The following is a 260206-nucleotide window of genomic DNA, read 5'->3' on the forward strand; positions in this document are numbered from 1 at the left end:
ACTTGACCATTAGACTGGGGGTGGTAGGCAGAGGAAAAATCCAAAGTGATCTTCAGCAACCCGCAGAGGGCTCGCCAAATACGGGAGGTAAACTGGACTCCTCGATCCGAGACAATATGTTGTGGAAAACCATGGAGGCGAAAGACATGGAGCAGGAAGATCCTTGCCAACTCAGAAGCGGTAGGAAGACCAGGTAGAGCGATAAAGTGAGCCATTTTGGAAAATGGGTCCACGACTACCAAAATGACCGTACATTTAGAAGAAGAGGGCAAATCGGTGATGAAATCCATCGCAATATAAGTCCATGGATTGGTAGGTACAGGTAACGGATGTAGGAGTCCCAAAGGACGATGTCGTGGTACCTTGTTCCGGGCACACGAAGGGCAGGAGGTGATGAAATCCTGGACATCCCTGCAAAGCGAAGGCCACCAATAATGGCGGGAGGCAAGCGAGAGAGTCTTTTTAACTCCAGAATGTCCTGAAAATTTTGACGAGTGGCTCCAACGAAGAACCTTGAGTCTATCTCCACTCCGAACAAAGGTTTTACCAGATGGTGGGGAGACTAGGCTTAGAGGGGCCACGGTAAGGATTTTGGCGGGGTCGATGAGATGGGCTGGACCCTCTTCCTTATCCACTGGCTGGAACGACCGTGACAGGGCATCTGCCTTGATATTCTTATCCCCGGGTCGGAAGTGGAGTTCGAAGTCAAAGCGTTCGAAGAACAAGGGCCATCTGGCCTGCCGTGGATTGAGCCTTTGGGCGGACTGAAGATAGGTCAAATTTTTGTGATCCGTAAAAATGATGAACGGATGGAGAGCACCCTCGAGAAGATGGCGCCACTCTTCAAGAGTCATCTTTATGGCCAAAAGTTCTCTGTCTCCAACAGCATAGTTACGTTCGGGAGCGGAGAAAGCCTTTGAAAAGAATCCGCAGGTGAGAGTACGCCCGGAGGAGGTCTTCTGCAGAAGAACTGCTCCTGCTCCCACCGAAGAGGTGTCAACCTCTAAAATGAATGGTCGGCTGGTATCTGGACGATGGAGTACCGGAGTCTTCGCAAACTCCTGCTTCAAGGTTTCAAAGGCAGCTTCAGCATCAGAGGGCCAATGATTGGGATCGGCCCCTTTGCGAACAAGAGCCGAGATGGGTTTAGTCAACGAAGAAAAGTGGGGGATAAATTGCCGGTAATAATTGGCAAACCCCAAAAACCGCTGGATATCTTTTAGTCCGAGGGGACGCGGCCACTTGAGAACTGCTGAGACTTTTTCAGGGTCCATCTCTAACCCTGAGTTCGAGACGATGTACCCAAGAAATGGCAACAAAGTCTGCTCAAAGAGGCACTTCTCCAACTTGGCAAAAAGATGGTTCTCCCTAAGACATTGGAGGACTTGGCGAATGTCTCGGCGATGTGTGGCCAGATCCGGAGAGAAGACTAAGATGTCGTCAAGGTAGACTACGACACAGGAGTAGAGGAGATCTCAAAAGACATCATTAACGAGTTCCTGGAATACTGCAGGTGCGTTGCAGAGCCCAAAGAGCATAACCAAATACTCGTAGTGCCCGTCTCGTGTGTTGAATGCCATCTTCCACTCATCTCCAGCACGTATGCGAACCAGATTATGGGCCCCTCATAGGTCAAGCTTTGTAAACACACGTGCTCCTTTCAGCCGATCAAAGAGCTCAGAGATGAGTGGCAGTGGATATTTTTTCTTCACGGTGATGCGATTCAGGCCACGGTAATCGATGCAGGGACACAACGACCCATCCTTCTTCTTTACAAAAAAGAAGCCCACTCCTGCAGGGGACGATGACTTGCGAATGAAGCCCCTGGCCAGGTTGTCTTGGATGTATTCAGACATGGCTTGGGTCTCCGCCGAGAAGAGAGAGGATAAATCCTGCCCCGAGGCGGAGTGGTGCCGGGAGCGAGCTCAATGGGGCAGTCGTAGGGTCGGTGCGGCGGTAGAGTCTCGGCCTCTTTCTTATCGAAAACATCCACAATGGCACTGTAGGCAGACGGTAATCCGGAGAGAACAGGAGAGGGAAGGGGGGTACCCACAGGACGCACCGGCAGCAGACACCGAGCCCGACAAGACTCCCCCAGCGCAAAATGTTGCCGCTATGCCAGTCTAAGGTGGGCTCGTGGAGTCGTAACCAAGGAAGACCGAGTAGGATAGGATGGGAAATACCAGCCAAGACAAAAAACGTAATTTTCTCCCTGTGTAGGGCTCCTACCTGCAACTCTATCTCATGAGTGACATGAGTAACTGTCTCGAGCAGGGGTCGACCATCTACGGAAGCAAGGCTTAGGGGGTTCACTAAGGGCTTCACAGGAACAGAAAATTTGTTGACCTCCTCAAGCCTAATAAAATTTCTGGCGGCACCCGAGTCCACATAGGCCACCAGAGAAGCCCGCTTCCCTTCAACATGCAAGAGGACAGACAAAGTGAGGGGTAGAGAGGTATCAAAAATGCCCAGGAAGGCCTCTCTTACCTGGCCTAGGCGGTGGAGTTTTCCGGACGGTCAGGACAGGTTCGGAGCAAATGGGAGCTGCAGCCACAGTAGAAACAAAGACTGTTATGATTGAGTCACCGTAGGAGGCAAAAACAGAAATGCTAGCTAAGTCCAGAAAACCAGAGAGGTTGGCAGCTATCGGATTGCAGACCCCTGATCCTATCCACAACAACTAACAGTAGCCGTGGGGGGTTCCTACGATGCCCTAGACCCCTCGATCACAGCCGGAGAATTAAATAGGCCTAAAGAAAGAAAGGGGAAACCTAAACTGCCCCAGAACAGACCCCAAAGCAATAGGCAGCCCCCAACATATAATGACGGTGAAGCAAGATGAAAACACAAACACAGACAGAAAGGTAGACTGAGCAAGGACGGGGCCCAAGCTAACTAGATAGGAAAGGACAGGAAGGCTGCTGTCTGCAATCCGTGAAAAACCCTATGAAAATAAGAGCCAACAGACTGACAGTGAAAAAGGCCCTGAAGGCGCTAGGCTTCAAAAAAGCTATGTCAGTACTCAGGAATATTATGAAGACAGAGAAACCGGCAAAAGGAGATTCAGCTCACCCCAGAAGGGAATGGCAGAATCCAGAAAAGCAAGGAAAACAAAAACAAAACACCAATGCTAACAGGCAAAGCAGAAAACTTAGCTTTAGAGGAGCAGGAATCAGACTGGTGTCCTAGAAGTCCACAGAGAACTCACCCGCAGGGCAGAAGGGCGTCGGCAGCCTTATATCCAGTCCGTGACTCCACTCAGCCAGTCATCCTCATTAGGCTCAGGTGCCTGATAATCAGGCTCATTACCTTCCTTTACCAGAATAGGGAGTTCACCAGACCTCAGTGACGAAGGGGAAAATGAACTCACAACAAAAGGCCCTGGAGGGTTCTCTCCCTGCAATGCTGGTCAGAGAGCTTCAGGCGGTCCACCTGCATAGGTTCAGGGGCGGAGGCTGAGGAGAGAATCCTGGGTCGGGGACTGGATGGTCTGCGAAGAGAAGACAAAGGACGAGAGGCTCTTCTCTCCCTGGCCCGTTCCTGAAACCGGAGATCTATCCGTGTGGCCAGGGAAATCAAATCCTCCAGAGCTGTAGGGGTATCTCGACCAGCGAGCTCATCTTTAATACGACTCGAGAGACCTCGCCAGAAGGTGCCCACCAACTCCTCGTTATTCCAACCTAAGTCGGCAGACAAGGTCCTGAACTGTATGGCATACTGGCCCACGGTTAGTGAACCTTCGCAGAGGCTAAATAGAGCCTCGGTGGTGGAAGCTAACCGACCCGGTTCATCAAAAACCCAACAAAAAGTGTCCATAAAAATGGATAACTGGGTAACCACCGGGTCATCACGCTCCCAGAGGGGATTGACCCAAGCCAGAGCGTCTCCCTCTAGGTGAGAGATGATGAAGGCCACTTTGGCTCGGTCAGTGGGGTACTGCTGGGGCATTAATTCAAAATGAAGGTGGCACTGATTTAAAAAACCCCGACACAATTTGGCATCACCGCTATACCGGGGTGGTTTGGCCAACCGTGGAGGAGGATAGGAACCCGCAGCAGGAGGGGCAGAGGCGGCCGAGTGCAAAGCGAGCAACCGACCGTCCACCGAAGCCACATAGCTGAGGATATGGGACTGGGTATCACGCTGCTGCACCAATTCTTGTTGTAAGCCAGCCAACTGAGCGGCGTTACCAGGGTCAGAGGATTGGAGAGCGGAAATACGCGAGTCCATAGTTTTCATGAAGGACATCATGCGCGTCTGGTTCTTCCGAAGGAAAACCAACTCCTTTTGGGCAGCCGTGGCTCCAGCGGGGTCCATGGCCTGTTCTTACTGTTACGGTTGCTGTAGCGGGAAGGTACGTAGAGGCAACCCGGAAGTGGACCCTCTGGGTCACGGCTCCAGAGCCCCCGAGGGCGAGCGCCCAGGTGAGGACCACCCCCTATACAGGGAGTGTTAGGGGCAGACCCCCAGGGGATGGAACCACGACAGCCGGAACCAAAGGGGTGACTAGGGCTAGGCAGGAGTGGGGGCACAGGCGTATCCGTACAGTGAGCACAGGGGAGCACAGAGAGTGTTGAGCGCAGGACCGGAGCATAGCAGGTGCAAATGGCTGGAGGCTGCAAAAGAAGAAACAAAAAGCGGAAGGATGTCAGGAGCAGGACCGGGGAGGAGTAGGAGCAACTGAGGACACAGTAGGAGCAACTGACGGAGGCAGCGAAGGCAGAGGCAAGAATAGGGGTGCAAGGACTAGGAGCACAGCGCAAACAGAGGCAGGGTAAAAGGGCCTGGAACACAGAGGGTTCTGCAAAGAGACAGCGTCACCGCATTAGAAGAACATGCGTCTTACCTGTCAAGACGCCGGCCATAAGTAGCGCTGGGTGCCACCATGTTGGAGGCGGAGCCAGCGCGTCATGTTACCCAGGGGGCTGCGCGCCCGAAGGGAGGCAGTGCGCAGGCTCCTGCCACCGTGGGAGCCGGAGGCCGGGCGCGGGGACGCGCCGGAGAGCAGGAGCGCGCCGGTAAGTGCGCGCCGCAGGGTAAGTGGAGCCCAGGGGCGTAACACTGACCCACAGCCAGAAATTATCAGATTGAGTACCCGAGTCAAGCCATGACAGTAAAATGTCCCCCATGCTGATAGATATCTCCCCATCCTGGTATATATGTTCCCCATGCTGATAAGTGAAATAAGTATTGAACATATCACTAATTTTCTAAGGGTGCAACTGACATGATCTCACCAGATATCGGTAACAAGCCATCCAATCCACACCGGCAAGGAAATCAGACCAGAGATGTTCTTAAATTAAGTTATGTGTAATAATGGAAATTACACAGGGAAAAAATGTTGAATGCTTGGAAAATTCTGACACCAACTGAAATATATAAATAATTAGAAAGTAGAGATGAGCGAATCTGTGTTTAGGTGGACTTTTTTTTAAAGTCCGGTTCGAGTTGCGAACTTGACCCCGGAACCCAAATCCCATATGTCAATGGAAACCAGAACTTCAGAGCTATAAAATGGTCGTAGTAAGGGCTAGGGGCTGCAAAAACACACAAAGTAAGAGCAGTATAACTGCCCTGCAAACAAATGTCTTAACGGGTTACTTATTTCACCATAGCAATCATGAAAGATTGGAAGTAAATTAATAACAAACATATTAACAATGCCTCCACAGAGACTGAGGTTTTCTACTGCCAATCCACTTAAAATTTCCCCCACAGACCATGGGGGCACAGTACCCCCACAGAACCTGATTCAAATTTTACACTCAGAGCATGGGGAACAATACAACCGCAGAAGATTTTAACAACTTTCAGCCTCAGAGCATGGGGAACAATACCGCCCACAGTCGTTGATTAAAATTTCACCCCAAGAGGCAATGGGTGCCTGAAATTTTGTGCTGTGAAATGGTGGTAGTAATGGATAGCTGTGGCAAAAGGAAGCAAAATGGAGGTAAGAGTAGGACAATTGCCCTGTAAACAAATGTGGATAGGGAAATTAATTAAAGGGGTTCTGTTGTGAGGTGTTGGACGAATATTCTTGCAACCCTCTACAAATAGGGATAGGGCACAGACTTAAAATAAAATAAAAAAAAATGTAGAACCAGGGAGCCAAGGTCCAAGTGGAGGTGGATGTGGTGATTTTTGTGTAAGAGGCAAAGTAGGAGGTAGCCAACAAACTTTTTTTTTTTTAATCTTTTTTTGGTATTTTTATTTTTTAAGGGGAACTATTGGAAATAACAGAGAATAAAATACAAAACCAAACAATTATCTTCAACTTAGAGGCCAAGGTCCAAGTCAAGGATGAGGTACACGTTGGGAGGTAGGTAAAACAATACAAGTAGGAGGTAGCCAACACTTATTTTAAGGTATTTAAGAGGACCTAATGAAAATAACAGAAATTTAATACAAAATCAAAGTATTATCTTAAACCAGGAGGCCGAGGTCCAAGTGGAAGTTGAGGCAGACGTTGATGTGTAGGTTTAACAGTCGAAGGAGTAGTTATCCAACACTGTTTTTTTGGTTATTTTTAATTTTTATTAAATATTTTTAGGGGAACTAATGAAAATAAATATTACCTTGAACCAGTAGGCCGAGGTCCAAGTGGAGGATAAGGAGTTAAAGGGAATCTGTCACCCCATTTTTGGCCTATAAGATGCGGCCACAGCCATCAGGGGATTATCTACAGCATTCTGTAATGCTGTAGATAAGCCCCCGTTGTAACCTGAAAGATAAGAAAAACGCATTAGATTATACTCACCCAGGGGCAGTCCGGTCCAATGGGTGTCGCGGTCTGGTCCGACGCCTCCCATCTTCTAGCGATGACGTCCTCCTTCTTACTTCTGCCACGGCTCCTGCGCAGGCTTACTTTCTCTGCCCTGTTGAGGGCAGAGTAAAGTAGTAGTTTAGTCCGCAGGCGGCGGACCGCTCTGACCTTTCCCAGCGCCTGCGCACTGCAGTACTCTGCTCTGCCCTCAACAGGGCAGATAAAGTACGCCTGCGCAGGAGCCACAGCAGAAGTAAGAAGGTGGACGTTATCTCTAGAGGATGGGAGGCGCCAGACCGTGATACCCACCGCACCCGACCGTGCCCCCCCTGGTGAGTATAATCTAACTCATTTTTCTTATCTTTCAGGTTACATGGGGGGGGCTTATCTGCAGCATTACAGAATGCTGTAGATAAGCCCCTGATGGCTGTGGCCACTTCTCATAGGCCGAACATGGGGTGACAGATTCCCTTTAATGGAGGTGGCTGTGGCAGAGGACGAGGTATTCAACACCTTTTTTACATTTTTTTTTGGTCTGGGAGGTCCCAAAATTAAACAAATGGCAAATAGAGTCTAAACATGACATGGCAGGTATAGTTTAATCAGTCAAAGGTAGGGACAAGTCCTTTGTGATCCATGTCTGGTTCACTTTAATGAATGTGAGCTTGCTCACTTTGCTGTGGACAGGCGGATGTGCCTGTCTGTGATGATATCCCCTTATGTGCTAATCACACCTTCCGACAGTACACTTGCCGCAGGGCAGGCCAGCACCTTCAAGGCATAAAGGGCAAGCTCAGGCCATGTGTCCAATTTGGAAACCCAACAGTTAAATGGGGAAGATCCATCAGTTATAACATGGCATAGCTCACAACCGTCTCGATTCTCCCGAGACAGTCCCGTTTTTTGAGCCCCCCACCCACGTCCCGCCCTTGACTCTATTTTTCCCGCACTACACTGAGCCACCACGCCCCCATGCACCGACGATATCCTCGCCCTCCCAGACAGACCCACGACAGCCCCCCACAGCCAGCAATGATCATGTGGCTGGGCTGTTCTTTGCACACAGGACCTGTGATGAGGTCACAGGAGGGGAGGAGTCAGGGGTCACATGATCAGGGGCCTCCGTGTATGCAGGTGTCTGCTGTGCTGGTTGTTATGGTGCTGGATGAGGTGAAGTTTCTGTGTGGGGTCAAGAGGGGTTTACAGGGTGGATGTAGCAGAGTCCTGTGTGTATGAGGTGTACGGAGCAAAGCTGTGCGTGTACGAGGTGTATGGAGCAGAGCCGAGTGTACGAGGTGTACGGAGCGGAGCCATGTGTGTACGAGGTGTACGGAGCGGAGCCGTGTGTGTACGAGGTGTACAGAGCGGAGCCGTGTGTGTACGAGGTGTACAGAGCAGAGCTGTGTGTGTACGAGGTGTACGGAGCAGAGCCGTGTGTGTGCAAGGTGTACGAAGCGGAGCTGCGTGTGTATGAGGTGTACGGAGCGGAGCCATGTGTGTACGAGGTGTACGAAGCAGAGCCGCGTGTGTACGAGGTGTGTGGAGCCGTGTGTGTACAAGGTGTATGGAGCAGTGCCGCGTGTGCACGAGGTGTACGGAGTGGAGCCGTGTGTGTACGAGGTTACGGAGCGGAGCTGCGTGTGTACGAGGTGTACGGAGCGGAGCTGCGTGTGTACGAGGTGTACGGAGCGGAGCCGCGTGTGTATGAGGTGTACGGAGCGGAGCCGTGTGTGTAGGAGGTGTGCGGAGCCGCATGTGTATAAGGTGTATGGAGCAGAGCTGTGTGTATGAGGTGTGCGGAGTGGAGCCGCAAGTGTATAAGGTGTACGGAGCGGAGAAGTGTGTGTACGAGGTGTACGGAGCAGAGCCGTGTGTATATAAGGTGTACGAAGCGGAGCCATGTGTACAAGGTGTGCGGAGCGGAGCCGCATGTGTATAATGTGTATGGAGCGGAGCCGTGTGGTACGAGGTGTACGGAGCGGAGCTGCGTGTATACGAGGCATACAAAGCGGAACCGTGTGTGTATGAGGTGTGTGGAGCCGTGCGTGTACAAGGTGTATGGTGGGGAGCATTCATACCTCCCAACCATCCCGGATCCAGTGGGACAGTCCCGATTTTGAGAGTCGGCCCCGCTTTCCCTGCGGGGACCTTACTTTTCCCGCGGACACTGGAGTACACAGCTGAGCCCCGAGGAGCACTTTAAAACTCGCACATGACGGTCCACCGGAAGTGATGTGCTGGAAGCTGACTGGAAATGAGGTACTTTCATGAGGAAATTGTGACAGAATAATGGAGGCACTTCAGGGAATGCTTCAGATCTATCACCATGTCCTCCGACAGCGCGGACAGGAGGATCGCCATGGAATCGGGGATGCCAGCCATGTGAGCAGATCATGATATGTCCTGCACCGGGAGGGCTGCTATAGTATCTTTATAGAATTTTTCTTTCTTTCTTTCTTTCTTTCTTTCTTTCTTTCTTTCTTTCATTCTTTCTCTGTTTCTTTCTCTCTCTCTGTTTTTTCTTTCCCTCTCTTTCTTTCTCTCTCTCTGTTCTTTCTCTAATCTTTCTTTTTTTCTTTCTCTCTCTGTTCTTTCTTTCTCTCTCTCTGTTCTTTCTTTGTCTTCTTTCTTTCTTTCTCTTTCTTTCCCCTCTTTCTTTCTATCTGTTCTTTCTCTTTCTTTCTGTACTTCTTTCTTTCTCTCTCTCTGTTCTTTCTTTCTTTCTTTCTTTACTTCTTTTCCCTCTTTCTTTCTTTCTCTCTGTTCTGTCTTTCCCGTTTGTTTCTCTCTCTCTGTTCTTTCTTTCACTCTCTGTTCTTTCTTTCCTCTCTTTATTTCTCTCTCTCTGTTCTTTCCTTCTCTCTCTGTTCTTTATTTCTATTCTCTCTCTGTTCTTTCTTTCCCCTCTTTCTTTCTCTCTCTGTTCTTTCTTCTTTCTCTCTATGTTCTTTCTTTCCTCTCTTTCTTTCTTTCTCTGTTCTTCCTTGCTCTTTCTCTCTCTGTTCTTTCTTTCTCTCTGTTCTCTCGCTCTCTGTTCTTTCTTTCCCCTCATTCTTTCTCTCTCTGTTCTTTTTTTCTCTCTCTGTTCTTTCTTTCTCTCTGTTCTCTCTCTCTGTTCTTTCTTTCCCCTCTTTCTTTCTCTCTCTCTGTTCTTTCTTTTCTCTCTCTTCTTTCTTTCTCTCTCTGTTCTTTCTCGCTCTGTTCTTTCTTTCTCTCTCGCTCTCCTTTCTTTCTTTCTCGCTCTGTGTTTTGTTTTTTTCTCTCTCTCTGTTTTTTTCTTTCTTTTCCTCAGTACCAGTCAGTGTGCCCACAGTACCAGCCACTGTGCCCATAATGCCAGCCACTGTGCCCTCAATACCAGTCAGTGTGATCAGCAATGCTAAATGGGTGTGGTTGGGCATGGACATGGGTGTGACTAGTTGTGAAATGGACGTGGTCGGGGGCATGGCCTAAAATTTGCCACGGCGCCCTGTGCACACAGCATCCTTTGTCCCTCTTTCCCTTCTTCAAAAGCTGGGAGGTATGACATGGAGATGTGTGGACAGCTACTCTTTCACCGTGTTGTGGAAATGCTGCCTACTGCTGATATGGACCGTATCAGTTGGTGGTGCTATTGTAGTGTGCGGAGGAAGTGTTTCCACATTTCGGCCATGCTAACCCTTCCGAGGTGGTGGCAGTGCCCCAGCTGCATTGGTGACTTCCTCCTCCTCTGCTTTGTTCTTCCACCAAGCTCCCACTGTCATGTGGGAATGCCGGCCCATCAACAGTGAATCCATGCACTTGTATTCACGCATTTGTTGTCCTTGTAGCGGGGATCCAGCAAGTTGTGAGCCTAGTAATTAGAACTGATAATATTGGCAACTCAGCAGTCGTTGAGCAGGCATAGCAGCATGTATTGGTCGTGTGCCAGGCTGCCCTCGGTGTGAGGTGTATGGTCTGGGTCCTCTGTATCCCCTACACTTCAGTGATGTCCATAAGCAGCTTGGAGTGCAACCCTGCTGGAAACACTGTTCCTCATTGTTCTCCTCATCCTCCAAAACTGTCCCTTGACTGGACCCTTGCGTATCAGGGTCGCAGTGGGTACAGACACCCACCCTTCGAACAATGTGTGCATGACAGGCTTGATAAAGGTGTGAATGTTGCCTGGTCCTCTTGCTCCTCTTCTTCCTGTGCCACCACCTCATCCATTATTGCCTGAAGGGTTTTTTCAAGTAGACATAGAAGTGAGATAGTAACGCTGATGATGGCATCATTAGCAATTGCCATGTTGCTGGAATGTTCAAAGCAGCGCAGCATGGCACACACGTCCTGCATGGAGGCTCACTCATTCATGATGACGTGATGTCCCACTGAGCAATTCATGCGTGCATGAGCTGAAACTACATTATTGCCTGCTGCTGCTCTCACAGCCTTTCCAGCATATGCAAGATGAGGTTCCACCTTGTTGGTATGTCACATAAGAGGCGGTGAGCTGGAAGTCAGATGTGATGCTGCTGGACAGACAGGCAAGCAGCAGCAGTGTGACAATGCCAAAAAAAAGCGCACACACTGCATTTCAGCTGCAAATCAGACATATTTGATTAGTTCTTCAAGAAGCTCTGCACCATCAAGTTCAACAGCTGCGCCAGGCAATGATTGTGAGACAAACTGGCAAGGCCCAGAATTTGCCGTTATCACAAACTACCAAGTTCATGAGCACCAACCACTCATCTGTCTTCTGTTTGATCCCCGTCCACAGTTCCTGCGTGTGTCACGAGTGTGTCACATCCTCCTGGGAGATCTGGGGTTAGGCGATCATTACATTTAGTTACCTTCTTTTTTTCTATACTGGTTGGAGACATGCAGCTCCATTTCACAGCTGCTCCTAACCTACTCATTTACTCTCTTTAAAAAACCTGGCCAGACCTTTTCATGGCCCCCCCCCCGCCTGTGAAAGTTTACTTCCTGGCTCGCTGGTGTTGGTGTGCTGAAGTTGAAGTTCGCAGTTGCTGCTGGAGATTGTTTTTTGCAGTTTTTGAGTGTATCAACTCTCCATTATCCTATTCTCATTTGGTTTGGACATTCCTATCCTTCGCCATTATTACTTTCTACCCTTGGTGAGTGGTTTTATATGTAAGTTGGTAATTCTTATTCCTGTTTGTCTCACGTGTTTATACACTAACATACCTGTCGCAGGCCTCCTGGGGGAGGAGAAAGCTTAGGACATGAACAGAAGCATAGTAAGGTCAGAGATTTGGGCCTCTTTACGTTCTCAAGATTTACCCCAGGAAAGGGACAGTTAGGATGCCAGTTCCAGGGACAGTTTGAGGCCCCCCTTTCTAACTGAAGACCCTCACAGTGTGGCAGCGCGTTGTGGGAACTATTCCCCAAACAAATGAGTTGCAGAACAGCCTTCTGGCATTTCCCCCTGGCTGTGCTGAAATTAGTGGTGCAGGGCTCACTGTGACCAGATGAGGAGGTGGTGGAAGAAGTGGAGGAGGCAACATGTACCTAGAATTGTCCAGCAATCCTCGGTGGTGGTAGGAAATTTGCTGGAATTCCTTCCACGTTTATACCAGCTGCTAGTATATTGACCCAGTGAACAGTTAGGGAGATATAACATCCCTACCCGTGCTTACTAGTCCACATATCTATTTTAATATGCACCTTGCCAATGATGGCGTTGTGCAGTGCACATCTTATCTGGTGTCTGCAAGGCAGGGATGGCCCACCTTGCAAATTAGTGATGACTGGGAACAACGTACTGCAGGACAGCCACCGACATCAGTTTTTTTAAACCGGCGGACTCCACGAGCCGGAATGGCAGCATTTCAAATGCCAGTAATTTAGAAATACTGACATTCAGGCACATGGCTCGCGGGTGGGAGGCATTTCTTCTTTGTCCCGAGGGTTTGGGGGGTGGAGAGCTCAAAACTTCCATGGGACGATGTGGACATGGTCAGTGACACTGCTAGTGGTGTTGCTGTCATATCCTCTTTTTGCGGGAAGGCAGGGGGCCCTGTTGAACGTGACTGAGAGGAAGAGGCTGTAAGTGCAGCAATAGAGGGAGCAGGAGGAGACTCAAATTTGTCATGCTTTTTAATGTGTGCTCCACTGCACCTCGTGCTTGGATTTGAGATGCCTCGCTTGAGGCTCTGATGTCACAGCGTGTAAACGACCTGCCGCTTGTGTTCACTACATTGAGTAAAGAAGTCCCAAGCCAGGGAGCTCTTTTCACCTGGCTTTTGAGGGCTCATTCTTTTGGCGTGGGGGGGCAGTAGCAGATAACATACTGGCTGTGGGCCAGCCGCTGTACTTTTCCACCCTGATGCCTCTTTTGCTGTGCTGATCTGGAAGCGTGACCACTTCCTCTTAATCAGAACTGCACGTCACTAGGAGGCTCTTCGATCCATGTAGGGTAAAGGACCTCATCATCCCCCACATCATCTTTCACCCAGTCCAGACCACTGTCCTGCTTGACTATTGGTACACTGCAGAAAACTACGGAAGTTGGTATCTGTGTTTCCTCATCACCAGAGATGTGCTGTGGTGACCTTGTGTACTGGCCCTCCCTCATACTCTCCTCTGACAAAATGAAAGGTTGACCATTAGTGCACTCAGTCTCTTCCATATCATGAGCAGGGCCAGGTGGATGGGCCATGGATCACTAGCCAGAGGACTCATCAAACAGAAGAAGAGACTGCTCAGACTGCTTGGATGATTTGCAATGGGGTGAGGTGAAAGAATGATGACTATTATCCTCAGGAGGCAGTGTGGCACTGCCAACTGAATGCTTTCTGCAGGAGACTGGGTGGAAGGAAATGTGAAGGAACTGGAGGCACTCTCAGCCATCTAATCTAACAGGGCCTTCATATGTTCTGGCCTCATCATTCGTTCTGGGATACTGAGACCTAGTAAATAACGCCGAACGTCCTGTTGCCTGCGTGCACCTGAGGAAGGTGTTGCAGTTGGAAACATAACAGGCGCAGATCGACTATATCCTCTTCCTGCAGCAGCTACAGCATCACCACCAGCAGCCCCATGCCAACGTGCATGCCCCTCTTTGCTGCTCTCCTCATGTTTTCCCCCTTAAAAAATAAGTAGGTTGTATTCTGGAATCTGCATTCGGGTACTCTTCTCAAGGCTATTATGCCACAGAGCAACAAGTTGTTATGGCACAGAGTACAAGTTTATTTTCCAAAGAATGCAAGCTTTTTATGTAACAGAGTAATAGGATTTTTGCTTCAGACTACAAAATTTATATTGCACAGAGCAATAGGCTTTTTTGCCTCAGAGTACAGTGTTTATATGGCACAAAGCAATAGGATTTTTTGCCAGAGAGAACAAGGTTTTTATGCAACTGTCATGGTTGTGTCAGATGCAACACACTGTCGCTCTGCATCTGGCAGCAGAAGGTCTTTTCATTTGGCATTACAGACTCCTCCTTAATCTTTCTGACTCTTGGACCCAGCGGAAACCTCCTTCTGGCTCTAGTTGACACCCCTGGACCTGGGTGTTTATAAACCCCAAGTCTACTGCAGAGAGTCGCAGGTGATATTCACATTTTTCCCTTGTGAAGGCTTGGAGCTATAGCAGTCGGCTAACTTCCTTTCTAGGGCTGTTTGAGGATGTTTGGTGTTACCTCTCTGAGTCTGCTCATGCTAAGTTCATTCCCCTTGTCTGTCTACCTTTTTTGTCTTTAGTTTACAGTGCGGATTGACCAGTGCTCATCTCCTCACCCTCCCTATCCAGGGCCTAGCTCTAAGGAGATACAGGGCTTAGGTTTCCTGCTTGGCGATTGATGAGGAACTAATTTAAGGATGGTTTTGCAGGTAAGGTGTTATCAGATCTGCCTAGGGGTCTCCACTCACCCATTCCCTAGTGTCTGAGCTTCCTTCCCCTCATCCCTTTGTATTGCACTTAGTCTTCCCACACTGTGCGTGACAAAAAAAGAGCAATTATAAGTTATAAACCTAGCACTCAACTTTAGGATATTCAGAAGAATATTTATTGTAGTACATAAAAAAACATTTCAGTCAAATTTTGACCTTCTTCAGTTACGTACTATACCAAATACGTGGTAATAGGTATTAAACCTATTGTGAAGATTCATGTGCTCTTAATTGGGGTGATCCGTCCCACTGCCTGTTGTAGCATGCTTATAGAGGCCAATAGATGAGGCAACATATGCACGTATGCTGTTTACTGGGGAGATCCGTCCCACAGCCTTGTGTCAGCCATTAGATGGGGCAGGACGTGCCTCCAGACACAGTATCCACTGCATGTCTTAGCACCATAACTTAAGTTGTGCTCACTGTGTTTTTCCCTTCTAGAAAAAGAGCAATAGGATTTTATTTTGCCAGAGAACAAGGTTTTTATGCAACAGAACAATAGTTTTCTTTGCAACAGAGAACAAGGTTTTTATGCAACAAAGCAAAAGGATTTTTTTCCACAGAGAGCAAGGTTTTTATGCAACAGAGCAAAATGATTTTTTGCAACATAGAACAACATTTTTATGATACAGAACAATAGGATTTTTTTTTGCCAGAGAACAAGGTTTTTATTCAACAAAGTAAAAGGATTTTTTGCAACAGAGAATAACATTTTTATGCAACAGAGCAATAGGATTTGTTTTTGCCATAGAGCAAGGTTTTTATGACAAATGCATAAAAAAATACAAAACAATAAATAGGACGATAAATAAAATGACACCTATCTTGATACATACAGTATAACCAATCATACATCCCATGCTGGAGATCAATTTCAATAGTCCATTAAGAGAAGTTCTTTACACTGTGAGGCAGTGAGGGGAGTCATATACGAGGACCGTTATGTGTCCCCTAGGATTCCCATAGAGGTATATTGAACCTGTTGGAGTGCATTGTAATCACAGCTACACCTGTAGCTACAAGGCAGAATAAGAGAGAGTATGGATATATTCAAACTTTTTGACCAAGTCAAATTTTTAGAAAACCCGACATGGGCTTTTATTTTTTGTGAAATTTGCAGGTTTGGTAGTGGGGTGAATCTCTCCCTCCACTCCGGGTTTTGGGATTACCCCATGTCCAAGATTCACATTTAAACTTTGTGTTGAGCTTTGAGTGTGTCAGTGGTTTGTTTGCAAGTTGCAGAGCAGGAGCTTTCTGCAGGAAAGGCCTGTGTGAGGTTAAACACAGAGCCAAGGACAACACGACTTCTGAGGCACCCAAGGGTGATGCAGCGGTGCTGTCACCCATGGCAACAGGGTGCCATATGGACTGTATTGGATGACTTGGCTGTGATCTGGAGGATAAAACTGCCATTAAAGGGAATCTGTCACCTGAATTTGGCGGGCTATTTAAATAACGTCAGTCCGGTCCGATGGGCGGTGTTTCCTATCCATTCCTTCTCCCCATCCGTGGCCGCTGTCCACAATATTTTCTGGAATTGGAGTAGGTGTCCACTATAGTCCATGCGTGCGCAAAGCAATCTTGCCTCGCGCACGCGCAGTATGCTTTGCCCACCTGCGGGCAAAGCCTAAAAGCATTACTGCGCATGGGCCGGTTAAATATGTCCCGGAACACAGCAAAATACTTCCAGGTTATTTACAAGTTTATGGCCACTTATAAAATGTGTTCAAAGTGCTGCCTATTGTGTTGGATTGTCAATGCAACCCTTTTCTCCCACTCTTGACACACTGATAGCAACACCACAGAAGAAATGCTAGGGGGGTCAGATTCCTTGTAGGAATGCTCGGACCTGACACCCATAATTTGGTGGTGCACCATCTCGCTGGAAAAACTCAGGGATCGTACCATCTTCAGTGCATAAAGAGGGCAACACATCATTATGTAGCAATTTCAGAAATCCAGTGGCATTGAGGTTTCCATTGATGAAGAGTGGCCCCACTTTCTTTGTACCCCATATACCACACCATACCATCAATTATGAGTGTCAGGTCCAAGCATTCCTACATGAACAGTTTCCTGGAAAGTGGATTTGTCGTCGTGGGACACCAAGGTCTCCCGATCTGACCTCCTTAGACTTTTATCTTTGGGGTCATCTGAAGGCAATTGTCTATGCTGTGAAGATGTGAGATGTCCAGCATCTGAAACTGTAGCAGAGTGTATCTTTTGAAATCCACCAGTACACAGGAGAACTTCACTGAGCAAGTTATCTTGAGTAAACAGCATTTATTTACTTCTTATGGGTAAACATGAGATAAATCAGAAGCACACAGCCTGTCAAAAGCGAAAGTAAAAGTAACAATAACAAGAGAGCTTCCCTCCCCACAATACAGCAAACATTTAACTTCACACTATCGCTATCTGCTGTCAGGCTAGTGTAAAGTCCTCCTTTACATAAACCAGAAGTCCATTTCTGTTGCATATTCCAACAGATACAACGGATACTGGAAGCCTGTGCTAGCATTTCTTCTGCGGTGTTGCTATCAGTGTGTCAAGAGTGGGAGAAGAGGGTTGCATTTGTGGTGCCCCTGAGGGTTCAGTTGCCACAGAGGTACTGCACCTCCTCCTGAGGTGTGGTACCCCACCATTCAGGTAAGGTGGAGACACTTGACCACACTCCAACACCTGCATCCCACACAACATAGTAGTGTAGCAAAGCACCTTTGGTGGCTCCCTGCTTGGAACACGAAGAGTGCTGGGAGGTGGGTGGAGCTTAGTCTGCACAAAAGAGCAGGAGATAATTAATACGAGAGCAGTCAGTCTGACTAGGAGTCAGAAAGAGGATCCCCTGTGTGGGATGGATGAAGGAAGTGCTGCAGCAGACCTCAGTGACCTGGATCTGCTGGCACAGGAAAGAGATATTCAGGAAGCCTAATTCTCCATAAGAAAGATTGATTTGTACGGAACGTAAGGAGAAGAAGAGAACTAAGGATTAGGGTTAGAGCAGAGCCCTTCCTCAAGTTCTAAGCGCATGGCCGGGGTCCGGTCCCCGAGGTTGCATGGATACTAATGGTCCTGCGACAGACACCGGAGGAATAGAAGTTGACCGGGTCACCGCTGCTGTGACATTCCCTTCTGAGAGACTGGTCCGGTACCGAGTACCCCACAGCCCTGGGAAGGCGACCCATTTTTGGCGTCACGAACAGGATGACGAAGCCCGGTTCGGATACTGGCCTGGTATGGAGGAGTAGGAAGAAGACTCCGCCCCCAGAAGGAGGAGCGAGAGTCGGTGGCGGGAAAAGAGCCCAGGAAGGAGGGAGAACGCCAGAACGCCATGATGGAAGAAGGACGGAGGCCAGGAGAATGCAATGGAGAGAAACCACTTGCTCCTAAGCAGCCCCTGCGGAGCATACGGCCGCTGCGATAAAATCTACAGCGCCCACCTCCACCTCCAAGCCGATGCTGCCATTGGATGCCGGCTGCCAGGAGGAGGTACATGAGAGTTCCGGAGCAAGTGGTAGAGCAGGAGTGGAGACCCTATATGGACCTGGCGCAGCCACGCAGGTCCATTCCGGAGGCTTTGGCAGGCGCCGATCCGACAACAGCTTTGACCCAGCTGTCGGCCGCTCATCAGGCAGCCCCAGAGGTTGTGGCTGCCATCATCCACCCTCCCGTAACCGCACAGGAGCCCGAACGTCACCGTGAATCACCAGGTAGGATCACTGCCCCTGCCATGATCCTGGTGTTGGGGACTGTTCCCATGGACATAAATGGACCCATGATTTCTAGGATATCGAGTGGCAGCACCCAAACTGCGCTGTGCCAGCAGCAACCGGCAGCAGCACTGTTAACTGTGGTGCCACCTGAGACTGGGGAACAGCATCCATTGGTACCAGCTACAACCCCTGCGGAATTATTGGCAGCAGATCTACCACCAGCAACAGCCGAAATGCTACCCCCACAGGCAGCCGTTACCCCGTTGCCATTCCATCTACACAGGCAGATACCAACCTCACTCCCTGGGAGAGGGAATACCTGCAATTTGTGGACAATCAGCAAGAAGAGGATGCCCTTCAGTTCTCCCCTGGAAGCAGCTCAAGCGACCCGCTTCCACCACCCCAGGAGGGGACCATTATTAAGAATAACTAACTGTTACCCAGAAGGGGATTGGCACCGTTGTGCCCTATTGTTTATTATGTTTTTCTTTGATTCAAGTTTTTGCCTAGTTGCGTTGGCAGCATTTTTACTGAACTGCAGAGATCATGGACAATGAGTGATCCACAAACTGTGTTGTAAATACTTGCGCCTCTTAAGGTGCCCTCTTTTGGTTTTACATAGGCCTTCTATAAATAAGAACCAGCTCATAATGGAGCATTGCTACAACCCAAGGACACTGCAAGAGATCCCGACAGGGAGCGGTGTCCAGCACGTGCAAGAATTATTGATGTCTTAATGTGAAGTATTGTATGATGTGTCTTATAAAAAAAATGTTGATAATCATAGAACTGATTTTATATAGAGCTTACTTGATAGTAGTATTTAGGTATTTGATTAGGAATGGATAGTTTCAGACCACATGGTAGTACTTTAATAAAGATGTAAAATTTTGAATAAAGATTTGAATGCAGGTGACGAACTAGGCACCAGCGGTTGTCACCCATGGTCTAGAAGAGACAGTAAAAATGTGAAAGATAAAGAGAAGAAAATGTGTTGATGATAATACTTGAACTGGTAGTGAGTTTACTTCCATAGCACTTTAAATTAGGTAATATATTAAGTATAGATAGTTAATTAAGTTGTTTGCAACGTTCAAGAGTCAGTGCAGTTTAGATAAGTACTGTTCATTAAGGATTCAAAACATTTTGTATGTTCCTTATATTTGTCAATCTTTATTTCACTTGCAGCCCGTGGACGTGCTGTGTTTAACGGGGGGTATGTGGCGCCCCTGAGGGTTCAGTCGCCACAGAGGTACTGCACCTCCTCCTGAGGTGTGGTACCCCACCATTCAGGTAAGGTGGAGACACCTGACCACACTCCAACACCTGCATCCCACACAACATAGTGTAGCAAAGCACCTTTGGTGGTTCCCTGCTTGGAACACGAAGAGTGCTGGGAGGTGGGTGGAGCTTAGTCTGCACAAAAGAGCGGGAGATAATTAGGACGAGAGAAGTCAGTCTGACTAGTGTGGCGCCCCTGAGGCTCAGTCCCCATAGAGGTACTGCACCTTCTCCTAAGGTGTAGTGCTCCACCACCTAGGTAAGTTGGGAGCTCCTTTCCTCGCTCCAACACTCGCATCCCACACGACAGGGTAGTTCAGCACAACCACATTGAGGTCTCTCTCTCCTCCTAGACATTAGGAGTGCCTTGGTGGTTCCCTGCTTGGAACACTGGATGTGCTGGGAGGTGGGTGGAGTTGAGATCCATATAAAAGGTTGGGAAGGTTTAGAATTAGGGGTTCAGTCTGTAGGACAGTCAGTCAGGAGAGTCTGAGGACGGGTCTGAGGAGAAGGAGTGCTGCAGCTGCCTCAGTGATCTGAGCGAGCTGGCACGGGAAAGGAACAGAAGGAGAAAGACGTAAAACTGCAACCTAAGCTTCCATAACAGAGAGAAAGAACAGTGTGGAACAAAGGAGTAGGAGAACAGAGAGGAGAAGTGGGTTGGAAGAGGAACTCTGCCTATAGGTTCTCAGCGCAAGGCCGGGGCCCGGTCCCCGAGGTTGTATGTACACTTATGGTTCTGCAGCAGACACCGGTGGAGTAGTTGGCTGTAAATGCACTACTCCCATCTAAGACTTGGGGCACAACAGCAACTGAATAGAGAGCCAGGACTCCAGAGAAGGGAGTCCCCAAGAGAGGCTACAGCTGTCTGCCATACGAGTAGAATTGTTAGGAATATCTGACAGGAGGAACTCCAGAGTACCACGGTACTGGAGCTCTTCACACCTTAAGGCGCAATAGATGAGTCGTTCAGGAAAGGTACATGTTGGCGGAGTGTTGGAAAGGATAATCCTGACTTGCCCGGGAGGTTGATTGAGTCTCTGCCCCAGAGGACACGGCATGGAGGCAGGAACCAGTGTGTACCACGGACTGTGAATAAAGCTTTGGAACTGTAAGCCCTGGTGACTTCCATTCATTTGTGCGCTAACACCGTCAGCACCGCTACATCTGGGTTCCAGCATTCCTCACACCGCCTGCGCCTATCCTCATCTATTGCAATTACACTGCCCTGGGGTTACAGCTTCACCTGTGGGGAGCTACACCATCTATGCTGCAACACACCATCAGCCCCAGAGCATCTGCACGCAGCGTTGGCTTAACATCTTGCTTGCCAAACACCACAGGTGGCGTCACGAACTATTCCATTAACTACATATACATTCCACCATTGACTTGGGCGCCCAGGGCCACGGACCGGGTCACCGCTGCTGTGACACATTCCCCTGACACCGGCCTGGTACCGAGTACCCCACAGCCCTGGGAGGGCGACCCACTAGGAGTCAGAAAGAGGATCCCCTGAGGGGGATGGATGAAGGAAGTGCTGCAGCAGACCTACCTCAGTGACCTGGGTCTGCTGGCACAGGAAAGAGATATTCAGGAAGCCTAATTCTCCACAAGAAAGATTGATTTGTACGGAACGTAAGGAGAAGAAGAGAACTAAGGATTAGGGTTAGAGCAGAGCCCTTCCTCAAGTTCTAAGTGCATGGCCGGGGTCCGGTCCCCGAGGTTGTATGGATGCTAATGGTCCTGCGACAGACACCGGAGAAATAGAAGTTGTCACCACTTTATTCCCACACAAGACTTGGGGGCACAACAGCAACGAGAGTGAGCCGGGACTTAGTAGTAAGGAGTCCCCGAAGCAGGCTACAGCTGTCTCCCGTACAAGTAGAGTTCTAAGAACATCTGAAAGGAGGAACTCCAGTGTAACTCAGTACTGTGAGTACTTCACTATGAGCGCTAAGGAGGGAGACATTCAGAAAAGGCACATATGTTGGCGGAGTGGTGGAACGGGGTACTTCATCTTGCCGGGAGGTTGGCTGAGCCCCTGACCTGGAGGACACAGCATGGATGCAGGCACCTGTATGCACAACAGACAGTGAGTAATGCTTTGGAAGTACATGCCCTGGTGTCCTCCGCTTATTCCTGCGCCAACCCATTCAGCACTGCTACCTCTCTGTGTTTAACACTGCACCATTACGCTCTCCTCACTAGCTCTCCATCTAGACTGCCCTGGGACTACAGCCCTGCCTGTGGAGGGATACACCATCATTGCTGCACCACACCATCTGTCCCAGAGGATCTGTCTGCAGCGTCGGCTTAGCATCTTCATTGCCGAACATCACAGGTGGCGTCACGAATCATTCACTCATAAACTTTTTTCCATCACTTCATCCCTTTTACATGGGCGCCCAGGGCCACGGACCGGGTCACCGCTGCTGTGACATTCCCCTCTGAGAGACCGGCCCGGTACCGAGTACCCCACAGCCCTGGGAGGGTGACCCACATTGACAATCCAACAAAATGGGCAGCACTTTGAGCACATTTTATAGGTGGTCATAAACTGGTAAATAACTCATGAAAGAATAAAGTTACGTTAAAACCAAGCACCCCATTGTTTTTCTTGTGAAATTCTCAATAAGTTTGATGTGTCACATGACCCTCTTCCCATTGAAAAAAATAAAGTTGGATCCAAAATGGCCAACTTCAAAATGGTCACCACCCATCTTGAAAAGTTTCCCCCCTCCCATATAGTAATGTGCCACAAACAGGAAGTTGATATCACCAATCATTCCCATTTTATTTAGGTGTTTCCATATAAATGGCCCACCCTGTAGATTACCCAATGCTGCTGTAGTATCTTTTATATATGAAGGCAAAGTGGCCACTAACGGTTTGAGATAAAAGTCTATAATCTGACAGGCAATTTCACAGAGCCTTTCATTGCTCGACACAATGGGTCTGCCGGGGAGGGGAGTTGGTGGGGTTTTTGTGTATTTTCATGATTGTCATTCCACTGACGACATTGTCTTCTGCAAAAGAGTTAAAATATCAAACAACAATATTCCTCACCTTTCCACAGAGAAGATGATAATCTGTCTAACTTTGCTAGATCTAGATGGCAGGCTCCATGGTTGCATGATTCGACCATACAGCCTGACATCCAGCAGAGACACTGAGCAGCGTCTGCTACCACTGCCCAGTGTCATGCGGTGAACTCGTAGGACCTGTCTGACGTCACCATGAGTGTGAGAAAGTTCTCTGCTTCCAGTGCCGTCACAAAGGTCCTGGGAATTCACTGCCAATGAACTCACTTCACCTATCTGAAGTCAGCGCAAGCGCCAATAGAAATTTTCCCCCGACGCTAGCGCTAATGACAAAACGGTACCAGAGATGCCAGTGTCCACGTGTGTAATACTGTACGTGTGGCAACCGTGTGCTACATCAGTACCACACGGCGGGCATCAGAGAAGCAGTGGTACAGTAAGCGCTGTTCCCTAGCGCCTGGTGCTGAAGACGGCTCTCATCATTCTCCCCTTCTCTGCCGGTGATCAGCATGAGCAGGGGAGAATGATGAGAGTTGTATTCAAGTGAGAACAATGAGAGCAGGCGGCGGCAGAAGGGAATATTACTCTCATCAGCCTACACCTGCTGCCGCTAATAACAGTGAGATTAACCTAAAAAGGGCATATACATAAAAAAAAGGCTCATCCATAAATCACTATAGAAAAAACAAAAAAGAATGGATACCAGAGCTATGTAAACCACACGGTAATTTTTATTAGTATATCTTTACAAGATAAAATCACATGGCTGACTAAATATAAAAACTGTTAAAAAATACAAAGGGGAGCGACACCTAAGTGCCATGTCAATGCAGGAAAGTAAAACAAGGTCTATATAAATGCCTAGAGGAATATATATTGATTCAGGTATACTGATGGTTAACCCCTTTCTGACATGAGACGTACTATCCCATCCATGGGACCCTATGCCTATGGACGGGATAGTACGTCTAGCTCATGGGGTGAGCGCCGCTGATCGCGGCCAGGTGTCAGCTAATTATCACAGCTGACACCCGGCACTATGTGCCAGGGGCAGTCACGGACCGCCCCCGACACGTTAACCCCTGGCACACTGCGATCAAACGCGATCGCAGTGTACCGAGGGTTTAGGGAAGTATCGGCAGGGAGGGGGCTCCCTCCATGCTTCCGGGAGACCCCCGGAGCAGCGCGATGTGCAGCGCTGCTCCGGGGGCCTCCTTCCATGCAGGTCCCCGGATCCAATATGGCGGCGGGTGCCTTCGGGGGCCTGCAGGGAGCTGGCTTCCTCATGCCTGCAAAGCGTCGGCATGAGGAAGCCTCCAGCAGTGCCTGTGTCAGATCGCTGATCTGTCACAGCGATCTGTGATGTGACAAATCAGCGATCTGTCACATGACAGTGATGTCCCCCCTGGGACAGTATAATAAAGCTAAAAAAAAAGTGTAAAAATAATTTATAAAAAAATCGCTAAATAAATAAAAAAAGAAAATATTCCCTAATAAATTCATTTTTTGGAAATAAAAAAACCCCAAAGCAATAAAAGTACACATATTTAGTATCGATGCATCCGTAATGACCCACCCTATAAAACTGTCCCGTTAGTTAACCCCTTTAGCGAACCCCTTAAAAATAAAAAACAAAGCAAAATATAATGCTTTATTATCATACCGCCGAACAAAAAGTGCAATAACGCGGGATCAAAAGACGGATATAAATAACCATGGTACCGCTGAAAACATCATCTTGTCCCAGAAAAAATGAGCCACCACACAGCATCATCAGTGAAAAATAAAAAAGTTATAGCTCACAGATAGAGTTGAGCGACTTTGGTCGGATCGGGTTTCGTGAAACCCGAATGAAACAAAATTTGATTCAGATGAAACTGGTCCGACTAGGGCAAAAAAAAAGTCGGAGTTTCGTCCGAAACCTGACCCCATTGCAAGTCAATGGGAAATAAAAGTCGGCATTGAGCGGATAACATTCATCCACTCAATGCCGACTTATATTCTGGGATCGGGAGTGTGGAGAGAGGCGGGAAAGCTGCGCGGGACGCCGGAAGGTAAGAATAACAATATTTTTTATTTTAATTCTATTTTTTACAGGGATATGGTGCCCAAAGCCCAGAGGACAGTCTCCCCTCCTCCTGACCGTGGGTACCATCGGCAAATGTTCTGCTTACTTTTCGCATGGTGTGCACAGCCACATGGGGAAAGTAAGCAGAACAATGCATTCCTATGGGTGCGGGATCGCCGCGATTCCGCTAAATTAATGAGCATGCTGCGTTATTTACCGTGAAGCGATTCCGCCACGGTAAAAACCACAGCATTAGCACAGCATTGTGTAATCCCATAGGAATGCATGGGATGATTATTTTTCTTGTCTTCGCGGCAAAATCGCGCGGTTTAAACCGCCACGTGTGAACATAGCCTAAAACTGCTTTATCAATTTTACCGCACGTGGACAGGTGTAAACGCACCCCCCAAAAGAAATTCTTGAAATGCTGGTTTTTCATTCTGCGTCCCAAAAATCGGAATAAAAAGCGATCAAATAATATCCCGAAAATGGTTCCAATAAAAATGTCAACTCGTCCCGCAAAAAATAAGACCTCATATGACTCGGTGGGTCAAAATATGGAAAAATTATAGCTCTCAAAATGTGGTCATGCAAAAACTATTTTTACAATGAAAAGCGTCTTTTAGCGTGCAAAAGCTGCCAAATATAAAAACTCACCATAAATGGTAAATCAAACCCCCTTTTATCACCCCCTTAGTTAGGGAAAAATAATAAAATTAAAAAAATGTATTTATTTCCATTTTCCCATTAGGGTTAGGGTTAGGGGTAGGGTTAGGGTTAGGGCTGAGATTAGGGTTAGGGGTGTGTTGGGGTTAGGGTTGGAGTTAAAATTGGGGGGTTTCCACTGTTTGGGCACTTCAGGTGCTCTCCAAACGCAACATGGCGTCTGATCTCAATTCCAGCCAATTCTGCGTTGAAAAAGTCAAATGGTGCTCCTTCCCTTCCAAGCTATGCCATGCGCCCAAACAGTGTTTTACCCCCACATATGGGGTATCAGCCTACTCAGAACAAATTGCAAATCAACTTTTGGGGTCCAATTTCTCCTGTTACCCTTAGGAAAATAAAAAATTGGGGGCAAAAATATCATTTTTGTGGAAAAGAAATATGATTTTTTTTATTTTCACGCCCGGGCGTTATAAACTTCTGTGAAGCACTTGGGGGTTCAAAGTGCTCACCACTCATCTAGATAAGTTCCGTGGGGGGTCTAGTTTCCAAAATGGGGTCACTTGTGGGGAGTTTCAACAGTTTAGGCAAATCAGAGGCTCTCCAAATGCAACATGACACCCGCAGACCATTCCATCAAAGTCTGTATTCCAAAACGTCACTACTTCCCTTCCGAGCCCCGACGTGTCCTCATACAGTAGTTTTCTCCCACATATGGGGTATCAGCGTACTCAGGACAAACTGGACAACAACTTTTGGTGTCCAATTTTTCCTGTTACCCTTGGGAAAATAAAAATATTGGGAACAAAAAGATCATGTTTGTGGAAAAAATATGATTTTTTTATTTTCACACCCAAGCGTTATAAATTTCTGTGGAGCACTGGGGGGTTCAAAGTGCTCACCACACATCTAGATAAGTTCTGTACGGGGTCTAGTTTCCAAAATGGGGTCAATTGTTGGGGGTTTCCACTGTTTAGGTACATCAGAGGCTCTCTAAAGACAACATGACACCCTCAGACCATTCCATCAAAGTCTGCATTCCAAAATGTCACTACTTCCCTTCTGAGCCCCGAAGTATGCCCATACAGTAGTTTTCTCCCACATATGGGGTATCAGCGTACTCAGGACAAATTGGACAACAACTTTTGGGGTCCATTTTCTCCTGTTACCCTTGGGAAAATAAAAAAATTGGGGACTAAAGATCATGTTTGTGGAAACAATATGATTTTTTTATTTTCACACCCGGGCGTTATAAACTTCTGTGAAGCCCATGGGGGTTCAGAGTGCTCACCACCCATCTAGATAAGTTCCTTGGGGGGGTCTAGTTTCCAAAATGGTGTCATTTGTGGGGGGTTTTCACTGTTTAGGCACATCAGGGGCTTTCCAAACGCGGCATGGCGTCCAATCCCAATTCCAGCCAAAAAAGTCAAATGGCGCTGCTTCCCTTCAAAGCTCTGCCATGCGCCCAAATAGTGGTTTACCCCCACATGTGGGGTATCAGCGTACTCAGGACAAATTGCACAATAACTTTTAGGGTCCTGTTACCCTTGGGAAAATAAAAATTGGGAGTGAAAAGATCATTTTTTTGGAAAAAATATGATTTTTTAATTGTACGGCTGTACGTTATAAACTTCTGTGAAGCCCTTGTGGGTTTAAAATTCTCACCACATATCTAGATAAGTTCCGTGGGGGGTCTAGTTTCCAAAATGGGGTCACTTGTGGGGGGTTTCCACTGTTTAGGCTCATCAGGGGCTCTCCAAACGTGACATGGCGTCCGATCTGAATTCCAGGCAATTTTGCATTGAAAAAGTCAAACGGCGCTCCTTCCCTTCTGAGCTCTGCCATTAGCCAAAACAGTAGTTACCCCCCACATATCAGGTATCACCATACTCAGAAGAAATTGCACGATAACATTTACAGTCCAATTTCTCCTGTTACCCTTGGTAAAATAAAAAAATTGGACCTGAAGTAATTTTTTTGTAAAAAAAAGTTAAATGTTCATTTTTTTAAACATTCAAAAAATTCCTGTGAAGCACCTGAAGGGTTAATAAACTTCTTGAATGTGGTTTTGAGCACCTTGAGGGTTGCAGTTTTTAGAATGGTGTCACTTTTGGGTATTTTCTCTGATATAGACATCTCAAAGTGACTTCAAATGTGATGTGGTCCATAAAAATAAAATGGTGCTGCAAAAATGAGAAATCACTGGTCACCTTTTAACCCTTATAAATTCCCAAAAAAAATTTGGTTCCAAAATTGTGCTGATGTAAAGTAAACATATGTGAAATGTTACTTAATAATTTTTTTGTGTGCCATATCTCTGTGGTTTAAGGCCTTAAAAATTCAAAGTTGTAAAATTGCAAAATTTTCAAAATTTTTGCCAAATTTCCATTTTTTTCACAAATAAACGCAAGTTATTTGAATGAAATTTTACCACTAACATGAAGTATATGTCACGAGAAACATTGTCAGAATGAGTGGGATCCATGGAAGCTTTTCAGAGTTATTACCTCATAAAGGGACAGTGGTCAGAATTGTAAAAATTGGCCCGGTCATGAAAGTGCAAACCACCCTTGGGGGTAAAGGGGTTAAACAACTCCATATAGTAAGTGCAAGAAGTCAGACAAGATCTATGTTGTAATGGAAAAAAAAATCTACTATATAATCATCTAATTCTGTCTGTCTCTCCTCTCTGTTTGTAACAGAAATCCTGCATCGCTGATTGGTCACGGCCGGCCGGGCACGACCAATCAGCAACAGGCGCAGTCCAGCCACGAATTGGCGCGGAATTCGAATGACGCACGCCACCCCTACCATCGGGAGATCTGCGGCGCTAGCTGGTGATCTCCCGACGGTTGCTGCGGGTCATCTCATGCCGCATGGAGGTCAGCGGCGACGCAGCTGGGAGATGACTAGCCCTAGCCTGATTGGTCGCGGCCGGGCGCGATCAATCAACGACAGGTGCAGTCCGCCCCCGAATTGCCGCGGGATTTGACCACGCTTTTCTGATTGGTCACGCCCGGAGACCAATCAGCGATATTGGCGCGGAATTTAACCCTCACAGCGCGACGTAGTTCACTCATCTTTTCTGAACAAGTTCTGTCAGTCACAGTGTGATGTAGTTCAGTCACATTTACTGAACAAGTTCTGTCAGTCACAGTGCCACATAGTTCAGTCACGTTTATTTTTTACTTGGAAAATACTGTGTATTCATTGCATTATTCTTAAATCTTCATAAATAAACTACATACATATTCTAGAATACCCGATGCGTTAGAATCGGGCCACCATCTAGTATATATATATATATATATATATACTGTATATATATATATATACAGTATATATATATGTATAGTCCGGTAATATTGATATACAATGCAAGTGCCTCAATCACATAACCTATAGGCAATATATATAACCCCAGTCAAGTGGCAAATCTATATATATAAAATTGAATGTATGTGTGTGTGTGTATCACCAACCAATCACAAAGCATCTTTCATTTCACTAGAGCTGTTTAAAAGAAGCTGAGCTGTGATTGGAGCCTATGAGCAAGTTTTCCCACTCCAGAAAACACCTCAGCAGACACTGACCGGGTGGGAGAAATCTAGCATCCCCGGGAACATAAGCTCCCAGCCATTGTCTGCCCCCCAGAAAGGAGCAGAGAGCACATGACAGAAATGAATCCCCCCTCCCGTGTCCATATACCCATCACACATCCTCCATCCCATAGGCACATCTTCCCTCTTAAAGGGATCTTCGGTATGGAAGTTAGGGCAAATCCCTCAGCGCTCTGATTCTGACCCCAGGCTTCCATTAAAGTGATCACTGGTATGGAAGTCAGGGCAAATCCATCCAGCGCTTTGGTTTTGACCCCAGGCCTCTCTTAAAGGGATCCCCGGTATGGAAGTTAGGGCAATTCCACTCAGCATTCTGGTTCTGTCCCCAGGCCTCTCTTAAAGGGATCTCCGGTATGCAAGTTAGGGCAAATCCCTCAGCATTCTGATTCTCACCCCAGGCTTCTATTAAAGTGATCATTGGTATGGAAGGCAGGGTAAATACATCCAGCGCTTTGGTTCTAACCCCAGGCCTCTCTTAAAGGTATCCCCGGTATGGAACTTAGGGCAATTCCACTCAGTGTTCTGGTTCTGACCCAGGCTCTCTTAAAGGGATCCCTGGTATGGAAGTTAGGGCCATTCCACTCAGCGCTCTGGTTCTGACCCCAGGCTGAAGGGATGATGTGGGATATTAGGGGGAGTAGTCCGGTGGCTCTGGCTGATGGGATGATGTGGGATATTAGGGGTAGTAGTCCAGTGGCTCTGGCTGGTGGGATGATGTGGGATATTAGTGGTAGTAGTCCGGTGGCTCTGGCTGTCGGGACAATGTGGGATATTAGGGGTAGTAGTCCGGTAGCTCTGGTTGATGGGATGATGTGGGATATTATAGTGAATGTGGCTATGTGGAGTGGGTGGGGCTATACACTCAGCTTTATATATATATACAGTTGTGGCCAAAAGTATTGACACCCCTGCAATTCTGTCAGATAATACTCAGTTTCTTCCTGAAAATGATTGCAAACACAAATTCTTTGGTATTATTATCTTCATTTAATTTGTCTTAAATGAAAAAACACAAAAAGAATTGTCCTAAAGCCAAATTGGATATAATTCCACACCAAACATAAAAAAGAGGGTGGACAAAAGTATTGGCACTGTTCGAAAAATCATGTGATGCTTCTATAATTTGTGTAATTAACAGCACCTGTAACTTACCTGTGGCACCTAACAGGTGTTGGCAATAACTAAATCACACTTGCAGCCAGTTGACATGGATTAAAGTTGACTCAACCTCTGTCCTGTGTCCTTGTGTGTACCACATTGAGCATGGAGAAAAGAAAGAAGACCAAAGAACTGTCTGAGGACTTGAGAAACCAAATTGTGAGGAAGCATGAGCAATCTCAAGGCTACAAGTTCATCTCCAAAGACCTGAATGTTCCTATGTCTACCGTGCGCAGTGTCATCAAGAAGTTTAAAGCCCATGGCACTGTGGCTAACCTCCCTAGATGTGGACGGAAAAGAAAAATTGACAAGAGATTTCAACGCAAGATTGTGCGGATGTTGGATAAAGAACCTCGACTAACATCCAAACAAGTTCAAGCTGCCCTGCAGTCCGAGGGTACAGCAGTGTCAACCCGTACTATCCGTCGGCGTCTGAATGAAAAGGGACTGTATGGTAGGAGACCCAGGAAGACCCCACTTCTTACCCCGAGACATAAAAAAGCCAGGCTGGAGTTTGCCAAAACTTACCTGAAAAAGCCTAAAACATTTTGGAAGAATGTTCTCTGGTCAGATGAGACAAAAGTAGAGCTTTTTGGGCAAAGGCATCAACATAGAGTTTACAGGAGAAAAAAAGAGGCATTCAAAGAAAAGAATACGGTCACTACAGTCAAACATGGCGGAGGTTCCCTGATGTTTTGGGGTTGCTTTGCTGCCTCTGGCACTGGACTGCTTGACCGTGTGCATGGCATTAAGAAGTCTGAAGACTACCAACAAATTTTGCAGCATAATGTAGGGCCCAGTGTGAGAAAGTTGGGTCTCCCTCAGAGGTCATGGGTCTTCCAGCAGGACAATGACCCAAAACACACTTCAAAAAGCACTAGAAAATGGTTTGAGAGAAAGCACTGGAGACTTCTAAGGTGGCCAGCAATGAGTCCAGACCTGAATCCCATAGAACACCTGTGAAGAGATCTAAAAATGGCAGTTTGGAGAAGGCACCCTTCAAATATCTGGGACCTGGAGCAGTTTGCCAAAGAAGAATGGTCTAAAATTCCAGCAGAGCATTTTAAGAAACTCATTGATGGTTACCGGAAGCGGTTGGTCGCAGTTATTTTGGCTAAAGGTTGTGCAACCAAGTATTAGGCTGAGGGTGCCAATACTTTTGTCTCGCCCATTTTTGGAGTTTTGTGTGAAATGATCAATGTTTTGCTTTTTGCTTCATTCTCTTTTGTGTTTTTTCATTTAAGACAAATTAAATGAAGATAATAATACCAAAGAATTTGTGTTTGCAATCATTTTCAGGAAGAAACTGAGTATTATCTGACAGAATTGCAGGGGTGTCAATACTTTTGGCCACAACTGTAGATTTAATCATTATAATTTGTTATAACTAACCGTAGTTAGTTACTATGCCCGGGCAGTGCCTGGCCCTTCAGCTAGTAGTAATATAAACAGAAGAGAGCCACTAAAAATAATAGTGGTACATACAAAAGTAGAAAATGGACTTAAACATAAGGTACATAGTGCTTTAACAAATTGACATAATAGCCACAGTCAAATGACAAGCAATAATATGGGCCAAAAACAAGATGTAGTCAAACATAAGTTCATAGTGCCTGAACATCTGGACAAATTATATACCCATAGACATGTGACAAACATTCATATGGGCATGTAACTATGAACTCTACCCTCAACAGACCGGATAAATGAAAATGAAAGTAAAAGTAAAGGCATAAGAAGACAAGGAACAGACCTGCAAAGGACGTGGAAGATGAGAAACCCAACGCGCATTTCGCTAATGCTTCTTCGGGGGCGTGTTCGCTAATGCTGCTTCATGAGGAGATCATGCTCTGCTTCAGTATGTCACAGTACATATTGGCATTCATGGTTCCCTCAATGAACTGTAGCTCCCCACAGTCAGCAGCAGTCATGCAGCCCCAAATCATGACACTCCCACCACCATGCTTGAAAGTAGGCAAGACACACTTGTCTTTGTATTTCTCACCTGGTTGCTGCCATAGACGCTTAACACCATCTCAATTAAATAAGATTATCTTGGTCGCATCAGACCACAGAACATGGTTCCAGTAATCCGTGTCCTTAGCCTTCTTGTCTTCAGCAGCTTTATTGTACATCAACTTTAGAGAAGGCTTCTTTCTGGGATGACAGCAATGCAGACCAATTTGATGCAGTGTACAGCGTATGGTCTGAGCACTGAAAGGCTGACCCTCCACCCCTTTAACCTCAGCAAAAATGTTGGCAGCACTCATACGTCTATTTTGAAAAGATGACCTCTGGATATGACACTGAGCATGTGCATTCAACTTCTTTGGCCAACTATGCCGAGACCTGTTCTAAGTGGAACCTGTCTTGTTAAACTGCTGTATGGTCTTTGCTGCAGCTCAGTTTCAGGGTGTTGGTGATCTTGTTATAGCCTGGGCCGTCATTATGCAGAGCAGCAATTCTTTTTTTCAGATCCTCAGAGAGTTCTTTGTCATGAGGTGCCAAGTTGAACTTCCAGTGATCAGTATGAGAGAGTATGAGATTGTGATAACACCAAATTTAACAAATTTAACATTAATGAGTCAAATAACACCGGGGAGGGAAAATTACTAATTGAGCACAATTTGGCCATTTTCACTTTGGGGTGTACACACTTTTGTGATATACTGTATGTTCCCCATCCTGGTATATATGGGTCGCCCTCCCAGGGCTGTGGGGTACTCGGTACCGGGCCGGTCCTTCAGAGGGGAATGTCACAGCAGCGGTGACCCGGTCCGTGGCCCTGGGTGCCCATGTAAAAGGGGGATTGAGTGGTGGAATAAAGTTTATGAGTGATTCGTGACGCCACCTGTGGTGTTCGGCAATGAAGATGTTAAGCCGACTCTGAAGACAAGTCCTCTGGGACAGATGGTGTGGTGCAGCAGTGATGTTATAGCCCTCCACAGGCAGGGCTGTAGTCCCAGGGCAGTGTAGATCAGTGAGGATAGATGTTGAGGAAGAAGGTGCAGTGTCTGGCACAGAGATGTAGCAGTGCTGAAGAAGTTGCAGGAAGAAGGCAAGGACACAACAAAGTGTAGTTTCTTTACCTTTACTTTGTAAGTGCAGTCCAGGGTCCAAATTACAGATGGCACAGGAGCTGATTAGCCTGGAAGCAACTCAGGAATCTCTCTATGCAGATAGGTTGTGTAGTCTCCTTCCTAGCGGTTACTTGAAGTGCATGCAGTACTGTGTTACACTGACGTTCCTCCTTCTTGTTTCCTCTCGCATCAACCTCGTATGGCAGACAGCTGTAGCCTTCTATCTCTTCTCTTGGCTCACCCGTTGCTGTTGTGCCTCCGAGTCTTAGAAGGGAATAGAGCATTTACAGCTTGCTATTCCTCTGATTTCTGTTGCAGGACCGTCAGTATCCATACAACCTTGGAGACCAGGCTCCAGATCATGCGCTCCAGCTGGGAATGAGCTCTCAACTCTGCTCAGTCCCCCAGCTTCTCTCTCCACGTCTACACACTTCGGCCTCCTCACACTAACTGACTAATTTCCCTTCCTGGCTCTCAGAGAGCACTCCTCCCCCAATTCTGGTTCAGAGCTCCCTCTGCTGGCCTGGAGTGGGAACTGTGTTGCATGTTATGGTTAACTGCTAGAGAGACCCTTCATTGCTTCCAAGCCTGACATCACCCTCCCTGGAGGAAGGCAATGCCACTGTGGCGACCATACTCCTGGGGGCGCCACATTTATGTCTTCCATCCTGGTATATACAATGATAAGCAAAAGGGTAACAATGGGCAGCACGGTGGCTCAGTGGTTAGCGCTGCAGCCTTGCAGCGCTGGGGTCCTGGGTTCGAATCCCACCAAGGACAACATCTGCAAGGAGTTTGTATGTTCTCCCCGTGTTTGCGTGGGTTTCCTCCGGGCACTCCGGTTTCCTCCCACACTCCAAAGACATACTGATAGGGAATTTAGATTGTGCGCCCCATCGGGGACAGTGATGAAAAATGTGTGCAAATTGTAAAGCGCTGCGGAATATGTTAGCGCTATATAAAAATAAAGATTATTATTATTATTATTATTAACAATGTTTTGAACTTTTCACTTTGAGGCTCCATATCTCACCATCCACTACTGCTTTGAATGTAAAACTACGATCACTTTATAAACAATCATATTGACTATCTCATACATAAATTTGGCTTGCAACTATTTAGCATATGATTACTTATGCAAATTCTTTTCATATCACTTTATTGTTACTAAAAATTTTAATTTTTATTATTTTGTAAATCCACCTTTGACTTTCAACACTGCCTAAATCCTCCTAGGCATGCTCTTGATCAGATTTAAATGTGTCTCGACCAAAATCTGATCCTAGGTCTCTTCTGCACATTCCCAAAGTAGGTACATACTGGTCCACTCACTTGGGTATATATACAGTTTTTCTTCAACGCTACCCCCAAGTGTTCGATTGATGGTAGTCTCACATTTGAAGTAGTAATGGATGGTGAGATATGGAGCCTGAAAGTCCAAATTTCAAAACACTGTTAACCTTTTGCTTGTATATCCCCCATGTTGGCATATATTTCCCTTATCCTGGGCTCCATCCTGGTTTGAAGCAGTAGTGGATGGTGAGATATGGAGCCTGAAAGTTAAAATTTCAAAATATTGTTACTCTTTTGCTTGTATATCCCCCATCTTGGCATATATGTCCCTCATCCTGGTATATATGTCCCTTATCCTGGGCCCCATCCTGGTATATATATGTATATATATATATTTCCTATCCTGGTATACGTATCCCCCATTCTGGTATATATGTTCCCCAACCTGGTATATATGTCCCTTATCCAGGGCCTCATCGTGGTATATATATCCCCCATCTTGGTATATACAGTATGCCCATTAAGACGGTATATATGTCCCCCATCCTCGTATATATGTCCCTCTCCTGGGCCCCAATTTCGTATGTATCCTCCACTGTCATGCCCGCCATGTTCGTTATGCCTGTCATGCCCGCCATGTCCGTTATGCCTGTCATGCCCGCCATGTCTGTTATGCCGCATGACTCCTGGAGCAGTGTGCACGTGCACTAAATTCTCATGTCCGTTATGGCTCATGCTGCAAGATCCCTGGATGCAGTGTGCACACGCACCTCGTGACTGTTGTGCTGCAAGATGCCTGGAGATCTGTCATGCCTCCTTGCCTGTACCCTGGTTTGCCTGCTGGATTCCCAGAACCGGCCATCACTGCCAGAGATCGTAAGCATGAAGACTACAGCCTGATGCCCTGATCTTTGCCAGCTGTCCAGAGTCCGATGCCATCGTGTCCTTGCCGGTAACTGGGCTTGCCTTCTAGCACGTACCATGCCATGGACCTTGGCGTGCCACGCACGCACCTTGCTGTGTTTGCCTGTTATCACGTTTTGTGCTTAATGTTATCCTGAATTTGCCTTAATGAAGATACCTTGAATTCACGTATTGTCTTGTCTTGTTTCCTGCACGTCCTGTGTCGTCAGACTCTCGTACCTAGTGTCTACTCGAGCCGGCCGTCTGGTTCCAGCAGACCACTTGGTCTTGCCCCTGACACTCCCTCTATAGGTGGTTCCTCACAAGGTCAGCTCGCCCTAGGTGGGTGGGTGCCGCGACCCAGAGGGTCCACTCTAAAGAAAAAGTCGACTCAGCGTAAGCTGACCTCGTCACACCCATCTTGGTGTAAATATCCCCTATCCTGTTATATATGTTCCCCATCCTGGTACAGTATATGTTCCCTGTTCTGCTGCTGTCTTTTAATGCATAGAAAAATCAACGATTCTACTCATCTTCCCTCAGCTCGCCCTCTTCTGAAGCCGGCAGCTGAGTTCAGTGTGCAGACGACGGGAGCGCATGATGTCACTGCAATGTGCCTCCAGTATCATGCATGCCAACGTCAGCTGCTGGCCTCTCATTGGCCAGCAGTGTGTATTACAGCGCATAGACCCTAAGGGTCCCATGCACTGCAATACACTGCAGCTGAATGTGCATTTGAGGACGCACATCCAGTTGAAGTTTGCTCTGGCATCGGTAGGCCCCTCACTCGAACAGGCCTATGTGACCGTGATCATTATGCCCCTGCTCGTGTGCTTACTTATTGTAGGTGATCTCTGTGGTGGACAGAGGTTAGCATGGGCAGTCTCAAAGCTCTGCTTTTATGTAGCAAGGCGTGATGCACTCTGTGTCCTGATGCCATTTTGTCAAAGTCAGAAGTACCCTTTATAACAGTTTGTGCTGCAGTAGCTTTTCTGTGGAATCTGACCACAAGGGTTCATACTCACTTGCGAGAGACTCGCATAATTCTCGTGTGAGTCTCTCGCATGAAAACCTGACACAGCCGCCGGCATTGGGACCTGAGCGTGCGGCTGCATAGAAATACATGTAGCCGCACGCTCCGGTCCGAGTGCCGGCGGCAGTGCCAGGTTTTCATGCGAGAGACTCACACGAGAATCAAGTGAGTATGAACCTTAAGCGAGCCTTCACGCCACATGCTTATCAGTGAGTCTTGGACGCCCATGACAATTTTTCTTATTTACCAATTTATGCGGATAGCTATCAGTCCCATAGACTTTGAGTGCAAATACTCTCTTGCTACTTTCATATGAGGAACACAGGAGTCTCTGTTCTCGTGATCGCTGGGAGTCCCAACTATGGGATTCTCAGCAATCAGACACTTATCCCATATGCAGTGGAAAGGTGATATGATTGTGTTCTGGGAGCACTCCTTTCTACTGTACTGAAGTTTTCCATGTTCTTGATATTCTTCGCCATGTCATGATATCATCGACTGAGCATTCTCAGTGCAGACATGAATAACATTTGAATTGCCATGTTCTAGTTAATGGATTATTTGCTACAAAAATTTTTAATGAATGATGCATAAATTATAATACAAAATGTAGAAATGACTATATACAAAATATTATATCAATATAACTTAAAAATCTGTACACATAAGACAATTATTATGCTGTATGATAGACATACTTATAGATGTATTGGCATTTTACAGTATGTATTTAAGGTTTGTGTACAGAATTCAACTATACAATTACAGTAGATTGGAGCAAAGTTGGGGGATTGGGATTTCTCTCCTCTTGTTCTCCACATGGCCTATCTTCTGTTTAACTTATATGTGATGGGATTATTGCCTATTCCTATCTTGGGAAGTAATTGTTATTTTATTCATTTTCTGAAACGGATATAAACCTGAAAAGAAAGAAATTGCACATTAAAAGTACCGTAATTACATTTCCCATATACAATTTTAACAATTTTAAAGTAGAATCACTAAAATAGATTCTGAAAATTCCTCAATTTGCATTATGTTCTTTAGGGCTTGCTCACATGAGTGTATAACATGGCTGAGTGCTATCGGATGTTTAAGCGGATAGCTCTCGGCCCAATGTTAGACTATGGGGCAGTGCAGATCTGCAATTTTTTTTCTCATACCGATTTGGCATGAGAAAGAAAAATTGCATCATGTTGCAAGTGGCTTCAGAATTTGGACTATGCGCACCCATACAAGTCTATGGGAGCCTGTAAAACATCAGACTGCACTCGGATACATCCGCGGACTCAAACAATGGAGAAGATGGGAAAAATAAGTTCTCCATCTTCTCAGCACATGTGATATGATTGTCTTATGTGAGAGAATCAGATTACACTAATATGACACTCAGTGTCATTTTACATAAACAAGCTGATTCTCTCGCACAAGAAAATCATTGTTCATGTGACTCCAGCCAAAGAAAAATGCTGTTTCTACCTGTTCATCTGTGAATTTGCCAGGATCAACTCTCTGTAGACATGATTAATGGTTTCATAGGCCTTCCAAATCTTCCTAATTATACATCAAGAGAGGTGCATGAGATGGATTCCGGTGTAACGGGGCAAATGGCAGGGTTACTGACTCTGTTATTGCAAAGCATACTTTGAAAAGCCAGCCGTGTACAATGCGTATCAGATGACTAGTCCAAGTCAGCTCTCTGGCAGCTTCTCCCTGTCCCATTCCCTATAACTGACACGCCCCTGTGGATATACCAGACGAGACCTGTCAGTCTAGGGAGCAGGATGGGGGGAAGCCACCGGGATCGGCCTCTTGGATTAGTCACCCAATATGCATTGTCCCTAGCCATCTTCTGAAATTATGTTTTCTCTGAAATGCTGCAGTGTAAAAGAGTAAAACAAAGACAGCTGCAGTAGCTCAGCCTCTGTCTGATTTATGCGGTTTGTGATTCAGGCAGGATGAATCAACCATCATGTTCCATTTTCCACTTTCCCAATGTGTATATTTCCTTCAATTCAGATAAAATAAACATGGTTTCACTTCGGTGCTGTCAATGATTCAAGGGTATGGTCCAATGAGGTAAAAAGACAATGGGCCCGATTCATCAAAGCTTTGATACCCGAATTCTGGTCTTGCGCCAAAATGTGAATTTGGGTGTTTTCATGCCAGTTTCTACAAACTCTTCTGAAATGGGTGGAGCTGGGGTGTGGCAGAGGACAGGGGCATGGCGACCGCCGATTGTCAAATTTATGAAGAGTGGCGGCATTCGCTAAGTCACAAATCTTATGCCAGCAAGGTCTGGATTAGGATTGGTGGCGAGGTGTATGGTGTATGCCATTCATCCAACGCTCCTGATTCATATGCCTCTTCATGGATTGGTGGTGAGGTGCACACAAAGGTGTATGCCATTCATCCAACGCTCCTGATTCATATGCCTCTTCATGGATTGGTGATGAAGGGCACACAAAGGTGTATGCCATTCATCCATCGCTCCTGATTCATATGCCTCTTCATGAATCAGGAGCGTCTGTTTCCAGCACGTCCCCTCATCAAGACCAACGTGGACAATGCCGATCGTGATGGATCAAATTGAAGCATACTTTATATCAAAGCCAGAAGTTGATTGGGTTCAGTTGGTGGCACATCAGCCAGTTTCACGCTGGTAGTTTGCACGCTTTCTCCACCATCCTATTTACTTTGTTGACTGCTCTACTCTTGCCAGTCCTGAATAATTTTTACCGCACACTCAGAGGAATTTCTCATGCAAGTTGTTATTTTATTAACAAACAGTGGGAGCAAACAAAGATGGTGGACGGTGACTAAACAGAATAATGACGTTTCGGCTCCACCAGAGCCTTAATCATATTGTCTCTTAGGAGAGGGAGAACTGGGAGCTTGCATCGCATCCAAATGAAAATCCACCCTGTGCTGAGTTCTTTAATCTACAGATGGGTGCACGAATTCGCTGGTGAGCACAGCAGATATCCAAAAAGAGAAGAAAGTTTGTTCGGCACACCAGCAAAAATGAAAAAACTTTATTAGGCTAATATGCCATATTTAAAAAATTTTAAATGGCAAATATGGCATATTAGCCTAATAAAGTTTTTTTCATTTATGCTAGTGTACCGAACGAACTTTCTTCTCTTTTTTCATATTGTCACTTAGTCCATGCCGACCTAGCCAGGTGCGAGAGCGCCGCTTGAATCCTAATCATACACAGGTCTTTAACCTGCCAGGTTTACAACTTAACTCTATCACACCCATGCTTTCAGCGCCGGTTTATCAGACTAGTCCCACATCCCCTAGGGACTATATGTCTATGTCTACACTTGAATCCTTCTACACTTTGATAGGACTAAGCGACAGTATGATTAAGGCTCTGGTGGAGCCGAAACGTCATTATTATGTTTAGTCGCCGTCCACCATCTTTGTTTGCGCCCTCTGTTTGTTAATAAAATAACAACTTGCATGAGAAATTCCTCTGAGTGTGCGATAAAAATTATTCAGGACTATTATTTGGACCTCCTGGTCCGTTATACCAGCACCTCAAATTAGTTGTCAGTGTGCACACCTTATTAATTTCCTATACTGCTCTTCCCAGTGTTAGTCCATCATGCTGAACAGCCTCTTGCAGCACTACCAGCACTGCTGAATTCTCCTGTTGCTGGAGGGGGATATATTAGGCATCAGGGGATATATTAGGCAGCTCCTCTCTCCCACCTTGCCTGAACTTTGTTTCCTAGTTACAGTCTGTTACAAGTCCTATGTCAAGGTTTATTATTGTTCCGACTGTCCTGTTACTGACCCAGCTTGTATACGTGTTTGCTCTGATCTCTCTGCTCCTGACCTCGGCTTCGTAGTTTGAACCTGTGCTGCCCGTCCCAACCTCACACTATCCGAACACATCTGTCTTTGCCCTCAGTTCTTCGTTTTGTGCCTCTGACCCTTCGGTCAGCTGCTGCAGGTACAATGACTGCCATGGAGTGGCACTTGGTGACTACCCTAATGGACCAAGCCTACTCTCCCCATCAGAGGCTCTAGAGAAGACCAGGTAGTTACTTAGTTACACCCCTCCAGGGTAAACTCATCCAGTGGTGCAGTGGGTACACACCCACCGTCAGGTTAATTAATTGTTGAGGCAAAGAGTTGTGCCAGCTTTTGTTCGGCTACTTAAGGTTAGTTGTTTTCCTACAGTTCATTTTAACACTTTTTAAAGAGAACCAGTCACATCCAGTCCAGAAACTCTATTTTCCTGCAAATATATTGGTAATCTGCAGGTTAATAGCATTTGAACCCTTTTTAACTGGATTACTGGAGCATAGGCTAGAAGGAAAAAAATGAACTTGTATCATCTCGCTTCCAGTCATCAGGGCTGATCAGGGGACATTTATAGTCACCACTCACTAAACAGTGCACTGTATTTAGTCTCAGGTGATGTGACAGACTGTTCTGCAGACACACACTGCAGAGTTGGCTGTCAATCAAAGTGCCATAGAGTTTTTACAGCTGCACTCACTGAATATAATTTAGTTTTCTCCCTGTCGCTGCTGCTCTAGTAAACTGGATAAATGCGCTTTAAATGTTAATTACCCGCACATAACACGTACAGTATATCTGTGGGTAAATTGCATTTCTGCATGTGACAGGTTTCATTTATTCCCACTGATATACACTACAGAGCTCCCTTTTTGCCGTTTTTGCAATAAATATGTCTGACATGCTCATACAAAAAAAAAATAGGTATATATTTCTGTCTAGGCATAGGCTGGGTGCCTACCTCAATATGGCGTGAACTCAGCCTTGTTATTTTCTGAATATAATAAACAATTCTAATAAAAGATAATGGGGAAAGCCTTATTATGCAATGGATAAAGTCACATATCTTCAGTCTCGCTTAATTATATAAAACGTCCATTAGGATTATTACATCAGAAAACCACACTGCAAAAATGGCCCACTGTAACTCACCTTACAGAACTAATGTACAGTAGGAGTGAGGAAGGTTTTCTCTGTAGATGAACCATTAAGGGCAAAGATGTGGACCTTAACGTGGTAGAATGTTAATGGCTTGAGGTCATCAATGATCACAAAATTTTGGGTCTAAAATACATAATATGACAATTGTACTGTTGAAAGACATAAAGACAAAGCATATAAAATTATACTGTATACCTATTATTGTGTTTTTCCACAATAAACATTTGTCACATATACAGAGAACAGATGATTCGACAATAAAAAAAAACATATTATCTTCAGATGGTTTATCTTCTGATTTTAAGGAACTGCTTGTTTGTTGCCAAATATGACATAGGTTATTATTATCAAAGGTCTCTACTTTGATTTTGTCTGCCTAAAAGGACATTATATCAGAAGTTAATTTTGTTCAAATGGAAGTTTGCAATGTGTAGACATGCTGCCATGTTATTTTTATAAAGATGAAGCTTTCTCCTGGCAACCATACTTGTAAGTCTTTTTCTAATTGTTCTCTCATGAACTTAAACATTTAACACACTAAAGGCGCCATCACACATAGCGATCTTGCTAGCGAGATCGCTGCTGAGTCACAAGTTTTGTGACACAACAGCGATCTCACCAGCGAGATCGCTGTGTGTGACAGCGATCAGCGATCGGCCCCCCTGCCGGTATCGCTGATCGCTCTGGGAAACCTCTGGACTTTTCTTTGGTCGCTGGTCTCCCGCTGGCCAGCACGCATCGCTGCGTGTGACAGGCAGGAGACCAGCGATCTGCTGGTAACTAACATACACATCGGGTATCCAAGGGACGCACGTCCCTTAGATACCTGATGTGTACGTTAGTTACCAGATCCCTGCATCAGCGTGCTGGTAACTAACGAACACAGTGACGCTGCGCGCTCGGCGTCGCTGTACTGATCGCTGGTGAAGCTGTCTGTTTGACAGCTCACCAGCGATCATGTAGCGATTCACCAGCGATCCTGACACGTTGATATCGTTGTCGGGATCGCTGGTGAGTCGCTATGTGTGATGGGGCCCTAACTGAGGCCTTTAGTGTATGAACTTTAGATCTTGGGTTTCTTTTATTTTCTCTGAGCATTCCATGGTCTGAACTTGGGGTGGAATTTGTAGAACATCAAATCCTGAGACGATTGTCAACTATCTTGAATGTTTCTCACTTTTAAATAATCTTTCTCAATATAGAATAATGGAAATTGCTTGAAAATAACCTTATAGCACTTCCCTGATTGATAGGCAGCAGCAATGGCTTCTCTAAGGTCATTGCTGATATCCTTAATTGTGTTAAGTTAAATAAAAAGGATTCAGTACCTTTTTAGCCAGTTGAAAAAAGATTGTTTATTCTCAGTGGGAGAAACAAATTAATAATCTTGTAGTTTTGATACCTTTTTTTGGCTAAGAAAAATAAAATAAGTGATGTTGCAAAGCAAGGTTTCGATACTGCTTAGGTCTCTTCATTAGGCATGGTATAACAAAGTATCTGAATAAATTCATATATACATTCTGTTCTTTTTGTTTACATATGTGTGATTCTTCAGATGCTTTGTTATAACATGTCTGATGAAGATACCTAAGCAGTCTCGAAACCTCGCTTTGTAGCATCACTTATTTGTTTCTCCCACTAAAAAAAAATCAATAATTGTATTAACATGTGGCTGATTGCACTAGACCAGCAAACTGCCAAAACTTCTGCTTTTATATATTTGATTACACTTGCTGATAAACAAATAACAATTAAGATCATTTGATTAGCAGCAGCTAGATGCTACTTACCCTTTTACAGTAAATTATCATACACTGCTTCTGCAGTTTGACATAGCTTTTGCTAAAAAATGGCAGTGTAATTTGTTATATGTTGTTGTTTAACAGTTCCCAATGAAGAGAAAAAGGATTGGGCACAGTAGATGGACCATCAGTATTTTAACCAGGAAAAATTAATGTAATGCAACACAACATATAACCAGATTTGTCAGATGATGATTACCACCTGTCTCTTTGTCTGGTTTCAGCATGGTTTATATCATTTTGACAGGAAGAATATCTATAGACCAAAGCCTCTGACACCTCTATGAACCGCTCTTTACTTTACTATGCATATCATACAATTTATACTATTTGCTAATATATTTGTGAGAAGTTCACCAATGAGGAATTCACATACTTTGTCCACATGGAAGTGTTTTGCTGAGTGTTTTGCATTAGTATTTAGTAGCCAAAACCAGAAGTGGGTCTGAAACATGAAGAAGGTAGAATTTTTTTTATTATACTATTTTTTCTGTTTAAGCTTAAAACTAGTTTTGACTGAATTGATTCGTGTACTGTAGTCCAGAGACCAAGTCAGTTTTTCCATGGCTGCTGGACAGGAGTCCTGAAAACTTCCTTGTGCCTGTCAGCAATCCCAGCTCCTCTTTTGGTTAGCCACCCTGTGTTGTTATTGTTGCAGTGTGATACATGCAATGTTGCACCAGGCTGGCTAATCAAAAGTATGTGGACTGCTGGCATGTAGGAGGCAGTTTGTAGGGTTCTTATCTTGTGGCCACAGAATATTGATTTGACCACTGGACCAGAGTGCTGCAAGTTGATTCACTCATCTCTACTTTTTTTTTACTCTCTTATATATACCATTTATTATAGTAAAATTTAAAATAATAATACACCATATTCCTCACCTGTCCGATAACAATCTATTTATCCCACGAAGGGCTCTGCTTCATCTGGATTACATGGCTGAGCAGTGGCAGGATGAAACCGCTCAGCTGTGAATCCAGGAGACGTTAAGCAGAGCGTGAATGCACAGCTTCAGTGACGAGCGGTAATGTCACTGAGGTTACTGCAGGTCATGGCCAGCTGTTCCCACGGTCAGTTAAGTGTGAGCTGATGATAGATTTATCACGGTGCTCGCGATGACGTCATAAAGGATACCACAGTTCATCGGCCGGGTCATACTGAACTGACCGCCTGAACGCGGCTGCCTGTGACCTCCGGTAAGCTCAATGACATCACAGCAGGTCACTTAAGCTCATATCAGTGTCTCCCGGATTCACGGCTGAGCAGTCGCATCATGCCACTGCTCAGCAATGCAATCCAGATTAATCAGAGTTGGGCTCTTTTTGTGACAAATGCATTGTCGTTGGACAGGTGAGGGATATGGTGTTTTATTATTTTCAGTTTTACAGTAATAAATGGTAAATAGAATGTGGGGAGTGTTTATTTGAACTAAACCCTGTCTGGATCTTTATTACATTTAGGTATGAGGTTAGTAATGGAGGTGTCTTATAGACTCCCCAACCTTATTACCCAACTTGCCACCACACCAGGACATGGGTGAAGAGTGTAGGTTAAACGCTAGGTTGGCGCATCCTATGGATGCGCTATTTCTGGGACGACTGAAGGTTATGTTATTATCTTTGAGGGGGACCAAAATCCATGGCCCCTTCCTTGGCTATTAATATCAGCCCATAGCTGTTTAGCCTTTGCTGGTTAGAAATTATAGGGGGACCCTAAGTCATCTCTTTTCTGGCCTTCCCCATAAACTAACCAGTAAAGGCTAAGCAAAGAGCTGTAAGCTGTTATTAATAGCCTGGGAACCTTTAGGGCTATTGGCCCCTTTCCCAGAATAGTAATATCAGCCTCCAGCAGTCGGCCTTCCCTCTGATGGTTATGAAAATTACATAGGATACCACACCAATTTTTTTAAATAATTTTATTTATTTAAGACAAAAAGCAAGTACAGAAAAAAACACTCAAAGCAACTGATTATGTATCACACTGACATATATTTCTATCTATCTATGTTCCTCATCACTATCTCTATCTTTGAACATCTTTAATACATAACACACTTTAAGTTCTATGCTGCATTTGCTTCCATATGTGTCACAGTGACAGCACACAGGCAGCACATGGACACACGGATGTCACATGAATGTCACATATGTACACACGGATGGCATGCAGACACGGACCACGGGTATCACCAGTACTGGTTTTTCCCAGTACCAAAATCACCAGGAAGTCTGAAGGTCTTTACTCTTGTTCAGTTCACATTGTGTCATAAGGTGTGGTTCAGTTTAGATTGCTGACAGAAAGTCTGTGTCATGAGAGGAAGGTGATTCATGACACCAAGAGCCCTCTTCCTTCTCACTTGACTAGACTGAAAATGTTTTCGGTGCTTTTGAAACAGCAGTTCTTCTGTATGTGATACTGGGCGTATTGCAGATGGAATGTTTGGATACTGTAAAGTCCACTTCTCCCTTGAAACTCCTTTCCTAATGGGGGGCACCATGCCGAAATAGCAATTGGTATTGTAATCGGCTGGCTCTTTCCAGATCATTGGAACTACAAAAGGCATAGATTGCCTCTTCCCATGCCACCACTGGGTAAGATGTGATGCACATCGACTTCAGCATATGTGTGGAGCCCAGCCCCTGTACCAATCTCCTATTCTGCAGCCAAAATACAGGTTGTAGGCTTTCCTTGTCACGGTAGTTAAGTTTCGCTTTTGCGATGCAAAAGCGACTTCTCCACATATGTAGCAAAAACTAGATTTGTTAATGCAAGAACGAGGCATATCTGAAAAAGCATATAGAAACTTACGCCCAGCAGTGGTGCATGTGGATTAGTGGACGAACTGTGCTACAGGACCGGGTGTGCCAAGTAAGTGGTGTGGCTAATCAGCTACCTGGTGTTTACTGGAGCCTCTAGTGGGGAGGTCAGGCTTATTAGGTAGCTTCCAGGTACCATTCCTAGGCAAAACCCGATACTGCTACTGCTGACCCCAGGGGTCAGGTACGCTGATACTGAAGTAGGGCTCCAATCAGACTAACAGTTGAAGTTTGAGTTCACTGCAGAACGGTTCTGACACAGAGATTCAGATAGGGAAACATTCACATACTCGCCACACTGGGACCACAGGAGTTTGAGAACAGGACTGGCCACACCAGGATCAGGGGATAATGTTCAGGAGATGGCCACACCAAGATAAGGGTAGTTCGGGAGCAGGACTGGCCGCAACAGGACCAGGGGACAATGTTCAGGACGTTGGCCGTACTGAGACCAGGGGAGTTCTGGAGCAGGACTGGCCACATCAGGAGCAGGGGACAATGTTCAGGATGTTAGCCGCCCTGGAACCAGGGAAGTTTGGGAACAGAACTGGCTGCATGAGGACCTGGGGACATTGTTCAGAAATACTTTATTAGATACAAAGTTAAAATAACCAAAAGAAATTTGGTTAACACCCTAGGGGGAACGTCTAAATCCCCTCCTTTTCACACTGCATAAAGAGGTGGGATCGTGGAAGGTCTTTAATAGGCCTGTATCATGCAGATATGCCACCGGTTGCCTGAATGTGTTCTATGTCATTGGTCTAGGGTCCTCTTTAGGCATAGGATTGGTCTATGTTTATTGCTTGGGGTCCCTTTAGGGATTGGGTAGAGGGTTTCCCTAGTGGCTGCAGGATGCATTAGGGCCCCCAGGGACAGTCATCGTGGAGCGGGAGCGCCACAACGTTCCCCCATAGGGTGCCAACCTCCGCAGCCAGGAAGGTCTGAGCTTAGGCGACACACTAGAGACTTCTAGATTACCCCAATTTTAGTTTTATGGATTTAGTTTATTGAGCACGTTCTGGTTTTGTTTTGGTCACGTTTTTGTGGTGTGAACCAAAGTTCTTTTAGTTATTTTAATTTGTATCTAATAAAGTATTTCTAATAGAGATTATATATGATTTTTGATTGGAGACCCTATATGCATCTTGAGATGTAGAAAATCTTATGATTCGAACATTGTTTAGAAACCTGGCCGCACCAGAACCAGGGATTCAGGTTCAGGAACTGGCAACATCAGGACCAGGGATTCGGGTTCAGGTCACTGGCCACACCAGTACTGGAGGACCTAACAACTCACTAGTAGGAGAGGCAAAATACTAATGAATGCTGTTGCTTTGGCAACTCCCTAAGGGATATGAAGTCTTTTATACAGGATGACCCTTAGCAATTGACTGTGAGCCATCTTGGAGGCGAAATAATTATACTAAATGCCTCTCAATAACAGAGTGAGGGCATTACGCTATATACACGCTGCCCCTTTAAGAAGAGGGAAGCACACTGGCTGGAATGCTAGGCATGCTGCCAGGAACAGCAGCATGCTCAAGACATGCCAGCAGAAGGGGACTACACTGTGGGGCCAGAGAAGAGAGTATGCCAGCGTCCTTGCATGGGGGAGTGGGAGGGAAAACCATGCAGTAGAGCAGGCAATAGTGTTACAGAAACATGTCAATATGCTAAGAAACTCCGCTAAGAAACTCTAAGGGTATGTGCACACGTTGCAGATTCATGTGCGGATTTTTCCGCACAGAATCTGCAGAATCCGCAGGTCAAAATGCCTGCGTTTTACCTGCGGATTTATTGCAGATTTCCTGCGGATTTGGCCTGCGTTTTTACACCTGCGGATTCCTATAATGGAATAGGTGTAAAAATGCTGCCGAATCCGCACAAAGAATTGACATGTGTCACGTGGGGCTTAGTCCCACTAAGGCTGTAATACCCGGGGGCCCTGTGATGTCCCTATCACTAGGGGAAACCCTGTCTGACCCTCAACCCAGGGTTTTACTGATGGTGCAAATGCCTGAGCCTCCAACCTTTCCTTGTCTCCTGCTCAGCCCTGCACTTAACCCTCCACCCTCCACCCAGTGAGGAGACACACCACCAAAGCCCCCACACAAATAAAGACAGACAGGGAGAACTTAAACTGCACTGCGCCGCACACACAGAGGAATATACAGTAATGTGAACAGGGCACAACTAAACACAAATATGGGAAGGAGAAAGGATAACGACGGATCATACGACACCAGATACAAATCTCTCTCTCTGCAACACCTCCACTCCAGACCGGAACCACTTGGTATGAAACACAAGCTATAATCGGCGACGCCCATAGGCCAGCATGACTATTTAAAGACTGTGGGCATGACTAACCATCCAACCTGGTCTCCAGCAGGATTAACCCCCGAGAGCCTGAAGATCAGGCCGGTGCCACTGAGGCTATAGTGGCTGGAGGTGGAACTACCTCTGCCTGCCGGACGCTGTGGTGTGAACAGCGTCCGACATGACATTACCCCGTCTTCTACGAGGGACCTCCGGACCCTCAAGACTCATAGGACCCGGCTTGTCCGGATGACGACGGTGAAAAGAACTGACCAGCCGATCCGCATGTATGTCTGAGGCTGGAACCCAAGACCTCTCCTCCGGACCATACCCCCGCCAGTGCACCAAATACTGAAGAGTACGGCGTACTACTCGAGAGTCCACTACCTTAGCGACCTCAAATTCTAAATCGCCATCCACCATGACTGGAGGTGGCATCGGCGTCACGTCCACAGAGCCTACCACCTTTTTCAATAAAGCTCTGTGAAACACGTTGTGTATCTTGTACACCGCAGGAAGTTCCAACCGATACGCCACTGGGTTAATGATGGCAGAAATCCTAAAAGGCCCAATAAACCTTGGACCCAGTTTTAAAGATGGAACTTTGAGTCTTATGTTCTTCGTAGCTAACCACACCCATTCACCCACACACAGGTCCGGACCTGGCACACGTCTACTGTCAGCCACCCGTTTGTACCTGGCACTCATGCTCAACAAACGCTGTTTCACCCGCCTCCAGACTGATGACAATTGGGCTCCTAGCTGATCCTCCTCCCGGACACCCCCCGAGTCACCCTGACGTAAGGTACAAAACTGAGGATGTTGACCGTACACACAAAAGAATGGAGACTCTCCCGATGACTCTTGGCGGTGATTATTTAACGCGAATTCGGCCAGAGGAAGGAAAGTAGACCACTCCTCCTGGTTGTCGGACACAAAGCATCGTAAATATTGTTCTAGATTTTGGTTCATGCGCTCAGTTTGTCCATTAGACTGTGGATGAAACGCCGATGAATGTGACAACTTGATCCCCAAACGTGAGCAAAAAGCTTTCCAAAACCTCCCTACAAATTGCGTACCCCTATCAGATACTATGTCCGACGGTACTCCGTGGAGTCTGACCACCTCCTTCACAAATACCTGAGCCAACGTCTTAGCATTGGGCAGCGAAGACAACGCCACAAAATGTGCCATCTTTGAAAAACGGTCAACCACCACCAGGATGACCGTGTTCCCCGCCGAGGCTGGCAAGTCAGTGATGAAATCCATGGAGATTTCTGTCCATGGCCTATTGGGTACCCCCAGAGGCTGTAGCGTGCCAGCAGGACGGGTACGGGGTGACTTAGCCCTAGCGCACGTGATGCAAGCTGCCACGTATGAGACCACGTCCTGCCGGATTTTGGGCCACCAGAAACGACGCGATACCAGCTCTAAGGTGCCCCTCACCCCTGGATGACCAGCCAGTACCGAGTCGTGGTGTTCCTTCAACACCTTAAGCCGAAGATGCAGGGGTACAAATGATTTGTTGGCGGGAAGTCCTGGTGGTACCTCCTCTTGGGCCTTGGCAATCTCCGCCTCTACCTCCGTCGTGAGAGCCGAGACCACTACCCCTTTCTGGAGGATGGGTACCGGCTCTTCCCGTGGTTCTCCCCCCGGAAAACACCTAGACAAAGCATCCGCCTTGGTGTTTTTAGCCCCGGGACGGTAAGTCACCAGAAAATTGAAACGAGTAAAAAACAATGCCCAGCGAGCCTGCCTAGGAGACAGACGCTTGGCCGACTCCAGATAGAGCAGATTCTTATGGTCGGTGATGACTGTGACCTGGTGAGCCGCCCCCTCCAAGAAGTGTCGCCATTCCTCAAAAGCCAGTTTGATGGCCAACAACTCCCTGTTGCCGATATCATAGTTCCGTTCGGCCGGCGACAGCTTCTTGGAGAAGTAGGCGCATGGATGCATCTCGCTCAAGGACGAGCCTTGAGACAGTACTGCCCCCACTCCCACCTCCGACGCATCAACCTCCACCACAAAAGGTTTAGACACGTCTGGTTGCACCAGAATGGGGGCTGAAGCAAAACTGTTCTTCAGACGCTCAAAGGCACGTATAGCCACCTCAGGCCAGTTCGCCAGATCGGCACCCTTTTTTGTCATGTCCGTGAGCGGTTTGGCGATAGTCGAAAAGTGTTTTATAAACTTCCTATAATAATTCGCAAACCCAAGGAACCGCTGGAGTGCTTTCAGACTCTCCGGCCTCTCCCACTGCAGCACCGCTTGTACCTTGGCGGTGTCCATTTTAAACCCGGCTGCGGACACAATATATCCCAAAAAGGCAACTCCTGGACAAAAAATAAACATTTTTCCAGCTTAGCATAGAGCTGGTTCTCCCGGAGCAACTGTAATACCTGCCTGACATGCTCCAAATGAGTGTCCCGATCGCTAGAATAAATGAGGATATCATCCAGGTATACAATCACAAATCTCCCCAGGACATGAGCAAATACATCATTAATAAAATGTTCGAAAACGGCAGGCGCGGTGGTCAACCCAAACGGCATAACCAGACTCTCAAAATGACCCTCAGGAGTGTTAAACGCCGTCTTCCACTCATCCCCCTGACGGACCCTTATGAGGTTATACGCCCCCCTGAGGTCCAGCTTGGAAAACCATTTCGCCCCCGCTACCTGGTTGAACAAATCCGGGATTAACGGCATAGGGTAAGGATCACGGATAGTAATCTGGTTTAACTCTCGGAAATCCAGACACGGGCGTAACCCCCCATCTTTCTTCTTAATGAAGAAAAACCCCGCGGCTACAGGCGAGGACGAAGGCCGGATGTGTCCTTTGCTCAGACTCTCCGCGATGTAGTCTTTCAGAGCTTGTCTCTCAGGACCAGAAATATTAAACATCCTGGCCTTAGGTAATTTGGCCCCGGGTTTTAACCTGATCGCACAGTCATAGGCTCTATGTGGAGGCAGTTCTGAGCAACCCTTCTCAGAGAAAACATCTGCGAAATCCTGCAAAGCCTCCGGCAGGCTGGGCGTCACGGCGGACACACATGTGGCCAAGCAATTGTCTTGGCAAAAACCACTCCATTGTACTATGTCCTGAGTTTTCCAATCAATTACCGGGTTGTGTCTGGACAACCATGGAAAACCAAGGACCATTTGTGCTGGGAGATTACGGAGGACCCTACATGTAACCGACTCAGAATGTAGGACCCCAATGTGGAGTTTCACCTCTGCCACAAACTCCGTAATCTCCCCTTGAGGGAGGGGAACAGCATTAATGGTCACCACCTGTATGGGGTGAGGAAGTTTTTCAATCTTAAACCCGGCGGTGTGTGCAAACTCCTCATCTATGAGATTGGTGGCGGAACCGCTATCCACAAACACTGATATTGGTAGCTCTCTGCCCGCGATAATAACCTTGGCAGGGAGCATACATTGAGATACCATCATGGAGGATATGCATACGCTCAGTTGGGTCTCCTCCATACCCTCTGAGCTTAACAGTTTTCCGCCGATGTGACCCTCTTAGGTAGTACCGGGCAAACGTTAATATAATGACCTCTTTTACCACAGTAGAAACATGCCCCGGGCTTCCGGAATCCCGGAGCGCGACGCTTAACCTGTGCCACACCAGCAATCTGCATAAGTTCAGGGGACTCATCTACTTCAACCACACTTGCACCTCTGCTTTCCCCCATAGGTAGCGTCTCCTGTGCCCCCTGACGAAAACGGCGATCAATACGTATCACCAAACTCATGGCAGACTCCAACGATGCCGGAGTCTCATACATCAGGAGGGCCTGTTTATCCCTCCCTGACACCCCATGCATAAACTGGCTCCGCAGCGCTGGGTCATTCCACTGTGTGTCTACGGCCCAGCGGCGAAATTCCGAACAATAGTCCTTTGCCAAGCGCTCCCCCTGGAGGAGGGCGCGGATTTTAGATTCCGCTAGAGCCAGTCGGTCAGGATCATCATAAATGAGTCCGAGGGCAGAAAAAACATTATCAACAGAAAGAAATGTAGCAGAGTCAGCTGGTAAGGAAAATGCCCATGCTTGGGGGTCACCACTCAGTAATGACAACACCAGCCCTACCCGCTGGGCCTCATTACCTGAGGAGATAGGGCGCATGCGGAAGTATAACTTGCAGGCCTCCCGAAATACGACAAATTTGCTGCGATCCCCTGAAAAACGTTCTGGCAGCGGAAACTTCGGCTCTGCACCGATACCTGCAGATGCCGTTTGCACCTTCGCTACTTCCAGGCCCTGCTGCTGAACTGCCCCTTTCAACTCGGAGACCTGTAAGGACAGCGCCGCCAACTGGCGGGTTATGGAATCTAATGGATCCATGGACTCCTGAAAAAATGTGGGCCGATTATAATGTCACGTGGGGCTTAGTCCCACTAAGGCTGTAATACCCGGGGGCCCTGTGATGTCCCTATCACTAGGGGAAACCCTGTCTGACCCTCAACCCAGGGTTTTTGCTGATGGTGCAAATGTCTGAGCCTCCAACCTTTCCTTGTTTCCTGCTCAGCCCTGCACTTAACCCTCCACCCTCCACCCAGTGAGGAGACACACCACCAAAGCCCCCACACAAATAAAGACAGACAGGGAGAACTTAAACTGCACTGCGCCGCACACACACAGGAATATACAGTAATGTGAACAGGGCACAACTAAACACAAATATGGGAAGGAGAAAGGATAACGACGGATCATACGACACCAGATACGAATCTCTCTCTCTGCAACACCTCCACTCCAGACCGGAACCACTTGGTATGAAACACAAGCTATAATCGGCGACGCCCATAGGCCAGCATGACTATTTAAAGACCGTGGGCGTGACTAACCATCCAACCTGGTCTCCAGCAGGATTAACCCCCGAGAGCCTGAAGATCAGGCCGGCGCCACTGAGGCTATAGTGGCTGGAGGTGGAACTACCTCTGCCTGCCGGACGCTGTGGTGTGAACAGCGTCCGACATGACAACATGCTGCGGAAAATAAACCGCTGCGTTTCCGTGAGGAATTTTCCGCAGCATGTGTGCACAGCGTTTTTTTGTTTTCCATAGAATAACACAGTACTGTATATCAATTGGAAAACTGCTACAGATCCGCAGGGCCAAATCCGCTGCGGATCCGCAACGTGTGCACATACCCTAAAACTATGTACTTTATACAGAGAACATTTATAACAGTAGGTGATGCAACTGTAATTAGGATTACCTCATGGGAACTGAGTTTTCGTTTTTTGATTGCTCACCAGTCACCAGTAGCGTAGCTACCAGGGGGGCAGAGGGGGCAGTCGCCCCGGGCCCTGCGCTCTGAAGCGGCCCACCCAGAGCTGCCTCCGGTCAATGATCATCTTTTATTTCCCCTGCGTTTGTACTGCGCATGTATCTAAGTAACATGCACGGTACAAAACTTGATCACAGGGAGTTAACAGAAGGAATGACAGGCCTCCAATCAGAGTGCAGGGAGTGAGTCATGTGACCGCCCTTCTGCAGTCTGTGGAGGAGAGGAGGAGGGGAGGCCACTCACCCAATCCTGGCTGAGAGCGCTCTCCTTGAAAGCTCCCTGCTGCAGAGAAGTCATCAGCTCCAGCAGCAGCAGCAGCCTGGATGCAGCAGGGTTCTGCATCTTCCTGTGAGCTCTGCTCACTGTCTGCATCTGCACTTGTCTGCTTCTGCCTGCCCGGGGAGAAGCCTGACAGCCGAGGAGCAGCAGCCAGGACCAGTGGACTCACTGCATACAGCATGTGGACTGATGAGTATCTTAGCACATGTCATTTACTATTTTATATGTCTAATCTGTTGCTTTGGATATATACAGTGGGGAAAAAAAGTATTTAGTCAGTCAGCAATAGTGCAAGTTCCACCACTTAAAAAGATGAAAGGCGTCTGTAATTTACATCATAGGTAGACCTCAACTATGGGAGACAAACTGAGAAAAAAAAATCCAGAAAATCACATTGTCTGTTTTTTTTTCATTTTATTTGCATATTATGGTGGAAAATAAGTATTTGGTCAGAAACAAAATTTCATCTCAATACTTTGTGATATATCCTTTGTTGGCAATGACAGAGGTCAAACGTTTTCTGTAAGTCTTCACAAGGTTGCCACACACTGTTGTTGGTATGTTGGACCATTCCTCCATGCAGATCTCCTCTAGAGCAGTGATGTTTTTGGCTTTTCGCTTGGCAACACGGACTTTCAACTCCCTCCAAAGGTTTTCTATAGGGTTGAGATCTGGAGACTGGCTAGGCCACTCCAGGACCTTGAAATGCTTCTTACGAAGCCACTCCTTCGTTGCCCTGGCGGTGTGCATTGAATCATTGTCATGTTGAAAGACCCAGCCACGTTTCATCTTCAATGCCCTTGCTGATGGAAGGAGGTTTGCACTCAAAATCTCACGATACATGGCCCCATTCATTCTTTCATGTACCCGGATCAGTTGTCCTGGCCCCTTTGCAGAGAAACAGCCCCAAAGCATGATGTTTCCACCACCATGCTTTACAGTAGGTATGGTGTTTGATGGATGCAACTCAGTATTCTTTTTCCTCCAAACACGACAAGTTGTGTTTCTACCAAACAGTTCCAGTTTGGTTTCATCAGACCATAGGACATTCTCCCAAAACTCCTCTGGATCATCCAAATGCTCTCTAGCAAACTTCAGACGGGCCCGGACATGTACAGGCTTAAGCAGTGGGACACGTCTGGCACTGCAGGATCTGAGTCCATGGTGGCGTAGTGTGTTACTTATGGTAGGCCTTGTTACATTGGTCCCAGCTCTCTGCAGTTCATTCAGTAGGTCCCCCCGTGTGGTTCTGGGATTTTTGCTCACCGTTCTTGTGATCATTCTGACCCCAAGGGGGGGGATTTTGCGTGGAGCACCAGATCGAGGGAGATTATCAGTGGTCTTGTATGTCTTCCATTTTCTAATTATTGCTCCCACAGTTGATTTCTTCACTCCAAGCTGGTTGGCTATTGCAGATTCAGTCTTCCCAGCCTGGTGCAGGGCTACAATTTTGTTTCTGGTGTCCTTTGACAGCTCTTTGGTCTTCACCATAGTGGAGTTTGGAGTCAGACTGTTTGAGGGTGTGCACAGGTGTCTTTTTATACTGATAACAAGTTTAAACAGGTGCCATTACTACAGGTAATGAGTGGAGGAAAGAGGAGACTCTTAAAGAAGAAGTTACAGGTCTGTGAGAGCCAGAAATCTTGATTGCTTGTTTCTGACCAAATACTTATTTTCCACCATAATATGCAAATAAAATGAAAAAAAAACAGACAATGTGATTTTCAGGATTTTTTTTTCTCAGTTTGTCTCCCATAGTTGAGGTCTACCTATGATGTAAATTACAGACGCCTCTCATCTTTTTAAGTGGTGGAACTTGCACTATTGCTGACTGACTAAATACTTTTTTTCCCCACTGTACATACAACTTACTGCTATTGGGGTGTAATGTTCATTGCATGATGCTCTCCTTACGTGTTACGTCGTTTCCAGGCACTTTGCAGCGGTCACTGATGCGCTATATGGCGATGCTTTGTCTTGGCCTGGGAATTTACTGCACTTTGGGACTGAGTGAAAACCAGGAAAAGTGCAAACTAGAGATCACACTGCTGGCTGCAGTCACTGACCTGTGCAGAGAAAGCGGCGCATCCTCCCTGGCAGGCAGAGGGAGGGTTAAACCAGTGTAATGATCACCTTATCTCAGCGGCTGTTTGTGCCGGCATGTAATTATTAGTCTGTGTGCCCACGTTGCGTTTGTTTAGCGTTTCCACCGTGTTTTTGCAGCTGTGGAAACACTAAAAAAAAAAACGCTTAAACGCATCCCCATGCAATCCTATGGGATTCCGCAGTTGCTGTGCCCATGCTGCGGAATTGCATGGCGTTAAAATCCGCAGCATGTTCATTATTTCTGCGGAATCGCGGCGGAATGCATTGAAATGCTCACTTTCCGCATGTGGCTATGCCCATTCGTAAAGTGAGCGTTTCATGTGCGGATGGTACCCAGGGTCTGGAGGAGAGGAGACTCTCCTCCATGCCTTGGGTACAATAATCCTGTGAAAAATAGAATTAAAATTAAAAATAGTGATATACTTACCCTTTGTCGGCCCCCGGAGTCCTCAGCGATGCTCCCAGTACGTTCCGTTCCCAGGGATGCATTGCGGAACATACCGGGACCATCGCTGAGGACTCTGGGGGGCCGTCAGAGGGTAAGTATATCACTTTTTTATTTTTTTTATTATTTTTAACGTTCTATCTTTCACTATTGATGCCGCATAGGCATCATCAATAGTAAAAAGTTGGTCACACTTGTCAAGCACTATGCTTGACAAGTGTGACCAACCTGTCAATCAGTTTTCCAAGTGATGCTTTAAATCACTTGGAAAAGCGCAAGCATTCTGCAAGCTAAAAACGCTGGCTAAACGCTATTGTTTTGCCCAAACTGTCATTTTATTAGACTGTGTAAGAGAGCATTATACTGTGTATAGGGTAGCTGTTCTAGGGGGAGACTTGGGACATTATTAAATGTAAAGTGGGCACTTATTGCTATAGGAGAACTCAGGTTACTGTGACTGTCAAACGGGGCCCAAATGGCAGTATTACTTCCTAGGGGACAAAATGTGGGCACTGTTTTCTAGGGCACTTTCAACCAGGCATTGTTATATTCTAGAGGGTTGCTTTAGAATTTAGAGGTCACACAGAACCACACAGCAGGTGCAGTAATAGGGACACATACGGCAGCCTCAACTCATTATTGGGGTATCAGGTGCAGTAATATGGACACATACGGCAGCAGCGGCTCAGTATTGGGGTATCAGGTGCAGTAATAGGGACACATACCGCAGCAGCAACTCATTATTGGGGTATCAGGTGTAGTAATAGGGACACATACGGCAGCAGCGGCTCAGTATTGGGGTATCAGGTGCAGTAATAGGGACATATACGGCAGCAGTGGCTCAGTATTGGGGTATCAGGTGCAGTAATAGGGACACATACCCCAATACTGAGCCACTGTTGCCGTATGTGTCCCTATTACTGCACCTGATACCCCAATACTGAGCCACTGCTGCCGTCTCAGGTGTAGTAATAGGGACACATATGGCAGCAGAGGCTCAGCATTGGGGTATCAGGTGCAGTAATAGGGACACATACGGCAGCAGTGGCTCAGTATTGGGGTATCAGGTGCAGTAATAGGGACATATACGGCAGCAGTGGCTCAGTATTGGGGTATCAGGTGCAGTAATAGGGACACATACCCCAATACTGAACCACTGTTGCCGTATGTGTCCCTATTACTGCACCTGATACCCCAATACTGAGCCACTGTTGCCGTATCAGGTGTAGTAATAGGGACACATATGGCAGCAGAGGCTCAGCATTGGGGTATCAGGTGTAGTAATAGGGACACATACAGCAGCAGATGCTCAGTATGGGGGTATCAGGTGCAGTAATAGGGACACATACGGCAGCAGTGGCTCCGTATTGGGGTATCAGGTGCAGTAATAGGGACATATACGGCAGCAGTGGCTCAGTATTGTGGTATCAGGTGCAGTAATAGGGACACATACCCCAATACTGAGCCACTGTTGCTGTATGTGTCCCTATTACTGCACCTGATACCCCAATACTGAGCCACTGTTGCCGTATCAGGTGTAGTAATAGGGACACATATGGCAGCAGAGGCTCAGCATTGGGGTATCAGGTGCAGTAATAGGGACACATACGGCAGCAGTGGCTCAGTATTGGGGTATCAGGTGCAGTAATAGGGACACATGGCAGCAGCGGCTCAGTATTGGGGTATCAGGTGCAGTAATAGGGACACATACGGCAGCAGCGGCTCAGCATTGGGGTATCAGGTGCAGTAATAGGGACACATACGGCAGCAGCGGCTCAGCATTGGGGTATCAACAGAATGAGGAGTTTGGAATAGTCCCATTGGTGACAGTGCTGAAAATATGAGAAGTGAAATGTGTCTTTGTTGTAATCTCTGCAGACGAGTCCTGGCTGGAAGAAGTTGTCATGGCAGTCTGGGCCAGATGGAAAAGACGTGAAAAGTGAACAATTCCATCAGAACGTCAGCGGTAAGTCACCATCTGTAACTCTGCTGTAATCACTTATATGTTCTGTAGGACTGGTATCTACCACTGACTATATGGCGGTAATATCAATATTGGCCTTTATTTAGAAATTATATTCAGCAACAGCGCGGTCCTCTGCTGAGGTTCTCCTCCACTATTAGGGTGCGTCACCCAGTTGTAATCAAGGTTACCTGGTTAGGGGCCCACTCAGAAGCTTCGCCCCCCTGAACCAAAACCTTAGCTACACCTCTGTTGCTCACCCTAAGATTATAAAATACTGAAGGCTCAATAAACTAAATAGATGATGTAATAGACTAGCTACTAACAAAGCAATACTGATGATGAAATAATAAAGTCGGAATTTTTCTATAAGCTTGCATGAAATGTGTCATATGTAATTACAACTTCCTTTAGATTTTCAAAATTAATGCAAATTGAAGCATCATATTCTTTTTCAGCACCACAAAATTAGTTGGGTTCAACTCTTTTCATATCTGAACCGATTTTGTTTTAGTAAAGTTTGATCTATCTTTCATAATCCTAACCATCACTCTTGTCTCCAAGACTTTTTTGTGCTACACCAGCTCTCTGGATCTATTTAGACAGGCTTATTTTCTTGGCGGTAACAAGCACAGGTTCTCAGCGCTGTTCTATTCACTGCATTCGCCACTCTGCCTCTCCCCGTGTTGGGCTACCTTGCTGAGCTACCTCATGCTGCTCTCCTAGCTTTGCTGCATCCTCCTGTTGTTCTCCTAGCTTTGCTGCATCCTCCTGCTGTGTCCACCTGGCTACAGGTAGGTGTGGCCAGATCCTGCAGGAATTTAACCCTGCTTTGTCCCGGAGGGTTTGGCTTCTCTAGACTATCCCCTGCCAGGGATATATTATTCAGCTCCTCCCCTTGTTCCCTGCCTGAACTTACATCCCTGGTTCCTGTCTGTCTCCAGGAATCAGTTTTAGTGCTATTTTGTCTCGTCACTCCTGTTACCAACTCGGCTCATTTACATGTTTTGTCTGACATCTACACTCCTGACCCCAGCTTTGTATTGTGAACCTGCGCTGCCTACTCTGACCTTGGACCATGTGAATACGCTTCTGTCTCCTCCTCTGCTCTGCATTCCTCCCTTGAGCCTTTGGTTAGCTGCTGCTGGTGCAGTGACTGCCCTTGAATGGCACCTGGTGACTACCTGCATTCCAAGCCTATCCTCACCACCAAAGACTCTAGTGAACGCCAGGCCCGTAGCGCAGTGGGTCCACACCAACCGTTGTCACACTTATCATATAACTGAGCTATCTTTTCTCTGTTTCCCTTTCCTAAACCAGTCTCAGAACCTGGTACCATCATTAAATAATTTTGCTACAACCCCATGCACTCAATAGCATACACAAATACTGGCTGCTGACTAGGCTTACAACTGCTAAAGCAAAATAATAACCAAAATGCAGAAATTTCATTGAAAATATTAACCCCTTAATGACCGCTGTTACGCCTTTAAACGACGGTAGTTAAGGGTACTTAAACCACAGCGCCGTTAATTAACAGCGCTGTGGAAAAAGTGTATAGCACCCCCCAGAGTCAGATTTTCTCCGGGGTCTCAGCTGCCGGGGTTAGCCGAGACACCAGAGAACATGATTTAGGTCGGTTTTTACCTACCCCGCTTTTGTGATCGCCGTTATAAACCGTATAACGGCGACTGCAAAAAAAAAGCTGCTATTTTGCATTCACTTTGTCTCTCCTCTGATGTGATCGCACATCACAGGAGAGAGAAGTAGGGTCCCTGATCCCCCCCAGTACCTCCCAGTGGTCCTCGGGCCCTCCTGCCTCCGGTGGGCACCGCCATCTTGGTCTGGGAAGAAAATGGCTGGCAGATTCCATTCATTCAATGTACATTTAGATCACTGTGATAAACCCTATCACAGTGATCAAAATAAAAAAAATAGTAAATAATCCCCCTTTTATCACACCCTTAGTTAGGGAAATATAATGAAATAAAGAAAATATATTTATTTTCATTTTTCCATTAGGGTTAGGGTTAGAATTAGGGTTAGGGTTGGAATTAGGGTTAGGATTAGGGTTGGGATTATGGTTAGGATTGGGATTAGGGGTAGGGGTGTGTTGGGGTTAGGGTTGGAGCTAGAATTGAGGGGTTTCCACTATTTAGGCACATCAGGGGGTCTCCAAACGCGACATAGCGCCACCATTGATTCCAGCCAATTTTGCGTTCAAAAAGTCAAATGGTGTTCCCTCCCTTCCGAGCCTAGACTTGTGCCCAAACAGTGGTTTACCCCAACATATGAGGCATCAACATACTCAAGACAAATTGCACACCAACTTTGGGGGTCTAATTTCTCCTGTTATCCTTGGGAAAATAAAAAAATTGAGGGCTAAAAAATCACTTTTGTGGAAAAAAAAGATTTTTTTATTTTCACGGCTCTGCGTTATAAACTTCTGCGAAGCACTTTGGGGTTCAAAGTGCTCACCACACATCTAGATAAGCTCCTTGGGGGGTCTAGTTTCCAAAATGGGGTCACTTGTGGGGGGTTTCTACTGTTTAGGCACATCAGGGGCTCTGCAAACGCAATATGATGCCCGCAGAACATTCCATCAAAGTCTGCATCCCAAAATGGCGCTCCTTCCCTTCTGAGCTCTCCCATGCACCCAAACAGTGGTTCCCCCCACATATTGGGTATCGGTGTACTCAGGACAAATTGCACAACAACTTTTGTGGTCCAATTTCTCCTGTTAGCCTTGTGAAAATAAAAAATAGCGGGCTAAAAAATCATTTTTGAGGAAAAAAATGATTTTTTATTTTCACTGCTCTGCATTATAAAATTCTGTGAAGCACTTTGGGGTTCAAAGTGCTCACCACACATCTAGATAAGTTCCTTCGGGGGTCTAGTTTCCAAAATGGGGTCACTTGTGGTTTTTTTTTCACTGTTTAGGCACATCCGAGACTCTCCAAACGCGACATGGCTTCCAATCTCAATTCCACCCAATTCTGCATTGAAAAAGTCAAACGTGCTCCTTCCCTTCTGAGCTCTGCCGTGTGCCCAAACAGTGGTTTACCCCCACATATGGGGTATGGGCGTACTCAAGACAAATTGCACAACAACTTTGGAGGTCTAATTTCTCCTGTTTCCCTTGTAAAACTAAAAATTTTGGGGCGAAAATATCTTTTTTGTGGAAAAAAAATGATTTTTTATTTTCACGGCTCTACGTTATAAACTTCTGTGAAGTATTTGAAGGCTCAAAGTGCTCACCACACATCTAGATAAGTTCCTTAAGGGGTCTAGTTTCCAAAATGGTGTCACTTGTTGGGGGTTTCCACTGTTTAGGCACATCAGGGGCTCTCCAAATGCAACATGGCGTCCGATCTCAATTCCAGCCAATTCTGCGTCGAAAAAGTCAAACGGCGCTCCTTCCCTTGCGAGCTCTGCCGTGCGCCTAAAAAGTGGTTTACCCCCACATATGGGGTATCGGCCCATTCAGGAGAAATTGCACAACACATTTTGTTGTTCATTTTATTTTTTAACACTTGTGAAAATAAAAAAAATTGGTTCTGAACTAAATTTTTTGCAAAAAAGGAGAAATCGCTGGTCAACTTTTAACCCTTACAACTTCCTAACAAAAATAATTTTGCTTCCAAAATTGTGCTGATGTAAAGTAGACATGTTGTAAATATTATTTATTAAGAAATTTGTGTGACACATCTCTCTGATTTAAGGGCATAAAAATTTAAAGTTTGAAAATTTCAAAATTTTCAAAATTTTCGCCATATTTCCATTTTTTTTCATAAATAAACACAAGTCATATAGAAGAAATTTTACCACTAACATGAAGTAAAATATGTCACAAAAAAATCAGCGTTCCAGAGTTATAACCTCATAAAGTGACAGTGGTCAGAATTGTAAAAATTGGCCTGGTCTTAAGCTGCAAAATGGCTCTGTCACTAAGGGGTTAAACTTGCAATGAGAGATCACACCATAACAAAAAATTGCAAAATACAAAAGCATGCTTTGTGATAAATGTAAGAATCTTACTGTTGGGTATTTTAATCTATATTGTATTTGTATTATAAACTCGATTCAAAACACGGAAGAGGCGCAAATCTTTCTATACAGTTTTTACTGTTTATAATCTATTGTTCGTTTTACAGTATAAATACTAGTGCAAAATATTAGCCAAAAATACAGACGTGAGCACGACCTAATTTCAGCCATTTCTCAGTTCTGAAACAATTATACTTACAGCTGGGATAGCGATGGTATTGTAAGATGCAGCAGCCTTAGACATGTCTGCCCAACTGAACAGAAAGCTTCTGACGAAGATAAGTGGGCCAGTTTGTAAGACTTGCCAGTGAAATTCTCCTGTAATTTTCCCATTAACTTTCTGGAAGACTGCTCTTAATTTTTCTGATCTGTGCATCAAACTTCTGGACAGACGGTGGCGCTCTAGAGTTGCAGATGAAAGGCACGTTTTATACATCAGCTTTATGTCTGTGCGCGGTGAGCAGGCTGAAGGTGGCGGAAGTCAGATGTTTCCAATACATTTTACCAAGTCTAATTTTAATCAGTCACAGCTATAAGTTTCCATCTTCATTAATTTTAATCTTTTACTTTTCACACTGCAATTATTTGACCATCCATAGACATTTATAAGCAATTGGTAAACTATTTACTTGTGAACTATGTCCACATTTTACTTTTGCTTTGGTGATATAACATTTTCTCAAATTACCTAATATACTTTAATTGCATAATTCATCAAGCTAGAAACTGTAGATAGAGATAGAAGACTTCCAGCACAGGAATCCTTTTTCAGTAAAAATTCTCTCTTTATTCAAACATCTTCAGCGATAAAAAACAACATCATGGGGACCCCCCCATAGGCCTGATGCGTATCGGACCCAGTAAAAACAGTCCTTCCTTAAAGGCATACCAACAGAGTGAACAGTTCCTTACATCTATCACAACAACACATGTGGTAGTCAGCCACTGATCTCCAGGCATGGACGGTCTCAGGTATATTTGGGTGAGCGAAGTTTTCTCTTCCCTTTCCCCTTCTGTTATGTTGTAGAAACTGCAGATGTCTTCAAAATTGATCATACATCTATATGTATAATTGCCTTAAATTGTCCGTCATCCACTTCCGTCTTGATGTCCCCGAACCCTACAATCCACCGCGCCGCACCGGAAGTACGCTAACCGCCATTTTTGAACACCCAAGTAATGCCGCTCAGATCCACGACGCAGCTGCGATCCCGAATGCCGCTGTGATCCCAACCGCCACTGGGATTCCAGCTTCCGCTCGGATCCAGGCCGCCGCTGCGATCACGAGGCTGTGAAAGGGGTGTAACGAGGGGGTATAATGAGAGGGGTGTAATGAAGGGGGTGTAATGAGAGGGTGTAATGAGAGGGTGTAATAAGGGGGAATAATGAGAGGGATGCCGCCACCAGACCCCCGCCAGGACCCACCGCCTGACTACATGCGCCGGATCCCGCCGCTGTCTGCCCACCCACCTCCGTGCAGTCACAGCCAGCAGGAAAGACTGCGGCTTGAGGCCTGTGCTGGCGATTGGATGAGGCCACCCTCTGGTGGAGCCGCACACCATCTCCAGCACAGGCCGCAAAACACAGTCTTTCCTGCCGGTTGTGACTGCACAAAAGTGGGTGGGCCGCCACCCCCAGCGCCACAAAGCTGCCCCCATCGTGATGTTACTGCCCTTCCGATACGACAGCATCGGGCACACATCTAGTATTAGATAAATGACATCAGGACCCACCAACAGTCTTCTTTCAGAGACAGAGACAGAAGATAGGTTTCTGAGTAGAGAAGTAGAAGATAAGTGACTAAAGGAACAGAGTGATTGATCGGAGATGGGTCCTGGGACAGGACACCTAGCAGTATGGCCTAGAGTTCATAACTCGCAGAGGGAACTGGCCAAGATGGGACAGAGTACGTTAAACGAAGTGAATGCCCCAGGCGGGTGTTTCAGAGTATCAGAGACAGAAGCGATAAGTACATGCCATACTGGCAATATAGCTCCCTAGAGGGAAAAGAAGATACAGAACTGCGGGTTGAGAATAGGGGTCTTACAAACTGCAAGAAAAGGAAGAAAGGTCCAGCTCCAGAAATTTAAAATCCAGGATTTTTATTGTATCATATTTAAAATACATTCATGGCTGCTTGTGATCAAGTAACGGCAACAAAGTTCACCGCATGGGGATATCCCCATGCGGTGAACTTTGTTGCCGTTACTTGACCACAAGCAGCCATGAATGTATTTTAAATATGATACAATAAAAATCCTGGATTATAAATTTCTGGAGCTGGACCTTTCTTCCTTTTCTTGGAGTCATTATACGTCCTGGCAGAGACGTGTCCGCGCTCAGAGCTTTTCAATAGTTCTTACGAACCTACAAGAGGTGAGCTGAAATTTATCTTTTTCAGTCTTACAAACTGGACTGTAGTTCTGAGTTGGGCGGCGGTGAAGTAGAAAGGAAGGTGAAGATATAGCTCAAGCATCTAGAGAGGAAGGAATTGAATATGTGTGTGGAAAAATGCTCCGTTTTGTGAAGGAAACGTTCATCAAGTTGTGTACCCACTATCTACTGCATATAATCCCTGCCAAGTTACTGTTGAGTAAAAATCCCTCATTGAACTGTGCAATATCTGGTCCTGGCCAACCAACATCATCGATTACTTGCCACCTGCAAGGGTATAACGCCCTTACAGCACAAGTCCACACACCTAGCCAGGACCTCCACTATCATGTAAGGTGACAGGGCGCAAGAGACGAGTACCTCGCCCATGACTACCACCTTGCTCTACGTTACATCTGTCTGTGAGGGACTGTTACTCTGTAACCGTGCTGGGAAGGCTGTAAGAGTGTATAATATCAGTTCCATATCAGATACTGCAGGACTTTGCGGGCCAGAAAGGAGCTGTGCCAGAGTGAAAAAAGTGGTGCTGGACAGATAATCATTAAAGGTGTCTTATGCTGGCCATACATATCAGAAGGCTGTTGGCCAAACAATGCTTTGGCAGATCGTTCGGCTGACAGTGATCTCGGACGACAGTCATCTCAACTGACACTCCCATATACAGGAATAATCGCTTAGTTGAGCGCACTTCTGTTAGGATACAGCCGCTGACTAACACGGTCGACCAGCGTCTTATCTCAGGGAAAAGCATTGTGATTGGCAGTCCGAAACCAGCCGTGCTTGATGGACATCTCTCCTGAGCAGTGCTCCCCAAACACAATAGACGATAGGCCGATCCTGTCGATATCGGCAGGTTCAACCGACATTAGTCTAATATGTCTTTAACCTGCTGTTCCTTATACCAATTGTGTTCCTCTGTTCAAATCAAACGGTTGTCTATTGTGATACTGTTAAAGGAAATCCATCAGCAGGTTCTTGCTATTAATCTGGGGCAGCATGAGGTAGAAGCTGTGTGATGTAGTTGTGGCGCCCCCAGGAGCATGGCCGCCACAGTGGCTTTGCCTTCCTCCAGGGAGGGTAATGCCAGGCTTGGAGGCAATGACGGGTCTCTCTCACAGTCAATCTATGCATGCAACACAGTTCCACTCCAGGCCAGCAGGGGGAACTCTGAACCGGAATTAAGGGGAGGAGTGCTCTCTGAGGGCCAAGGGGAAGGAGTGGTGAGTTAGTCTGCAGAGGGTGAAGTGTGCAGACGTGTGGAAGGAGCGCTGAGATAGAGCTGAGAGGAAGAGTTCATCTCCTGTAGGAGCGCATGAACTGGAGCCTGGTCTCCACGGCTGTATGGACACTGATGGTCCTACAGCAGACACCAGAGGAGTAGAAGGCTGTAAATGCAATACTCCCATCTAAGACTTGAGGGCACAACAGCAACACGGATAGTGAGCCGGGACTTAGGAGTGAGGAGTCCCAGGAACAGGCTACAGTTGTCTGCCGTACAAGTAGAGTTCTTAGGAACTTCTGACAGGAGGAACTTCAGTGTAACTCAGTACTGGAGATCCCTTAAGTAAGCGCTAGGAAGGAGACTGCACAGCCCATCTGCTGAGCGAGAATCCCTGAGTTGCTTTCGGGCTAGCCTGCTCCGTTACCATCTGTAATCAGGACCCTGGACTGCGTTTATCAAGTAAAGGTACAGAAATTGCACCCCGCTGTGTCTTGTCTGCTTCCTACCTTTCCGGCACCGCTACATCCCCGTGCCAACCACATCTACACTGCCCTGGGACTACAGCTTCACCTGTGGGGAGCTTTTACATCTCTGCTGCACCATACTATCTGTCCCAGCGGATCTGCATGCAGCGTCGGCTTAACTCCACCCTTGCTGAACACCACGGGTGGCGTCACAAACTATTCATCTAACTATATTCCACCATTCCCATTTTCCCCATTACTTGGGCGCCCAGGGCCATGGTCCGGGTCACAGCTGCTATGACACATCCCACTGATACCGGCCCGGTACCGAGTGCCCCACAGCCCTGGGAGGGCGACCCATAGTTGCCATATAATGAATGTTTTATCACCAGGAGATCTTCACTGCCTGGACTACAGCTCATGTGAACCCTGGTCTTCCACACCCCCTCCTCTGATAAGCAGCTCACTATTAGTAGACAACATACACATAGAGCCTGGTGTGGGCGAGATTATCTTTCTGAGTTCTGCTATATACTGCATCTAGAAACTCTGATTGTATCACAACTACTGCACCAGCAAACTAAGTGATACATTGCTGGAATCAGGACCTCTTTTTCTATATTATGCTGGTTCTCAGATGAGGTTGCAAAAGTCTGATGACACATTTCCTTTAAAGCTATAAAGCTTTCTGCCTTATGTTAGACTGTATTGCTATCAATGTCCCTGTGACTAAAGGTGTTGAATGAAACTCTATATTCAACTATTTCCTTTCATTAGTCCTGAGCCAATATGTATTGTATTTAAAGACTGTCTGTCAGCACAAACTGAAAGTATAAACTAGGCAAATGGCTTTGTAGGAAATATAGCCCTTATAATAATGATCACACATTCAATGTTGTGACTGCTGCCTCCTATTTACAGAAACTGAAGTTTAATAAGATATACTAATTATAGTGCTAGGTGCATTCTTGGTGTGGCCAAGAGATGCAGTCCACTGTTTATCACACTAGTGAGCCATGACAAAAGGGGTATTCGCGATTCACGTGAGCTCAAAATTTTAACCCCTTTTGTCCTCCTCCCCACCTCATTCCTTACTTAATAAAAGACCAAATAATCACACCACAATTGAATTTGATTAATTGGTCACAGCAGCCTTTTATTAACATTTATTTAACAGTTTAAACAACAACCTCCCAGAACGGATGGTCCTTGAAGCCCCAAAACTATAAACCGCAGGTTTAATATGCACACCTTGGCCCCAGGTCGAGTCTTACCACTAGCCGCTATGCACCAGCTCAGATGCACCTACAGTATTAACCAACCTGTCCAATGTCCAAAACCATTAACCAAGGGTCCCCTTTAATCCCTTCCCCAGGATTATTTAAACACCTGTCCTCTTAAATCCACCCAGGGGGTCCAGAACCTCTTGAGATTCCCACCCACACTCATCCGCCATTAACCAACTCCACCAACTTCGAGGACCTCCCCCCATGCCACAAACATAAATGTTTTGTACCCCTCAAACACCTTCAAACCCTTCTCAATGCCTTCTTGTACAGCCAAACACCACATGTCCATACCTATAGCATTCAAATGTATTCCGTTCCGCCTCTAAAATTCCCCTTTACCATACTCTAGTTCATGTGACGCACCACCACCGCACCGTTCCGTACCATAAACCGAAACACTGTCCTATTCACTTTTATCCTCAATAGACTGAGCTCCTCGCCACTCTTTCCTGGGAATGATATCCAACCACATTGCCAGCACCCTAGGGAACATTGCCCAGAGCCTTAGCAAATCAAACTTGATCTTTTGTCAGTTCCCTACAAGGCCTCTTACCTAGGTCATTACCCCCCAAGTGTATTACCAACATGTCCGAAGCTCAATCCAAACGAACAAAACGGTGAAACTCCAGGAGTCATTGATTACAGACAATTTCCCCACTTTCCGATCCAACATAGAACTGCCGCATCCCTTGAAAAACCCATCAGGACGAACTTTCGCCCTCAACACCTCCCAAAATACAAATGAGTGTCCCAAAATCCACATGAGCAGCTGGCCATTTTCTGCAACAAAATAACACAACACATTTAAACCTTATAAACACACACCTTATATTTATACCAATGCTGGACGTACACATATTACCACCACATGGTGCCCAATAGTACCACATACAAGGAACAAATACCATCACACCATGACCTGACCACATATTACCACCACATAGTTACCAAATAGCACATACAAGCAACAAATATTGCCACACCATGGCCAGACAAAATATTACCACCACATAGTGAATGAATACTACAATACTGATCATTAATAAAAAAACAATACTATCACCATAAGTGCCGTTATACACAGGAGATCTGTACTTAGTATGCAGTGTCTGTGTACAGGTAATACAGTGACATTATACACAGGAGCAGTAATTCACTGATGGCGGCCCTGCTCACTGGTGATTGACAGAGCTGGCTTGCCTGAGATTTCTCTGTAGACTTTGCTCACTCCAGGCAAGCTGGTGCTAGCAATGAACATTGAGGGAGGCGGAGCATGCAAAAGTAATGGGTGGAACAGTGCACTGAGGCTCTTGGCCACACCCAGGGTGCACCGAGCAGCCTAATTAGTATATTTGATTACATTTTAGTTTCTGCAAAATGAAGACAACAGTTAGGCTAAAGGTGGGATTTTTATAGGGCTATATCTCCTACAAGGCTATGTGCTTAGTTTATACTATCAGTCTGGCTGACAGACTCTCTTTAAAAGGGTATACCACCACCATCCACAACCACCCCTTTCAAGGCTATTACATTTTTTTTTATTTATAAATGAATTCCATTTACATCAATGATTAAATAATTTTATTTTTACAGGAAATGCTATTCGAGTAATTACATTTTTATTTTTCTGAAAGTCTGTATACTGTAACCAATCTTTAAAATTGCACTTACTTTGTAGGTCACTCACCTTGTTTTGGACATTGTGCATCTCTGAGGCTTTTAACTTTCATGTTGTTGCACCTGGGTGTTTTTACAAATGTCACCTCTTCAACCAATGGTCCCTGAAGGGTGAATGGCCGTACTGTTACTTTATAGGTGCACGCATACTGGAGGCCAGTAAAAATGTAGCTCGTTCCCTGTAGTAAAAAAAAAAAAACAGACGTCCTCATTTAACATTTCAATATAGGCAGTAAAGGCAACGTGCCTGCTGAACACTTGTACCAACAAACAAGATTTTGAACATTTTAAAACCAAGTTCACATGTGACAGATTTATTATGTATTTTACTAATGGATTTCCACAGGTATAAATAGGAGCAGATTGCAATAAAAGACAAGTGATCAACATTGTTGAAAATCTCGAGCACATAATGCAGATATTTTTCTTGTGGATTTTGAGCATATTTTTATTTTTTCAGCATGTTAATTATGCTATGGTTTAATAGGGGTTCAAAGGCACTTAGTTACCAGTGGCCAAGACTTTTTGTAACATACTTTTAATAATTTTTTTTTACAAGAAGTATTTTTAACATTTGAACTCTTTGGATGTCCTCTATTACCCAGAGTGGAGAGCAGTTCTTCTTTAGGAGTACTACAACCATATTTTACATGGTTTTCAATTATTTTAATGGACTCTGTATAATAGGACATTCCTTTTGGTGGGAGCTCACCAGTCCATAATTTAGGCCATTTAGTCCATTTCCCCAAAAATCTACAGGACCTATTTTTTTTACCAGGTTTCATTGGCATTACGACTATTGGGAATTCATCATTAATTCATTATATTTCATAGCTCATAATGAAATCCTGCAAAACAAGCAGGAAGAAGGCAAAAATGGCTGAATCACCAAACAAGCACTTCAGAGGAGTGTGACGGCACTACAATTCCCAGAGTGTATGACCAAAAGCCAAAATTGTGTTATTCCACAATTTTACAAATGTTTTTAATTTTGCTTAACTCTAATAACTCGGCTCACAAACTATCACTTAGTACTGGTCTCTACAGTTCTAGTGTTGTGATCACAACCTCTGCACAGTAGAGACTCAAGCTTTCTGGTAGTGTTTGGGTACTCAATGGCACTTATTTCTCATGTACAACAATGAAAGCAAAATAGTATTTCCTTGGCTTAAGCTAATAACAACACAGGAAGAATCTAGTCTCTTCTTAAGGTAGGCAAAAGATTCACCACGGTATCACCCATGCAGTAATCCAGGCTCTGCTTCTCTCTTAATTTGGTCAGCCATAATAAACACACTGCCACTCCCACACATGAGCCACTTCAGCTGCCTTTTGTAGGACCAGCAAAGTCCAATCTGGAGGTATGGGAGCGTCCTTTCCCACCCAGACTTCTAGTTGCTACTAAATCCCAGACCCAAAATATGATCCCAATAAAAACATTCTCAGCAACCTACTGGTTGTTGAACCCTTCAATCCATTCTGGGACTTACGTCACCGAGGCCAGCCACCTTAGTGACGCACACATGCAATCCAGGACTGTTCCTCCTGCTCTGCATTTTTATGCCTGTTGGCAACCAACTTTGATTATTTCTAAGAACCACTGGCAGCACACATCTACAGTTCTCCGTCCTGGGTTGTACATCAGATGATCAGCATGTTTGTACTGGACAGCAGTTCATTCAGCTTTCAGTCTTTCTTGGTCAGTATAATCAGAAAAGTAAAAAGACCTTTGCATATTTCTGGAATGTTAAAGTTCCTATTATAAAATACAGATATTTCTTACCTTAACAACTGCTTTACCCCCTGAAAAAGTGTCATTATCATCACATCTTACTGGTCTCCATTTTATTAGGAAAGTGTATCCTTCCACATAATTGTCTGTAAACAAAAGATGGTAGAGTTAGAAAACACTATAGTATCACTATGTAAGGTTTCAGCTAGTTGATATTTTCTGTTCTCTCTTAAAGAGAACAGTCATTAGGTATCCCAAAGAAAATTGCATACATTAATAAATAGACCTTATGAGGCTGGTGTACTTACTTTGAAAGTGCATGGCATAACCTAAATACATATATAACCATTGTAAAAATATATGTATACCCATATTTGAAAATTTCCTTCTTCAATATTAAAATTAACATTTTATGACTCCAACTCTAACTTTACTTTTAAAATGCAAATTTTAAAGCCACGATAATATATTCATTCTGACGTAGATTCTTGCAGTAAATACATAAGCATTATAAGATCTTAAGAATCTAATTAATTGTATGGGCCGGAAAAAGAAAAAAAGCATGAACCGCACCTCCAGAAATCATATGTTGATCTAATGCCGCTAGGCAAAATTTTATATATAACTGAACATGAGGTTCTTAGTTTAACATTCTGATCAGACTATGTGAAGCCCACTGCTCCGTTGGGGCGGTAGGGACCCACTACGAGGTTTGCTGTGATGTGGTAGTCGTCTTCATACAGTCTGATCAGAATGTTAATCTAAGAACCTCATGTACAGGTATATATATTTTTGCCTAGCGGCATTAGATCATTGTATGGTTTTGGAGGTGCTGTCCACTTTTTTTCAGCATATTGCATGATCTGTCCTTTTTTTTCTTTGGATGTACACTCCTCCCATTTGGCACAGGTGATTTTAATTAGCAGGAGACTGCAAATTAAGGGGTCTAGCCCATTTCTGCTCTCACTAAAGAGCTTGATGGAGGTGAGATTCATTGCTCCTTAAATTTGGTGAGGTGATGTGTTCTGCCATTGTTGCTGTGGTTTTGTGTTGGTGGGGCGGCACGGTCTGGAGTCATGGGGACTCTGTCTAGCAGCATGGGTGCTGTGAGACACCAGGCCGTCTGCCCTACCACTGCATTGCCGCAGTGGCGGTGGTTGGCGCACGGCTCCGCTCGGTGGTGGCAATGGGGACTCCTTTCATTTGGTGTTGTTGCTGTGTGGTGGCCATTGTTGCTGTGGTTTTGTGCTGCTGATAAACTTGTAGACTATGTAACAAGGTCGAGTAACAAATTTCAAAGGAAGCCAATTGTCATCAGAAGTGATAATGGAGGTGAATTTACAGGTCACAAAATAGAAAACTACTTAAGACAAAATAGTATATTACATCAAACGACTGTTCCGTACACACCTGAACAAAATGGAGTAGCAGAAAGGAAAAACAGAACTCTGACAGAAATGATGAGATGTATGCTGACAGATTCCAAACTACCAGAGAAATATTGGGGTGAGGCAGCAATGACAGCTACATATCTACATAACAGACTTTTTTCCAGAAAACTGAAGAAAACTCCATATGAACTGTGGCAAGGTATGAAACCAAGTGTCAATCATTTAAAAGTTTTTGGATGTAAAGTTTTTATATTCATTCCAACAGAAAAACGTTCCAAACTTCAAAACAGATTCATGGAGGGAATATTTGTTGGATATAGTGAAAAATGCAGGGGATACAGAATCCTAGATCCCAAAACAGACAGAGTCATGGTGAGTAACAGTGTGACATTCATTGAGGAGCTAAATGAAGATGTCATGATTTCAATGGAAACAAAAAATGAGAAAACCAGCAGTGACATAGCTGAAGGAATATCTGATGAGAAAGTAATTGAAATTGATGAAGAACAGAATACTGAAAATGAAGAAATACAACTACAAACAGACACAGAACCAAGACGTTCAATGAGAGAAAACAAAGGTAAACCACCAAAAAGTCTCTCATACAAGACAAGCACAAGTAAAATTTATGAACCTACTTCTTGGGAAGACATATCTAAACTCCCTAAAGAAGAAGCTAATAAATGGATAGAAGCAACAGAAACAGAAATGAAATCCATGCATGACTCAAATACATGGACACTGACAGATTTACCAGAAGGAAGAAAAGCCATAGGATGTAAATGGATTTTTAAAGTAAAATACCAAACAGATGGCACACCTGAAAGATATCGAGCAAGACTCTTAGCTAAAGGATATCCTCAAAAATATGGAGAAGACTATGATGAGACATTTGCTCCAGTTGTCAAACATACTACAATAAGAACTTTACTTACAGTTGCAGCAATGGAACTGATACATCTGGATGTAAAGACAGCATTTTTGAATGGAAATTTAATAGAAGACATTTACATGGAACAACCTCCAGGATTCAAAGATGAAAGAAACCCAAACAAAAATTGCAAACTACAGAAAAGCATATATGGTTTAAAGCAAGCAGCTAAAGCATGGAATGACAACATCACGGAAGTGCTTACAAATGAAAAATTTCAAAGAAGCAAAGCGGATCCTTGCTTGTACACAAAATAGGCTGATGAATAGATGGATTTATGTACTCATATATGAAGACGACATTTTGATTTGTTCTGAACAAGAAAGGGATAAAGAAAACATTCTAAAAATCCTGAAGCGACATTTCGAAATCAAATACTTGGGAAATGTGAAGTATAATTTCTTGAAGGATTATCCTACTGAAGAAATGACAGCAGACATCTTCATGAAGGCGTTGAATGCTGATAAACACCAGAGACTAATAAAAAAGTTGGGTTTGACTGAATAAGTCCTTACTGTTGAGAAAGGGTGTTGGCACATGCAACAGATCAGGATTTATTGTTTATGTAAAGGAGGACTTTACACTAGCCTGACAGCAGATAGCGATAGTGTGAAGTTATATGTTTGCTGTATTATGGGGAGGGAAGCTCTATTGTTGATGTTAGTTTTACTATTGCTTTTGACTGTATTATGCCAGCAGCACAGTCTGTGTGATTCTGAATTCTTATCTCATGTTTACCCATAAGAAGTAAATGCTGTTTACTCAAGATAACTTGCTCAGTGAAGTTCTCCTGTGTACTGGTGGATTCTCAAAAGGTACACTCTACCACATTACTACATCAATGCGGCGTGGCATGGAGGCGATCAGTCTGTGGTGATGCTGAGGTGTTATGGATGCCCAGGTTGCTTTGATAGCAGCCTTCAGCTCATCTGCATTGTTGGGTCTGGTGTCTCTCATCTTCCTCTTGACAATACCTCATAGATTTTCTATGGGGTTAAGGTCAGGCGAGTTTCCTCTCCAATCAAGCACAGTGATACTGTTGTTTTTAAACCAGGTATTGGTACTTTTGGCAGTATGGACAGGTGCCAAGTCCTGCTAAGTTTCCATCTCCAAAAGCTTGTCGGCAGAGGGAATCATGAAGTGCTCTAACATTTCCTGATAGATGGCTGCGCTGACTTTGGTCTTGATAAAACACAGTGGACCTACACCAGCAGATGACATGGCTCCCTATACCATCACTGATTGTGGAACCTTCACACTAGACCTCAAGCAGCTTGGATTGTGTGCCTCTCCACTCTTCCTCCAGACTCTGGGACCTCGATTTCCAAATGTAATGCAAAATTTTCTTTCATCTGAAAACAACACCTTGGACCACTGAGCAGCAGTCCAGTTCTTTTTCTCCTTGGCCCAGGTAAGACACTTCTGGCGTTGTCTATTGGTCATGAGTGGCTTGACACAAAGAACACAACACTTGTATCCCATGTCCTGGATACGTCTGTGTGTGGTGGCTCTTGAAGTAATGACCCCAGCAGCAGTCCACTACATGTGAATCTTCCCCAAATTTTTGAATGGCCCTTTCTTAACCATCCTTTCAAGGCTGCAGTTATCCTGGTTGCTTGTGCACCTTTTTCTACCACACTTTTTCCTTCCACTAAACTTTCCATTAATATGCTTGGATACAGCACTCTGTGAACAGTCAGCTTCCATAGCAATGACCTTATTGGACATCTGTCTAGTCATCAGTCTTCCTCATGATTGTGGAGCCTACTGAAACAGATTAAGGGACCTTTATAAATGCTTAGGAAGCCTTTGCAGGTGTTTTTTTTTAATTATTCTGATTTACTGAGATAATGACTTTTGGGTTTTCATTGGCTGTAAGTCATAATCATCAACATAAACAGAAATAAACACGTGGAATAGATCACTCTGTTTGCAATGACTCTTTAAGTTTGAGTTTCACTTTTTGTATTGAAGAAGTAAAATAAATAAAATTTTTGATGACATTCTAATTTTGTGAGAAGCACCTGTATATATGCCCATACAGTTTCAATAGCTGTTGGTCGCAGCGATTCCTTTTGACTCCCTCATACACATGGACACTTGACTGGGGCAAGCACACGTTTACCCCACAACTCTGGAGTGGTGCTACTTATCTAAGTTCCCTGACCCCAGTATAATATTCAGCTGCCGTCTTCAGCTATTCACGGTGCCACGCCGGTCCTGCACTCTCAAATTGTGACTGCAACTTTTGACTAACCGAAAGTCAGAGGTAACCATCACAAGCTTTCAACGGATGTCTATGAGAGACTCGTTCTGGCCTCATTCTAGCTCTCATAGACTTACATTGAGTTGCGACTTCCGGCTCACCCAGCATTCACTGGAGCGATTCGACAACCTGCAGAAGAATCAATCGCTGACAATAAAAGATGAAGATGATAGTTGGTAAGTATTTACTAGGGGCAGGGAACTTAGATTAGCAGCACCACTCCAGTGCTGCAATTAAAAAAAACACTGGAATAGTGCTTTAACCTATGCAATAATCATAAAACTGCCAATTTTGACTTTTTTCTAACATTTGAAGAAAGAAATATACCTATCCAATATCATCAAAGGACCTCAATATAAAGTAGTGCAATATATTTTACCTGACACTTGCTTCCAGAATATTTGTACTTTAAGCTGATTATTGTGGTAAAAGGAAAATGTTTGTAAAACATTTTTACAATTTTCAACTGATGTGCCACGGCCATTACATGGATTCAAAGGGCGATCCAAGCTTCCTGTTTTTAAATCTGTATGAAATTAAAAAATTAAACTGAGTAAGTAGCTCACAATGCATTACTCAAAGTTATTTCTTCGGCATCATTCAGACATCCGTTTTTTTTCTTTTTAGAGTGGTGGGGTGTATTTCGCCCGAGAATAAAACTGTTTTTCATCACTATACTGGATATGAGTTTATTGCGTTTTTGGGCCGGGTGTGTGTTTTTACAAGCAGACTGGCATAAGTTTTTTTTTGCATGTGAAAAAATTAATGTCCAATCTTCTAATCTCCTTTATATAGTAAAAAATAAACTGTGCTCAGATGACAGATGGATAGATAGCATCCATGTGTATTTGTGTCCAAGTTTATTTTTTTGTGGACAATAGTTTTGCAAGAAAGAACATAACATGACCATAGGCTATTATGTAAAACATAAGGAGAGAATGTGTTCATGAAAAACAAACATCTGAATGAGGCCTTAAGCCCCCGTTACACACTGCGATATCGCTAGCAATATTGCTGTAAAGTCACCGATTTTGTGACGTTACAGCGATATTACTAGCGATATCGCTGCATGTGATACTTACCTCCGACCGGCTCCCCCGCTGGTTATCGCTGATCGCGCGAGAAGCTGCTGGATCATTCCTCGTCGGTCACTTCCTGCGGCGCTTCCTGCTGTGACGATGAGCGACGCGTGGAGCCGGGCGGGAGGACGCAGGATCGCCGCGTCTGACAGGTAAAGTAGCGATCCCCGTCCCCTGCGATGTCGCTGGTGAGATCTGCCTGAGTGGCAGCTCACTAGCGACCACCTAGCGATGCACCAGCGATCCTGACGGCGTCATATCGCTGGTCGGGATCGCTGGTGAGTCGCTCGGTGTAACGGTACCCTTATAGTGAACACATAGATAAATGTGAGAGCAGTCATGGTGTCACCTTCCTGTCTTGTGCTTAAGATGAACTGTGTCTTTGGGCTCCTCATTTTTTTGTGTCCCCAGTAGGATACAGCTTGTATTTTTACAAGATACTCAGTGTCAGGTAGCAGACCTTGTAGTGTAAATTCTGTCTTTGCCTAAATAAAAAGATAACACAAGTACGTTTGAAATTACAAGAGAAAAGTTTGATTAGATGTGAGTTGGGGAACTGAAAATAAGCATTACGCACCCCATCTGTCAAAACCCAGCCATCCACCTTCCTGTCCGACTGCAGCTCTCCAGTGATCCTACTTTTCCACCATATTCTGTAATGATGAATTTTCAGGTCATTCTCTGCTGGCACAGCCCATGTAATGTTCACGCTGACAGTGCCATCTTGGTCAACAGTTAGGGTATGTTTTCTCAGACCAGTAGGCGCAGCTAGTGGCAATGGATCTACAAAAAGATCAAGAGTAGAGGTGGAAAATGTAATATGACATTTTACGTAATCCATTATGCATAGCAACATAGTTAGCAAGGCCGAAAAAAGACATTAGTCCATCCAGTTCAGCCTATATTCCGTCAGAATAAATCCCCAGATCTACGTCCTTCTAAATAACCTAATCACTGTAAGATACAATATTGTTACGCTCCAGGAAGACATCCAGGCCTCTCTTGAACCCCTCGACTGAGTTTTCCATCACCACCTCCTCAGGCAAGGAATTCCATATTCTCATTGCCCTAAAAGTAAAGAATCCCCTTCTTTCCTCTAGACGCAGAGAATGCCCCCTTGTGACCGTCACATTCCCTGGTACAAACAGCTCCTCGGAGAGATATTTGTATTGTCCCCTTATATACTTATACATGGTTATTAGATCGCCCCCTCACTCCTCAGTCATCTTTTTTCTAAACCAAATAATCCTAATTTTGCTAATCTCTCTGGGTATTGTATTTCCCCCATCCCCTTTATTAATTTTGTTGCCCTACTATGTACTCGCTCTAGTTCCATTATATCCTTCCTAAGCACCGGTGCCCAAAACTGTACACAGTTCTCCATGTGTGGCCTATCTCTTCATAAAAACTGATTAGATTGGTTTGACAGGAGTGATTCCTCAGAAACACATGCTGATATGGAGTTAAAGGCCGGGGTCACAATTGCGAGAAACTCGCACGAGTCTCGTGTCTCAATACCCTGCACTGCCATCGGCACTCGGACTGGAGCGCTCAGCTGCATAGAAAGACATGCAGCCACACACTTCGGTCCCGAGTGCCGGCGGCAGTGCCGGGTATTGAAACGCAAGACTCGTGCAAGTTTCTCGCAAGTGTGACCAAGGCAAACAGTTATTCTCATTGAGATAATCCAGAATAACATCCCTCAGAAACTCTTCAAATATTTTACCAACAATAGAGGTTAGACTTACTGGCTTATAATTTCCAGGTTCACTTTTAGAGCCCTTTTTGAATATTGGTATCATATTTGCTATGCACCAGTCCTGTGAAACAGACCCCGTCGCTATAGAGTCCCTAAATATAAGAAACAATGGCTTGTCTGTTACATTACTTAGTTCTCTTAGTACTCGTGGGTGTATGCCATCCGAACCCAGAGATTTATCTATTTTACTCTTATTTAGCTGGTTTCGCACCTTTTCTTGGGCTAGATTAATATATTGACCATTAATATAGGGTTTTCTTTGTGTCTCGGCATTTAATTTTCCACTGTGAATACCGTAGAGAAGAAGGTGTTTAATATATTAGCTTTTTCTTTGTCATCTACAACCATTCTATCCTCACAATTTTTTAAGGGTCCTACAATTTCACTTTGTTGAAGAACAGTTTGGGATTAGTTTTACTCTCCTAGCAATATGCTTCTCTGTTTCCTTTATCACAAAGTTGCTCTCTGGATATGACAGTGCAAATACATTTTTTAACATTCCCGCAGCTGCAGAGATCTCTGACTTCTGTACACAGTGTGCCGAATGACTGCTGTGTAGGCAGTCCAGCAGCAACTATGATGCCTACTGCTTTCACTCCAGCGTTCATGTACCTCAGCTTCCAGCTCCACCTCTAATGACCCCAAACTGTAACGTATATTACTGGTAGAAAGAGGATGTAATAGAAAGGGAACATATTTATAAAAAGGACATTAGTGGTACGAAATATGCAAAATTCCAATTTAAAGGTTACCTGTTATATTTAAATTTTTTATTTGATTTTCTCCCTTAGGTCTTTTTCACACTTCCGTTTTATGACGTCAGTGTAAATCCGCCAGAATGTGAAACGTTTCCGTTGTGGCACAAACGGAGGCCACCGGATCCGTTTTTTGGACAGATACGCATTATCAGCTAGTGGTGGAAATTTAAAGGAACACGAGCCGAGAGAAAGAGAGAGATTTTCTGCCAACGGAATTTGGGGTTAAATTTCTGGCAATGAAATTCTTCATGCTCAGTGTCAAAAACCGGATCCATTGCCAGATTCCATCAAAAAATGGTTGGCAACGGATCCGCCACCCATAGGCGACCATTATAACGAATGGCGGATAGCAGCGGATTCGTTGCTATCCGCTATTTTGATGCAAACAAAAAACATTTCATTGTCCGTCCACTCAAGTCAGCGGACAGCAAAATTTTGGCGGATCCGTCAAAAAACGGATCCAACGGATGACCATCCGTCAAAATCCGCCGTATAATGTAAGTCAATGGGAAAAAAAACGGATCCGCCAAAAAAATGGCGGATCGGTGTCACCAGTGTTTTCAATCAGTGTGCCGTCCATGTGCCATCTATGTTTTTCCGGTATGGATAATGGTAATGAAATTACAAAGCTTCTCAAATACTTCCATGTTAAACACGGACGGCACACGGATGGTATGTTTACATGGACCCATAGACTTGTATTGGCCCTTGTCATCTGTGCTGCAGGGAAAACACGGACATGAGTGCAGCACTGTAGGTCAAAAAGGATACACGTGGCATCTGTGAAAAACATGATACACGGTTGTGTGAAGGGGGTCGCATATTCATATAATAGAAAACATTAGCTGAATTGCCGTCTTTTTCTACATCCTACCTCACATACAGCAGAATAAAAGGCAATTAAAAAAACAGTCCTACATGTCCCCCAAACTACTTGTCCCCGCTGGCTCCGTGACCGATGATTCAGGGTCCCAGATGGTTGTTATTCACTTTGCAGCTATAATATAAGGTGAAGCCACAAGACCCCTGCAGCCAGGCGCGGATTGGTAATATAACCAACCGGCATTTTCCCACTGGGCCACTGTCATGTGGGCCGCGGGCGGCAGCTGGCCGCTTGCCAGCTGATGCGGCCACTGGCCTGGCTGTTGCTCCTGCCGCCGGCCCTCTGCGGGCACGGCGGTTATAGTTTCCAACCCTCCCGCACTGCAGGGAGATAAGCCACCACGCCCCCCCCCACGCACTCCATCCTCGCCGTAGCGACCCCTGACTCCGCCCCTCCTGTGACCTCATCACAGGTCCTGTGCGCTCAGCCTTGCCTCTTGGTGTCTGCAAGACTCTGCAGTGCTGTTGTCATGGTGCTGGATGAGGTAAGCATGTGTGGGGTCAGGAGGGGTTTACAGGTTAGATGTAGCAGAGCTGTGTGTGTATGAGGTGTACGGAGAGGAGCTGTGTGTACGAGGTGTACGGAGCGGAGCCGTGTGTGTACGAGGTGTACGGAGCGGAGCCGTGTGTGTACGAGGTGTACGGAGCGGAGCCGTGTGTGTACGAGGTGTACGGAGCGGAGCCGTGTGTGTACGAGGTGTACGGAGCGGAGCCGTGTGTGTACAAAGTGTATGGAGAGGAGCCGTGTGTGTATGAGGTGTACGGAACAGAGCCGCATGTACGAGGTGTACGGAGCGGAGCCGCGCATGTACTTGGTGTACGGAGCGAAGCCGTGTGTGTACGGAGTGGAGCCATATGTGTACGGGATGTATGGAGCGGAGCCAAGTGTGAACGAAGCATACAAAGTGGACTTTTCCCACAGACACAGGAGTACACGGCGGAGCCCCGAGGAGCATTTTAAAACACACACATGATGTTCCACCTGAAGTGATGTGCTGGAAGCTGATCAGAAATGAGATAATTTCTTGAGGAGATTGTGACGGAACCAGGAATGCTTCAGATCCATCACCGTGTCCTCCTCCGACAGCGCAGACAGCAGGATCGCCTTGGAATCGGGGATGCCGGCCATGTGAGCGGATCATGATATATCCTGCATCGGGAGGCTCAGGTGGGCACTACAATGGGAGCCGGGCTGCTATAGTATCTTTATAGAATCTTTATTTCTATCTCTCTTTTTCTTTCTCTGTTCTTTCTTTCTCATTCTCTGTTCTGTCTTTCCCTCATTTTCTTTCTCTCTGTTCTTTCTTTTTCTCTCTAATCTTTCTTTTTTCTTTCTCTCTCTGTTCTTTATTTCCCCTTTCTTTTTCTTTCCTCTTTCTTTCTCTCTATTCTTTCTTTTCTTTACTTCTTTCTCTCTCTGTTCTTTCTTTCCCCTCTTTCTTTCTCTCTCTTTTTTTTTTTCTCTCTCTGTTTTCTCTCTTCCTTAGTGCCAGTCAGTGTGCCCATAATTCCAGCCACTGTGCCCTCAGTGCCAGTCAGTGTGATCAGCAGTGCTAATTGGGTGCGATTAGGCGTGGACATGGGTGTGACTAGTTGCAAAATGGGTGTGGCCACCACAGTCTTTGTCCCTCTTTCCCTTCTTCAAAAGTTGGGAGGTATGATAGTGGCAGCTATGACCAGGGGGTCTGGTTGCCCAATGGATAGCAGTTCTGCCAGGAATTCTGTCACCGTGCGTACAAAAGGGGACAGAGCTTTGGGAGGAGTACTGTACCTAAAAGCAATAAATAGGACTGAGCTGAAATACTGGGCACAGCTCTGACTACATGTTACATAGTTGTGTTCTCCTCTCACTTCTTGTAACCTACAACTGTACAAAAATATTATATAGTCACCATGTGACTAGTGGGCCTGTGTAACTTCAAATGCCAGGGCTGAATTTTAGTCCCAGTCCGGCCCTGCCTGCAGCCCAGTGCTAATACTGACGGAGATCCCCGGTGCCACAAGACCATTGCAGCCCAGTGATGAGACTGGCGGAGACCCCGGGAGCCACAAGACCCCTGCAGCCCAATGTTGAGACTGGCGGAGATCCCCGGAGCATCAGTGCTGGAGCCACGGGGGATTTATCATGTCATGCTAATTATTTTTACATTCTCAGAAAACCCCTGTAGTGTCTGTTCACACGCACCATTTTTGCTGCGGATTGATCTACATTGTTGACAGGAAATATTCAGCATTTTGAAGACTTTTCACTTGCATTTTTGTGTCCCATTCATTTGAATAGGGAAAAAAATGCTGTAGAAATGATGAAAGACGACAGCAACAGATTTATGAAAAAAAAAAAATCTCCTGGCCGGTGTCCATGTCTGTCCGTTGTCGGTGTCTGGCCACTGTCCATGTCTGGCTGCTGCAATGGGACATTGTGGAATAGTATAGTAGACTGCAATATTCCACACAATAGTATATTAAGCCTTGTTCACACTGTGCTTCTGCAGTGCGTCCGGGGGCTCTGCCTGAATCCCCCTAAAATAGGATTCACGTAAATCCTAAACAGGGCCACAGACTGCACTGACACAAGCAGAAGTCAAATTAATTTTTTTTTTTCTGAAAATGACTGATTTATTTTCTTAGGCCAGGGGCACACGATCATGAATTGGCAGCGCTTTGGATGCAGCACATGTTCGCTGCCGTATATTGAACACAGGTGACTCCACATGTGATCACTGAACCGTGTGGATTCACTGCATCCAATACATTGTATGGGTGAGATTTATCGCGTCTCCGAAATATAAATAGACATGTTGCGATCTGGAAAGACGCAAGTGAGCCGCAGACGTCTGTGGATGCATAGTGGGCATAGGATTTCTTGAGATCCCATCCACTATGCAGTAACATCTGGACGCTGCAAAGTACACAGCTTCCAACCCGCAGCGATTACTGCCCATGAGCACATACCCTCGGAGTCTGTTTCTGTTTTTTTCGTCTAAAAGTGTCCACTTTTCTGTGGCTGTTGGGACAAACTGTCACGTTCAGAAAAAAAACATCACATGTGAAATTCATGTGAGCTCCATTCCTGTCACTGCAGTCTATGGCTCTATAGGGAATTCAGGCAGAACCCACCAGGTACAGTCAGGTCTGTATTTGCCACTAGGCACCCGGGGGCACGTGCCTAGGGCGGGACGATGCGAGAGGGCGACACCTGGGCAAAATGAGCGGGGGAGGGATGAGTATGAGCCGGGGGGAGATGAGTATGAGGGGGGAGATGAGTATGGCGGGGGGAGGGGGGAGATGAGTATGAGTGGGGGGAGGGGGAGATGAGTATGAGTGGGGGGAGGGGGGAGATGAGTATGAGCCCAGCGAGGAGGGAGGGGGGAGATGGGTGCACTGGGGAGATGGCTGCACTGGGGAAGCGGGTGCACTAGGGAGATGGGTGCACTGAGGAGATGAGTGCACTAGGGAGATGGCTGCACTAGGGAGATGGCTGCACTAAGGAGATGGCTGCACTGGGGAGATGGGTGCACTGAGGAGGTGGCTGCACTGGGGAGATGGCTGCACTGGGGAGATGGCTGCACTGAGGAGATGGGTGCACTGAAGAGATGGCTGCACTGGGGAGATGGCTGCACTGTGGAGATGGCTGCACTGGGGAGATGGCTGCACTGGGGAGATGGCTGCACTGAGGAGATGGGTGCACTGGGGAGATAGGTGCACTGAGGAGATGGCTGCACTAGGGAGATGGCTGCACTAGGGAGATGGCTGCACTGAGGAGATGGCTGCACTGGGGAGATGGGTGCACTGGGGAGATGGCTGCACTGAGGAGATGGGTGCACTGGGAGATGGGTGCACTAGGGAGATGGCTGCACTGGGGAGATGGCTGCACTGAGGTGATGGGTGCACTGGGGAGATGGGTGCACTGAGGAGATGGGTGCACTGGGAGATGGGTGCACTGAGGAGATGGGTGCACTGAGGAGATGGGTGCGCTAGGGAGATGGCTGCACTAGGGAGATGGCTGCACTGAGGAGATGGGTGCACTGGGGAGATGGGTGCACTGAGGAGATGGGTGCACTAGGGAGATGGCTGCACTAGGGAGATGGGTGCACTGAGGAGATGGGTGCACTAGGGAGATGGGTGCACTAGGGAGATGGGTGCACTAGGGAGATGGGTGCACTGAGGAGATGGCTGCACTGAGGAGATGGCTGCACTAGGGAGATGGCTGCACTAGTGAGATGGCTGCACTGGTGAGATGTGTGCACTGGGGAGATGGGTGCACTGAGGAGATGGGTGCACTAGGGAGATGGTTGCACTAGGGAGATGGCTGCACTAGGGAGATGACTGCACTGAGGAGATGGGTGCACTGGGGAGATGGGTGCATTGAGGAGATGAGTGTACTGGGGAGATGGCTGCACTAGGGAGATGGCTGCACTAGAGAGATGGGTGCACTAGTGAGATGGGTGCACTAGAGAGATGGGTGCACTGAGGAGATGGGTGCACTGGGGAGATGGGTGCACTGAGGAGATGGGTGCACTGAGGAGATGGCTGCACTGGGGAAACGGGTGCACTAGGGAGATGGGTGCACTGAGGAGATGAGTGCACTAGGGAGATGGCTGCACTAAAGAGATGGCTGCACTGAGGAGATGGGTGCACTGGGGAGATGGGTGCACTGAGGAGGTGGCTGCACAGGGGAAATGGCTGCACTGGGGAGATGACTGCACTGGGGAGATGGCTGCACTGAGGAGATGGGTGCACTGGGGAGATGGCTGCACTGGGGAGATGGCTGCACTGGGGAGATGGCTGCACTGGGGAGATGGCTGCACTGGGGGAGATGGGTGCACTGAGGAGATGGCTGCACTAGGGAGATGGCTGCACTGAGGAGATGGGTGCACTGGGGAGATGGGTGCACTGGGGAGATGGCTGCACTGAGGAGATAGGTGCACTGAGGAGATAGGTGCACTGGGAGATGGGTGCACTGAGGAGATGGCTGCACTGGGGAGATGGCTGCACTGGGGAGATGGCTGCACTAGGGAGATGGCTGCACTGAGGAGATGGGTGCACTGGGGAGATGGGTGCACTGAGGAGATGGGTGCACTAGGGAGATGGCTGCACTAGGGAGATGGGTGCACTGAGGAGATGGGTGCACTAGGGAGATGGGTGCACTAGGGAGATGGGTGCACTGAGGAGATGGCTGCACTGAGGAGATGGCTGCACTATGGAGATGGCTGCACTGGTGAGAAGGGTGCACTGGGGAGATGGGTGCATTGAGGAGATGAGTGTACTGGGAAGATGGCTGCACTAGGGAGATGGGTGCACTAGGGAGATGGGTGCACTAGTGAGATGGGTGCACTAGGGAGATGGGTGCACTGAGGAGATGGGTGCACTGGGGAGATGGATGCACTGAGGAGATGGGTGCACTGAGGAGATGGGTGCACTAGGGAGATGGCTGCACTAGGGAGATGGCTGCACTGAGGAGATGGGTGCACTGGGGAGATGGGTGCACTGAGGAGATGGGTGCACTGGGGAGATGGGTGCACTGGGGAGATGGCTGCACTAGGGAGATGGCTGCACTGAGGAGATTGGTGCACTGGTGAGATGGGTGCACTGGGGAGATGGGTGCACTGGGGAGATGGGTGCACTGGGGAGATGGCTGCACTAGGGAGATGGATGCACTGAGGAGATGGCTGCACTAGGGAGATGGGTGCACTAGGAAGATGGCTGCACTGAGGAGATGGCTGCACCGAGGAGATGGCTGCACTGAGGAGATGGCTGCACTGAGGAGATGACTGCACTAGGGAGATGACTGCACTAGGGAGATGGGTGCACTGAGCAGATGGCTGCACTAGGGAGATGGGTGCACTGAGGAGATGGCTGCACTAGGGAGATGGCTGCACTGGGGAAACGGGTGCACTGGAGAAACGGGTGCACTGAGGAGATGGCTGCACTAGGGAGATGGGTGCACTGAGGAGATGGCTGCACTAGGGAGTTGGGTACACTGAGGTGATGGGTGCACTGAGGTGATGGGTGCACTGGGGAGATGGCTGCACTGGGGAGATGGCTGCACTGAGGAGATGGGTGCACTGGGAGATGGGTTCACTGAGGAAATGGGTGCACTAGGAAGATGGCTGCACTGGGGCGATGGCTGCACTGAGGAGATGGGTGCACTGTGGAGATGGGTGCACTGAGGAGATGGGTGCACTGGGGAGATGGGTGCACTGAGGAGATGGGTGCACTGAGGAGATGGGTGCACTGAGGAGATGGGTGCACTAGGGAGATGGCTTCACTAGGAAGATGGGTGCACTGGGGAGATGGGTGCACGGAGGAGATGGGTGCACTGAGGAGATGGGTGCACTAGGGAGATGGCTGCACTAGGGAGATGGGTGCACTAGGGAGATGGGTGCACTAGGGAGATGGGTGCACTAGGGAGATGGGTGCACTGAGGAGATGGCTGCACTGGTGAGATGGGTGCACTGGGGAGATGGGTGCACTGAGGAGATGGGTGCACTAGGGAGATGGGTGCACTAGGGAGATGGCTGCACTAGGGAGATGACTGCACTGAGGAGATGACTGCACTGGGGAAATGGGTGCATTGAGGAGTTGAGTGTACTGGGGAGATGGCTGCACTAGGGAGATGGCTGCACTGGGAGATGGGTGCACTAGTGAGATGGGTGCACTAGGGAGATGGGTGCACTGAGGAGATGGCTGCACTAGGGAGATGGCTGCACTAGGGAGATGGCTGCACTAGGGAGATGGCTGCACTGAGGAGATTGGTGCACTGGGGAGATGGGTGCACTGGGGAGATGGGTGCACTGAGGAGATGGGTGCACTGGGGAGATGACTGCACTAGGAAGATGGGTGCACTGAGGAGATGGCTGCACTAGGAAGATGGGTGCACTGAGGAGATGGCTGCACTAGGGAGATGGGTGCACTAGGAAGATGGGTGCACTGAGGAGATGGCTGCACTGAGGAGATGGCTGCACTGAGGAGATGGGTGCACTGAGGAGATGGCTCCACTAGGGAGATGGCTGCACTAGGGAGATGGCTGCACTAGGGAGATGGCTGCACTGAGGAGATTGGTGCACTGGGGAGATGGGTGCACTGGGGAGATGGGTGCACTGAGGAGATGGGTGCACTGGGGAGATGACTGCACTAGGAAGATGGGTGCACTGAGGAGATGGCTGCACTAGGGAGTTGGGTGAACTAGGAAGATGGGTGCACTGAGGAGATGGCTGCACTGAGGAGATGGCTGCACTAGAGAGATGGCTGCACTAGAGAGATGGCTGCACTAGGGAGATGGGTGCACTGAGTAGATGGCTGCACTAGGGAGATGGCTGCACTGGGGAGACGGGTGCACTGGGGAAACGGGTGCACTGAGAAGATGGCTGCACTAGGCAGATGGGTGCACTGAGGAGATGGCTGCACTAGGGAGTTGGGTGCACTGAGGTGATGGGTGCACTGAGGTGATGACTGCACTAGGGAGATGGGTGCACTGAGGAGTTGGCTGCACTAGAAAGATAGGTGCACTGAGGAGATGGCTGCACTGGGGAAACGGGTGCACTGGGGAGATGGATGCACTAGGGCGAAAGGCTACTTTCACATCAGCGATTTTTGCCAATGTGTCTGTTTTAGTCATACTCACCAATGGGGAGGCAGCACTTAAAGTGCCTAGGGCAGCATAAACTCTAAATACGGCCCTCGGTACAGTAAAGAAAGACAGTGTGAACAGGCCCTAATGTAAGACACAGGCATAACACTTTAACTGCTGATACCTATTATGGCGACACTAGAGTTACAGAACTATATATGTAGCACATATACACAGATATACACTATACATGTACACATTATATATACTTTAGAAATATACAAACACACACTACATATTGTATATACAGTATACAGACACATACAGTATGTACAAGGACAAATATAAGGTATATACGCACAGAAACAGTTTATATACAGTAGATACAGTATACTCGCATAAATGTATACTTTATACATAAATTTCACAATAAACTGCACACATGCAGTATACATATATAATATACACAGACACACACACTATATACTGTATGTACATGCATATATATATATATACAGGGGTTGGACAAAATAATGGATACACCTAACGTTTTGGCATCATAATCTTTGAAAATGTTATAAACATGCATACCGTGACATATGGTAATGTTTTGTAGTTGATTACACAGGTACACATTATTTGTGTTATGTGATATGTGTATGTAAATTAGCTGTTTGTTTTGCAGAATTGTAAGAACATTGATGAAAACCTGATACCAATGGCAGACCTCTCGGATTTTCAGAGAGGCCAAATTGTTGGTGCTCGTATGGCAGGCGCTAGTGTAACAGAAAGTGCCCGAACGCTTGGTGTGCCAAGAGGTACTGTCTCCAAAGTATTGACTGCGTTTGAAAGAGAAGGAAAAACGTCCGCAGCAAAGCACAGGTCCGTCCGAAAGTCGAAGTTGACTGACAGAGAGACCGTCAGACTCTAAAGCGAATTGTGAGAGGATCGCAAGACCATGGCTCCGAAAATCACTGCTGAGTGCATCCTATGGTTCAAGCACTGTTCCCGGAGGGGAACGCCATCTTTCAGGATGATAATGCACCAATTCATACAGCTAGAATCGTTAAAGCATGGCACAAGGAACCTTGTAATGAAGTTGAGCATCTCATCTGGCCCCCCACAATCCCCAGACCTCAACATTATTGAGCATTTATGGTCGATTTTAGAGATTCACGTTAGACGTCGATTTCCGCCGCCATCGTTGCTCAAAGAACTGGAGGGTGTTTTAACTGAAGAATGGGCTAAAATTCCTTTGGAAACAATTCACACCTTGTATGAATCCATACCTCGGATAACTGAGGCTGTAATCGCCGCAAAAGGTGGACCTACACCATATTAAACTAACTTTTGTTGATGTTTCCATTATTTTGTCCAACCCCTGTATATACATACAGTATATATGCAAAAGCAAGACTAAAATGGCTGCACTAGAGGATTTGTTCATTCACCATTACTCAGATGAACGGTCCTTTTACACTGAATAAACAGCATTCATTTCCAATATGGTTTGCTCAGCACAGAAAATACAAGTCTGTTCTTGTATATAAAGAAAAATAATGTGGCACTCACCAGATGGATTAAATATTTCAAAGTTCTTTTTTATTTCATCCAAGTAAACAAGAGACTTTGTATGGGATTTTCGGGTTAGGGAGGCATGCAGGATGACGACTGCCGTTTCGTGCGGCAAGTGCTTCAATGCGTATATATCTGTGGTGCATTTGTGTATAATTATATATATATATATATATATATATATACACACACACTGCTCAAAAAAATAAAGGGAACACTTAAACAACAGAATATAACTCCAAGTAAATAAAACTTCTGTGAAATCAAACTGTCTATTTAGGAAGCAACACTGATTGACAATCAATTTCACGTGCTATTGTGCAAATGGAATAAACAGATGAAAATTATTGGCAATTATAAAGACACCCTTAATAAACAGGGTGGGAGGTTCTGCAGGTGGGGACCACAGACCACATTTCAGTACCAATGCTTTCTGGCTAATGTTTTGGTAATTTTTGAATGTTGGTTGTGCTTTTACACTCGTAGTAGCATGATATGGACTCTATAACCCACACAAGTGGCTCAGGTAGTGCAGCTCATCCAGGATGGCACATCAATGCGAGTTGTGGCAAGAAGGTTTGCTGTGTCTGTCAGCGTAGTGTGCAGTGGCTGGAGGCGCTACCAGGAGACTGGCCAGTACACCTGGAGACATGGAGGGGGCCATAGGAGGGCAACAACCCAGCAGCAGGACCGCAACCTCAGCCTTTGTGCAAGGAGGAACAGGAGGAGCACTGCCAGAGCCCTGCAAAATGACCTCCAGCAGGCCACAAATGTGCATGTGTCTGCACAAACGGTTAGAAACCGACTCCATGAGGATAGTCTGAGTGCCCGACGTCCATAGATGGGGTTGTGCTCATGGTCCTCTCACCCCTCTTTCCTGGTATGCATGGTCCTCTCACCCCCCTATCCTGGTATGCATGTTCCTCTCACCCCTCTATCTTAGTATGCATGGTCCTTTCACCCCGCTATCCTGGTATGCATGGTCCTCTCACCCCTTTATCCTGGTATGCATGGTCCTCTCACCCCTCTATCCTGGTATGCATGGTCCTCTCACCAGGGCCAATTTTAGGCAAAGTGGGGCCCTAGGCAAAGTTTAAAATGGGGCCTCAAATGCTAACATATTGCACATCACACAGAAGCATTTCGGTTCTATTTACATGCGTTGAGTTCAGGATGCTAAATGAGTGTGATCAATAATATTGAAGTCATTCAACACTTGTTTCCCGGCCTCTTTCCACCCTCTGAGAAAGAATGATGGGGACCGAACGATCACTAATGGATCACTAACAGATCACCATACAGTATCATGTTATCAGCAGCACATCTACAGTTTACACCCCATAGTGTGCTCCATATAATGTGCTCCATAGTCCTCCATATAGTATAATACACTACCCATAGTCCTCCATATAGTATAACACACTCCTCATAGTCCTCAATATATTAAAATACACTGCTCAGTCCTCCATATAGTATAATACACTCCTCATAGTGCTCCATATAGTATAATGCACCGCCATATTCATCCATGTAGTACAATTCACTTCCCATAGTATAATGCACCCCATAGTTCTTCATATAATGTATTCCCCATAGTCCTCAATACAGTATAATGCAGCCCACATATAGTATAATGCAATAGGTCACCGAGGAGGATGGCAGGAATAGGCTAGGCCACAAGGAAACCAGAAAGGTTGGTAACTCAGCGGATTGCAGACCCCTGATCCTAACAACACAACTAGAAGTAGCCGTGGGGCGTACCTACGATGCCCTAGATGCCTCGGCACAGCCGGAGAACTAACTAAGGTTAAAGCAAGAAAGGTGAAATCTAAACTGCCCCGGAGTAGAACCCCCAAAGAAATAGATAACCCCCAAACATATATTGTCGGTGAGACAAGATGAGGCACAAACATAGACTGAAAATATGCTGAGCAAATGATGGGGCCCAAACTGTCTAGACAGAACAGGAAAGGAAAGACACTGTCTGCAATCACGCAAAAACCCTAAAAAATCTAACAAGTCTGATGTACAAAAAACACTGAGGACTCACGACCTCTCCCCCACTATATCAGCATTTTAGTGTGAACTGGCAGCAAAGCAAAAGAGACTAATATAACAGGGGACTGAACAAACTGACACAAGCTGTAGCATGTGGAGCGGGGTCTAGCACTGCCCCAGCAGGGAGCACACTGAACCCTCACAGCAAAGCAGAAAGAGACAAAACCAGATCAGATGCAAAGGATTAGCAAATGAACAACTTAACTGAAAAATGCAGGATCAGGCAGGAGACAGCAGACCTCAAAATGCACAGGAAGAAACAATCATCAGCAGCAACTGAGAGAACCCTGCTCACTTATATCCTTCCAGTCAGTAACCCCTGATTTCCAATCATCATCGTCAGGTGGCAGACTTCTGTCATCCCGGCCAGCTCCACTACCCGCAGTAACCACCAGAGGGAGCCCTGACTCAGAAGTCAGATCAAGAGAATTAACAAAAGTCCCCCACAGAATATAATGCAGCCCTCTTATAGTATAAGGCTAGTTTCACATTAGTGTTTGGAGGTGCAGAGCATGCTTGGCGTGAAGCTCCGCCTCCTGCCACACCTCCTCCAGTCAGCTCCGCCTTTGGGCGCATGATGCTGCATGTGACCTGTGTACCCTATCTTTAGCATTGGGTACGCAGGCTATGCGCAGGTATACTTTTGCCGGCACATGCGTCCTTTTTAGAGTTGAGCGACTTTTGGTTTTTTAGGGTCGCGTTTTGTTTCGTGAAACCCGACTTTTCCAAAAGTCGGGTCGAGCAAGATCGTCCGATTATAGGGAAAAGTCGGGGTCGTCCCGAAACACGAAACCCAATGTAAGTCAATGGGGAATAAAAGTCGGCAGTGAGAGGAGGACAGGAAACACACCTACAGTGCCCATTTGAATGCCAAAAGCATCAATTCTTCTTTCTTAAGCTTGTCAACCTTAATTAACTTCATATTACAAGTTACGCACTGAAAAATGGGGGTTATTTGGCTACAAACTGTGGGGGGGGAGGGCTGGCTCCAGGTTTTCATGTGCCCTGGGCGAAAGAGCGCCCCTTTAACACATACCACAACTCATCATGCTCCGATACGGCAGAGAAATAGCGGTATAGTACAATGAAAAATACCTCACTTTTTACATCTCATGATGAGGCCCATCTATTTCTCCATACAGAATCATTGGTCCCATATAATGTTTGAAACAGTATATGATGAGCTCCACATAATGCTACAGTATATGTTGGTCCCCATGGATGAAGCTCCACTGTCTTATGGGCCCAAATAATGCTCCAAACATAATGGGCCCCATTTCTAATGCTCTAGTGTATAATGGGCCCTGTAAATGCTGCTCCAGTGTTTGATGTCCACCTTTGGAATGTTCCAGTGTATGGTGGGCCCCATCTATCATTCTCCAGAGTATAGTGCTCCCCAAAAATTGCTGTCCCAACATTGAAAACAATCAAATAAGTCTCCTCGCTAGGGAATCCCTGTACTTGTCTGGACAGGTGCTGTAGCTTGCTTAACAGCTCGCCAGCCGTTCTCACGCCCAGTATGGATTGCACGTGATTGCACAAAGGTTAGAAAGGGTACCGTATCCCTGGATAACATGTATGGATAGCGTACACATTCAAAATATATGTCTCAGGAGGCAGGCTCAGACGGTGTCAGGCCCAGTATGGATTGCACGTGATTGCACAAAGGTTAGAAAGGGTACCGTATCCCTGGATAACATGTATGGATAGCGTACACATTCAAAATATATGTCTCAGGAGGCAGGCTCAGACGGTGTCAGGCACAGTATGGATTGCACGTGATTGCACAAAGGTTAGAAAGGGTACCGTATCCCCGGATAACATGTATGGATAGCGTACACATTCAAAATATATGTCTATACAGCATGAGGCAGGCTCAGACGGTGTTAGGCCCAGTATGGATTGCACGTCATTGCACAAAGGTTAGAAAGGGTACCGTATCCCCGGATAACATGTATGGATGGCGTACACATTCAAAATATATGTCTATACAGCATGAGGCAGGCTCAGACGGTGTTAGGCCCAGTATGGATTGCACGTCATTGCACAAAGGTTAGAAAGGGTACCGTATCCCTGGATAACATGTATGGATAGCGTACACATTCAAAATATATGTCTCAGGAGGCAGGCTCAGACGGTGTCAGGCACAGTATGGATTGCACATGATTGCACAAAGGTTAGAAAGGGTACCGTATCCCCGGATAACATGTATGGATAGCGTACACATTCAAAATATATGTCTATACAGCATGAGGCAGGCTCAGACGGTGTTAGGCCCAGTATGGATTGCACGTCATTGCACAAAGGTTAGAAAGGGTACCGTATCCCCGGATAACATGTATGGATAGCGTACACATTCAAAATATATGTCTATACAGCATGAGGCAGGCTCAGACGTTGTTAGGCCCAGTATGGATTGCACGTCATTGCACAAAGGTTAGAAAGGGTACCGTATCCCTGGATAACATGTATGGATAGCGTACACATTCAAAATATATGTCTCAGGAGGCAGGCTCAGACGGTGTCAGGCCCAGTATGGATTGCACGTGATTGCACAAAGGTTAGAAAGGGTACCGTATCCCTGGATAACATGTATGGATAGCGTACACATTCAAAATATATGTCTCAGGAGGCAGGCTCAGACGGTGTCAGGCACAGTATGGATTGCACGTGATTGCACAAAGGTTAGAAAGGGTACCGTATCCCTGGATAACATGTATGGATAGCGTACACATTCAAAATATATGTCTCAGGAGGCAGGCTCAGACGGTGTCAGGCCCAGTATGGATTGCACGTGATTGCACAAAGGTTAGAAAGGGTACCGTATCCCCGGATAACATGTATGGATAGCGTACACATTCAAAATATATGTCTCAGGAGGCAGGCTCAGACGGTGTCAGGCACAGTATGGATTTGACGGCCCAGATTACACAGAGGAGGAGCAGGGAGAGGTAAAGATTGCAAATGCTGGGGCCCTGCCCAAGCAAGGGGGGCCCACTCGTGGGCGTCGGTACTGGCACTGGGCCCCTCATAGTACAGCGGTGTGTCTGACGGCGGGTGTGCACCACCGCCGTCAGAGACACTTGATTGCACTATGAGGGACCCTGTGCCAGTGCCCGCGCCCAAGAGTCGGCCTACCCACCTGTCCAGGGCAACGGCACTCGCACGGTGTCGTGCGGTAGGTGGTGACCCCGGCCATGGGGGGGGGGGGAGGCAGCACAGTTAGGGAGTTTTAGAAAGTGGCATATGTTGATGTTGGACATTCAGCTGATGCAAAAGGCGAAATAGGTGAAGTACCAGGAAGAGGTGGACCAAAGCAAGCCATTTTTCTGTCACCCTATGTGTCATCAGGGGAAGGTGGGACAAAATCCTTGGAAACCCATGCGTGGTTCATTTTAATGAAGGTTAGATCATCCACATTTTGGGTTGACAGACGGGTCCTTTTTTCTGTCAGGATTGATCCAGCTGCACAGAAGACTCTTTCCGATAGCACACTTGCAGCTGGGCAAGCGAGCTCCTGTAAGGCATATTGGGCCAATTCAGGCCAGGTGTCCAGTTTAGCGGCCCAATAGTCAAAGGGGAATGACCTGTGTGGGAGAACATCGATATGGGAGGAAAAGTAGTTTGTAACCATAGTTGACAACTGCTGTCTCCTGTCACTTTCCATCGATGCAGTATTACCAGTTGTGTGAGCGGTATTTGAAAAATCAGTCCACAACATTGTCATGAAACCCCTGTCTCCAATGCCACTTCTGCTGTGTGCACCACGAACACCTCTGCCAAGCTGCCCCCGGCCCGTACGGCTCGTGTGAGAACCATCACCGCTGCTGTGTGCTGGGAATGCCTCAAGCAACCGATTTACCAGAGTTGCTTGTTTATTAGCCAATATTAGGTCAAGGTTCTCCTGTGGCATGATGTTTTGTAATTTGCCTTTATAGTGTGGATCCAGGATGCTGGCCAACCAGTAGTCGTCATCGTTCATCATTTTGGCAATGCGGGGGTCCCTTTTTAGGATCCGCAAGGCATAATCTGACATGTGGGCCAATGTTCCCGGTGTCAATGATGCACTGCGAGTGCTGGGTGGAGGAGCACTTTCTGGCAAATCCACATCCCTCCAGTCACGCACAAACCCTGTACCAGACCTTGCCACGCCAACATTTTCACTTGCCCCACGAGATGCATCCTCCTCCCCTAAGTAATCATCCCCATCATCCTCCTCCTCCTCTTCTTCCTCCACTTCGTCCAGGAGAGGTCCCTGAGCAGACAATGGCTGAATGTCATCAAGGATTCCCTCCTCCTCATCAACATTGGCTGCAGACGCCTGCTCCTTAAGGTGCGTCAAAGTTTGCATGAGCAGACGCATAAGTGGGATGCTCATGCTTAGGATGGCGTCGTCTGCGCTTACCAGCCGTGTGCATTCCTCAAAACACTGAAGGACTTTACAAAGGTCTTTCAGCTTCGACCACTGCACGCCTGTCAACTCCATGTCTGCTCTCAAAGTGCCTGGCCGTGTATCCTCCTACAAATGCATTATGGCCTGCCTCTGCTCGCACAGCCGCTCCACCATGTGCAGGGTGGAGTTCCACCTTGTTGCAATGTCGATAATGAGACGGTGGTTGGGAAGGTGGAGCAATCGCTGCAGCTTCTGCATACGAACGGAGTGTACAGGCGACCGGCGGATGTGCGCGCACAGTCTTCGCACCTTCTGGAGCAGGGCTGTTAACTCCGGATAATTTTTGAGGAAGCACTGCACCACCAGTTTCAATGTGTGAGCCAAGCAAGGTATGTGGCTGAGTTTTGAAAGGGCTATGGCTGCCACAAAATTACGGCCGTTATCACTAACTACCTTGCCTGCCTCAAGATGTACACTGCCCAGCCATGACTCAGTTTGTCGCTTCAAGTACTCGGCCAGCACCTCGGCGGTGTGTCTGTCGCCCAAACACCTCATCTGCAACACAGCCTGCTGACGCTTTCCACTAGCTGCTCGATAGGGGGACACCTCGTGTGCAACAGTGGCAGCTACAGATGGAGTGCTCGTACGACTGCGCTCTGTGGATGAGCTTTCGCTTCTGGAGGAGGAGGAGGAGGAGGAGGGTCGAACGCCTACAGCCAACTATTTCCTATACCGTGGGCTAGGCAGCACTGTCCCACCACCGCTGTCCCCTGTGGACCCTGCATCCACCACATTAACCCAGTGCGCAGTGATGGACACGTAACGGCCCTGGCCATGCCGACTGGACCATGCATCAGTTGTGAGGTGCACCTTTCCGCTCACTGACTGCTTGAGTGCATGGACAATGCGGTCTTTCACATGATGGTGGAGGGCTGGGATGGCTTTGCGAGAGAAGAAGTGGCGACTGGGTAGGTCATAGCGTGGTACTGCATAGGCCATGAGTTCGCGGAAAGCTGTGCTTTCCACCAACCGAAAGGGCATCATCTCAAACGAGATTAGTTTGGCAATGTGGGCGTTCAAACCCAGTGTACGCGGATGAGAGACTGAGTACTTTCTTGACCTACTCATAGTGTCTGGGAGGGTGAGCTGGACTTGAGAGCTGCATATGGTGGAAGTAGCGGTGGACAGGGCGGACTGAGAGAGGGTTGATGATGGTGATGGAGTTGGTGTTCTTTCTGATGGCCTAGAATCAGTCTTTCGTTGATATAACAGTGGGATTCCCTGACTGCTGTGGCCTTGCAACGACACCTCAACATTTGCTGCTGTGGGCTTACAGTGGGGGAAACAATGTAGCGTTGCTGACTACCTTCGTTGTGATCAGTTGCACATGTGGCACTTGAGGTTTGGTGTTGTGTCCACGCTTGCAAGTGCATGCTGGTTAAATGTCTAAGCATGCAACTGGTATTCAAATTTTTCAGATTTTTCCCTCGGCTAAAGGTCTTTGCGCACTTCTTACAGATAACCTTGGCCTGATCATGAGGATTTTGTTCAAAAAAGTGCCACACTGCACTCTTCCTACTTTGGCAGACATTTTGCGGCCTAGCACGCTGTGATCTTTTGACCCTCTGGACAAGCTGTCCAGCAACTCTTTTGATGTTTGGAACCTGTCTTTGGAGTGCTCCGGGCCTGCCAGATAACAGCTGTTGCGATGTCGATGTCTGCTGTGGATGCTCCTCATCTGAGCTATTGGAAGCAGCACCCTCTTCCCCCAATGGATGCCAATCTGGGTCAACAACTGGGTCATCCATCACCTCCTCTTCTATGTCATGTGCACCTTCCTCTGTGTCACCGTGTATGGTGGTATAGTGTGCGGGAAGGGGCACCTGAGTCTCATCAGGGTCAAAATCTGGCTCTGTACACTGCGAGGACAATGTAGTGCTCTGAGTGAATGTACCAGCAGAATCATCCATCAGCGGCTGTGCATCAGTGCACTCCATGTCAGATTCATCTTGGCCTGGGTAATTCACCATTTGACTTGATAATCCAGGCATGGTATGTGAAAACAGCTCCATGGAGTAATCAGTAGGATGGCCTGCGTCATCCTTCAATCTTGGTTGGGGTGAAGGACACAAGGAAAGGTGTGGTTCATGAACATGAGCCTCCAATGACGACTCAGTGCTTTTACTTTTTACAACTGAAGAAGAGGAGGCGATAGAGCTGGAGGCTGAGTCAGCAATGTAAGACAAAACTTTTTCCTGATGCTCTGCCTTTAAAAGCGGTTTGCCAACTCCTAGAAAACTAAGCGTTCGAGGCCTTATGTAGCCAGACGATGATGCAGGGTCAGCACCTCCTGCATTCGGTCCTATTTTGCTCTTGCCACTACCATCAGATCCACCACCAACACCATCATTACCAGCTGCCAACCCCCGCCCAATTCCACGGCCTCTTCCACCAGCCTTCCTCATTTTTGGTAGAAATGTAGACAAAATCCAACAAACTATATAGTAATGTAAAACAAGGTAAAAGGTGTCTATAGGACAGGGGAGATTTAGAATTTCTGCACACACTTGTGGACAGTGGACACTTTTGGATTGTGTGAGGCCCACTGATATCTGAGCGCTATGTGACACGCTCGATGGCACAGCTGCCTGTGACCAAAGTGACGAGAGGATAATGGAGATTTTGAATCTCTGCGTACACTTTTGGACACTGGACACTTGTAGATTGTGTGAGGCCTACTGATATCTGAGCGCTATGTGACACGCTCGATGGCACAGCTGCCTGTGACCAAAGTGACGAGAGGATAATGGAGATTTTGAATCTCTGCGTACACTTTTGGACACTGGACACTTGTAGATTGTGTGAGGCCTACTGATATCTGAGCGCTATGTGACACGCTCGATGGCACAGCTGCCTGTGACCAAAATGACGAGAGGATAATGGAGATTTTGATTCTCTGCGTACACTTTTGGACACTGGACACTTGTAGATTGTGTGAGGCCCACTGATATCTGAGCGCTATGTGACACGCTCGATGGCACAGCTGCCTGTGACCAAAGTGACGAGAGGATAATGGAGATTTTGAATCTCTGCGTACACTTTTGGACACTGGACACTTGTGGATTGTGTGAGGCCCACTGATATCTGAGCGCTATGTGACACGCTCGATGGCACAGCTGCCTGTGACCAAAGTGACGAGAGGATAATGGAGATTTTGAATCTCTGCGTACACTTTTGGACACTGGACACTTGTGGATTGTGTGAGGCCCACTGATATCTGAGCGCTATGTGACACGCTCGATGGCACAGCTGCCTGTGACCAACTGACGAGAGGATAATGGAGATTTTGAATCTCTGCGTACACTTTTGGACACTGGACACTTGTAGATTGTGTGAGGCCTACTGATATCTGAGCGCTATGTGACACGCTCGATGGCACAGCTGCCTGTGACCAAAGTGACGAGAGGATAATGGAGATTTTGAATCTCTGCGTACACTTTTGGACACTGGACACTTGTAGATTGTGTGAGGCCTACTGATATCTGAGCGCTATGTGACACGCTCGATGGCACAGCTGCCTGTGACCAAAGTGACGAGAGGATAATGGAGATTTTGAATCTCTGCGTACACTTTTGGACACTGGACACTTGTAGATTGTGTGAGGCCTACTGATATCTGAGCGCTATGTGACACGCTCGATGGCACAGCTGCCTGTGACCAAAGTGACGAGAGGATAATGGAGATTTTGATTCTCTGCGTACACTTTTGGACACTGGACACTTGTAGATTGTGTGAGGCCCACTGATATCTGAGCGCTATGTGACACGCTCGATGGCACAGCTGCCTGTGACCAAAGTGACGAGAGGATAATGGAGATTTTGAATCTCTGCGTACACTTTTGGACACTGGACACTTGTGGATTGTGTGAGGCCCACTGATATCTGAGCGCTATGTGACACGCTCGATGGCACAGCTGCCTGTGACCAAAGTGACGAGAGGATAATGGAGATTTTGAATCTCTGCGTACACTTTTGGACACTGGACACTTGTGGATTGTGTGAGGCCCACTGATATCTGAGCGCTATGTGACACGCTCGATGGCACAGCTGCCTGTGACCAAAGTGACGAGAGGATAATGGAGATTTTGAATCTCTGCGTACACTTTTGGACACAGGACACTTGTAGATTGTGTGAGGCCTACTGATATCTGAGCGCTATGTGACACGCTCGATGGCACAGCTGCCTGTGACCAAAGTGACGAGAGGATAATGGAGATTTTGAATCTCTGCGTACACTTTTGGACACTGGACACTTGTAGATTGTGTGAGGCCTACTGATATCTGAGCGCTATGTGACACGCTCGATGGCACAGCTGCCTGTGACCAAAGTGACGAGAGGATAATGGAGATTTTGATTCCCTGCGTACACTTTTGGACACTGGACACTTGTAGATTGTGTGAGGCCCACTGATATCTGAGCGCTATGTGACACGCTCGATGGCACAGCTGCCTGTGACCAAAGTGACGAGAGGATAATGGAGATTTTGAATCTCTGCGTACACTTTTGGACACTGGACACTTGTGGATTGTGTGAGGCCCACTGATATCTGAGCGCTATGTGACACGCTCGATGGCACAGCTGCCTGTGACCAAAGTGACGAGAGGATAATGGAGATTTTGATTCTCTGCGTACACTTTTGGACACTGGACACTTGTAGATTGTGTGAGGCCCACTGATATCTGAGCGCTATGTGACACGCTCGATGGCACAGCTGCCTGTGACCAAAGTGACGAGAGGATAATGGAGATTTTGAATCTCTGCGTACACTTTTGGACACTGGACACTTGTAGATTGTGTGAGGCCTACTGATATCTGAGCGCTATGTGACACGCTCGATGGCACAGCTTGACTAGAGGATAAGGGAGATTGGATTGCTTTTAAAAAAGCAGTTTGCGGAGCAGTGGGTAAACAGCAATGCCAGTGTGTCAGGAAGCTTTAGAAGGCAGCCCAACAACCAACACCACTGATACACCACAATATAGCCTCCCCTTGCACTGCACACACAGTGACTTGTGTGTTGTGCAGGCCAAATCGCTAGCAGCAGAAGCAGTTCTTTTGTCTTCTTCCCTGCCTAACGCTCTCCCTACAGAATCAGCAGCAACCTCTCCCTATACTAAGATCGGCAGAAGTAAGATGGCGGTCGGCGTGCACGCTCTTTTATACCCCCTGTGACGCCCACCAAAGCAAGCCAATCACTTGCATGCCCTTCTGAAAGATGGTGGTGACCCGTGCCTATGTCATCACGTTGCCCACAGTGTCCGTGGATCCTGATTGGCTGAAAAAGAGCGCAAAACAAACTTTTGAAACGCGACTTTGGCGCGTAAGTCGCCGACCTCGTGGCCGACCTCATCCTAGGGTCGGGTTTCGTTTCATGAAACCCGACTTTGCCAAAAGTCGGCGACTTGAATTTTTTCGACCCGTTTCGCTCAACTCTAGTCCTTTTGACGCTGCGCTGGCCAGCGCCAAATGCACCGTGTCATGCGCTCATAGGCAGAGCTGACCGGAGGAGGTGCGGCAGGGGGCAGAGCTTCACGCCGAGCGTGCGCTGCACCTACAAACGCTAGTGTGAAACTAGCCTAATACAGCCACCACTTAGAGCATAATACAGCTACCCCACAGAGTATAATGCAGTCACTCCACAGAATATAATGTAACCCCAATAGAATATAATGCAACCCCCCTCATATAGTATAATGCAGCCACTCCATAGAATATATGGCAGCCCCCTCATAGAGTATATTGCAGCCTCCCATATAATATAATGCAGCCCCTTATATAGTATAATGTATCCCCTCCATAGAATACAATGTAGCCCTCATATAGAATAATGCAGCCCCCATACAATATAATCTAGCCCCCCCATAGAATATAATGCAGCCCCCCATAGAATACAATGTAGCCTCCTCATACAGTATGATGCAATCACTCCCCATAGAATATAACAAATATAATACAGCCCCCCATATAATGTAGCTCCCCATAATATATAACACAGCCTCCCCCATAGAATATAATGTAAAATGTACCCTCCCATGGTATATAACACAGCCGCATAGTACCGTATATAGCCCAGCACCACATGGTAAATAGCCCAGCCCACCTGTCACGGGGGCTTAGTTCAACTAAGGCTGAAATACCCGGGGCCCCTGTGGTGTCCCTTTTACTAGGGGAAACCCTGTCTGACCCTCAACCCAGGGTTTTTGCTGAAGGTGCAAATGCCTGAGCCTCCGACCTTTCCTTATCTCCTGCTCAGCCCTGCACTTAACCCTCCACCCTCCACCCAGTGAGGAGTCACACCACCAAAGCTCCCACACAAATAATGACAGACAGGGAGAACTTAAACTGCACTGCGCCGCACACACACAGGAATAAACAGTAATGTGAACAGGGCACAACTAAACACAAATATGGGAAGGAGAAAGGATAACGACGGATCATACGACACCAGATATGAATCTCTCTCTCTTGAACACCTCCACTCCAGACCGGAACCACTTGGTATGAAACACAAGCTATAATCGGCGACGCCCATATGCCAGTATGACTATTTAAAGACCGTGGGCGTGACTAACCTTCCAACCTGGTCTCCAGCAGGATTAACCCCCGAGAGCCTGAAGATCAAACCGGCGCCACTGAGGCTATAGTGGCTGGAGGTGGAACTACCTCTGCCTGCCGGATGCTGTGGTGTGAACAGCGTCCGACATGACAGTACCCCGTCTTCTACGAGGGACCCCAGGGCCCTCAAGACTCATAGGACCCGGCTTGTCCGGATGACGACGGTGAAAAGAACTGACCAGCCGATCCGCATGTATGTCTGAGGCTGGAACCCAAGACCTCTCCTCTGGACCATACCCCCGCCAGTGCACCAAATACTGAAGAGTACGGCGTACTACTCGAGAGTCCACCACCTTGGCGACCTCGAACTCTAACTCGCCATCCACCATGACTGGAGGTGGCATCGGCGTCGTGTCCACCAAGCCTACCACCTTTTTCAATAAAGCCCTGTGAAAAACGTTATGTATTCTGTACACCGCAGGAAGTTCCAACCGATAAGCCACTGGGTTAATGATGGCAGAAATCCTAAAAGGCCCAATAAACCTTGGACCCAGTTTTAAAGATGGGATTTTGAGTTTTATGTTCTTCGTAGCTAACCACACCCATTCACCCACACACAGGTCCGGACCTGGCACGCGTCTACTGTCAGCCACCCGTTTGTACCTGGCACTCATGCTCAACAAACGCTGTTTCACCCGCCTCCAGACTGATGACAATTGGGCTCCTAGCTGATCCTCCTCCGGGACACCCCCGGAGTCACCCTGACATAAGGTACAAAACTGAGGATGTTGACCGTACACACAAAAGAATGGAGACTCTCCTGATGACTCTTGGTGGTGATTATTTAATGCGAATTCGGCCAGAGGAAGGAAAGTAGACCACTCCTCCTGGTTGTCGGACACAAAGCATCGTAAATACTGTTCTAGATTTTGGTTCATGCGCTCAGTTTGTCCATTAGACTGTGGATGAAACGCCGATGAATGTGACAACTTGATCCCCAACCTAGAGCAAAAAGCTTTCCAAAACCTCGCCACAAATTGCGTACCCCTATCAGATACTATGTCAGACGGTACTCCGTGGAGTCTGACCACCTCCTTCACAAATACCTGAGCCAACGTCTTAGCATTGGGCAAAGAGGACAACGCCACAAAATGCGCCATCTTTGAAAAACGGTCAACCACCACCAGGATGACCGTGTTCCCTGCCGAGGCTGGCAAGTCAGTGATAAACAGTAATGTGAACAGGGCACAACTAAACACAAATATGGGAAGGAGAAAGGATAACGACGGATCATACGACACCAGATATGAATCTCTCTCTCTTGAACACCTCCACTCCAGACCGGAACCACTTGGTATGAAACACAAGCTATAATCGGCGACGCCCATATGCCAGTATGACTATTTAAAGACCGTGGGCGTGACTAACCTTCCAACCTGGTCTCCAGCAGGATTAACCCCCGAGAGCCTGAAGATCAAACCGGCGCCACTGAGGCTATAGTGGCTGGAGGTGGAACTACCTCTGCCTGCCGGATGCTGTGGTGTGAACAGCGTCCGACATGACACCACCATGGTATATAGCACAGCACTATATGATATATGGCCCAGCCACACATGGAATATAGACCAGCCCCACATGGTATACAGCACAGCCCCGCATGGTATATAGCACAGCAACACATGGTATATAGCACAGCACCACATGGTATATAGCACAGCCCCACTGTCATGATCCATGCAGGATCATGACAGATAAAAAGCACTAGTAACTTTTTTTTTTCCTTAAACTGGTGGTTTCGTTCTAGTTTTGCCACCGGTGGCCGTTAGGGTCATTGCACTTGATGTTTTCTTTGCTTTGCCTTTTGCCCCCGGTGGTCACTGGGATTATAGCAGCTTTTGGCCCCTGATCATTTGACCATTCCCTTTTCCTATATAGGGTCACATGGTCTATGAGCAGGTGGTGGTAATATTGGTCGTTTCCAACCATCCTTGGTGGAGGAAGGAGCTAGAGAGAGTTCCTTACAGCACAGTCAGAGTCCTGGTGTGGAAGGAGTCACAGAGGGGATTTCCTTGCAGCTCTGACAGAGCTTGGTGGCAGCTATTCAGGAGGAAAGCTGCATTCTGGTGGTGGACTCTGTTGCTGGGAGCAATAGCAACAGAGCAAAGCTAAGTGGTGTTACCCCTGTTTTGTAACTTTCCTCTTGTGTGTTTCAGTGCAGTGGTGGGATTAGTTTCTGCACTGTCCATTTCATTAGAAAGGGCTAGGTGCAGGGCGAGCTAGGGTTCTTAGGTTCCAGCTCGGCGACAGGTGTGGAGCCTGTATAGGGACAGTTAGGAGTGTAGAGACTGGCTCAGGGGAGTGCAGGAGGTATCCACGTTCCTGTTCCCTATCGCAGGGCCCTCCATTGTATCAGTTTCCCTGGTGTTTCCCTTTATTATTTAAATTCGCCATCCTGGAGGCGGTGTATCCAGATACATGTGTAATACTGAAAGTCGCCTGCTGGAGGTGGTGTATCCGGCTGCACGTTATATTATTTAAATTCTCCCTACTGGAGGCGGTGTATCCAGGGTCACGTGTGTCAGAGAAATCGCCCTGCTGGAGGCAGTGTGTCCAGTCACACGTTGACCATCACACCCACATGGTATATAGCCCAGGCCACCATGGTATATAGCACAGCACCACATTGCATATAGCACAGCCCCACAAGGTAAATAGCACAGCCCCACATGGTATACAGCACAGCATCACATGGTATACAGCACAGCACCACTTGGTATACAGCACAGCACCACTTGGTATACAGCACAGTTCCACATGGTATATAGCCCAGCACCACATGGTATATAGCCCAGCACCAAATGGTATATAGCCCAGCACCACATGGTATATAGCCCAGCACCACACAGTATACAGCACAGCACCACATGGTATACAGCACAGCCCCACATGGTATACAGCACAGCCCCACTTGGTATACAGCACAGCCCCACATGGTATATAGTCCAGCCCACCACGGTATATAGCACAGCACCACATGGTATATAGCACAGCACCACATAGCATAAAACCCCCCTTCCTGAGAATGGCCCTACAGTCCAGTACTCACACTGATATATTAGAAAAAAAAATTATCCTCACCTCTCCTCTTGCACGTGCTGCTCCCGGCTCCTGTCTCCTGCACTGCCTGGTACACAGTGAGTGCGCGATGACATGATTGCGCACCCGCTGTGTCAGAGGCAGGGTGGGTAATGATGGGAGAGGAAGCGTCAGCTGACGCTCTCTCCTCCATCATTGCTTTGAACTGTACCAGCATCTATGACGCCGGTATAGTTCAAAGCGGTGGCGGAGGGAGTCGGCGCTGGGGCAGGCAGACCCCCCCGCCTCACAGGGGCCCCATAGCGGCTGTGTGATGAGCCGCTAGCTGGGGGAGCGGGGGCCCTAGGCAGCTGCCTGGTCTGCCTGCCCCTAACACCGGCCCTGCCTCTCACCCCCCTATCCTGGTATGCTTGCTACCCCTCACCCCCTATCCTGGTATGCATGGTCCTCTCACCCCCTTTCCTGGTATGCATGGTCCTCTCACCCCCAATCCTGGTATACATGCTACCCCTCACCTCCCTATTCTGATATGTATGGTCCCCTCACCCCCCTTTCCTGGTATGCATGGTCCTCTCACCCCCTATCCTGGTATGCATGTTACCCCTCACCCCCATATCCTGGTATGCATGGTCCTCTCACCCCCCTATCCTGGTATGCATGGTCCCCTCACCACACTATCCTGGTATGCATGGTCCTCTCACCCCCCTTTCCTGGTATGCATGGTCTTCTCACCCCCCAATCCTGGTATGCATGCTATCCCTTGCCCCCTATCCTGGTATGCATTGTCCTCCCACCCCCCTTTCCTGGTTTGCATGGTCCCCTCACCCCCCTATCCTGGTATGCATGGTCCTCTCACCCCCCTTTCCTGGTATGCATGGTCCTCTCACTCCCCATCCTGGTATGCATGCTACCCCTCACCCCCCTATTCTGATATGTATGGTCCCCTCACCCCCCTTTCCTGGTATGCATGGTCCTCTCACCCCTAACCTGGTATGCATGCTACCCCTCACCCCTGTATCCTGGTATGCATGGTCCTCTCACCCCCCTATCCTGGTATGCATGGTCCCCTCACCACCCTATCCTGGTATGCATGGTCCTCTCACCCCCTATCCTGGTATGCATGGTCCTCTCATCCCCCTTTCATGATATGCATGGTCCTCTCACCCCTATCCTGGTATGCATGCTACCCTTCACCCCCAATCCTGGTATGCATGCTACCTCTCACCCCCCTATCTTGATATGTATAGCCTCCTCACCCCTATTAACCTGCACACTTACAAAAAAAACCATTTTTACTCACCTTTCTTCCCTGTGCTCCAGCGCTGTCCCGTGCTGCCGGAGGCCGGGGGAGGAGTGTGGCGCCGGAATACGCGCAGGCCCATACCGCGCTGTCTGGCGCCATATTGCTGAAGACACACTACAAATGTGTCTTCAGTAAAATGGCGCCGGATAGCACTATGCGCATGCACAATTCCGACAATGAACTCCTGACCCGGTCTCCGGCGAGAAGAGAAGCGCCGTGGCAACACTCCTCCCGATCAGGTAAGTATGCAAGTATGGCGCCGGAAATCGTGGTTTGCATTCAGTGTCTACATGTACCGCCATCTCTGGCGCCATACGCTGGGTGCTTTATTCTGTCTGGAGCCAGACTGTGCAGACACGTCGCGCTTGCATTTTATAAAGGCTTTGGAAAGTGATGCTCCCAGCGTTATAATATAGATATACACACACACAAAATGTTCCCACATTTTGTTACTCTTTTAAAATTCTGCAGCTGGTATGTGATTTAATTTCTCATAGAAAGTGATGCATAATCAACTTTCTAAAATTTGTGATTCTTTTTTTTTAAATCAATTTTAGAAATCCATCTTACTTTGTCTCTGCAAGCAGAACCAGTATTACAGTTGCAAGTAATACAACATTTTACATGTATTCCTGACTTGCCCAGCTTCACCAATATTTTATTTAGCTTAATCACCCAAAATGGCAAAAATGCAATGGTGAAAGTTGTTGTGAAATAAGGTTAAATAACCTCTGAGTTTATTTCTGTATAGATCTAGTCGTGTCCTGCCAGAAGTCACTGTGTACATGTGTCAAAGCTGTAATTTTAATTTTGATGGGTTAGAAGAATAGACTGTTAATGTCATTCAGTGAGTTGGCATTATTTGTATGTCTTTTATATTAGATCTATGCAGAACTAACTGATTAAAATATTCACTGTGTACATAGCCAAAAATAAAATGTCTGTAGTGTATTAAAGGGGTTGTCCACTACTGGACAAGTCATTCTTATTTGGTGACAAGCCCCTGATAAAATTACAAAAACCCACATACATCCAGCACAGGTGATGTTCCTGCAATGTTGGTGCTATGTCTCCCAGTGGTCATGCGATTCCTATGTATGCGTCACGTAATGTGGTCTTTTTTAACTAAATACTAATCTCCATGCAAAATCATGATGGAAATTCATTCATCAGCAAATCTCATAAATTACTGCATAGTAATTGGAATGGATCATTTCGCCTTATTTAATGAGGTCTTTTCACCAGGTCAAAAGTGCACAGTTTTTGCTCCTATTTTATTCCTCATACTCCCGAGTATTAAGATTTGGTTATATTTTTTCACTAAATGTTCCATATTGTTCCAGAGATTTTTTATTAGCTAGCTTTTCTGCTTCTAAGTAAGAGGACATTGCGCACAGGATCCTCTGGGGCGTGTCTGTTGGCTGCTCTGCATTATTACCCTATGAGCCATGCCCCCTTGCCCTCGGTAAAGAAATATAAATAGTACAAAATAAAAAGCTCCATACTTCTGGAACCATAAGGTAGTTTTAATAAAATATAATAAAAATAACTAATATTGGCCGCCATGCACCTAGTGACAGGAGGTCTCTAAAGGGTATAAACGTGTATGATTTCAGGACTGTGAAAAAAAGTAGAAATAATGTTACTAAATCAGAAGGTTAGTTTGTCCTGATGTGGAGCGAGTTAAAGATTTACTTTTACTGACGCTGCGTTACTTTGGGGTTTACGTATTATGGAAAACAGTGATACAGTAGACACATTTAGAACACAGACGCATCCATAGTTCTTACCCCTGGTGGAATGGATGTGTTTACTTGGTATAGTAAAACCTTGTGTCCCGTGCGTATTAACTGCAGCCACCCGAAACTGATACCATCTGCCTGGTCTTATATCAGCCATAATAAAATGCTGAGCTGCTGTCTGAGAAAAGAAAGGAGTGGCATATGTGTATAGTAAGAATTAAGGAGGAAATTATATTTGTTGCAGATTTAAAGAAAATTTTAGCTTTTTTTTAATTTTGTTTCAGTAAAGTTTAGAATCTGTAATCACATTACATTTATTCTCTAGATAGAAAATTGCATGACTCAAAATAAAAGTGACATCATTCCCCTTTGCTAAAGTAGATACAGATGATTTCCCAGACTCAGACTCTTCATGGGTTACACATTGCCCCTTCAGGTCTGCATTACTCCATTTGGTGCCTCTATTTGAAATATGATGTAAAAAAAAGCTTTGTGAACCTAAAAAGTTTACTAGATTTGTAAGTTATACATTGGAACTTATGCCACAACATAGCTTTAACAGAAATGGGTTCTATTGGTAAATAATGTATAACATAAGAAAAAGGTAGCTTCCTATTAATCATAAAAATTTAAAAGGATCCTGACAGCAGGATCGACACCTGTAATCTGATTACATGGCTGCATCTGTCTTTAAAAATTGATTACACACAACCTTAAATAGTGATACTCACATTCAGGGCCGGCCCAAGAGATTACGGCACCCTAGGCGAAACTATTTTGTTGCGCCCCTACTATTCTTGGCAGTAGATGAAAACTTGGGATATAAATTTAGGAGCAAAATAAACCACAACAACAATGATTAATTAACTCTCTCCTAACTCTTTAATCTTCTGAGAAGACGGAGGGTTAAGTATACGTATTTTTTTCTCTCGGGCGCCCCCTTAGTGTAGTGTGTGCTAAGTGTGCATTTTTGGTTGTTTGCTTGCTTTGCCAACATTTGAAAACTTAGGAGCAAAATAAACGTGCAGGATCAAACACCTGTCAGCAGACGATGCAAACGACTCACGTCCGTAGTTTAGCGCCTCCTTTCCATGCGTAAATTGAAGCTCAACGGTTTTTCTTTTAAATTTATGGTAAAAAAATTTATGTACACTTTTCTTTCCATCCCTAAAACTTTTTGCCTTTTGAAAAGATTTTTTATAATTTTTTCTGTTTTTTTCTCTGGCGCCCCCTTTGGGTCGGCGCCCTAGGCGGCCGCCTAGTTCGCCTATACGTTCGGGCCGGCCCTGCTCACATTATGAAACTTCTTTTGTAGCATATTTAAATTAATTTTTAGTGCAGAGTAGGAGGCATTCTTGCTGGTTGGTAGTTGATCAAATACTTATTTCATGCATCGAAATGCAAGTTTATTATGTAAAAATCATATAATGCAATTTTCTGGATTTTTTAAAGATTCTATTTCTCACAGTTGAAGTGTACCCACAATAAAAATTACAAACCTCTCCATTCTTTGTAGGTGGTAAAACGTGCAAAATTGGCATTGTATCAAATACTTATTTCTCCCTCTGTAGACAAAGACCTACTGCCCATGTGCAAAGTCGTGTTATTCACAAGCTGCCATGAAATTCAAAGTTCCAGAAGGAGAATGTTGGGGCAAGAAAGCATGCTATTGGCAGATGGGGCCGGACTGGACCCATAGTGGTCACACCTTGTTGACTAGTCAGGACAATTGAATATGTGACAAAAGAAAAATTCATAAAGTAAGGATCGCAATATACCGTAAACTTGTCCCACAAAATGGGACAATCTATTTTTAAAGACAAATGTAGCTATTTTACTAGATTATAGGTGTTGTTCCTGCTGTCAACTTCGATTTAAGTTTGACTGTAGCAAAATAAAAGGCACTTAGTCATTCAAAGAAGACATTTCACCAGTTTGAGCATGTTGAACTGGCTACATCATGGAAAAATTGCTACAGATCTAAGAAAAACATTAGTTTTATTTATTATTTTTCACTTTTCTTTGCTGAGATATTAGATTGTAAACTTTAGGTTATAATTTATGATAAATCGTACTGGATGTTGCCAGAAATTTGTCTCTGGGGGCATGTGCTTTTTCCCCTGTATGAGGTTGACCAATCTTTAGCAGACAGCAGCACACAGGGGAGAAAAGGACAAACCATCCTTTCTTCACTCATCTCCACAGCTTCTGTATAGAGATACATCAAAGCTGAAGGGATTAATGATGACAGGACTTAATAGCTTATAGCCTTTAATATCCACAGGTCTTCCATTTTACTCATGCCTTTTATTTAAGGGTTTTTCCAATTTAAAAAAGTGGACTCACAGTGCTTTTATAAGTAACATAAGAAACAGAGCTGATACTCGCCCATCTTCAGGTTTAGCTCTGGATCTCTGACTCTGATCCAATCTCAGGGCCCGATTCACCATTTGTTAATGTAAATGATTTGTCGAAAGTCAATTTTCTTGTTTTTGGTATTCACTGTTTTTGTACCAAATTCTTCAAAATGGTGCACACAGCTCATGAATTTGGCACAAAATAAAAATGTTGATTTTTTTTTTGTCTTTAACTCTTTTTTTGTTTCTTTTAAGCATCTAAAGTCTTAAACCCTTTAAAGTTTACGTGATTGTCTAAAAATGCAGCAAATTGGTAACTCAGTCAGAAGCCTTACTCCAGACAGAGACTGGAGTGAAATGCGCAAAAATATTTGGGAAAAGTTGCACTTCATAAATCTGGCAAAAAACATGTGGATGAGCAAAATCATATAGAGAATAAGGTGCAAATTACTCCAGAAAACTGGAGAAATAACCATGATGTAACATAGTAATATAGTTATTAAGGTTTAAGGAAGACTTTAAGTCCATCTAGTTCAACCCATATCCTATCCTAACTTGCCCTAACATGTTGATCCAGAGGAAGGCAAAAAAAACCCATGTGGCAAACAGTAAGCTTCACATTGGGGAAAAGAATTCCTTCCCGAATCCACATACGGCAATCAGACTAGCTCCCTGGATCAACGCAATATTAAGGAAACTAGTATAGTTATGCAGTAATGTAGTTAGCTTTAGTTTTCTAGCTGCATCACTGCTGCAGAAAATTACTAAGCTTTGCGGCTCGTGCTGTCTCTATCAGCTGAGCCACTGAGATAAGTGATATTGGTAATCAAAAAATGAAATCCATCCATTTCAGTACTGCTCTTTTATGTAAGGAGCCTGTCAAACAACATCAATATTTTGGGTTGATTTAGACTTTTCTGAGATGTTCTATGCATGGTGTACTGACCACAGTTATTGTCTGCCATTGTGTGGACTGATCTTCACTAGGATGAATGCCATAATTCCATCTTCTTTGCAGGATATATAAAACTGGCTCCGCAGAGATGTTAAATCTAGATTTCCAAGTCACCTTCATAGTTCTGTTTAAGTACTCATTAATTGTAAATTCAGTATGAGGTTTTAAGGGGACACCTGTAACACAGAGAATATTCATGAGAATAACATTCCAGAATATCTGCTTCCAGCATTACTTGTTAAGTACAAAAATGTGAAAAATATATATTTCAAAAATTAAAAAAAAGATTCATATCATCTCTTATTTCCAAAGTATAAATAAAATCCAAAAACATTTACATGTTTGGCATCACTGTGTGTTTCATTTTCCAAACTAATAAAATATCAAAATTTATACAAAATGAATCCTGTAAGGAAAACGTTGAAAGGGGGAGAAAATCGAAATGCCCTAATCGCTGTTTTAAAATAGAATTAAAATAGGTAATTTGGCGCCCAAAGTGGTAGTGATAAAAACTACAGCTCATACCACAAAGAAACAAGCATTGATGTGATGTGCCCCAGAGGCCGTGGGATTCTTCGTACCGGGCCGGTCGTCTTAAAGGGATGTGTCACAGTGGCAGTGACCCGGTCCGTGGCCCTGTAGGGAAGGTGACCTGACGGACGGACGGACTAGTCAGAGTGAAGAAAGATAGGTTTGCACAGTGTAGGTAGGAGTCAGTGATTACAGTGGGGAAACAACTAGGAAAGTGTAGTGGACGTGCAGTACCTTGGGATGACCATTAGATGGCAGGGTGGAGTGTGAGCAAAGGACTTTACAGCAGCTTAGGGCTTTAGAAACCGTTGGTCATGGGGGGCGTGGTGACAGTTAGAGTGACAGTTTCAAGGAACCGGGGGAGTTATAAATACTGAGGGAGGGTTCCAGAAAGTTCCAGTCCCCAGGGGGAGCTCAAGTGACAGGAGGACTACGACAGTCTGTGCACTCTGAGGAGAATCCAGACCAGGGGGACTGAGGAGAGAGGACGTCAGGGGGGTGGTCCTGACAGGAAAGGACCGCAGTTGAGACGAGGTACTGGGTGTAAGACACCGTATGTGACACGACGACTGAGCAGTAGAAGCGCTGTTGGTTAATGGGCCTAAGGCGGCCACAGTGACGGAACTGTCAGGAGCGTCGACAGTAAAGGAGGGGACGGTGTGTGCAGACACGTCTCCAGTGTACGGTGTGAGAAGCGGCTCTGGAAACGGAGGGCCGCGAGGTGTGCCGTCAGTCGGACGGCAAGTGAAGAAATAAACTTGGACCTGTTGCACCCAGAATCTGCCTCCATCGTGTCTCTGTTGTCATCTCTGCGCGGTATAAAAGTAGGACCACCCCCCCCAGCTCGGCACCCCACCACCGACACTACAGCCCCAGGAGGCCATGTAAATGGGGAGAATTGATTAGGGATAAGGTTTATGTAGTGATTCGTGATGCCAGTTGGAGTGTTCGACTGTAGTATAGCCAGCACTGAAGATGATCCCTGGGGGAGTAGATGGTGATGGCAGTGCAGATGTTTAACCCTCTCCAACCAGGGCTGACCCCAAGAGATTGAGATGGAAGTAGAAGGCACGGAGTAATAAGGTAGGAGACAAGGAAAGTCACTTTATTATTTACTGTTGGTCAGGTGCAGTTCAGAGGAGATATTACAACTCTGACCAGGTTACAGTCTGCTCTGCAGAATGGGAGTGATCCTTCACTCTGCTGTTACTCGGTGTAAGCTTTCTGCTATTCTAATCCCTACTGGGACCAAGGCTTCCCAGAGTCTAGAAATTCCAGTATAGCCACTACTCACTGTGTATTCCTCCTCTGGCAACTTGTAGCTTGGATCCGTGACACTCAAATTTCTTCTTGCACAATCCTTCACTGATCCAAGTTTGCTGTAGTCTTTCCGGGGGAAAACACTCTGCTGTTGGTTGTAGAAACTCACACAGTCTCTCAGCTTACCACCCTGTTCTGAAAGCATGGATGGCCTAGGGGCTGACTCCCTGATTCTTCTTAGCTTTGCTCCAGGAGGAAGCGCATGTCATGGCTTCCATGAGCGTTCTCCATTCTCTCTTCCACCTTCTTCTTCAATGAAAACAACAACCCCCGACTCCTCCCCCTCCAAGTTAAGGTATGTCTGCAAAGCTCTAAGCTTCAGACAAGTAAGGGAGTGAGGTAAATTGTGTGTGTGTTGTGGTCTCTAGCAGAGAAAGCATAACTCCCATTGCTTACAAAACGCATGCATATTTAACCCTTTTGTGGCGATAAAGACGTAGGGCACCACAGATGCAACTCTATCCACCAAAAATTAAAAATTATTGTTCAGGAAAGTCAAGTGGGAAAAATCAAATGTGAAGAGGGGCCCATGTGCCCGGATAAACTTGGAGCCGACACCACCTGCATCTCATGTTTACCAATGCTATGTAAAATCTGCCCATAGTAGATTTCTGCATTATACCTTTGAACATATTGACTGGCATTTGACAGGTGAATCCACATCCATTAGCACAACACTTCTTCGAGCCAGAACAGTCCGTGTCTGCAGTGCAGCTCAGCAGGCAGGCAGCTGCAAACCCAGATGCTCTGTGCGGTGGAAGACAGCGGCCTTGCTTCATCACTTGCAGAGATTTCAGAAACTCACAGCTGGCTATACACTCATGTCTCTTCTGTGGAAGACAGAAAAATATATTACTGGTCAGATATCTAAGCATGCTTTAGACATAGCTCTGAATGGATTTGTTATTAAGGTAGTGCATCATATTTTATTTTTTTTCAATATATTAATTGAATTTTTTTACACGTCATTTTTAATAGCGTACTTCATACATTCTAGATACCAATATTCTCCAAAAAAAGATGTGCTATGTTTTAAATTCAGTTTTTCAGAAAATTCTATATTTTTAGAAGAAAATTGTTGTCAAGAGAGGCCGTACTGGGCCCCTGGCCTTAAGGGGAGGCCGACATGACTGGGTAACGTGGGAATGTAGTGAGCTGGCAGGGCTATAGATAGATTAAGGTTTAATAGACTGTGATGGGAGGTCCGGAGATTAGGTCATGACTCAGGAGGAGGGGTCAGAGGTGGGGTTAAGGACCCAGTATAAAATGTCACCCATCTTAACCTGCTGAACCATTTTAGGTACCCCCTGTTAAAGTATGAAGCTGCAGGATACCTGTGAAGATGGATGTGGTGGCCTTGCTGCAACGGCTGAAGGACACGGCAGGCACCCAGGGCATGGAATGGCTGCAGGCATCGGTCAACGGCTCGCTGAAGGGGACAGTGGCCGGAGCCAGCCGCGGAGGTCTAGGATTTCCGGGCGTTAAGTCCTAAGGTCCCCCCTCAGGTCCAGCGCCAAACCAAGACCCCCTCTGGGGACCATCCGGTGATGGGCGCAGGCCACAGGCCAGTGGCCTTGTGTCACAAAGCCTACAGCAGGGGGAGGAGTCATCTTCCCTCTCGTCAGAAGCAGCACAGCAGGGGATGCCCTGAGCAGGAGCAGTGGGTGCCTGCGCTGCAGCAGGGCCTGCTCAACGGAGGAGGTCCAGAGAATCGAGGAGACGGGGGCCTTACCTGATGGCCCATCAGCGGTGGGAGCATCGCGGGTGGCAGGCAGCCAGCCCTGCTAGCAGTGCGTTGCCGGCGGCCGCCCAGGATGGTGGCAGGCAGGGCAGTGCGGGCCCTTGTGGTCTGATAGCGTAGCAGTTGGTTGCCTCGTTCAGCGGATTGGTGGACATCTCACAGGGCATTGGAGGCACATCTCCCTACGGGCAGCAGGATGCTGGCCTTACACCCAGCACATCAGCAGCAGCAGCTCCAAGGGTCCCTGCTCAGATGGTCGGTGTGGCCTATGAGGGTAGTCGGCAGTCTGTGGGACAGGGAGACCCAGGAGCTGCAGGATCAACTCTAGATCGGCACAGGATGGGATCAGGACAACCTCTACAGGATTCCGGATCTTTGGCTGCTGGGTTCACAGCTCCCAGGCAGCTGGGTAGGAGTGATAATTTCTTTCCTTTTAACCCTTGGTTAGCTTCCCCTGAGATTAGGAGTCACAATGGGCTTTCTGGGGGAGTTAGCAGGGGTGTGGGTTTCATTTTGCATGGCCTGAGAGATCTAGCTATGTTATAGGGGTTGCAGGGAGGAGTGTCACCATCAGTCGCATGGCTGGGGAATTCTAGGGTGGTGTTGGGGTCTGGGGGTACACCGGGAGTTTCTGGTAGTTATGGCGATCCGAGTACAGGGGCAAGTACTTCAGCTTCTTCGCGGGTGAGTGGTTGTGCATCAAGGGCTATTACACCAGTGGGCGACTCGGTGGGTTTAGGCCTGGTTGTGGGTACAAATGGAGAAAAAGAGAAGGAGGACTTGATATGCTTGGATGATGCAGGGAAGGGAGAGGTGTATGTATGTTTTGAGAGACCACTGGGGGCTTATTCTAAGCAGGAAGTGAGGGAGAAGATATGGAAAGGGGAATATACTGAAATATTTTCCTTATTGCCGCTAGAGCTTTTTAATTTAGATAGGGTAAGGAGGGAGGATTCTAAGAGGGAGGACGAAGAAAAGAGAAGGTATCGTGTAATTCCTAGAACCTTCTCTAATTGGTTACAAGCGTTTGCCATTTTGGCTAGTGTGGTGGGGGAAAAGGCTCCTAAAAGCTGTTCTGACCTTTTTTGCTACATGGACGTGATAGTCGAGGCTTATAGGGTATATGGTGCTCAGGGCTGGTTAAAATTTGACGAGCAGTTTCGCCAGCAGAAGGCGGTTCGGTCCAGTAAGCTGGGATCATAAGGATATAGCTTTGTGGATGAGGGTGATAGTTCTGTCTAGCTTGGGGCCAGGTAGTCAACCATTTCCAGGGGGCACTGGGGGTTTGGTGTAGTCAGGACACTTGGTGGCAATGCAGAGAGGAGTGTGTTTCTCATTTAATGAGGGTATGTGCAAATTCGGGAACACTTGTAAATTTAAACATGAGCGTTCAACATGTGGGGGCACACATGGAGCAGCAAACTGTTTTAAAGGGGGCAGACAGAAAGAGAGTGATACCATTGAAAAAAGGGGTGACGCCAGTACAGCTGGAAGCGATGGAGGGATTTCTAAATAGGTATCCTGATGCAGCGGCGGCAGTTCTGTTAAGAGATAGTTTTAGGGATGGTTTTAAAATCCCGTTTGTTGAGCAAGAAATTTAGTTATCCACAAAAAATTTGAAGTCGGATTTGCAGTTTCCGGATGGGGTTTCTGATAAGTTACAGAAAGAGGTTGCTTTGGGCAGGATGGCTGGTCCGTTTGCAGAGGCTCCCCTTAATAATTTGAGGGTATCACCGCTTTGGGTGGTTCCAAAGAAAGAGACCAGTAAATTCAGGCTTATTCATCATTTATCTTTTTCTAAAGGGTCGTCTGTGAATGACAGGATCGTCCTCAGTTGTGTTTGTTTTTGTACACATCGTTCGATGCGGCTTTGCATTGGGTGCGGTTGTGTGGTAAAAGGGGCGTTGCTAGCAAAAACGGACATTGAAGCGGCATTTCGTTTGTTACCGGTGCACCCTCATAGCATGCAATTGTTGGGCTGTTTTTTGAGTTGCTCACTTTTGTGCGCTTATTTTGAAACGTTTAGTACTTTTCTGGAATGTGTTGTTAAGAATGTGTCTGGTACAAATTCTTGTATTCATTAGCTCAATGATTTTTTTTTGTTTATTGGCCTGGCTCAGGCCTCTGATTGTTCATTGTTATTGCATATGATGGAGAGGGTGGCAAGAAGATTTGGGGTCCCATTGGCAGCAGAGAAGACAGTGGGGCCGGTAACTCCGTTGAGTTTTTTGGGAATAGAGATCAACGCTATGGCAATAGAGTGTAGATTACCTGAGGACAAGGTGATTGCTATAAGGTATGAGGTGAGGAAAGTGGGTGGTTCTTGTAAAATAACATTGTGGGATTTACAATCTTTGTTGAGCAAGCTGAATTTTGCTTGTAGTATAATGCTGATGGGTCGAGCTTTTTGTCGGCAGTTATCTTTGGCGACAGTGTGCGTGAAATCTCCTGTACATTTTATTAGATTGAAAAAGGAATTGCGGGAAGACTTGAAGGTGTGGTCACTCTTTTTAGAGGAATACAACAGTAGATCTATTTGGATTCAGCTGGTGGGGGACGTGGAAACCTTGAGTTTCCTTATCAATACTGATGAAAAACGTGGGTTTTGTCTGTATGTTCATGGTAGCTGGTTAGTGGTGGAATGGCCTCGCGTTTGGCTTGAACAGGGTTTATTAGCAAACCAGATATTGTTTCATTTAATTCCTATTCTTGTGGCATTGTCTGTGCAGGGTGAAAAGGTAAAAAATAAAAATATTTATTTTCCATGCGAGCACCTGGGGCTGGTGACGGCCATAAACTCTTCATCTGCAGCGACTTCGGCAGTGGTAAAAATGTTGCAGCACTTGGTCGTTTGGGGATTGACATTTAATTTATGGATTGTGTCTAAACTCAGGTCGGTAGTGATTAATCCCATTGCTGATGCTGTTTCTCATTCACAGTGGGAGCGGTTTCAGGAGTTGGCACCTCGACCGGATTCATCGGGCCTGGAGTGTCCAGCAGAGTTGGATCCATGATTAATCCATGATTAAGACCCTTATGTATTGAAACACGTTGGTTGCTGCTTGTATCTGGAACCCCATCTATGAGATGTTATTCCATGAATTCTGTGGTTTTTTAATTATGTGATTCAATAAATTGGAATTTTACCCAAGTCTTCATGCTGAGATCATTTCCCTCTTTTTTTCCTGCTTGGACAACACCTCTGATCAAGGCTTCTCCATGAGTACTTTGTAATCCTGCTGAGACTAACGTCTTGCAAGTACTGCATTCTGAGGACTTCTGTTGAGAGTGGTGAGCTGAAATTTTTTTTTCCCTTTACCCTCTTTTTCCTCATTTTCTAAACTGGTATTGTCACACTCACGCCCTGACTGGTGGGCATGAGCCAGGGGGTTGTGACCCCACTGTGCCACAAACCAGACTACCCTGGAAGGGGAGTGACTAGTACAGCTACCTTGGTGTTCACTGGAGCCTCTGATGGTGAGGTCAGGCAGGTAGCTGCCAGGTGCCACTCTAGGATGGTGTCTGGCTGTAACTGCTGATCCCACTTGGGGAGACGGAACACTAGGACAGGTGCGGGCGGCAGGCACGACTGGCAGATGAGCACGGCTGAGACACAGGCATGTGGGCACAGCTGAGACACAGGAAGGCAGGCTCGGCTGAGACACAGGCAGGCAGGCACAGCTGAGACACAGGCAGGCGGGCATGGCTGAGACACAGGCAGGCGGGCACGGCTGAGACACTGGCAGGCGGGCAGGGCTGAGACACTGGCAGGCGGGCAGGGCTGAGACACAGGGGCAGGGACTAACTCAAAGGCACAAGGACACAGGCAAGGAGGAGTGGTGTATGGAATCACAGGAAGTGTAGGAACTGGTACAGGTAGGATGGAAATATGGACAGGTAAGAGGAAACAGGTTTGGACCTGTTCACACTGGAGAAGAACCGCAAGACTGCGGAGAGGAGCTGCAGTTTGCAGCAAGAGGTTCCACAGCAGCAGAAGTGGGGCACAGGCAGAACCACAGGAGTGCAGAGCACAGGCAGAACCGCAAGAGTGCGGAGCACAGGCAGAACGGCAAGTGTGCGGAGCACAGGCACAGCCGCAGGAGTGCGTAGCACAGGCAGAGCCACAAGAATGCGTAGCACAGGCAGAGCCGCAAGTGTTATGAATGAGTCACCGTAGGAGGCAAAAACAAAAATGCTAGCTAAGTCCAGAAAACCAGAGAAGTTGGCAGCTATCGGATTGCAGACCCCTGAACCTATCAACAACAACTGGCAGTAGCCGTGGGGGGTTCCTACGGTGCCCTAGACCCCTCGATCATAGCCGGAGAACTACATAGCCTAAAGACAGAAAGGGAAATCTAAACTGCCCCAGAGCAGACCCCAAAGCAATAGGCAGCCCCCAACATATAATGATGGTGAAGCAAGAAGAAAAAAACACTAACACAGATAGAAAGATAGACTGAGCAAATGATGGGGCCCAAGCTAACTAGATAGGACAGGATAGAAAAGCTGCTGTCTGCAATCCACCAAAAACCCTATCAAAACAAGAGCCAACAGACTGACAGGGAAAAAGGCCCTGAAGACGCTAGGCTTCAAAAAGATTATGTCAGTACTCAGGTATTTTCTGAAGACAGAGCAAAAAGACACAAAGGAATACAGCTCACCCCAGCAGGGAATGGCAGAATCCAGAAAAGCAAGGCAAAATAAAACCAAAACACAAATGCAAACAGCAAGGCAGAAAACTTAGCTTTGGAGGAGCAGGAATCAGACTGGTCTCCTAGAATCCCTCAGAGAAATCACCAGCGAGGCAGAAAGGCGTCGGCTGCCTTATATCCAGTCAGCAATTCCCGTCACCCAGTCATCCTCTACCAGCTCAGGTGTTTGGTAATCAGCCTCACTGCCTTCCTTCACCAGAAGAGGGAGTTCATCAGACCTCAATGGTGAAGGGGAAAATGAACTCATAACACGCAAGAGTGCGTAGCACAGGCAGAGCCGTAAGAGTGCGGAGCACAAGCAGAGTCGCAAGAGTGCAGAGCACAAGCAGAGCCGCAAGACTGTGGAGCACAAGCAGAGTTGCAAGAGTGCGGAGCACAGGCAGATGGAGAGGACACAAGGAAAGACAAAGCAGGAAAAGGAGCCACAGACAAGGAGACTGAGAGACAGAGGTAGGTGTTATGAGTTCATTTTCTCCTTCACCTCTGATGTCTGATGAACTCCCTCTGCTGGTGAAAGGAGGTAGTGAAATTGATCTGGATGGGAAGAACCTGTCATCTGAACAGGTGGAGTGTGATCGGACATCCGGAATTTCTGAGTGGATATAAGGCAGCCGACGCCCTGCAGGGTTTGCTGGTGATCCTTTCTGCTCTGAGCTCTGGCATCCAGTTTAGTTCCTGTCTACTAAAAGCTAAGTTTTTGCTCTGCTATTTTTCCATGAGATTTTGTCTGTTCACTTAGTGTTTGTGTTCAGCCTGCCCTGGTTGGGATGGGCTGAACTCCATTTTTGTCTCTGATCAGTTGATCTCTTTGCTCTGTCTTCAGAATATACCTGAGTGCTGATATAGTGATTTTGAAGTCTAGTGACTTCAGGGCCTTTTCTATCAGACGTGTTGGACATTATTTTTGGCAGGGTTTTTTGCGTGATTGCAGCCAGCATCTTTTCTGTCCTTTCCTATCTAGTTAGTTGGGCCCCATCATTTGCTCAGCCTGTCTTTCTGTCTGTGTTTGTGTTTTCATCTATTTTTCACCGACAATACATGTTGGGGGCTGTCTATTGCTTTGGGGTCTGCTCTGGGGCAGTTTAGATTTCCCCTTTCTTTCTTTAGGCTTATTTAGCTCTCCGGCTGTGACGAGGGGTCTAGGGCACCGTAGGAACCCCCCACGGCTACTGTTAGTTGTGGTGAATAGGAACAGGGGTCTGCAATCCGCTAGTTACCAACCTCTCCGGTTTTCTGGACTTAGCTTGTGTTTTTGTTTTTTCCTCCTCCGGTGACTCATTCATAACAGAATTACCATCCATACTGCAGATTCTAGGGTATTCAATAGCAGGAAAGAGTTGTAAAAAAAAAAAAAAAAGGGTCAGAATTTTTTTTTTTGTGCGTATATTTTTTCCTCTATTTCTCTGAGGCCATAGGGGGAATTTTTTCTCAATGGAGATTAAGCAACTGTCTGATCATGTGGAGCAGCTCACTGCTGAAGTGCGGGGAATTTCCGCCTATCTTGCTCATTCACAAGCTGCTGAACCAAAGATCCCTACTCCTGATGTGTTTTTTGGGGATCGCTCTAAATTTTTGAATTTTAAGAATAATTGTAAATTATTTTTTGCCTTGAAGCCTAACTCATCGGGGAGCTCCGCGCAGCAGATTAAAATTGTCATCTCTTTGCTGCACGGCGATCCCCAGGATTGGGCGTTTTCTTTAAAACCTGATGATCCTATTCTAACTAATGTGAACGCATTCTTTCAAGCCTTGGGGTTGTTGTATGATGAACCTAATGCTATTGATCAGGCTGAAAAGGCCCTGTTGGCATTGAGCCAGGGTCAGGATTCTGCAAAGTTGTACTGTCAAAAATTCCGAAAGCGGGCGGTCCTTACTACCTGGAATGATGGTGCCTTGGCAGCTCTCTTTCGGAAGGGTTTGTCAGAAACCGTAAAAGATAATATGGTGGGATTCCCTGCTCCCTCTGGTCTTGACGATTCTATGTCATTAGCCATTCAGGTTGATCTGCGTTTGCGTGAACGCAAAACTGCACGAGAGGTGTTGCCACCTGTTGAACAAATGTCTGAACCTATGCAATGTGATAGAGTTTTGTCTAGGGCGCAACGTCAGGAGTTCAGAAGGCGTAATAAGCTGTGTTTTTTTGTGGAGATGCCTCTCATATTATTTCTGTCTGCCCTAAACGAGAGAAACATTTTGCACACACATTTGCTGTGGGTGGTGTTCAACCTAAGTTTCTTCTGGCAATTACTCTGATCTGCTCCCTGTCCACATTTTCCGCTAAGGCTTTTGTGGATTCGGGAGCAGCTCTGAACCTGATGGACTTGGATTTTGCTAAACGTTGTGGGTTTCCTATGACACCTCTGCGGACGCCTATCCCTTTGAGGGGTATTGATTCTACTCCTTTGGCGAAGAATAAACCTCAGTTTTGGACCCAGGTGGTAATGCGGGTCGCCCCAGACCATCAAGAAAATTGCAGAAAATTGCAAATTTCCCAAGGGTTGACTTTTCAATTTATCTGTACCCGAGCACGAGGCTATGCGATCCTATATTAAGGAGTCGTTGGAGAAGGGTCATATTAGACCATCCTTTTCACCCTTAAGCGGGAGTCACACACAGCAATCTCGCTAGCGATATCGCTGCTGAGTCACAACTTTTGTGACATAACAGCGATCTTACCAGCGAGATCGCTGTGTGTGACAGCGATCAGCGAGCGGCCCCCCTGCCGGTATCGCTGATCGCTGTAAGAAACCTCTGGACATATTTTTTGTCGCTGGTCTCCCGCTTGCCAGCACGCATCGCTGCGTGTGACAGGCGGGAGACCAGCGATCAGCTGTAAAAAATAGAATTAAAATGAAAAATATTGTTATTCTCACCTTCCGACGTCCAGCGCAGCATTCCTCTCTCCACGCTCCGCTCCCAGTGATCCTTTGCACGAATGACCGCGAGACTTTGCGCTCCCGCGAGACTGTGACTCTCGCAGTCATTCTCGCAAAGGATCACTGGGACCGGAGCGTGGAGAGAGGAATGCTGCGCGGGACGTCGGAAGGGGAGAATTACAATATTTTTTATTTTAATTCTATTTTTTACAGGGATGGCAAGCGATGCCGGGCGCTCGGCATCGCTGTGCTGATCGCTGGTGAAGCTGTCTGTGTGACAGCTCACCAGCGATCACATAGCGACTTACCAGCGATCCTGACACCTTGATATCGGTGTCGGTATCGCTGGTAAGTCGCTATGTGTGACTCCAGCTTTAGGTGCTGGGTTTTTTTTTTTTCGTGGCCAAGAAAGATGGTTCATTAAGGCCTTGTATTGACTATCATTCCCTCAACAAAATTACTGTTAAATATCAGTATCCGTTACCCCTGATTTCTGATCTATTCTCCAGAGTTAAAGGTGCTTGCTGGTTTACCAAGCTTGACCTCAGGGGGGCGTATAATCTTATTCGCATTAAGCATGGGGATGAATGGAAGACGGCGTTTAATACTCCGGAGGGACATTTTGAGTACCTGGTGATGCCTTTTGGGCTCACTAATGCCCCTTCTGTCTTCCAGTGCTTCATGAATGATATTTTCCGAGACTTTGTGGATAAATTTTTGATCATCTATCTGGATGATATTTTGATCTTTTCCAGGGATTGAGACTCTCATATGGAACATGTTCGGACTGTGTTCCGGATTTTGAGGGAGAATTCCCTGTATGTCAAGGGATCGAAATGCCTTTTTGGGGTACAGAGGATTTCATTTTTGGGATTTATTTGGTCTCCGTCAACTACTGAAATGGACCCAGCCAAGGTACAGGCCATTTATGATTGGGTTCAGCCCACTTCTTTGAAGGCCCTCCAGAAGTTTTTGGGTTTTGCTAATTTTTATTGTAAATTTATAGCTAATTTTTCTGGTATTGCCAAACCATTGACTGATTTGACTAAGAAGGGTGCTGATGTGCTGAATTGGTCTCCGGAGGCTGTTTCTTCCTTTCAGGAGCTGAAGCGAAGGTTCACTTCTGCTCCGGTCTTGCGGCAACCTGATGTCTCACTCCCGTTTCAGGTAGAGGTCGACGCTTCTGAGATTGGTGCAGGAGCTGTTTTGTCCCAAAAAGATCCTGTAACATCTAAAATGAATCCCTGTGCTTTCTTTTCCCGAAAGTTCTCCCCATCCGAACGTAACTATGATGTGGGGAATCGGGAACTGTTAGCCATGAAGTGGGCATTTGAGGAGTGGAGACATTTGTTGGAGGGAGCTAAACATCAAGTCGTGGGCCTTACTGACCACAAGAATTTGATTTACCTGGAGTCGGCCAAACGCTTGAATCCTAGACAGGCTAGGTGGGCCTTGTTTTTCACACGTTTTGATTTTGTGGTCTCTTTTCTTCTGGGCACTAAGAATGTCAAGGCAGACGCCCTCTCTAGGAGTTTCTTTACTGATTCTCCTATTGTGACCAAGCCTGCTACCATCTTAAGTGAGGGGGTAGTTCTTTCTGCCATCTCGCCCGATTTGAGACGTGCTCTGGAAGAGTTTCAGGAGGACAAACCTGAGCGTTGTCCCATTGGAAAATTGTATGTTCCTGACCAGTGGAGGAAGAGTGTAATGTCTGAAGTTCATTGCTCCGCATTGGCTGGTCATCCAGGTATTTTTGGTACTAGAGATTTGGTGAGTCAGTCTTTTTGGTGGCCCGCCTTGTCTCATGATGTCAGGAATTTTGTGCAGTCCTGTGGGAATTGCTCCCGGTCTAAACCTTGTTCTCGCTAGAGTGGGTTGTTGATGCCTTTGCCGGTGCCCAGGAGACCATGGACCCATATTTCAATGGATTTTATCTCTGATATGCCTGTCTCTCAGAGAATGACTTGTTTTTGCAACAGGTGGTTCGCTTGCACGGAATTCCTGAAAACATTGTATCTGACAGAGGAGTTCAGTTTGTTTCTAGATTTTGGAGGACTTTCTGTTCCAAGCTGGGAATTCAGTTGTCCTTCTCCCCTGCGTTTCACCCTCAGACCAATGGGCAGACGGAAGAGAACAAACCAGACTTTGAAGTCGTATTTGAGATGTTTTATTTCTGCTGATCAGGATGATTGGGTTTTATTTTTGCCCTTGGCCAAATTTGCTTTAAATAATAGAGCTAGTTCTGCCACTTTGATGTCACCTTTTTTTTGTAACTTTGGGTTTCATCCTCGATCCTCTTCAGGGCAGGTGGAGTCTTCTGCCTGCCCAGGTGTTGACACTGTGGTGGAGAGAATGCACCAGATCTGGGACCAAGTGGTGGATAAGTTGTCTCTCTCCCAGGAAAAGGCCCAGTGGTTTTCCAACAGGCATAGGACCATTGGTCCCCGGTTTAAGGTGGGTGATATGGTTTGGTTGTCATCAAAGAATATCTCTATGAAGGTGGCTTCTCCAAAGTTTAAACCTAGATTTATTGGACCTTACAAGATTTTGGAGATTCTTAATCCAGTCTCGTTTCGATTGGCTCTTCCTGTTACATTCAAGATCCATAACGTGTTTCATAAGTCTCTGTTAAAGAGGTTTGTTGAACCATTAGTTCCTGTGGTGGCACCTCCTGACCCTGTATTGGTTGAAGGTAATGTGGAATATGAGGTTGAGAAGATACTGGACTCTCGTCTGGCTAGACAGAGACTCCAGTATTTGGTTAAATGGAAGGGTTATGGCCAGGAGGATATTTCTTGGGTCTCTGCATCCGATATTCATGCCGAAAGATGGGTTCGCGCTTTTCATCGGGCCCATCCTGATCGCCCTGGTGGCGTGGATGAGGGTTCGGTGACCCCTCCTCAAGGGGAAGGTACTGTTATGAGTTCATTTTCTCCTTCACCTCTGATGTCTGATGAACTCCCTCTGCTGGTGAAAGGAGGTAGTGAAATTGATCTGGATGGGAAGAACCTGTCATCTGAACAGGTGGAGTGTGATTGGACATCCGGAATTTCTGAGTGGATATAAGGCAGCCGACGCCCTGCAGGGTTTGCTGGTGATCCTTTCTGCTCTGAGCTCTGGCATCCAGTTTAGTTCCTGTCTACTAAAAGCTAAGTTTTTGCTCTGCTATTTTTCCATGAGATTTTGTCTGTTCACTTAGTGTTTGTGTTCAGCCTGCCCTGGTTGGGACGCGCTGAACTCCATTTTTGTCTCTGATCAGTTGATCTCTTTGCTCTGTCTTCAGAATATACCTGAGTGCTGATATAGTGATTTTGAAGTCTAGTGACTTCAGGGCCTTTTCTATCAGACGTGTTGGACATTATTTTTGGCAGGGTTTTTTGCATGATTGCAGCCAGCATCTTTTCTGTCCTTTCCTATCTAGTTAGTTGGGCCCCATCATTTGCTCAGCCTGTCTTTCTGTCTGTGTTTGCGTTTTCATCTGTTTTTCACCGACAATACATGTTGGGGGCTGTCTATTGCTTTGGGGTCTGCTCTGGGGCAGTTTAGATTTCCCCTTTCTTTCTTTAGGCTTATTTAGCTCTCCGGCTGTGACGAGGGGTCTAGGGCACCGTAGGAACCCTCCACGGCTACCGTTAGTTGTGGTGAATAGGATCAGGGGTCTGCAATCCGCTAGTTACCAACCTCTCCGGATTTCTGGACTTAGCTTGTGTTTTTGCTTTTTCCTCCTCCGGTGACTCATTCATAACAGGTAGGACTGAGTTTAGACAAGGTAATGGTACGAGACAAGGTACAGGAACAAAGACACAGAGACCAGGATAGTCTGCCTCTTGGAGGGTGGGAAGACAGGCACAATACAAGGCTAGAACAAAGACACAGAGACCAGGATATTCTGCCTTCTGGAGGGCAGACAGACAGGTGCAAGGCAAAGCTAGGAATCAAGCCTCCAGAGAAGGCGAAACACAGGACAGGACCTAGCAACTCAGTAGCAGAATACTAACTTAGTAAAGGCGCTGCTCAGACAGCTTCCACTGGGTGGAGCTGCCATAAATACTAGAGGTCTCTTGGTGATTGGCCAGGGACACATTAGGCAGGTGCACACTGATTCCATAAGAACCAGAGAGTTCTGGCGCCTTCCCCCTATGCATACAGCCAGGAAGCATGCAGAGTGCAAGCAGAAGGCAAGAGGCACACAGCATGGAGCTGGCAGAAGACAGAACCCACAGCATGGCCTGGAGTAGTGGGTAAGTTGGTGTGTAAGGCAGGTGGGGGACGGGAGGCCATGCAGTGAAAACAGCAGGGTTGTTAGAGGTATCTTACAAGTGTTGTGTGTCTACTCGAGAGATGTTACTACAGTCAGTGATTGGAGTGTACAGTATTTCTGATGAAATTTATGCCATAAAATACATTTTCACGAATCCGACAAGTGGGCTTAGTCCCGCTCTATACTTTCCATGCTTCACCCATTTTTGCAAAGGTGGTTGGGACTTGTGTGAAAAAGCTAAAGTTGCAATTTTTTGGTGCAACTTTCAAGTAGCAAAAACGTTAGCAAATTTTTAAGGTTCTTTTAAAGTCAGACCTCTGGCATAAACACCTTCATGAATCTGGTCATATATGCCAATATTTTTTATTCTATTCTTTCAATAATTTAAGACCCCCATCCATTTTACCAATTTTATTTACCTATAAGTTGTAAAAAAAAATATATCCAGACAACATTTTGAACCAAACTCATTAAACTTTATTTCAGTCGGTTCTTTCAGCTGAAAGATGATCATTAAACTATTTTTTTTGGTCAGTATTTACTTTTCAATATATTTCCCATTATGCAGATAATTTAAAGGGCAGCTCCACATTTAGGCTATGGTCACAAGACCATAGAGTCTCTCATGGTAGAGAATCAGATCAATTATGCAAATGACACACAGATAAAACTCTGTTCTGAGTCAGCTTAGTGTGATCTGATTCTCTTGGATGCTTATGTGAACGAGCACTTACAGAGGTTCCCTCAACAAATTTGAACCTCAACATTGGGAATAGGTTTAAGTTTTTGTATCAAAAAGGACTTTTCAGAAATGATGCAATTCAAATTGCTTTTGAGCTGGTGACTCCCAACCCATGCGAAGAAAAGGCCAGAGATAAGGCCAACTTGTTACTTGAAGTCACTGAGAGCTATTGAAAACATGGTATTTATTACCCTAGCCATTATATGCACATGGATAATACTAGTTTTAATATTACAGGGTTTTATTAAGGACTTTAATTGTTTTTTGTTATGGGACTAATAACTTACAGGCATTTAGTTGATCACCACCTCCCTTTTCTGCCTGCTCAGGCGTCAATTCTGCTGCTTCTTTTCATCTCACATCAACAATGCTACTGCGGTCTGCTCTTTCAGCAGGGTGTCACTTTCAACATCATTTTGATTAACAGCAGATTCCCCGCAGTTAGGCAGCAGGGAGCTGGCTGTCAATAAGTGAGACATTGGCAGAAATGCCCAGTTTACAGAGCAGAGTGGAAGAAAGAAAGCTGCTCTGTCGATGTGACGTCACCGGAAATAGGAGAATTGGTGGCGGGAGCCGTCTGTGACCACTCTGAGCCTGGAGAGGTCATCGCTGGGTAGAACAAGCAGGTGGTTGTCAATCAAGTTCTTAGCCTCATAGGAAATGTCCTTGATAATCCCTTAAGTTACCTATGAAACTTTGACTTTTACCACATCACCAACAATAACATCAACATTTTGTGTAGAACCATAAATTATTCAAAATAATGTACTGATTTTTACCTCACATTTCCTCGTGCATTGGTTTGACATGACGTCCCACTCACCCATACATGGTTGCATACACTGAAAAAAAGAAAGTTGCAGAAATCAATAGCTGAAATACAATATTTTATCATGTTGCTATGCTTCCTTACATAACTTTAGGCACTATGTGCTGTGGTATAGCTCTTGACAGATTACTTTTCCTGATTCATGTGTATACTGGAAAAACCTTTGTATAAAATTAGAAGTTTAGAGAGGCAAAGAAGGACCTGCAGAGTGTTTGCTGAGGTTGTAAAAGAACCTGACAAATGCCTGTCAGGGAGCTGTTGGTGTGTGAAATGCAATGCATCTTACCCTGCAGATCTGTTCATATTGAAATCTGACTTAGGGTATGTGCCCATGGCATCTTTTTCAGGTGGATTCCACCTCAAACCCACCTGAAAAAGCCCCCAATAATCGTTCAAAATAATCAAAATATACACTGGAATGTCAAAGCATCTTGCTGTTCAACTGTTCCTTCTTTTTTAACTTCTTTTAGCTGCTTCAGGCTTCGATAGTAGTGAAGCAGACAGTTGAATTGATTTGACCATTCTTCTGGCAGCTTCGTCAAAAGATGTAAAGAAAAATGGCAAAGTAGACCCTTGAGCAAAAAAGCTGCCAGCGTTTTCCAGAAATATCTTCTGCTACAAAATCCATGGTTTATGCCGACATTTAAAAGACATCATGTCGCAGATACCTTTATAATCACTTGTGAATGTAGCCTGAAGCAGAAAAGTTCACCTGATAATTTTCTTCTGGAGCCTAAGATTTTATTGATTTCATGGTTCAGGTGCCTCACTTCACAAGCACCATGGCTAGTCTCCATGGTTCAGTTTGTTGTGATAACCCTTTTATCTGTCTCTGAGGGTCTTAGAAAAGCTGTAGTCACTCTGTTCCAGACCATTAGAGATAAAAGAGAATGGGATCATGGAACATATCCTGAACCCATCAACAACCAGTGAACTTCTGTACATGTCCACTACTTTTGATAAGAACAGATATTTGCTTGTCACAGAAATCATTCTAAGGACAATTACCAACATAGCGAAACATGATGTGGGGATTAAAAGCAGATTTGTACTCTATATTATATATAGCGCACATCTGGTCAGACACTCCTAATGTTTGCATGGGAAGCCACAGTTACAGCCATTAATCAGGCCCTGCGCTAAAAACATACAGGTCCATGTGTCTCAGTGTGCCTTCAGGTTATCTTCAAAGTGGAAGTGATGACAATATAAAGCTTTCCATGGGGTCCTCTTTCTTTGAGAAGCTCTGTAGAATTGCTTGTACCAGATTACAGCCAATACATACTAGTCATCTTCTATATAAATTGCCCACTGGTCAGTGTTGACAGCAATCCAAGCAAATATTATTTTCATGTGGTAAATGACTAACAAAGCTTACATTAGAGGAGATAACGGGGTTTTCAGGCTCACCATATTGATGACCAATCCCCAGGGTAGGTAATGAGGCTATGTGCACACGGTGCGGATTCACCCGCGGATTTTTCTGCACAGATTTTGCAAAATCCGCATGTAAATCCGCAAGTCAAAAGACCTGCGGTTTACCTGCGGATTGCCCTGCGGTTTATCACCTCCACAATGGAGGAGATGGCAAACCGCAGCGGAATCCGCAGAAAAGAATGACATGTCAATTCTTTCTGCGGATTTCAAACCACAGGCAAAACTGCGCAGCAAATTCCACACCGTCTGCACAGCGGTTTCAATTTTCCATAGGCTAGAATGGTACTGTACATCACCTGCAGTTCTGCTGCGGATCCGGAGGGCCAAATCCGCTGCGGATCCGCAGCAGAATCTGCACTGTCTGCACATAGCCTTAATATCAGATCAGAGGCTGTCCAAAACTCAAACTCGTAAACCCCACTGAACAGCTGTTTTCAGCTCTGGAAGTAACTGTACGTAACCAGAGAACAAAGCAAAACATTGCTGATCCGTTTACTGCGTAGTCACCGCTTCTGGGTCCTGGTGAACTGTCCTGTGCTGCACTACAGAGACTACCCATTGATTTGAGTGTGCACTTTGTGGCACTACAGGGAAATTGAGCATTTACTGACACATTTCCCCACAAATTTTAGCCATTTATTGGGGGTCCCAGGTGTAGGACAATATCTGATTCAATAAATAGACAAAATCTAAATTAAAAACAAAATGAGCAAATGCCATGCAGTAAGTTAATAAATAGCAATAGGGCATTTGGTTAACATTGTTTTGATAAAAAAAACATAAAAGCCATCCCACTGCATCAAGGTGACCCTACTCGGGACATCCTAACCTCTAGTATTAAAACCTTAGCTTTAGGCTATGTGCCCACGTAGCGATTTTTAAGCGTTTTTGCCGTGATTTTCGGCGCGAAAACGTTTAGAAATAGTGCACAGAACGCCCCCCATGCATTCCTATGGCATTCCGCACATGCTGTGCTAATGCTGCGCTTTTTTCCGTGGCGGAATCGCATCGCGGAAAAAATCGCAGCATGCTCATTCTTTTGTGCGGAATCGCAAAGAATTGCCGCGATTCCGCACCCATAGGAATGCATGAGAATCACTTACTTCCCGCATGTGGCTATGCCCACCATGCGGGAAGTTAAGCGTCTCATGTGCGGTTGGTACCCACGGTGTGGAGGAGAGGAGACTGTCCTCCAGGCTCTGGGTACCATACCCCTGTAAAAAAAAGAATAAAAAATAAAAAATCGGGGTATATTTACCTTCCGATGTCCCGCGCTGCATTCCCGGCCTAGCGTTCCCAGTAATGCCTTGCGGCAAGGCCCTGTAATGACGTAGTCTCGCGTGACTCTAGCGGTCTCGCGAGATCGCTATAGTAACGCGAGACTACGTCATCACAGGTCTCGCAAGGCATTTCTGGGAACGCTGAGGCCCGGGAATGCAGCGCGGGACGCCGGAAGGCAAATATACCCCGATTTTTTTATTTTTTTTTAGCATTTTAACATTTTATCTTTTACTATTGAGGCCGCATAGGCGGCCTCAATAGTAAAAACCTGGTCACACTTGTCAAACACTATGTTTGACGAGTGTGACCAACCTGTCAATCACTTTCCAAGCGATGCTTCAAATCGCTTGGAAAGTGCTTGAATATCGCACGCGAAAATCGCGATCATAATCGCGGTAAAATCGCGGTGAAATCGCGCGATTTCTGGGAAGGAGTCCGGTTTTTAGTGAGCATTTTAAAACGCTACGTGGGCCCACAGCCTTAGAGTTGAGCGAATTCAGCAAGCTATAGCGATTACAGAAAAAGCTAGAGCAGGAACTCGGATGCATGGAGTACGCTGGCTGATCGGCGCCACAGCTGTATGTGTGGTGGCTGTGTCACAGTAACAGCACATGCATGGAGAGGCTGTGTGTTGGGCTCTCCATACATGTGCTGTGACTGTGTCACACAGCTGCGACACATGCAGCTGCGGTGCCGATGCTATTTTAGAATTTTGGATAACTAGAGGCGGAAGACCTGTGAAGACTCAGACGTCAAGGTTAGATTTCAGAAAGGCAGATTTTAAGGGATTCAGAAAGAGAATTGGAGGGATCCAATGGCTGGATATCCTTAAAGACAAAAATGTCCAGGAAGGATGGGAAATCTTGAAAAATGAAATTCTCAAAGCACAGTTGTTAACAATTCCGAAAAGAGGGAAGAATAGGAAGCATTTAAGGAAACCAGGATGGATGAACACAGAACTTAAGCACATGCGAAAAAGGAAGAAAAAAATGTTTATAAAATGGAAAGAGGGAGGCATATCTAAAGAAGAATATAATGCTGTCTGCAGAGCCTGCAGGGCACAAATCAGATTATCTAAAGCTGAAAATGAATTGAGGCTTGCAAGAGATGTCAAAAGCAATAATAAAGGATTTTGGGGATATGTCAAAAGTAAAAGAAAAGTCAAAGATGCTATAGGATTTTTACAGGATGAAAATGATGAAATGGTAAGACAGGATGTTGAGAAGGCTGAACTTTTAAATTCCTATTTTGCATCTGTTTTCTCTCAGAAAGGAAATGTAACACCAACTGTTCTTCACTGTCCTATTAAGGGAATAGAAGAATCCAGGATATCTATAAACAGAAAGATAGTGAGGAAACACTTAGCTAACCTAAATGAATTCAAGTCTCCAGGTCCAGATGAATTACACCCCAGAGTACTGAAGGAGATAGCAGAACACATTTTTGAACCCCTCTTCATAATCTTTGAAAATTCTTGGAGAACAGGAGAAGTCCCAGAAGACTGGAGAAGAGCAAATGTTCCTATCTTCAAAAAGGGGAAGAAGGTGGACCCAGGCAACTATAGGCCGGTGAGTCTGACTTCTATACCAGGAAAGATCTTTGAACAAATTATTAAACAACATGTATGTCAGTACCTGGATAAGAATGAAGTGATTAAACAGACTCAGCATGGGTTTGTAACTAATAAGTCATGCCAGACAAACTTAATTTCCTTCTATGACGGAATCACTGATTGGGTGTATCAAGGAAATGCTGTAGATATAGTATATCTTGACTTCAGCAAAGCATTTGACAAAGTCTCTCATACAATCCTTATTGAAAAAATGACTAAGTATGGAATGGACAAGGCAACTGTTAGGTGGATTCATAACTGGCTTAGTGATCGGACCCAAAGAGTGGTCGTAAATGGCTGCACATCCAGTTGGAAGAATGTCTCAAGTGGGGACCACAGGGCTCTGTCCTGGGCCCTGTATTGTTCAACATCTTTATCAACGATTTAGATGAAGGAATTGAGGGTAAACTAATTAAATTTGCTGATGACACAAAGCTAGGAGGGATAGCTAATACTAGAGAAGAGAGAGAGAGGATTCAAAAAGATAGAAATAAACTGGAGAAGTGGGCAGCAACTAACAGAATGGTTTTTAACAGGGAGAAATGCAAAGTACTACATCTGGGCAATAAAAATGAAAAATGCAGATACAGAATGGGAGGAATAGGGCTAAGCAACAGCACATGTGAAAAAGACTTGGGTATACTAATAGATCACAGACTGAATATGAGTCAACAGTGTGATGCAGCAGCAAAAAAGGCAAATGCAATTCTAGGATGTATTAACAGAAGCATACAGTCTAGATCACGTGATGTCATTATTTCCCTCTACTCCTCTTTGGTCAGACCTCATCTGGAATATTGTGTCCAGTTTTGGGCACCACATTTTAAAAAAGACATCAACAAACTGGAGCAAGTTCAGAAAAGAGCGACCAGAATGGTGACCCGTCTGCAAACCCTGTCTTATGAGGAAAGGTTGCAGGATTTGGGAATGTTTAGTTTGCAAAAGAGAAGACTGAGAGGAGACTTAATAGCTGTCTACAAATATCTAAAGGGCTGTCACATTGTAGAAGGATCAACTTTATTCTCATTTGCACAAGGAAAGACTAGAAGCAATGGGATGAAACTGAATGGGAGGAGACACAGATTAGATATTAGAAAAAACTTTTTGACAGTTAGAGTGATCAATGAGTGGAATGCCACGAGAAGTGGTGAGTAGAGTTGAGCGAAACGGGTCGAACAATTTCAAAAGTCGCCGACTTTTGGCAAAGTCGGGTTTCATGAAACGAAACCCGACCCTAGGATGAGGTCGGCCACGAGGTCGGCGACTTACGCGCCAAAGTCGCGTTTCAAAAGTTTGTTTAGCGCTCTTTTTCAGCCAATCAGGATCCACGGACACTGTGGGCAACGTGATGACATAGGCAGGGGTCGCCACCATCTTTCAGAAGGGCATGCAAGTGATTGGCTTCCTTTGGTGGGCGTCACAGGGGTTATAAAAGGGCGTGCACGCCGACCGCCATCTTACTTCTGCCAATCTTAGCATAGGGAGAGGTTGCTGATTCTGTAGGGAGAGCGTTAGGCAGGGAAGAAGACAAAAAAACTGCTTCTGCTGCTAGCGATTTTGCCTGTGCAACACACCTGTCACTGTGTGTGCAGTGCAAGGGGAGGCTATATTGTGGTGGATCAGCGGTGTTGGTTGTTAGGCTGCCTTCTAAGGCTTCCTGACAGCTGCATTGCTGTTTCCCCACTGCTCTGCTTTTTAAAAGCAATCCCAATTTTTTTTTGGTCCTGCTAAGGTACTGAGCGTGCATTTATTCACACCATACAGCGGTGTACGCTCCTCACACAGTACCGTGTAACGGCTGTTATCACAGCCACAGTGAAGCTATCTGTGTGTCACTGTGGAAGGATAAGTGGAGGACTTGTTCCGTTCTTACAGACCTACACTCTAGGGAGATTCCTATTCTGCCCAATTCTACAATTCACTTTTTTCACACCTGTGCCATCGAGCCTGTGACATAGCGCTCTGATATTCAGTGGGCCTCACACAATCCAAAAGTGTCCAGTGTCCACAAGTGTCTGCAGAAATTCAAAATCTCCCTTATCCTGTAGTCACTTTTTTCACACCTGCTGCATCGAGCCTGTGACATAGCGCTCTGATATTCATTGGGCCTCACACAATCCAAAAGTGTCCAGTGTCTGCAGAAATTCAAAATCTCCCTTATCCTGTAGTCACTTTTTTCACACCTGCTGCATCGAGCCTGTGACATAGCGCTCTGATATTCATTGGGCCTCACACAATCCAAAAGTGTCCAGTGTCCACAAGTGTCTGCAGAAATTCAAAATCTCCCTTATCCTGTAGTCACTTTTTTCACACCTGTGCCATCGAGCCTGTGACATAGCACTGTGATATTCAGTGGGCCTCACACAATCCAAATGTCCAGTGTCCACAAGTGTCTGCAGAAATTCAAAATCTCCCAGAAATTCAAAATCTCCCTTATCCTGTAGTCACTTTTTTCACACCTGTGCCATCGAGCCTGTGACATAGCACTGTGATATTCAGTGGGCCTCACACAATCCAAGTGTCCAGTGTCCACAAGTGTCTGCAGAAATTCAAAATCTCCCTTATCCTGTAGTCACTTTTTTCACACCTGTGCCATCGAGCCTGTGACATAGCGCTGTGATATTCAGTGGGCCTCACACAATCCAAGTGTCCAGTGTCCACAAGTGTCTGCAGAAATTCAAAATCTCCCAGAAATTCAAAATCTCCCTTATCCTGTAGTCACTTTTTTCACACCTGTGCCATCGAGCCTGTGACATAGCACTGTGATATTCAGTGGGCCTCACACAATCCAAGTGTCCAGTGTCCACAAGTGTCTGCAGAAATTCAAAATCTCCCAGAAATTCAAAATCTCCCTTATCCTGTAGTCACTTTTTTCACACCTGTGCCATCGAGCCTGTGACATAGCGCTGTGATATTCAGTGGGCCTCACACAATCCAAGTGTCCAGTGTCCACAAGTGTCTGCAGAAAATCTAAATCTCCCCTGTCCTATAGACACCTTGTACCTTGTTTTACATTACTATATAGTTTGTAGGATTTTGTCTACATTTCTACCAAAAATGAGGAAGGCTGGTGGAAGAGGCCGTGGAATTGGGCGGGGGTTGGCAGCTGGTAATGATGGTGTTGGTGGTGGATCTGATGGTAGTGGCAAAAGCAAAATAGGACCGAATGCAGGAGGTGTTGAGCCTGCGTCATCGTCTGGCTCCATAAGGCTTTGAAGGCTTAGTTTTCTAGGAGTTCGCAAACCGCTTTTAACGCCAGAGCATCAGGAAAAAGTTTTGTCTTACATTGCTGACTCAGCCTCCAACTCTATCGCCTCCTCTTCTGAAGTTGTAAAAAGTAAAAGCACTGAGTCATCATTGGAGGCTCATGTTCATGAACCACACCTTTCCTTGTGTCCTTCACCACAACCAAGATTGAAGGATGACGCAGGCCATACTACTGATTACTCCATGGAGCTGTTTTCACATACCATGCCTGGATTATCAAGTGAAATGGTGAATTACCCAGGCCAAGATGAATCTGATATGGAGTGCACTGATGCACAGCCGCTGATAGATGATTCTGCTGGTACATTCACTCAGAGCACTACATTGTCCTCGCAGTGTACAGAGCCAGATTCTGACCCTGATGAGACTCAGGTACCCCTTCCCGCACACTATACCACCATACACGGTGACACAGAGGAAGGTGCACATGACATTGAAGAGGAGGCGATGGATGACCCAGTTGTTGACCCAGATTGGCATCCATTGGGGGAAGAGGGTGCTGCTTCCAATAGCTCAGATGAGGAGCATCCACAGCAGACATCAACATCGCAACAGCTGTTATCTGGCAGGCCCGGAGCACTCCAAAGACAGGTTCCAAAAATCAAAAGAGTTGCTGGACAGCTTGTCCAGAGGGTCAAAACATCACAGCGTGCTAGGCCGCAAAATGTCTGCCAAAGTAGGAAGAGTGCAGTGTGGCACTTTTTTGAACAAAATCCTCATGATCAGGCCAAGGTTATCTGTAAGAAGTGCGCAAAGACCTTTAGCCGAGGGAAAAATCTGAAAAATTTGAATACCATTTGCATGCTTAGACATTTAACCAGCATGCACTTGTGTTAAATATTAATAATCCGTTAATTTCTTATAAGACTCAGTTCTGTACATTGCTTTAGCTTACACGACATAGGCTATTTTTAAGCTTGGCTCATGGTAGAAAGACAGCTCCATATATGTAGAGACCACGTGCTTTAGGAGACGTATATAATTCATGGCTAACTGTAGAGGTCGCTCTTCTTCCCTCACCATCATGAGAGACAGACACGAAGATGTCATCTGTTCTGGGCCATGACATGACATAACAGCTGGTATGTTACTTTACTACGAAGAAGCCGAACTGAGAGACAGACGCCATTTGCCATGTGAGATCTCGGAGAGAAGAAGAATACATGTTGCTTTGCTATGAACAATGGACAATCTCTCTTTCACTTATTTTTATTCACCTGTTTTTCTGTAATAACCTTTCTTTGATGGAAGAATCCAAATAAACCACTATATTTTTATCTGGTAACTAGTCCTGAGTATTTTACAGGATATGCATTATTTTACATTGGAGAGCCAGCCAGATCTGAATTTTTGTACTTTTTTGCGGATTTCCTCAACTTGCCCACAAGGGGGATTGGACTTTGCTAACGTCAAATCATATGTGCAAGTTATCTGGAATTCCACTACTTACAAGAATCACACAGAACCTAGAAGTAAGAATTGCCAGATAGATTGAGAAGTACTACAAGTGCCAAAGTGCCAGACGTGCTGAAGCCAAGACGTGTGAAGACAAGAGCCCAGCGTTGTCCATCAAAGGAACAAGCTGAGACATTTCAAGGTAAGATAAAATGGATGTCATTAATTGTCTTGCTAAGCAGAGTAAATTGAAATTTAAGTCTGTAGACAATTCTAATTCAGAAGTTTTAAGGCTAAGTTTATATGCCGAGTGTGAACTCGAGAATCAAAGGTTAGATTCTAAGTTTTTCAATAGAGAAAGAGAGAGATTAAAAAATATTCTACAGATGGTAGATATATTTCATAGATCTGTGTCAGAGAAATCCAAAAATGATTGTTGTGATGTTCTCGAGATTGGCTGTAAAGTTAGGGAGATTGACTGTAATCAAGTGTCTGTAGCGGCCATTGAAGGTGACCTTGCAGACGTGGAACAAGATGGAGAAATAGGAGGAGACTTCAGAACTGACGTCGAGGACGTACAAGGGAAAGACGTACCACTAAAAATAGACGACTCACAGGCCCAAATCCGAAGTAACGTAAGGAAGAATTTGATAAAAATATGCGAAATAATTCCTGCATATGACAACAAGATGCATGTTTGTAGAAACTCTGAGGTTTTTGAAAGTTGTGTTGACAAATTTGATTTATCTAACGAGGAGAAGAATCAGTTGTTCAAAATGTGGATCCCTGTAACCTTTTCCAGGAGGTTATCTTTAAAGTTATCTGGTGAAACACATGAGAATTTAACTGATAAAGACAGATTAAAAATTCTCATTTTTTGTTCATCAAATGAAAATCATCCAGATATTGATATTCTTCAAAAATTAAGGATTGGTCGGAAGGAATGTATTTTTACGTTCATGTCCATATATGAACGTTTGTATAGAATGCTGAGTGAGAATGTCAAAACACCGTCCCTCATAAGGAGTTTTGTAAGCAAATTTTGGTTTTTAAATCCTGCATCTCGTGTTATTGCGTCATAAAAAGATTCATTGTTTGAATGTGCGCAATCCCTTGATTTTGCCAGAAAACACGAGAATCGTGAAAGGACAGTAAATCGTGCTAATTTTGTAAAGACAGGCAGAGTAAAATCTTATCAGAAGCCTGTATTAGCAAAACCTTCTAAAATGAGTTTTCCCCAAAACCAAATATATGAAGAACAAAGGAGATCACATGTTTGTTATAAGCCATATGGAATGATGCAAAAGAACACCGAAAAGACACAAATTGAATTAAGAAAAATGATGAGTTTTGATCTTCTTTCTGTAACCAAGATGGCCGAATTTGACAGACAGAAACAGGTGGTGAGTGACATCATGGCCTGTAAACTGAATACTCTGCTCCAAGAATCTATCAGCTTTAAAATGGCAAGAACCTTTCAGGATATTTTTTGCAGAGAAATAAGTATGGGTGTAGGAATTGGCTAGAAAAAGTAATTATATATATATTTTGTGTAACAGTGTTATACAATTAGTGAGTTATATGTAATTATTTTATAGAGTATAATCCTGTAGTTTTATGGTTTGTGGATATATACATAGTCATACAGTATATATAGAGTGTTTGTAGAAGTAGAAATAGTAGAACTTAAAATCTACATCAGTAATAATATTTAGAATATGAATATGATATTAACCTTATCTTTTATGTTTCCTTAGAATTTTCATTTCAAAGCAGGACTTAATCGGGAAAAATTCTCTTATAAGGATTTATGCCTTTATTTACACAGGAAGTTGCAATAATTGCATGATTTTATATATCTAACCCTTAAAAGGAAATAACTAATTGCATTTTTAAATGTGTTCTGGGTGTATGCCTTTTCCGCATGGCTTGAATGACAACCACAGCATATGGAATTTGTACCTTGTTCTAATAATACAAGTATACCAGTATACTAGGTCCCTGTTCTTTAGGAAAAGAATTTTTAAAGGGGTCTCAGCTTTTGCAAAGCAATGGAATTTTTTTTCCAGGCCTAAATGTCAAGTATAGCTATACATATATTTATGTCATGTGTATTTGGGGAATATTCAAAGAAATATTAAGAGACTAAATTGAAATAGTTTGCAATGCATTGATAATTAGGATAATTTGGGTTAAAATATGTGTATTCATCACACCTTCGTATGTGAGGTATTTGGTTTAAACTTAAATATGTGACACAGTCTGAGTGACAGTGACTGAGTGTATGAGCAGCTGCTGAGCGAGAGATGTGATACGTTTGTATGAGGCCTCAGGATTCTGAATGAGAAAAAAAAAAAAAAAACCCAAAGCTTTTATCTTTAGGAGAAATATGCAGATCAGATAAATTATTAGAATATTAAGATACATAATGAAATATTATCTACACAACATATATTTCTATAGTTCTTTAGTAATTATTTCTTGATTTAGTTAATTGTGGAAAAGTGCAATCGCACAACAAAATAGAAAATAGTTTATGAAGAAAATCTATTCTTTCCTTATCAGCTTTAGCTCTTTTAAACAGGCACCAGCACAGAGCCTGGTATTCACCAGCTGCATCTGGGAATAGTGGACCTTCCTTCTCTGTCCAAGTGTGTTAATCTTAAACTACATTTAAATTAATTTTTCCAAAGGATAATTTTATGATATTCAAATTAATTTTGATGGTTACACATCTTCAGACAAATAATGGTATAAGCAAGTATAAATTCACATAATTTATACATTAATTATTTTTAATTTTGGTTTTGATAAATGAATTATTTCATGAAACAATATTTTTTGGTATTAAGGGGGAAAATATGTTTTTGATCCTGACTACATCATCACATTTGATTAATACCTCTTCTTCACACATTTTAATAGAAAAAAAATATTAATAAGGTACAATGGTATAAGGATTGGGTATAATAATAAGTATTATAAAGAGTCATTTCTTTACAGTAAGAGGAATATTATATGCAAAGTTGCATAATTTGAATATTTTGGTAACACAAGTTTATGACAATTATGAAATAATCTGGATCATGGAAATATTAAGGGTATATGTTACTGAAGACATAACTACTCTGCATCAACATAAAGGCCTTGTTTTTATTTTTATTTTTATTCTTATTTTTCATTATTTTTAATTCTTTCACCAATATTTAGTAAAGTAATATCTACTGAGAATATTGCTTCATTAAATATAGCAATTATATGGTTCTTTTACTAAGGAAAATGTTTCACTTCTGAGTTATATGCAACAATTCTTTTATTCATTCATTCGCTCACTCATATATTCTTATTTTGGTTCATGGCTATACATTCCTACATATTATTAGTATAATAAATATATTCCTTATTAATAAAGATGAAAACACTGGTTACATAAAACACAGTGACACCTATGGGTTGAAAAAGGTAATTACACCTAAGACATAAAAAAAAAAAAAAAAAAAAAAAAAAATGTTCTATCACATGAAAAAAATATGGATAATAATGTATTATCACTTATTATTGGTTTATTATTTCAAACATTGAAATCCATATACGGTACAAATTCTGATAATTATATGGATATTACTGATTGCTATGGTACGCTGTGATATTATAGGATAGAAAAATTACCAGATTTGGTATAGACTAGGGAATGAAGACTTCAAGCAAGATACTGAAATTACGTTAATAAAGACTTTTCATATTAAAATTGATTCTTATCAGTTGCAAGAAGAAGAATGCCGCGATCCAGAAGTCCCAGAAGGTAACAAAGCTACGACTTCTGAGAAATGAACTGTGTTAATTACAAGTGCAGTATCCACCACTGACAGTCACAAGTGCAGTATCCACCACTGACAGTCACAAGTGCAGTATCCACCACTGACAGTCACGATTAAAGTGTCTAACCTGACAACCAGAGGACGATGATCCTATGATGCTGAGATGAACTGTGTTATCACGTTCTTACCAAGTTCCAGAGGTTTTCAATCACCTGTAAAGCTTCAATGTAAAGCTGGTGAACAATGAAGGTAATTAACCCTGACATATGTCCTGTGCATTAGGACAAGGACTGGTTATGGTGCTATGTTTAGCAAGGAAGAGTCATTTTAACCCTTGCTTTGCTGACCAAAGACGTCACACCTGTTCAAAGACCAGTGCCGATGGAGGATTCCAGAATATCCAAGGCGAGCCAATGTAAGCCCAGGTTTTTAAAGGTGACACTGCACAGATATTAAAGCTGCATTTCATCTATAGACTTTGTTTCTTATCAACATTTGAATTTATGGACTTTAATTTTTACACAACACGATTTCTACAACATCTATATGCTATAGAAAAACTGTGTTTTTAAAAGAACCAAGAAGAAGATAGAAGACATCAAAATGAAGACCAGATGACATCAGATGATGATGACTGAACCTGAGATGCTTCAATTTAGACTTAGGGAAGTATAATTATACATATTTTATATGAATATTGTTCACGGCTTACCATAACATGAATTCACATCAATTATGTCATTGAGTACTTATAACGGTAATCTGATATTATTATTATTATTGATATTAAATTATTTTGTCAAAGAAGATGAAAAGAAGAAAAAGATCTTGTTATATTTTGAGGGTTCCAATTAATGTCTGTCTCCCTCAAAAGGGGGAATTGTTAAATATTAATAATCCGTTAATTTCTTATAAGACTCAGTTCTGTACATTGCTTTAGCTTACACGACATAGGCTATTTTTAAGCTTGGCTCATGGTAGAAAGACAGCTCCATATATGTAGAGACCACGTGCTTTAGGAGACGTATATAATTCATGGCTAACTGTAGAGGTCGCTCTTCTTCCCTCACCATCATGAGAGACAGACACGAAGATGTCATCTGTTCTGGGCCATGACATGACATAACAGCTGGTATGTTACTTTACTACGAAGAAGCCGAACTGAGAGACAGACGCCATTTGCCATGTGAGATCTCGGAGCGAAGAAGAATACATGTTGCTTTGCTATGAACAATGGACAATCTCTCTTTCACTTATTTTTATTCACCTGTTTTTCTGTAATAACCTTTCTTTGATGGAAGAATCCAAATAAACCACTATATTTTTATCTGGTAACTAGCCCTGAGTATTTTACAGGATATGCATTATTTTACAACTTGCAAGCGTGGACACAACACCAAACCTCAAGTGCCACATGTGCAACTGATCACAAAGAAGGTAGTCAGCAATGCTACCTTGTTTCCCCCACTGTAAGCCCACCGGTTAGCACAGCAGCAAATGTTGAGGTGTCGTTGCAAGGCCACAGCAGTCAGGGAATCCCACTGATATATCAACGAAATACTGAATCTAGGCCATCAGAAAGAACACCAACTCCATCACCATCATCAACCCTCTCTCAGTCCGCCCTGTCCACCGCTACTTCCACCATATGCAGCTCTCAAGTCCAGCTCACCCTCCCAGACACTATGAGTAGGTCAAGAAAGTACTCAGTCTCTCATCCGCGTACACTGGGTTTGAACGCCCACATTGCCAAACTAATCTCGTTTGAGATGATGCCCTATCGGTTGGTGGAAAGCGCAGCTTTCCGCGAACTCATGGCCTATGCAGTACCACGCTATGACCTACCCAGTCGCCACTTCTTCTCTCGCAAAGCCATCACAGCCCTCCACCATCATGTGAAAGACCGCATTGTCCATGCACTCAAGCAGTCAGTGAGTGGAAAGGTGCACCTCACAACTGATGCATGGTCCAGTCGGCATGGCCAGGGCCGTTACGTGTCCATCACTGCGCACTGGGTTAATGTGGTGGATGCAGGGTCCACAGGGGACAGCAGTGGTGGGACAGTGCTGCCTAGCCCACGGTATAGGAAACAGTTGGCTGTAGGCGTTCGACCCTCCTCCTCCTCCTCCAGAAGCGAAAGCTCGTCCACAGAGCGCAGTCGTACGAGCACTCCATCTTCAGCTGCCACTGTTGCACACGAGGTGTCCCCCTATCGAGCAGCTAGTGGAAAGCGTCAGCAGGCTGTGTTGCAGATGATGTGTTTGGGCGACAGACACACCGCCGAGGTGCTGGCCGAGTACTTGAAGCGACAAACTGAGTCATGGCTGGGCAGTGTACATCTTGAGGCAGGCAAGGTAGTTAGTGATAACGGCTGTAATTTTGTGGCAGCCATAGCCCTTTCAAAACTCAGCCACATACCTTGCTTGGCTCACATCTTGAACCTGGTGGTGCAGTGCTTCCTCAAAAATTATCTGGAGTTAACAGCCCTGCTCCATAAGGTGCGAAGACTGTGCGTGCACATCCGCCGGTCGCCTGTACACTCCGTTCGTATGCAGAAGCTGCAGCGATTGCTCCACCTTCCCAACCACCGCCTCATTATCGACATTGCAACAAGGTGGAACTCCACCCTGCACATGGTGGAGCGGCTGTGCGAGCAGAGGCAGGCCATAATGCATTTGTGGGAGTATACACGGCCAGGCACTTTGAGAGCAGACATGGAGTTGACAGGTGTGCAGTGGTCGAAGCTGAAAGACCTCTGTAAAGTCCTTCAGTGTTTTGAGGAATACACACGGCTGGTAAGCGCAGACGACGCCATCCTAAGCATGAGCATCCCACTTATGCGTCTGCTCATGCAAACTTTGACGCACCTTAAGGAGCAGGCGTCTGCAGCCAATGTTGACGAGGAGGAAGAGGTGGAGGGAATCCTTGATGACATTCAGCCATTGTCTGCTCAGGGACCTCTCCTGGACGAGTTGGAGGAAGAAGAGGAGGAGGAGGATGATGATGGGGATGATTACTTAGGGGAGGAGGATGCATCTCGTGGGGCAAGTGAAAATGTTGGCGTGGCAAGGTCTGGTACAGGGTTTGTGCGTGACTGGAGGGATGTGGATTTGCCAGAAAGTGCTCCTCCAACCAGCACTCGCAGTGCATCATTGACACCGGGAACATTGGCCCACATGTCAGATTATGCCTTGCGGATCCTAAAAAGGGACCCACGCATTGCCAAAATGATGAACGATGACGACTACTGGTTGGCCAGCATCCTGGATCCACGCTATAAAGGCAAATTACAAAACATCATGCCACAGGAGAACCTTGACCTAATATTGGCTAATAAACAAGCAACTCTGGTAAATCGGTTGCTTGAGGCATTCCCAGCACACAGCAGCGGTGATGGTTCTCACACGAGCCGTACGGGCCGGGGGCAGCTTGGCAGAGGTGTTCATGGTGCACACAGCAGAAGTGGCGTTGGAGACAGGGGTTTCATGACAATGTTGTGGACTGATTTTTCAAGTACCGCTCACACAACTGGTAATACAGCATCGATGGAAAGTGACAGGAGATAGCAGTTGTCAACTATGGTTACAAACTACTTTTCCTCCCATATCGATGTTCTCCCACACAGGTCATTCCCCTTTGACTATTGGGCTGCTAAACTGGACACCTGGCCTGAATTGGCACAATATGCCTTACAGGAGCTCGCTTGCCCAGCTGCAAGTGTGCTATCGGAAAGAGTCTTCAGTGCAGCTGGATCAATCCTGACAGAAAAAAGGACCCGTCTGTCAACCCAAAATGTGGATGATCTAACCTTCATTAAAATGAACCATGCATGGGTTTCCAAGGATTTTGTCCCACCTTCCCCTGATGACACATAGGGTGACAGAAAAATGGCTTGCTTTGGTCCACCTCTTCCTGGGACTTGACCTATTTCGCCTTTTGCATCAGCTGAATGTCCAACATCAACATATGCCACTTTCTAAAACTCCCTAACTGTGCTGCCTCCCCACCCCATGGCCGGGGTCACCACCTAGCGCACGACACCGTGCGAGTGCCGTTGCCCTGGACAGGTGGGTAGGCCGACTCTTGGGCGCGGGCACTGGCACAGGGTCCTTCATAGTGCAATCAAGTGTCTCTGACGGTGGTGGTGCACACCCGCCGTCAGACACACCGCCGTACTATGAGGGGCCCAGTGCCAGTACCGACGCCCACGAGTGGGCCCCCCTTGCTTGGGCAGGGCCCCAGCATTTGCAATCTTTACCTCTCCCTGCTCCTCCGCTGTGTAGTCTGGGCCATCAAATCCATACTGTGCCTGACACCGTCTAAGCCTGCCTCCTGATGTATAGACATATCTTTTGAATGTGTACGCTATCCATACATGTTATCCGGGGATACGGTACACTTTCTCACCTTTGTGCAATCACTTGCAAGCCATACTGGGCCTAACACCGTCTGAGCCTGCCTCCTGATGTATAGACATATCTTTTGAATGTGTACGCTATCCATACATGTTATCCGGGGATACGGTACCCTTTCTCACCTTTGTGCAATCACTTGCAAGCCATACTGGGTCTTACACCGTCTGAGCCTGCCTCCTGATGTATAGACATATCTTTTGAATGTGTACGCTATCCATACATGTTATCCGGGGATATGGTACCCTTTCTCACCTTTGTGCAATCACTTGCAAGCCATACTGGGTCTTACACCGTCTGAGCCTGCCTCCTGATGTATAGACATATCTTTTGAATGTGTACGCTATCCATACATGTTATCTGGGGATACGGTACCCTTTCTCACCTTTGTGCAATCACTTGCAAGCCATAATGGGCCTAACACTGTCTGAGCCTGCCTCCTGATGTATAGACATATCTTTTGAATGTGTATACTATCCATACATGTTATCCGGGGATACCGTACCCTTTCTCACCTTTGTGCAATCACTTGCAAGCCATACTGGGCCTTACACCGTCTGAGCCTGCCTCCTGATGTATAGACATATCTTTTGAATGTGTACGCTATCCATACATGTTATCCGGGGATACGGTACCCTTTCTCACCTTTGTGCAATCACGTGTAACCCATACTGGGCGTGAGAACGGCTGGCGAGCTGTTAAGCAAGCTACAGCACCTGTGGTTTGCACACGTAAGTTTTTCATTTTTTTCAGGAATGACGGTTAGGCCTAATTCCGGAACTGCGGTTGACCTGCACTTACTGGGAAATTATCGTTCGCGAGTAATACTTGTAATCAGTGATCCCCATCACTAACGTTGTTCAGCGGGTTATCTGCACCTGTAAGCGACAAACGCTGGCCTTTTCAGTGTAGCGCACATGCAGCCACGGACATGTAAGGGCATGACACACCAGTTATTGGCCAATCTCATGTGCCAGAGCCTCACGTGTCCCTCTAGTAAGCCGGACTCGGACCGCGGGGCATGACGGAGTCTCGTTCGTTAACGGAATTAAGCTTTCAATGTGTGCATCTGATCTGTAGCTGGCATGGTTGAGGTTGCCCGTGTTGAGTCAAATTACGCCGTAGGCTCCACTCCTGGTGGTGCCCTTCTGGACATTCCTTTAAGGTTCAGCTTTGCAACCATACTGCCCACGTAAAACAAACACTTTGCCTTCATGAACGCTGTTTGGAGGGTCATGACTCGTGGGAATAACGCCGCCCAATCAGTTAACCTACTAGAGAGATCCTTTGTTGCTCCCAAGCATGACATCACACTCCCTAGGAGGAAGGTAATGCCACTGTGGCGACCGTACTCCTGGGGGCGACACAAGTGCACTGATGCCCAGCCACTGCTCGATGAATCTGCTGGTACATTGACCCAGACCACTACATTCCCATCGCACGCTACCCGGCCTGAATCTGACCCTGATGAAACTCAGGTTACCCTTCCCATATACAGTTCCATCTTACACGGTGACAAAGAGGAAGCTGCAGATGAAAGTGCAGGTTCGGCCCACCCGCCATCAGACACACCACCGTACTATCAGGGGCCCTGTGCCAGTGCCGTCGCCAACGAGTGGGCCCCCCCTGCTTGCTCAGGATCACAGCACTTGCAAGGTTGAAATACTGTGCAGTGAGATGGAAGATGGGGACGACGAGGAGTCCAGACTAGTACAGGGATTCCCTAGCGAGGAGACTTATTTCATTGTTTTCAATGTTTGGACAGCAATTTTTGGGGAGCACTATTCTCTGGAGAATGATAGATGGGGCCCACCATACACTGGAACATTCCAAAGGTGGACATCAGACACTGGAGCAGCATTTACAGGGCCCATTATACACTAGAGCATTAGAAATGGGGCCCATTATGTTTGGAGCATTATTTGGACCCATAAGACAGTGGAACTTCATCCATGGGGACCAACATATACTGTAGCATTATGTGGAGCTCATCATATACTGTTTCAAACATTATATGGGACCAATGATTCTGTATGGAGAAATAGATGGGCCTCGTCATGAGATGTAAAAAGTGAAGTATTTTTCATTGTACTATACCGCTATTTCTCTGCCGTATCGGAGCATGATGAGTTGTGGTATTATGTGTTAAAGGGGCGCTCTTTTGCCCAGGGCACATGAAAACCTGGAGCCAGCCCTACCCCCCCACAACTTTAGCCAAATAACCCCCATTTTTCAGTGCGTAACTTGTATTATGAAGTTAATTAAGGTTGACCAGCTTAAGTAAGAAGAATTGATGCTTTTGGCATTCAAATGAGCACTGTAGGTGTGTTTCCTGTCCTCCTCTCACTGCCGACTTTTATTCCCCATTGACTTACATTGGGTTTCGTGTTTCGGGACGACCCCGACTTTTCCCTATAATCGGCCGATCTTGCTCGACCCGACTTTTGGAAAAGTCGGGTTTCACGAAACGAAACTCGACCATAAAAAAACAAAAGTCGCTCAACTCTAGTGGTGAGTTCTCCTTCAATGGAAGTCTTCAAACAGAGGCTGGACAGACATCTGACTGGGATGATTTAGCGAATCCTGCTTTGAGCAGGGGGTTAACTAAATACCCTATGTTATTCTCATGCACGATTGCTATTTATTTACTAACTGCATCGTTTTTGCTTATTTTAATTTTATCTTAGGTTTTGTCTGTTTAGAGGCCAGTGTGGACATGCACCTTCATGTTGCATTCATACTAATGAATATTTCAGTTCATTTCTTCTGGTTCTTGCTTTAGTTTTTTTGCACTTTGTGCAAATAAGGCCTTTGCCTTACTTTTCTTTGATCTGGACATTACGTTTATAAAGCTCCCCATGGCTGGGTGTCCAATAGTCGGGGTTTTGGTGCCTTTGGTCTTGATCCGATGCCTCCTCTCTTCCTTCAGTTGCCGTTCTCTTTCCCTACTTTGTGTACTTGCCGCGACAGTCAGTTTCACTTGTACATGCGCATTATGTCTCAACCTGTCGCGGTAGCTGGGATATCCTGCGCATGCGCACTATGCTATTGGAATGAACTTTATTTATAGCATACTGGTTCAGTACACTGACAAAGATGGCGGCCACCATCCTGATTGTCGATACGCGTTACTTCCAATGGCTTTTAATCGTTATCTAATTATTTACACATGTGAATGTTACTTGTTTACATATATATACAGTGGGGCAAAAAAGTATTTAGTCAGTCAGCAATAGTGCAAGTTCCACCACTTAAAAAGATGAGAGGCGTCTGTAATTTACATCATAGGTAGACCTCAACTATGGGAGACAAACTGAGAAAAAAAAATCCAGAAAATCACAATGTCTGTTTTTTTTTAATTTTATTTGCATATTATGGTGGAAAATAAGTATTTGGTCAGAAACAAGCAATCAAGATTTCTGGCTCTCACAGACCTGTAACTTCTTCTTTAAGAGTCTCCTCTTTCGTCCACTCATTACCTGTAGTAATGGCACCTGTTTAAACTTGTTATCAGTATAAAAAGACACCTGTGCACACCCTCAAACAGTCTGACTCCAAACTCCACTATGGTGAAGACCAAAGAGCTGTCAAAGGACACCAGAAACAAAATTGTAGCCCTGCACCAGGCTGGGAAGACTGAATCTGCAATAGCCAACCAGCTTGGAGTGAAGAAATCAACTGTGGGAGCAATAATTAGAAAATGGAAGACATACAAGACCACTGATAATCTCCCTCGATCTGGTGCTCCACGCAAAATCCCACCCCGTGGGGTCAGAATGATCACAAGAACGGTGAGCAAAAATCCCAGATCCACGCGGGGGGACCTAGTGAATGAACTGCAGAGAGCTGGGACCAATGTAACAAGGCCTACCATAAGTAACACACTACGCCACCATGGACTCAGATCCTGCAGTGCCAGACGTGTCCCACTGCTTAAGCCTGTACATGTCCGGGCCCGTCTGAAGTTTGCTAGAGAGCATTTGGATGATACAGAGGAGTTTTGGGAGAATGTCCTATGGTCTGATGAAACCAAACTGGAACTGTTTGGTAGAAACACAACTTGTCGTGTTTGGAGGAAAAAGAATACTGAGTTGCATCCATCAAACACCATACCTACTGTAAAGCATGGTGGTGGAAACATCATGCTTTGGGGCTGTTTCTCTGCAAAGGGGCCAGGACGACTGATCCGGGTACATGAAAGAATGAATGGGGCCATGTATCGTGAGATTTTGAGTGCAAACCTCCTTCCATCAGCAAGGGCATTGAAGATGAAACGTGGCTGGGTCTTTCAACATGACAATGATCCAAAGCACACCGCCAGGGCAACGAAGGAGTGGCTTCGTAAGAAGCATTTCAAGGTCCTGGAGTGGCCTAGTCAGTCTCCAGATCTCAACCCTATAGAAAACCTTTGGAGGGAGTTGAAAGTCCGTGTTGCCAAGCGAAAAGCCAAAAACATCACTGCTCTAGAGGAGATCTGCATGGAGGAATGGGCCAACATACCAACAACAGTGTGTGGCAACCTTGTGAAGACTTACAGAAAACGTTTGACCTCTGTCATTGCCATCAAAGGATATATCACAAAGTATTGAGATGAAATTTTGTTTCTGACCAAATACTTATTTTCCACCATAATATGCAAATAAAATGAAAAAAAAACAGACAATGTGATTTTCTGGATTTTTTTTTCTCAGTTTGTCTCCCATAGTTGAGGTCTACCTATGATGTAAATTACAGACGCCTCTCATCTTTTTAAGTGGTGGAACTTGCACTATTGCTGACTGACTAAATACTTTTTTGCCTCACTCTACCTCTCACATGCAAACAGAGGCAAACATCATCCCTGAAGAAGCCACATATGTCGGTGGCGATACTCGTGGGGTCGCTTCCTCCTCCTTCATTCTAATTCACCAGTATGGCCCCATCTGCAATGTCTTCATCTTCATAAGTTCAGGTTTGACAGTCTGTTTTCTCTGGATGCACAACCTTTTTGGTATTATCCAATGTGCACCACTGAAACTTTTTATCAGGGTCTCATTATCTTATTTTATATGCACCTCTGCACTTTCTACATATATGGCTTGATCCTTTTTCTCTTTACCACACTATTATGTGTCTTAGGGTCCATATATATTTTTTGCTCATATTTTTGGCTCATATTTATATAGCTGTTTTATTATAGGTGCTATTTATTTTCCTTCTTTACATGGTGCTGTGAACATAGTCCCATTACATGCTGGGCATATTGGGATTTATTAATTCATGCTTATTTTTTCGGCTTGGTATATTAACCTATTCAAGTGTTTAATATTGCTCAGTCTGCTCAAAGTCATTTCTGGGGCCACGCAAACTTTGGAACAGTCTTTTTGGAGGAGTGTCATTGCCGCATTATGGGCATGACATGTGTATTCACCATGTTTTTGGTTTTTAAATGTTTTTAATATTGTCTTTGTTTGCATGGTTGTATTACTAAATAAAATATTGTTTTTTACTTAAATTTTTGGTGATCCCTATCTTTCAGCATGTGCCACTCCCTTTGTTTTTGCCTATGCCGTGCAATTAACATGCTGCATGTGATCCAATTAATTATTTAGAGTTCATTATCTCTTAGGTGGTGCCCTCCTTTTTTCTCTTTGTATTCTTCTACTTTGTGTGGATGACGCCTTTTATGCCATCATGCTCCTGTAAGGCGGCCAGGGTGGTAGCCATGGCAACTGGCTTTACTGTTCCCACACCCTGACGCCTCACAGATAAAACAAGTCCTTTCTGCTGTATGTGTGATGTGCGCAGCAGAGTACTCACTTCAGTTGCTAACAGTTCATCTTTTCTTCTAACATGAGCACTCATCACTTTGGCTCCATAATTCACACAGAGCTGAATATCCTGCACTTTCCCTGCCTTCCGGGCAGACTCCATTCTTACTGTAATCTTTCTCTCTTCTCCCTGCCATCTCTTTGGATAATCTGTATCCAGTCCATGCCTTGCTTTTACCTGCCATCCGGGCAGCCTCTTTGGACAATCCGAGTCCCATCTATACCTTCCATGTCACCAGCTCCCTGTCAGCCCCTCGTACGGTCCCTTTAGGGAAAAGTGCCAGAAACACCATTTCAGCTACTCCTGCCCCGGTTTTAAGCGGGAGTCACACACAGCAATCTCGCTAGCGATATCGCTGCTGAGTCACAACTTTTGTGACATAACAGCGATCTCACCAGCGAGATCCCTGTGTGTGACAGCGATCAGCGAGCGGCCCCCTGCCGGTATCGCTGATCGCTGTAAGAAACCTCTGGACATTTTTTTGGTCGCTGGTTTCCCGCTGGCCAGCACGCATCGCTGCGTGTGACAGGCGGGAGACCAGCGATCAGCTGTAAAAAATAGAATTAAAATAAAAAATATTGTTATTCTCACCTTCCGACGTCCCGCGCAGCATTCCTGCCTCTCTCCACGCTCCGGTCCCAGTGATCCTTTGCACGAATGACCGCGAGACTTCGCGCTCCCGCGAGACCGTGACGTCTCGTGGTCATTCTCGCAAAGGATTACTGGGACCGGAGCGTGGAGAGAGGCAGGAATGCTGCGCGGGACGTCGGAAGGTGAGAATAACAATATTTTTATTTTAGTTCTATTTTTTACAGGGATGGCAAGCGATTGCGGGCGCTCGGCATCGCTGTGCTGATCGCTGGTGAAGCTGTCTGTGTGACAGCTCACCAGCGATCACATAGCGACTTACCAGCGATCCTGACACCTTGATATCGGTGTTGGTATCGCTGGTAAGTCGCTATGTGTGACTCCAGCTTTAGACCCCAGATCCTTCCTGGGTATGGTCCTGCTGAGCTAGTGCTCGTCTGTGCTACTCTCCAGTCTGGGGCCCCTTACTGCACCTTACTGCCGTCTGCAGCTTTATCCCCATGGTCTGTAATTATTTACATTTATTCTATGCTATCCTATCTCTATGATGCCCCCATTGTACTCTAATACCTTATGGACCTATACAATGTCCTAATCTATCCCTAAGCTAAAGCACAATACATCACATTACAGTACATGACAATAGCATTAGGAAACCACACATTAACAATGAGGTGCTGCATGTAACCCTGTGAACAGTGTCCAGGAGAGAGAAGGCACATGAGGGTCCCCGCCACCTCCTTACACTCCTGGGCAGACGTACTTCTATCTGCCCTGCTGAGGGCAGAGGAAAGTACTGTGGAGCGCATGTGCTTGCAAAGGTCAAAGACCACTGATGACTCGGAAGTAAAGCTGGCGTATGCGCACAATAGCACTTTGATATACCCTCGGCAGGGCAGAGAGAAGTACACCTGCACAGGAGTGCGATGTCGGGTACACTGTGAATGACGCATCATCCACATGAAACAGGGAAGGAGTGCAGCAATCGCAAAAAGAGAGGAAGCGCCAGATCAAGACTAGAGACACCCATCAGACTGCACTGTGCCATCTGTGAGCATAATACAAGCTATTTTTTATCTGCAGAGTGGATTGGGGAATTTTTTACAGCATTCCACTATGCACCAACCTACTTCTCCTCCCTCCTCTCAGTCTACCACCCTACCAAAGCCCTTTGTTCTGCTAATGACCTAAGACTAACATCCTCAATAATTCGAACCTCCCACTACCATCTCCAGGACTTGGTACGTGCTGCAGCAATTCTTTGAAATACACTACCCAAAGCAATTAGAGTAATCCAAAATATCCATAGTTTTAAGTATGGTCTAAAACGCATTTCTTTAGACTGACCTATTGTTTCACCTCACTTATCTAACTATCCCAGTGTAAGGCAGCCAGGGTGGTAGTCGTGGCAACAGGCTATACTGTTCCCACACCCTGGCTCCCCACAGACAAAATACAATGTCCCTTCTGCCGCATGTGCAGCGTGCGCAGCAGTGCACTCAGCGTTACTGTCAGGATCCTCTCAGGTTCTGTCACTCCGGCTCCATGTTTCCAAATTGCACAAAATATCTCAGAGTCACAGTTCTTTTCCAACAGTTTTACTTTACTATTCAGCAAGGCATTCATCTCTCTGGCAGCACAAGTTAAACACAAAGACATCTTAACTTTCCCTGCTGTCCAGGCAGCCTCTATCCTTTCTAGCAACTCTGTCTCCCTTCTCCCGGCAATCCCTGCCATATCTTTGGACAGTCCGTGTCCCGTCCGTGCCTTCAGCGCCAGCAGCTCCCTGTCAGCCTCTTGTCCGTTTCCAATTGGGAAAGGTTCAAGGATTGCCATCTCAGCTGCTCCCACTCCGGTCGTAGACCCCGGATCCTTCTTGGGGATGGTCCTGTTGAGCTGGTGCCCGACTGCACTATTCTCCGCCTGGGGACCCTTACTGCCATAGAAGCTTTATCCCCATGGCCGGCCATCTGCTTCATCTGCTGCTTACACCTTGCCCTGGGCAAGCCTGCCCGGGCTTCTGCTCGGAAGTCCCTCTCCTATATCCCTATGACTCTAGACTGCTCTGTAACTCCTCCCAGCTGAAAAAACCCCTATGCTAACTTATACTCTTATTCTATTCTACTCTATTCTCTATGATGCTCTCCCCCTACTGTAATTCCCCTATGGTCCTATACTATCCCTAAGCTGATACACAGTCCATAACAAATGCATCACATTACAATACACACACAATTATAATAACATTGGTGCGCAATGAGGTGCCGCACATAGCATGTGAACAGTGTCCAAAGGAGAGGAGGCAATTGATGGTTCCCCGCCACCTCCTTACACCTGTATTGCCCACACAAAATTTTCTTCCAAATCAGGACATTCGCAGCATCTGTTCACACACCCTCCACTCATTTATTAGCCCTTTGTGTCACTGCTTGTGCTGATACTGCCTGGTGACCATTTCATGCAGCGTTGTGAATCCCACTATGTATTTTATTGATGGCTTTCTCCTTTTGTGTCTCCCCCTATTTCCTCATAATTTGTAAGCTTGCAGGGCCCTCACTCCTTTTGATATTTGATGATTTTATGTGTTTTTCTATAGTGTTTTTACTTTCTTGACAAGTCCTCTCTAAAATGTAAAGTGCTGTGGAACAGGTTGGCGCTATAGAACTAAAAATTAATATTATTATTATTATGCTGTAAAAAGGCCTTAATAGTGGTGGCCGTACTTTACATGCAAAAAACCTGGTGACAGGTTCCCTTTAATGTTTAACTAATTTAATTTTACACATCTGCATGACTTTACACTATTGCTTGTCCATAAAAAATGAGCAATCAAGGCAGGATTAATAGGCAGACCAAAGGTAAAGTGTAAATAAGGCCTTAAGTCAATCATCTAAAATGAGACAGTCATGTGTACTTACTTGTGTACAGCGCCGCTTATTCCCACACCATAACAAAATGTCATCACTCTAGGATAAAAAAAGAATATAGAATTCATGATCTATGAGGTCCGTTCCACAAAAAAGTAACACAAATAACATAAATAGTAATATATGCAGACAATTAGGAACAAATATCTCAAATTTAGAGTTCTTTGAACCGTCTTAAGACCCCCATACACATTAGACTAATGTCATGATTCCAAATGGATTTCTCACATAAAAAGTACTGCAGACAAAATTATCAGCAATATTAGGCGACCAAGCAGATTGCAGCTTTTTTTCCAGTGCTGGTCAGAAAGTTATCAAAGGAATTGTCATAAGTGACTATTATCTGCTAAGGATTAGAAGGGTCACGGTCTTTGTGCTGCCCCCACATGTGGCACAGAAAAGCATCACTGGCTGGTTACAGAATCATTCATGTTGTGCAGTAGAGGCATCAGCAAACTCAGCATATTCATTGCAGAAAGTTCTGAGACTGGAAATTAGTTCTATCATGGTCACGTGTGTCAGGACGTAGATGTTTCCGCAAGGCGAACCCATGTGACACACGTGACCCTGGATACACCGCCTCATGTGGGGCACATTTAAATAATAAAACGTGCAGGTGGATACGCCGCCTCCACCTGGCGAATTTGGGTATTACACGTTATAAATACAATCTGGAAACCCCGCCTCCAGAAAGGCGAATTTAAATAATAAAGGGGGAACCTGGGAAACATTAACAATGGTGGGCCCTGCGATAGGGAATGGGGACATGGAGACCTCCTAAGCTCCCCTGAGCCAGTGTCCCTGCACTCCTTACATTCCCTAAACAGGCTCCGCACCTGTTGCCACACGCGTACCTTAACGCCCTTGCTCACCCTGACCCTAAACCCTCACTAGGGAATGGGTCGGTGCGGAGACTAATCCCACCACTGCACTAATAACACACATGAGGAAAGAGACAATACAGGGGAAACACCACTTAGCTTTGCTCTGCTGCGTGCGCTGCCAGCAACAGAGCCCACCACCTGCGTGCGTCTTCTCCTCCACCCGGATCCATCACCATAACAGGATCCTTCACCTTAGTGCAGCCTTGGAGCAGAGTCCACCACCAGTTGCAGCTGCTAAGTACCAGAGTCCCAAGGAAGTGTTCAGCTTCTGCCACGAAGTCAAGCATGCTTGAGTCCAGCTCAGCAACCAAGTCCCACATGGTGAGTTCCACTCTCTATAGTAGCCACTCCACCAGACCATGCAGACACTTCCCGCTGACACCATCACTGCGACCCCACCACGCCATGCCAGCCCTTCATCCAGACACCATAGCTGAAACACGTCCCCCCTGACTAAGCTGCGCAGGACTCCTCACCAGCTCCATCCTTCCTCCAGGCTCTCCAAAAAACAGAGTGAACACACTCTCACAATATCACAGACAGTGATTGCAACCCCTAGTACACCTTTATAGGGTGTCACACCTGATCCCTAATTAAGTGCACAAAAACCTAAAGTGCAATACACCTACCCACCACCGGGGACAGTCAAAACACCTTGGAACTTTCCAAAGTAAAAAAAGTTCACCCAGTGCAATTTAAAACTGTCAGATCATGACAGTACCCCCTCCTTAATGAGGGGCCTCTGGACCCTCAAGACCACCCCTCATTAGGGAAACACCTACAGCGGGGACGCCCAGACCCTGAGTTCACCCCACCATTACCTGACACTTCAGGTTTATGGCAAACGCACCGCTGGTATTGGCAATAAAGTTCATTTTGGAGGCACCACTCATCTCCACAGAGCCGACCTGGGGAACGAGTTTATGTATATGTATGTTTGTTTTGAGCTGATCAGGCTCCAAAACACACTTCCACAAGATGTTTTTTGGTGGCACACATACATGCTCATTCACACACAGGTCCGGACCTGAACGTTTATTGCACACATACATTTGTCATTTTTTGGTGAACTCACTCTGGACTTGACCGAGGCGTCCCCCTGTGTCACCACCCTCACACCCCCACTATTCACCAAGGGACACCACCCTCCAACCCTTTCACCATGAGGACTGCGCCTCATAGGGTTGGTTAATGGCGAGGGTAGAGATTTGTCCCTACTCCCCCGCAGCACACCTGCTGCACACACCAGGAGGAGAAGGGGACGGGAAATGGAGGAAATATACTCTCGCTGGTCGCCTCCACACGACCAGGAGGGCGGCTTCTTCGATGGTATGAAGATTTGGCATAAAAACCCCGCGGACTCTCACACCAGTCAGTTCACCACAGGGGCGTACCCCTTCACCTCGGGGAATACCAGGCAGCTCCGTGGGGCACCATTCCTCCCACCTGCCTGGGTGCGCCCGCCTGCATGAACCAGTCCTGCTCCCCAGCAGCGACTCTAGGGGGTTTTAGTACCATAGCCGCAGGAATATGGAGGAAAATATATATACTCGCTGGTCGCCTCCACACGACCAGGAGGGGCGGCATCGAAGATTTGGCATGAGCCCCGCGGACTATTCACCAATCCGCTCACTACAGGGACGTACCCCTTCACCTCGGGGAATACCAGGCAGCTCCGTGGGGCACCATTCCTCCCACCTGCCTGGGTGCGTCCCCTGTAAGAGCAAGTCCCGCTCCCCAGCAGTGACTACACACCTAGTCTGCTCACCACAGGGATGTACCCCTTCACCTCGGGGAATACCAGGCAGCTCCGTGGGGCACCATTCCTCCCACCTGCCTGGGTACCTCCCCGTGCAAGAGCAAGTCCCGCTCCCCAGGAGCGACTCTAGGGGCTTTTGCCAGACCGCAGCCGCCATTTTTGTTTCTCTGGTTATCTGAGCAGAGGCCCCAGACCCTGATAACTGCTGCTGCAGCGGCTTAAACACACCTTGCCGCTCCCCACTCACATCAGTGAGGCCCGGCAGCAATTACTCAGCGGTCTCCACATGGCCAAAGCTCACCAGAAAAAAAAAACTGTATGGCCTGTGATAATGTCATGGTCACGTGTGTCAGGACGTAGATGTTTCCGCAAGGCGAACCCATGTGACACACGTGACCCTGGATACACCGCCTCATGTGGGGCGCATTTAAATAATAAAACGTGCAGGTGGATACGCCGCCTCCACCTGGCGAATTTGGGTATTACACGTTATAAATACAATCTGGAAACCCCGCCTCCAGAAAGGCGAATTTAAATAATAAAGGGGGAACCTGGGAAACATTAACAATGGTGGGCCCAGCGATAGGGAATGGGGACATGGAGACCTCCTAAGCTCCCCTGAGCCAGTGTCCCTGCACTCCTTACATTCCCTAAACAGGCTCCGCACCTGTTGCCGCACGCGTACCTTAACGCCCTTGCTCACCCTGACCCTAAACCCTCACTAGGGAATGGGTCGGTGCGGAGACTAATCCCACCACTGCACTAATAACACACATGAGGAAAGAGACAATACAGGGGAAACACCACTTAGCTTTGCTCTGCTGCGTGCGCTCCCAGCAACAGAGCCCACCACCTGCGTGCGTCTTCTCCTCCACCCGGATCCATCACCATAACAGGATCCTTCACCTTAGTGCAGCCTTGGAGCAGAGTCCACCACCAGTTGCAGCTGCTAAGTACCAGAGTCCCAAGGAAGTGTTCAGCTTCTGCCACGAAGTCAAGCATGCTTGAGTCCAGCTCAGCAACCAAGTCCCACATGGTGAGTGCCACTCTCCATAGTAGCCACTCCACCAGACCATGCAGACACTTCCCGCTGACACCATCACTGCGACCCCACCACGCCATGCCAGCCCTTCATCCAGACACCATAGCTGAAACACGTCCCCCCTGGCTAAGCTGCGCAGGACTCCTCACCAGCTCCATCCTTCCTCCAGGCTCTCCAAAAAACAGAGTGAACACACTCTCACAATATCACAGACAGTGATTGCAACCCCTAGTACACCTTTATAGGGTGTCACACCTGATCCCTAATTAAGTGCACAAAAACCTAAAGTGCAATACACCTACCCACCACCGGGGACAGTCAAAACACCTTGGAACTTTCCAAAGTAAAAAAAGTTCACCCAGTGCAATTTAAAACTGTCAGATCATGACAGTACCCCCTCCTTAATGAGGGGCCTCTGGACCCTCAAGACCACCCCTCATTAGGGAAACACCTACAGCGGGGACGCCCAGACCCTGAGTTCACCCCACCATTACCTGACACTTCAGGTTTATGGCAAACGCACCGCTGGTATTGGCAATAAAGTTCATTTTGGAGGCACCACTCATCTCCACAGAGCCGACCTGGGGAACGAGTTTATGTATGTGTATGTTTGTTTTGAGCTGATCAGGCTCCAAAACACACTTCCACAAGATGTTTTTTGGTGGCACACATACATGCTCATTCACACACAGGTCCGGACCTGAACGTTTATTGCACACATACATTTGTCATTTTTTGGTGAACTCACTCTGGACTTGACCGAGGCGTCCCCCTGTGTCACCACCCTCACACCCCCACTATTCACCAAGGGACACCACCCTCCAACCCTTTCACCATGAGGACTGCGCCTCATAGGGTTGGTTAATGGCGAGGGTAGAGATTTGTCCCTACTCCCCCGCAGCACACCTGCTGCACACACCAGGAGGAGAAGGGGACGGGAAATGGAGGAAATATACTCTCGCTGGTCGCCTCCACACGACCAGGAGGGCGGCTTCTTGGCTTCTTCGATGGTATGAAGATTTGGCATAAAAACCCCGCGGACTCTCACACCAGTCAGTTCACCACAAGGGCGTACCCCTTCACTTCGGGGAATACCAGGCAGCTCCGTGGGGCACCATTCCTCCCACCTGCCTGGGTGCGCCCGCCTGCATGAACCAGTCCTGCTCCCCAGCAGCGACTCTAGGGGGTTTTAGTACCATAGCCGCAGGAATATGGAGGAAAATATATATACTCGCTGGTCGCCTCCACACGACCAGGAGGGGCGGCATCGAAGATTTGGCATGAGCCCCGCGGACTATTCACCAATCCGCTCACTACAGGGACGTACCCCTTCACCTCGGGGAATACCAGGCAGCTCCGTGGGGCACCATTCCTCCCACCTGCCTGGGTGCGTCCCCTGTAAGAGCAAGTCCCGCTCCCCAGCAGCGACTACACACCTAGTCTGCTCACCACAGGGATGTACCCCTTCACCTCGGGGAATACCAGGCAGCTCCGTGGGGCTCCATTCCTCCCACCTGCCTGGGTACCTCCCCGTGCAAGAGCAAGTCCCGCTCCCCAGGAGCGACTCTAGGGGCTTTTGCCAGACCGCAGCCGCCATTTTTGTTTCTCTGGTTATCTGAGCAGAGGCCCCAGACCCTGATAACTGCTGCTGCAGCAGCTTAAACACACCTTGCCGCTCCCCACTCACATCAGTGAGGCCCGGCAGCAATTACTCAGCGGTCTCCACATGGCCAAAGCTCACCAGAAAAAAAAAACTGTATGGCCTGTGATAATGTCATGGTCACGTGTGTCAGGACGTAGATGTTTCCGCAAGGCGAACCCATGTGACACACGTGACCCTGGATACACCGCCTCATGTGGGGCGCATTTAAATAATAAAACGTGCAGGTGGATACGCCGCCTCCACCTGGCGAATTTGGGTATTACACGTTATAAATACAATCTGGAAACCCCGCCTCCAGAAAGGCGAATTTAAATAATAAAGGGGGAACCTGGGAAACATTAACAATGGTGGGCCCTGCGATAGGGAATGGGGACATGGAGACCTCCTAAGCTCCCCTGAGCCAGTGTCCCTGCACTCCTTACATTCCCTAAACAGGCTCCGCACCTGTTGCCGCACGCGTACCTTAACGCCCTTGCTCACCCTGACCCTAAACCCTCACTAGGGAATGGGTCGGTGCGGAGACTAATCCCACCACTGCACTAATAACACACATGAGGAAAGAGACAATACAGGGGAAACACCACTTAGCTTTGCTCTGCTGCGTGCGTTCCCAGCAACAGAGCCCACCACCTGCGTGCGTCTTCTCCTCCACCCGGATCCATCACCATAACAGGATCCTTCACCTTAGTGCAGCCTTGGAGCAGAGTCCACCACCAGTTGCAGCTGCTAAGTACCAGAGTCCCAAGGAAGTGTTCAGCTTCTGCCACGAAGTCAAGCATGCTTGAGTCCAGCTCAGCAACCAAGTCCCACATGGTGAGTGCCACTCTCCATAGTAGCCACTCCACCAGACCATGCAGACACTTCCCGCTGACACCATCACTGCGACCCCACCACGCCATGCCAGCCCTTCATCCAGACACCATAGCTGAAACACGTCCCCCCTGGCTAAGCTGCGCAGGACTCCTCACCAGCTCCATCCTTCCTCCAGGCTCTCCAAAAAACAGAGTGAACACACTCTCACAATATCACAGACAGTGATTGCAACCCCTAGTACACCTTTATAGGGTGTCACACCTGATCCCTAATTAAGTGCACAAAAACCTAAAGTGCAATACACCTACCCGCCACCGGGGACAGTCAAAACACCTTGGAACTTTCCAAAGTAAAAAAAGTTCACCCAGTGCAATTTAAAACTGTCAGATCATGACAAGTTCCATACATTAGAATGGAGTCATTTATGTGAGGATTTCTGCTAGTCTCATCTGATGAATGGGACAGTTGGTGAATGTTCTGCATTAATTCTGCAGCATGTGAACATACCTTTAAGGTGGCCACACACATCAGACAGCTGTCAGCTGAATTGGCAGATATACCCGACTTTACTAGAATGTGTATAGGGTCATATGCTCTCAGTGCGGTAACATGTAACTTAGTCACAAATTGCTGAAGAAGAGGCAGAGTGCAGTTCTACCACAACAGACGGATATGCTGCTTCTTGTTTTTCGCTTTTCTCTATTATACCATAGTGCCTAGAAGCAGAATCAGTGCTTTTAATATTGTGTTGCATCTAGCTTTTTTTTCTGCAAATACTGAATGAACCAATGATTTGCTTCCCACAAGATATTCAGATCGCACTTGGCCATGCAAGTCAATGAGTCCTTGGGAAACATCGGACTGCACTCGGATGACATCTGAGTACAGTCTGATTTCGGCGGACTAACAGAATGGAGAAGATGGAGACATACGAGAAAATCGTGTCACACGCTGATCAAACTCTGATCAGAGTTTGAGCAAAGTGTGATTTACACCCGATTCTCTCAAATAAGAGAATATATGCTCATGTTACTTTCATATGATACAATGTGTTGGCAGCGGATTATTCAGGATACTCTCCAAGCATGTGACAACAGAGCTTCTTTATTCAGGAATAAACAGGAAAAATATATGTTAAGATTAATAGATCAGGATTAAATCATTTGTGTGTCTCTATCTGTGCAGCATCTACAGCAGGCTGCTTCTCTCATACACAGACACAGAAAAACAGGAAATGCAGTCACATGCTCTCCCTGCGTGAGCCTCTGGGAGGTTTTTTTTTATTCTAACTTTATAAACAGCATACAAATCTAGCAACTAAGCTCTCATAGACAGGAATGGAGTTGTTGCAACAAACATATTCCAACACCCCCACTCAACAACTACTTATCCTGTTAGTCCCATTGCGGTTCTGAAGTCCACAAACTTGACTCATGATAATGGCTTTGGCATACCATCGGCTATCATCTTGTCAGACTCGCAATAAGCAAACTCAAGTACACCACGTTCCACTAAGTCACGTAAGTGGTGATGTTTTACATCAATGTGCTTAGTCCTTACACTAATCTTCTCACTGCTGGCAAGTTCAATGCATCCTTGGTTGTCCTCATAGATAACTGTTGGTTGACCTAATGGCTTGCCGAAATCTTCCAAAAGTTGTTTCAACCAAATTACTTCTTGACTTGCATAAGCAGCAGACATATATTCTGCTTCTGTAGAAGATAATGTGACTGACACTTGTTTTCTGCTGGACCAAGAAGTTGAATTTTTTCCTAACTTGAACAAGTAACCACTTGTTGATTTCCGATCACTTGACTCTTCAGCCCAATCTGCATCCACATAACCTCTGAGAGTGAGATCTCCTGATGCAGATATCTTAAGAGATTTAGCCTTTGAGTTTCTGTAAGATATTGAAGAATTCTCTAAATTGCATTCCAGTCTCTTTGGTGTGGCTTGCTTACATGTCGGCAGAGAATTCCAACTGTAGCTGTGATATCCGGACGAGTTGTGGTTTCTATGTACAGAAGCGCCCCACAGCTTGTCTGTAACTCTCATTACTGGGTAGCAGATCTTCTTCTTCCAACTTTAAGTAGGACGGACCCATTGGTGTGGACGCACCTTTGGCTTCTGAAATTCCAAACTGGTTTAGTATTGTGGAAATTTTAGAACTTTGGTTGAGAAGAAAATTCCCATCTTCCTCTCTCTGGATTTGGATTCCCAAATATTATGTCACATTTTCAAGGTTCTTAGCCTAGTTGAGAATTTCACCTAGCTTTGCAATTTCCTTTTCATCTTGATGAGACATGATCACATCGTTTACATATAGGAGAACATACATCCACTCCTTTGCTACATTTTTCATATACAAACATGTATCAGCTTGAGATCTTTTAAATCCTTCATCCATCAAAACTTTGTTCATTTTCGAGTTTTATGCTCTTGCCGACTGCTTAAGTGCATAGAGAGATTTTTGCATTTTACAAACAAGGTGCTCTTCACCCTTTTTAATATATCCCTTGGGTTGGCTCATGCACAACTTTTCTTCAATGTCACCATGTAGGAAGGCTGTTTTGATGTCCAAATGTCTCACTGTCATCTGTTGAACTGCAGCTACGGACATTAAACTTATGAATGTGATTTGCTTCGCAACTGAAGAAAATGTAGCATCATAATCTTCACCATACTTTTGCGAGTACCCTTTTATGACCAATCTTGCCTTAAACCGGTGAACTTTACCTTCTGAGTCATATTTGTTTTTGAAGACCCACTTACATCCGATAGCTCTTTTTCCTTGTGGTAGCTCAGTAAGCTCCCATGTCTGGAGATGGTGAAGGAACTCCATCTCTTCATTAGCAGCATTTATCCACTTCTGTTTCTCATGGACAGGCAGTTTGCATCTCTTGCCATGACTGTGGCTCTGGTTCAGGAAGTGTTCTGACCATATAAGAAAGGCGTCTATCTGGGATAACTTTGTTTGGCCTTTTTTGATCTCCTGACTGGAGGCTGACTTGGTTCTTTTGTGTCTTCCTTGGTGGCTTCAGAGCTTATCCACACTTCAGTGTTTTCCTTTTCGGTGTCTGGGTTTGATGATTGAGATTCTTGTTCTTGCTTCTTAGGGTGAGTAACTGGTGTAACTTCATGGAATTTGAGCGATACAGAGTTTTCATCAATCACTACATCTCTGCTGATTGTTACTGTGTTGGTTTCTGGGTGCAGGATTCTGTATCCCTTTTGAGTTTCGTTATAGCCCAACAGGACTCCTTGCTTTGCATGTGATTCCCACTTGGAACGTTTTTCTTTGGGAACATACATAAACGTTTTGCTTCCAAATATCCTGAGGTGCTTCAGATTAGGCTTCTCGCAGTTCCATAGCTTATATGGAGTTTTATTTGTGGCTTTACCTGGCACTCTGTTTTGAAGATAGCAAGCTGTCATGATAGCTTCCCCCCAATACGTTGTAGGTAGATTCGCATCAAACATACTTCTTCCACTTTCACAGAGAGTACGGTTCTTTCTCTCTGCAATGTCATTTTGTTCTGGGTTGTATGGAATGATACACTCCCTGACAGAAGTTATGTCGCTTTTCCATGTTATGTAAATAAAAGCATATAACCTGACGTTAAATTCATCCATTGGTTGTATAAATTATCCTTTTGAAAGCTGAAACCCTCCGAAATGTGGTTTAGGTTAAGAAAATAAACTGCCATCAATGCAGAAATATTGATCATTTAATGGACACAGAATGGTCAGATTTTGGCAAGACAAAAGTTTTGTCGCCTAGTCATATAATGCATCCAATCCTAGTTAACATCCTCACCTGTGTTCAGTAAATGATCGGTTAATTAGTGGGTGTGTATAAAAAGAAACCCAGCGCCCCAGACCTTCCCTTGAGCTGCAACTTGAGCTCTGACAACATGCCAAAAATCCACCCTGCGACCAAAGCCTGGATTATCAAGAGGCTGAAGAACAGATCCACTGCAGAGGAGGCTGGCACCTTTAATGTATCTCAGCGTCAAGTACAAAGAATTAAAAAAAGATTGAAAGAGACTGGAGATATGTTTGACAAGCCCAGGTCCAGCAGACCCCGCAAGATAACTGCTCAGTAGGAACGTTTGTTGGTTAGAAAATCCAAAGCAAGCCCCTATTCCACTGCAGCAGAGCTCCAACAGGCCAGGTCACCTCAAGTCTCTGTGTCAACTAGAACAGTTTGTGGGATTCTGTCTTGAAATGGCCTCCATGGTCAAATCTGTGCCCAGAAGCCAGCAATAAACAAAAGTCAAATAAAAAACTGTGTGGCATTTGCAAAGTCCCACAGCCTGCTAAACAGATGGACGCTGGAAAAGTGGCAGATTCATTCTAATGAATCTTCAGTAGAATTACACCACAGCCACCTCAAATACTGCAGGAGACCTACTGGAGCCCGTATGGGTCCAAAATACACCCAGAAAACAGTAAAATTTGGTGGTGGAAAGATCATGGTCTGGTGTTACATTCAGTATGGGGGTGTGTGAAACATTTGCAAGGTGGAAGGCAATATCCATAGCCTAAAATATCAAGAAGAATTAGCAACCTCTTATATTCCAAATCGTAAAAGGGCTCAAATTCAGCAGCAGGATGGTTCTTCATCTCATACATCCATCTCTATAACAAAGTTCCTCCAGGCAAAAAAGATCAAGGTGCTCAAGAACTGGCCAGCCCAGTCACCAGACATGAACATCATTGAGCATGTTTGGGGTAGGATGAAAGAGGAAGCTTGGAAGACAAAACCAAAGAATCTAGATGAACTCTGGGAGGCATGTAAGACTGAATTCTTTGCTATTCCTGATGACTTCATTAATAAATTGTATGAGTCATTGTTGAACCGCATGGATGCAGTCCTTCAAGCTCATAGAAGTCACACAAAATATTAAATATGACTCTAATAGCACCTCAACTTCATTCACCAATATTATGGAACATATATTTGTATTTTAAGTTAATTTTTTTTTTTAATATCACATTAGTTTCTGTGGCTGACAAAACTTTTGTCTTGCCAAAATCTGACCATTCTGTGTCCATTAAATGATCAATATTTCTGCATTGTTGGCAATTTATTTTCTTAACCTAAACCACATTTTGGAGGGTTTCAGCTTTCAAAAGAATAATTTATACAACCAATGGATGAATTTAACGTCAGGTTATAATTTTTATTTACATAACATGGATAAGCGACATAACGTCTGTCAGGGAGTGTAGTCTGGAACACCATTCCATCCTTTTTCAAAATGGTTTGCACCTTACCACTTGTATATTCGGTTCCATTATCTGCATGCAGGGCTTTTGGCATTCTTCCAAATTTGTTAAACACTACAGCAAGATATTCTTCAAGTTTCTGTGGAACTTCATCCCTACTGTGAAGCAGGTAGGCAACTGTATATCTGGAGTAGGCATCAATAAATGTGAGAAAATATCTCTTCTTGCTGGGAATTTGAACACTCAGTGGACCGCATACATCTGTATGTATCAGATCCTGTGGCTGTGCAGATCTAGTGGTGCTTATTTTAGGAAAGGATATTCTGGACATTTTCCCTTTAAGACAGCTAGTGCACTTCATCATTTGTCTACACTGGTTGATTTCATTACCATTTGCAAGTTGAGCTAGCTTCCTTACTGCTTCTGGGTCTCTGTGCCCAAGACTTCTGTGCCATACATGGAGACAGTTTTTATGTAGATCTTGTCTAGCAATGTACACTCTTTCTTTGCAGTTTAGCTAACAAAGTTCATCTTGGATTTTTCCTTCTGCAAGAGTGTGACTCTTCTTTGAGATGATGCAGCTGTTAGCTCTAAAAGAAACTATATTCCCCTTTTGTGTGAGCTTCTTTACTGACAGAAGGTTGCTTTGAGTGCTGGGGACATGGAGAACATCCTTTATTAGGATCTTTCTGCATTGTGCTGAGGAAACTGGACAGTGGAGGTAGCAATCTCCTACTCCTTCTGAAGTCATATAGTGACCATTAGCTAAGATGACCTTTTCTGACTTGCTTTCATTAAGGTCAGTGAAGAATTCCTTGTTATTTATCATATGACTGCTTGCACCAAAATCTATATACCATATATGCTTTGTAGATGGGCCTGTACTGGCATTAAATGTAGCTTCAACACATGGAGAATCTTCCTTCCAGCTGTTTTAACCCTTTGGTGACTGTTCTGCTTTTTAAGCAGACCCATTCTTGCTTTCCAAATTCTGCAGTTTGCTTTAAGGTGGCCAGGCTTTTTACAGACAAAACATTCATGAGTTTTTCTTAGATTGCTCTTATAGTTAGGGAAATCCTGTGCCTTTAATGCTGTTTCTGCTCTGGATTCATTACTGCTGCTTACATGCTGCATTTTTTTTTTCTCTTGAATTCATCCACAAGTTTGCCTTTAACATACTCTTGTATCAGCTCATCATCTGGCCGTGGATCTAGTGCAGTCACGAGTGTGTCATAACTTTCTGGAAGACCACTTAATAGAAGTGCAGCAACATGAAAATCTTTAATTTCTTCTCCAATTACCCCTGAGATGCTCCACAATCTCTAGGGTGTTTCTTATATAGTCCTGCATATTCTGTCCATCACGTAGCTTAGACTGATACAGCTTTCTCATGAGATAAAGCTTATTGCTGAGATTTGATCTTTCATGGACTTTCTGTAACTCATCCCACATCTCCTTTGCAGTTGCACACTTGTATATATGCACAATCTGATTATCAAGTACACTGAGGTAGATCATGCTTTGTACTTTCTGATCCTTCTCTAGCCAATCATCTGGTAATGGATGAGGCATGTGTTCCTAAGTATATTTCCACGTACCTTCTCTTATGATCAGCATCTTCACCTTGAATTTCCAGTACTGGTAGTTCTGGTTAGTGAGGCTTGGCACTGAGAACTTGACAGAAATGCTGCTAGTGGACATCTTCTCTGTTGCTCAATGCTGCTTTTGCTTTGGGCTTCTGTTGCTGTGTTATTGTGGGGTTCTGTGTCACTCTGGGCCCATAAACTGTTGGCAATGGACAGAGCTTCTTTATTCAGGAACAAACAGGAACAATATATGATAAGCTTAATAGATCAGGAAAAATCATTTGTGTGTCTCTATCTGTGCATCATCTACAGCAGGCTGCTTCATCTTCCATATACAGACACAGGAAAACAGGAAATACAGTCACATGCTCTCCCTGTGTGAGCCTCTGGGAGTTTTTTTTGTTCTAACTTTATGAACAGCATAAAAATGTAGTAACTAAACACTCATAGACAGGAATGGATGTTGTTGCACCAAACATATTCCAACACAATGGGACACTAAGGCATTATGGCAGTGCTTTACCATGTTTGCAGTCACGCTGTAACTTATCTGTTTGCACTACATAAAACAAGCAGCCTTCCAAACTTGCCATTTTGTGATCTTAAAGAATGACTATCATTTTAATTTTTATTTCTTTGTAGTACATCTTATCAGATAAATCTGCTTCTTTCTCCTTCTGGACTGATCTTTCACTGTCAGTTCATAGGTAAAATGTATTTAGTGAATATAGATTTTACCAGTACTGAAACAGATGATAGTTGGTGCTTTTAAACTTCTATGGATAGGAGGAAGGGAGGAACTAGAGGGAGACAAACATTCTGCTACAAGTTCTCTTGAAATGACAGTTACATAGAACATTACGAGCAGCAAATGTCTTGTCCTATCTCAGTAATGGGAAAGTCTATATTCACTGAGGACAGATTTCCCTTGTGAACTGAGAATAATTAGTATAATTTATCCATTCAGGAGGATCAATGAGCTGATTTCTGTAATAAGATATATTAGAAAGTTTCTTATTTTCACGTTTACTATTGATTTCTGAAAGGAAAAAATGAAAATGATGGTTACACAAAGTTCCCTGCTTGGGAACTTGCCTTACATTGTATATAAAACCTACAAGAGAAAAAGTGAGCAAAAACCCTGCTGTAATTAAGTAAATTAAAAGCAAAAAGTGCATTTAAATAGCACAAGAGTGTTTAGTAATACTTTTTTGATCAAAAAATAGCATAAAAGCCATCCCACCACGACCTTACCATGTGTCAAAGTTGGCCTCAGTGTGTGAATAAGGGCAGACAAAAGGACCTGGTCTCAACCAGTGAAACACCAGTCTGGGGAAGCCTTATATACAATTTCCAGCTCAGGAGAGGGAGGCCACACCCCGGCTTGCGCAGAATGCAATAATACAAAGAAAAAAACACAAAGATTGAGCTTGACTTGAGTTGGTACACATGCAGAACATAAACGCATGTTCACATTGGCCACAAAACATATAAAACCTACAAGAGAAAAAGTGAGCAATAACCCTGCTGTAACTAAATAAGTAAAAAGCAAAAAGTGCAATTAAATAACTCAGAGTTTTTAGTAATACTTTTTGATAAAAAAAGAGCATAAAAGCCATCCCACCACGACAAGGTAACTCACTGTATATAGTGGCTTACCGCCAGTGGTGGCAGGCCACGTGACTGCTATGGAGTCTGTAAGCAGGGTGGGCCCAGTGTCAGTGCCCGCACAGGGCCACCCCTCTGTCCATTATCACGAGCAATGATGATGGAGGGGGAGCATCAGCTGACACTTCCTCTTCCATCATTCTTCCTCGGCATCTGACTTCTCAATGCAGCGGGCACAATTATGTAATTACAGCACACCTGCTGTACTGAGATATGCGGCGCTGACTCAGGAGACCGAAGCATGAGGTGGACTGAGGAGGGGTGAGTATTGAACTCTTTTTTAAAATTAGTGACTGATGGCCATGATAGAGTATGGTGGACCATGGGGAGTGCGTTATATTCTATGGAGGACAATGGGGAGTGCGTTATATTTTGTGGAGGACAATGGGGAGTGCGTTATATTCTATGGAGGACCATGTGGAGTTCATTATATTCTATGGAAAACCATGGAGAGTGAATTTTAATCTATGGAGGACCATGGTGAGTGCATTATAATCTGTGGATGACTATGGGCAGTGCATTATATTCTATGGAGGACCATGGGGAGAACACTATACCACATGGAGGACCATGAGGAGTGTATTGTATTCTAAGGAGGACCATGATGAGTGCGTTATATTTTATGGAGGACCATGGGAAGAGTATTATATTCTGTGGAAAATGATGAGGAGTGCATTATATTCTATGGAGAGCCAGGGGAAGTGCATTATATTCTATAGAAAACCTTGGGAAGTGCATTTTAATCTATCGAGGACCATGGGGAGTGCATTATAATCTGTGGATGACAATGGAGGGTGCATTGTATTCTATGGAGGACAATGGAGAGTGCATTATACCATATGGAGGACCATGGGGGGTGCATTATATTCTATGTAAAGCCACGGGGAGTGCATTTTTATCGATAGGGAACCATGGGGAGTGCATTATACCATATGGTGGACCATGAGGAGTGCATTATATACTATGGAGGACTGGACGGAGTGCTTTATATTCTATGGAGGATCATGGGGAGTGCATTATATTCTATGGAGGACCAGGAGGTGTGCATTATATTCTGTGGAAGACCATAGGGAGTGCATTATAATCTATGGAGGACCATGAGGAGTGCATCATATTTTATGAAGGACCATGGGGCGAGCATTATATTCTATAGAGTACCGTGGGGAGTGCATTATACTCTATGGATCACCATGTGGAGTGCATTATATTTTATGGAGGACCATGAGGAGTGCATTATATTTTATGTAGGACCATAGGGAGAGTATTATATTCTATGGAATACCATGGAGAGTGCATTTTAATCTATGGAGGACCATGGGGAGTGCATTATACTCTATGGATCACCATGGGGAGTGCATTATATTTTATGGAGGACCATGGGGAGAACACTATACCACATGGAGGACCATGAGGAGTGTATTGTATTCTATGGAGGATCATGGTGAGTGCGTTATATTTTATGGAGGACCATGGGAAGAGTATTATATTCTGTGGAAAATGATGAGGAGTGCATTATATTCTATGGAGAGCCAGGGGAAGTGCATTATATTCTATAGAAAACCTTGGGAAGTGCATTTTAATCTATCGAGGACCATGGGGAGTGCATTATGATCTGTGGATGACAATGGAGGGTGCATTGTATTCTATGTAGGACAACGGAGAGTGCATTATACCATATGGAGGACCATGGGGAGTGCATTATATTCTATAGAAAACCACGGGGAGTGCATTTTTATCTTTAGGGAACCATATGGAGGACCATGAGGAGTGCATTATATACTATGGAGGACTGGACGGAGTGCATTATATTCTGTGGAAGACCATAGGGAGTGCATTATAATCTATGGAGGACCATGAGAAGTGCATCATATTTTATGAAGGACCATGGGGAGAGCATTATATTCTATAGAGTACCGTGGGGAGTGCATTATACTCTATGGATCACCATGGGGAGTGCATTATATTTTATGGAGGACCATGCGGAGTGCATTATATTTTTTTAGGACCATAGGGAGAGTATTATATTCTATGGAATACCATGGAGAGTGCATTTTAATCTATGGAGGACCATGGGGAGTGCATTATAATCTGTGGATGTCAATGAGGAGTGTATTATATTCTATGGAGGACCATGAGGAGTGCATTATACAATATGGAGGACTATGAGGAGTGTATCATGTTCTATGGAAGACCATAGGGAGTGCATTATAATCAATGGAGGACCATGGGGAGTGTGTTGTATTTTATGGAGGATCATGGAGAGAGCATTATATTCTATGGATTACCATGGGTAGTACATTATATTTTATGGAGGACCATGCAGAGTGCATTATAATTTATGTAGGACCATAGGGAGAGTATTATATTCTATGGAAGACCATGGGGAGTGCATTATTTTTTATGGAGAGCCAGGGGGAGTGCATTATATTCTATAGATGACCATGCGAAGTGCATTATATTTCATGGAGGACCATGGGAAGTGCATTTTAATCTATTGAAGGCAATGGGGAATGCATTATATTTCATGGAGGACCATGGGGAGTGCATTTTAATCTATCGAGGACCATGGGGAGTGCATTATAACCTGTGGATGACAATGTGAAGTGCATTACACCATATGGAAGACCAGGAGGAGTGCATTATATTCTATGGAGGATCATAGGGAATGCATTATAATCTATGTATGACCATGGGGAGTGCATTGTATTTTATGTGACCATGGGGAGAACATTATATTACATGGAGGACGTGCATTGTATTCTATAGAGGACCATCGGGAGTGCATTGTATTATAAGGAGGACCCAAAGGGACCATGGGGAGTGTATTATACTTTATGGAGGACCATGGGGAGTGAATATACCATATGGAGAACTATAGGTGGTGCATTATACCATATGCAGTGCGTTATGCAATATGGAGGAATATGGGGGTGCATTGTACTATATTATAACGAAGACCCATAGGGATTGCATTATATTATATGAAGATCTATGGGGAGAACATTATATTATATGGAGGACCATGGATATTGCATTATACTTTATGGAGGACCATAGAGAGTGCATTTTATTAAATGGAGGACCATAGGGAGAGTATTATATTATATGGAGGACCATGGGGAAAGCATTATATTATGTGGAGGACCATGGGGAGTGTATTATACTATATGGAGGACCATGGGGAATGAATATACCATATGGAGGACTTTAGGTGGTGCATTATACCGCATGTAGTGCATAATACTATATGGAGAAATATGGGGAGTGCATTATACTATATGGATGACTATGGGCAGTGCATTATATCTTATGGAGGACTATGGAGAGTGCATTATACTATATGGAAGACTATGTGGAGTGCATTATGCTATATGGAGGACTATGCAAGTGCTTTATACTATATGGAGCACTTTGGGAAGTGCAGAATACTATATGGAGAAATATTGGGGTGCATTATACCTTATGGAGAACTCTATGGGCCGCATTATAATATTTGGAGGCCTATGTAGGGGCCATTATTCTGCATGCAAGCAATAATACAGTGTGAAGGTTTGTGTGGGGTCCATCATACTGTGTGAATGGCTGTGTGGGGGCCATTATATTGTATGGAGGCCTAGTGTAAACCATTATACAATGTGGAGAGGTGTTGGGCCATACAGGATGGGGGGCTGTGTGAGGGTTACAGTTGGGTGTCATACTGTGGTGGGTACATCATACTTTGCCTTGGGAGTTGAGGTGGGGTACAGTAGGGTCATTATACTATGCATGTGGAGGCTAATGTGGAGGAATTCACCATGGAGGTATCATACTGTGCTTGGGGTGCACCTTTGCTGGCATCATACTTTATGGGGACAATTAAAAGAGGAATCTAGTAATTCAGCCGGCGTATAATTACTTAGTAAAGGCTGTAAAAAGACATGTGAGATATGCTCTTCTGTGACCCTGACAAATATTTACTTTTTTTTAGTGGGGAGAGGCCCAGTTAGAACTTCTGCTACGGGGTCCCATGGTTTCTATGTATGCCCCTGAGTGTATAGTTCTAAATAAAGCTCTTAGTTTCGTCATTTGGAATATAGCTATTTCTTCCAACACTTCCATACATAGAAGGATTGTATATTATAATTCAAACTGCCGAATCCTTCTTCCCGACATACACTGTCAGGGGTAAGTCAGAAGGCCCCATACACAATAGATGGTAGGTCAGTCCTATTAAAAAAGACATGTTCTATTGACATTACACTAATGGGTGTGGGGACCGTTAGGAGCACCTGCTGCATTATAAATAACATGCACATGTAGAGTCATTAATTAAAATTCTATCAAAACATTTATTGCAGCCCCATGAATTTCAATCTATCATATGTGAAAATGATCTACTCTGCCCATTCATACAATCTGTTTTAAAACCTCATAATAATGAGATGACTGTTGCAATAAATCTTAGTGAATAGAAAATAACAAATATAATAAAATATGAATTTTTCATAGACACATTTGCCTCTAATTTATTACAAGACCAAAAACTCAAAATACTTCTGCCTGAATGTAAAGCAAACTGATTATTTTTGTCCCAGTTCATTTTTTTGCTCATTATAGATTTCTCGTAATTGATTTTTTTTAGCCACAACATTCATGGTTACAAATCAGAGTATAATGAACTGTGTTTCAATCATGGAAATGAGCAGTCGATCCAGTTACCTGTAGGCTGGAGAAGGTGGCGGACAGCTGTGCGATGTGCAGGCTCAGGCAGCGTGATGTGCATCTGGCTAGTATTATTTTCTGATCAGTGTCTCCTCCATCCTTCTTCTCCACTCTCTTGCCTGCAGCAACAATCGCAATGCCATAGAGAAGAACCAGTACAAAGTCATCCCTCAGTAAAGCTTTGGCCATGGTCAGAGGTGAATTAGGCTCCTTCCAAGTGCTGCTCTGCTCATGTGTATCATTCTGCAAGAAATGTGTATCTGAGAGGGTGATCCTTCCAATTTCTTAAGACACTCCCCCCAAAAGTCTCCGCTAGCTTCAAACAGGACCCCCCACCATAATTTCTGCCACAGTACAGAATTATCCCCCGCTGATCTCTGATTGCCACAAGTGGGATCTGCATTGTACGAGTCAGACCAGGTGACAGAACATTTCTCCTGTTACATTTCTGTCTCTCATAAAGTGGTTAAACACCGAGAGGATTTCTAAGTATTTGTAAGTGGCCAACAAGGAATAAGCACTTAAAACTTGTCTTTGTAAGATTTAGCAGTGTTAAAAAATGTTGTCGATTAAACGCTCTTTTTTTTTTCAAAATAACTTTCTGATCTCATTTTGGAATTTATAGGGCTCGTTTATCAACCAAGTAAAAGAAAAAAAATCAGTAAGAAAGGCATATTTTTGAAAAATAAGTGACATTTTTCACTGTTCATTTCTCATATTTACTTTTACCCTAACGATCAGATGTTTTTAAGCAATTTTTCACTTGCACTTGTGAAAGGGCTTTCTTTTTTTATCTTCATTGGTTTGTGTTGCTAAAGTACGTATTAAATAAGAAATAATGCTCCAGTAAAACAAGAACTTTAAACTTTTTTTAATTATTGTTACAAAGAATAACTTTAAAGTAGAACTTATATTTGTGTCCTTTATCATCTAATGGTAATTTCGATATATAATATGGATTACTAGTCTACTACCCTCCCTGAGAAGGTCAGAAAATACCTTTGTGGAACATTATTTTCATATTGATGTTTCCTCTGTAACTGAGGCTATCGGCCAGCCCCAGCTCCTTCTGCAGACTACAGGCCATAGCTGCTTTTCCATTTCACAGCATTTCATTGAGCCAAGTGTATACAGAGATTGAGAATGGTAATATAGGTGTTATGTATTCATGGGTTCACCTTGTGAGGTGGATCCTCTAAATAAAGCTCCGAATGGGCACACGGTTTCCAGGCATTAGTGCAGCAGACAGGTAAGGCATGTAGGAAAGTTGTACTATGCTCTACTGCTGCTATGTGCTCTAAGGAAGAGAGGTATGCCTAGTACCACGTAATTATATAGCAGAACTCTTGTCTATGTCACAGATTAAAAAAAGAATGTTAAATATTGCTCCAGGTACACAGAAAAATGGCTATGCTGCAGGAGCCTGCACAATAATCAGTATTTTAATATCCTTACATTGCCAATTTTGACTCGTAAATAGTGGCTCAGACTCTTTGTGGTAAGTGCTGTCTCCTCTACTGGAAAAAAACCTTAGAGAAAACGCAAATTATGGGTGGTACCTGCTGCTGTTTTGCCAATGCTAAATTTCTGACACAAGTGATATAGAAAAATTATTATTGTCCAGGCTACTTCATTGTAATCCTCATGGACAGAGAAGCAAAGTGGCCACATCCAAAAAATATACGGTACCATAAATGTATGGTAAAGGTACCATCTTTGGAACCCTGTAAACTATCAGGACAATGTAGGTCCGCCGATCCTCAACCTACTATTGTATATTCGAGTGGTTTATAGATTTTGGCCACCTTTTACTAAGTTGCAAGTACATTTACATTAGGCTCTTCTTCCTTAGATCGTTTGTTCCTTCTTTTCTGACTGCCATATCGGTTTATTAGTTCCACAACAGATAGATCATGCAGGACACAAAGCGGAAAAACAGATGATTTGTAAGAATTTTCACTCTATATGAGCTGTCTTTTTTGATCTGTTCATGGAATGAGATTGATGGAGATTTCTTAGTACACCCCAGACCTGAGATACAACAGAGGATGCCTCGAAAGTCCTGCCTATGAACCTGTGACCTTCTTAACTAGCCCTCATCCCATGCATTATCACATGCGATTAATATCTAACCTCCATGAAGAGGAGCTGTCCACTCCTGGAGAACATCAAGTAGCAGTTTCGCACCATCAAACACTACACTGACTAACAGCAATTTAATAGCAGCTAATAGACAAGGTGTCTTGATCCTTGACATCTTTAATAGTTCTTAGGTTTCGAGTGCATTCTAGTAACACTTGTAATGGACATTAACCATTTATGGCCGGATGTTTTTTGGTAATTGTGTGAAATTAGGCAACAAAATACCACCAGAGCCTCCTTATAATGTCATGCACAGACGTGACATTTTTACTCAGTTACTGTTTAAACTAACATTTTGTTGCTGCCTGGTAAATGTCAGCAATTTCAATTTGCTTTATTCTAATAGTGTTTTCCTCATAATTGAACCAGGTATTTCCTAACTAAAAAAGTGATTTATTTTACAAATCTCCCTAATGGGTATTAATAGTAGGTTATTTTTTTCAAAACAACAAAAGAATAGCCATTTTTCATCTCAATTATTAAAACATTTGAAAATGTAACCTAGTATCCTTCATTGTTGATCTGGCCAAGACCCCTACTCAATAGTTTTAATTTAGAATTTTAGTTTTAAGCACCCCACATGTTTTTCGTTTTTGCTCTTTTGTTTTTTCGAGCCATAACTTTTATTCTTTTGCCGACACGGCTGTGCGAGGGCTTATTTTCTTGTGGGCCGAGTTGTTTTGAATAACACAATTTATTTTTAATATATACAATAATGTGCTAAAACAAAATGGAAAAATAATTCCAAGTGGGGTGAAATTACACAATTGATATTTTGGGTTTTACTTTTACAGCATTCATTGTGCAGTAAAAATCACATGGCAATATGTTTCTGAAGTGCAGTTACGGCAATACTAAAATTATAAGTTTTTTTATTATTTGATTGGTTTTAAAAATGTAAGTCCTTGTATGTTCATTTTGCCAATTTCTGAGATCTATGACTATACTTTCCCATTCATGGAGTGGGAAGGGTTGTTTTATACAGTATGTGCTTAGCTGTCCTTTACATTGATTTTATGTTGTGGTTCATATGAATGTTTTATTGTTTTTATTGTATTTCTTTAGGAAAGTGCAGGGACAAAAAGATGTCAATTCTGGCGATTAAATATTTTTCTTTCTTGTGTTTAACATATAATTTAAATAATTTTATATTTCAATAGATGGGAATTCAGACATGACAATACCAAACATTTATTTTTTATTTCTTTATTTTTGAATGGAGAAAATGAGGGTGATTAAGTAATTTAATTCACATTTTTATATTTTATTTATAAAAATAACCCATTTTTTATGCCTCCTATGGAGACGAACCTGTGATCTGCTCAGTATTGTAGTACAGTAGTGGTTCCTATAAAGTCCAGCCTCTGGCTTGGCAATAGAGGGGGAATAAGTTAGCAGATGCTGGGGCTTTCAGCAGGCCCCCAACTGCCCTGATTATCCTCCGACTTCTGTAATTTGGCATAACCTATTGGCTCCTTCAGAAGCACACCTCTTAATGAATTAAGTGCATCTTAAAAGTGGTGTGCGCCTCTGTGCACTCCCTGCGATCCTTGGATCAAAAACACACAGTTTTCCACAACTTTCCATGGACCACTCGGCCTGCGAAAAATCACAGACATGTAAGGGAACCCATAGATCATCACTAGTACGTGAAAACCAAGGATGGCACTCATAACGTAAAAATCAGAAGACTGAATGAGCCTTAAATAGTAGTCGATACACAGCTGCCATCGTTTAACCTCTTAATGACTAGAGGTATTTTTGTTTTTGCATTTTTGTTTTTTGCTCCCCTTCTTCCCAGAGCTATAACTTTTTTTTTTGTTCAAAATGGCCGTGTGAGGGCTTGTTGTACTTTTGAATGACACATTGGTTTTAACATATCGTGTACTGGAAAACGAGAAAAAAATTTCAAGTGCGGGGAAAATGCAAAAAAGTGCAATCCCACAGTTGTTTTTCTTCACTTTGTTCACTAAATGCTAAATCTGACCTGCCATTATGATTCTCCAGGTAATTACAAGTTCATGGATGCCAAACATGTCTAGGTTCTTTTTTATTTAACTGGTGAAAACCAATTGCAAAATTTGTTAAAAAAATTAATAAATAATTGCGCCATTTTCCAATACTCATAGCGCCTCCATTTTTCGTGATCTGGGGTTGGGTGAGGGCTTATTTTTTGCCTGCCGAGCTGACATTTTTAATGATACTATTTTGGTGCAGATACAATCTTTTGATAGCCCGCTATTGCATTTTAATGCAATGTTGCGGCGACCAAAAAACTTAATTCTGGCGTTTTGACATTTTTTTCTCATTAACCCGATTAGCAATCGGGTTAATTCTTTTTTATATTGTTAGATTGGGCGATTCTGAAAATGATGAAACAAAATATGTGTATATTTGATTTTTTTATTGTTTTATTTTGAATGGGGTGAAAGTGGAGTGATTTGAACTTTTATATATTTTTATTTTAATATTTTTAAAAACATTTTTTAAAACTTTTTGCATGCTTCAATAGTCTCCATGGGAGACTAGAAGCTGCAGTTGTCAGATCGGCTCTGCTACATACAGGCGATGATCAGATCTAGCAGAAATGGTCACTTGCTATGAGCACCGACCATCGGGCAGCGCTCATAGCAATCTGGCTATGATAACCATAGAGGTATGCTGGAGACCTCTGGTTGTCATGCATTGCCAACCAATCGGTGACCCGCGATCACGTGACGGGTCACCGATGTGCGGGTTTAGTGACGTGCTTTCGGTAAGCGCGAGTTAAACGCAGCTGTCAGAGATTGACAGCGGCGTTAAACTAGTTAATAGCAGTGGGTGGATCGCGATTCTGCATGCAGCTGTTGCGGGCACATTTCAGCTGTATATATTAGCTGTCATGTACCCAGAAAGGCCCAGACTCAGTGTCGGAGCCTGCACCAAACAGGGGGAGTCCGACATCAGTGTACTATTATGCCCGATGTTGGAAAGGGGTTAAAGTGATTGTGATTAACCACATAAAGTTTAGCTATTCTAATAGGCTTTCCCTGATATTTTCTTAGTTGCATTTTACAACAAAAACGATGGTCCAAAACAGCTTACAACACAGCAATGGGATCTCATTGTTGAAAGTTACCATTTAGGAAAAGGGTACAAAAAAAATTCCAAGACATTAGAAATAACATTTTTGTAACCACATTATTTTACTAATTTCTTTTTCTTTTTCCACCCCAAAATATTTTAGTTTGTTTCAAATAAATTGTTGAGATTATGGTTGACATTAAAAGTGAAAAAGTTCTGAAATGACTCTTCTTGGTATGAATTTTTACATGACAAAAGCCTGGCATTTTAACAAGGATGTGTAGATTTTTAATATCCACTGTATCAGGCAGTAGGTTATGGTCAGGAGACCTGATGCCATATCAGGCATTGAGGTCCTTTTATGGACAGTGAAATATGCTTCTGTGAACCCAGCTTTAATTGAATTTTTCATTCTAATTTGAAATCATGATAATTTACAGATGTGCTTGAATGAATTATTAAACTTTTAATTTATCCACATCTAATGCATTCCAACACAGTCAACATATACAGTGCCTTGAAAAAGTATTCATACTCCATGAGTTTTTCTATGTTTTTTCACTTTACATCCACAAAATAAAATGTGTAAATGAAATTATGCAAATCCAAACAAAAGCCGTCACTCGCTTCTTCCATAAATACAAGACTTATTATATCAAAAGTTAAAATGAAGGTTAGTCACACAGTGGCACAAAAATAGTAAATGGCAAAGAGGGTACACATACAGACTCCAAGGAATGCCAGAGGCTCAAACTAAGGACCATGTAGGTCAGAAACACGTTGCCTGGAGTCTATATGTTGTTCCCTACATTACTGAAGAGTATCTTGATTGTGTACCGGGTAGGTGAGCTGATTGCTCTTTTCTATAGATTTAAAAGAAATGATACATAGTCTTCTAAATACTTAAAAATCTAAATCTGAAAATTGTGACATGCATTTATCTTTAGCCCCCCCCCGGTCTGATACCCCAAAATAAAATCTTGAGTGACCAATTGCCCCCAGAAGTCACATAGTTAGTAAATTGAGTCCATCTGTATGTAATTTAGTCTCAGTATAACTACAGGTTTTCTGTGAAGACCTCAGAGGTTTGTTTGAGAACATTAGGGGTTAAACAGCATCATGAAAACCAAGGAACAAACCAGATAGGTAAGAGATAAAGTTGTGTAGAAGACTAAAGTAATTTTGGAATATACAAAAATAGCAGAAGCTCTGAACATTTCCTAAACTGACATCCCAAGCAATGAGAGCACTCAGAGAAGCAGCCAATAAGCCCATGGTCACCCTGAAGCAGCTTCAAAGATCCACAGCTCAGGTGGGATAATCTGCCTACAGGACAACTGGGTCGCCCTCCTAGGGTTGTGGGGTACTCGGTACCGGCCCGATGAGCTTCAATGGGAGATGTCACGGCAGCTGTTACCCGGCCCATGGCCCTGGGCGCCTATTGTAAAAGGGGTTGTTCAGTGTGCTTATGGTGGTGAAAGTTTATAAGTGATTCGTGACGCCACCTGTGGTGTTCGGCAATGAAGATGTAAACCGACGCTGCAGACAGATCTTCTGGGACAGATGGTGTGGTGCAGCAGTGATGTTATAGCCCTCTACAGGCAGGGCTGGAGTCCCAGGGCAGTGTAGGTGAAGTGACATGTAGATGGTGTAGTGTCAGGCGCAGAGGTGGCAGCTGTGCTAGGCAGGATGGCGCAGGGAATAAGTGGAGGACACCAGGGCATGTAGTTCCAAAGCTTTACTCACAGTCTGTTGTACAAACAGGTGCCTGCCTCCGTGCCGTGTCCTCCGGGTCAGGGACTCAGTTAACCTCCAGGCCAGATGGAATACTCCTTTCCAACATTCCACCAACATGTGCCTTTCTGAACATCTCCTCTTATAGCGTGTTTAAATGAAGTACTCCTAGTACTGAGTTACACTGGAGTTCCTCCTGTCCGATGTTCCTATGAACTCTACTTGTACGGCAGACAGCTGTAGCCTGCTTCGGGGACTCCTTTCTCCTAAGGCCCAGCTCACTATCCAGTTGCTGTTGTGCCCCCAAGTCTTGTGTGGGAATAAAGTGGTCACTACTTCTATTCCTCCGGTGTCTGCTGCAGGACCATTAGTATCCATACAACCTCAGGGACCGGGCCCCGGCCTTGCGCTTAGAATTTCTAGGAAGGGTTCCCTTCTAACCCACGTCCTCTGTTCTCTTTTACTCCTCTCATTCCATACTAATCTTTCTTTCTATGGTGAATCAGGCTTTCAGTCTATGTTGTTCTTTCTCTTCCCTTCCCGTGCCAGCAGACCCAGGTCACTGGGATCTGCTGCAGCACCTCCATCCATCTATCCCTCTCTCCAGGGATCTTCTTCTCTCCAACTCTCTAACCAACTGACCTCAAATCCTACACTCATCCCGCTCCTTGTAATGTAAACTAACTCCACCCACCTCCCAGCACGTTTCATGTTCCAAGCAGGGAGCCATCAATGGGTGCTTTGCTATACTCCAAGCAGGGAGCCTCCGAAGGTGCTTTGCTACACTACTTTGTGGGGTGCAGGTGTTGGAGTGTGGTCAGGTGTCTCCACCTTACCTGGATGGTGGGGCACCACACCTCAGGAGGAGGTGTAGTACCTCTGGCGACTGAGCCTCAGGGGCGCCACACAACTATTAGTCGTACATACTCTTTATGAAAGAGTGGCAAAAGAAAGCCACACAGCTAGCATGTGGAAGAATGTGCTCTGGTCAGATAAGACTAAAGTAGAACTATTTTGGCTAAATGCAAAGCACTATGTGTGGTGGAAAACTTACACTTCACATCACCTTGAAAACACCATTGCCACTATCAAAAAAGGGTAATAGCAGCATCATGCTGAGGGAATGCTTTAACTTCATTAGGGACAGGGAAGCTGTTCAGAGTTGATGACATGATGAATGGAGCAAATACAGGGCAATCGGGGAGAAAAACTGTTACAGGCTGCAAAATACTTGAGACTGTAGAGTAGGTTCAGCAGGACAATGACCCTAAACATACTACCTGAGCTACAATGTAATGGTTCAGATCAAAGTATATTATTTACACGGGGCTGACCCAGTTAAGGTCCAGACCTAAATTCCATTGAGAATCCATGGCAAGACTTAAAAATTGCTGTTCACAGACGCTCTCCATCCAATCTCACTGAGCTAGAGCTAGTTTGCAAAGAAGAATTGGGCAAACATGTCAGCCTATAGATGTGATCAAGGGACTTAGCAGAAATCAGCGCAAATAGGGTCTTATCCAATATACAAAATAGGTATTACTTAGATTAAACTAACCTGATGTATTTGTTGAAAAAGCATGGAATGTGAGCATCAGTTGCAGCGGATCTACGGGTCAGTCAGTGACCATTAGACATCAAATGAAAGGATATTTGTGAATGGTTTCCAATTGCTTTGAAATTTTGTACTTCAAAACGCGTCAAATAAATTTTCTATGCTGCTAGATGAACTGATATGTATATTCCAGTATAATGAGTGAAAAGATAGTGGTTTATTTGACGCATTTTGAAGTACAAAGTTTCAAAGCAATTTTGTATTTCGAAACGCGTTGAATAAACCACTATCTTTTCACTCATTATATCGGAATATAAGTATCAGTTCATCTAACAGCGCAGAAACCATCCACAAGTATTCTTTCAGTTGAAACCTATAGCTGTCCAAAGGCGGTAGAGATATGCACCAAAAGGCTTGCAGCAGTAATTGCAGCGAAAGGTGGTCTTACAAAATATTGACTCAGAGGAGCTGAATATAAATGCACGTCACAATTTTCAGATTTAAATTGATAAAATATTCAGAAAATCATGTATGTATCATTTCCTTTACACTTCACAAATACTTGCTACTTGTGTTGGTAAATCACATAAAATCCCAATAAAATATATTTAAGCTTGTGGGTGAAATGTGAAAAAAATTGGAAATGTTCACGGGGCATGAATACTTTATCAAGGCACTGTATATGATGCATATCATTGTTAAGAAGTCGAATGCAAGTTGTTTACTGCTGTTTCTGCTTTGAGATTGAGGGCTTCCTTCAGAAAGTCTTTCTCAGCAAAGGCTTTCTGAAAAACTTTCCCGATCAGACAAAAAAGATGGGATCTGAGTTCTAAATAGAAGGATCATGAATGAAGCTGGCATATCCTTGTGTGCATTAGCACTGGAATCTGACTACCTGAGTTGAAGGTTTCTGTGTATTGTTGCTTCAAGGCAACCCTTTAACTGACAGCATTCAAAGGAGATCAGAAGAAAAAAAATAAAAGAAAAACGCCTATGACAGGTGTTTTCGATCCCATGACATTTTTATAAATATCTTATAAATTAACAAATAAGTAATATTCACCTTACAAGACCCTCCACTTTTATTTCTGTGCTAATGCTTACCTTGTCCAAACCAGAGACAAACTAAGAACAAAAAAGTCTATTAGGGAATCTTATAGTTTTGAAAAAAAATATGTGGAATTTTTTTTTTTAAATACCTATGTAGACCTCCCAAAACATAAGATACAATGCATATGATCACTGCATAGAATGACTTACCTTACATTGTGAGATCATTTAGTTTTCTGTGCAGTCTTCAACATCTATATTTCCAAAATAATCACAATATCCACATTAAAAATGGGGCTTTTCATAGGTTTATTCATAATTACAAAGCTCTGAATGAGAGTTATTTAGGTGAACAAGCCATGGATGAATTTAAGAATTATAATTAAGGATATTTATATTAGTTCTGCCCATAGACCTTGTATAATTAGTGTGATTAATCATTTGGAAGAATTCTGACATGCTATTTCAGTGTAAAAGGATGGATAGGATAAGAGTGTGTAGACATTGAGTTCTGCTCATTAAGTTTGGTGCTTTGCATTGTGTGATCATTTGGGTCTAATTGTTTTCAGATGTCTGTGTCCTTCCTGAGAGGACATGATTGATGGCTACTAGGCCACATATGAGAATGACATTTGAACCTGCGAATAAAAGCAAGCAGCCCAGATGATCAGCTGACAGTGCTGCGGATTCATTAAAGTTTAATGCAGTGCTTCACGGTGACCATTAAAATAAAAGGGAAAATCATGTCATAGATTGGTCTCACCAGGTCTACCAACGCTACCAACGTGGAAGCCAACCTTTACAGTGACTGTGTATTGTGACAAAAAATGCTGGAACTTGTAGAATCGCCGCTTCTTGAGTGAGATTGCTGGCACATGAAGAATTTCATTTCATTAGGCTGTAGCCACACAAGCATATAGAATCCGATGCGATATGCTAATGAAACTCGGCTGTGAGCGTGAGCCGAGCGTCAGTGCTCCGTGCTCCGATTCTCTCAAATGACAGGATCGCAGCACAGCTGCGGAGGAGACGGAGAAATTAATTTCTCCATCTCCTCTACTGCCAGCGTTGGCGTATATGATATCCATGTGCAGTGTGATGTTTCCACATGCACCCATAGACTTATATTGGGGTGTGCGATACGATTCACAGGTGCAATCACAGCTGCATTTACCTTATCTTCCAATCATTGCTTTCTATCTCCTTTATCTCCTGAGTGTATGAGGTCTAACATGTAACTCCCCCTTCTCATGTACAGCACCATGGAATTAGGCTGAGTGCAGACGGACTTTTTAGCCCTGCGGATTTTTCCGCACAGAATGGAAGAAATCCGCAGGTCAAATAACCTGCATTTTTCCTGCGGATTTCTTCCATTTTTCCTGCGGTTTTATTGCGTTTTTTGTGCGGTTTTCCACTGCGGTTTTCCCCCTGCGGATTTGGTGACAGGGGAGATGGAAAACCGCACAAAAGAAGTAACATGCTGCGGATTTTGTACCGCAGGAAAACCGCGTGGAAAAATCCGCAGCGTCTGCACAGCGTTTTTTTTTTTCATTGATTTTAAGGCTACTGTACATCACAATGCGGATATGCAACGTTTCTGCGCGGTAAAATCCACTGCGGATCCGCTGCAAATCTGCATCGTGTGCACACAGCCTTAATGGCGCTATATAAATAGATAATAATATGTAGATTTTGTCTGTTAACCCTTTCGCGCCAGAGCCTGTTTTTGCCTTCGTGACCGGGCCAAATTTTTCAATTCTGACCAGTGTGACTTTATGAGGTCATAACTCTAGAACGCTTCAAAGGATCCTACTTTATATCTGCACAATTTTAGAAACATAATTTTTTTTGTTAGAATGTTATAAGGGTTAAATGTTGACCAGCGATTTCTCATTTTCACCACAAAATTTACAAAACCATTTTTTTTAGGGACCACCTCACATTTGAAGTGTGTTTGGGAGGTCAATATGACAGAAAATACCCAAAAGTGACACCATTATAAAAACTGCACCCCTCAGTGTACTCAAAACCACATTCAAGAAGTTTATTAACCCTTTAGGTGCTTCACATGAATGAATGGAATGTGGAATGAAAAAATAAACATTTAACTTTTTTTCACAAACATTTTAGTTCAGAAACAATTTTTTTATTTTCACAAGTGTAAAAAGAGAAAATGAACTGCACATTTTTTTGTGCAATTTCTCCCGAATTCGCCGATACCCCGTGTGTGGGGGTAAACCACTGTTTGGGCACACGGCAGAGTTCAGAAAGGAAGGAGTGCCGTTTGACTTTTTCAATGCAGAATTGGCTGGAATTGAGATCGGACGCCATGTCGCATTTGGAGATCCCCTGATGTACCTAAACAGTGGAAACCCCCCACAGATGACACCATTTTGGAATCTAGACCCCTTAAGGAACTTATCTAGATGTGTGGTGAGCACTTTGAACCCCCAAGTGCTTCACAGAAGCTTATAACGTAGAGCCATGAAAATAAACAAAATCATATTTTTCCACAAACATGATCTTTTAGTCCCCAATTTTTTTATTTTTCCAAGGGTAACAGGAGAAATTGGACCCCAAAAGTTGTTGTCCAATTTGTCCTGAGTACGCTGGTACCCCATATGTGGGAGAAAACTACTGTTTGGGCACACGGTGGGGCTTGGAAGGGAAGTAGTGACGTTCTGGAATGCAGACTTTGATGGAATGTTCTGCGAGCGTCATGTTGCGTTTGCAGAGCCCCTGATGTGCCTAAACAGTAGAAACCCCCCACAAGTGACCCCATTTTGGAAACTAGACCCCACGAGGAACTTATCTAGACCTGTGGTGAGCACTTTGAGCCTCCAAGTGTTTCACTAAAGTTTATAATGTAGAGCCGTGAAAATAAAAAAATCATTTTTTTCCACAATAATGATCTTTTAACCCCCAATTTTTTATTTTCACAAGGGTAACAGGAGAAATTGGACCCCAAAAGTTGTTGTCCATTTTGCGCTGAGTAAGCTGGTACCCCATATGTGGGAGAAAACTACTGTTTGGGCACATGGTGGGGCTCGGAAGGGAAGTAGTGACGTTCTGGATTGCAGACTTTGATAGAATGGTCTGCGGGCGTCTTGTTGCATTTGCAGAGCCTCTAATGTGCCTAAACAGTGGAAACCCCCAATTCTAATTCCAACCCTAAGCCCAGCACACCCCTAATCCCAACCCTAACCATAACCCTAACCATAAATCTAACACCAACACACCCCTAGCCCCAACCATAACCCTAAACACAACCCCAACCCCAACACACCCCTAACCCTAATCCCAACCCTAACCCTAGCCCTAACCCTAACCCTACCCTAACCCTAGCCCTAACCCTAGGCCTAACCCTTATCCTAGCCCTAACCCTAACTCTAGCCCTAGCCCTAACCTGCGTACCTGCTTTTTTTTTTCTATACTTTTTTTTGTGACAAGCAGCGCTTGTCACACTGTTTCTCCTCTGAACCCTGCGATCTGACTCATAGTAATGCTACTGACAGGAGATCAGAGGAGAATCAGCATTACTGTGTGACAAGATCACTGCCTGGCACATAGTAACGCCACTTCTCCTCTGATCTCGCACTGACAGGAGATCAGAGGAGAAGCAGAGTTACTGTGTGACAAGATCTCATCTCCCGAGATCTCGCGACGAGATCTGTACCTGAGCATGCGCAGTACCCGGACCGGCGGCCATCTTCCCGGAATCCATGTTCCCGGAGGCCACCGCAACATGGCAGCTACGGATGTGCGGGGGCCTCTGGGCTGTGAGAAAATGCCGGCAGAGCCTCTGCCCCTGCACTGGAGCTGCTGCCCCTGCACCAGAGTACAGCGCCCCTGAGCAAAGCACCGCAAGCCCCAGCACAGCCCCCGGCACAGCACGGCACCCCACAGCCCCCAGTACAGCACAGGGCCCCCAGCACAGCATCGCACCCCATGGCCCCCCTTCCCAGCACAGCACAGCGCCCCACAGCCCCCAGTACAGCACAGAGCCCCCAGCACAGCATGCCACCCCACAGCCCCCTTCGCAGCACAGCATCCCAGCACAATGCCCCAGTACAGCACAGAGCCCCCAGCACAGCACCCCACAGCCCCCCTTCCCAACACAGTGCCCCAGTACAGCACAGAGCCCCCTGCACAACACAGCGCCCCACAGCCCCCCTTCCCAGCACAGTGCCCCAGCACAGTGCCCCCAGTACAGTACAGTGCCCACAGCACAGCCCCCCTTCCCAGCACAGCGCCCCAGCACAGTGCCCCCAGTACAGCACGGTGCCCGCAGCACAGCCGCCCTTTCCAACACAGCATAGTGCCCCCAGCACAGCACGGTGCCCCAGCACAGCACCCCTACCCCAGCACAGAGCCGCCACCGCACCAGCTTGGGATGGGATTTCCTAGAGGCCACCGCACCAGCCTGGAACACCGAACGACCCCTGTGACCACTCCTCCACCTGTGCTGGATCCCTTCCCTGGTAAGCTGAATTCGGACTGTAAGACTGACCACCATTTGACACATTATTATTTTTTCCCCTATTTTCCTTCTGAAAATTTGGGGTGCGTCTTATAGTCTGAAAAATACGGTATATGCCATCAAGTCATATTTGTATTGTGTACATTTGCAGTTACATAGTAATACATTCCCATTGCAGAGTAAAAATGTTCATGAGATCTAACACGTATATTGAAAATACGGGAAAGTTCTCACTTAGGTGAGATGTTTTAACCCCTTTCTGACATCTGATGTACTATACTGTCCATGTGACCTGGGCCTGTCTGACCATGGTTGGTATAGTACGTCACCGTGATTCTCACAGCTGACACCTGGCACTAAGTGCCAGGAGCGATCACAGACCACTCCCGGCACTTTATCCCCTGAAATGCTGTAATCGAACACGATCACAGCATTCCGGGACCAGGCATAGGTCTCAAAGCCTGTCTGCCTTTGGATCGGAGACCCCGCGGCGTGATGCGGGATCCTGATCGCTGCCATGGTAACCCGATGTTGTCATGACGACTTCTGGGTTACCAGAGCTTAGAAACTTCCCTGTCATGCGCAGTGCATGATCAGGAAGTCTCTCAGGTCAGTGTGCAGTAAGTGCAGTGCTGACAGCTTCTATAGCATGCAGACGCTGCTTCATCTGCATGCTATAGAAGCGATCAGCCTGCAAAAAATAATTGTCCCATAGTGGGACAAAGTGTAAAAGATAGAATAAAGTAAAAGAAAAATTTTTAAACATTGTAAAAATATTAAAAAAATAAAGAATAATTAAAAAAATCAATATTTATTCTATCACTAAATAAATATTTGAATAAAAAAAATCTAAACAATAAAAGTACATATATTTGGTATCGCCGCGTTTATACTGACCTGACGTATAAAACTGTCCCTCTAGTTAACCCCTTTAATGAACACCATAAAAAAACAAGGCAAACAACAATGCTTTATCATCATACCGCCGAACAAAAAGTGGAATAACAAGCGATCAAAAAGATGGATATAAATAAACATGGAACCGCTGAAAATGTCATCTTGTTGCGAAAAAAACAAGCAGCCATACAGCTCCATCACCAGAAAAATAAAAAAGTTATAGCTCTCAGAATAAAGTGATTCAAAAATAATTATTTTTTATATAAAATAGTTTTTATTCTATAAAAGCGCCAAAACATAAAAAATTATATAAATGAGGTATTGCTTTAATCCTACTGACCAGAAGAATAAAACTGCTTTATCAATTTTACCACATGCGGAACGGTAAAAACGCACCCCCCAAAAGAAATTCAAGAATTGCTGGTTTTTGTTCATTCAGCATCCCTAAAAAGCGATTAAAAAATGTCATGTGCACGAAAATGGTACCAATAAAACATCAATTCGTCTCGCAAAAACTATTTTTTGCAATAAAAAGCATCTTTCAGTGTGTGACAGCAGCCAAACATAAAGACCTGCTATAACTCCTCTTTCACACATCCTGATATTTCTGGTACAGAGATGTCAGTGTCCGTGTGTGAAATACTTGCGGCACATGTGTGGCATGCATGTGCCGCATCAGTACCACAAGGATGGGCATCAGAGAAGAAGCGTTACAGTAAGTGTTCTGCCCTCTTAATAGGGCAAAGAATGTTTTATTATGTGCTGGGTTAATTATAGCACCATCTAGTGGTGGCTGAATTTATAGCAGTGTCTTCAATAGCATTATAAAGCCTGTGACTTTAACAGAAGCAATGCACTATGGGATTAAAGCAGTGCTTTGTGGGAAGGAAGCAATGCATTCTGGGATGAAGAAGGGCCACTTTGCTTCTGTGGATCTCATAGGATGCACATGTTATTTTGTCCTCCTGTGTAACCTTTGTTTTCCCTGCAACTTCTCTAGTTTCTAGTCACTACCCGGCTAAAGAATATCTGGTAAGCTTAATCTTTCTTGCAATGCAGTGATTCAGAGAGGTGTTATTTACTGTCTAGCAGCCAATAGATGCCATTAACCCTTTAGTTGCCAGTTCTCAGTAAATGTAATCAGAAACTAATGTATTCCTATGTAATGTTTGCATCTCAATCTACACTTCTGTGATTGTGTTAGCTGTGATCATCTGCCCAATACTTATGCATGTTATTTGTATTACTTGTAGTTTTAGCGCGCATGTTCTATACTCTTCACAAATAAACAAGTTAGACTATAGAGAACAGTCTGCTTATTTTGGAAGACAGACCTGTGGTTTATACTGTATGCTGGATTGCACATCGTGTCAGCATGTCTGAAGGCAGAATAGTAAGTGCTGTTCCCCAGTGCAGGGTGCTGAACAAGGCTCTCATCATTCTCACCTGCTCTGCCGACTCTTTCCAAAATGGTGTCACTTGTGGGGCGTTTCCACTGTTTAGGAAGATCAGGGGCTCTCCAATGGGACATGGTGTCAGATCTTAATTCGAGCCAACTTTGCGTTGAAAAAGTCAAACGACGCTCCTTCCCTTCCGAGCTCTGCCATGCGCCGAAACAGTGGTTTACCCCCACATGTGGGGTATCAGCATACTCAGGATAAATTTCACAACAACTTTTGGGGTCCAATTTCTACTGTTACTCTTGGGAAAATAAAAAAATTGGGTGCAAAAGATCATTTTTGTGAAAAAATATGATTTTTTATTTTTATGGCTCTACGTTATAAACTTCTGTGAAGGACTTGGGGGTTCAAAGTGCTCACCACTCATCTAAATAATTTCCTTAGGCGTTCTAGCTTCCAAATGGTGTCACTTGTGGGGGTTTCCACTGTTTAGGAACATCAGGGGCTCTCCAAACGTGACATGGCGTCCAATCTTAATTCCAGCCAATTTTGCGTTGAAAAAGTCAAATGGCGCTCCTTCCCTTCTGAGCTCTACTATGCGCTCAAATAGTGGTTTACCCACACATATGGGGTATCAGTGTACTCAGGAGAAATTGCACAACAACGTTTGGGGTCCAATTTTTCCTGTTACCCTTGAAAAATAAAAAATTCAATCTGAAGTAATTTATTGTGAAAAAAGTTAAATGTTCATTTTTTTTAAACATTCCAAAAATTCCTGTGAAGCACCTGAAGGGTTAATAAACTTATTGAAGGTGGTTTTGAGCACCTTGAGGGGTGCAGTTTTTAGAATGGGGTCACTTTTGGGTATCTTCTATCATATAGACCCCTCAAAGTGACTTCAAATGTGATGTGGTCCCTAAAAATAAAATGGTGTTGTAAAAATGAGAAATCGCTGTTTAACTTTTAACACTTATAACTTCCTAAAAAAAAAAATTTGGTTCCAAAATTGTGATGTTGTAAAGTAGACATGTGGGAAATATTACTTACTTAAATATTTTATGTGACATATCTCTGTGATTTAAGGGCATGAAAATTCAAAGCTGGAAAATTGCGACATTTTCAAAGTTTATACCAAATTTCCGTTTTGTTCACAAATAAATGCAAGTAATATCAAAGAAAGTTTACCACTATCATGAAGTACAATATGTCACGAGAAAACAATGTCAGAATTACCGGTATCCATGGAAGCATTCCAGAGTTATTACCTCATAAAGGGACAGTGGTCAGAATTGTAAAAATTGGCCTGGTCATTAACATGCAAACCACCCTTGGTGCGTAAAGGGGTTAATAAACCAACATATAATAATCTTTATTTTTTATTTTTATTTATTTTTATATAATATCATACATGCTACACTGACGGATTATATTTTATCATAAAGAACAAAGCAATTGCTGTGTTTCCTCTCCTGTTTTATCACTGGCAGTACAGTGACAACCATGGCAGAGGAATGTTTTTTTCTACATTGTTTGTGTTTAACTTGTTTTCCGGTACTTTAGTTAAATTGTTCTTAAAGTCTCGGAACTGATTAATAAACTAATACCTAGCACCTGGAACTTACATCCACTGCTTAATTACAGTCAATGGATGAACAAAAGAAAGGGGGGAGACATGCTCAAGATCTCTCACTGCAACTTTTGATTGAATAAGAGGGATCAAAACACTTTGCATTATATGCTGGTAATACATTACACGCAAGGCTCTCTTCTCCGGATGTGTACAGAGTCTTTGTAGTTAATGTCATTTCTTATGTTCCATGAGGTCATGATCTGGAGCTGTAGAATGGAAGTCTGAAGGGAAATCTAAGGAACGAATACTTTACATTATGAAATCCTCTCTAGCAGCTGTGGGAAGTATATATGTTTGCACTGGACTATTTTTTTTATTGCATTATTACAATTGTTAGTTATTTTACTTGTATTACTTCAGGGTAGTAAGTCCATTTTTACGGCATTATTATTCGTCAATATTGAATTTGCAACACCAAGAAGGAAAAGGCTTGAAATTATGGAAATCAATGGATTGATAGATATGGTAATGATATGCAAATGATGAAAACGGTTTCAAACATCTCACCTCATTCAGTATTGAGTAGGAGCGCCATACACAGACATAAATGCACTAAGCCGCCTTGGTTTGTATCAATGAGGGTTTTTAATCGTCTAGGGATTGTTCTGCCACTCTGAATTCACTTGGTTATGCACATGATCAATATCCCCTTTAGGCAGCTCCTGTATGCAAAAAAATATTAAAAAAAAAATAAAACAAATAAATAAATCTGTTATCATGTCGAGAAAAACAAAAAAAAATGGAATTGTATTTTTTTTTATGTCACTAAACCTCAGTAATAAAAAAATATGCAAAAGTGAGCAATATGTTGTACACACTTCAAAATGGTATAAAAGAAAACGTCAGTTTGACACACAAAAAATATGTCCTCATACAGCTCTTCTGATGGAAAAATTAAACATCAGGGGTCTTGGAAAAGGTGACACAAACCTTTTTTTTCTATAAACTTCTGAATTTTTTAATCACATACATAAATAACTAGTCAATGTTGGTCATTTTACCATATAATAAGTGCCATTCAAACAAAACCATCAAAGAAATGCATCTTTTTCGCCATTTGACCTCACTTGCTTTTTTATTTGAGCGTTTTTCAGTTCACGGTGATAAAACTAATGGTGTTTTTCAAAACTGAAATAATCTTTTGTATGGCTATGTTGACACAAAAATAAAAAGGTTATGGCTTTTGGAAGAAAGCAAGAAAAAAAGTAAAGCACACAAACAACAAAAATTCACCAAATCCTTAAAGGGAATCTGTCAGCAGGTTTTTGCTACCTCATCTGAGAGCAGCATGATGTAGGCAAAGAGAAGCTGAATCCAACAATATATTACTTAGATTACTGGGTGCAGCTGTTCTCACACATAGTTTTCAGATTTAGCAATGCAGCAGAGCTGAGGATGCTAACCCCATACACCAGGCTCTCCATGTACAAAGTACATAGACAGCAAGCTGACTATCACAGGAGGGGGAGGGTGGGACTAAGACTCACATGACCAGCTAGTCACACAATCATGAGCTCCTGGTGCTAAAACAATCATTGTAAGCAAACAAAACCATTGTCTTCAGATTACATAGCAAAAACCTGCTGACAGACTCCCATTAAGGGTTTAAATGTGGAAAACAATGAAAAAAAAATTAAAGACAAACATTTCATATTGTGCAAAAGTAGCAAAATTGTATTGACTCAAAGAGTGACCTTAACTTTATTTATATGCTATGGTAAATCACCTGAAAAATAAATACATTTTTAGAATTGCTGGATTTTTTCCATTCCAGAAATAATAATAAAAAATTTGGAAATGAAACCAATAAATTATATGGACTACTTGTTTCACAACACAATAAGCTTTCTCAAAAGAAGAATAAAAATGTTATGGCTGTTGGGGAAAGCATAAAAATATCAAAGTAGTTTTATGGAATTCTGTTAACACTTCTTTTAAATTTTTGTGCCATCCCTTACTATTTCAGGAGTCATCACAATGAATGATATCAACCTTTGGTTCATGTGTTTTTTTACCACTCAATTTTGATGACACAGCAGTAAACACACTGTCACTTCCAGTAATGTGAAAATCTCTTAAAGTAAACTGAAGTGCATTTGTCACTTTCAGGCACAATCATGTGTTGGAGTTCACAGACCCTGACAAAATGCAACACCCTGCCAAGTGAGAAGTCACAGACCTGCAGCTTCTCTGCCCCCTTTGATGTCTTGTATTTGGAAGAGAAAAGAATGATGAAATGGAATATTGTAGTTGGCTGACTTGTCCCAGTTCAGCCTTGAGAATGTCAGAAATATCATTAAGTCTGCTGTCAATAGCAAGATTGCATATAAACTTGTAGCTGTCCTCTGGTACATCACACCAAATATTACAGAAAAATGCATGTTATAATGGATTTAAATATTAGGTGGCATTCACATGTCAATTTTTCATGTATTTATGGATAGCACATGGACACATTGTACTCCATGTTTTTTTTCACATGTCTGATTGTGAAGAATATGGGGGATATAATTTCATGCCAATCAACTGCATCATATCCAGAGTGAGATTACGGACCTCTCACCCTTCACTGTGAAGCTGAGGCAGGACACCTGGCTTAGCAGGTGGCCAAGCTACAGCAGCTCAAAGTGGAAAAATTCACATCTCCAGCAGCCTAGCTGGTACCAAGACCTTCTTGGCAGGATGAACCCCTGCTGGGAGTCCACGCTGTGTAACTGCTTCAATCAAATTCCCCAGTCAAATGGAGCCGTAATTTCACAAGGAGATTATGGAGTTATATTATGTCCTAAACATATACCGGTTAAATTTTCAAGATCTAGGGAACGGGCCAAGCGTCAGCCAGGGTCTTGATCCATTCTAGTAACCTCAGGGTATGGAGATACATAGAATGGCTAGTGAAAGTCAGGTAATGAAGCCATGTTAGGTTTACAAGTGTAACGGGGGCCAGCCAGATCCGATGGCACCAAAGCCACTGCCCTATGACCTTCCTTGGAGAAGTTGATCCATCATAGGTTTTGGAGTTTCAGCTACGAAGATCCCAGGGGAGAAGGGCTAGGACCATCCCGGGGTCGGGAAATGGAGTGACAGACCAATGGTTTAATTGCTTGTGTGAGGCCATGTAGCAATTAGTTCATTTCTTGGGGGGTCACAAATCGCATCGCATTGAAAGAAACTGGAAACAGCTGGCACCCCACACCTCACAGGAGGTCCAGCTGAAAGGCCTAACATCAAAGTGGCAACTCACTTCTGTTTATACTTTTTGCACTACCACCTGTATTTCCATACCTGACCATTGTATGTGTAGGGTCCATTGTGTATATAATGTTTTGTCTAGTGTGCCGTTAAGGTGATTAAATATCTTATTTAGGAAAAATATGTTGTGGACTGTGCTGCCACTAATTAGAGATGTATATTTTTCCATTTCTTGCAGGATGCAGCCAGGCCCTTTAGTGTTGGTTGGGTGAACTGAGGAGTCTTTCTTGTGTGGTGCATTCATATAGTACTGGGCAGCTCACCTTATATAATAGTAAGGGCATCATTAATAGGCTGTAAAGCGAGACACTGTGCATCACAGGTATCTGATTGACTGGTGTCCTATGCAAGCCTCATCTGTATGCCTTTTTTGCTAGGCAGCCACCTCCTCCATGAATTGGTAGGTTTGTGAGTGGCTGTTTTCATCAGTATTATGCTGCATAATACTAGTGCATTTGTAATCTGACTTGGTGTTGGTAAGGCCGTTTCTTTTTCTGGTATTTTCTTGAATTTGTGTCTTTTGGTGAGCCATAAATATCTAATTTAACCTCGAGCTGCTGTTTTATCTAGATCCATGAATCTACACGTCCATTTTTTTGGTTTAATGTCACTTACTATCGGGGTTGGTTTCTAGTCTGATATAATCCAGTTAATGGACCGGGCTTATATCTAATGAGGAACTGGTGGCAGTCCTACTTGGCTAGCAAGGCTCTGTTTCACTGGTGCAAGTGAGAGGGGTCTTTCAGTCTGTCAGTGTTGTGAGCAAGTACTATGCCATGCCAGCGGCTGCATGGGCCACACTCACTCCCTGTGCCTCTCTGTGCCCATGTGGACAGGGGGTGTCAGTGTAAAACTGTGCCGAGCTGATGGTACATATCCCCAGGGGGTGTAGAACGTCACGTTGATGAAAGTGGGGAGAACGTACCACGTGACCCCTTGAAATATTAGTAATGTCATGCGGGACTGTGAGGTGCGATTCTTCACATTTTGGTAGCAGCAGTTCGTTCGAGATAATAGTGTGTGTGAGTGTGGAACCCACACACCCAGACATTAAAGACTACCAGCAGTAGCTTTTTGGCCACAGGGGTTTTAAGATCAGTTCAGCATTAGCCAGTCCAAGTGCAAATATGTTAAGGAAGGGTGTGTATCTGGTTGCAGCTCTGGGTCAATGACCAAAGGTTGCAAAGATGGCCAAAGGAACCAGGGGCAAAGGTAAGGAGGAGGAGTCCAGCCAAGGCTTCCCAATGAAAAAGTCGCCATCGGACAATTCTGCAGTGGGATGCTCATCACCTGCCTGTCCCCCCCTGCCAGGCAGACAGATGCCCTCCTGCAAGCTGCCATGGCCAAAATCCAGGCTGGGGAAAAGGCCTCCTACGAGACTTCCATGGCAGCAGCATCTGCAGAAAGTCAGCGTGAGTGCGAATACCAGCTACAAATCCTAAAACTCCAGCAGCCCACCCCAGCCAGTCAGGAGATCCCTGAGATCCAGGTCCCAAATTTACAGGTGAAGGACTGTCCCATGCTGGACAAAGGAGGGGCCTTGGACACTTCACTTTCTTGTTGGCATTTGAAACGACTTGTCATCAGCATCATTTTCCTGAGAATCACTGGATCCAGGTCTTAACCCCTTGCCTCAAGGATAAGGCCCTGGAAATCTTTGGGTACCTGCTCAGTGAGACCACCCTGAGTTATGAGGATATCAAGCAGACTCTGGTCTGACAGAACATCTTGACCCCTGAGACATTCCATAAGATGGTTCGGCGTATGCTGCAGGGTCCTGCTGACAGCTGTGCTCTACTGACAGTGGTCATCCATTGGACTATGGGATTGGAGCTCACCACCATTCAACAGCTGAATGAACTCATTGACACTGAACAGTTTTTGTGGAACTGCCTGGAGGACCCCCAGCAGTATCTTATTGACTGGAAGCCAAAGAGGGCCCCTGCAAGAGGGAACTTGCCAATGAGTACTCCAATGAAAGGATTCCAGAGGCCAAAAACCTGCCAGCTGGAGAGGGGGTAAGACGAATGCAGTACCTGCTGTCCCAACCCCTAAGTCCGAGGGGGCACCTGCCCATGCTCCCCTTTCCACATTGGTTAGGGAACTCTGACTGTTCCACTTCTGCAAACATAATGGACACTTCATGGACATATGTCCACAGCACTAGAAGGGCTGGTCCCCATCCTAGAAACTGTCTACTGTTTTGTTTCTGTGTGGGGGAGGTGGGACGTCCCTTGATGACTTTCAGTCATCACCATAGGCCAGGCCGTAGACTTGGGACTGCAGGACACCAGCGCTGAGAGGACCGGAATGAAATAATTGAGGGTAAACTCAATACATTTGCTGATGACACAAAGCTAGGAGGGATAGCTAATACTACATAAACAGAGAGACAATTCAAAAAGATCTATAGAAACTGGAATTGTGGACAGCAACTAAGAATGGTTTTTAACAGGGAGAAATGCAAAGTCCTACAACTGGGCAAGAAAAATGAAAAAAGCACATACAGAAAGGGAGGAATAGGACTAAGCAACAGCACATGTGAAAAATATATGATTATACTATAGATCACAGAGAGAGCATGAGTCAACAGTGTGATGCAGCAGCAAAAAGGCAAACAAAATTCTGGGTTGCATTAACAGAAGCATTCAGTCTAGATCACATGAGACAATTATCCCCCTCCTACTCTTCTTTGGTCATACCTCATCTGGAATGCCATGTCCTGTTCTGGGCATCAAGTTTAAAAAAAAGCATGAACAAACTGGAGCAAGTTCAGAAAAGAGTGACCAGAATGGTGACCGATCTGCAAACAATGTCCTCTGCAGAACAGTTACAAGATTTGGGAATGTTTAACTTGCAAAAAAGAAGACTCAGAGGAGACTTAATAGCTGTCTACAAATATCTCAAGGGCTGTCACAGTATAGCGGGATCAGCTTTATTCTCATTTTCACAAAGAAAGACTAGAAGCAATGGGATGAAACTGAATGGGTAAAGATACAGACTAGACATTAGAAAAAACTTTTTCACAGTGAGGGTGATCAACATGTGGAAAATGCTGTCACAAGAGATGGTGAGCTCTCTTTCAATGGAAGTCTTCAAACAGAGGCTGGACAGATGTTTTAGTGAAGCCTGCATTAAGCAGGGGATTGGACCAGATGACTCAGGAGGTCCCTTCCAACTCTATCTATGATTCTATGATTCTTGTGCGGCCTCAGCTGGTGTCCCCACAGGATTTTATGCCTGGGATAACACTTGCTGTTTCTGAGATTGGAAGAATTGAACCGGCACAGCATGTTGCCAAGGTGTATTTTGACTGGGGGCAGGACAGGGACTGTGGGAAGTGGGAGTATCCTCAAATATTTCTGCAAGTGTTTTGCTTGGGACAGACTTCGGGTGGCTGGTATATCAGTATGTGGCCACTGAACCCCCAAGGTCTCATCACCCAGACAGCAATGTGATGTCCAGCCCTGCTGTTGATGTCATCATTATGATTAACATGTCTACTGATGGGGATGTGGGGGTTGGTAAGGTACTGTGTCCCTCACCCCCCAGAGGAAGGGGAGATCAATCAAGCAAGCTGTAGTAATAAATTAGAGTGTGGCCCGCAGGCATGCTGGAAGCTTTTGTCCTGTGAGATTGTCATGGAAGGGACAAACAGGGAGCAGACAGCTGTGGGGGAGGAAATTAATCAGACAGCTGTTCCAGGAGAGGTAGGGCTCTAAGGTCATTGCTGGGTTCCTCCACAACCGGGATGTCAGAGTCACGGGTTAGTCAGTTTTGACAGCCAACTTGGTCGGAATTCAAAGGGAAGTGGGCACTCCCTGTGTGATTGACGTGATCATGGCATCTGTCAAGTGTAGCAGTAGCACCAAGGCCCAAGTGGTCACTCAGGTGTTTGATCGCTTCACCCTTCCCACCAAGTGGCTGTTGGGTCTGAAGGAGGCCAGGAGACAGATTCCAAGGAACTGACCGAAGATGTGGCAGTTTTGTCTATGCTGGCCACATCCAGTCAGGGGTTTCTGGCGATATAGATGACAGCCTGAAAGCTCTCAGGGAGCAGCTGGAAGAGTCTTCCTCGGACTCAGATCTCGAGCGTGTGATTTGAGACCAAGGACGGTTGTTCCGGGTGATTGTCAAGCAGGGTTCACTGGAGGCGTGGCCTCAGAACCGTCAGTGGTGCCATATCTGTTCAGGGCGGAGTTGTTGCGGATTGCACACAAGATTTTGATGGCTGGACATTTACAGATCACTAAGACAAAGGCCAGGCTAACGCAGCACTTCTACTGGCCAAAAATGGGGTCATAGAATCATAGAGTTGGAAGGAACCTCCTGGGCCATCTGGTCCAACCCCCTGCTCAAAGGAGGATTCGCTAAATCATCCCAGACAGATGTCTGTCCAGCCTCTGTTTGAAGACTTCCATTGAAGGAGAACTCACCACATCTCGTGGCAGCCTGTTCCACTCATTGATCACTCTAACTGTCAAAAAGTTTTTTCTAATATCTAATCTGTGTCTCCTCCCATTCAGTATCATCCCATTGCTTCTAGTCTTTACTTGTGCAAATGAGAATAAAGATGATCCTTCTACAATATGACAGCCCTTGAGATATTTGTAGACAGCTATTAAGTCTCCTCTCAGTCTTCTCTTTTGCATGCTAAACATTCCCAAATCCTGCAACCTTTCCTCATAAGACAGGGTTTGCAGACCGGTCACCATTCTGGTCGCTCTTTTCTGAACTTGCTCCAGTTTGTTGATGTTTTTTTAAAATGTGGCACCCAAAACTGGACACAGTATTCCAGATGAGGTCTGACCAAAGAGGAGTAGAGGGCAATAATGACTTCACGTGATCTAGACTGTATGCTTCTGTTAATACATCCTAGAATTGCATTTGCCTTTTTTGCTGCTGCATCACACTGTTGACTCATATTCAGTCTGTGATCTATTAGTATACTCAAGTCTTTTTCACATGTGCTGTTGCTTAGCCCTATTCCTCCCATTCTGTATATGCTTTTTTCATTTTTATTGCCCAGATGTAGTACTTTGCATTTTTACGTTATAAACCATTCTGTTAGTTGCTGCCCACTGCTCCAGTTTATTTATATCTTTTTGAATCCTCTCTCTTCTCTAGTATTAGCTATCCCTCCTAGCTTTGTGTCATCAGCAAATTTAATCGTTTACCCTCAATTCCTTCATCTAAATTGTTGATAAAGATGTTGAACAATACAGGGCCCAGGACAGAGCCCTTTGGTACCCCACTTGAGACATTTTTCCAACTGGATGTGCAGCCATGTACGACCACTCTTTGGGTCCGATCACTGAGCCAGTTATGAATCCACCTAACAGTTGCCTTGTCCATTCCATACCTAGTCATTTTTTCAATAAAGATTGTGGGAGATACTTTGTCAAATGCTTTGCTGAAGTCAAGATATACTACATCTACAGCATTTCCCTAATCCACTCAATCAGTGATTCCTTCATAGAAGGGAATTAAGTTAGTCTGCATTGACTTATTAGTTACAAACCCATGCTGACTCTGTTTAATCACTTCATTCTTATCCAGGTACTGACATACCTGTTGTTTAATAATTTGTTCAAAGATCTTTCCTGGTATAGAAGTCAGACTCACCGGCCTATAGTTCCCTGGGTCCACCTTCTTCCCCTTTTTGAAGATAGGAACAACATTTGCTCTTCTCCAGTCTTCTGGTACTTCTCCTGTTCTCCAAGAATTTTCAAAGATTATGGAGAGGGGTTCAAAAATTTCTTCTGCTATCTCCTTCAGTACTCTAGGGTGTAATTCATCTGGACCTGGAGACTTGAATTAATTTAGGTTAGCTAAGTGTTTCCTCACTATCTTTCTGTTTATAGATATCCTGGATTCTTCTATTCCCTTAATAGGACAGTGAAGAACAGTTGATGTTACATTTCCTTTCTGAGAGAAAACAGATGTAAAATAGGAATTTAAAAGTTCGGCCTTCTCAACATCCTGTCTTACTATTTCATCATTTTCATCCTGTAAAAATCCTATAGCATCTTTGACTTTTCTTTTACTTTTGACATATCCCCAAAATCCTTTATTATTGTGTGCGATGTGGCTGACTAATGCTGTTCGTGTGACACCAGTCAGAGGGTTGGGAAGTCGGGCTGGCACCCCAAAATCCCACTGGTAAATTTGCCCACTATTAAAGAGACTTTCAGGAGGGTGTCCACTCACAGGAGCTACATGGGATGCTTCGTACTGATGTTAGTAGATTATGTCATGCGGTACCCGGAAGTGGTAGCCTTCTTGTTCATTTGGGATGACAAGGTGGCCACCGCCTTACTGGAGATTATCTCCTGAGTGTGTTTTTCCCAGGAAATGCTTACCAGGATCAAGTTCATGTTGCAGCTGATGGAGTCCCACTATAAGCAGATACAGGTGCAATATCTGGTGAACAGCCAGTACCACCCACAGAATAATGGCCTTTGCGACCAGTTCAATGGTATACCTGAAGCTAATGTTTAAAGGGAACCTATCAGGTCCCCCATACCACCGGAACTGGTCTCTGCACTTCCGATCATGCACAGTGCGCCTCTCTGAAACTGGCATGGGTACACCCAGCTTCAGAGAATCAATGATGAGAGAGGAAAAAGCGGCGCGCATGCATGAGGTAAGTATAGTGCTAGCAATGACTCTGTCACTTGTAAGTTATGTTATCATGGCCATTTTATTATCACTATAATATTGTGCATACACAGTCCAACCAGAATGCTTGTGAGAGGACCAACCTGGTGGGCCAAAAGGTGTGGATACTGGTCCAAGTACCCCAGGACAAGCTTCAGGCGGCCTGGGAAGGCCCGTACCTCGTGTACCAGAAACTCAACGCCGTAATATAGCTGGTCACCCTGGACCACACCTTGAAAAGATGGAAGGCCTTCCACGTAAATATGATGAAGGCACATCATGAGTGGGAGGCCTGCGCCTCCCCAGTGTGCAACTTGCTAGAAGAGAGAGATGGAGACCCTCTGGATATGCTCGCCCAAACTAGGGCGGGTGGGACGATTGAGGATGTGAGCTTGCAGCAAGCTCTTGACGAGCCAAAGGTCCTAGCTGTGGGCAACCCTACTCTCCTTCAGGGAGTTGTTTAGCAACAAGCTCAGAAGGCCATAGTCAGCCGTTCATCACATGGATACCAGGGTTCCAATCCAGAATTCAGCATGTCAGGTCTCCCTGAAGGTGCAAAAGCACATGCGCCAGGAGATTGATGAGATGCTGAAGCTGGGGGATATCCAAGCATCCAGCAGCACTTGGCCCTTGTCTGTAGTCCTCGTCCCAAAGAAAGACTGGACAACACGGCTCTGTGTGGACTACAGGAGCTCAATGCTGTTGCAGACACCTATGCATACCCAATGTCAATTTAACACAATCCAACATTATTAAAGACAACAATGCATTTTCCTATCAGGAAAAAGATGTTCAAAAAACCATGGCAATAGGACAACTCCCTTAGCAATATATAATCCTACATAGAAAATCCGGAGTATGACTCCCAAATTATTAAGCACAAAGTGAAATATAGTGAAAAATGTATATAATCTTTATTAATACACATACGTGAAAAATTCAATGTATTAAAAATACAATAGTACGGTCAGGTATCGGGAATGACACAAATGAGGGGAAAAGACAGCTGCATGGATAAAATTATATGCAATGGTACACTGGCATAGCTAAACAAATCCCCAAAGAAAGTATGGCAACCACAGTAAATTGTGCAATAATAATTTAATCCACTAACTGAATTTGTGGACTACAATCCATCTCATAGGGCACAGAGAACCACACTTGAAAAAAGGTAAAGTGCTTAGTGCAAAAAGATATGCGGAGAGGATACTAACGTGACAATGCTTACTCATGTGGGGCGTGCATCTGTTGCTTGTCAGATCCCAAGCCCCAAAACACATTTCGCGCTGGGCTTCGTCGGGGGGCTTGTGCCAATGTCGTACATCGATGACCTGCTCGAGCAGTTGTCCGGGGCCAAGTACCTTACCATCATAGGTTCTGAGCCGGGAATATTGACAGATTCCCCTGACCAATGAGGCACGAGAACGCTTTGCCTCTATCACCCCATTAGGATTCTACGAGTCCACCGTGATGCCATTCAGAATGAAGAATGCCCCTGCCACTTTTCAGCAGATAGTCAACACACTGCTGAAGTTACTTGAATGGTACGTGGCCACATACCTGGATGACATTGCCGTCTTCAGTACCAATTGGGAGGATCAACTAGAGCATTTGACTCATACCAAGGTGCGAGTATTGTACTCTAGATGGAATAAAGGTATTGTCATGGGATTACCGCAACAGAAAGGAATCAGAATACTGCAGCGTCTGATTGCTCCTACTCCTGAGATAAAAATAAGCATTTCTCCTTTTTAAATGGTGTTTATTTCTTTTGCCAGAACAGGGGTTAATCCGCCATATTGGAAACTCTGGGATTATGAGCTCTCAACTGAGCTCGGTTAGCTACTCCCATCCCCTTTATAATCTGGGACCAGATTCAAACCCATCTCTGAGCTAACTTTTGCTGCATGGCTTGGAGGAGAGATGTTTAAATGAGAAAGTTTTGGAGGAGTTATCTGTGCCTGTTGCATGATTTGTAAGAGTAATAATTCCCTTCCCTCCTCTTACTTTGGTTATTTCTCCCGTCATCCACTCCCTGGTGTATTTCTCTGTTATATGTGAGTGAATATTTGTATGCTTGGTATTTTCAGTTTACCCTTGATTGTGTTGCCTTGCTTGTTGGGTTGGTATACACTGTGTGCAGAATTATTAGGCAAATGAGTATTTTGATCACATCATCCTTTTTATACATGCTGTCCTACTGCAAGCTGTATAGGCTTGAAAGCCAACTGCCAATTATGTAAATCAGGTGATTTGCATCACTGTAATGAGGAGGGGTGTGGTCTAATGACATCAACACCCTATATAAGGTGTGCTTAATTATTAGACAACTTCCTTTCCTTTGGCAAAATGGGTCAGAAGAAAGATTTGACGTACTCTGAAAAGTCAAAAATTATGAGATGTCTTGCAGAGGGATGAAGAGGTCTTGAAATTGCCAAACTTTTGAAGCGTGATCACCGAACAATCAAGCGTTTCATGGCAAATAGCCACAGGGTCGCAAGAAGCGTGTTGATAAAAAAACGCACAAAATAACTGCCCATGAATTGAGGAAAATCAAGCGTCAAGCTGCCAAGATGCCATTTGACACCAGTTTTGCCATATTTCAGAGCTGCAACGTTACTGGAGTATCAAAAAGCACAATGTGTGCCATACTCAGGGACATGGCCAAGGTAAGGAAGGCTGAAAAATGACCACCTTTGAACAAAAAACATAAGATAAAATGTCAAGACTGGGCCAAGAAATATCTTAAGACTGATTTTTCTAAGGTTTTATGGACTGATGAAATGAGAGTGACTCTTGATGGGCCATATGGATTTGCCTGAAGCTGGATCAGTAAAGGGCAGAGAGCTCCACTCCGACTCAGATGCCAGCAAGGTGGAGGTGGGGTACTGGTATGGGCTGGTATCATCAAAGATGAACGTGTGGGACCTTTTTGGGTTGAGAATGGAGTGAAGCTGAACTCCCAGACCTACTGCCAGTTTCTGGAAAACACCTTCTTCAAGCAGTGGTACAGGAAGAAGTCGGTATCGTTCAAGAAAAACATGATTTTCATGAAGGACAATGCTCTATCACATGCATCCAAATACGCCACAGCATGGCTGGCCAGTAAAGGTCTAAAAGAAGAAAAAATAATGACATGGCCCCCTTGTTCACCGGAACTGAACCCCATAGAGAACCTGTGGTCCCTCATAAAATGAGAGATCTACAAGGAGGGAAAAAGTACAACTCACGGAACATTGTCTGGGAGGCTGTGGTGGCTGCTCCACGCAATGTTGATCGTAAACAGCTCAAGCAACTGACAGAATCTATGGACGGAAGGCTTTTGAGTGTCATCGTAAAGAAAGGTGGCTATATTGGTCACTGATTTTTTTTTTTTTTTGAACATCAGAGATGTTTATTTCTAAATTTTGTGCTGTTATATTGGCTTACCTGGTGAAAATAAACAAGTGAGATGGGTATATATTTGGTTTTTATTAAGTTGCCTAATAATTTTACACAGTAATAGTTACCTGAAAAAAACAGATATCCTCCCAAGATGGCCAAATCTAAACAAAACCCACTCCAACTTCCAAAAATATTAAGCTTTGATCTTTATGACTCTTTTGGGTTGATTGAGAACATAGTTGTTGTTCAATAATAAAAAGAATCCTCTCAAATACAACTTGCCTAATAATTTTGCAAGCAGTGTACTGTGGTGCATAGTAGCACCCCTCTTCCCTGGGTGGGGGATAAAAACAGATGGAGGGCTGATTCAGGAGATAAGGCAAGGGTGGCAGACCCGGCATCTTCTCCTTCAGAAGTATCCCGGGAACTAGGGTGAGGTGAGCAAGGGAGCCCCCTAGTGGTAGGGAAGGAAGCCCCTGGTCCTGGGTCACCCAACAGCTTGGTCTCGACAGGTATACTCTGTCCAAGTGATAGAAGGATGGAAGATAACATGAAAATAAGGGGATATTGATTAAGGATCATAACAAGTAAATAGAGAAATACTCACGTGGTCAATATTGTTGGTACCCCTCATTTAATGACAGAAAAACCCACAATAGTGACAGAAATAACTTGAATCTGACAAAAGTAATAATAAATAAAATATCTATGAAATTGAACAGATGAAACTCAGACATTGCTTTTCAACCATGCTTCCACAGAATTTTTTTTTTAAATAAAACTCATAAAATAGCCCTGGACAGAAATGATGGTACCCTTAACTTACGGTAATATTTTGTTGCACAACCTTTTCAGGCAATCACTACAATCAAACGATTCCTGTAACTGTCAATGAGACTTCTGCACCTCTTGACAGGTATTTTAGCCCACTCCTCAAGAGCAAACTGCTCCAGTTGTCTCTAGTTTGAAGGTTGAATTTTCCAAACGGCATGTTTCAGCTCTTTCCAAAGATGCTCAATAGGATTTAGGTCAGGGCTCATAGAAGGCCACTTCAGAATAGTCCAATGTTTTCCTCTTAGCCATTATTGTGTGTTTTTAGCTGTGTGTTTTGGGTCAGTGATTGCCTCAAAAGGTTGTCCAACAAAATATTAAGTTAAGGGTACCATCATTTCTGTCCAGGCCTATTTCATGAGTTTTATTTTTTTTAAATAAAAAATTCTGTTCAACTTATAATGAAAAGTGTGGCTCAATGAGGAATGCTCTCCAGAAATATTAGGTGATCCTTCAGATAAAAAAAACTGTGGTCTGTAAAAATAAGGAATGAGCATTTGAATCTTACTCGAGCAATTGATTGAAGAAGTTTTGCATTACATAGCACATTACATGTGCCAAGGTGTAGTTTACTATGCCAGATCTCCTTGCAACCTAATTTATGTAGGTTTGACTTCGAGAAAGCTCAGAATTGGTGTAAGACAGCATGTTAGGGATATTAACAATGCTTTGGAGATAATTGATAATTCCCATTTGAACCTATTTCGAAGCATTTCAAAATGGCTCATGGCTACAAAGTCGGTCTTCTCAGGATGATTGGAATTGACCGTGTTATGGTTTATATCCGTGGTGGAAATTGGAGGAATAATCTAGTACAATTGGAAGCTGGATGGATTATGAGAATTGACTGAATCCGTCCCAAGGGGCTGAATGAAATTCCTAGCTTTGCCTCTTTCTTGTAAATTTATTTTTTCGCGTGTTCCGGTTTTATATTGGTTAGTAAAATTTCTCATTTCATTTTTGTCTATTCTTTTTTTTTTTTTTTACTTTTCAGGTTTTCTTGACTCCTCTTCTCTCATCTGAATTTATCTTATGTGACTTATCAATGTTGTTTTCTACTGCCCGTCGGTGGATTTTTTTCAATCTACTACTGATCTATCAATACTAACCTGTTTGTCTCTGCTTTCTTTTTTTGTGTTCTCATATTATTTTTTGTTTGTATGTATAATTTCTGACTAATTTTTATTTTTTCAATATTTTTATATAGCTTTTATATGTAATATTAAAAAAATTACAAAAAATGTGTAATCAGTAATTTTTATTTTTTATTTTCTGCTTCATACTTTTTATTTTGTGTAATGCCTCTCTCCCTGAATTATCCACTCAGGTTGGTTTTCATTGTTAATTTTTCTAGCTCATTATACTAATTTTATTTTTCATTTGTTTTTCCTCCTGGCTTGCCAATTGTATCTCATTATTCACTTATTATTTTTTACTTGTTTTATTATTATTTATTATTATTATTACTATGGTTATTGTTATTGTTATTATTATTATTGTTATTATTATTATTTCATATTTTTTACTATTTTTAGTCACCAATTTTTCACACTTTTTTCTACAACACATTATCTTTTTTATTTTTATACATCTGTGATGCACAATACCTTCACATTTAGACCTACATTTTCACTGTTTGTGTTTCTTTTTGAGTGGTCATTTGTGTATTTCACTTTTCACATATGGCCTTTGTCAGTGTGTTTGCACCCATTCTTTCCACGTTTTTTAAACTTTTATATTTGTCTTCATCTTCACATATTTATTTTTTCAATAACTCATGTTTTCATTATAGATGTATTTTACTTTTTTTTATGTGCTTCATACCTATTCAGGAGGATACTGTCTCGGATGTATCAGAGGCTGCAGACCGTTGAACTGCATCTGTCTGCAGAAGGCCTCGGTTGTTTGCTTTGCAGACTAGTGGCCACCTCCCCCAGTGCTAATGACCACACCTGGACCTGGGTGTTTATAACTCCCTACTTCCTGTTGGGAGGTGCGGGTTTTATTTCCTGTTTGCAATTCTCTGTTGAAGCTTTGAGCTGTGGCAGTCTACTGGCATCCTCTTGGCGTTTGGAGGGCGTCGGCGTGTCTCTCTGAGTCTACTCAAGCTAAGTGTCCCCCTTGTTGCTTATGTCCTGCTGTCTTTAGTGTCAGTGGGATTGACTAGCGCTCATCCTGTCTTTCCCGATGCAGGGTTTATTGCTAGGGTCACACAGGGATTAGGTAACCTGCTTGGCGATAGGTGTGGAACCTATATAGAACAGACAGGGTGAAGTTAGATCAGTTCAGGGATCTCCTTTTTCCCTTTCCCTAGTGTTTGGTTTTCCTTCCCTTATCCCCTTGTGTTGCACTTATCCTGTCCTACACTGTGAATGACAGATACAATATCCCATATTTCTTCATTTTTGTTAGCACCACGTCAGATCCCTGCTCTGACAGGCAGGGGCTCCGGCGTGTCCCTTCAGTCACCCACGCTGCAGTCGGTTCTTCCCTTTTCCAAGCTCTGCATGCTTCCAGCAGAGCTTCCATCCGGGCCTCCAGCCATGTCCTTAGAGCACACGTGCGCACGTTCCTGCCCTTTTAACCCCTTAATGACCGCCGATAAGGTGGTAGTTAAGGGTACTTAAACCATTGCGCCATTAATTAAAGGCGCTGTGGAAAAAGTGTATAGCGCCCCCAAGAGTCGGATTTTCTCCGGGGTTTCGGCTGCCGGGGGGTAGCCAAGACTCCAGAGAACATGATTCAGGTCGGTTTTTACCGACCCCGCTTTTGCGATCGCTGTTATTAACTGTATAACGGTGATCACAAAAAAGTCGCAATTTTGCTTTCACTTTCTCTCTCCTCTGATGTGATCGCACATCAGAGGAGAGAGAAATAGGGTCCCCGATCCCCCTCAGTACCTCCCGCTGGTCCTTGGGCCCTCCTGCCACCTCCGGTGGGAGTCGCCATCTTGGTCCGGGAAGAAAATGGCCGGCACATACGCAGTGCGCCCGCCGAATCTGCCAGCCGGCAGATTCCATTCATTCATTCAATGTACATTTTGATCACTGTGATAAACCCTATCAAAATAAAAAAAATAGTAAATACCCCTTTATCACCCCCTTAGTTAGGGAAATATAATGAAATAAAGAAAATATATTTATTTTCATTTTTCCATTAGGGTTAGGGTTAGAATTAGGGTTAGGGTTGGAATAAGGGTTAGGGTTGGAATTAGGGTTAGGGTTGGAATTAGTGTTAGGATTAGGGTTTGGATTAGGGTTAGGATTAGGGTTAGGGATTAGGGTTAGGGTTGGGATTAGGGTTAGGGGTAGGTTGGAGTTAGAGTTAGAATTGAGGGGTTTCCACTATGTAAGCACATCGGGAGGTCTCCATACGTGACATGGCGCCACCATTGATTCCAGCCAATTTTGCGCTCAAAAAGTCAAATGATTCTCCCTCCCTTCCAAGCCCAGACGTGTGCCCAAACAGTGGTTTACCCCAACATATGGAGCAGCAGCATACTCAGGACAAATTGCACACCAACTTTGGGGGTCTAATTTCTCCTGTTACCCTTGGGAAAATAAAAAAATTGGTGGCTAAAATATCACTTTTGTGGAAAAAATTTTTTTATTTTCACAGCTCTGCGTTTTTCACTGTTTAGGCACATCAGGGGCTCTCCAAACACGACATGGCGTCCAATCTCAATTCCAGCCAATTCTGCATTGAAAAAGTCAAACGATGCTCCTTTCCTTCTGAGCTCTGCCGTGCACCCAAACAGTGGTTTTCCCCCCTATATGGGGTATAGGTGTACTCAGGACAAATTGCAAAACAACTTTGTGGGTCTAATTTCTCCTGTTACCCTTGTAAAAATAAAAATTTGGGGGCAAAAAGATCATTTTTGTGTAAAAAAAATGATTTTTTATTTTCACGGCTCTACGTTGTAAACTTCTGTGAAGCACTTGGAGGTTCAAAGTGCTCATCACACATCTACATAAGTTCCTTAAGGGGTATAGTTTTCAAAATGGGGTCACTTGTTGGGGGTTTCCACTGTTTAGGCACATCAGGGGCTCTGCAAATGCAACATGATGTACAATCTGAATTCCAGCCAATTCTGCGGTGAAAAAGTCAAACGGCACTCCTTACCTTGCGAGCTCTGCCATGCACCCAAAAAGTGGCTTACCCCACATATGGGGTATCGGCGTATTCAGGAGAAATTGCACAACAAATTTTGTGGTTCATTTTTTCTTTTAACACTTGTAAAAATAAAAAAAAATTGGTTCTGAAGTAAATTTTTTCCTTCCACATTGCTTCAGTTCCTGTGAAGCACGTAAAGGGTTAATAAACTTCTTGAATGTAGTTTTGAGCACCTTGAGGGGTCTAGTTTTTAGAATGGGGTCACTTTTGGGTATTTTCTGTCATGTACACCCCTCAAAATGACTTTAAATATGATGTGGTCCTTAAAAAAAAATGGTTTTGTAAATTTTGTTGTAAAAATGTGAAATCGCTGGCCAAATTTTAACCCTTATAGCTTCCTAAAAAAAAAAAAAAAATTGTTTCCAAAATTGTGCTGATGTAAAGTAGACATGTGGGGAATGTTATGTATTAATAAATTTGTGTGACATATCTCTCCTATTTAGGGGATTTAGGGCATAAAAATGTAAAGTTTGAAAATTGCAAAATTTTCAAAATTTTCGCCATATTTCCGTTTTTTTCATAAATAAACACAAGTCATATAGAAGAAATTTTACCACTAAAATGAAGTAAAATATGTCACAAAAAACAATCTCAGAATCAGTGGGATCCGTTAAAGCATTCCAGAGTTAGGCTGGTTTCACATTTGCATTTTTTCCCTATATTTAACATGGGTGCGCATACGTGCGCATTGGCATGTGCACGTATGCGTTTTTCGTGCTCTGCGTTTTTTTATGGTGTGCGTCCTTAATTTCCAGACGCTACATGTTGCATTTTTTGGTCCGCCCAACCGCTTAAAATAAACGCATGCGCACGTATGCGCACGTTTTGCTCAAAAAATTACCATTATTGTCTATGGGTGCGCATGCGTATGCATGCATTTTTTTTGTGCATGCTTTTTTTGGTGTCCATTGGTTAGACAAGTTATAAAAATCCCCACCTAAAAAAATTTCATGTCTATATAAAAGTAGGTGTCTGCCAGCACTGTACCACAACTATAGAGACAGCCTGGAGAGCAGAAAGACTGCAAAAGAAGACCCCATTTTCAATTCCAGCTTCAGCGGCAAGAATGTGAGTATTATTACATCTAAAAATGTATGCCTGTCCTTTTAAATTGTATATGTACTAATGCTTTGTATTATTTTTACATGCAGTATGTCTTCGGAATCTGAATATTCACCATCCCGGCAGGAACTGGCGCAAGCAGACGGTGAGGTGATTATTTTCGTGCGTTTGGTAAGTATATCTGCTGCTTCTCAAAATCTCTAACGTTTGTTGTTTTTTTTTTCAGACATCGTCATCTTCAGCGGACGCGACTAGTGAGGGCGAACAGCATGAGCAGCCAAGCCAAGTCCCGGTGCTGATGCGGAATGTAAGTATCAAATGATTTGTAATGTTCTTTTTTTTATCTTCTATATTTCCTCTTTTCTTGATCTTTTTTGTAACTTTTTATTCACACAAAATTCGAATATTCTAATGAATGTTTTATGTTTAGGTTCCACAATGGGATGAAGACGTCTACCTGAATAATGAGCACCTTATCCACCTGGTCCAGGAGCGTGCCCCACTGTGGGACAGCCGTGACCGGCTGTACAAGGACAATGTGGTGACCCGGTGGCTATGGAATGAGGTGGCCGCAGCGTTGATGGATGGCTGGGACAGCGCCACTGCATCCTCCAAAAAGGCGTTTAGTAAGTATTTCCCTGCTCTGTTATGCCGCAGTGACTATTGTCCTTGGTGGCACTGTTGGGTTTTCGTGCTAGATATATTCTAGCAGGAAACCCATCAGTGTCATCTGGCTCAACAGTGACTGCTTTGGGTATTGTATTGCTGTATTGTGCCGCATTGACTCTTGTTCGTGATGGCACTGTTGGGTTTCGTGCTAGATATATTCTAGCAGGAAACCCAACAGTGTCATCTGGGTCAACAGTGACTGCTTTGGGTATTGTATTGCTGTATTGTGCAGCATTGACTCTTGTTCGTGATGGCACTGTTGGGTTTCGTGCTAGATATATTCTAGCAGGAAACCCAACAGTGTCATCTGGGTCAACAGTGACTGCTTTGGGTATTGTATTGCTGTATTGTGCCGCATTGACTCTTGTTCGTGATGGCACTGTTGGGTTTCGTGCTAGATATATTCTAGCAGGAAACCCAACAGTGTCATCTGGCTCAACAGTGACTGCTTTGGGTATTGTATTGCTGTATTGTGCCGCATTGACTCTTGTTCGTGATGGCACTGTTGGGTTTCATGCTAGATATATTCTAGCAGGAAACCCAACAGTGTCATCTGGGTCAACAGTGACTGCTTTGGGTATTGTATTGCTGTATTGTGCCACATTGACTCTTGTTCGTGATGGCACTGTTGGGTTTAGTGATAGCATATATCGTGCATCATACACAACTGTTAAATGTTGTTTGTTTGTTTTTCCAACAGTGGACAAAGTCCGAACACGTTGGCGCTCGATCAAGGACCACTTCAACAGTGATGTTCGTGCTGAGGGCCAGTGTTATGAATGGGTCACCGAGGAGGAACAACAAAACGCTAAGTCCCAGAAAACCAGAGAGGTTGGTCACTATGCAGATTGCAGATCCCTGATCTTAACCATACAACTAACAGTAGCAGTGGAGCGCTCCTACGTTGTTCCTAGACGCCTCGTCACCGCCGGAGGACTACATAAACCTAAAGCAAGAAAAGGGAAAACTAACTGCCCCAGAGCAGACCCCAAAGGAAAAGACTGCCCCCACACATGTATTGACGGTGAAGCAAGATGAAAACACATACACAGGCAGGAGAATAGGTTGAGCAAACGATGGGGCCCGACTAACTAGAAAGGACAGGAAAGGAAAGTCACTGTCTGCAATCTGCCAAAAAACCCTACTAAAAATAATGTCCAACACATCTGATAGCAAAATTAACCCTGAAGTCACTAGACTTCTCCCACTATATCAGCACTCTGAAATATTCTGAAACAGAGCAAAAGAGGCCAATCTAATAAGGGACAAAAAGGCAAATTGGCAAATACAGATAAATAGGAGTGGAAGTTCAGCATAGCCCCAGCAGGGGCAAGCTGACCACACAAGAAACTGAATTGACCAACAAGCACAAGTGTGAACATTAGCAAAAACAAACTTAACTTAAGAAGACTGGAAGAGAGCTGAAGTCCAAGACCTGAGAAGCAGACTGAATCACCAGCAGCAGGATAGGGCGTCGGCTGTCTTATATACAGTCTGATACTCCAGAGATCCAATCGTTATCGTTCTCATCAGGTGGCAGATCACAACCACTTAAACCAACCTCACTACCTCCTGTCACCAACAGAGGGAGAACGGAAGGAGAACTCTCAACTGGAGGAGCAGAAAAAGAGGTCATAACAGGCCAGGTTCTCAGTGGTTCAGCATCAAGGACAAGAACAAGATACCGTTAGTATCAAGCGTTGCAGTTCCTAAGACCGGTCCTTGCCACCAGATCATAAGTATTATAATTTTTTGGTTTTTATTTTTATTAATCTGTGTTTTTCTAATCCACAGCTGATGCTTCTTGTAAAGGCATGATAGTAACGGTTTTCCTTTCTTCCACAGAACCTGGAGCAGCACCCTGCAACCTGGCCCTGGAGCGGTCCTTCATCGGACGACCTCGGACCCATCTCAGCCATCCGACAGCCCGGAAGCACCTTGCACGTCAGCAACACAAACAGCTGCTGACCAGGAAGCTGGTCAATCAGGTGTTCCCCTGTCCCAGGTCTCTGCCACTGGTTATGCGGGCACTACACGCCAGCGGCAGAGGGCCTTGGACAGGAATGTCTTGCCCGAGTTTATGCACTTGAGCGAGGCCTTTAATGCCAGCCTCAAGTCGCTGTCCGACAGAGTGGAAAGTGGTTTTTCACTCATGAAATGTGGTTTTAACCACATGAAACACCGCTTCCACTCTGTCAAACAGCGCCTTGACCGTCTGGAGGCCGACCTCAACAGACCAGCGCACCATTTTTTTTAGTAAGATTGAAAAGGGCATGGCGGAACACCTTAGTCCTGAGCAACAGCTGAGTGTGCTGCAGGCCTGCAACAATGCTTTCTTGCAGGCTATGCAGCATAATCGGTACAGGCAACAGTCAGTGGTGTCATTTCCAACTGTGCCACCATTGACTCGCTTCACCTCACTACCGACTTGTGCTGCATACCACTGCACGGACACCTCTATTCATAGCCAGGACACCCACCATTACACCACCACAAGTCTGAGTGCTGCTGGTCACTTCACCGATACCACCATGGCAAGCGCTGCTCCTGTCTGGAGCACCACTGCCACCCCCATGCATGCTTGGAGCACAGCCACAGTAACCACTCCTCAAATGTGGAACAGCCCTGCCACAAACAGTATAACATGTACTAGCCCTGCCACCTCCACTCCGCCAACCTGGACCATCACTGCCGCCAACTGTCCTCCTGCAAGGACGAGCACTGCCACCGCCACCACAGAGCATCAGCATCAGCCACAACAGCAGCAGCCACAACAGCAGCAGCCACAGCAGCAGCAGCATGCACAGCAGCAGGCACAGCAGCAGCCACAGCAGCAGACGGGGAACCACATTCCTTATTTGCCCCAAGTTCCAGGCGGCGCCAACAATCAAGGCGGGCATTGGGCCCAAGGAGGTCCAGGCAGGCCAGTTTAAGGAGACAAACAGTTAGGACCACTGTAGCTGAACCTCTGTCCTCTCCTCCTAGTGTGTCTAGTTCCATTCCCATAACTGGCCTCCCTTCCCTCACAAGTTTTGTTGCCCCTTCCCCTAGAACACCTTCATCGACTATAAGCTGTTCATCCTCACTGCACACGCCCAACTTGCAACCATCTGCCCCCAAACGCAGAAAAAAATAAAGTTTTTTTATAATTTTTTTGGTTAAAAATAAATTTAAATTTCTGGTTCACCATAACAAAGTTTTATTAATGTTTTTGGCGCCGCCTACAAACACTGCGCCGTACACACAAAGCGCCTTAAACTTTGCAAGGTGTCATAAAAAGCGTTTTGAGGATTGGCTGTTTTTACCATCCTCATTTCACTTATTGTGATACTAGGCAAGGGGGATTAAAGATATACCTTGTAATTAACAACTTACTCTTATTACGTGTGTGTTGAATCTACTGATGGGTAAAATACACGTCATATGTTCAATACCCAGGCCTAGTATAATAACTAGAGTTGACCGACTAGGATCTGGTTTCATGAAACAAAATTTTTTTCAAATGAAAATGGTCAAACTAGGGCAAAAAAAGTCGGAGTTTCGCTCGAAACCCTACCACAATGTAAGTTAATGGGAAATAAAAGTAGGCATTGAGCGGATTACATTCATCTACTCAATGCTGACTTTTATTCCCCATTGACTTGCATTGGGGTCGGGTTTTGGACGAAACTCCGACTTTTTTTCCACTAGTCAGACCAGTTTCATTTGAAACTAATTTTGTTTCATGAAACCCGATCCTACCAAAGTCGCTCAACTCTAATCATAACTATTTATCAATGATGGCCAGGTTAATACACATATGATATTTAACCTGCAGCGTCGCTTACGTACCAATATATTTCACGCAGACTAGTGATGCTGCAGTTTAACTCATATTTGTATTTACCTGCCCAGGTGTGAGAACATCATGAATTCACAGGCATACATGGGAAGTTGTTTATTTTATTGGAGTGTAAAAACATAGTGCACTCGGTACAGGTATCAAAACAGGTTTTTTATTAACATACACACACGAAAACATTTTTACACCATTTCATCTTGCCAGTGCACCAGTCCTACATCAGAGATAAAGTAGGCTGCAAATTGGTCCCTCATTTGGCCAACTTCAACGAATGACCTGAGAGGGTGCTGAGTGAATTCAGGCAATGGGTTAGGAGCAACATCATCGAGTTCAAAGGTCGAGTGCTCTTTAGCCATCACAAAATTATATAGAACCACACATGCCTTCACCACCTCATCCACTGTTTCAAGTTTAAGATTAATGGCTGTGCCGAGAATTCGCCATCTGGAGACAAGAATCCCAAAAGCACACTCTACAGTTCTTCTAGCGCTGGTCAGCCTGTAATTAAAGATTTTTTTGGTGTGGTCCAAGTCACGGCTGGAGTAGGGTTTCAGTAGGATTGCGCACATTTCAAAAGCCTCATCCCCAACCATTACAAAGGGCAGTGGCGGAGCTTCGGTGTAGGGAAGAGGCCGTGGCATAGGGAAATTAAATTGGTTGTCATACAACCTCCGGCCCATGTCTGAGTTTTTAAAAGCCTGGGAGTCATTACCACGGCCAAATGCTCCAATGTCCACTGCTACAAACATACATCCGGCATCCGCAATGGCCATGAGTACTGTTGAAAAGTACTTTTTGTAATTATAGTACTCAGATGCAGTTCTTTTGGGTTTGATGATCTGTATGTGTTTACCATCAACAGCTCCCAAACAGTTGGGGAAATTGTAGACTGTCCAGAATATGTCAGCAATTTCCATCCACTTTTCAGCGGTGGGCTCGGGCATAAATTCTGGACAAAGAATGTTCCAGAGAGCCCGGCAGGTGTCCGCAACAATTCCAGACAAGGTGGAGATTCCAATACAGTACTGGAAGTGTAGTGAAGATAGGGTCTCTCCAGTCGCCAGGAATCTGCGAAACAGAGAAAGAAGTAAAATTAATATTTCTGTATATGGTTTTTTAAAACTATAAAATAAAAAATTAGTACATTCACAAAAAATAATTAGGCCAGGTTTTGAATAGTACATGTAAAAAAAAAAAAATTCAGCCCCCACCCCTTGATTTTTAAATATTACGTACCGTAATGTCACCAGGAGCCGTTCCTCAGGAGGAATCGCACGACGGAGCTGTGTGTCCTGTCTCCGGATGGATTCTTGGACACGAGCAAGCAAATCCCTGAAGCTTTCTTGGGACATCCAGATATAATCTGTAAATTTCTCCGGGTTTGCCTGTAGCTCACTGTAGAGGGTGTGGTACGCCCCACGGCTCTCCCTGAGTTCAACAATCGGATGTATCCACATACGCCGCTGCTGCTGTCTTCGCTGTCTCTCTCTCTCATCCTTTGTTCATGGCAAGCAACTGCATATGCCCTAGCCATCGCGATGTCCAAATCCAAGTTGAAGTGAAAACTCTTCCAGCGCAGATCCATGTTGACACGAGAAAAATCAAGCAAATGAGAAGAATACTGTAGACAGGGTCCATATTATTAACATACCACACCGCCACTGATGTCCCAGATTGTTACCTAGATTTTTTTTTGGGTGAGGAGAAACAATGTGCAAAAAAAGCAAACTCACTGAAAACAGATACAAACGCTGCATTTTTTTCCTGCATGTGCATAAAAATGCTGGAAAAAAACGCAGCGTTTGTATGCGTTTTTTTCATGCGTTTGTGTGCGCAAAAAACACACCGCAAAAAAACGCAAGTGTGAAAGTAGCCTTATAACCTCATAAAGTGACACTGGTCAGAATTGTAAAAATTGGCCTGGTCATTAAGCTGCAAGATGGCTCTTTCACTAAGGGATTGAAGGGCCAGCGCATGCACTTGCTATTTACCCCCCAACCAATGGCTGTGGGGCATCATGTATATATTGCTTCCTCCCCAATGGGGAGGTGCCTGAGCAACCTTCCTGTTCCACAGTCTAAGTTGTGTAAGTTTGCGTACCAGTCCCTGCTACACTCGGGTGCAGAACCAGCCTGATGCACTCTGGTGCAGATTCTGTCTGCTGCACTCTGATATGAACTCTGTCTGCTGCACTCTGATACAAACTTTGCCTGCTGCACCATCCAGTCTGTCCTACTGGGTCCAACTGCTGTGCATCCATTGGTCTCTCCTGGAGTGACACCTGGCATTCATCAGGAGCCAAGTCTAACCTCACCATCAAAGGATCTAGTGAACAGTCCGGTGCTCACTTAGTCATGCCCCTCCAGGCTCTCCGCGGTCCATGGCACAGTGGTTCCACAAACTACATCGGTGACAATTTTCTTCTAATTTTCCTTATTAGTTATTTTATATTTTTTTCATGTTTTATTTTTTTTTTGTACATAAGGTTAATACACTGCATACTTACCATGTTTACATTACCCCCTTATATTTTTTGTTTGTATCATGCACTGTCACTTTTTATTATACATATCCCTTTTTTATTATTTTATGTGTCTTTTCTATTATTGTGAGTTTTAATATTTTTTCATATTATCACTGCATGGATTCACATCATATTATACCTAATCTCTATTTATCTGTTACATTTTTCCCTTGTTGGGGACTTATTTGTCTATTTACATGTTATGCTCCTTTGTCAATACCCCCTTATTTTCATGTTATATTTCATCTTTGTTTCACTTGGACAGATTATGCCTTCATTCCACCTACAATACTCCCACCTAGATATGAGTCATGAACTATTGGATATCTTTCACACTGTACATTATTTCCTTTTTGGGGCGTGCACTCACCTCAGCGGATGAGTGCCTGGTTGCCGTGGTCATGCGTCCTATAATGTCCCGCTCCCCTCCCTCTGTCTGACACATCAGCAGAATGCAGTGACCTGTGACATTTAACGCTGCCTTTCACTGCTTCTGGCCCATTGCACCGCTGATGTGGGTGCCATCACGTCGCTCTATACAGGGGAGGTGAGTCTCTCTATAAAAAAGATACATGTACACCCCTATAACAACCCCCCCGAAGAAGCTGAATCAAAACGCGCGTTGGGGTCTGTACTCCACTTTTCAGAGACTGAACTAACTCCATATGGGTATATACACTTAATTTCAATATTTTCCCATACTTGTTTCTTGATTTCATTTTATGATATTTACTGCCTTGAGACATCTGATCATTTATATCCATTCTATTTTTTTGTAGGATTCCACATCATTACTGCTAAACCTGTGCCTAAACCTTTATCAAATGGATCAATATTGTAACATGTAATTTTGCATGAATGTCTCTTACTTCCCCATGTATACAATATTTGGTTATTCTATATAGTTGCTTCTTGGGGAAGTAGGGTTTTCTTTGTTCAACGCTCCAATTTTTATTCTGCTTTTAATATTGTTAATTTATCAATGAAGATTTTATATACAGCTCTGAGAAAAAGTGTTTGCCCCTTCCTGATTTCCTATTCTTTACTTATAAACTGCATTTTGTGATTACTTGTGTTATCCTTGGCTAATATTTAAATTTGTTTAGTGATCTGAAATATTTAAGTGTGACAAACATGCATAAGAACAGGAAATCAGGAAGGGGGCAAACAGTTTTTCACACAACTGTATATTATGTGGGGTGTTTTGCTTCCATTACTTATTGGTTTCAAAGTTCCAGAGAGCTAAAATACCGTTCCAGTATATTTGGTTACCATTGCCAACTTACTATGTGTGAGATTTAACATGTTTTTACATGGGATGGTTTTTGATTGTATTTCTTGTAATATCCCTAGATGTCTAAAGTCATTTTGCCATTTTACTGCATTTCTGTGCTCCAAGAAAAATCAACCTACAGAAAAAGTTTCTCTGAATAGGATTTCACAACATTGACCTGTCTATTGTGGTCAGGACAGATTTCCACAGAATTCGATGGATACATTGCAACAATGAAAACCAAATGTACAAATGTTTATATCAGTGATGCCAAAATGCAGTTTTCCATACAAGTGTTTATACCAACATTTCCGAAAATGCCAATTTTTAAAACAACTTTGTGTCCAATAGTAATGTAGTTTGTTTTGTTGCTTATGAATATTTAAGTCACTATTTTGCAACAGTAGATGGAAGCAAAAACCAGGAGCAGAAGGTAATCAGAAAATGTTTTCTTTGAAAACTTTTGGAAATTTGTCTCTAGGTAGATTCTTGATTGCGGCACATAGACCAAGCCTCCTGTTATCACACCCCTTGGTAGATTACGCCCCCTTTTAAGAGGCCATCCTTAGAATCATAAGAACACGTGAACGATGCAGAAACACCAGGCCTTTTATATTCTCATGCATTATAACTAGCACCCAAAACTTTCTTACAAATAGTATATGTAAAATGATGCCATCACCCTTTCCTCCAAAACTCTAGAGGTAATTTCCCTACTAAATAGCTAACAAAAAAAAAATCAAACATGTCCTCCAGTAGAGCTTAATCTTACTTACTTGCCAATACATTTTCCACATCACGTTTTAGTCAGATTTGGGGTGCTCCTTCTTATATAACCCAAAATCCAATCCATGTAGCCCCTTATATATCTCATACATCTCTAATGACTATGCCTCAGATGACGACTATCCATTTACTCTCATAACCTGCCTGTATCTGATACTTAGCTGCATCTCTCTGCTTTATTGTCCAAAAAAAGCAAATATAGCAACAAAGACTCCTGAATTAAGAATCAAGAATTTCTTAAAGTCTACATTTTGTAACTCGTAGGCGCCAGGGATGTCGGAGGGTAGTGGCTATAGCCAACCCTCATTATGAAGCCCAGTCTTTCACATGACAACTACTACCATATAATACACAACTGTTGAATCTCTGTAGGAATTGCAGAGGAAGTGCTGTAGAGTGATGGCTTTTAAAAGTACTGGCGAGCATGGTGCGCAAAAGAGGAGTTCTTCTGGAGCCACTGCTTTCAGGGAAGAACCGAGATGATTTTACTGTGATTAGGACACATCACTTTCTGGGAGGTCTCTCCTTTTCCTTAAAGATTCTCAGACATCAGGAGATTTGGCAAGTATGATAAAATTATAATGGAAAGATTTGTATTCGTACTTCTTTTTTGGCTTTGGACGCACTTCTTGTTTTGGCTTATAAATACTTTTCGAAATAAATGGCCCTTTTGGATTTTGCTCCAGCATTTACGTTTGAAATAAGGATTCTATAATATCCAACTTGTAGAATTTGAATCGTTTAATTTAATGAAAAACATTTTTGGTGGCATTATTTTATAAAGTTGATATTTGTACCAAATTTGAACAAAATCTAAGCCATTTCCACAGATGAAAAAACTTCCAAGACTAAAATTATGCAAATATAAACCCATTGAATATTGATCACCTCCACCTCCACTGATAAATGCTTCCATGTATTGCTTTGCCATATATAGCGCATTCTAATTATAGCTTTAACTTTGTTCTCAACAGATTAAAAGGTTAATTATGTGTAGGGGAAATGGGATATGCATCAAAATAGGATCATCCAGCAGTTTGTGTTGGAAACATGGTAGCAATTAGCCCAGTGTTAAGGTAGAGGGGACACATCAGTGATTGATCTTCTCTAGCCGACCTGAACTTTGTCCTGTTCTCTCTATTAAAGTCACTAATGGAAGATATCAGCTTGAACTTAAGGTGACAAATGGCAGCCGCTAGAATTTCTTATATGTTACCAGAATGTACTGTAGCATCTACATTGTGATGGGAGATTCTTATTATCCTCACAATCCTCAATTTTCTTTGATTAGAACAATATCATGTGAAAAATATTGATTTCCTTTTGCACAGATTTTCAGTGTAAATATTAAATTTCTATATTTTATAATGCACTAAATTGATACCCCAAAGAAGTGCTTGGCTCACATTAGTCACTTTATACCTTATATCCTGGGAAATTATACATGAAGAGCATCTTGTACAAAGCAAGCAATTATAACTTTATTCAAACATTTTAACCAATCAAGATGTTTTCATGAGAGAATAATGACACAAGAATGAAGAACCTGTAAAAAACAAAATACTGGGCTGCTGCTAAGCTGCTGAAAACTAGAAGTAAATGTTTTTTCTGAAACAAAAATAAAATTCATTAAAAAAAGTCCACTGGCGCAAAACTCGCATGAATAATGGTTTTTAGCAGCCTGCTTGGAAGACAGTAGTTATTATTATTATTATTATGCATTTATATAGCGCCATTTATTCCATGGCGCTTTACATGTGAAAAGGGGAAATATAGACAAGTACAATAAACATGTGTAAGATAAGGGACACACAAGTACATAAGGAGAGGGGGCCCTGCCCGCGAGGGCTCACAGTCTACAGGGATGGGTGAGGATACAGTAGGAGAGGGTAGAGCAGGTCTTGCTGTGGTTCAGTAGACCGAACCAATAACCACCTATTGTCAAAATAGTACAAGAATGTGTGAAATAGATGAGAAACCAAAACAGTGCTTCAAAACCAATAAAACTGCCCCACTTTTGGGGCAGTTTTATTGGTTTTGAAGCGCCGTTTTGGTTTCTCATCTATTTCACCCAAAAAAAATTCCGTGAGCAGAAGCATAACTCTGATCATCATAACCTCTGATCTGTGACTTGGATTATGATGTTGTTTATTAACCCTTTGCTGTGCTTCTGTGGTCATTACTAGCCCTTAGCCTTGGTACCACAATGTGTAATTTTCCTGTACTGTAAAGGCTCCCTTACACATTAGCAATTTTTTGGCTGACAGCTATCTCTCCTGAGCCCCGCATACACAGAAACGTTGGGATCAGCTGAGCGCTTCCGTGATCTCTGTGACTGAGGAACTGCCAGACACTTTGATAGCAGCATATCTCCAGGGAGAACAAAAGGATCATCAGACCGGATCTTAATCTGTCTTTCTAAAACCCAAGCTTAAGGCCCCATCACACATAACGACTCACCAGCGATCCCGACAACAATATCAACGTGTCAGGATTGCAGGTGAGTCGCTACCTGATCGCTGGTGAGCTGTCAAATAGACAGCTTCACCAGCGATCACAGCGACGCCGTGTGACAGGCGGGAGACCAGCGATCAGCTGGTAACTAACGTACACATCGGGTATCCAATGGGCGTGCGTCCCTTAGAAACCTGATGTATACGTTAGTTACCAGCGCGCTGATGCAGGGAGCTGGTAACTAAGGGACACACGTCCCTTGGATACCCGATGTGTACATTAGTTACCAGCTGATCGCTGGTCTCCCGCCTGTCACACGCAGTGATGCGTGCTGGCCTGCGGGAGACCAGCAACCAAAGAAAAGTCCAGAGCTTTCCTACAGCGATCAGTGATACTGGCAGGGGAGCCGGTCGCTGATCGCTGTCACACACAGCGATCTCGCTGGTGAGATCACTGTTGTGTCACAAAACTTGTGACTCAGCAGCGATCTCGCTAGTGAGATCGCTATGTGTGACGGGACCCTTAAAGTCTGAGTCCTCGCTGATCTTCCTCCTCTTCTAAGTCAAAATTCGAGGATAGCATGATTGCTGCCTCTTAAATTCCCCACCACCTTTACTTCCTTAACCATTTCCTCCGTGTTGGTAACAATTAAGTCAAAGATTGTAGGTCCTCTTGTTCTCTCTTCTTCCTTTTGAAACATAAAGTTGTCAGCAAGAGACGATAAGAATTTTCTGGACCCACTACTTTTTCCTGAGAGAGATTCCCAACAAATATCTGGTAATTTAAAATCTCCCTTGATCACTATGTTGTACTTTTTTGAGAACAGAGATATCTGATGGAAAAAGAGTTCATCCATATCTTCAGTCTGTCCAGGTGGCCTATAGTAAACCATTCTCTAAAGCTTAGGTCTCTGTGGAGATATGTTTTCCTAACATGCAATGCAACAACTCCTTCCTTCTTGTTAATCCTGTTTCTAATAAATAAGATGTAGGCTTCAAGGTTTGTATTACAATCATGTGTATCATCCCACCAAGTTTCAGTGATGCCTATGACATCATATCTCTCTTCCTATGTTAGCAGCTCCATTTCTACTTGTTTGTTTCCAATGTTCTGTGCATTTGTATAGACACATTTTAGTTTGTAGTCGGTTACTCTTGCTCCTTTATTTTCACTCAGAAATAGTTGTTTTTGTTCTTTATTTCCACTTCTAATAGCAAGGTTCTCAAAAAAATTAAATAGTTGCATATTTTTTTCTGGTCACATATTTCCCATCCCACATTGCTCTAGTTTAAAGCTCTCCTGATGAGTGTAGCAAAGCGTTTGCCAAATATGTAATTTCCCGTTTTTGTAAGATGCAATCCATCCCTAGCAAGGAGTCCATCATGCAGGTAATTCACTCCATGGGCAAGAAACCCAAAACGTTGCTCACGGCACCATCGAAGTAGCCAGTTGTTCACCTGTAGAATCCTGTTCAATCTCCTTGGTCCGTCTTCACTGGGAGAATGAATGAGAAGATGACCTGTGCTCCCAGTTCATTCACTTTCCATCCTAGGTCTTCAAAGTCTTGTAATATATTCTCCAGGTGTCACACTGTGACAGCTTTTGGTAAGGAAGGGGGCCTCAAACTGTTCCTGGAACTGTGACCCTAACATCCCTGTACTGGGGGTACTATTGAAGGTAGAGAGGCCCGAGTCTCTGAGCATACTATGCTCCTGTTAAACCCTGATCTGTCCCTTACCCCACTCCATGAGGCATGAGACAGAAAAGTAAGGTAAACAAGACACACAGACAAAACAGGGATAGCAGAAAACCTCAATCATACAAAAGCACTAATCAGCAATAGGGAGGAGGATAGGGACAGGGAGGAATAAACTTAATGGATACAGGAGAAAAACACACATTTACTACAGCAAACCACAGCACAGGAAGACAAATCTTTCAATGGCAGGCACAAGAAGGTCTGACCAATTTTTATAGGAGGAGGTAATGAGCAGATCAGAAGCAGCTGAAATGGAGCTACATGTTTCTGACCATCATAGAAAAGGTTGTTAACCTTTTCAGCACCACAGGAAACTAAATTCATTCATTATGGGACAATTACGTGGGTAATTGCCTGTAGCACTGAAAAGTCTTGATACCCTATCAGACAAATCTTTGATTTGAGCACCTGAAAGAAAGCACACTTCTCATAAGGTAATGTCCTGTCGGCAGATAGCCACTTCTGTTTCTCTCAGTAGGGAATCTCCCACGACTACCGTTCTCCTTTTCTTCTTCACCACAGAGCTTCTTTTTCTCCCTTCAAGATGCTTCTGATTTCTTACTGGAAAGTTCTTTGTGGACAAGGCACTTTTTTTATGTACATCTTCATAGTTGTCCTGAGTGAGAACCTAGTACTGGTTCTTCAGCGTTATGGGTGCTAACTGCCTCCTCATCCTCCTGCTTGTTTGAGTCACATGCTTCCACTTCTCTTCATCTGCAGATACATTGAAAGATGCTTCTCTTCGAACATTCGGAATAGTTATTTCTGCTCTGTCATTAGCTTTTGCAGGAACACTGAAAAGTTCTTCTCATGCAACATTCTGAACAGATTCTTCCGCTATGTCAAGGAAATCCTCATCTTCTTTTGAGCTTCAGTGTAACTATTCTCTCCTGTAGACTTTGCATATTTTCCTCTAGTCCCAAGCTTGCATTTCAGACACGTAAAGTTTGTCTTTGTCTCTGAAAAGTCAGTAAATATTTGGCACACAGTGCAGCACATCATATTGGTAATCTCCTTCTCCATGTTGAACAAAATTAATATCCATGGAATTGTCATAAAGATTTGACGATTTCCTTTAAGCAGCTTGAACCATCTGCACCCAAAGATCCTCAGACTCGTGGCGACTCTTCACTCTTCCCAGAATGCAACAGGAATATACAAATTATCTCCATCGAGCTTCAATTTCTGGTATCTCTCTGAAGTCCATTCCAGAGTTCCGGGGGAAGTCAGTGAGAGAGAGATAATTTTCAAGGTGAAAAGCTTGGGTCCCTATTGCTATCAATGGGGTTTGGGTTCCGGCTGAAGTTCGGGTACGGTTCTGGTACCCGAACCTGTTGGGAAGCAGAAACTGAACTTCCATGAGTCCAGGGGTGGACATACCACATGTGCAGCCTGTGTGGGTGCACCGGGGCCCAGAGTGAAGGGTGCCCTTGCAGGGCGGCTAACACTGAGGGCAATATGGCCTGTTTCTCTGTGCCCGAGGCTCCAAAGTGATCCGTCCTGTGCTTCCTGTCGCGCTTCCTGTCTGACACAGCCATGTGGCTGGATGACATTAGCATTCAGCACGCATCTGTATCAGATAAAAAGCTGCCAGCAATGATGATGCTGTGGAGGAACGTGCAAAGAGGTGAGTGGTGGTGCGTGTTTGTGAGTGCAAAGGAGCGGAGAGGTGTGTGGTGGTGTGTGTGTATATATATATATATATATATATGGAGGTGGTGGAACATTAACTGATGGAGGTGGTGCAGAGAACAATGATTGGGGTGGTGGTGAGGGTAATGATGGAGGCGGTGGGGCAAACAATGATGGAGGTGGTGGAGAGGGCAATGATGGAGGTGTTGGGGAGAACAATGATTGGGGTGGTGGAGAGGGCAATGATGGAAGTGGTAGGGGAGAACAGTAATGGAGGTGGATGAGAAGGCAATGATGGAGGTGGGGGGAGAGGGCAATGATGCAGGTGGTGGAGAGGGCAATGATGGAGGTGGTGGAGAGGGCAATGATGGGGTGGGGGGAGAGGGCGATGATGGAGGTGGAGGAGAAAGCAATGATGGAGGTGATGGGGAGAGGGCCATGATTGGGGTGGAGAAGAGGGCAATGATTGAGGTGGGGAGAAGGCAATGATGAGAGTGGTGGAGAGGGCAATGATGGGGGTGGTGGAGAGGACAATGATGGGGTGCTGGAGAAGGCAATGATAGGGGTGGTGGAGAGTGCAATGATGAGGGTGGTGGAGAGGGCAATGATGGTGGGGTACATATAATGGTGGGGTACATATCTGTATTCACAGGGAGACATATGTATGTATACAGTGTAAGTAACCTTGTTATTTTCAGGGCTGCGAAGATCATCATGACAAGAAGAGTCGTGGCTGGGAGATGTAGACATGAAGGTCTGACCAGATGGAGAAGAAACACTAGAAAGCGGCTCTAATCAGACGAGACCTCAGCGGTAAGTGCATGGATGTAAATATTACTCTGTATCTGCACTATGTAACGAGGAGTGATAATGTTTTTTCTAAAATCCCTTATTCTGCATTCTCACATGTGTGTGAAATATCTGGGTGCTTCCAGGTTTTTTTTTATCGGATGGCACAAGGACTCATAGAGTTTTATAGGTCCATTCACACATACATGAAAATTACGGATCTGAGAGTGAGATCCGTGAGGGTCAGAGAATGCTTTGTTCTGATCCGATTTTGAAAATCAGAATAGGACATTCTCAATGCATCTGTAAAAGCTCACAGCACTCCGACACTGCACACAGACACAGGAATGTAGCCTTATTATGTATAGCACAGTCCCTTAGTATATAGTGTACTCACTTATTATGTATCGCACAGTTCCTTAAAATATAGTGTACTCACTAATTATTTATAGCGCCGTCCTTAGTCACAGTTTCCTCTTTTATTATGTATAACACCGTCCCCTATTACGTACCATCCTCTCTAGCTATATATGGTGCTCTACCTTATTATATAGCTTCCTCTGCTATTATGTACAGTGCTGTCTCTTAAGGTACTGTCACACTTAGCGATGTACCAGCGATCCCGACCAGCGATATGACGCTACTTACCTGTCACGCCAGGCGATCCTGCGTCCTCCCGCCCGGCTCCACGCGTCGCTCGCCCTCACAGCAGGAAGCGCCGCAGGAAGCTGACGACGAGAAGCGGTCCTGAACGTTCTCGCACGATCAGCGATTACCAGCGGGGGAGCCGGTCGTAGGTAAGTATCAGACACAGAGATATCGCTAGCAATATCGCTATTACGTCACTAGTTATAGCGATATTGCTAGCGATATCTCTTAGTGTGACAGGCCCTTTACATAGTTGATTGTTGTTACTTTTGTTATTCACAGCGCCCTCATGTATTACATAGTCCCCTCTCTTGTTAGATATAAAATGACTGCTGATGGAGCAGTCGGTGACCAGACGACCAGTCCATCAGCTCATCCATTAGAAAAGAAGCTGTCCCATGCTCCATCAGCCCTCATTGCATTATATTTCTAACAAGACAGGACAGTATGTAACAAAGACAGGGCTCTATATAATCCGACATGTATGGGACGGTGCTGTACATAACAAGAGAGGGCAATGTGCAATAAGACACTGCAATTTACAAAATAAAGGAGACTATGTAATATATATACATGTATGTGTGTGCGGCTATATATATAAAATTATATATATACTGTGTGTATATATATATATATATATATATTAGCTATGAACCCGTTCTACACCCGGATGGCGGGCATTTTTATTGGTATATGGTCTCCCATTCTGGTATGTGCTGCACCCCTCATCCCTATCCTGGTATGTATGGTACCCTCATCCCCCAATCCTGGTATGCATGGTACCCCTTTATCCATATACTGGTATTCATGGTTCCCTCACCCCCCCAATCCTGGTATGCATGGCACCCCCTCATCCCTATTGTGGTATGCATGGTACCCCCTCATCCCTATCGTGATATGCATGGTGCCCTCACCCCCCCAATCCTGGTATGCATGGTCCTCTCACCACCCAATCCTGGTATGCATGGTCCTCTCTCCCCCCTATCCTGGTATGCATGGTGCCCTCACCCCCCAATCCTGGTATGCATGGTCCCCTCACCCACCTATCCTGGTATGCATGGTCCCCTCACCCCCTTATCCTGGTATGCATGGTCTCCCTCACCCCCCATCCTGGTATGCATGGTCCCCTCACCCCCCTGTCCTGGTATGCATGGTCCCGTCACCCCCCTATCCTTTTATGTATGGTCCTCTCACCCCCCCTATCCTGGTAAGCATGGTCCCCTCACTCCCCTATCCTGGTATGCATGGCCCTCTCACCCCCTATCCTGGTATGCATGGTCCCCTCACCCCCCATTCTGATATGCATGGTCCCCTCACCCCCCTATCCGGGTATGCATGGTCCTCTCACCCCCCTATCCTGGTATGCATGGCCCTCTCACCCCCCTATCCTGGTATGCATGGTCCCCTCACCCCCTTTCCTGGTATGCATGGTCCCCTCACCCCCCTTCGTGGTATGCATGGTCCCCTCACCCACCTATCCTTTTATGCATTGTCCTCTCACCCCCCTATCCTGGTATGCATGGTCTTCTCACCCTCCCCAATCCTGGTATGCATGGTCCCCTCACTCCCCTATCCTGGTATGCATGGTCCTCTCACCCCCTATCCTGGTATGCATGGTCCCCTCACCCCCCCATTCTGATATGCATGCTCCCCTCACCCCCCTATCCTGGTATGCATGGTCCCCTCACCCCCCAATCCTGGTATGCATGGTCCTCTCACCCCCCTATCTTGGTATGCATGGCCCTCTCACCCCCTCCTATCCTGGTATGCATCGTCCCCTCACCCTCCTTTCCTGGTATGCATGGTCCCCTCACCCCCCAATCCTGATATGAATGGTCCCCCTCACCCCTATTAAAATGCACACATTAACCCCTTTACTACCAAGGGTGGTTTGCACGTTAACTCCCGGGCCAATTTTTACAATTCTGACCACTGTCCCTTTATGAGGTAATAACTCAGGAATGCTTCAACGGATCTAGGCGATTCTGACACTGTTTTCTCGTGACATATTGTACATCATGTTAGTGGTAAAATTTAATTCATATAACTTGCGTTTATTTGTGAAAAAATTTTTACGCTCTTAAATCACAGAGATATGGCACTCAAAAAACTTAATAAGTAACATTCCCCACATGTTTACTTTACATCAGCACAATTTGGGAACCAACATTTTTTTTCTTAGGAAGTTATAAGGGTTAAAAGTTAACCAGCGATTTCTCATTTTTACAACACCATTTTATTTTTACGGACCACATCACATTTGAAGTCACTTTGAGGGGTCTATATGATAGAAAATACCCAAAAGTGACACCATTCTAAAAACTGCACCCCTCAAGGTGCTCAAAACCAGATTCAAGATGTTTATTAACCCTTCAGGTGCTTCACAGGAATTTTTTGAATGTTTAAAAAAAATGAACATTTAACTTTTTTTCACAAAGAAAATTACTTCAGGTTCAATTTTTTTATTTTACCAAGGGTAACAGGAGAAATTGGACTGGAAAAGTTATTGTGCAATTTGTCCTGAGTACGCAGATACCTGGTATGTGGGGGGAACCACTGTTTGGGCGCATGGCAGAGCTCGGAAGGGAAGGGGCGCCGTTTGACTTTTTCACTGCAAAATTGGCTGGAATTCAGATCGGATGCCATGTCAAGTTTGGAGAGCTCCTGATGTGCCTAAACAGTGGAAACCCCTCAAAAGTGACCCCATTTTGGAAACCAGACCCCCCAAGGAACTTATCTAGATATGTGGTGAGCAATTTGAACCCCCAAGGGCTTCACAGAAGTTTATAACGTACAGCCGTACAATTAAAAAATCATATTTTTTCCACAAAAATGATCTTTTCACCCCCAATTATTATTTTCCCAAGAGTAACAGGACCCCAAAAGTTATTGTGCAATTTGTCCTGAGTACGCTGATACCCCACATGTGGGGGTAAACCACTATTTGGGCGCATGGCAGAGCTCAGAAGGGAAGCAGCGCCTCTTGACTTTTTTGGCTGGAATTCAGATCGGACGCCATGTCGCGTTTGGAAAGCCCCTGATGTGCTAAAACAGTGGAAACCCCCCAATTCTAACTCCAACCCTAACCCCAACACACCCCTAGCCCTAACCTTAGCCCTAACCCTAGTCCTAATGGGAAAATGGAAATACATTTTTTTTAAATTTTATTATTTTTCCCTAAATAAGGGGTTGATAACGGGGGGTTTGATTTACTATTTATGGCGGGTTTTTATTTTTGGCAGCTGTCGCACGCTAAAAGAAGCTTTTTATTGTAAAAATAGTTTATACATCACCACATTTTGAGAGCTATAATTTTTCCATATTTTGACCCACCGAGTCATCTGAGGTCTTATTTTTTGCGGGACGAGTTGATGTTTTTAATGGTATCATTTTTGAGTGCGTGACATTTTTTGATCGCTTTTTATTCTGATTTTTGGGACACAGAATGAACAAAACCCAGTGTTTCATGAATTTCTTTTAGGGGGTGCGTTTACACCGTTCTGCGTGCGGTAAAATTGATAAGGCATTTTTATGCTTCGGATCAGTACGGTTACAGCGATACCGCATTTATGTCTTTTTTTTATGTTTTGGCGCTTTTATACAATGAAAACAATTTTATATCAAAAATAATTATTTTTGCATCGCTTTATTCTGCGAGCTATAACTTTTCTTTTTTTCGCTGATGATGCTGTGTGGCAGCTAGTTTGTTGTGGGACAAGATGACGTTTTCAGTGGTACTATGGTTATTTATATCCGTCTTTTTGATCGCGTGTTATTGCACTTTTTGTTCGGCGGTATGATGATAAAGCTTTATTTTTTGCTTCGCTTTTCATTTTTATTTTTTAAGAGGTTCAATAAAGGGGTTAACTAGTGGGACAGTTTTATAGGGCGGGTCGTTACAGACGCGGCGATACCAAATATGTGTACTTTTATTGTTTTTGTTTTTTTATTTTCAAAAAATGAATTTATTAGGGAATATTTTTTTTTTAATTTATTAAGCGATTTTTTATAGATTATTTTTACACTTTTTTTTTTACTTTATTACAATGTCCCAAGGGGGGACATAACTGTTAAGTGACAGATCGCTGATCTGTTACATCACAGATCGCTGTGACAGATCAGCGATCTGTCACAGGCAGTGCTGCAGGCTTCCTCATGCCGGCGCTTTGCAGGCATGAGGAAGCTGCCTCCCTGCAGGCCCCCGAAGGTCCCCTCCACCATTTTGGATTCGGGGACCTGCAGGGAAGGAGACCCCCGCAGCAGCGCTGCACATCGCGCTGCTTCGGGGGTCTCAGGGAAGCACGGAGGGAGCCCCCTCCCTCCCGATGCTTCCCTAAACCCCTGGTACACTGCGATCGCAGTGTGCCAGGGGTTAACGTGTCGGGGCGGTCCGTGACTGCCCCTGACACATAGTGTCGGGTGTCAGCTGTGATAATCAGCTGACACCTGGCCGCGATCAGCTGCGCTCCCCCCCATGAGCGCAGCTGATCGTGCTAGACGTACTATTCCGCCCTTGGGACTTAGGTCCCAAGTCACATGGAAGGAATAGTACGTCTAATGTAGGAAAGGGGTTAAAAAAAAAACATTTATACTCACCTTTCTTCCCTGTGTCCAGCACTGTCCTCTTCTGGGCGTGTTGTGGTGCCGGACTTGGCGCCTACGCAGTCCTCGCTTTCCGCCACCATGTTCTTGAAGACACATTGCAGTGTATGTTCAACAAAATGGCGGCGGTAAGCGTGGACTGCGCAGGCGCTACAACATGCCCACTCCAGACACCTGAAGACGCAAGACCCCACCGGCAACAGCAACACCGGGTTCGGTAAGGTGTTGCGGAGATCGCGGTATGCGTTCAGTGCTTACGCATTACCGCAATCTCCTGGGGGTCTGCGTCACTCTGTGGGGGATGCGTCACTCTGGGTCCTGACTGCGCAGCTGCGTCGCGCTTGCGCAGTCTATAGAGGCTTCAGACAGAGTGATGCTTAGCCCGTTATATTATAGATATACTGTATATATATATATATATATATATATATATATATAAAAGAGATGTAGCACAACACAGTAAAGATAGGGTCCAAAGTTTCATAGGCACTTACCAAACCTTATGAATAAAGTAAAAAAAAGTTGAAGCAGCTCTCCATAATGCAGAAATAGGGTGCTCTTTATTGGCCCATGTGGCGATGTTTCGGTCCTAGGTGGAGGCTTTTCTCAAGCCCTTGCATTATGCATCCTGCATTATGGAGTGCTGCTTCAACTTTTTTTGACATACATATATATATATATATGTATGTGTGTATCACCAACCAATCATGAAGCATCTTTCATTTTACCAGAGCTGTTCAAGAGAAGCTGAGCTTTGATTGGTTGCTAAGAGCAACAGTTTTCCTTGCAACCAATCTCTAAGCATCTCTCATTTCACCGGAGCTGGTTAAAAGTAGCTGAGCTGTGATTAGTTGCTATGAGCAAGTTTTCCCTCTTGACAACACCTCAGCCGACAATGACATGGTGGGAGAAATCTAGCATCCCTGGGAACATAAGCTCCCAGCCATTGTCTGCCCCCCTGAAAGGAGCAGAGAGCACATGACAGAAGTGAATCCCCCCCTCCCTGCCCATATCCCCATCACACATCCTTCATCCCATAGGCACATCTTCCCTCTTAAAGGGATCATTGGTATGGAAGTCAGAGCAAATCCATCCAGGGCTTTGGTGTTGATCCCAGGCCACTCTTAAAGGGATCCCTGGTATGGGAGTTAGGACCATTCCTCTCAGCTCTGTGGTTCTGACCCCAGGGTTTTTTAAAGGGATCATTGGTATGGAAGTTAGGGCAAATCCACTCTGCGCTTTGGTACTGACCCCAGGCCTTTCTTAAAGGGTTCTCCGGTATGGAAGTCAGGGCAAATCCATCCAGCGCTTTGGTTCTCACCCCAGGCTCTCTTAAAGGGATCTCCTGTATGGAAGTTAGGGCAAATCCTTCAACGCTCTGATTCTGACCCCAGGGTTCTATTAAAGGGATCATTGGTACGGAAGTCACGGCAAATCCACTCAGCGCTCTGGTTCTGATCCCAGTCTCTCTTAAAGGGATCCCCAGTATGGAAGTGAGGGCAAATTCACTCTGCGCTTTGGTACTGACTCCAGGCCTCTCTTAAAGGGATCTCTGGTATGGATGTCAGGGCAAATCCATCCAGCTCTTTGGTTCTGACCCCAGGCCTCTCTTAAAGGGATCCCTGGTATGGAAGTTAGGACTGTTCCACTCAGCTCTGTGGTTCTGACCCCAGGGTCTTTTAAAGGGATCATTGGTACGGAAGTTAGGGCAAATCCACTCTGCGCTTTGGTACTGACCCCAGGCCTTTCTTAAAGGGATCTCCGGTATGGAAGTCAGGGCAAATCCATACAGCGCTTTGGTTCTCACCCCAGGCTCTCTTAAAGGGATCTCCTGTATGGAAGTTAGGGCAAATCCCTCAACGCTCTGATTCTGACCCCAGGGTTCTATTAACCCCTTCACGACCTATGACGCCTACGTAGGCGTCATGAAAAGCAGTGCCCAAACGACCTATGACGCCTACGTAGGCGTCATGCTATAAATAGCCCCCCTGCGGGTCGGGTGACCGGGGTCACTGAAAGGTCACCCGACCCGCACACAAAGGACCCTTCAGAGTTAACACCTGGGGGTGTGGCTTAGCCCCCACGTGCCTACGATCGCTCTGATTGGCTGTTAAAAGTGAAACTGCCAATCAGAGCGATTGTAATATTTCACCAATGAAAATTGGTGAAATATTACAATCCAGCCATGGCCGATGCTGAAATAGCATCGGACATGGCTGGACACCGAGACCCGACCCCCCCCACACCGACTGACGGCACCGATCGGCTGCCGCCACCTTCTGACGGCACCGATCGGCAGCCGCCGTCATGATCTGCCCCCCCCGCCTTCTCTCCTCCCCCCCAGCCCTCCGATCATCCCCTCTCACCCTCCGATCACCCCCTCACCCTCCTTTGTGCCTCCGATCTCCCGCTATCCGTCCCGGTGTCCTGCCGTCCAGCGTCATGGGCGCCGCCATCTTGCAAGATGGCGGGCGCATGCGCAGTGCGCCGAATCGAATCTGCAATGCTGCAGATTCATTTATTTTGATCACTATGATAAACTTTCATAGTGATCAAAATAAATAAAAAGTAAATCACCGCCCCCTTTATCACCCCCATAGGTAGGGACAAATAATAAAATATTTATTTTTTTTTCCATTAGGGTTAGGTCCAGGGCTAGGGTTAGGGCTAGGGTTAGGGCTAGGGTTAGGGTTAGGGTTAGGGTTAGGGTTAGGGTTGGACTAAGGGTTAGGGTTGGACTAGGGGTTAGGGTTGGACTAGGGGTTAGGGTTGGACTAGGGGTTAGGGTTGGACTAGGGGTTAGGGTTGGACTAAGGGTTAGGGTTGGACTAAGGGTTAGGGTTGGACTAAGGGTTAGGGTTGGACTAAGGGTTAGGGTTGAATTTAGGGTTAGGGTTGAATTTAGGGTTAGGGTTGGAATTGGGATTAGGGTTGGGGTTGGGATTACGGTTAGGCTTGTGGTTAGGGTTAGAGTTGGGATTTCGTTAGGGGTGTGTTGGGATTAGGGTTGTGGTTAGGGTTATGATTAGGGTTGGGATTAGGGTTAGGGGTGTGTTGGCGTTAGGGTTGGAGATAGAATTGAGGGGTTTCCACTGTTTAGGCACATCAGGGGCTCTCCAAACGCGACATGGAGCCACCATTTATTCCAGCCAATTTTGCGTTCAAAAAGTCAAACGGTGCTCCCTCCATTTCGAGCCCCGACGTGTGCCCAAACAGTGGTGTACCCCCACTTATGGGGTATCAGGGTACTCAGGAAAAATTGCACAACAACTTTAGGGGTCTAATTTCTCCTGTTACCCTTGGGAAAATAAAAAAATGGGGGCGAAAATAATTATTTTTGTGGAAAAAAAAGATTTTTTATTTTCACGGTTCTGCGTTATAAACTTCTGTGAAGCACTTGGGGGTTCAACGTGCTCACCACACATCTAGATAAGTTCCTTGGGGGGTCTAGTTTCCAAAATGGGGTCACTTGTGGGGGGTTTCCACTGTTTAGGTACATCAGGGGCTCTGCAAACGTAACATGACGCCCACAGACCATTCCATCAAGTCGGCATTTCAAAGCGTCACTACTTCCCTTCCGAGCCCCAACGTGTGCCCAAACAGTGGTCCCCCCCCATATATGGGGTACCAGCGTACTCAGGACAACCTGGACAACAACTTTTGGGGTCCAATTTATCCTGTTACCCTTGTGAAAATAAAAAATAGTGGGCTAAAAATCACTTTTTGAGGAAAAAAAAATATTTTTTTATTTTCACAGCTCTGCGTTATAAACTTCTGTGAAGCACTTGGGGGTTCAAAGTGCTGACCTCACATCTTGATTAGTTCCTTAGGTGATATAGTTTCCAAAATGGGGTCACTTGTGGGGGGTTTCCACTGTTTAGGTACATCAGGGGCTCTGCAAATGTAGCATGACGCCCACAGACCATTCCATCAAGTCTTCATTTCAAAGCGTCACTACTTCCCTTCCGAGCCCCAACGTGTGCCCAAACAGTGGTCCCCCCCCACTTATGGGGTACCAGCGTACTCAGGACACACTGGACAACAACTTTTGGGGTCCAATTTATCCTGTTACCCTTGTGAAAATAAAAAATAGTGGACTAAAAATAATTTTTTGAGGAAAAAAAAATATTTTTTTATTTTCACGGCTCTGCGTTATAAACTTCTTTGAAGCACTTGGGGGTTCAACGTGCTCACCACACATCTATATTAGTTTCTTGGGTGATCTAGTTTCCAAAATGGGGTCATTTGTGGGGGGTTTCCACTGTTTAGGTACATCAGGGGCTCTGCAAACATAACATGACGCCCACAGACCATTCCATCAAGTCGGCATTTCAAAACGTCACTACTTCCCTTCTGAGCCCCAACGTGTGCCCAAACAGTGGTCCCCCCCACATATGTGGTACCAGCGTACTCAGGACAAGCTGGACAACAACTTTTGGGGTCCAATTTATCCTGTTACCTTTGTGAAAATAAAAAATAGCAGGCTAAAAATTTATTTTTTGAGGGAAAAAAATATTTTTATTTTAACGGCTCTGCGTTATAAACTTCTGTGTAGCACCTGGGGGTTCAAAGTGCTCACTATGCATCTAGATAAGTTCCTTATGGGGTCTAGTTTCCAATATGGGGTCATTTGTGGGGGAGCTCCAAAGTTTACGCACACAGGGGCTCTGCAAACACAACATGGTGTCCGCTAACGATTGGAGCTAATTTTCCATTCAAAAAGTCAAATGACGCTCCTTCCCTTCTGAGTCATGCCGTGCGCTCAAACAGTGGTTTTCCCCCACATATGGGGTACCAGTGTACTCAGGACAAACTGGACAACAACTTTTGGGGTCCAATTTATCCTGTTACCCTTGGGAAAATAAAAAATAGCGGGCTAAAAAATCATTTTTGAGGAAAAAAAATTATTTTTTTATTTTCACTGCTCTGCGTTATAAACTTCTGTGAAGCACTTGGGGGTTCAAAGTGCTCACCACACATCTAGATAAGTTCCTTCGGGGGTCTAGTTTCCAAAATGGGGTCACTTGTGGGGGAGCTCCAATGTTTAGGCACACAGGGGCTCTCCAAATGCGACATGGTGTCCGCTAACGATTGGAGCTAATTTTCCAATCAAAAAGTCACATGGCGCTCCTTCCCTTCCGGGCCTTGCGGTGCGCCCAAACAGTGGTTTATGACCACATATGAGATATTGATGTACTCAGGAGAAATTGCCCAACAAATTTTAGGATCCATTTTATCCTGTTGCCCATGTGAAAATGAAAAAACTGAGGCCAAATAAAATTTTTGTGAAAAAAAAAGTACTTTTTTTTTTTACAGATCAATTTGTGAAGCACCTGGGGGTTCAAAGTGCATACTATGCATCTAGATAAGTTCTTTGGAGGGTCTAGTTTCCAAAATGGGCTCACTTGTGGGGGAGCTCCAATGTTTAGGCACACAGGTACTCTTAAAACAAGACATGGCAACCGCTAAACATTCAAGCATATTTTACATTCAAAAAGTAAAATGGCGCTCCTTGCCTTCTGAGCCCTGCCGTGCGCCCAAATAGTGGTTTATGACCACATATGAGGTATCAGTGTACTCAGGAGAAATTGCCCAACAAATTTTAGGATACATTTTATCCTGTTACCCATGTGAAAATGAAAAAACTGATGCTAAAATAAAATTTTGGTTGGAAAAATTAAAATGTCCATTTTTTCATTCCATGTTTCTTTAGTTCCTGTGAAGCACCTGAAGGGTTAATAATCTTCTTGAATATAGTTTTGAGTAGCTTGAGGGGTGCAGTTTTTAGAATGGTGACACTTTTGGGTATTTTCTGCCATATAGACCCCTCAAAGTGACTTCAAATGTGAGGTGGTCCCTAAAAAAAATGGTTTTGTAAATTTTGTTGTAAAAATGAGAAATTGCTGGTCAACTTTTAACCCTTATAACTTCCTAACGAAAAAAAATGTTGTTTCCAAAATTGTGCTGATGTAAAGTAGACATGTGGGAAATGTTATTTATTAACTATTTTGTGTCACATAACTCTCTGGTTTAACAGAATAAAAATTCAAAATTTGAAAATTGCAAAATTTTCAAAATTTTTGCCAAATTTCCATTTTTTTCACAAATAAACGCAAAAATTATTGACCTAAATATACCACTATCATGAAGCCCAATATGTCACGAAAAAACAATCTCGGAATCGCTAGGATGCGTTGAAGCGTTCCTGAGTTATTACCTCATAAAGGGACATTGGTCAGAATTGCAAAAAATGGCCAGGTCATTAAGGTCAAAATAGGCTGGGTCATGAAGGGGTTAAAGGGACCATTGGTATGCAAGTCACGGCATATCCACTCAGCGTACTCCCTTCTACGCATCCCCGCTATGTCAGGAAAAACAAACTTAACCATATAAAAAAACATTTTTCTTTCAACCTGGATGAACATTGTCCTCGTGGTCTGCACAACGGTGCAGCAAAATCCCGACAGTCCAAGTCATCTCCTGGTGGCCGGTAGCAAGGGGCCCCACAGCCGTGGAGCTCCCAGGATGCAGGGAGTGTCTTTAGGGGTCCTTTCTACGGGGGCTCGTGAGTTTCAGGTTCAGCAATTACGGCTACCGCATAGTAGCCGCGGGGACAGTATTCCTTGTAGTATGACACCATGTCCCCCTCTCACAATGCCCGGCCGTGACGAATAGAGGTCACATTGATGTACACCTTCTGGCCGGTTGCGAGGTCTCGGATGAACCCGTAACCTTTCTGCAAGCTAGTATACACGAGCCATCCCATAGATCATGCAGCCGCCATGCCAGCCTTCCCTCTCTCATGGAGCAGGTTCCAGACCTCCTGCTCCCTGGCCTTTTTCTGCCAGATGACCTCCGTGACCCAAACGGAGGGTCCGGTGTAGGCCCCAGAGACCGATGGGCAGGACACCGCCGGGGTTGAGAGCGGGGCAGAGGCGGCCATAGATGTCGGCGGCCCGGCAGCCGCTGGGGCTGGGCGGCGGGTAGGGGCAGCCGTAGTTCCTGATGAATAGGTTGCAGAGCCCGACAAGCAGGCCGCGGCGGACTCCGGCGATGACACAGATGCAGCTGCGGGGCGGGCCGCAACCGGAGTTGCAGATGGGGCCGGAGTAGCGGCCGGCTTCAGGGACGGGGCCGCCGCTGCCAGGTGGAACGCAGCAGCGTCGGCCGTGGGCCGGCTCCGCACTGGCGACACCAGACATGGCTCCGCCAGACGAGGCGGCTCGGGGACGGGAGCAGAGGCTTCGCTCAGCCCGGCGGAGGCCGCAGAGCCCTCCGCAGCCGGGCTTCCGGGAGGACAGGAGGCTGCGCGCTGCGGCCGAGTGGTGGGGGCCGCTTGTGGAGCTGCCGGCAGAGCTGGGGGAACTCTCACCTTCCCCGGCACCGTGGCCTTCGACATGTTATCCCCTGGCTCCTCCCGTAGCTTCAGTTCTCCACCCCGCCGTCCGGCAGGGCTAGCCTCCAGGCTCGGGGATCCCGCGGGGAGGCTCCCCGGTAATGTCTTCGGCGGCTGCTCCTGTGGGGCCCGCCGTCGCTCCTTTTCTCCGCCCAAAGTCTGGAGGACTGTCCGTGACTCCAAGAAGCTGGTCTCCCAGCGAGACTCGATCTCCCGATGCCATTGCCACTCCAGGCATCAGAGGCCAAGGCAGCTGCAGTGTCGCATCCCGTCCGGTGGGCAACAATCGAATGGCGCCAAGCAGCTGCAGCCGGTCTTCTCTCCCGGGCCACTCCCGCTCCTGGGTGGGGCGATGGCCGACTTCTCCACCCAGCTTCCCGGGTCCAGTATGAGGGGGCGGGGGTCTCCAGACACACACCGCTCCCCCCAGGGGTGCATTGGAGGGGGCCCCAGTCCATCCAGAACAATTGCAAATGCCCGGGCCTCTCCCCGGCATTCGAGTACCACCGCCATCTTGGATGGAATCTGGCACCGCACCGGATCCTCTGTTGGCAACGCAGATCCGAAACAGCATCCCCAATTTGTAATCCACAGGTCAGTGATTTGTAATCCACAGGTGTTTGTAATCCACAGGCACTTGTAATCCACAGAGGAACAGTCCACGTCCTTCTAGGTTCTTCAAACGCAGGCCTGCCGCGGAAGGTGTCGTATTAGTGGCGGCGATCCTGCCGACTATGCCAAATGTGGTAGGGGGGCCGGATTGGGGGGTGGACCACTGCTTACCCTGTTTGGACGCCGCAGACACCAGGCACCTCAAAGGACGAGGCGGAGACAGATTTCACGTGTAACAGTTCCGGATTTATTCGTTGTCCTCCTGACGACCACCAAACTCGCACCGCAGCTTCTTCACACTGTCTCCAGGCCCGGGTACCTGCACCTTCGTTCCAGTCACAGTAACGCACCTCGCGGATCTTTCACTGAGGGCTGTCCTAGACCAATCTACCCCCAGCGCTTCACCTGTCTGAGGTCGTCATCCAATCGGTACCCCCCGGGGCCTCGTCTGTCCTGTGGTCCGTTGGGTCAGGGCCACCCCCCTGACTGTCTCTTCTCTGTCGGTCCCCTGGCCGAGCTCTTCTCTCTTCCCTGTCTTCTTCTGAGCTCCTCCCGGGACTAAACTGCTCTTGAGCCCTGCCTACTTCTATTTATCCCCTCTCCCACAGGGGAATTTCCCTCCCGGGCTCCTATCTCCCCGCCCCCCATGACTAAGCATATCCTGAGCCATAAGCTGATGTATAGTCCTGCACTACTGTCCCCTGCCTTCTTATGGTCACTTCTCAGTACTACACCCTCCTATCCTGCCTTTCCTAGCTGTCACCCTTCTATCCTGTCAGTCTCCGTCTCTGGTGTACAAACCGTCCCCTCCTACTGCCAGACACGTCAGTCCATCAAGTCACCTTCCCCACAGATGTGTCTCTTACTAGGCTGTGTGTTGCTGTTTCAATAAAATCAGTGTTTTATCAACATGATGTAATCATTACAGGACTACATGTTTCATGCCTCCTAGACAACTGCTCTGTGTAACCCCACCATGAATTAGCAGCTTTCAGTCTAAACACAGCGTATGGAGAAAACTGCCGATCACTGGTGTGGGAGGGGTTATAATACAGAGCTCAGCATTCAGAGGACTTTTAGATCTACAGCAGAGAAAACAGTGTGATTGTATCAAAGTGACAAAAAGCAGTCCAGTAAGTGACACATCGCTGGAATCTGGGTCTCTGTCCCTATATCATGCTTCTCTCAGATTACACAGCAAAAATTTGCTGATAAATTCCCTTTAATAAGACCTGATCATGTACTTACTTGACAAATCAAAGCCAGAATTGTTGATTAATCCTGATATTACAATGAGTATTCTATTAGTCTAACCAGAGAGCTGTATTCATGAATTCATCTTTTTACTGTTAAATCAAATAGTCAATCAATACTTGTTTAAATAGGACTTGTCACCAGATCAAAAGTAGTTAGTGTTACACTTGGTGCCCATACCTCCGCAGAGTCCCCCTCCGGACCCCCGCTCTGTGCCGGCCCCACCCTGTCCTGTTGCAGCCTCTGCTTCCTCGCTCCCCCCTGCTTAATGGCGCACGGCCAGCAGGTCCCCGGGTTGAGTGCTTAGGTCTCGCACGCTCCTGGTCTCTTAAAGAGACAGCGGACATTTAAAAAAAAATAGTTCTGACCAATGGCGTGTTAGTGATTACTATTTCTGGCCCCTCTGCCATAGGGTGGGCACCGGAGCAACAAGTATCCTCTGTTGCTAGCTTCCAGTTTCTGCTAATGTTATGCCTGTGCTTGTGCAGTGTTCTGTCAGTGCTCTGCTTACACTGTTTGTCTCCGCACACTGTCAGCTACCAGTTACTCGGCTATCCAGGACGATGTCTGTACTGTCTATGCCAGTTCTGTTTCGTCCCACTACTCAGCCATCCATACCACTGGACAACGCCAGTACCACCTGTGCCAGCTCCTACCCGTACACCCGGAATCCACTGGTCAGCTCCACGACATCTGATAACCCTGCTTATCCATCTCTCCCGCTGGGACAGCTGCCACGTTTGCGGGGTCTAACTGGAGGTAGCACCCGTGTTCCCCGGGCATCCCATTCTGACCCTGTTCGAGGGGACTTACTATGGGTGTCTGGGGCTCACGTAGTCACGCCCCCTTTGGAGCCCCCTGGACCGTGCTCCCGAGGTTCCACAAAAGTATCAATAAAAAAACAATGTGAACTTCACCACCTGTGCCTCTGCTTCCATTCGTTACAGTTAGTGTTTGCATTTATTTTATTCGCACTGCTCCCCTGAGCATTCAGTTTTTTTGTTTTATTTAGTGCTAGTGTTTTGGGCTTTCCTAAAATGGCATTGCTCACAGGTTAATAATACAGAACAGCTTGAAGACACACCATTTAGAGAATCCTGTAAGCAGGCCCATATTTACCACTAGGCATCAGAGGTCCACTGCCTAGGGTGGCAGGTTGCATGGGGCAGCGCCAGGATGAAGATTTAAAAAAAGATATATTTTTTTTTACATTTTTCCTCCCCATCTCCCCTGCCCCATACTCTGCAAGAAAACTGGAGAGGGGGGAAGGGTGTGGGAATAAGCGTCCTGGTATTCATTTGTCTTTAAGACGCTTATACAAATCAGCACTTCTGAGGTCAGTGGAGCTCCAATCGTCGCCCGTGAGACATGACCGTGAGTGTCCTATGGAGCCTTGAGAACGACGCTCTATTGGTCACTTGCGGTCATGTCACAGTTCATCACTCCAGCTCTCACTCTATACTCCGTGAGACCATGCGGAGTGCAGCCTGAGAGCTGGCAGTGAAAGGCAGAGCCAGGGATCGTCGTTGCACCTCCATATGGATTACGGTGGACTAGTGTGGATTAATAATGGGGGTGTCTGATAGATTATGTAAGCCATAATCATCAACATTAACAGAAATAAACACTTGAAATAGATCTCTCTGTTTGTAATGACTCTATATAATATATGAGTTTCACTTTTTGTATTGAAGAACTGAAATATATTAACTTTTTGATGATATTCTAATTTAGTGAGAAGCATTTGTTTCTTTAAACTTTAAATTTTTTGTTAAAAATAATAATCTTGTATATTCAGTATCACAAAAATAATAATCTTGTATATTGAGTATCATATAAATACAAAGAATTATTTAATAAAACAGCCAAAGAAACTTTAACTGGATTTTGCTCCAGATTCAGAGTGAATAGAATTGATGAACTGCTGAATGTCATTATTGGTGAGTGGTTGCAGGACGCTGTCTGCAAAATGTTATCTGAAGAGTGGAGTTACTTTATGGAGAATGCAGATATGCATTAAGTTAGATACTATTTTTATTGATCTTGTAGTTAAAGTGATGCGCATTTTTATTAGACAAGGCAGGTGCCACATCTGTATTATATTGGACTTGCCTCTCATCCTTAGATAGAACAGGCATAGAATGATGTCCTAAGGCACTTCTTATGTTATACAAAGAGCATATGTACTACATGGACAGGCCCAGGAAAGTAGAAACATATGATCTATATAACAAGGCACTGACAAGGATCTATGCCACCATAGTGTGAATACAATGGAACAAAAGACAAAAACGACAAACATAAGTGTAAAGTGTAAGCTCAAGGATGTTACATCTGTGTTTAGCACTTTCAGTTTTTCGCTGTTTTTGTGTGCTTGAGTGTAAAATTGGCAACACATCGAACAATCCGTTTTTAAGGTTTCGATATAGATTCAATGATTAGAAAAATTAGAAAAAAATAATTGATATTTATAGTATAGGTAATTTTTTTACATTTTTTTTTAAAGAATTAGCATTTTTTTATTAATTAGTTAAAAGTGAACCTGTCATGTTAAAAAAATGCTATTAACCTGCAGATTTGGGGTTAATATGCAGGTCAATAGCATTCTGAAAGCTGTTCAGTGCCCACACTGAGAGCCCCGCTGCTGGAAGGAAATTAGTTTTATTCCTCCCTGAAGTCTCAGGCTTTCAGAATTGTAGAAAGATTCAGAAAATCCGCAAGTAAAAAACACATACAGTGGGGGAAATAAGTATTTGATCCTTTGCTGATTTTGTAAACTTGCCCACTGACAAAGAAATGAACAGTCTATAATTTTAAGGGTAGGTTAATTTTTAACATTGGGAGATATCAAAAATAAAATCCAGAAAATCACATTGAATAAACTATATAAACTTATTTGCATTTTGCAGTGAGAAATATGTATTTCATCTCCTACCAACCATTAAGGCAAAGTGCACACGTACCGGAACTCTCGCGGAAATTACCGCGAGAATTCCGGAATTCCAGTCCGCGGGAAAATCGCATTTTAAATTCCCGCGATTTTCCCGCGGAAAAACTAGCATTTTGCAAGCGTATTTAGCTTGCAAAATGCTAGCGTTTTCCAAACGATCTGTAGCATCGCTTGGAGAACTGATTGACAGGTTGGTCACACTCGTCAAACACTGTGTTTGACGAGTGTGACCAACTTTTTACTACTGAGGCTGCCTATGCAGCATCAGTAGTAAAAGATAGAATGTAAAAAAAAAAAAAAAATAGTGTTATTCTCACCCTCCGACGTCCCGTGCATCCGTTCCCAGTAATCCTTTGCAAAAATGCCCGCGATGACGTCAGTTCTCGCGGGATCGCGACGTCTCGCGGTAATTCGCGATGACGTCGCGCGAATGACCGCGAGACTTCGCGATCCCGCGAGAAGGGACGTCATCGTGAGCATTTTCGCAAAGGACTACTGGGAACGAGAGCGTGAAGAGAAGCGGGAAGGCTGCACGGGACGCCGGAGGGTGAGAATAACAATATTTTTTATTTTTAAATTCTATTTTTTACAGGGATATGGTACCCACAGCCCGGAGGACAGTCTCCTCTCCTCCGGACCGTGGGTACCATCCGCAATTGTTCTGCTTACTTTCCGCATGGTGTGCACAGCCACATGCGGGAAATAAGCGGAACAATGCATTCCTATGGGTGCGGGATCGCCGCGATTCCGCAAATTAATGAGCATGCTGCGGTTTTTACCGCGAAGCGATTCCGCCGCGGTAAAAACCGCAGCATTAGCACAGCATTGCGGAATCCCATAGGAATGCTTATTTTTCGCATTTTCGCGGCAAAATCGCGCGGTTAAAACCGCCGCGGAAACGCGAAAAAACGCCACGTGTGAACTCAGCCTAAGAGTTCTGTCTCCTACAGACCAGATAGGCACTCCTAATCAACTCATTACCTGCATTAAAGACAGCTGTCTTACATAGTCACCTTTATAAAAATTCCTGTCCACAGACTCAGTTAATCAGTCAGACTCTAAGCTCTACAACATGGGCAAGACCAAAAAGCTTTTTAAGGATGCAAGGGACAAGATCATAGACCTGCACAAAGCTGGAATGGGCTACAAAACCATAAGTAGGACGCTGGGTGAGAAGGAAACAACTGTTGTTGCAATTGTAAAGTTATGTGCACACGTTGCGGATTTGGTTGCAGATCTATGGGAACCCAGAATTGGTGTGCACCTGCTGCGGAAAAATATGCGCAGATTTGCAGAGTTTTATTTTTCATAGCATGTCATTTCTTTTTGCTGATCTGCAACGTTTCTGCACCTATTAACTTCCATTGAGTCAGTCAAATCTGTAGCAAAACCGCAGTTGTAAAAAGATTTCCGGATTTGCTGTGGATGTGTGTGCAAAAAACACTGCAGAAAGGCAGGAGGAAGAGTGTGTGGGTGGAGAATATGTGTGTGGGCGGAGACTGTGTAAGCAGAGAAGATGTGCGTGTCTGTCTGCGGGTGTCTGTGTGTATCTGTGTGTGCGTGTGTCTGTGTGGATCTGCGGGTGTGTGCATGGCTGTGTGTTTGTATGTGTGCGTGTGCAGATCTGTATGTAGGCAGGCATCGTCTGATGGGACTTCTACTCCCATCCGGCTATGTCTGCTGTCACATAGAACAGTGACAACATTAGCCGATGATGGGAGAATAGTCTCATCATCTGGCTACTGTGTTGAATAGTAAAAAAAAAAAAATTTACATGTACACATACGGTACTGTACATACTCACCAAACAGCTAATCCCCGACGCCCACGATCGCCTGCAAAAATATAAAATAATAGACCAAAACAAATACTCCCCATTCTGGTGTAATCCTTTTCATAATGAGTGTCCCACGATGATCTCCCGTGTAGAGCTGTCACATTGCTTGATGTGACCTCTCCACAGGGTCCTCCAATGATACACTGACCGGAGATAATACTCCCGCAGTGTAGTTCATCAGAATTCATGCTCTCACTTTATGGCACTACCGCTGCCTGAGAATTTTCTTACGCTGCGTTGCCACAAGTGACAGCATGAACTCCGGTGAATTCACGACGGTGGAGTAATACACGGAGGGAGGATTATCTCCTGTCACTTTGTGACTCAGTGCTGGGTACAGAGGTGCGAGACTCGTGCAAGTTTCTTGCAAGTGTGACCCAGGCCTAACACAGATTTTGTGTGTGTATGTCTTCATTTATCTCTTTATGTACCATTTTATTATGTTCATTACTAAACATCGAGCTTGGTATTATCTATCTATAATATTCACTTATATTTGTTTTGTGTGTGTAAACATTATATTTGAACAAGGTATGTGATGATATATTGGTCTTTAATGGAGTATGTAAAAGAAGAGGTTGGATAAGAAAATTACATCAGAATTCTTTTTTTATTTCAATATATGAAAACTGATACAATATGACTCGAAAGAAAGGGGAAAAGGAGGGGAAAAAGCAAAATGAAATAAAGCACAGTAGTAGTGCAACTGCGGAACAGTTGCGTGCAACCTCCACCAGGGGGCGCTGGTAAGGAAATAGGGTTGCACTCACCGTGTTGCACCACAGTGAAGATGCGCAAGCAGCCACTAGGAGGCGGCAGAGTCGTCAGACAGTCCGGGTCAGCAACAAACAGGAAGACAAAGTACCAGAGGTCACATCAATGCACATAGTCAGAGACAAGACAGAAGTCAGAGCCAGATGGGAACACGGTATCCAAGACATGAGATGGAAAGGGGAGTCAGGGTACAAGCCAGTGAGTCATAAGTCGGTCAGTAAAATGGTATCAGAGACAGAAAAACAGGAAGCAGGGTTCAGAGTTCAAACTGGGTCATACACTGTAGGGAAACCACCAAATGTACACAAAGTCAGGGCTAGGGAATGGGTCAGTCACTAATACAGAAAGTCAGCAGAGGCAGAAGGATCACTAGAGTATACGGGTCAGCTGCTCTATCCTGGAAGCATGAACTATCACTGACGTCGCCTGCAGGCCGCAGCGAACTGAAATAGCAAAAACAGATCCAAAACGAGGCAGAGGGGATTAACCCCTGCATGACCAGTCCAGGGAGAGGATAGCAGAAAACAAACCTCGGACTGGATCATGACAATAGTAGGACTAACCAACAGAACATGGTATTCATACTTATATATGTTGAATTAATGGATTATTGTTGCAAGTGATTGCTGAAGGTGATACTCAGGGAGTGGGGGATTCATGTTCTGGTTAGATAAAGAAGAAAGAAAAACTGGGTTCAATGGAAGCCAAATAGTTCAATGTCATTCAGACCATGCGGCTTCACTCAGTTCAGATTGAAAATCCATTCCGTCTCTACACGTGACATTTTCTTAATATAATCTTCCCCCTCCAGTCTTTCCCCCACACTTGTGTCCCTTTGATATTTCCTCCACGTTTCTCAAAGTAGTGCTTGGATAGAGGGTGATCTTCCACTTTCTTATTTATACTATTAAATGTTCTCCAATTCTAGTGGAAAATTTTCTATTTGTGCGGCCTACATATTTTTTATGGCATTCCTCGTTCTCCTGTAATAAAAATAAAATAAAAAAACAACAATATACCATACCTGTCCATCATTTTGTCCCATGCCATAATTAGGGATGGGCGAATCCTGAAATACTCGGAATCGCTAGACTGTAACGAGTCCGAGTCGGAAACTCGCTATTCGTTGCAAGTCTAGCGAGTCCAATGTTAATGAATGGGGATGCGAGTATTGCAGCGATTCCTGTGCTGGGGAGAGAGAGAGAGGGAGAGAGAGAGAGAGACCTTTTTTTTTTTTCCAGAGTTTAATACAAGCAATTCTAGTTTCTTAGCGATTTTGTGTCAGCAGGGGGACACAAAATCGCTAAGACTCCTATTTTTTTTTTTTTCAGAGTTTAATACAAGCAATTCTAGTTTCTTAGCGATTTTGTGTCAGCAGGGGGACACAAAATCGCTAAGAAACTAGGATTGCTTGTATTAAACTCTGAAAAAACTAGGATTGCCATTGATTTGTATTGGACTCGTTACTGTGCGAGTAATCGCTTGGAAACTCGCAGAGTACCGACTCCTGCGAGTCCCCTACTACTCGCAGAGTAACGAGTCCTAACGAGTAGATTCGCCCATCCCTAGCTGTAATCCATATCTGGATGGTGCTAAGATGCGACCATCCCGGTTGAAAAACCACTGGTGAATGAGGAGATGCCGCCAGCGCAGCCTCAGTGACTAGCGCTGATGTCACTGAGTCTGCACTCCCTCACAACCTGAACTGCGATGACCTCTGTACCATGGGAAAATGCAAGTGAAGAGGTCACCGCAGTTCATGCTCAGTGTATTCACAGCTGATCACCATGAGAATTTCTCACGGTGATCTGCTATGAAGATGTAAGAGGGGGCCAGGATGGTAGTCACAGCCGAGGACAACGGGGCTCTGGTGTCCTGTCCTCCTCCCACAGAAAAACCATCAGCTTCTACCGGCATACCTGTTATGGTCAGGGATTCCACTGCGGTGCGACCCAGCTCCTGCACACTTGGTTTCAGTGCTCAGGGTTGAAATAACAGACACAGATACCTATTCTGATGCTAAATCAACAATTTTACTTTCTTCTTCAACGGTCCCAGAAACATCAGTTACATTAAAGTCCACACAGCATTGCTCCTGCACTTTCCCCTTCTTACTTTCTGTATCCTCATGCACATTCCAGGGTAGTAGCGCTCTTGGCGGTACCGCAGCATCAATCCTGTAGGACCTCAAGATATAGGGGATCCCATTCATCGATTTCGCCTCAGACTTGCAGGCTTCAGCCCTATTTAAGATCTGCCACATGGTGAATACTGTTGTGAATTCTCTTGCTCGGAGTTCTGAGCTGAAGCTCCCTCTGCTCCCTCAGGTGGTTGCTGAGAGTAGTGGAGCTGGCCAGGTGGAAGGAAGTTCCCCACCTGACGACGATAATTGGAAACCTGGGATTACTGGCTGGGAGCATATATTTGAGCTGGCTGCTCTTGGAGGTTTCTGGTGATTTCCTCAGTGTGCATTTGGAGCTCTTTTGTCCCCTGTCTGATCTGCATGATTCAGCTAAGTGATTCTTTTGCTAATCCTTTGCATCTAATCTGGTTGTGTCTTTTTTTGCTTTCTATTTTGCTGCTAGGGTTCAGCGCTGGGCCCTGCTTCATATGTTGCAGCTTGTTCAGTCCCCTGTTATGTTAGTATCTTTTTGCTTGCTGCCAGTTCATACCAGAGTGCTGATCTAGCTGGGGTGAGATCGTGTGATCTCAGGTTTTTTGTATATCAGTAGTGTTGGACTTTTTCAGGGCTTTGTACGTGATTGCAGACAGTATATTTTCTGTCCTGTCCTGTCTAGACAGCTTGGGCCCCACCTTTTGCTCAGTCTGTTCTCTGCCTGTGTTTGTGTCTCATCTTGTCTCACCGACAATATATGTTTGGGGGCTGTCTTCCTTTGGGAATCTGCTCCGGGGCAGTTTAGATTTCATCTTTCTGTCTTTAGGCTTAGTTAGTCCTCCGGCTGTGACAAAGCGTCTAGGGCATCGTAGGAACGCTCCACGGCTACTGCTAGTTGTGCGGATAGGATCAGGGGTCTGCAATCTGCTTAGTTACCAACCTCTCTGGTCCTCTGGTGGCTTAGCCTGTTCCTGCCATCCTCTTTGGTGACCCATTCATAACAGAATACTCTGTGCCCTGCACGACTCTTGGACCACTTATTACTTTCCGTTCCTGCTGCTGTCATAAACTGCAATTTCCCTGGGTGCTCCGGTCTTACCAAGTCTGACTGTGCCTGTGCTTTGCTTTTTTTTCAACAGCGTTGCGTAGCTGCTATGGTGTCCTGGGCTTAAAGCCCTTGTGGACTTGTCGGGCGTGCTTTCCCTTCTAACTTATTCCTATGATCTACACATGCTTAACCCATAGCAGCTCCTCCTACAGTTAACCCTTAAGTGAACTACCTAGCAACTATACTTAACAAGGCCCACTAGTATACCCCCATCTAGTTGCCCACAATAGAACTACGCTTACCCAGTCTATGGAACTATATACTAACAGTGTCCTCCACTATTGAACTCGAAGGATGCACTGGCTTACCCTAATCTAAGCATTAATATACGGCATATAATACAATATAATACAATATATTACATCATGGTAACACATAATGTGGCAGTACCAATGAACAGTAGGTAATACACCGGAATGTAGCAGTATCGAAACATCATAAGATCTCTACATCATTTACAATATCTGTTAAAATTAGAACTCCTTAAAGGGGAGGTGGCATTAAAGGGATATTCTGCTCCATCCCCTACAAAGCCACTGAGCTTGAACTGCCGTGACCTCATCACTACTCTGCAAAGGAATACGTGGATTTCGTCCGCGCTGACCAAATGCTGAAATTACAGAAGGTTGATAAAGTTTGACAGTGGTTTTTTCTACGCGTTTCCTGAAGAAGTTGCAAAAAACCTTGAAACGCGCAGAATAAACCACTGTCAAACTTTATCAGCCTTCTGGAATTTCATCATTTGGCAGCGCGGACGAAATCCACGTACTCCTTTGCAGAGTTCTGTTTCAGATAGTCGGTGACTGACTTGTGGATCTGCAGCAGCCCTTATCTATACATGCTTAAAATACCTACTACCAGGTGAGCAGTTTTTTGTCAAACCGCTTACTTTATTTGTGGGATAAGACCCTATATTGCGCTTGTGTCTCCCTCTTTCCTCACAATACTAGTGACCTCATCACTGGCATTGTCCCACGGTCCTGAGGTCACAGCAGTTCAGCCCGGCTGTGAGAACAGCTTCAGCTTTTAATCTATCTAATATATATATATTATATATACACTGTGTGTGTATATATAATATATATATATATACACTACCGTTCAAAAGTTTGGGGTCACCCAGACAATTGTTTTTTCCATTAAAACTCATACATTTATTAATGAAATGTGTTGCTAAATGAATTTAAAAACTAGTCCAGACATTGAGAAGGTTCGAAAAAAAAGATTTTTATTTGAAATAATAATGTTCTCCTTCAAACTTTGCTTTCGTCAAAGACTGCTCCCTTTGCAGCAATTACAGCATTGCAGACCTTTGGCATTCTAGCAGTTAATTTGCTGAGGTAATCTGGAGAAATTTCACTCCATGCTTCCAGAAGCCCCTCCCACAAGTTGGTTTGGCTTGATGGGCACTTTTGCGCACCACACAGTCAAGCTGCTCCCACAACAGCTCAATGGGGTTGAGATCTGGTGACTGCGCGTAGAATATAAGTACTCACGAGAAAGGTCATCTTATTTTGCTTTAATTATTGTATTGTTAACGTTGTTACTTATGACTTGTATTGGAAACTGTTAAACTGTAAAGCGCTGCGGAATACGTTGGCACTATATAAATAAAGATTATTATTATCATTATTACTGCACTGGCCACTCCATTACAGATAGAATACCAGCTGCCTGCTTCTTCCCTGAATAGTTCTTGCATAATTTGGAGGTGTGCTTTGGGTCATTGTCCTGTTGTAGGATGAAATTGGCTCCAATCAAGCGCTGTCCACAGGGTATGGCATGGTGTTGCAAAATGGAGTGATAGCCTTCCTTGTTCAAAATCCCTTTTACCTTGTACAAATCTCACACTTTACCAGTACTAAAGCAACCCCAGGCCATCACATTACCTCCTCCATGCTTGACAAATGGCATCAGGCACTCTTCCAGCATCTTTTCAGTTTTTCTGCTTCTCACAAATGTTCTTCTGTGTTATGGATTCGTCTGTCCATAACACTTTTTTCCAATCTTCCTCTGTCCAATGTCTGTGTTCTTTTGCCCATGTTAATCTTTTCCTTTTATTAGCCAGTCTCAGATATGGCTTTTTCTTTGCCACTCTGCCTTGAAGGCCAGCATCCCGGAGTCGCCTCCTCACTGTAGACGCTGACACTGGCGTTTTGTGTATACTATTTAATGAAGCTGCCAGTTGAGGACCTGTGAGGTGTCGATTTCTCAAACTACAGACTCTAATGTACTTGTCTTGTTGCTCAGTTGTGCAGCTGGGTCTCCCACTTCTCTTTCTACTCTGGTTAGAGCCTCTTTGTGCTCTCCTCTGAAGGGAGTAGTACACACCGTTGTAGGAAATCTTCAGTTTCTAGGCAATTTCTCGCATGGAAAAGCCTTCATTTCTATGAACAAGAATAGATTGTTGAGTTTCACATGAAAGCTCTTTTTTTCTGGCCATTTTGAGAGTTTAATGGAACCAACAAATGTAACACTTCAGATTCTCAACTAGCTCAAAGGAAGGTCAGGTTTATAGCTTCTCTAATCAGCCAAACTTTTCAGCTGTGCTAACCTACTTGCACAAGGGTTTTCAAGGGTATTCTAACCATCCATTAGCCTTCTTACACAGTTAGCAAACACAAAGTACCATAAGAACACTGGAATGATGGTTGTTGGAAATGGGCCTCTATACACCTATGAAGATATTGCGTTACAAACCAGATGTTTGCAGCTAGAATAGTCATTTACCACATTAACAATGTATAGAGTGTATTTCTGAATCATTTAATGTTTGCTTCATTGGAAAAAACTGTGCTTTTCTTTAAAAAATAAGGAAATTTCTAAGTGACCCTAAACTTTTGAACGGTAGTGTGTGTATGCCTGGGCATAGTAACCAACTGTGGTTAGTTATAACAAATTATAATGATTATATTGCACAAAAAAACATTTCACATCATATATTCAACACTATACATTTGCAACACAAATTAACTAAACGATTACCCAAGTATTAATAGTATTTCATTTTCAACTCATTCAAGAGCCTTTTGATAAATAACATTTTTGTTTTTTCCTTTCGGTGCAAAAATGTACAGATTTTTGGCAGTTCCAACTCTTGAATAGACCATGTAAAGTTGACCATGAGAAAAGCAAGGAGATTGCAAATCGATCCCCACTACTTTCAAGGACTGTCCCTGAGCATTGTTAATGGACATTGCAAATAGCAGTTGAACTTTGAAACTGGAGGCGTTTAAAATAAAAAAAACAAATCAGATGGAATGAGTGGAATTCTTGGAATGAAAATGTCCTCTCCTTTGGCACATCCTGTTTCTGAGCTGTGTATCTAACACTATCCTTTGTGATAATGTCTGCTGAGCTGTATACCTAATCCTCTCTTGTGTGATACTTTCTGCTGAGCTGTGTATCTAATCCTATTGTGTGTTACTGACTGCTCAGCCATGTATCTAATCCTATCCTGTGTGATACTGTCTGCTGAGCCATGTATCTAACCCTATCCTGTGTGATACTGACTGCTGAGCCATGTATCTAATCCTATCCTGTGTGATACTGACTGCTGAGCCGTGTATCTAATCCTATTCTGTTTGAACTGGAAACTGAAGGCATTTAAAATAAAAAAAACAAATCAGATGGAATGAGTGGAATTCTTGAAATGAAAATGTCCTCTCCTTTGGCACATCCTGTTTCTGAGTTGTGTATTTAACCCTATCCTGTGTGATAATGTCTGCCGAGCTGTGTACCTAATCCTCTACTGTGTGATACTTTCTGCTGAGCTGTGTATCTAATCCTATCATGTGTTACTGACTGCTCAGCCTTGTATCTAATCCTATCCTGTGTGATACTGGGCTCCCCCTGCAGTCTGTGTCAGAGGGTGGTCTCTGTTGGCACGGTAATAAATTGTGTTATTTCCAGCTTTACAGAAGGACGATAACACCATAGCAATGATAAGAATAATAGGCAAGATTGTTTGGTGAATTGGAACACGCGGGATTAAAATTTCGCCTCACAACATAGCCTATGACGCTCTCGGGGTCCAGACTTGTGACTGTGCAAAATTTTGTGGCTGTACAAAGAACTGCGAAATGGCTCATTGTCCCCCAAAAGAAATTCAGTGAACTCTGCGCTCCCAAATCCAAATGCCCCCCTCCCTTCTGAGCCCCAGTGTGCATAAAACCACATTTAGCGTTCACATTTGGCAGGGATATAATTTCCAAAATTGGGTTACTCGGGGGGATTCTGCTATTCTGCTCTTTAGCACTTAGGGGGCTCTGTATATGGAGTCCGCAAACTATTCTAGGAAAATCTGCGCTCCAGGAAGCAAATAGTGCTCCATCCCTACCGAGACTGTCCGTATGGCTAAGCAGTACTGTAGTGCCACATATGGTGTATTTCTATATTCAGCAGAAATTGTGGGACAAATTCTGATGCCAACTTTACCCACTTATTGTGTGAAAATGTTAAATCTGGGGCTAAAACAAAATTTTTGTGGTAAAAATGTAATTATTTTTTCTTCACTGCCCAATGGTATAAAATTCTGTGACACACACCCTTAGTATCAATATGATCACTGCTCCCCTTTATTAATTTATTGAGAGGTGTAGTTTGGAGAATGGGGTCACTTATGTTCTACTGTTATGGCACCTCAGGGGCTCTGCCAGTGGGTCATGGCACCCTCAAACCATAATAGTAAAATCTGCAGTATAATATGGCACTCCTTCCCTTTTGAGCTTTGCACTGTACCTCAAATGTAGTTTTCACCCACACATGGGGTATTGGCAAACTCAGGAAAAATTGCACAACAAATTCTGGGGTCCATTTTCTCCTGTTACCCATGACAAAATAAAAAAATTGGGGCTAAAAGAAAAATTTTGCTGGAAAAATGTGTTTTTTTTATTTTCTTAGCACTGTTATAAACTTCTGTAAAGCACCTGATGGTTCAAGATGCTCACCACACATCTAGATAAGTTACATGAGGGGTCCAGTTTCCAAAATGGTATCACTTGTGGGGGATTTCCACTGTTTAGGCCCATCAGGGGCTCTCTCTCCAAAAGTGACATGGCATCCGCTCTCGATTCCAGATAATTTTGTGTTCAAAAGGTCAAACCTTTCTCCTTCCCTTCTGGGTCCTGCCGTGTGCCGAAACAGTAGTCTTCCTCCACACATGGGATATCAGCATACTCAGGAGAAATTGCTCTCGATTTCAGCCAATTTTGCATTCAAAACATGAAACGGTGCTCCTTCCCTTCCGAGCTTTGCAGAGCGCTCAAACAGTGGTCTTCCTCCATGTATGGGGTATCACCGTACTCAGGAGAAATTGCACAACAAATATTGTGGTTCATTTTCTCTTGATACCCTTGAGAAAATAAAAAAATTGTGTCTGAAGTAAAAATTTTGTGAAAAAAAGTTAAATGTTCATTTTTTCCTTCCACATTACTTCAATTCTTGTGAAGCACCTGAAGGGTTAATAAACTTCTTGAATGTGGTTTTGAGTACCTTGAGGGGTGCAGTTTTTAGAATGGTGTCACTTTTGGGTATTTTCTGTCATATAGGCCCCCAAAGTCACTTCAAATGTGAGGTGGTCCCTAAAAAAATGGTTTTGTAAATTTTTAAAATAGAAACAAGACACCGTGCTTTAGCTGTAACGGAAGTAACTAAGTGAGCTCATACTGACACATAGCAATGAGCAGTATGTATAGTAAAGTGGTTGAGTCAACTATGTACCATAAAATATATAAACTGCTAAATGCTGTTAAGAAGTAGAGGACTTACTGGTGATTAGCTGTGGTACAGGTCATACGTCTTGCGTATTGGCCCCTCAGAGCTCCCGTCCTGCAGTTTTTGGTGAAGTCACCTAGACCACGCCCCCTCCAAACATCGCCACTGCTTGGCACGCTGCTGGTCTTGACAAACTGACCTACTGAGGTTGCGGGAGTAATCTATCCCGGGGGGACGCTCCCCGGATTCCCTCTCATCCTCTCTCCTCCATATCAGCTATTGCAATCAGATCCATGGGAGACTGATATCCATGTGTTCAACTGCCCTTCCCTGGTACTGACTTTATCATAATCCGGACGTATGACCCGTACCACGGCTAATCACCAGTAAGTCCTTTACTTCTTAGCAGCATTGAACAGTATACTGTTATCTGGTTACCACTGCACACTAGTAACAATTCCTCTTATGCATTTATCAGTTTATATATTTTATGGTATGAAGTTGACTCAACTACTTACTATACGTACTGCTCATTGCTACGTATTACTGTTTGTTTATAGCGCAGTGTCTTCTATCTCTTTTATATATTTTTTAATTGTGACAGATCAGGCACAGAAGCTGTCTAGGCGCCATGTATCCAATCTATGCTGATTATTCCGGGAGCGCCAGTGTGTTTACAGTTAGTTGAGTTTTGAAAATTTTGTTGGAAAAATGAGAAATCGCTGGTCAACTTTTAACCGTTATAACTTCCTAACCAAAAAAATATCATGCATCGAAAATTGTGCTGATATAAAATATACATGTGGGAAATGTTATTTTTTTACTATTTTGTGTGACATAATGCTCTAATTTAGGGGCATAAAAATTAAAAGTTTGAAAATTGTGACATTTTCAAAATTTGTATAAAATTAACATTTTTTTCACAAATAAACACAAGAAATTTTGAAGAAATGTTACCACTATCGTAAAGTACAATATGTCACAAAAAACAGTCTCAGAATTACCAGGATCTGTTGAAGCGTTCCAGAGTTATAAGCACATAAAGTGACAGTGGTCAGATTTCAAAATTAAGGCCTGGTCATTAACCTACAAAGTGGCTTGATCCTTAAAGAGTTAAGAAGCACATGTCACTTAATGAAACCAACATTGGCGTGTATTTCCGTTCCCCGGTTCCTCCGCAGCACCACCCATTTCAGCCAAGTTGGCACAAAGTGGCATGAAAACGTCTAAGGTCATAGCTTTTGTGCGCAATTCTACATTACCTTTGTGGCGTAAAATGTTTACTATTTTAGCCATTATATAGAACCTAATTATTACAAATATATGTAGTCAGCATAATGAATACAATAGTAAACACTTATACCTATTGTCATGATCTGAAGTGATCTGACAGTTTTAAATCACTGGGTGAACTTTTTTTACTTTGGTAAGTTCCAAGGTGTCTTGACTGTCCCCGGTGGTGGTTTTGATATTGCACTTTAGGTTTTGTGCACTTAATCATGTATCAGGTGTTACACCCTATAAAGGTGTGCTAGAGGTGTGCAATCACTGCCTGTGATATTGTGAGTTCGTGTTTCACTCTGAGTTGGAGAGCCTGGAGGGAGGATGGAGCTGGTGAGGAGTCCTGCGCAGCTTAGCCAGGGGGGTCGTGTTGCAGCTATGGTGTCTGGACGAAGGGCTGGCATGGCGTGGTGGAGTCGCAGTGGGAAGTGTCTGCATGGGCTGGTGGAGTGGTGACTATGGAGAGTGGCACTCACCATGTGGGACTTGGCCGCTGAGCTGGACTCAAGCATGCTCGACTTCGTGTCAGCAGCTGAACTCATCCTTGGGACTCTGGTTCTAAGCAGCTGCAACTGGTGGTGGACTCTGCTCCCAGGCTGCACTAAGGTGAAGGATCCTGTTATGGTGATGGATCCGGGTGGAGGAGAAGATGCACTCAGGTGGAGGGCTCTGTTGCTGGGAGCGCACGCAACAGAGCAAAGCTAAGTGGTGTTTCCCCTGTATTGTCTCTTTCCTCATGTGTGTTATTAGTGCAGTGGTGGGATTAGTCTCCGCACCGACCCATTCCCTAGTGAGGGTTTAGGGTCAGGGTGAGCAAGGGCGTTAAGGTACGCGTGCTGTTTAGGGAATGTAAGGAGTGCAGGGACACTGGCTCAGGGGAGCTTAGGAGGTCTCCATTTCCCCATTCCCTATCGCAGGGCCCACCATTGTTATAGTTTCCCAGGTTCCCCCTTTATTATTTGATTATTGTATGTATAACGTGTAATACCCAAATTCACCAGGTGGAGGCGGCGTATCCACCTGCACGTTTTATTATTTAAATTCGCCCCACTGGAGGCGGTGTATCCAGGGTCACGTGTGTCACATGGGTTCGCCTTGCGGAAACATCTGCGTCCTGACACACGTGACCATGACACCTATTGTACAGTATATTTATTTTGCTTAACAGAATGGTGAACTATACATGAAAACCTGGCAGCTCTTAAGAAAGCTTTTGTGGACAGACATAGTACAAGCCACTCCACTTAGTGGGTCCAAGAAGAACCCTTGCCTTTACCCTTTAACTACTTTACAGGAATATTAATTTACAACAGGGTCACCTGGGTTGTGCCCATGGAGTTATTGCTGACCGGTAAGCAAATTGTCAGAGGACAGTCAACTCGCTGGATGCAATGTAAAATCACGAGTCAGAAACTAAAGAGAATGCTAAGGTCAGTATCAGAAGGTAGGAGCCAGAGGCAGATTAGTCAGATAACAGCTGCTGAGCTGCTGGACCGTGTGTTCAACTGGGGATGTGACACTTAAATATTATAATGGAGGACATGTCAATAAGGGCATTTCGTGACTGACTTTATTTTTTTCACCACCAAGTCTGGAAAAAGAAACAATGCTTAAAATCTGTTAGCTACCTTAGATCTAACCAAGCAATCCTGACCTTTTTCTGGACCTAGACCAATAGCATTTTAGGGACTTGCCTTCTGTAAACTATGCAGATGCCTAACAAATTTACCACTTTTTTGCCCTTTGCATGAAGAGCCTGTCCACCACTTTTTTCAGTGCTTCAACTTGACCCATCAGTCACCTTATTTGTGATGAGCAAATGTGCTCAGATAACGTCTTATCCGAGCACTCTCGGGTGTTATCCGAGCATCTGGGAGTGCTCATATATTATGTTCGAGTCCC

The 260206-nt window shown here is 44.8% G+C and overlaps 1 protein-coding gene across 1 annotated transcript; it reads right to left on the reverse strand.

The window, feature by feature from the left end:
- Window positions 1-37185: 37185 nt before the first annotated feature.
- LOC141092731 (anosmin-1-like) lies at window positions 37186-175160 on the reverse strand. Its single transcript, XM_073579123.1, has 14 exons — window positions 174969-175160; window positions 155615-155662; window positions 129026-129088; window positions 114537-114744; window positions 112055-112239; window positions 108800-108929; window positions 77578-77783; window positions 77350-77485; window positions 76301-76447; window positions 71385-71479; window positions 69612-69780; window positions 62755-62957; window positions 41465-41596; window positions 37186-37416 (listed from the first exon to the last, which is right to left on the reverse strand). Exons 1-13 carry the CDS (start codon window positions 175158-175160, stop codon window positions 41474-41476), a joined length of 1905 nt encoding a protein of 634 aa, XP_073435224.1. The 3' UTR covers window positions 37186-37416; window positions 41465-41473.
- Window positions 175161-260206: the final 85046 nt, after the last annotated feature.

This window comes from Dendrobates tinctorius, unplaced genomic scaffold (assembly GCF_039654945.1).
Source record: "Dendrobates tinctorius isolate UK_male_01 unplaced genomic scaffold, ASM3965494v1 ptg000060l, whole genome shotgun sequence".
Classification (NCBI taxonomy): Eukaryota; Metazoa; Chordata; class Amphibia; order Anura; family Dendrobatidae; genus Dendrobates; species Dendrobates tinctorius.

What these genes read in the sequence shown, in the direction of transcription:
- LOC141092731 (XM_073579123.1), bottom strand. Translation starts at nt 175,160, where the DNA reads ATGGCCAAAGCTTTACTGAGGGATGACTTTGTACTGGTTCTTCTCTAT. An exon ending in CCACCTTCTCCAGCCTACAG is followed by an intron (nt 155,663 to 174,968) that starts GTAACTGGATCG and finishes TTTTTATCCTAG; the next exon opens with AGTGATGACATTTTGTTATG. An exon ending in AATGGCAGACAATAACTGTG is followed by an intron (nt 108,930 to 112,054) that starts GTCAGTACACCA and finishes TTCTTTTCTCAG; the next exon opens with ACAGCAGCTCAGCATTTTAT.